The sequence below is a fragment of the Rutilus rutilus genome (genome assembly GCF_951802725.1).
Source record: "Rutilus rutilus genome assembly, chromosome: 6".
Lineage (NCBI taxonomy): Eukaryota > Metazoa > Chordata > Actinopteri > Cypriniformes > Leuciscidae > Rutilus > Rutilus rutilus.
In genome coordinates this window covers 23,033,910-23,311,448 of record NC_140214.1, presented here as the reverse complement: position 1 = coordinate 23,311,448, position 277,539 = coordinate 23,033,910, and the positions used below count along the sequence as shown (strand labels likewise).

Below are 277,539 nucleotides of genomic sequence, written 5' to 3'. Positions count from 1 at the left end.
CAAACACTGTTTCATATGTTACACTTGTTAGAAAAACAACTCTGTAAGGTGTGTTTCATTAGTACACAGTATGTATTTACACAGCTTGTAAAGGCAATGAATGGAACCAATGGATTTTAATGAGTGTATTCAATGAAATATAAGGAGGTCAATAAAAACACTTAATTTAATCCAGCAGATATTGAGGAATGAAGGTATAAGTCAATATTTTATGACTTGTAGCAAAATCATTATATTACAATTATTTTGTATATATAATATATATTTATAAATATTAGGGGTGTAACAGTACACAGAAGTCAAGATTCGGTAAGTACCTCGGTTTTGGGGTCATGGTTTGATATGAGTTGATATGAAAATGCAGCACATACCCAATACCCAATTTGTTTATTTTGAACAAACAGTAGTGCAAATCACCTAGCAGCATTTAGTCCCCCCTGAGGTAGTTGTACTTTGTACGTATGACTGAATTGTTCGCTTGTCTTTATTTCGTAGCTTCTTATACTTATACTCTTATAATGGATACTGACCATTAAAATCGACATTTAACAAAAAGACACAGGGTTGTGTCATTTAATTGTATTATGCATGTACATACAGTGAAGATAATCAGAGTAGGCTACATATGCACATATTGCCTGAACCCCCAATCATAGGGGGAGTGTCCATTATGATGGAAGGGGAGAGTGAGCTGAGCAAGAGGGAGATTTGAAGAAAAGAGAGATGGCCGAGAGAGACATTACAAAAGAGAAAAGCTCAGAGGAATATCACTGGAAAAGAAGGAAAATATTAGAAAAGGTGGAGAGACCTAAGAGGGAAGGCCTGAAAACAGATGCAGAGGTTGCGTTGTTTCTGCTTCATGTGAGAAACATGATTTTGAGTGTGTGCTGCTGGTGACTAAACCAACTCTGTATATACTTTTGTGTACTTATGTGCTTCCTTGTCGTTCGTTAGTCATCTTTGTGTCACCATTTTGTTCAGTTTTCACTGACTTTTATTTTTCACAGACTTTTAGTTTGTATTTCATCAGTTCCTGTGTTTCTTTGTTTGTATTCCCGCCACTCTTTAGTTCCTATGGTCACCTTCATTATGAGTTAAGGGCTGAAAACGCCTGAAAACGCAAACTTTTGAAAACGGGTTTCAAAGTACAAGTTTTTGAAACCGGTCTCCGTGTAAACAACAAAAACATGAATCTCTGAAGATGATGACGTCATGCAGATGCTTATTATGTGTTCAGTCTATAGTGTTTCATCGCCATCTAATGGCCTGGCAGTAGAATACAGCATTTTTTGTCATTTTCGCGGATCCGTGTGAATGGGGATCGTTTTGACAATGGTGTCGTCTGTACGCGGAAAACTCAAAGAAAAAACTTCTCCGTTTTAAGCATATCGTTGTCATGTAAACGTACCCTTATTTTGTTTCAACTGGGTTAGATAAATTACCTTGTTTGAGTCACTATTTAAGCTGCACCCTTGCCTGCACTCCTTGTCCAGTCTCCATTACGTTTAGTATGTTTTGCTTCTGCCTGTTCGCCTACCTAGTGGAATATTATTGTTAAACTTAATTCTTCGTCTTTGTCTGCCTTCCTGCAAACACTCATACAGAAGACCGGACACAACAATGACAATAAAAACAGCACTATGAGCCTTTCCCTCACCCCTAGCAATCCAGCGAATCTCATTTCAATATGGTCGTCCAATTGAGGATTATGTAAAAGAATTTCTTGAGCTTTCAGGCTTGGTTCCTTGGAATGATGGTACCATGAAGATCATGTTTTGGAGTGGATTTGGCAACCATCTTTATCACCAGATACCGGCGTCAGCTACCACTTGTTCCCTTGAGAGCTATATTGATTATGTGCTGTGGCTAAGTGGTTCTTCCCTCACTGTTGATGAGGTTGAAGAAGATGCCAGTTACACTTAGTCGCTTTCTCTCCAGTCCACTCCAGCCATCCTGGCATCAGAGGTTTTGTCCATCGAGCCACCAGACACCACAGAACTCCTCCCAAGTCCTTCGCTATCTTCATTCCTCATGCGAGCACAAGAATCAAGAGTCCCTTCCTGCAAAGAATTCCGCATCAAGGTTACCTTTCCCAAGTCTAGTTTCTAACAGCGCCAACCTGGAAGCGAAAGTGGTGGATCCTGTGGTTATTTCCGCCTGGAAGGCCCTGAAGAAATCTTCCCCTCTCAGGTCCCTACATCCAGAATCCGCTCCCAAGTCCGTTACAGTAATTGAAATCCCCAAGTCCGTTCCAAATTCATGAGTCTGTTCCAGTGAGAGAAATTCCCTAGTCCATTCCAGTGTGTGAAATTCCAGAGTCTACCATGCCTGTTTGCCCCGATGGGTTCAAAGATGTGGTCCTGTCCAGTTTTGTATCTGCTGTTATGCGTGTTGGGGCCACACACACCCTGGCTCCAGCCCCTGACCAGAGTCCAGCGATGGCTCCAGCCCCTGACCAGGGTCTTGTAATGGATCCAGCCCCTGACCAGAGTCCAGGGATGACTCCATAGCGATTATGTTTGGCGTGAGGTCAAACTTGCAAATAAACTTACCTATGTTTTTCACTTATACCTGTTGTTTTCTTCTGTTGATAACACTTTGCTTTGTTTTTCGTGAAGCGTTATTTTGCTTCCCTTCTGCTATGATAGAAGCATATCCCTTCTGAATGAAAGGAGAGCTGTGTTTGTTATATAACAGTGTTCAACAACAATTTTGAAAAATCGCATCATTAAAATGAAAATGAAAAGAGGCAGGGTTGTGTTTTATACTTAGTTTTGTTGTAAATATACATGCAGTGAAGATAATCAATGTACACGTTGCCTGAACCACAGTTGTGAGTCTATTAATAATTTTTTTTTAGTTAAAATGAAAAGTGGCAGGGTGGTGTACATATTTCGTTTTACTGTAAATATACATACAGATAACTGTAGTAGCCAAGGCGAGGTGAGTTATCAAGATGCTGCTGTTTCATTAGCAGAATCACTGAACTTCCATCCTCCCGTCCAGGTGTTTGTACTCCTGAGTCGAACTTGGCAAGTCAGAACTACCAAGGACGCAAATCCGAACTTTGCATACTTGGTATTGAGAAATGCCCTTGTTTTGGGTTGGAGCATATCATCTCTTCTTCTTTTGCTCTTTTTCCTGTTGTGGCAACTGGTAAACAGCTTTGCATTACTGCGATTGCCCCCTTCTGGATTGGAGTGTGGATCGGCAATGACTGACTGTATTCGTCATCTGACTGCATGCACCTATCCGTGACAGATATATATATATATATATTTAAAAAAATTATATTATATAAAATTCAACCTGAATTGTGTATATATATATATACACAATTCAGGTTTAATTTGATATAATATACATTTTTTAATTGTAGTCTTTTAAAAAGGCTTCTGAAATAAGAAACTAAGTGCAATCTAGTGTTGTCAAAAATATAGATTTTTCTACACATATCGATACTGAAATATTTGAAACTCTTCCGCAGGAGACACAATATCATGCGCCTTCTCACTCTCTAATCTCTCCGACAGCGAGTTGACACACAAACCCGTGTCCCTTTACTCACTCATTTAATTTGCTCCGGATGATTATGGCTTTAATTTTGGTGTTGGATTGTGCGTATTGAGCTGAGTAGCTAGTAACTTTGGAAAACCACTAGCCACAGTGGCTGGTAAGCAAAAAAGTTCATGTCAAGCCCTGTATAATGTATAAATCTATGATTTTTTTCTATATACATAATTATGGAAAAGGCATGATTTATTAACTGAATTTAGTTTATTTTACTAAATTGAGAATTGCTACAAATGTAGGTCCTTGTGAGAGTTTAGTGGATAATGAGAGTTAGTGTGGTTTGTGAAGACCTGCCCTTCAGGTTTGAGCACAGCTGGGTGGATGAAACCGTAGAGACACAACTGTTGATTAATATATCATGTGCTTCATCAATCACACAGAACAGGACTTCCCAAATGTCTAAATCTTTTTTGTGCCACAGATGTAGATTTGGAATTTAATGAGGTTCTTCAGACAGTAGACACTCCCTTCCATTAACTTGTTATGAGTTCATGACCACAAATTTCAATGAGTTATACTCCAAAGATTAATGAGTCTACGTTATCATGATTATGATCGTGTGGCAAAAAATAGGCTCAGAATATGCTGTAAATACAGTGACCTGCTAGTATGGCTGCTGAAATTATATGCTAAATTACCATATTGTAAATAGGGTCATATATTTATTATCTACATATATGGGATATTTATGTCTGTACTTAACTACTATATCGTAAATACTGTTATAATTCTATCCTTAAATTTATCTTATTTATTATATTAAGTGCCTTTTTATTTATTTTTCTATATTTATACTTATACTTTATATTTTATATTTTTATTACATTTATTATATTATGTGTGCTGTTTTCTTGTTTTAGCTGCTGACCTCTGTGAGCTACCAAACAAATTTCGTTGTATAACTACAATGACAATAAAGTTTCTCTCTGAAATAAATATGTGCTGCTTAGATGTGCAATGAAAATCAGGCCTCATACCTCTATGGCTGTTTACTGAGCTCATCAAGCTTCATTCATTTTGTGAATTGTCATATAATTTCACAGACATCGTAGAACAACATTTATTTGGAAATGTATTCAAAGACGCTAGCAAAGTAATGCTGACCATGGCTGCATGGTATACAGTTTTGTTTTTATGATCAGCAAAATGAATACTTTCTTGCATATGTGCAACATACATGAAGTGTGATTGAAGAATATTAATTTATCAGACACTTTCATCTGAAGTGACTTAAATCTGGTGTGACGTATATCATAAATATCTGAATTTCTCTAAACTGTTGGTCTTTTACACTCTTAAAAATAAAGGATATTATTTTGACATTGATGGTTACATAAGAACCTTTAACATCCATGGAACTATTCTATCGCATGAAAGGTTCTTTATGGTGGAAAAGGGTTTTGTAGATTAGTAAAATGTTCTTCACACTAATAAAAAATAATGTTGTTTTAAGAACTGGTCACTTAAAGGTTCTTTGGGGAACCAAAAATTGTTCTTCCATGGCATTGCTGTGAAAACCCCCTTTTGGAACATTTATTTTTAAGACTGTAAGCACAGAAATATAAAAATATTACACAGACAAAACGTATAGACTCATACATGCACACAGAAAGCAATTAAAGCATTGAGTTCAGTCTGAGCCCCTCTGGGGAATGTCCAGGGGCACTAATTAACCAAACTAAAATGTCCCAATTCTGCTATGGCTGAACTGTGTGACCACAGACCTGTCAACCTTTGCACTTGGGTCAGCACGTGTGGACCCACATTTTCTCCACCAGTAGGTCTTTTGTCTATGCAATCAATGGGTTTTTTTTTGTAACACACAAAATCTTATTAAAAAAAGAGACAGTTCACAATACTTTGCATCTGATGCACATAATGTCCTGTTGTGGATGAAAGGTTTTTCTTTAAAAAATGCACAACCCTGTCACCTATTCACCGCTACCTGAACTTCTTTTCAGCATACATTTGCTTCACATGGGCAACAAGCCAGAGGCATTAATGGGCCGGAGCTAAGCATGTCTCCACTTACTAATTCTCATCCTTTACACTGAGTTTGACTGGATAAATGAAGGAATGGACCATCAACTGCTCAATCAAGTGTGTACTGAAACAGATAGGTATAATTGATCAGAAGGTTGCAATGTGATAAATAGCCCTTATACTGGAAAAATATTGTCTTTTTGACCTCCTTTCCTTTGGGCATGATAGTTGCAAACCCACCCTATCTATTTGAAAAGTAACATTCACCCTTTTTGTCCTGAGCTATTATTTGCACTTACCTGTCATTTCTGTCAAACCGGCCTGTAGGAGCAGTCCTTAGAACATACTCTTCTCTAGGATCACTCAAGTCCTCAGTTAACCTCTAGCCTGCCCAAGGTTTTTGCTCTCCTTCAGAGTTATCTATTGAACAAGGAATGAGGCAACAAAACCAATCTACATGTTATTGTCTACAATATACAGTTGGGTAGATTGGAGCTGGCTGGCTACAGGTGTTGATCAAGGGTTCATTTCTAATCATCACTGGATGCTGTTGTAACATCTGAATGTGTGGTGATATATATACAGTAAATATACAGTATATATGTATGATATCTGACAAATGTGTGTTTGTTCAAATATAAATTTTTTTATCTTATCTGTTTATTGGTTCCCTACACAAATTGAATTATGAATTAATGAAATTTAGTAGAATCCAAATGTTTGGTGAGGACATATATAAATTATATATATACTTTAAAATAATATATCAATTAGAATATATCTATACACAGTATATCAGATGAATCTTATAATAAATAATTGTAAAAAAAATTCTGACAAATGTGTATTGAATTTTGTAGAATGTTACATGTTTTTTATCTTATTTGTTTATTAATTTAGTAAACTTTTAATAAAATGTTTAGTGACATTAAATGCTGTTTTAAGCCTTTATTTGCACCTAGTTGGGTTATAGTAATTCATCTAATTTTTATTTTATTTGTTTTCATCAAATTTTTGTTGTTGCAAGCCCCATTCACAGAGATTCAGGATTCGAGTGGAAAGATTCATGGCCATGAGGGTTCAGTGAGGGGAGTCTTCCACAGTGTCAGGGAATAAGGCATGCTTGTGTTATAGTCGCCCCAAATCATGTCAAAATATTTGATGTTGTTGATGATATACATATTTTGGAGGACATACAACCTACATTAAAACTTGAAACCAACATTAAAACCTGCAGTCATCTATTCAACTGGAAAACTGAATGAGAGCCAGAGGGAAAACATTTATGAGTTTTGGCCCTGAGTATGTGGAAGCCGCTTTGTAGTTAGTATGTTTTTTCCCCAGGAGGTGCTGTATCTGTGTAAAGCCGACCTCACTTCTTCCATGAAAGCCACACAATTCATTCTGGCATTGTAAAAGCCTTAATTTGCATGCGCTCATTATTTACCTTTCATGATTGCCTAATCAAAACAAAGAGCCTGAGTGAAAGAGAATATCCTGGGATGAATAATGGCCAGCTGTTCACTGTGTTTCAAAGATATTTTCACACCTCACATCCTCTAACATTTCACCTTTTGTCTTGAAATTGAAAAGACCTGATACCGTGAAGTGTTTCTGCAGAGATCAGTGGCACGGGAAAAGAGCTTAACCATTTCTGTCAGCTGTTGAAACTTTTTTTCACTTAGCTCTCCCTGTGGATTTGAGTGGTTTTCCAAGGATCTGAGATTGGCTGCTGTAAAGCTGGAGAAATCCCCTCTCACGTACACTCATATCCTTTCGTTATTTGACTTTTCTTCTTTTAACTTTACAGGGACCAATGTGGGCATTCAAGACTGCCTTTCACATTAGCGCTACAAAATATGAGGAGACTTTTGTTAGGAATTAATCTTTTGGAAATCTGAACATTCTGCAATTCTGTTGACTGTTGTGAGCCTGCAACCCCTTTTGAACATTTACGTCTTCCAGTTAAAACTGAAAACAAATTCAGTTCAACATGAAAAACACAATGCGTCTAGTCAGAGAAAGAAGGCACATGGCTTTGGCGAGGCACAGAATGTTGAGGAAATGACAGAAATTAAAGTAATTATGAGTTGATTAGTTTAAGAAGATCAAACAGGCCCCAGTTCATGATATCAGTTTACATTGCTCACAGCAATAAACTGAATTATATCCATCCGTCACATACAATGCAGATCTAAAATCTTTGAATCTATTCAAATCTCAGTCTGTGAATAATTAAGATTCAGATGTGTGCGGCAGTGTGAACAGTTGCTATTTCTGTTACAGATACTGTGTCATGTGAGTTCTGTCTTCAGCAGATGTCTGATCACATTAAGAGCTTCTCACCCCTGTAGCAAAAGCAGTGATGCTGCACGTTTTACCCCACTGAGCAGCTCCTATCATATCCCAGAGGATCAGAAGCCAGTAGTTATATTCCCACTCTCCTCCCCAAACAAGGTTTACAGAACTTAAATTAGTAGACATTTCAATGTAGTTGTTAGAGAGACGACTTGTGTCATACTACTTGGGCCATGGTCATGTGTCTTTGGCAGGATAACAACTTTTACAAATATTTTTTACTCACAATTTCCATCTGGTACAAATTTTTAGAGCTTGGCATATCTAGAAAAATATATATTCATAAAATGTATAAAATGCCCACATAGTTATAAGATTTGATTAACTTACATGACTTTTCTAGGTCTGGAAATCAATCAATTTTAAAATTAGGAAACATTGTTTATCCAGGTTTTCCAAGACTGTGGGAACCCCCAGTTCTTAAAAAAAAAAAAAAAAACTTGTCAAAGGGGAAATTAAAATATCTTGATTTTAGTTGTTTGAATTATTTTAAATCATTTTTAAGTTTTCCCCCCTAGAAAACCACTAGTTGAGATCCACTGGTCTAAATGCAAATGGTATGAAAATACATTTTTGCATTGATATAGATTAAACTGTAAGGAGTTTGACTTTTTCATTAGAAATGTAATTGAGTATTCAGTTTCAGCTGAATAGTATAGCAGTAGAAGTACAGCAGTATAGCAGTAGAAGTACTTTACGTCTTTTTAACCACAAGATGGCATTTGCAATTTCCCTGTTTATTCCCCAGCATAAAGGATATGTAACTTTCTCCTTTCTATCCACAATCGTTTTCAGAGGTCTACTAGATTCCTAAGAGAAATTAATTGTTGACTATATGAGGAACAATGAGAAGATTTTTGCAGGGAATGAATTTTCTCACCGCAGAGCAGTGAAGAGGACTTTGCAAGAGTGGACAACGTGCATACTTCAGACTTGACTGAAACCACATGTCTAAAGCTTCATCAAACGGAAATGTTTTCACATCTGCTGTTTGGAAAAAGCCTGTGAAAATGAATTAGAATCTAGTGGATTTTCAGTTCATTTAATAGATGTACAAGCAATGAGAACGTCAATCACTGTATGCTTTAAAAGTGTTTATTATGAATGATTTGTCCATGCAAATAAATATTTTTTTAATTCATGTGTGCTCTTAAAGGGTTAGCTCACCCTCATGTCGTTCCAAACCCGTAAGACCTTCGTTCATCTTTGGAACACAAATTAAGATATTTTTGATGAAATCCGAGAGTTTTCTGAACTCATTGCAACTTTCAAGGCCCAGAAAGGTAGTAAAGACATCGTTACGTCAGAACGGCGGCTCAGTATTGCCAACACTGTTCACGTGAGCAGTACGACACATGCATGTGATTCTGACACAGGATGGACGAAGGTCTTACGGGTTTGGAACGACATGAGGGTGAGTAATTAATGACAGAATTAAACATTTTGGGTGAACTAACCCTTTAATATTTAATCAAAAACACCAGCACGAGGGCGGGACAATAACCCCTCCCATCCAGCAACCTGTCACTCACATGAGATTGCAGCAATTAGCAAACAACAATGATGCACTCAATTCCTAATGGACAAAAGCAAGTTTCTTCAAACATATTTGTTTAAAATGTAAAACGTTGTAAAATGTTGTACAGTTTAGAATGAAAAATATTATAGGGACAGAACCTGATTTCACCAAGTACAACATCCCAGTAAACAATTACCGTCTTTCAACGTTGAAATATGGTTGAAAATAAGTCGGTCCGCCTTGGACTGGTTTACGACGTGATTTCAACTAAGTAGTTTAAGCCGGACTGTTTGACTACGTGTTTTCAACTGATCATCTAAGACAGGATAAGTCTGTTATACATGCTAAAATAACGGAGAAAATCAAACTACCAAACCATGTTCATTATTATCTCAAATAAATGTAAAGAGTTTTACATTTTCCATCAAATATTAGATTTACATCTATTCAACGTCTAATAGACGACTTTTTGCTAGCTGGGATGTTACTGGATCAACATCTTTGTTACAACATTACATTGAACCAATCAGATTTGAGGGACAAGTTTGTAGTTTATGTCAAGTTTAGGCTTACAACCAGGGTTAGGCTTCTACATCAGTGTTATTCACCTATCATTTCCCTCTGATTTTAGGGATAACTTGATTATGTCTATAGGGATATGGTTAGGATACATTTTTTTAAAAGGAATGTTTTTCTAGGATCAACCAAATGAGTTGACCCAGGAATGTGTCAAACTCTGCAAAATCAGGACATGCTGTATCAGTATCAATTTAGTTTGCATTAGCCTCTTGCATTCCCAGAGGTGCACTGCTTTGTCACCGTCATGACGAACTAAACACCAGGGAGCAGCTGTTTGTGCCCCAGTGGTCACCTTGATCTAGAGGTCGGTAGGAGGCTGGTGGACGTCAGTATCCCACCACATGAAAAAGCCAATTGATTGAAGAAGCTACCTCTGATGCCTCTATGACTCATATATAGGAAAGGAGCGATAGGAGCCATGGAAGATAAAGGGGAATACAAACACCACATTAAGTTCCCTGTTAATTCTGCTCCGTTTTGTGTTTCTCTCCCATTGTGGCACTTCAGCCAAGAGCATTACTGTGATTCTCATGTGAAAGTTTGTTTAGGAATCACATCAAAGCATCTGAAACGATTGTCACATGGGATGCACATTAACCTATCATCTTGCTGACACAGCCTACTGCTCTGGAACCACTGAGGAAATGAGCTTGTTTATGACTTACATTTACATTGTTTAGTGCATGTGGCCTGCACATTTTCTCCAAACAGCTGAGTTCGCCCTTCCGGACGGAGTTTATGCTCTTTTTCCGAGGTCAGACAGTTGTGTTCTTGGATGCACCACGAGCGTTGCGAACGTGTAACCTCACACTTCTCTGTAACAGGTTCTCAGACTCCAGAGGGAGCAGCAAGGATTATTATGCGCTCTCAGGGTGAAGAGTCCTCGCTTCTCTCCTTGTCAGCTCTGGCCATCGCTGCTTTGGTTAGAAACACATTTTATACAGAGGTAATGAAAAGTTTATAGAAAACAGGTGGACATTAAATGAGTTCCACAGTGTCAGTCTCAGCTGCGTCCCATTGTGTGAGCTTAGAAATCTGAACACACAAGCTTCTTTACTGATTTACGTCAGTCATGATGCTTTACTGCAAATATACAGAGTTTTGGTTGTTTATTCACTAAATAGTGGGCTGATTAGTTTTTTAAAGAGTTTGTATGGATATGTTGTGCTCAAAAATCTGATTAGCATAAAAAAATCTAATAAAAAAAATCAAGCTTAGCGTTAGTTTTGGCAGGTCATGTCAGTCAAGCTCACATCAGCCGACTCTCAGCTGGTCCATGTCTACCTATAGAAGCACGACGCCTATCACAACATCACTACAAGGTCCATTCATATTATCAGCAGCTTTATCTTGTTGCTCAGGTGCTAATTTCCCTCCTCCATCCCTGGCTCCTCCTCTCATTCACAGTCAGGACTTGGTCTTCTGAAATTCCTCTTGGAATTAGACTAATTTATCTTGAATTATGTTGTTACATTATTGTCATTAAGAACATTAATGATATACATTTACATTGGTTATGTTCTGTTTATTACTGCACTTTCAGCTCTCATTGCTGCATGGATGGGTGGGAAGATCAGAACATTCCGCCAATCCAAAATGATACTTGTCAATCATCTTTGACGATAGTGGTTCTGACAGAAATGAGAGTTGAACTTGACAAATTTTGATCTTGATCACCCTGAAAACTGATGTCACTTCCTCTTCATTATGTCTTTTAACATAATGGCAGTTTTACCATTATAGGTAAACAGGGATGTGCCAGGGACAACTCATGGAAACAGATAAATTATCCCTTTTATTTAAAATCCATATACACACATATATATATATATATATATATATATATATATATATATACACTCACCTAAAGGATTATTAGGAACACCTGTTCAATTTCTCATTAATGCAATTATCTAATCAACCAATCACATGGCAGTTGCTTCAATGCATTTAGGGGTGTGGTCCTGGTCAAGACAATCTCCTGAACTCCAAACTGAATGTCAGAATGGGAAAGAAAGGTGATTTAAGCAATTTTGAGCATGGCATGGTTGTTGGTGCCAGACGGGCCGGTCTGAGTATTTCACAATCTGCTAAGTTACTGGGATTTTCACGCACAACCATTTCTAGGGTTTACAAAGAATGGTGTGAAAATGGAAAAACATCCAGTATGCGGCAGTCCTGTGGGCGAAAATGCCTTGTTGATGCTAGAGGGCAGAGGAGAATGGGCCGACTGATTCAAGCTGATAGAAGAGCAACTTTGACTGAAAAAAACACTCGTTACAACCGAGGTATGCAGCAAAGCATTTGTGAAGCCACAACACGCACAACCTTGAGGCGGATGGGCTACAACAGCAGAAGACCCCACCGGGTACCACTCATCTCCACTACAAATAGGAAAAAGAGGCTACAATTTGCACGAGCTCACCAAAATTGGACAGTTGAAGACTGGAAAAATGTTTCTGGTCTGATGAGTCTCGATTTCTGTTGAGACATTCAGATGGTAGAGTCAGAATTTGGCATAAACAGAATGAGAACATGGATCCATCATGCCTTGTTACCACTGTGCAGGCTGGTGGTGGTGGTGTAATGGTGTGGGGGATGTTTTCTTGGCACACTTTAGGCCCCTTAGTGCCAACTGGGCATCGTTTAAATGCCACGGCCTACCTGAGCATTGTTTCTGACCATGTCCATCCCTTTATGACCACCATGTACCCATCCTCTGATGGCTACTTCCAGCAGGATAATGCACCATGTCACAAAGCTCGAATCATTTCAAATTGGTTTCTTGAACATGACAATGAGTTCACTGTACTAAAATGGCCCCCACAGTCACCAGATCTCAACCCAATAGAGCATCTTTGGGATGTGGTGGAACGGGAGCTTCGTGCCCTGGATGTGCATCCCACAAATCTCCATCAACTGCAAGATGCTATCCTATCAATATGGGCCAACATTTCTAAAGAATGCTTTCAGCACCTTGTTGAATCAATGCCACGTAGAATTAAGGCAGTTCTGAAGGCGAAAGGGGGTCAAACACAGTATTAGTATGGTGTTCCTAATAATCCTTTAGGTGAGTGTATATATATATATAAAATGGATAAATCATAAATATTCAAAAATCATAAATGGATAAATGTGTGTGTGTGTGTGTGTGTGTGTGTGTGTGTGATTTGTCTAGTGTAAATTTGAAAACTAAAATAAACATTTTACTATGGCAATGTTTGTGTTAATAAATATTGCACTAAATCAGATTTATTTATTTTATTTATATACATGCATAGAAAAATACACAATAATGACATTTAAGAAAAAGTTAATAATTCATACATTTTTAAATAATATATATTCTTAGCTTATAATACACTTTATAGCAGATTGATTTTTTTTTTCAGTGCACTTCTTCAAATGTTGTGGACACAACTGGTGACACATGAATGATTATATGACCATGTTTAATCAGGAATAATGCTTTTATGACTGAATGTCATGACATCTGGTCTTTCTAATCTAGTCTTTGACAGTAACAAATACATACTTGTGTTGTACAAATTGAAATGTGGAACTAAAATTTTAATTAAGTCACTTCATGCTAAAAAAAAATATGACGTAATTTCTAATCTTGATGTCATCCTGAACGTTCACTGTCATGTCACAGCTCAGAGAAGAGTAGGCTAATACCTCCCACCGCATGCTTTTTTTTGCAGCGGTGCATAGAAAAAAGCCGTGAAGGAGACTACGCAGAAGGAATCCCCTCTTACCTCACTTTATCTCTTTCCCACAGATGAATACTTATTGACACAGTGAGATGTGTGGGCAGCTCTGTTAGAGGATGTCTGCATACGTGGGTGCTTGCGTACATGTGTTTATACCATTTTGCGTCCATAACGTTGAGTGTGCACGAACACGTCTGTGCGCATCTCGCTTCTATCTGTGGCTAGATGTAGCGGATGAAACATTTCTTGACCACACTATGTGGGCACCATCATCATCATTATCATCATCCCTGAGACATGGAATGGACGGCAGGGTGTAGGTACACACAGTGTGAGGGCCACTAATATGAGAATGACACCTCTCTGCCCACACATGGCCTGTTCCTCACCAATCAGAGTCACTCACAGAGGCATGCAGGGTGGGCGGCCGTATCACGCAGGCTAAGTAATGAAGGTGTTGATGGAGAACACCACCGTTTTCACACGTCACGCCGGGCAGATTGGTCATATGGTGAAAATAAAATGACCTGTGTCATCAGTACACATATACAGAAATAGATCACATGAAATGGTACCATTTTAATTAATCAACATGCTCCCCGAAGACTGCCTACAGATGTCCACAAGGTCCATTTTTGTGATTAAGCCTGTATTTCTATAATGATTACACCCGCTCCCAAAACACACACGCACACACAGAACCACATGCCCAATTACCCGGTCTCTTATTAGCTTTAGATTAATGATCCCCAGAGGCTTCTCTTGTGTGAAAGAGCGCAGCCCCACCAACCCACACACTGCTCACACACATGGGCATTTTAATTGGCAGCCAAATCCAACCATAGTAATGCTCTTACAAGTCTGAGTCATCCTCACAGCACTGCATGCAAAACACAATACTATTAAGTTTCAAGTGCTTTTGTGTGTTGATAGTTTGATGCTCTCTAATATGAGGCACACTATGGCTCAGGCGAATTCAAATGATTTTAAAGCTGTTTTAATGAGAAGTATCCTAATATGGAACCTATCTGAAAAGTGTAAAGATGTGCTTATTCCATTAACCCTTTAACTGAAGCTTTAATCAGACATCTGGGCTTTCTATCACCTCATGTGATTGTGTGAAATTGCAAGTTACTTGGGCCTTCTTTAGGCCTACTTATAGACATGACGTAGACTACACACAATGACAAATGATGGGAGACTGACTTTTCTTTCTAAATATAACCTGACAGGTCTGAATGTAAGGCAATATTGCAACCTTACCATAGTAAGAAGGCAAGAAAGTGATTCTGAATGTATCTTTTGTGCAATAATGTATTTTAATGAAAAAATAGTTAATCCTCCATAGTTAATCCTTCCCTCGTTTTGTGTTCAAGAAATTGTATTATTTATTTTCTGTTCATATTGTTCTGCTTTTTCACTTCTGTTTGCCTTTCCTCCCATTGCTGACTTGTTTGTTTCCAGAGTTACCCTTCTTAGTCTCCATAGTGATTGATTACTCTCACCTGTTCCTTGTTTGGCCCTTGTTATTCTGTGTATTTATACCCCAGAGTTTCCTGTGTTCATTGTTGGGTCTTGTCCTTCTATGGGAGTAATGTTGGTGGATGGTGTCAACAGTTCAGTCTCCCTTTTGTTTTTCCAGTTTCTGAGTTATCTCTATTAACTGCATTTGGATCCATCTCTCCCTCGTCTCTGAGTTCACCTGTGTAAACAACACTGTGCACATTTGAAACTAAAACAATAGCACTATTCAGATGGGACAAGGTGTCTAAATCAGTGGTTCCCAATTCCAGTCCTCGTGACCCACTGCTCTGCACATTTTGTATGTCTCCCTTATTTAACACACCTGAACCAGATCATCAGCTCATTAGGAGAGACTCCATGAACTGAACTGAGTGTGTCAGATAAGAGAAACCTACAAAATGTGCAAAGCAGTGGGTCACGAGGACTGGAATTGGGAACCACTGGTCTAAATGATGTTACAAATCTTTTCACTCGACATCTGTGATTACATGTACTGATTCTGAGGGGACTAACATCTCTGTATTTATGACAGAGGTGGGAGTGTTTTCTAGATGTGGGCGTTACAGAAGGTCATGTGCTGTGCTTGTATGCATCACGTATGGCGTATATGTCCTTTAATTCATTATTTGTTTATATAATTTAAATCTATTATAAAAAAAAACTATTTAAGTAAACGTCACGAATTTATAGTAGTGGCTGTTTATAACAAACTTGCATAAGTGAGCAGAGAAATCTAGACAAGTATCTTACTTTTATCTGACAGATATTAAAACTGGTCCTGGGCTGGTGTGGTTACACGTGGTCTGCGGTTGTGAGGCCGGTTGGATGTACTGCCAAATTCTCTGAAACGCCTTTGGAGACGGCTTATGGTAGAGAAATGAACATTCAATTCACGGGCAACAGCTCTGGTGGACATTCCTGCAGTCAGCATGCCAATTGCACGCTCCCTCAAAACTTGCAACATCTGTGGCATTGTGCTGTGTGATAAAACTGCACATTTTAGAGTGGCCTTTTATTGTGGCCAGCCTAAGGCACACCTGTGCCATAATCATGCTGTCTAATCAGCATCTTGATATGCCACACCTGTGAGGTGGATGGATTATCTCGGCAAAGGAGAAGTGCTCACTAACACAGATTTAGACAGATTTGTGAACAACATTTGAGAGAAATAAGCCTTTTGTGTACATAGAAAAAGTCTTAGATCTTTGAGTTCACCTCATGAAAAATGGGGGCAAATGAAAAATGGGGGCAAAAACAAAAGTGTTGTGTTTATAATTTTGTTCAGTGTGTATATATATATATATATGCATACTGTTTGTACTTAAGTGTGTTTTTGCTTCTGCTTTACCATTATTGTGATGAAGTTAAAAAGACTCATAACAAGATGGTCTCTTAATGACACTGAACATGAATGAGTCAGAAAATGAGCAAAGCAGAGCCTGGTCTGACTCACAGTATTTTTTTTCACTTTTAATCTACCCAAACTATGATCTATTTTAGTTGAGAGTAAAAGTTAAAAGGTTAATGTTGTTTACTGTTTAATTTGGTGCATCTCACTGTATCATTTCTTGAAGACATTACATTTAGCTCCCTGTTTAATGTTCTGTTGTGATACAGTACATTTGAATGAAACACCAAAAATGGCTTTTGAATGAAACATTCAAAATGAAAGAACACACTGCACATGTTGCCCAAATGAAGTTGTGATCAAGAAACCATGTGGTGCCAGAGACCTCGCTGGAGAACAGGTTTGGAGGATCAAAGGCAGATAAATTTACCCGTTTTCCTTCTTGTGAGACAAGCATATGTGCCTACACTGCCAGTAAGTACAGGATGGAGGATGTCTGAAGGGAATTAGGTGGTTGAGTTTTTGCTGAGGGGGGAACTCGAATAAAACCACACAGCTGAATCAGACACCCTCTATTCAACCACAACACACAAACTGCTGCCATTGAGCATTAGAGTATTACACCTGGGCACACCACCACAGATTTACAGTCGCACCCTACCGGGCTCTGCAGCCATGTCATTGACCACAAACAATCCCACAGGCACCTGGGAAAACCTCATTTTGTCTAACTTACTGTCAGTGTGAGAGTGTCTCCAGCTGTCATCTAGAGAGCTCCAGGCAAACATTCTCCTGGCATGATTGTGATATCACACATCGACAGAGCCCGAGCATCAGGTGCACCTGTTACGATTGTCACACCTGTGACCGTAAGTCTTGTTTTGAGCAACTCACGCCATAGGGGTTCAAATAATGTCCTGGCAATGACCATATCTGAACCCCCATCCCCCTCACCACATCTTGTCCGGCTCACCCCTATAGTCTAGTGTCATGGGAAAGTGCGTTTATCCATTTGCAATGTAGACAGCTTCATTGATTGTTAATTGGAGTTTGAAGTGAGTGCAGAACAGCAGATATGATGATTAGAAAAACGGTGCCTAATTCTAAATGAAAATGCAAGGTAAGCATTTTCCAGTACAAAATTTACCAGGGTAGGCACACACCTTGTTGCTGTTGCAATGCGAATCCAGGTGAGAAGATATTATGGAGAACACACTTGCAGGAACACGAGGAGAAACGCTGGAGAAGGAGACGATGAGAGAATACAAGGAAGATCGCTAGGAGTTTGTAGAGATCACAATGGAGGTAAGTAGAGCAGGTAAGTAGTCCTTTGTCCATGTCAAGATCAGACAATGAGGTGTGTGGTTAAATGTGGTACAGAACTGATTAGCATGCTGATTGGTGCTCAGAACTCCAGGGACTGTTGTGAGGGAGTGGAGCCTGGTGACTCCGTGACACAAAGTCCCTGCACAAATGTTTTTCTCTTGATAATCAATTACACTCGGATGTACAAAAAGGTCTGTAGCTACTTCCGTTTCATTGTGACTTTAAATTCAACCTAAAATCAATATTTGGACTATTTAACCCTCTAAATGCACGTTTCTGGTCTTATTCTGTGTGCAAATTCATTGGTCAGTGTTTGATGCAATCAGTTCCAGGTGAATAAAATAAAGCTTTTAAAGACATTTATTTTCACTTTCAAATAAAATGCATAACGTTTTTGTCTTTTCACTATCCAATGACAATTGTGAATGTAAATGCAGTCCCTTCACCACAGCTAACCAAACTGCACATCAACATGGCACTGAATGTAAAAAAAATGAACAGCACCTGTTTTGGTAAGAATTATGATCAAGCAATCTCCAACAGTGACGTTGCTGAGCTCATTTGTGAGCTCTGGACAATCTCCTGGAGAGCAGTGATGAGTGTTCGAAATTATACAATACAACAAAGCGGTGGAGGGAAATGTGTGGTCCAGTTTTTGACTCACAGAGGAACCTGAAGAGAGTGCCAGAGGACATATGTGACCCTGGATCACAAAACCAGTCACAAGTAGCACGGGTATATTTGTGGCAATAGCCAACAAAACATTGTATGGGTCAAAATTATCGATTTTTCTTTTATGCCAAAAATCATTAGGATATTAAGTAAAGATCACTTTCCATTAAGACATTTTGTAAATTTCCTACCATAAATATATAAAACATTTATTCTTGTGAGTGAATGCAGCAAAATCGCGAACATAAATGGACAACTTTAAAGGCGATTTTCAAGTAGTTGTATCTCGGACAAATATCCTCCTATCCTAACAAACCATACATCAATGGAACGCTTATTTATTCAGCTTTCCTATGATGTATACATCTCAATTTCAGAAAATGTACCCATGTGGCTGGTTTTGTGGTCCAGGGTTCACATATGGCTCACACCCCCTGTAGTCGGGCCATAGCATTCTCTGATGTGGCTGATTACACATCAACATCCAGAACAAAGAGAGCAAAACAGAAAGAGCACCCCATGTGGTCAAGCATGCATAACAGTCCTTAATTATTAAAGGTTGGAGTGAGATGTTGGATTGTTTATCGCTGCATGGTCACTGAAAGTGGGAAAACACCCATATCTGTGAGTGAAGCCTTGTTTAGGCATGGCAAGACACAGCCCTTGCCCAGGGCACATAATGCTATCAATTGTAAAGGAAAAGCTTTTACAGTTCCTGCACTGACATGTAAACAGTGTGCCCCAAAATAGAATTCTTAATGACAGTGTTTTTGTTAAAAAGCAAAAACATGTAAATAAATGTGAAATTGATAACTTCTGAACATACCCCTCTGCATGGCTGTCCACATTGTGCATTCAAATGTCTGTATTGGTTAGTGTCCAGTAACTGGAACTGCAACTGTTGGCAGTGATATCTAAAAGTCTGTATGACCCGAGGGAGTTAAGATTGAGATGAAACCTTCTCAGGAAAACAGTCAAATACATTTAAACATGAAGCAGCCAATTCGTTCTCAAGGTGGCATTAAAGGGCTTTCCTCAATCTCTCTATTACATAAAAAACATATTTGGGGCACTTTGGCATGTCTAAAGAAAGCACATGTCTGGAAGCCATTCAGGGTTACTGGTCTGAAAATTCAGCACAAATAATCTATTTTGCAGCTCATTCATGGATATTTTTCAGGGCAACCCTTACATCGCCATAGAAAGCAATATAAAAACACTAGGTTTTCATGTACATATGTACATTTATTTATTCCTTTTTTTTTTCCAGTGAATAATGACTTACATTTTTATCTGTTCCTCATTTACAAAACATAGATGGCTAAAATACATTAAATCCAGGTTCAATCATGTGTTCAATCATGTGTTGAAGATGTGTTGATAGTATTAATTGAATATAATTGAAAAATGTAACTCTGTCCTCAAGACAACTAATTGTATTTCAGGTTGGGGCAAGGTTTATAATTTTTTTATAAAATCACAACTGCCTTTTTTTCAGTTTCATATTTTACATTTAATTTTTGCCTTTACTTGCTTACTAAATACAGGACACTGAGTTTATCTTTTTCCTGGCCAGTAGTGTAAATATAGCTTTTGTTCAGTCAAGGCTGTACAGATATTCACTTTCAATAAAGTCAGTGCATACAGAACACCTCACCACTGTCATTTGAATACAGCCTTTTCAAAACAACACAAATGTTCTAGGAATCATGTTATAGCTCTGTGCAAACCACACACTTCATTATAGGAGAGGTCAGTAATGGATTCAGATCAGTGAGGCTATTTATGAAGAGGATATACACAAATGTACTGCAACCACATCACAGTATGTAGAACTATAAGTGAGAAGCATCAGCACATAATAAGCTCAGCTGAGAGTGTGGGAGAGGGAATAGGTGTAGGTGAGCTGTAGGGTAACCTTTTGAGGCAGATCTGATTATTTTCCTTCTCTCTATGTATTGAAGTGGGCAGAACTGGCGTGAGAGAGAGAGGCCCGTCTCTAAGTGGGTTGCATTTGAGGGTGGGCAGGTCGCCACCACAGGGACGAGAAGATGCATGGTGCTGCCTCGTGACAGATGTGTCATCATCACTGCACCAGCCACAGCCAATGTCAGCCCTTTATTGTGGATGTTAAAGGAAGCAGTTACAGCTTCTTGATCACTAAATTCTTTTATACAAGAAGAACCCGAAATTTGAAACGGACAGACTTTTCAATCAAACCTTTCCCAGAAGTTTATTCCAGAGCAAGCCAAATGATTGGCTGCGTCATCATTACCGTGCTGGCTGCAGCCAATCACAGGCCTGTCTTTGAATGGTTAAAGGAAGTGGTTAGCCTCTTGATCACTAATAGTATTGAGAAAACTGACAGGCCTTTCAAACAAACCTGGAGCAGAAGTTTATTCCAGAGGAAGTGCTCTCAAATCCTCTGACATTTTGGGGTAATTAGGGCTTGGAACTCACGTATGCTGTTTACTTCAGCCCTTAAAATCCGACGAGCGCTTGACAAGCTCGTAAACTTCGTAACAGAGAGTGAGGTATTAAATGTACCCCTCCAAATTGGCTCACGCTGGCGCGAACACTGAGATCTGCGTATAAAGTTCAACAAAACATGTTTGGCTTTTTAATTACAGCCTCTCCCACAGTACGGCGTCTTTACAAAGCTTGTGATATGTGAGAGACTCCGTTTGGCCCGTCTGACATTTTAGCAAATATGTCGGTACAGTGTGTGTGCAATCTGTGGTAATTAGCGAGGTCAGGACCACCCACCGCACACATTCTTTCTTAATAACTGTGCGACGTGTTCTTAAGAGCAAAAAGCCTGACTTAAGACGTATAAACGGTAATATAGCCTCTCCCTCTTAGTCCCTCTTCCAACAGCCTACATCCTTCAGGAGCCTCCACACAGTGTGTGCCATGTCCTTAAAGACCCACTGAAGTGCCTTGAAACGCGCAGCATTATTCAATGTGTTTCCACTGAAACAGGAAGACAGGGCAGGACACATCGAACAGCTCCTCCCCTTTTTTAAAATAGATTTTAAGCATTTAGTTTATATCACAGCCCGGCCAGAGCCGTTGAGCTCAGTAAAGCTGCAGTTTCCTGACTTTCCTCCTAATCTATAACCGTTTCTCCTCCTAATCTCCTCCATATTGCTTTAAAATATATCGTTCTTCTGTGCAGAATTCAAATGGGTCCAATACATTTTCTGGTCTGCGCCAACTCGCGCATATGATCCGCTCTGTGCTGTCGTGTCTCTGGACTGGAGCAGACTATGTGCACTCTGCGGCAGTTGGTGTGATAACGTTAAAACCAGACTTTATTCTCCCCAATGGAAAGCATATTTACACTGACTGAATCGTTCCCTGTCCCCTACATAGTGCACTATGTGCCATTTACCATGTAGAAAATAGTAAATGTGTGAACGAGTGACTGATTTTAGTCGCAGCTTCATCGTCTATTTATAATGTAGGTGTTATAGATTCTAGAGAGCATTTGATTGGACAAAAAATCTTCTAAATGCACATTTTGTCATTGTTTTGGAGCAGATTAGTTTATAGATAACAGGAAGACTAATGTGTTATTCACATGAAGAAAAGTGTGGCCTTCAGGAAAATTACAGCTACAAACATTGACAAACCAGCATGACTACTTTAATTTCTACATGTGCAGTTGTGAGCGTGAGATCTGTTTCTTTTGCATGACCAGTCAGGCTGTACGTGTGTGTGCATGTGCAGTATGTGGAGGTGGCACACATGGCATTATACTTTAATCACCCACTATAGCTGTAGGAGTGAGTCAGCATCTCCAGTCTCATCAGAGGAAGGATGCATCCTGAGCCCAGCTGACACTCCACCATACACAACTCCATAACCGGCTTGCTGTTTCTCCTTGGTACACGGTATACACTGTGCTGACGCTCAGGACACAAATCCCTGAGCACCAGCGCTGGGAAATTTGAATTGAATTGGCCATGGCCCACAGGATGGTGAATTGGATTTCGATTTGGAATGATATAAAGAAGAATTTACTGAAGAAGAAAAAAACAGTCACAGAACAAAGAATTGTATTTTATTTGCGTGTGTGTATAGTATATATATATATATATATATATATAATATATATGTGACCCTGGACCACAAAACCGGAAGCAGGATAGAAAAATGTACAGGTTTCCAGCCTGAGCTGCAGGGCGAAATCAAATCGCCGGCAGATCGGGCTGGGTTTACCCAGTCTAGGCATTGCCTCCTATCACGTGACTTTCCCCCCATTAATTTTCAACTACCCCCCACCAAACCCACTGCATGCTTAGAGGTTCTGTTAAAGAATCCAAGTTCTGTTGGACAGTGGTACTTTAGAAAAACGAGTGATTAAAATGTCACATTTTGTAATATTTACAGAAGGCACTGCCTCCCTTGCCTCTTCAGAGGAAACACCCCTAACTACAAATAGCCTACATTTAAACACACACACATTGCAATCACATGAAGCCATGTAGCCACATAATCCAAAATACATATTAAATAGATACGTTTTTAGCTGGGCCTTGAGTTCAAAATGACCTTCCACCGTCATTGGACAACCGAAATCAAGGACTAGACAAAAGAATCATTAATTCATCAACCGGTTCGTTCAAACACAATGAATCATTCAGCAAATTAATCAACACTGAATAAATCAATTAATCAACCCAGTGACGATGAGTGTATCATTTAAAAACACTGATCATTCAGGAACGAAACACTGGCCGCTACTGTGGGTTGCACGGGGACGACTCTCAAACTGGCAGAGCAAAAATAGTAAGTTACTGGCAATATTGTGTCAGAAATGCAAGTTATTCAGTATTATTGATGATTTTGTAAAATGTATACAATGTATAAAAATCATATAAAATTAGTTTGTGAGAACACATACCCAGCACAAATTCCCACCATACAGCTGTAGCTGTAGTCAGCTGCAATTGAGAAACCAATTGTAATCAAATTATAACGTACAAGGCTCAAATTCATGTGATAAACATTTTTTTTTCATTTTTTTTTTTTTCATGGTTTTGTAATGGTGATGAATATGGGTACTATTTTGCTGTAATGCCATTTGTTGCAATCCGTGGGCAGCATTCAGCACAATACAAGCAACAATTCATAAACACTCCAAAATTCAGACTTCGTCTTACCCTAAGAACCTACACAAAATGAATACCGACAAACACAAAAGAGAAGCAGCACACAAAGCTGACATACTGCAGGGTAGAGAGGAGGCTCTGTGAAAAAGGCCCTATCAACAGCACTCAACATTTTTGCAAGAAATAATATTTAGACAGTCCCAGAGGTGGCATGAGGTCAACGCATCAGGAGACAATGGCTGCCTATTTTATCCACGTCACTTCCCTATGCCTAGAATAACATGAGGACACCAATGGACCTCAATGAATGAGACTCGCATCAGAGCCTGTCCTCAAACCTGGCCGCTATCCCAACAGGCCAACTCAAGCATGAACATCCTAAGCTTTAAAGGGAGGCATTTTCTTGTTTTTCTCATCTCCTGGAAAACTCCAAACTGTACCCACCCCTTTCTTTTTTCAGCTTCATAGAATGTTTTCTTTAAGCTATGAATATGTATGTTTACACATCTTAATATGTTGTTAATCTTTAGTGTTTTTTAAATATATTACTTGAATATTTAATATAATTGAGAATTTATATTTATATATTTTAAATAATTTAATCCAATACAATATACATTACATTCTTGGGAGGTCACACCACATGACATTTTACAACCTGAACTAACCTTGCTATGTAATAAAAAGGCCAAATTATATTATTGTATTATATAGTAAGAGACAAATTGACCTTGACATGGTTTTTTCTTTTTCTTTTTTTAATGATGATATCATAATTAAATGTGTCATAAACTGCATTTTGTTTTAAATTTTATAATATTCTCTGAGGTCCACTTATAATGTTATCAAGATTTTTACATCAAAAAACTAATTTAAAGGGGTTATAGAATGAGAATTAAAATGTTCCTTGATTCTTTGACAGTTAAGAGTTAATTCGTTATACTATAAAGATACCCAGTAAGTTTACAAACTCAAAACTTTCTTGTTATTCCAAAAACTGCTTTTATTGAAACCAAGGCCAGCAAACGACAGGATCTAAAAAGTGGAGACCTGTGGCGTCACACTGACACTTCAGCTTTGGCCCCGCCCACTGGATCGTTAGTTAACAGTGACATGAGCACGAGAAAAGATCGATACAGGATCAATACCATTACCTTCCAAACGATCCTAATAGTGGGGTTTTTTCCCCCAACAATGTGAATGTCTCAGCAGTGCATTATTTGTTTGTTTTCGGTGTATTTCCGTGTATTATGGTCAATTTCGGCGGAGGCTTTGCAAACATACTTTTATGATATGGATCTGCCAGCAACGCCACGAACATGTAAGTAGTCATGTTTATTCTGTTTATGCATCAGTAAATCAAGCCAGTGACTAAACAATCAACTTCACTTCGTTTCTCTTAGTAGGATGAAAATAATCTTATTTAAACTGTGATTAAATTATATAAAGAAAGCGGTCAAAGAACGCTCCCTTTCCAATTGCCCAAGCTGTCAATCAAACAGCGGAGTTTATCTGGACACTTGCCAAAACTCATTGAAATCAATCATGACGCTGTTACAATGTACAGTACAACGAAGCTCTTACTGTATTTATATCGTGTTTGCATTGTTATTTGGTGAAAGCCAGGGGTGTAATTTCATATGAGATCAACAGACTGTCTGTCATCTGCTCAATGCTCATCACTGCAACCTTTCATGTGATGGGAATAGATCATTATGATCAATACTTTTCACGATTCCTTAATCTCGATAGCTGTAATAGTAAAAATGTAGTAAAAGTTTTAGAGAGAGTTCCACATGTAATACTAGCTATTTCGTATGCAAACATGTCAGCCAATCACAGCAGTGGGTGTTTACACTGAAGTCTCACAGCAGACACGCCCCTTAAAACAGAGCGTTCAAATCAGAGGCTAAAATCAGGCTTGGAAAAATGCCTTTTATTTATAAATATGGGGTGAGTGGGGTGGTTCGGTTCTGATTAATTCGGTTCGGGAGTATAGATAAATGCCCGCCCGCACTGACAATTGATTGGTTGGGTCCTTACATGCGCTTCGTGAGGAACACACGCACACTAGCACACACACGCAAGGTCTCTCGCTCCCTCTCTCTGCCATGCGCGCGCTATGCATGCGCGCTCTTGCTCGCTCGCTCTAGATTCTGGGAGATTTTAACTAATTTGCGGGCATCAGGGAGCCGCGATCAACATGCGGGAGTCTCCCGGAACTTCCGGGAGACTTGGGATCTCTGCATCACCGAGGCACCACCATGCTTAACTGTAGACAGATCAAATGCATATGCTTCATTCTTCTTCCTCCAGACATACCACTTATCCATAGGGCAGAAAAGTTCCAGTTTCACCACTCCACAGAACAGAATCCCCAAACTTCTGTGGCTTATTTATGATTTTGAGCACTTTTCTTGTGCTTTTGGGTCAGTAGTGGTGTATGTCTTGGAGTTCTGGCATCGCATGCGTTTAGTACACACCTTACTGTGCAAGCTGAAACCTCAGTGCCTGTTGCCACTAAGTCTTGCTGCAGGTCTTTTGCAGTCACTCAAGGGTTTTTCTGAACCGGCCTTCTCAGAAATCTGGTTGCAGCCGTTGATAGCTTTCTATTTCTGCTCCATCCAGGTAGTGTAACCACTGTTCCTTTAAATTTTAACTTGCGAACTAGGCTATGCTTCCAACGGTGTCTCTGGGAACATATAGTGCCTTCGCTTAGGGGTGGGCAGTATAACCGAAATTATTTTTCACGGTATGACAAATTTTATTTCACGGTAATGGTATATATCACAATATAGTTATTTATATTTATAAAACGGTTAGTTCCAGTCCTTGATTCTGATTGGTCTATAGCTGTGTATTAATTTATGGTAAAACACGGCTATGACTGCTTCACCCATCGGCTCTATGTATCACTACAGAACACCCCTAGCAACCACTCTTAGCAACGTAAACATATGTTCACATTGATATTGTTCGTTGATGCTTATAGAGTAGAGTAGGGTTGTTCGATTCCAGGTTTTTTGGAGTCGACTCTGATTCCCGACTCCTAATATTGGAGTCAGCGGAGTCAACTACTCCTCGCCACATTTACTTTTAATCAAAATAGGTTCAGGAATAAAAAAAACGTATTTCCCACTCCAGTACTGGATGGGACATTCTAATCGACAAATCTGTTTTATATAACAGTAAACGCTCTTTTCATGTAGTCGCGATGTTATATTGTATCATTTTTATCAAAATAAAACTGATAAAAAAACGTAGACCCCACTTCATTGATAGTAGACTTATGTTGAACTTTATTCTAGTACAAACAGATGCTGTATTAAGCAGTAGCCTACTAAAGTATTAAATATAAAAGTATCTGGAACGTCTGTGTATTTAACAAATTGCATTTATTTCACTTCAGCTGTCAAAGTATGCAAAGACAGTGCGAGCGTCACTACGAGAAGCACAAAGTGTCCGACTTCAAGTGTCCGTTTTCAGCTCCTCCCGCCTGCAAGCACCAGCTCTCGCCAATCGGTTACATCGGTTACATGGTCGAACCATACACTGTAAAAAAATAAAAAGAACACACCTCACGTCTTAAAAAAAATACAGAATCAATAGTGGTTGTCGATTCCTGTCCTGGAGTCGATTCCGGTCCTGGAGTCGATTCCTGTCCTGGAGTTGATTCCGACACTAGGACTATTGAGAGTCGAGGAATCAACTCTTTTGTAGTCGACTCCCCATCACTATAGTAGAGTATCGTGAGAGATTGAGTAAGCGAGTGTACCGACATTTACAGTAGACATAGCATTTTCCTTCAGGTCAGTCCTATATTCGTAATAGAAATCTGTTTGAATGTCTGCTGTGATATCTTGACCATTTAACAGTTAAGAGGTTTTCCCGTGCCCTAGTTTTAGTCCTTTCAATATAAAAGTCTTCTTTACTGACTGACTCACTTATAAAGACAGTCTTTGCCGCCATCTAATAGCGAAATAATGTAACAGTGGAAGGAAGGCTTTTAGTGATTTTACTTCATGAAAGTTGCATTGATACATATTTTTTGGCTTTAATATTTGTATTGTGTGGTAACCGGCAATATATACAGCCATACCACCCAGCCCTGTCTTCGCTTTCTTTTTGTATCCAGTTCCTTGTTTGTGAATGGCAAATATATCTTCTCTTAACTTTTTGGACCATTCTTTTGACATATTTCTAACATGAAGTCAAACGTGACACTCAACAAACCCATGAAGATATTTCATGTGTTCTAGCTCAAGCCCACCTGGTGCAGCTAATGAAGCCCTTGATTAGTTGCATCAGGTGTGCTTGATACAACACTTGTTTTGCAGATTTGTGCTGTTGTGAGGGATTCTATTCAGGGGGTTGAAATATTTTGAGAATGCAGAAGTCATTAAAAGTTGCATTTTCAGTTGAATTTGGGGAAACCACTTGAAACATTTGTTGTATTGAACTATTTCAATTACTTTTGTTTGATCTGTTCATTGCAAACAGCTGAAAGTCTGTAGATTTTGTCCATAAACCTGATTTTGCAATGGGGGTTGAATAATTTCGATTACAACTGTATTATTGACAAAGGATGACTTACAGTGTTTCGTGTAGGATAAACAGAATGAATGCACCATTTTTTGTTACACTGTCATTCTTATAGGCTATTCACAATTCTGTCATGACAACTCTCGGAGTGTATTGGCATGGTAATGGGTATGACAGTGTTGAAATCTTTGGTCTTAGCGGAGTAGATTTGCTACGCTGCTGATGCTGTTGGTTATTGCTGCTGCTGCTGCAGAGCAAGTAAGGGACTTGCTATTGCCAAAACATACACAACACGCTATTGTGAGCAACAGCTGTTATCGAAAGTAAGTGTTAATGAAAAAGATACGTCTTCAACAGTTTCTTGAAAATGGATGTTTTAAATATCATATGTCAAAAGATAAAGGAAAACTTTGTTTCTAAATTTATGACACCTTTAAAAGCTGCACATCATTGAAGAAGAGATGTCAACCATTCTACATAGATATTAATGTTTTTATAGGCTATATAAATGAATCAATCCATCCAGAAAAATAAATGAGTATCATGATCCACATGGTGATTAAGTCTCTTTAAAATGAATGCTCTTTTTTATTTTATTTATTGAGGCAATTCTGGCAATCATCATTTTTTACACATACAGTACTTACAGATCCATAAAAGCTTGTTTTTCCCAATGTCTCAACTTTGTTCAGCAGGTTGTGTTTATTTGAAGTCATAAATAATTACATGGTATAAAAGCTTTGCTGAGTGATATTGGACAGTCCCGTCAGAGCGGGACTTTCATGGCATTTTGATCGGTAAATATTGCACCACCCGCTGAGCTGCCTCAACCTGAGCCATTCCAACCAAGTGTTTCCGAAAGAAGTGCTGACTAACCTGTCAACAGGGTCACTGCACTTTGTCTGTTTGCAGAATCTTTTCCTTATTTATCTTCTTTCACTCAATTCACTGGCTCTGCACTCCCCTTTGCACCAGTACACTCCATGTTGCACACAGAGGACTACTTGAATAAACTTTACCCATTTGTGAAATGGAAAGAGTTTACTATAGTTTACTATGTTATACAAACAAAATGTGTTAGGAATGCAGATTCATCAAACGAACAGCATGCACCGCTTCCATCGCCTGAAGTGACTCTGCTGTGTTGTTTACTTTCGGATACGAGGGAAACAGAATTATAAAGTGTTTCAGAGAGAATAGGGGTTCTTAAATCATCATTAATTATTTGCAGTAGATTGCTGGTGTCTTCTGGGAAGTTTAGAATGTTAAGTCGAAGCAAAATGCATTCAAAACAACTATACAACATAATTACCAAGTGATCTTCACAATGCTGTTGGAAATTTACACTCTTGTGGAATGAGTTCTATTATTGATAATTTTTCTGATGCAGTATAAATGTAAAAAACCCCACTTGAAAATTAAGAATAAAAGAGCCAAATTCAAAAGCAAGGGAAAGACAATCAGCGCAATCACAAGCGCTGATATGTGAGCATATTTATTATGTGATCGAACAAAACCGTTAAACTTAGATGAAGTTAAAGGAGCTTGATCAATGTCATTTAAAATTTGTACATCTAGTTTATTTAGACAGTTTTTTACATTTTACTGAGTGCTGAGGCAGTGTCACGTAGCCTACTGCTCTGAGACACGAAGATTGAGGCTCCAAATGCAGTGTGTAATCCAAAGACGTAATCCAGAAAACAGGCAAGAGGTCATAAACACCAGGCAATCAGTCCAAACAATAACTGGTTCACAGGGGCACAGGCAAAAAGGAAAATCCAAGGACAGGCAGAGATCAAAACTAAGAACATGGGAATAACAGACAGAACGCTCAGAATTGCAGTACAAACACTAAACAAGACTTCGCAGGGAATGAATGTGAAAACCAGGCTATTAGGGAGAGTTAAACATTGAGGTAATGAGACACAGGTGAAGGTGATCATGGATGATAGTCTGAACTAAGGATTATGGACAATGGAGTCTGAGGAAGTGTGGTATTGTTCGTGGTGGAGTGCGCTCTGATGGTAATTCTGGGCACTTTCCCTGGTGATCGTTACAGGCAGTTTGTGTTTGTGCAAATGTTTTTTTCACTATAAAAATAATAAAAGATGATGCTAAACTACTTTTTGAAAGTAATTTTTTTTTTTTAAGTTTTATAATAAGGCTTTTTTATTTGTCGTGATATCAGAAAAGTTGTATCACAACTTATGTAACTGTATGAACAAAAAAAAGTTTTTTGAAAAATTAATTTTAATTAAAAAAAAAGTAAAACAAGCTCATCGTAGATGTATATTCAAAATGTTGAATTGAGATTGAGCCACTGTAGTCACTTGGACTATATTAACGATCTCTTTAATAACTTTTCTGGGCCAGCAAGTTTGGGCCACCTAGCAGCCTATGGAGGAGTGAGACAAGGCTCAGATTTCATCAAAAATATCTTAATTTGTGTTCCGAAGATGAACGAAGGTTTTACGCGATTGGAACAACATGAGGGTGAGTAATTACTGACAGAATTTTCATTTTTGGGTGAACTATCCCTTTAAAGAGATTACGTCACACGCATCACACACATGACAAGCGTCGGCCAATAGTGAGCCTACGTGGTGACGTGCAACACAGACGCGCTGCGCTAAAACACTACGTGAAAAGACTCGAGGCCCAGAGAGAAGGAAATGAATAGTGGAATAAAGTCGTTATTTTTGTTTTGTTTTTGCGCACAAAAAGTATTCTCGTCGCTTGATAAACTTAAGATTGAGCCACTGTAGTCACTGTAGGTGTTTGTTTTGACATATGAGGCTGCATGCTGCAGAACAGGACACTTCAGATACCGATTTAAAACATAGACAACAAAACGGTATGTATACAGTGCATGTTTTCATATAGTTATAAATAAAGTAATTCATTTGTTGACTAGATGCTGTTTTAGTGGAGACCAGCAGTATGTTTGTTGTCAAGGCTGAGAGGACGCTAACACTAGTAGGTCTGCCTCAAGCGGTTAAAACTGTGTGACAAAAACACACACAAGCCCGACCCAAAAGTTGAATGTCACGATTGTTACCATCTAACTTATATGAATTAGTCTATATCCAGCTGGTCACTTTAATGCATTCGTTCTCCAGCGAAGTTGCATATTTAAAGCTAGTGACATGAGAAAGCAAATTGATATGTTCATGCAGCCAACAGAAACAAATCAAATCATCATCCAATTTCAGTTCGTTTTTTTTTAACGTCACTGTAACACATATTATGTTATTTTGAATCATCAAGTGATCTAAAGTAAAAACAAATAAAGTGGGAGAGTATATACATTTCCTAATTTCAATGCTGTGCCTTTGTGTAGATATAAAGATGGCTATCTTTAAGCATGACTGTTTGTAATTATATGAAATGATAACACTTTACAATAAGACACCATCTGTAGCATTAACTAAGGTTAATACAAGTATTGTTCATTTGTTCATTTCAAATCACATTTTTACATTTTAAAGTTGTATCTCTTAACATTAGATAATGCACTATGAACTAACTGATGATCGAGGTATAATTCGTATATTTATATTTAAAAAGTACAGTACATTTTCATGATTCAGTACTGTTTTTACATTTTTTTTATTAAAATTCAGCACTACCCCAGTGAAAAAAAGTTTACTTTATTGTATTTTAAATATATTCCCTTTTTCAATTGTACATTGCAAATATACTAACAAAAATTTTACTATCTTTAAATATATTAAAAGTATATTAACATCATGCTTTTACCTATTTTCACAATACAACTTTTAACACACTCTTAAAATGATTGTACTTTAGTATATTTTCTAAAAATATATTTTAGAAAAATATACTTGAAGTGAAAATTCAGTTGTTGTTTTTTTAAAGTGTATTTATTTGCACTTTATTAAAAATATATTTTAGGTATATTGTAACTGTGTGCTGGAAATGATCATTGTAACAATGCATTGAAAGTATACTTTCAAAAGACATTATAGTATACAATAGTATTTTGTACAAAGTATAGCTAAGTATTATTTGTCTATTAATGTGCATTTGTTATTGAAGACAAAGTGTGCAATTCATTTACATTTATGGTCGGCGCCAGCTCGCGCCTGCCATGTAGGACCGTTGTGCTTCGGGCGATCCGAGTTCGAGTCTTGGCTCATGCACCTTTCCCGATCCCGCCCCCCTCTCTCTCCCACCTCACTTCCTGTCTAGCTACTGTCCTATCCTAATAAAACGGCAAAAATAAATCTTTAAAAAAAAAAGTATGTATGTATATATATATATATATATATATATATATATACACTTTTGGTATATTGCTTGTATGTTTCGAAGACACTCATTATGAATTTGTAATGTACTTGTAACACAAATAAAGTACAATTTAATATCACTAATCAAACATGTAATTAGTCCCTACACAGGCATATACTTAAAGTAAGTATACTTGAAGTTGTTTCAATTTAGTACACAAAAGTACACTAAATACGCTGAAAGTTATGCTTTACTACAATTTTATTATAACTAAAATATACAAAATGAGTTTTTTCAAAATAGCACACTTCAAGTTAACTATTCATTAACGCACTTGAAATGTACTAAATTAGTCTGGCTGCAAGTATACTTAGCATTTTTTATTTTTTTTCACCAGGGTATTTTGTTTGTTATGTTTGTTTTCTTTCAGGACCAATTTTAAAACTTTCGGTTGATTAATTGGTTATCGGCCAGTGGAGTCCAACCTAGTTATCGTTATCAGTAAAATCCACTATTGGTCGACCTCTATAGCACTAAATAGAATGGGCAAGTCACCCTTTGTTTTCCTGCTAATCACATGACAAATCCATTTATGAGACATGCTCTCCATCACCAACCGGGTTCTTATCTGCCCTTTTTCTCTAGTCCTGAATGCACTTTCTGTGCCCTCTGCAGGTATTACTTTACCAGCATCCATGTTCAAGCCCACATATTATGCACTATAAAGGAGTTTATGTCTCAGCGGAGAGAAGAGGAGTCAGGGGTAGAAAAAAAGGGAAGAGGAGGTTTGTAGTGATAACACAGGAGCCGTGCAGTCTGTAGGCTGCCGTTCTAGTTTTTCTCTGCAAACAAAGAGACGAGTGTTAGATTTCCCAGTCACTCTCACTCTTATTGTCAAAGTGAGAAAGCTGACCAGACCAGCAGACATGATACGTTGTTCTCAGCCTTGAAAACAACAGACCACCTTGTGTGGACTTCTACTGTAGGCCAAGGCAGCAAGACCTCGTTTTTTTTCCTGCCCCTTTTCTATCTTTCAGACTTTTTATCGCCCTGAAAAGAGTGTCAAGATTTGTGCAACCCCTTGGAAGCCTGGCATGAGATAAAGCCCTTGACGACCTTGAGATAGCTCTCCCTTCACTGTTGTTCCCAGGAGGGAGCCATTGTCAGAGCCATGGTACCATTGTTGCTTTTGAGTCTTGAATGGGCAGCCCGGACCAAACAGACAACTGCACGTCATGTATTAGAATAACACCCAGACGCTGTCTTTAAAAGGTAATTATGGTCGATAAAGAAATATAGTTCGGGTTCAGTGTGAAGTTCAATTGACAGGATTTTTCATATTGTGTATGACCACAAATTTGAATTTCTACTTGTTCCCCCTTTAACTAAAAAGCTCAAATCCGGGTTAAAGAAGCTATGGTTTCATCTACAAATTTTAGGAAAGTGCATAAAAAATGCTCTCAATTGAGGCAGTTAATTTGTTTATTTAGTAAGAAAACATGCTCATAAACTACGATGGAAACACTTTTACTGAATAAATTCCTGGATGCGCAAAAAAACGAAACAAAACCTATGGCTGTGCCTCAACAGTTCATGTGATTGGATAACTAGACAATCAGTGGACCAATCACATTGCACATCATCTAAAATATTGTTTTAATCATTCTGAAATGCCTGAGCCAAAGTCTGTCATCAAGATGATTTGGTATAATTACCTCCCAGAACTTTTCACAAAAAATCAGGCATCCACCTGAATGCAAGATAACACAGCGTTTGTTATTGCATTTTATCTGTGCTCTGAGGAGCGATTTATTATGTAGGGAAAACGAGTCACAGACATCCCCAGTTGCAGTAGCTATTTATTTTATTGCTGATACTTTGTGCCAGTTTCCCAGGAAGTTATGATTTTGTTTTCTTGAACAAATTTATGTTATGTCATATTCCAATTTTTCGTAAGTTGAATTTGCAACTTTGGATGGAAACATAGCTAGTGAGACACTTGAATGAGATCAATCTTTAAATGTTGAAATTAAAAAAAAGTATAGCCACACATGGGATTTTAGGGAAATTGCTTACTAATCTTTTCTGTAAAGAGCTACATACAACTGTACAACTTTGTTGCCATAAAAACATAATGCTATAACTAAAACAACTGTAAAAAAAAAAAATGATTTAAACCTCTTTACAGCTCAAATAATGCATACGTTTTAAACATGAGCCTGGTGAACTTGTTTGGGCAGGAGCATTGTCTTGTTGAAAAATTACATCTGATCATTCCTCTTCAGATAACAACTTTTCAATTTTGGGAAGCAAGCCATTCTGCAATATTCTGCTGTACTCGGAAGCATTAAGTGACTTTTCACAGTGAAGTAGCTCACCAATACCAGCAGCTAAAAAGGCTCCCCACACAATGACACTCTTCCTCCATGCTTCACTGTGGTAGAGATGCATTTATTATTATATTTCTCAGCAGCTTTTCGAAGACACCGCTCTGGATCATCATTTCTTTGTGATTCAACACTCCACAGTCCACACACAACTTCCCTTATTCTGCCAAAGACTTTATTCTGTTTTGGATGTTTTTCTAAGACAGCAATGATTTTTTAAGTAATGCATTTGATTAAATTTTGCTCATTTCCTGACCAATAATTTGTGGTTAAGAGACATTTAAAAGCTTTGTGTTTAGGAGTGTAGAGGAGTCAACGCTGTAGTTGCCGAAGTCAGAGCCAGTCTGCGGATTTTGGGCAGTCAGAGTTGACCGCTTTCAAAGAAATCCTGTAGTGTATGATGGGCACAGAGTGTTTTTGTTTCAGACTATGAATCCATCCACTTGAAGAATATCAAACATGCTTGATATTTTTGGGCCGATTTTAGAACAAGCATTGTTTTCATTTGTCATGCGTTTCATAGCAAAGAGGTGCTTATTTCTGCTTTAGTTTATTGTGTTCGGAGTGACTTTAAACAAATTCGGCAAGTACATGCTGCCTAGTGTTTTAAAATCTGTTCAGATTTTAAGTCATGTTGTGCATTCCAACCTTTAATGTAAGTGCTTCTATAAATTTGTAAGCTTCACATTTCTGCTTTTAAATATAGGACACATTTACTTATCACTTGTTTAAAAAACATTGCACTTCGAGATTCGAGTTTCAATCTCTCCTTTATCCAAGGTTTTTTTTTTACATATGTGTAAAACATGAGGATTACATATGTGTGTAACAGACTACTAATTTTCACAACTCTTAAACAGGGAAATTGGCCAATATTGAATGTAAGCCGTCGAGACTCTGTAAATATGAATGGGAGGGTTCTGGCCTGGTTCAAGGCCACCATGTCTCATTCATGGGCTAAATTGTGTCATCCTGTCAGAGAGATGGTATATACAGAGTCCAAGTTGTAAAAGGCATGTAAAACACACCCCCTGTCTTCATTTTGACAGATGAGGTGTTAGTTAAACACTTCAGCCCTTACAATCTATACAAACACCCTTCTAAACACATTTCTTCCTGGAGGATTGACAATGCTTTACACCCACACAGATTCTGTAGATCCTGCGCCCTCCTCTCTGCCTTTATTCTCTTGTTGGAGGTATGCTGAGTTCTCCAAGTGCAAGTCCTTGAAGGGCAGGAATGCATGTGATGTTTATACCTCACAAGGTCTACTGATGGTATTCAATGTCAATCTTAGATGGCAGAAACAGTTTGCAAGCAGCTTGTTTCTAACTGGAAAGTGAGTTATTAATTATAGATTATTAAACATTTTATTTAAAAATAATTAAATTCAACATTGCATGTTATATTTGTACGGAAGGCGCTACCACCACAAGGAAATTAACTTGAAATCTGATGTGTTTGTTTTGGTTCATTATCCCGTTTTATGATTCCTGATGAATGTTGCCATAGAATATAGAGTTATCAACACAAGTAGACCAAACAAATGTGCGATTGCCTTTTACGGCCATAGACTGTAAAAAATAGTTTACGGCACTATAAAGGCACGCATGCCTGTGACGCATTGGATAAGTCACCAACAATACAACACATGCACTTTCAAAGCATGTAGGCCTATTGTTTGTGTATATAGGCGGACAATTAAAAATTCATATAAACACCCTGCAAGCCTCAAACGTCAGTATGATCAAGAGAACGTCTCTGTACAAGCCTAATTCGAAAGAGAACTGACCTTGACCTATATTCCTTATTGGATTTTTAAAGGCATAAGTTATATGAAAGTACTTGTCACAGTAAAGGAGGCAAAGAGATATGATTGGTTTGCATATGATCTCTGAACATCTCTCTGAACGTTTCTATGGCGAGAGATTTATTTCAAATTATGATGTGTTGTGTTGCTGTGCTCTAAATGGCATGAAGGGTTTATGGGGAAGAGATTATGTCCTCCTCTGAGAGAGGCTCGTTTTCACAGGACCTGTGGGGGTTTTATTTGCTGAGTGATGATAGCAGTAATTACCTTTCTACCCCTGGGTCACATCTCTTATCCTGACACAGCAAGCCAGTGTGCTGACAAAGTCCCTATGTAAGTGCATATACCTTTTGTGCTTTGACTATGTTAAATGGAAAACCACATACTTATAATACATATTGGTTTGTGACTTACTGTTCAGAAGTTTGGTTTCAGATTTTTTTTTTTAAAGAAGAAATTAATTATTTTATCAGCAAATACATTAAATTGATCAAAAGTGACAGTGAAGACATTGCATGTAATGTTACAAAATATTTCAATTTCAAATAAATGCTGTTCTTTTGAACTTTTGAGTCCTGAAAAACTAATTATCACAGTGTCCACAAAAATAGTAATCAGCAGCACAACTGTTTTCAACATTGATAATGATAAAAAAAAGGTTCTTGAGCACCAAATCAGCATATTGGAATGATGAAGGATCATGAGACACTGAAGACTATGCTGAAGTAAGGATGCTGAAAATTAAGCTTTTTCCAGCACAGAAATAAATGACATTTTAAAATATATTCAAATAGAATACAGTTTTTCTTAAATTGTAACAACGTTTCACAATTTTTACTATTATTTATCAAATAAATGCAGCCTTGGTGAGCATGATGAGACCTTTCAAAAACATTTAAAAAATTGTACCTACCCCAGATTTGAACAGAATAGTATATAGCTTCAAATCTGAGCCATGATGGTGGATTCTAAAATTACACTTAATCACATTATTTAATACAATCTAGCACAAATAAGACTTTAAAATAAAACTATTTCAGTATTTATGTTATAAGTTATATATTATTTGTTTGTTTTTTAAATGGTTTAAGCATATTCTGTGACAATACAATATTTGTTTCTTCTCAAACATTTCATTGCAAAAAAAGAGAAGTACAGTATTTGTCTTTTTCAACTCTGTATACGCTGTTAAAGCACACAGCACTGTTTTGTGAAAGTGGACTTTTTCCCAACATGTGCAGCATATGTGTAACTTTGTTAACTGTAAGTTAAAAATCAGGAAATCTCATATAAAGCAAGCTAGTTTAAGTTGTTTCTCTGATTCCTTACAATGCAACCTCCCATTAGACAGCTTTTGCATGGTTAAAATTGACTGAAAACGGCCCTTGAGGAGTTTACACTAGTTTGCACAGCATATGGTTTGGCTGCAATGCTAATATTTAGGGTTAAGTGACAGATTGTATAAATTGATATATACATATATTATTAGACTACGTTTAGTGAGTGCAAAGGTAGCTTGCATTTAGTGTTGAAATAATGGTTATTATCTGGCCTGGTAAACACACACTGTTGACTTAAACCAAAAAGGTGAAGTTGTACAATTCAGCTTTAATAGTGAAGCAAAGAATACGCTGCAAAATAAATTAGATATAAAACATGACAAGCACATATTTTGATTTGTTCAACATATCACCATATGTTGCATAATTCTACATAAAACAGATCAAGTTCCTTTAGTGTCTTGTACTTTGAACCTGGCAAAGTAGATTGCCATTGCCAGGACATTGTTTCTATCTCTCTCTTTACTGAATATTTCTGTCGAGAACAACGTTCGAAGGCTAGGCTTCAGGTCAGAATCTAAAACCTTTGTTATACATTGGTAGAGACAAACACTGTCGAAACACAGAGTAAAAAGGATTTTAACATTGAGGCTGTTTCAGAAAAAAAAAAAAAAGAACAAACAAAAAAGTTATTTTATGTGCTATATTGAGTTAATGGTTCTCTATGTTGGCCATACACTGTTGTTCCTAATTTAAATTAATTCACAGAGCTGGACATTTAGTTGATTTGCTCTGAGAATGGGATGTGTATGGTCTTTGGTTTATTATGTGTAAGTTACAAATGCATATAGTTCTAGACTAATATGGCAACTGGAATGCGGCCCATTGCTCTGGGGATCACGTTTTACGAATGTTGGCTTAGTGCAAATTAATATTACTTTTCATCAACATTCAGAATGTTTAGGAGGAAAAATAATAATTATAATATAATAATAATAATAATATAATAATAATAATAAGTGATTAGTAATAATAATAATAATAATGATGTAGTTTGGCTCCAGCAGCTGGTCAAACTCATTTTTGTTCAAGTATTTCTCATAAGAAGAATGAAATAAAAACAACTACTTCTTTTAATATGTACTAAAAATAATGTTTTTTGTGTGTGAGAGAGAAAAGGGATGACAATAAAAACAATAAACAAAAGCTAACAAGACAAATAATAATAAAAAAGAAGAACATCCAGTAATAATACTTGACTTGCATAGAGTTGCATGTTTTTTTCTGCTTCTCAGAATATACAATTCCACACTTCAAAATAAGTCTCTTTATTGCAGTGCAGAGAATCAGGGCTGACACTTTTGACCTATGCACCCGTTCCCTCTCAGTCTCTGTCTCTCTTCATTAAAAAAAATATATTATGCTTTATTCTCCTCCGTCATTTTTATGTGAAAGTGCCACGAAGACCGATCCAATAATTAGTCCTATTAGAATGGTCTGCAAACAAATAGGTTGCCCGAGTTGGCAGCTCAGAAGCTTGTGGGTGAACACAGATCGCCAATCCTCTGATATGTGCTTTGTACCAACATTTAAGTGTTTGTTAGGAGTTCATGGCATTTTATGAGCAGCCACACTCCTCCACTATCATGTTCTGGATGTCTTTCTTAATGATCTTCTGCTCCTCGTTGTAGTAGAGCATGGACATGGCCCGTAGGCGCGTAGGCACGCAGCACGACTTGATGTTGGTAAAGGGGCTGTACCCGCGCATCCGATAGTGATTGATGACGGTGGAATGGAAAGAGAGGGCAGAGCCTGTGATGCTGGTCACATGGCTGGGGCAGTCACCCTCGCAGTAGTTAGCGTGATATCCAGACGGAGCGATGATCCAGTCGCTCCACCCGATGTCCTTAAAGTTGACGTAGAACTGCCGTTTACAGCAGATGCGGATTTTGCCGTCGCACTCCAAGCCGCGCTTGCTGCGCCGGTGCTGGTGCTCCTCGGCTGGCTTGAGCACGACCATGAGGAAGGGTCGGTGAGACTGTTCTCTCTCCTTGCCCTTGTTCCCCTCTGCAGGCACCAGGATTGGCACGGCACCAGCTTCGGCACACAATGGACAGGAGACACGGAGACTGAGCAAACTGCTGTCCCCGTCCAGCAGAGTCTGGACCATGCGGGGCACGGGTAGCGTGTGCCAGCCGCTGCGTCGTGTGTCCACAGTCTTCTCGGAAACCACCAGTTCCTGGGGTCCGTTGGTAGAGCCTGGATCAACTTTGCCATGCTGCAGGAGTTGAAGGGACACCTTCGCCTTCCCTCGGCTGCCTTTGGCAACCTTAAGAAACAGCCACACATTGGCCTGCTCCACCACGGACAGAGTGTTGCCCTCCTTAGAAATGTCAAATATCATGATGTCAGGGGCATCTCCTGTGAATGAAAGGCATGAGGCAATTGGTTAGTTTTGTATACATGGTATATTATGCTGTAAAACTTATGCCACCAGATGAGATACTGCTTAACAGAATCAGAGTACATAATGCCTGCAAATTGTTTCTGTCTTTCTGTGAGAAGGGATATGTAATCTCCACCATCTGGAGTCCTTCGTCAACACCTAGATTCAGTCCATTTAAAACATTTCCTGCTCCTAAAATCCTGGCACTCCATTTGTGTACATAAAGCATGTATGTTATGACAAGGGCCTTCCCTATAACGTGCACATGACTGTCTGCTAAATGCCAGCTCAGCACCAGTAACCACTGCTGATTTACAGACTCAAGATTTTGACTATCTTAAATGACTCTCTGCCAACCCCTCCTCAACAGGACAGCTATTAATTCAACTGTTTAGTCAACATGTCCACATTAAATAAATCCTGTTATCTGATATAAACGATAGTCAGCGTAGCTTTGAAAACACCTTTTCTAGAACTCAATCTTTTATAATGCTCATCAATGTGACACTGAGATAACTATCTAGACCAGTACAGTTGCAGGTTTACCATTACTCTGTCATCTCATATGACACTATATATAATAGTGAGCTATTAAACTAAAGAAGGGTCAATTCAGTCATTTCAAATAAGTCTAGACCATTTTGTATTGTTTGTCTATGTACAGTATACATGTGCTAGACTGAAGTCTTTGACCATTGTGATGAGTCAAGTTTTTTGTGAATAAAGTTTTTTATTTTTTTATTTTTTTAGCATCTCGCGCCATGAGCTCTGTGTTTTTAAGACGCCGTTTCAACACCTTTCATCTAGCTGCTTTTGAACACGAGAGCAGTCCCTTATTCATTTGTGCTGTGATTGCCATGCTATTATGAAAATCTGCCTGGATGAATTACTATTTAAAGCTCATAAAAGCTCCCTGAGATCTCTGAGTAATTTTACTGGACTGTCTGTTCTCTTCATTGAATCTCACATTGTCAGAAAACTCCCACGAAACACTGAATGGACTTAACACATAACAGGAAGAACTATTTTTAAAGCTTGAAGTGTGTAGTTTGGATGGTTAAATACTTTGTCCTATTCCAATTTAATATGCAGATACAACCATAGCCGTTGATTCATCCCCTCAAATATAAACACTGAGGCTCTGTGGCGCTTTCAAAAGATCTTTGTCGACTCAACCAATGGCATGAGTTTAGGGCGAGTTGTTGGGAACAAATGGTGTTTCACCTTTAAACTGAAATGAAAGCCAATATTCCCTTACTCTGGATTAAGTTGTCAAACAGATCAGTGAACAATGCAGTGCCACCATACAAATGTGAATCTGTTTGAAGTTTCCGTTATGCTCCCATGTAACCGGTTACTCTATCAGTTGGAACACCTTTTTAATTCTGCTTTGAGAGTTGTTGGAAATTCTGGCAAGTAATGAAAAATCAAGAATACAGCTCATTAATTGCAGGTTAATGGGAATGAACAATGTTTTCCCATAAACATTGTAGAAATACTGCAGATGTTTTCAGGACTCGTTTTTATTTGCAGATGAATGCGTCTCTCTCTCTCTCTCTTTCTCTCTCTGTGTGTCGCTATCCAGCCTGATCTCTTATCAGAACACCTCTTAACTCGAACAAGAGCCGCAGTGTGTGACCAAGTATAAAGAGTTGGCCTCCCTTTCCATATTAAAAGGCAACTGCTCTTTCGCCACTGTCATTTGTTTCCTGAGCCAGTCTTTCACTGTAGTTGTGTTGTCTTTCTTGTAGGTTTAAAAAAACGGCACGTGTCTCTGAGGTGACAGGGTCTGGGTGAGGAGGACACTTCAGAAGCTTGTCAGCGGTACTGCAGATTCGGGACGAAGGTCAACTGTGCCCGCTGTCACGTAACTCACTCCTCTTATTTGGACACTCTTATCATATTGTCTCTATTCTTTATCTGTTTTATATGTTGAAAGTTTGCTATAGTTGTCTGTGCACTGACATATCAAGGACAATATTGTTTTGAAAATGGCAGAGTTGCATTTAAATCTTGGGTATAATCTACTTTATGCACAATTAGCGTAACTAGTTGAGCATGTAGAGTATCAAAGAAAAGATTGTTTACTTAGTTACATTCATGCAGTGGGTCTTTTAATAAATGAAACACTGCCAAAAGACTTGAGATCACTTAGTAAACGCTTTCTGATAATATCTGGACTAAAAAAAGCCTTCTTTTTAATTTTTTTTTGCCTAGGTAGCGCCTTTATCAACACCAAACCAGATACCTACAAACTAAATGATTGACCTTTATTAAACTGACAGCATCAGACACTACAGATGAAAAACAGTCACCTAGTAGCTTTCTGTCAAACTAAAGCAGTTTAAAAATATAGAATTAGATATTGCATTGAGTTTGACATTTGTGTGAAGGATGAAAATATAATAATATAAAATAATAAAGAAATAAGAGACTGTTTGTAGATGAATGCACAAACTTTCACAAATTATTTTCTTTTCTTTTCTATTTAAAACTATTAAAAATTACTTTAAAGTATTTTAAATTGTAAATTATTCTTGGGTTTTCAGCATCATTGATGCACATCGAGTCACATGATCCTTCAGAAATCATTCTAATATGCTGATTTGCTGCTCCAGAAACGTCTATTATTATTATCAATGTCGAAAACAGTTGTGCTGCTTAATATTTTAGTGAAACTGGAAACCATAATATATTTTTCAATATATTTGAAATGGTTTAAAAGGACAGCGTCAGACTATTCAAAATTGATGTCAGTCAGATCATTGAATTACTTTAGAAATAGACTCAAAATCAATTGCTTTTGTGTTAGATAAAAAACAGCATCCACCCAAAACTGTTGTTAACAAGAAGTCTCTCTGTAGTTGGCTATATTGTTGTACCAGGATATCACAGTCCCTGATCACTAGAACAATCACCTGATGACCGCAGCACAAAACATATTCTTCACATAACCAAGTGTTATCTTGCATTTACCTATAATACAGTCTTGCACTGCTTTGTCCTGTACAACACACAAAGATATCACCTATCTGTCCTCTAATAATGAAGCCTCAGGTATAAATCATCAGGGGACAGGGTTGACACAGGGGTCAGAACAGGAAATAAATAGTTAAGAAACATCCCTCAGAGTAAAACCTCAAGAAACTTTAAGACCTGCTGATATGCACTGTCAACTACTAAGCAGTTTCAGGAAGCTGCTCAGAGAGGCAACAAGCCAAGCTAACCACACCAGATCAGCAAAACTTTCCAAGATCCAGATCATCCATATGTGTGAAGAACTATACGATTATTAACGTGAATTGATTCAGTGTGTCAGTCTTGCTCTTAATCCATACCTTCAGACCTTTGTGAGTCCCATTTATCCTTTTCAGAATACCTGGCACTGGAATAAAGTAAAGGGATAGTTCACCCCAAAAAACACCATTTAAGGCCTGTTCGCAACAAGGACGATAACGATAATTATAACTATAAATGTAAATGACAGAATTTTCATTTTTGGCTAAACTTTGTTTTTAATGGGTTTTTTTCTTCTTTTTTTCGCATTTCAAACTTTCGATGAGTCCCTGTTTCTCAGACTCATCCAATCTCTCTGTTTCATGAAGATACTTTCAAAGAAACCCCGACCATTCCACACACCAACAGAGCAGCCCAGAGTAATTACTGGGCCCTATATTTTGATGAATGGAGCAATTATGGCCAGCTAACAGCCCTGTGGGTTTTGTATGGGATCGAACCACCCCATCCCTCTCCCCCACTCCCCGGAGCATCATTAACACCCCTGCAATCTCATAAAGGCTCGAAGGGGCCTTTTTTAATCTTAGGTTCATTCAAAAGGTCTATTTATAGCATCAAGGCATTATGCACGTTTATGTAAGCAAATGGGCACAATAGACAGCGCCGTCAAATGTTTGCTGGCTCCTTGCGCTAAATGATGATAGCTGCAATTAACGAGCTGCGGACATCGTCCCATTAAGCCTGTGCGGGACTGTTGGTGGTCAATCTGTACATAAGAATCAGATGGGACCGCCAACCCACATCATGGCTGGTGCAGGTCTAAAGATAGGTCAGCCTTGTTATCTTTAGAAACACTGCTATATTGTTTTTGCAATAAAACAAAACCCTGATGCCATGAGATTGGGCCGCTTCAACCATCCGCTTCCGTACCCCATTCAGACAAATGTTGTTAGCTTTTTTTTACAGCAGTGTCATGCTGATTTGTGGATCAGTGACATTGTTATAAATAAGTCATGAGGAACCAATTAAAAATGGAATGTACTTGTGGATCTTCCCATCCCAGACTTAGTCTATTGAACCAACTAGGACGTAGTGTTTGTTAAATACGGCTCCAAAAGCGTTTTTAATAAGGAAGAGCATTGTTTGTGCCATTTTTGTTTTTGTTTTTCCCAAACACTCGTAAAAAATAGATGGCCGCCTATTGGCTACTCAATCATTAGACGAACGACACAACATGAATAGCATATCATCAGGTCAGCAGACACATATTTTAGAGACAAAAAGCTCAACATTAGATTTAATATGAGCTGTATGACATTTACAATGAGTGATACTGTGTGAAAAAGACCTCCACATGAGTGTGAAAGGCACAGTTCACCAATAATGAAAATTCTGCTCTCATGTCATTCTAACACAAAAGACTTTTGAAGAACAGTTGGGATCCAAACAACATTGGACCTCGGAAACATTCTTCAAAATATTTTTTTGTGCTGTGCAGACAACAAAGTCATACAGGTTTAGAACAACATTAGGGTGAGTAAATGATGACAGAATTTACATTTTTGGGTAGACTATCCCTTTAAGTAGACTTTAAGTGAATTCTTGACATGGTTTGGATGCATAGCAAGATAAAGTGTTAATTCTGATACTAAATCGCTGTCTCTTCTGTGTCCTTTTGCTTGACAGAACTGAAGATGTTTAAGTGGCTACGTTGAATAGCTTTTAATAGGGGCCTCATTTCCTCATTTCATTTCAGTAGTGCGGCGCCGAGAGCGCACACAGTCAGTGTTAATACTCCACAGCTGCAGCGCATGTGTTCCCCTTAAGATGACTCTCACTCCTGCAGACCTCTGCTAACACCTACCTGAGTGCTTTTTAAAAGCACTCCTTTAAAACAGTAGTCTGAATGGAGCCATTTGTGGTGACATCCACTGTACATCATTTAATACTGTAATCTTAAAAATGGAAACCCGCAAATGGACAGTCTTGAGCATAACTGTGTGAATTATGTGAAACTTGAAGAATTCAAAACTGAAAATGACCAAAAAAATCTGACTTTTTATCCATTTCACCTCATAATGGAGGCGTGGATTTAGATAAAACAGTCCGACTTTATAATAACATTAATTAATGCAATGTTAAACATTATATAATGCTTAACAGTTCAGTTTGAATTCAATTATATTAAATGTTTGGGTTATACCTTACAACAGGTTCAGTTTCGAACTAGTAAATGCGTTAGGTATCACGAAAAATTTCTTATGCTCACCAAGGCTGCATTTATTTGATCAAAAATAAAGTAAAACCAGTAATATTGTGAAATATTATTACAAATTATATATGTTTTTAAAAGTGTAATTCATTCCTGTGATGGCAAAGCTGTATTTTCTTATCAGTCACATGATCCTTCAGAAATCATTCTAATATCCTGATTGGATGCATGAGAAAAAATACTTATTGTTTAAAAAACAGTGTGCTGCTTAATATTTTAGAGGAAACCATGATGTGTTTTTCAGAATAACAAAACAATAGTAGGCTAAATCGTGCACATGATTTACTAATTCGTTCCCTCGATTTATAAATCGTGCGCATGATTTACTATTTTGTTCCCTTGATTTGCTATATCGTGCGCATGATTTATAAATCGAGGGAACAAATTAGTAAATCGTGCACACAATTAAAAAATGTTCGTGCATGTCATGTGTGGGGCTCTGTAGAAAACAGTTGTGCTGCTTAATATTCTTGTGGAAATGGTGATGGTTCAGGATTCTTTGGTGAATAGAAAGATCAATGTATCAATGTTTTACATTTATTACATTTATTAAAGCATTTATTACATTTAAATCTTTTGTAACATTATAAAAGTCTTCACTGTCACGTGGTATGATCAATATGCATCCTTGATGAATAAAAGTAATATTTTTTTTAAATCTTATTACAAATGTTTGAATGGTATCATTGTTTCCACAAAAATGTTGATAGTTGATAAAATTGATAGTTAGAAATGTTTGCTGAGCAGCAAATCAGCATATTAGAATGATTTCTGGATCATGTGACACTGAAGACTGGAGTAATGATGCTGAAAATTCAGCTTGTCATCACAGGAATAAATAACAATGTAACATTTATTAAAATTTGTAATAATACTTTACTGTTTTTACTGTATTTTGATGAAATAAATGCAGCCTTGGTGAGCATAAGAGACTTCCTTCAAAAATGTTTCCAAACTTTTGACAGGTATATATTAATTACATTTATATTGGTGTTGCCAAGGTTTTAAATCATAGCAATTCATTGCATGTCACAGTTTCTCTACTGTCTAGCCCAACAGGTGAGAGTTAATCACTTAGCACCACATTAACACGTCATCACATATCCTCATAAGGCACTAAAGCATCCCTCACCTGGCTCCGCGAAGGTGATGATCTCAAAGGGCTGCTCCTCAGGTTGCTCACGGTCCCCCGGCCCTCCTCCGTCTCCCTCTATCTCCACCGTGCCATCCTCACCCACCCGTCCCACGTGTAGCTTGCGGATGGCGTTGAGCAAGGCGGCGCGGGGCACCGGGTGTGTGACATTGGGCCGGGTGTTCAGATGCAGCATGTTGAGGATGTGCCTCTTGACCGCCTCCACCATGTCGGTCTGCTCCTCGGAGTCCTTCTGCCTCTGGGCTAGTGCGCAGGACGGGCAGGGGGTCACGGGATCATCTGGCTGCCCCGCACCTTGAGAGCCGCTCTCGGCCGGCGTGGGCGAACAGCCCCCTGACAAACAGCCGGAGAGCAGCAGCAGCCCTGTCACGAGCGTGAGAGAGGACATCCTGAGTGACGGCAGACACGCAGCTCGGTCCTGTTCTGCTCCGCTGCCAAGATCAGAGTCACTGGGCTGGCTTGTTTGTCAAATCGATACGGAAAGTGGGAGCCAGTCCAAAATAATCCTTATCTGAACGGAGCGGTCATGGTGATTAAAAGTTGAAGAGGGCTGAAGGAAGCGCTGCTGGTGCTCTCTCTGGGCTCGTCCTGCAGGTTGATGAGCTCCGGGTCGGTGTCCGTGCAGCAGAGCTCTGGAGAAACCTGACGATGCACTGCTGCCCGTGCCGGAGTTGAATGGTTGAGTGGAAAGTGGGCAGGGTTAGACAGTTCTCTGACTCTTTCTTCAGCACTCTCTCCCTCTCTGGCTTCTCAGTGTTTGTCCCCTCTCTCTTTCTCTCTCTGTAATTATACCTTCCTCCTCTTCATCCCTCCCTCTCACTTTATTACAATCTTTCTCACTACTGACTCACTGACTTTTTCATCTCCCTCCCTCCCTCTCGTTCACTCTCTTCAGTGACTCCTCCAGTAACATGTACCATTTTTTTTTTCCTCCGGAGAATCTAAGTTGCTCTCTCTCTCTCTCTCTCTCTCTCTCTCTTTTTTCCCACCAATCATTCATCTCTCCAGCCATCAATCCGTCGGCACCTGTTGTGCAGGCTGGCTAACTGTGTGGAATAATGTCATGAGGAGGGAAAAGTAGAGGATTCAACATGATTATCATGGCTATCTGTGTGCATAACACACGTGTAAACACACCGAACGACTCATTCATGCTCAGTTAGGCGCACGCACAGCATACGGACACGCTTTTCATAGAAAAAGACATGGGAAGGTAATGAGGCTCTTCTTCTACATCAAATGAGCATTGAAAATGCCAAGACTGTTATATTTAATAAATCATTCAGTCAGGACTAACATTTATAAGAATTTAAATTTGCTATAAATACATTGCTGCTAATGTAAATAAACCTAGAATCCTACATTAATCTTTTTTTTTTATTTCATGTCTGTATCTATAACATCATAGTGATGCATGGCAGTGACATCACTCGACTCCCTCTTGTGGTTGTAACACGTGCATTCTCTATCATTTCAAATGATTTTAAGCAGTTATCCCACAATACAGTAAACTAGGCAACACAAAAACCCCAGAACAATTAAGAGAAAAAAAAACCCTAGAAGGCGATTTAGCACAGGAATGTTCATGACTGCAGAACAGACATACCGCAGCGTTTCTCCAGATGTTTGTGGAGTTCAGACCTCGCGCCTCCAGAGACCAATGAGGGCTGTTAGTCAGCCACGATGTGTGTGTGTCAGACAGATGCACGCTTTCTCACCTTTCATTCCTTGGCTCCTGTGAACAAACATTACTCATAGAATAACTCAGTCCCTCCTGTGCTTCACTTTTAAAAACACTCAATCATGATGGCTGTAGGTGAAAGTCAAAGTCAGGTGAGCTATAGCAACCTTATGAACCACACACACACTATCATTCAAAGTTTGCATAGGTAAAAAAAAAAAAAAACATCTAAAATGTTTTTGAAAGAAGTAGCTTATGCTCACCAAGGCATCATTTATTTGATCAAAAATACAATAAAAACAGTGATATTGTGAAATCTGTCTCTCATTACTCCAGTTTTCAGTGTCACATGATCCTCCGGAAATCATTCAAATGTGCTGATTTGCTGCTCAAGAAACATTTCTTATTATTATCCATGTTGAAAACAGTTGTGCTGCCTAACATTTTTTTGTGGAAACTGGGATACATTTGTTGAATAGAAAGTTCATTTTCTTCATAAAAGAACACTTTTTTATTTATTTAATGTTTCTTCTTCTAAAAGAAGAAAAAAACTTACTGACCACAAACTTGTACATTGGTAGTATATAGTCTCTGTTTAGATCCAAAAAAAAAAAAAAAAAAATCATCATTAATCCTCCATGTTGTGCCTAATCAGCCATGATGTCTTGCTTTGATTTAAGAGTGTATTGTGGACGCTGTCAAACATTTTGAAGTAGGGCTAATAAAATAAAATAAAAAAGACTCAATCTAATAGTCATTAACAGCTTAAAGGGATAGTTCACCCAAAAATGAAAATCGTCCCATCATTTACTCACCCTCAAGTTGTTCCAAACCTGTATGAATTTCACAAAGATATTTTCCCATACTATGGAAGTCAGTGGTGCCCCACAACTGTTAGGTTATACTGACATTCTTCAAAATATCTTCCTTTGTGTTCAGCAGAAAAAAAGAAATTCATACCGGTTTGGAACAAACTGAGGGTGAGTAAATGACGACACAATTTTCATTTTTGGGTGAACTGTCCCTTTAAAGAGAGAGTTCAACCAAAAAAACGAAATATCTATTCCTGGTCTTGTTAACACATAGAAAGGAACACAACACTCCAATAGATCCTTCTCAACTCTTAAACACTTATTCTTAGCATTGCCACATGTTCGCCTGGGCAGCGTGTGTGGTGAGTTTGCTATTTCTGAAGGTTCCCATAAGGTGGTGTCATCACACATCCTACTGCCTGCCATGCCTCCTCTCTCTATAGATGACACATAGAGGGACTCTGGGAATGAGTAAGACAGGCTTCATCATCTGTGCATTCTCACGTGTTTCGACTTCTATATCATTTTACAAATGCGTGTATCATTCCTTCGATAACTTTAATCAAACCCACAGGCCTTTTTTGTTCTTTCCTCATCTGGAATTCAGAACACAAATGACAACTAATCTCTGAAAGTTGTTAAAAATGGCTCTTTGCTGTAGTATTCGTGCTCGTGTTATGGTATGGTGTCATAACTGAGTCTGATGATGTAAGAGGATGTAAGTAGTTGGTGTGTGTGTGAGTTTTGGCAGGATAGTCCTCACCCACTACTACACTTCTGTATTAGTCAGGCCTCGCTGAGTGACGCTGTGGTACTGATGGTAGGCGGGATCCCTCGCTCTTTCTCTTCATCACTCTACCTGCTCCACCAGACGCTGATCATCACCAATGAATCACCTGCAGTCATGTTTGCAACTTTCACTGCCAACTGCCTCTGCATCTCCTGAAGCGATCACGTTTTTACATGTGTCCGTGAGAGATTCTCTGTCAGAATGAGTAACAGTTAGTTTTCTTCAAACTTCCTAAAGTCCTTGTAAACTTGCTGCGCAATGCAAACAGCCAGTCATTTTAGAGATAAACATCGTATAACACATGTATACTAAAGGTTTCGATTCAATAAGTTGTTTGTTTTTGAAAGAAATTAATACTTTTACTCAGCAAGGATGCATAAAATTGATCAAAAGTGATAGTAAAGACATTTAGTGTCACTAAAGATTCCTATTTCAAATAAATGCTGTCCTTTTGAACTTTCTATTCATCAAAGGATCCTGAAAAAAAAAGTTGAAAACAGTCCAAAATTGATAATTATAATAAATGCTTCCTGAGCACCATATTAGTATATTAGAATGATTTCTCAAGGATCACGTGACACTGAAGACTGGAGTATGAAAAAAGGCTTCTTTCCAAAAACTTTTAAAAGGTATTGTAGATAAGAACAGAAAAATAACTTTGTCTCAGAACAGTATACTTATCTATATAAACATAATGCCTATAAAAACAATGTGTAGTCATGTACATGGTAAAGGTAATGGTTTAAAGAAAACACACACACTTCGATACATTAGAAGATATTTTGAAGAATGTTTCAACTGTTTTTGTCGATACAATATAAGTCAATGAGGTCCAAACACAACATTGGACCCCATTGACTTTCATTGAATCGACAAAAACATTCCTCTTTATATTGTGTTCCACAGCAGAAGAAACATTTTTTAGAACGACATTAGGGGGAGTAAATGACGGCAGAACTTTTATTTTGTGTAATTTCTGTGGCACATTTCTGAATTGCGAAAATAATGACTTCCAACACTTCTGATTATAGTTTTAAAAACAATACTGGTGCAGAAATGACACATTTCACTTTCAAGGAGGATGATTTGACCTGACCAGAAAATGATACAGGCGAGGTCTGCTAAATTGAACACACAAAATGTCCAATGTCCTGTCCAGGTAAGATCATTGCAAACTGTATAAAATCATCCAGCTCACCCCTCATATATATAGACAAGGACAAATGTCTCAAATGGTGACTTAAAAGCTCCTTTGACTTTGTAAAGCTCTTCCAGTATGATTTTGACTCCAGCAGTTCCCACTTTCCCGAGGCGAGATGCTAATCTATGCAGGTGATGTCACAGTGTGGGGAAGACTTTCATTTAGTGCTGAATCAGAGGAGACAGCGAGGGAAGCCTCTTCATGTTTGCCTGGTCTAAATGTGGACATCCTCCCCGGCAGGCGAGCGGCTGATTCATACTGATGTTTAAACGGAGCGCTCCAGTAAATGTTACGCCATTGGAAGTGGGCTGTGGTGTATTTTTGAACGCTTATCACGAACGCTCGTGTGAATACAAATTTGAAGCCCATGCTTTCTTTGAACACATTACCAGATTCCCATGAGGGTGCTGCAATTGTTGAGAGAAAAACTATGATCCATATTTGCTTCCAGCAACAGTTCAAAACAAAGAGTGGAATTTCTCCTCGTTAAAATCACAGGGCTCCAGACAAACAAAATGACGAGAGTGCCATCGGCCCTTAAAAGGAAATGTGTAGGAGCCAAATTACTCCTTTTTTCAAACTTCAGTTGACAAATGGCAGAATCTTTTGGGGAAAAAATGGTTGTTCAGGTGCACTTTAGCTCATTACGTCACTGGATACACAAGCTAGAATACTTTTTAATGGTTTTTAGTATAAATTTGTTCTAATTTGATTCTGACTGTAACCTATTTGTTATGTAAATCAGTGTTATTTTAGTAGTATAGTGTTTCTTTTTGTAAATAAAAGATTACTGGAGTACATTTTACAAGAAAATACGGTAACACTTTACTTAAAGCCTTCGTGTATAATGCATTATAAAAGGTATTTATAATGTACGTTATAATTGATTATATCTTTTCATAAATAATTTTAAACAAAGTTAAAATGCATTGTAATATTTGCAGATTTCTTGTTACATCTGAAATTGGTTGTTTGTCGTGTTTTAATCCAGTATACTTTCTAAAGGTGTAACAATGAATAGAAATGACAAGTACTGTAATGTATTACAACTGTGGTAACAATTATTCATAATTTCCAATGCATTATAAGGTGCATTAAAAGGCATCATTTATGCATTAAAAATACTTTTATAATGCATTATATAAAGGCTTTAAGTAAAGTGTTACCGAAAATACTATTTCAGTGTTTCTACTTCAAAATTTCATTTATTTTAGTGTAACATGCTTTTTCCTTTGCGAAATGTATGAGCAATATTTGAGTGAAAATTGTTTCAAAGTAAATCCTTAAGCATTTATTTTTCAATGTAATTTTAGCACTTAAACTTATTTCAGTTAGTTGCAGAGGCAAGATTTCTAAGTTTAAGTTGTTCCATCTAAATTTTATATTGGCTTTATTTCTGTTACTAAAAACTTTTAATTGTTTAATAAATATATATATATATATTAAAGGGGGGACATACCACCATTTTACACAATCAAATAACCAGTTGATAAAACATTATATAAAGCTATTTTCAAAGCTTACCTATTCATCAGTGCAAACTTGATTTTTTTATTTTTGTTGCTGTCTGAAGCCGTGGATCTGTGCATCTCTTCGAAATTTGAAGTCCACGTCCCAAACAAAACAAGTCATTTCATGCCACACATGGAGTTATCAAGAACTAAACAAAAACAACTTAAAGTTTATGTAGATTTATTCAGGTTATTGAACATGTTCAAGACCTTTTTCACAGAACAAAATACACATTTAGATGTAGAATCAAGCAATACCTGCTGAAGTCACAAAAGGTTTAAACCCTCAAAGCTTGTTTTGTGATTTGGATTTGTACTGTAGAATAAACACTGAATCTCAAAATCACACAACTTCATAAGCTCATCATCAACATAATGAACTACTCACTGCTCCTGCATTTGTGTATGTTTGCATCCTATTTCATTGCAAATGCGGCTTATAATGCGACTATTTCGAATTGAGCTAGAGTTTAATCAGTCTGTACCACAGAGAGCAGCTGCCCCGGGGCCATAAATGATCCAAATAAACTTCAACAGCAGAAAAGACCTGCTCTGTCATTCAATTACAGGATGTGATCATAAACTGCATAAAATCACATGGAAACCAAAGCCTGACATCCATATCAGTGCAAATCTGTGAGAGAAAAGAGTATGTTAGTTAACACGAGTGACTTTGTGCTATGTTTACAACATTCATAACCGTATATTTCAGTCATTTAGACAGCCAGTAAGCAAACAGCACTGCAAAAAGAACTTTCAGAAAGCTCACGAAATTGAGGAAGATTTGAACTGGATTCTTAATGTATAGAAAGAAAGAAAAACCTGTGCATGTCAGGTGATGCAACATGTTTCCTGTTAAACATCAAAATATATATATATTGTATTTCTTCTTGGTCATTGATGGGTAAGATTTAAATGACTAGAGAATATTTTTTGACAAGCTACAGTTCTTTTGCCTGATTTTTTGGCAAAGCGCTGAGATGTCACATAAAATACATTTCACCTTCAACAGAAGATTTTCTGATCCTTTTCAAAGCTGTTTCAACTTTGCTGAAACACAATTAACTTCTGCACATTCAACTTTGTATTTCATAAACACCCTACTGTACACAATATAAGTCCGATGCTTTCTACCCAGTAAGAGCCCTTAAATAACAGCTCTCCTGAAGAACGGGGTACTTGCCTCAGTGTCCGTCAGACAAGCCTTTCCCATCTCATAAATAAGTGCTCTGACCCTTCAGGGTCACAGTGAACGGATATCCTCAGAAGGGCATGCCACCAGTGATCTGTCGGGCCACCTGCTCCTCCGTACTCTCCTCCTTCTCGCTGCCTCGCTCCTTGTTCCAGTCCTTCAGGCCCTCTGGCAGTGATGTGTCCTCGTCCATGCTCCCCGTTCCCTCCACAAAATCTTCATATGTTGACTTTTCAGCAAACGGCCTTCGGCCCAGAAGCTCCACCATGTCGTTCTTATCCAGCACCTCCATCTCCAGTAGACGCAGTGCCACCTAGTGGTGAAGAGAGAGAATTACTGTTGCTCTCTGTACACAGTTCTTTTGACATGACGATGTGATAAAACGGCTCAATGTAAAATGCATTGATCCTGGTAATGGCCTGCCGTACCTTCTCCACCTCAGCTTTCTTCTCAGAGAGCAGCTGATGTGTGCGCTCATAGGCCATGCCGATGAGGTTTCTGACCTCCGTGTCGATGAGGCGTGCCGTGGCCTCGCTGTAGGGTTTCTCCAGAACCATCTCTCCCTGCCGCGGCAGGTCAAATGACACCTGCCCTACCTTTTCATTCATGCCAAACTGCACAATCTGTAGATGGAAGAGTAACAGTTTTCAGCTGGGGTCTGTGGAATGATTTTTAAACATGCATCAATTTTATTTACATTAGCTGGTTAAATAATATAAATATACATAAAAAACTTTTTTTTTTTTATAAGAAGTGATAAATAAATAAATATTTATATTTTTATATTTTAATGGAAACCCTGATCTTGTTTCTTCTTTTTTAACGATTCTTTGACGAATAGAAAATTCAAAGGAACAAAACTAATTTGAAATAGAAATCTTTTGAAACATTATCAATGTCTTTACTGTCATTTTGGTCAGTTTAATTTATCCTTGTGAATAAAAGTATAATTTTTTTATTTCTTTTTTTATATCCCAAACTTTTAACAGTAGTGTATTTATATACTGATCATGATTACTTGATTTTTTTTTTACAAGCACTAAAATTTGACTATATATATATATATATACATTTGACTATATTTTCCTGTCAAAATGCATTCTTTCATTCTTGAAAATAAATGAATATGAAAATAAAACAATATATAACAAAAAGCTTTTATTGACATTTTTCAAATAAAGCCTTCAATAGTATAGAGTCAGCCCTAAACGCAGTAAAACAGCACAAATTCAAAATTAAGTAAAATTTAGTCAAATCCTACCAAATGCAAATCAAAATGTCAGGAATCATCCACTGCTATGTATGAACCACCAATGATACTTTCCAACGATCAAATCAGATAAATGTGTGACCCACCTGTGCATAGGCACTCTGTGTCACCTTCTTCAGGTCATCCTGTGCTCCTGTGGTAATGCGGCCAAAAAAGATCTCCTCAGACACACGTCCACCCAGCGTCATGCACATCCTGTCCAGCAGCTGCTCCTTGGTGTAAAGGTACTGCTCTTTAGGCAAATACTGGGCATAGCCCAAACCCTTCCCACGCGGGATGATGGACACCTGAAATGACCAACGATATGACTGAGTAGACTGAAAAAGCACAGTTTCAGTGCAGATTAGCATCAAGAGTATTAAAGTACAGGTGAGTAAGTGGGAGTTTTACTTTAAGCAAAGGGTCAGCGTGCTCAAGGAACCAGCCAGCAACAGCATGACCAGCCTCATGGTAAGCCACGGTCTTCTTCTCCTCTGGCTGCAGCACCTGTGTCTTCTTCTCAAGACCTAAACATGCAGAGAGCTTCTAATTATATGAACTTCACACCAAAACTATGCATGCCGTCTAATATTGTAATATCACATTTTGCTATAAATATGGTCAACCAAAAATTAAAGTGCAATTTTCTAAATACTCACCTCCAATTACTCGTTCGATGGCTTGCTCAAAGTGTTTTTGGTTGATGGCGTCAGAAAGGTGGCGGGCTGCAATTAGCGCAGCCTCGTTGCACACATTAGCGATGTCCGCACCTGTCAGTGAGCAGTGAAGCTAAGTTGACAGCTCATAAACAACTTTTGAAACCCAAATAAAAGGTATAAAAAGTCTTTACATGCCTGAAAAACCGGGTGTTAGAGCAGCCATTTTCCTTGCCAGATTTTCTCTGTTCAAGTCTGCAACCAGCTTTAGTGGTCTCAGATGTACTTTGAATATAGAGGCTCTGCCTTTGATATCCGGTGGTCCTGCAATTATTTTGCATTATATAAAATACACATTACCATTTGAAAATTTGATGTCTTTTTTTTTTTAAACATTCATATTTTTATTCAGCAAGGATGCATTAAATTGATAAAGAGTGACAGAAGAGACATTTATAATGTTACAAAAGATTTCTAATGATATGCTGTTCTTTTGAGCTTTCTATTCATCAAAGAATCCTGAACATTTTTGAACTATAATTTACATTAAAAAACATTGTTAATAGTAAATGTTTCTTGACCAAATCAGCATATTTGAAGACTGGAGCGATGACTGCTGAAAATTCAGCTTTGCATCACATGAATAAATTACATTTGAAAATATATTAAAATAGAAAACATTTATTTTAAATGTTAATAATATTTCACGATATTACTGCTTTTACTGTATTTTAAACACATAAATGCAGCCTGGGTGAGCATTAGAGGCTTTTCCAAAATATTTTTAAAAATCTTAACGACCCCAAACATTTGAATGGTAGTACCATATATACTTATTTAGAAATGATAAATTCTCACTTAATGAGTGAATTAACCAAAAAAAAAAAAAAAAGAGAAACTTACCGATGTATATCTGTCTATCAAAACGCCCAGGCCTCATCAGAGCTGGATCTAGAATATCTGGTCTGTTGGTGCCTGCCAGCACTACAACATTGGTAGCAGTGTTAAATCCTATACAGGAGAGAAAGATAAACATTTGCATATAATTACATCAAATCATCGTATTACCGACTTTAAATATTGCTATGATCCTACACATGAAAGATCTAGAGTTTGAGACCAATAAAATGATCATAATTGGATTACAATTTACGACCCAAAGACATTATAATGTATAAGAACATCTAAAATCAAAGCACTACTCAATCATGGAAACTACAAACCATCCATCTCAACTAGTAACTGGTTGAGTGTGTTCTCTTGTTCACTCTGTCCACCGAAGTTGCCTCTGCCTCTCTTTCTTCCAACAGCGTCGATCTCATCTATAAAGAGAATGCATGGGGCATTCTTCCGGGCTAATACAAAGAGATCCCGAACCTACCCAAAAAGAGAGCGTCACACTGTGAAGTTTGCTGAAGACCATAAAGCTCATATTAGGATACAGAAAAAGCACTTACCCTGGCTGGCCCAACCCCTACAAACATCTCTAAGAACTCTGATCCATTCACAGTGATGAAGGGAACGTTGGCCTCTCCTGCAGTCGCTTTAGCTAGTAACGTCTTTCCTGTGCCCGGGGGTCCAGTCAAAATAGCCCCCTAAACAAGTGGATTAAAAAGTCTGTTGAAATCTCAGTTCACTTTTACTAAATTACAAACCAGTTATGCAATGTTATTTAAACCTTTGGAATCTTGGCACCCAAATCCTGGTACTGTTTTGGGTTCTTGAGAAAGTTAACAAATTCCATGATCTCCAGCTTGGCCTCCTCACAGCCCGCCACATCCTTGAACTTGATGTCTATCTCGTCTCGTAGTACTTTGGCAGTAGTCTCACTGACACTGAAGAGCCCACCCATTCCCCTCCCCGGCCGCCCTGCTCCGGCTGGCCCTCTCCTCAGCATGAACAGCAAGAACCCAATGATCAGTACGGTGGGAAACATGCTAAGGAGGAACGACCTGAAAATGACAGAAGAATAAGAAAAACTAAATTGTGCAGCATTTAAGCCGTTGGTTTGACGGAGGATACCACAGTTAGGGCTGCACGATTAATCGCAATTTCCATGTAATCGCACTTAAACCGATTTGGCTTATCGCGATTTTGAAATCGCAAAGACTGCGGTTATTATGCGCAGCTTGTCATTGACGTACGGCTCTGTAAACGCTGCTCCATCTGAAAGCACTGTGAGTTTTGAGTCCCTTATAACGTGCATTTGAAAAGCAACACGCGTCAAACATCTTTCCAAACATGAGAAGCATTTATGAAACTCTTGTCCAACAAAAGACAACATTTAATAACATGCTTTTACTCTAAACTCACTTCATAACGACAGTTGAGCATCCCTCTGTGATATGATGTGGCTTCTTGCATAGAAAAAGGCAGTCGGGACATATTTGGCGTGTGTGTGTGAGAGCGCCCTCTGGCTTTCAGATGGAGCAGCATTTACTACCAATCAGCCGTGCTGCACTGACAATATTAAGATTCACCGATTAATTGTGCATCCCTAATCAAAATCAATTCTGATTTCCTCTCTTTTCCTCTCTTTATCTTTACATTATCTCTAAATTGCTTCCATTAGGTAATGTATAATTGCACATTTAAGTCAATGTCTCACCCATCACTTTCTGTGGAATAGACCACCGGCAGTCTGTTCTCTCCTTCAATACCCATCTCTAGCTGAGCGGTCTCCAGGTTCCGCTCAAATGTGTCCACGCTGCCAATGTTGAACCACACGTATTGCTGTTTGAAGAAAGGATCACAGTTCATTGTGTGTCATTATCATGATAGTCTTTATAGACCTGAGAAATTAATAACGTACATACGCTACCTTTCAAAAGTTTGTGGTTGGTAGGATTTTTTTCATGTTTTTGAAAGAATTCTCTTACCAAGTCTGAATTTATTTGACTGTATTTATCCAAAATAATTAATGTGAAATATTACAATTTAAAATAAGATTTCAATTTATTTTAAAATGTAATTTATTCTTGTGATGTCAAAGCTGAATTTTCAGCAGCCATTACTCCAGTCTTCTAGCCTGGCTAACGTCAGACCTCGTGGTCTGGGAACCACATGTTCATTTTCATGTACGTAGCTCATAGCCAATCGTTTCAATTATACCAGATGACGTATGTATGGGGTGGTGGTGGCGCAATGGATAAGACACATGCCTTTGGTGTGAGAGACCCGGGTTCGAATCCACTGTGAGACACCAATGTGTCCCTGAGCAAGACACTTAACCCCTAGTTGCTCCAGAGGCGTGCGACCACTGACATATATAGCAATTGTAAGTCGCTTTGGATAAAAGCGTCAGCTAAATGAATAAATGTAAAAAATGTAGAGCGACAGAAATTCGACGAGGAAGAAGACGAAATAAACTTGCGTTCTAAACTACTTAGAACACTATCTAAGGCTGCATCGAAAGGTAACTTCGCGTCTGATGCCATGTTGGATCCATAGATATAAACAAACTGCTTCGGTGTGTCGCATAGACGTCGTCATCGCTCCCTGTTCTGTGATTGGTTCCCTTTTTGAGGGGAAAATCTGGTAGCAGCGTGAATAAAATCGCACTGTGCAGAAGGCAGCATGGGGAAACCCAGGCTACCAGTCTTCAGTGTGACACTGTTTTCAACAGTTGTGCTGCTTAATACATTTGAATTCTTTGATGAATAGAAATTTCAAAAGAACAGCATTACTGACCCCAACATTTTGAATGGCAGTGTATGTCAGCCTAATCTGTGCTGGCTGAAATATTTATATGTTTGATTATATAGCCATTGCCTTGGTTACCCATTACTATCTAAAAATTATACACATCCTCCTATCACCTTAAACTCACCCCATCAACTGGAGTTTTACCAGGGGTAAAGATGACTTTTACATATCGCTTGTTTACAACCTCCAATCGGTCAACCTAGAAAAGATACAATACATAACTTCACAGATCAAAGTTTAAGTGCAGCTAGAAAGAAACATCAAACAACATTAATTGAAAACTCAGATCATTAAATTCAAGTAATTACATACCACTTCTTTAGCAAGGTAACCATTTACAAAGTCTTTCCAGGTGACCTCCCTTCCTCCATCTCGGAAGAAGAAATAATATGTGACAGCTGCCCAGAAGGCCGTTCCACACAGGAAATACAAACGAAACTCTTTATCGTCCCACGGCACATCACCCTGCACGAGAGTGACAGAGAAATAAGGGCCTGTGTTTAAAATCTGAATGAAATAGAAATGAACCCTATGAATGTTTTTGATATTATTGTAAACGATTCATCCATGTTTCAAGTTGTCGTTTTTTGTTTGACCTTGTAATTCAAAACGTCATAACTCAATCTTTTGGTGAAACGGAAGACCTCTCTCTCTGGTGACTTCTCTCATTTAGTCTGCTTAAAACCACCCCTTCGTCCAATCAACAACTGAAGGACAGAACCAAATCCCTCTCTTTTTCGAGAATCCTTTTCACTTGGGATGTGCAAATCAATACGAAAGAAAAGATCTGTCGCTACTTCTGTTACACGAGTTTTGAAGTAGTGCTCTGGGAAATTACATGATGTGCATGTCAAGATATTTTTCAAAACCATTTAAGTTTGAATTCATTTTTAAATCAATAAAAAATACATTCAAAATAACATGAATGTTGTAGTAAGATATGATTATCAAATCATAAAAGAAGTACTCGGGGTAAATATCATGATATCTGCCTCAGTAAATAGAGTAGTAAACAAGCTTTTAAAAATTACTAATAATAATAATAATAATTACTAACCTTTTGGAGACGGCTGTACCACGTGGATTCATCTTTCCGCCCCCCTCTTTTTCCTCCTCCACCTCCTCCACTACTTCCACCTCCACCAGCGGTCTTCTGAGCATTGGTTGGTTTGGGCTCTAGGTTAAAACAGATACAGAAAACAGAATGGCATCATATAAAAGCCTATTAACTTGCATTATAAGCTTATCAAAGATATTACCTTTGACTTCTGCGTTGGATGGCTTGGGCTCACCATTTTTTGGACCACCATTTTTATTATTAGGGAAGTATTTTTCAAATCCTTCAAGGCAAGAAGATAAAATGCCATTAGCAGAAAAGTCTAGGTATGACCCAGCTTTAAGCACCTCAATGTCAGAATTCATGTGATTTTCACACCTTTGGGAGGTTTTGAGTATAATCTTCTATAGGTGCCCAAGACCTGAGAGAGCAAGGATCTTCTGTCTAGGATGATTTCTCCAACACCCTGAACCTTCGAAACCAAATACAATGAGATGATCAATATACATAATCACAACTGCTGAACAAAAGACTGCTGAACAAAAGACTGCTGTAAAAATGAAACGATACTCAATGAAAATTTGGGTTCCTCAGATTGCCACACTGAAAATATTATGTTTCAAAGCCTTTCCTTGGTTTACTGAAAGAAGACCGTGGCGTTGACAGTGTTCATTGCTCTTGAAGGAACTTGCAGTTTACTGGTTCTCTTGAGGGTTTTGCCAGTAAAGCTCAAATGCCTGAAGTATCTTTTCAGTGTAAAAGTGCTTTTAAAGATTGTCATTTCAACTATTTTCAACAGATACTATGAAAACAAGCAGTGAAATGCCACTAAGGTTCTGAATTGTTTTTAGATATATAATAACAATGTTTACACGAATTACTGAAACATTAGACAAGCAACGCCGAGCAACAGCATCAACAGCACAGACTGTAGTTTTCGAAGCTGTCTTCGTTAGATTTGACGGTATAACAGATTTAATGTGAAGAACTGTGACATAACGTGTTACCCAACGCAATGTCATACAGGCCGACCTTTGTTTACTATCAACCTCTCCGGTCTATAACACAGCAGTCTGCATCAGACAAGACAACCCGATGACACGAATGATAAAATGCGTATTTGTAATATCAGATCACAGCATATGGGGAAGGGGTGATGCGTCCATGGATGATGAAAGATCCATTGAAATACAGTCAAGCTGCACATTTACCGATTGCACGCGGTTTGTTGATCTGACATTTGGCAGCAGAGCGTGAAGAAGGTTCCTGCAGCCTCTTGACAGATGCAGATATCGGTGTGCCATTATGGCACGGTGCGCTTGTGACTCTGATCAATACAGAAAACAAGACATCGGACGAAAAGTTTTGACAACATGAACTTGAAATTGACTGCGGTCCATAGCGATTTACTTCCGGTGCGCGCTGGTGACGCACTCTGTAAATATCTATGGTTAACCCTATGTGGTCTGTTGTTACTTTCCTGCACGTTCTCTTTATTCTATTACTTAAATGTGTCATTAACATTACATTAAATAAATGAGCAGAATCCAAATATCTTCTGAACACGTTTTCTATTAACACCCGCCAAATGCGGGTAAAAATCAGCTATGGCGGATAACGCTGTCAAATCACTAACGTTAGCCAATTTCGGCATGTTAATGTTTACTCACTTTGCTGGGGAAGTTCGTGTAAGTCAAATCTGCGCAGATTTAGCGCAAATAGCGTTACTTAACTCGTGAGTCATCATGATATATTAAAAATACAGCGTATTGCGCAGAATCTGGCACATAACACACGTTTACACATAACACATTTACGTTGTGGCAACGTCTGTTGCACGTTGCATTTCTACTATGGCAACGTCGCTGTCTACGTGCTCGCAACATTGTTACAACGTAGAATTATAAGACGCGACAGGGCTGTAGCGTTGCTGCGCGAGACGACGTTCTGACTATTATTTTTTTATTTAATTTTTGTTATGTTTTGAGGTTAATTTTTAATTAGTCAGATGTTAGATAATTATACAATTTTTAAATATTGTTTACCCTTATTGTTATTAAATGGGCCTAACAGTAAATTAATTATAATCAACACCTGCAAGTGTAGCCTACTTTGAAGAGTAAAAATGAATCAGCTTAAAAAATTATCAACTTTAATAATGGCATATGGTAATCAAATTGCACTTCCAAAAGTCATACATTTGTGAAAAAAGAGGGGGGGGGGGGGGGGGGGGACTAAATAAACGAATATACTAAATTATTTTAAGTATAATAAATATAAAAATGTTTTGTATAAAAAAAAATTAATAAAAAAACATAAAAATCAAAGGCAGATCAGAACATTTAATGAACAAAACATGTTCCTGTAGCCTACATGGCAGACACCCAGTAATCCAGAGGAGCAAAGAAACGAATGAGACTAATAGCTGACAAATCAAAGTTTAAATAAACAGGTGTGAGCGGTTACAAACATTTTTTTTTTCTGTGCGTTTCCAAAAAAAAAAAAAAAAAATGTACGTGCAGTAGAAGTTCTGAAGGAAAAACTTAGTATCCAAATTGGCCAGTGGATGAAAAAGTTAATTTCAAACCCTTGAGTGTAACAGTAAATAAGGAAAACAATAAAGACCTTAAACCTTGAAATTAATAGCGTTATTTATTATAATAGCTACGCAGTGAAGCTTATTTTAAATATACTCAGGTGTATTCAAGGTGTAAGGAATATATATTTACATTTTAGAGCCATTAAATATATTTACTTTTTTTACTTTTTTTTTTTTTCACTTTGGGCAATGAGCCTTTCTAATTGACAGCCTAACATCAAGGAAAAGCTATGACTTCATTTTAGTTTCATTTCATATTCATTATTCACATAAAACATTCATTTAATTGTCGTACAAATAAACTTGATATGGTGAAAATCTAGCTCACATGATGATGACATCATGACATCAGACTTGTAGCCAATATGGGAAAACATTTTAATCTGAAATGTTAGTCAATGGGAGTTTTGAAATAAATTATTTTTGCTCTCATCATTAAAAGGTATGTTTTCACTGGATTACATACTTTTTATTGTTAATGAAAGATTCAATTGTTCTATCTCATTTCAGTGAATTATTTGGGCAATTGTTTGCAGCATACTCATATTTAGGACAATTCTTTAAGATAATTACTTTTTTTTTTCTCTAATCCATTTATTATCTGCATAGACTGTGGCCAAATTTAAACATGGTCCCAGTGTTTGCTCAGAAGGGTCGTAGCAGGGGCACAGTAAAGGACAGAGCAAAACGCTGGCAGCAATGTGTACCGTAGCATGAAGTAACATGTTTCCCAAAGTCTTTGACTTGGCACTTCATCTTGCCCAGCTGGAATGATTACATTCTTGTTGCAAGGTTGCCCCTTGAGGGGCCAAATCCTCTATTTATAAGTTATAATTAAAGACATGCTTTTTAAAAAAATTATATATATATAGACCGATGAAAATGTCTATAAAAAACAGTCAACATAAGACTTTATTCTAAAAACAACATGTTATTTTTTCTGAATGCAGCACACTGTGTAAGTAAACCAGAACATCCAGAACATTTTGTTGACTTATTAAAACACCAACAATAGTAGTAATCTGTGTAATAGTTGGAGGAATAATAGGAGGATTTGCAGGTGGTTAATGTTACGAAAGAGTCTTCACAGGATAATTTTGTGAACAATCCATGCATGCCCACATCCAACAAGCCCTTAAATGTCTCTGTTACACAGTATCAGTGACATGTATTTTAAGTTTCAGTTCCTCTAAATTCACATATAGAACCTGAAATGAAAGAGTGATCTGAATCAACAATCAACACTTTTACACAACTATTTTTTATTTATTTTTTTATCTGTGTTTTTTTAAATCATTCAAATGTGGTGGTTACTTTAAACATAACTCCATTCTTCAATGTCACATGATCCTTCAGCTTATCACCAGTTGTTATTGGTGCTCAATTATTAATAATGGTTTCTATTATAAATGTTGAAAACATTTTTAACTGATTAATATTTGTGTGGAAATATTGAAAAAAAATATTAAGCAGCAAAAAAACGTTTTAATATTGATAATAATAAGAAATGTTTCTTGAGCAGCAAATCAGCAGAATTATTTCTGAAGGATCATGTGACACTGAAGACTGGAGTAATGATGCATGGATGTATGAGGAGATGCATAATGATGATGTATAAGGAGTATATGCTGAAGCATTTAGCTTTACATCACAGGAGTCATGAAGCCTAAGTGACTTCTTTCAAAAACATTTTAAAAATCTTAAATATGCCAGACGTTTGACTGGGACTGGTAGTGTGTATATACAGTATTTATGTAATGATTGTGATTTTAACAGTTAAAAACCAGTAAAAACCTGTTTATTGTTTAATAGTAAGTTTCCTTACTATGTACTGTGAATACGATAATAGATCTAACCTTACATTTAGTGAAAAAGAACAAGTCATTGCATAATTTACTATGAAAACTGTAAACTGACATTCCCAGAATTCCCTGCGTGACACTTCACATTTGATGCATGTTTGTTGAAATAACTGTTTCTTCTTATTTTGATTTATTTTTTCTAATCAGTACATTAGGGTTTTGTAACAATCCCAGCATTTCCAGTAAAATCAAGAATCTGTGATTTGTTCGTTCTCTTTAACCTTAATTTAACTGACAAAATTATGAAAAGATTTACAATGGTTTCCCTGACCAATTTTTTTTTATTTTGATGGCTCCAAAAAAGTTGGGACAGAGGCATGTGTCACATTACCTTTATTTACACTTTTTAATCATTTTGGAATTAAGGATACCTATTGTTGCAGTTTTGCAAGTTAAATTTTTGCCCAGTCTACAAGTTGCTCAACAGTCCTTATACGTCATTGTCTTATTCTCTTTTTCATGATGGGCCAAACATTTTCGATAGACAATTCTGGACTGCAGGCAAGCCAGTCAAGCAAATACCTTCTGCAACCACTCTGTTTTAGCATGTGCAGAATGAGCCCTGGCATTTTCTTGCTTTCCAGGAAAGATGTCATCTTGATGGCAGTATATGTATCTGTACAATCCCAATATACGCCTTCACATCAATGGTACCTTCACACATGCAAATCACGAAGTTTGCACTGATGCACCCCCATACCATAAAACCTAAAATGTTGCAACCAAATTTTTTTACCGTCAATTTCAGGCAACCACAGCTGCCAGTTTTTTTTACTGTAAATGTCACCTTTTTTTACAGTGTGTGTATGTAGTGTATATACATATATATATATGTGTGTAAAGGATCATATGCTATATTTCTAGCCAGTCATCTTTTCAATTTACATTTGAATGCAGTATGCACAGTAGCCTCTTTTATTAAATATGTCAAACTATTCAGACTATTGTAGCCAAGGCACAAAATGCTGCCTTCTGTCTGCAGTCTTATCCTCGGCCCCCTTCAACACAGAGATGGATTTGGGGAATAAGGCCTCTCTTCCTGAGCCTGCAGATTGGCCTAATGTTAAAATGCACTCATCCCAGAGCTGACGCTGCTTGGAGGGTAATCCAGCCATGAATGGGACTGCTGATTGGCACAACAGCACACAGCCATATACGCACTACTGCATGACTATTGTTGTATCAGGGTCAAGCAAAATCATACTGAGTGTGACAGATGACAAGACACTCACGGTAACATGACTGAAGAGTTAAACATCAATCAACACTGACATTCTTCTGTATTTGTCCAGGCAGGTATCTTTGATATCTAAGATCTCAGCTCTGCCTGTGAAGACACTGACTTCGCGTGACATATATTGCATGACAACAGCAGGATAAAATTACCAATCATCTGTGACATACAGGCAACAGGTTTTTTTTTTTTAGAGCTGCATACTTAAAAAAATGAGTAAACTTACAGCATACTGTACAGTCCATACAGCATTTTTCTAAGAATGTTTTCTCGGGGATCACATGATCAGTGGGAAGTCACTGCTAGGTCACAGCAGTGAAAATTAGCAACACTAAATACTTTTCTACTTTTTCATCCTTTTATTTAAATCCAGTGGGTCCACAGTAATAAATCATTTCCACAAATTGACACAACTCACTCATATCATTTTCTTTCCTAGACCTGGAAGGGATTATAAAATCATGACATTAATCACAATTATTTAGTCTATTCTATTCTATTGACCGTCCTGATATTTTCAAGTCCTAGTTTGTAATTCCCTAAATCACCCTCTGAACCTGCTTAACCCTCTGTGCTACATACTTGTGTTTATGATTCACTTAACTGGAAGGTGACATAAAGTACAATACACTGAGGGCTTGAAGACAGATGACTTTAAGTTCAGTATGAAGGCGAATCTAGGCTACTTGCAACATAGCAGCAAACATGATGATTGTATAGAGGAGATGTGATGTTTTGAATACACTTCATTTGTGTTCCATGCTGTAGCCTACATCGTAAAATACACAGAAATTAGCACAGCGTGAATAAATCATTTATTTAACTATTTCTAAGCTTAAATCAATCACAAAATCGGTATATGACATTGACATTTGTGGAACTGAAGATACATTAAATATATTTGTCTTTTTCCTTGTGACTGGTTGGTCAGCCTGGCTTACCAGGGAGTGATCATTTAATAAGTTCCCTTTTAAAAATCCCAGAAATGACTTTATTTTTTGCTTGTAATTCTGCATTGCCGGTGGGCTCTTGCATCCAAGTCAAGAGTGAGGCTGAAGTGCATGGCGGCTTGTTCAGAAAGCATCTGATATATTTTACACACACAAAAAAACACTTGACATGGAATGTTTTTTATTTTCAGCTATCACATAGCAGATATGAGAGCTGCATTGAGAGCATTTCATTTTGCCAGTAAAATGAGTTCCTTGATCACTATCAGTCAGCAAAGGAATTCTTTGACAAAGGCAAACTTTAAACCTCTCCAGCCAAAGTAGTTATATACATGGAAATACCTCAAACCACAGAGAATGACAAACACCCAATAACACTTGGATATATGTTCCAGGTTTTATAGGTAGGCTATGTTTGAAGTGAAGAGAAAATATCATTTTTAAGGTGCACAAAGCCTTAAAAAGTCTATATTTCAAGCCTATGTATTTTAACTCAGAAATGCAGTCTTTCTCTTTGTATCCCTTCAACAGACTGCCTAAGTATCTGTTAAATGACTCAGAAAAATGTTAAAATAGTTACATGACTAGCTCATTGCTTTCCAGGCTATAAATTATTAGTGCTGTCTGGCAGATTCAATACACACTAATACAGCATATTTTCATCTTAACTGGCATGACTAGCGTCTATACAACTCTAATTACAGGTGCAGTTTAAGAACTGCTTCTCCAGACTTTAACAAACCAAACATTCAATCTCAGTCTGGATTTGCTTTACCGTGAGCATAATTTATCATGACCTCTACAGGCAGCTGGAGGCACAGCATGCATTTATAAGATGCTGAACTGATCAGTGGGAGTGGCCCATCATGAGATACCTTTTACTGAGACGCTATTACCCACAGGCAGGTAATCTGTACCTGTGCCGAGAAGGCTGGAGCAATAGATCCGCGCTCAGTTTCGTCTGTTTTTGGTTTTGTTTTGGGGTTTTTTTGCGCCAGCGAAGTTCTATGTAGTTTCTTTTTGCGTGTGAACTCCTGGATTTGAGAACACTGGACATATTGTGCACGAGGAGGATATACCAGTCTGCTGTATTTACGAGAAATGGATTCCAACGGCATTGCTGATAAACAATGTAAGTGTTGAATGGAAACTAATACGGGACTCTGTTACAACTGAATTAAAATGATTCCGAAATGGCTGTACGTATCACAAAATTCAATCGACAAACATCTTAAAGTTCAGTTTGAGAGCAGTGGATGTTCAGACCTGTTTAGCCTACTATTAAACCTGCACGCGCTCTTGAGTTTCAGCCACGCGCAACTGAATGTTTTTATTACCAAACATAATTTGAACCCTCACGCTAGTTTATGAAATATTTCTTTTAACGGGCGATACAAACAACATAGAGGGGCAAATTGTAATATGAACCGGTTTTTATTCGATTTTTGGAATTGTATTTCATTTGTAGCCTACATTAAGTTTGAAAATACTTTCGCAAACCCCACATTTGTTTTCTGTTGATGCGTATGAACGCATGAATGGGTGGTGTAGTGTAAATTGAGTTAGCGTATAATATGGCTGCCACACCCTTGGCAACTTTGTATTGTATTGTTATTTATTGGGTGTAGCTATTTGCCCATCTCACTACAGTGCTCCAATTTTGCAGCAATAAAATAACCTAGATTTTCTATTGAGGACATTGAGGATGGGGCACAGGAGAGGTGTCAGTAGCCTGGAGCAACATTCCGTCGACTGTCTCACATAACATCCCTTTCATTACTTCAGTTCCTGAAACGTCTATCAAATTATGGGTTTACTCGCTCTTCAAACCAAGGCTCAGCTCATGTAACTGTTTTTTTTCCCCCAGCAGACTTAGCAAACATTCTTAGAAAAACAAATTTGACAAAAATATTCTAAAAAGTTTAACTTGACCCAGGGTAAGATGGTTTTAAAAACACTTGCAGTGGTTCTGTGATTGTTGCTGATGTTTAGAGGCTAATATTAGGACAATTTGTAGTGGGGCTATACCACAAACCCACTGGCTGCTTCCTGCTTTCAGTGAGAGGCAAGACATGTTATTTCCCTCTGGATGACAGAGATAGGAGATTCAGGAGATGTATACACAACAAGCACACAGTTATTCACAGTTATACAGACATTTAGATGCCTTAGGCTTTTTAAGAACCCAAACGTGGGTCATGTTTACTGTAACAGAAAGATGTCATGCTGTACATACAGTACATGTCTATATCTTTAAATAAACAATACAAACCACAATTAGGGCAAAAAGTTGTATACAATTTGACATTTTAGACCCTGCAATTTTAAAAAGGTTTACAGGAAAATTGGTACAGAAATGTGGAATGAAAAAAAAAAAATTGTACAAATAAAAGTAACTTGAATTGGACCTACTTTAGTTTATCTAGTTTTTATTAATGTTTTGAATGAGTTTTTATTTTTTTCAGGTTTCATTGTAATGTTCGTTTGTTTAATAGTAACTTTCTTATGTGCTTTTGTCATTGTATTAGCTCTAGTTTTTATGTTATTTTCTCGTTTTTTTTATTTATTTATTTCTATTTAGCTTAATTTGAGTTTGTGTAATTTTACTACTTCAGTTAAGCTTGTTTTATTTTAGTTGCCAAGGTTTGGTTTGTTCTTCTCATCTAATATTTGTTTTATTTCAGCCTCATTTCAATTAACTAAAAGTATTGTAATAGTTTTAGTTAATGAGAACATTATTGGCCTATACATTTAACAATACCTCAACAATATAAAAAGAATATTTGTTTTGACATTGCATTGCAGTGTAAAAAGAAAGCCCTGTATAATTATGAAACGGTCATACCATCATAATGAAAGAAATGGCATGTTTTATCTGCACGTACAGCTCGTGTAGGGTTAACATAAATCCACCGGATCAAATTAAAGAGTGCGGCTGCTAAACACATTAGTCTGTGTGGACTGGCAAATGCAGTCACTAGATGGCGCCATTGCTTCTGCACAGAAAGACACACAGAAGCCCAACAGGTATTTTACCTGCTGTTACGCATTTGTAGCTTTCGACTGCAGTCTAAAGTATACTTTTAATAAGTAGCCTACTTTATAGTGATCTATTTCTTTAAATGCACATCCTTAACGTGTTGATTTAATTCGCCAACAAATATTGCCACTTGTTGGGATCAGACGGAAGGTATCTACTTACTTATTCTAGGGATGAACTTTGGATTAGTAACGTACACGCCCCGAATCAGCAGACAAGCGAGTGAGCGAAACAACACAGCACACCAAGTCTTTGGGATATGTTTGCGGCTCCTATTATCAGAAGCAGTTTTGGTTTTTTGAGCGGAAAATTCACATTATGCAGTGTGTACGAAGACAACCTGTTCGGACCAAGTCTCAAGAGTCCTTATACCGCGCACAGATCAAGACAGTCGCGCGCAACAACATGAAACTAATAGGTAGGAGGATGAATAGGCTATAACAATAATCTTGTTTTAATGTAATCTGAGAACTTCCTCTTTCATACTTGCGTTTACATTGGTATTCTTGGTTATTGGTTATTTTAAGATTTATAAGGTTCATTGACATGCACGTCTCCAAGGAAATCTCGTAACCAGGAAAGCAATTGTCTGTCTGACTCTCACCTATAAATTGCTTATCTAGATAGCAGTGTAATTAGGTCCCAGCTATTGTCCTAAATAGAGCAAGATCACGTCACACCTATTGATTCATGGTTGTGTGTGTAAATTACTCTCAAATACACACCACGCCTTAGTAAATAATGCATTTTGTGCTTTGGCGGTTTGACCTAATATCTGGTCCTGGCTGGTGTCAAGTGTCCACACCACAGTATTTGTCCAAGTCTTTCAGGAAGAGTCTTTTGTCTTTTACATAGAAGTTAAAACTACGTTTTCTTCCTCAGCAGCTGAAAGGGTGGGTTCCTAACTTCCTTCCTCAATTGGACCACAGAGGGACAATATAATCCTTTTGTTTCCCTTCATAAAAAAAAGGATGTTGTGATGTGGGAAATGACATATGCCACAAATCTGTCTTTCAAATGGAAATAATATGAGCTTTGAAAGAATGACTACATGAGTGGTCTTGTCCTTGTCGTCCCCACAGGTTTGGAGGGTGACAAAGACCTGCAGTTCCTGATAAACGGCGGGGACCTTTTGAAAGTTCGTTCAGGCTCATGGAAAAAGACGCGCTACTTCAAGCTGCAGGAGGACTGCAAGACCATGTGGCATGAATCCAAAAAGACCTTGAAGTCCAAAAACACATGTGAGTCCCAAAAGGGTGTCAGAAACCTTTCAGCCCTTTCTTTGAATGCTCTCGTGTCCTGCACTGACCATTGTCGTGTTGTTTTGGCTGGTATGTGTGTTAATGAATGTCTCTCACAGAAGTTACTATAGAATTTCCTTGCTCAAATCCACATTTTTAAGCACAAACTGGGTACAATTATTGTAAGTATATTATTGCATATGCAGTATTGCGTTCTTTAATATTAAAGTAATTGTATCCATAATTGATACTATTTTTGGACTACAGATTTATGCCAACAATATCAGATGAAGCGAGGCCGATTAACTGGGTGTGGTTGAATCAATAAAATGTATATATTTGCAGTACTTTAAAGACATTGCCTGTCAAATTTCTGTTAATCATAATGATGTAGACTACCATTCAAAAGGCTGGGGTCAGTAAGATATGTTTGAAAGAAATTCCAACTTTTATTCAGCAAGGATGCACTTAATTGATCAAAAGTGACAGTAAGGACATATTGTAACAAAAGATTTCTATTACATTTCTATCTACTTACCAAAGAATCCTGAAAAATGTGCTGCTTAATTTTTGTTTTTAATAATAATAATAATAATAAGAAATGTTTCTTAAACCTCAAATCAGCATATTAAGACCGGAGTAATGGCTGCTAAAAACTCACAGGAATAACACATTTTAAAATGTATTCAAATAGAAAAGTGTTTTTAATATTTTCACAACAATAAAATTATTCACAATATTAACATTTTTGGAATAAATAAGTCAAGCCTTGGTGAACATAAGATACTTCTAACAAAAACATTAAAAAAATCTGACCCCAAACTTTTGAATGGTACTGTAAGTGGTACTTAATATTGAAATATAATAATCAATGTCTTTCATTAATAGTCCAGTCATTTTAAGCCAAAATGGGGGTCAACCTTGAACAAATTGCAACACCCTATTCCCTATTACCTTATTCACGTAAGAAAAAGAATGAATAGGCGAATGAATAGGCTATATTTGGGTCTTTTTCTAAACTTTCCCCTAATGGGATTCTTCGGGGCTTTTTTTTCCTTAGTCAGGACATATTGAGAATACAAAATCAGTTGAGTTTGCTTCTGTTGCAATTTGTTCAACCTTTTTTCATAAAATGACTGGACTATAAGGATGAATTTTATAGTTCTCTTGCTTTTATTCATTTTTCATATCAATATAATTTTTTTTCTTCAGAGCATTGGCCAGGAATATTGGCCATCATTTTTAAATTGTATTAATTAAAAGGGTATTGATTAAATAAAGGTTTCGCTAAATTAGGTGTTTGTGTGCAAGTGGTGGGTTTTACTACAGCATATTCAAGTATATTGTTAGTTTTGTGACCAGTGCTGCAAAACATCAGCCCTGAGGCTATGTTTAAAACGTTTGTGTAATTTTCCTCAAAGTATGCAAACCAGGGGTGGTTCTAGGATTCATCCACAGGGTGCTCAGCCCTCAGTGAGAATGTGTAGCATGAGAACACTGCCTCTTTAAATCGCACAACTGCATTATATAGTAAGTGTATTGTACCGGTACCAGTAGGCTACTTCTCAGTAACAATAGTCAATACAAAAACTTTATAAATTATATAATAAAACCAGTCTTTCTGCCGTACAGTTCAAGTCGGTATACATGTAGGCTACTGATAAACAGACTAACAGACAAATCATATAATTATTAATATTATTAATAAGTTGTTATAATAAGTATTACTGTTAAACAAACATATTGACTGAGGGCTCAAAATTAAGGATTTTTTTTTATTTTTAGATCACATATTTCACACTGTCCCCGTCTAAATAAAGTTATTGCTTTCATTGTTGTAATGTTAGATACCAACATTTTAGTCACAAATCAAATGCACAAAATCGAGCTTGCAACGCTTTTGTATTAAGCATGACCTCTTCTACATATAATTTCCATATGCATATTGCCATCCAGACACGTGATGTACCAGCAGGAAACTAGGAAAAAAACCTGCTTCTAAGAAATGGATCTTGTCCTGCAAATGTGACATCAGTGAACCAAAATATATGAGAATGTTTTTAATAATGTTGGGACAGCTGTGGATGATCAGGGTCTGGGTTCAGTGGGACCCACGTTACATATTACTCCATTTTATGAAGTTTTGTATGTCTTTCTCACTCAGTCTCTCTTGACGACATTGAGGCGGTACGAGAAGGTCGGCAGACGGAGGGTCTGAGGAAACACACAGAGGAGTCAGTGGATGGTCGAGCGTTCTCCATCCTGTTTAAGGGGCGACAGAAAAACCTGGACCTGATCGCCAGCTCTGAGGAAGAAGCCAAGAAGTGGGTCAGTGGTTTGGAGAAAGTCATCTCAAACATGAACAATCTCACTCCGCAGAAGAAAACGGAGCAGTATCCTTTTCAAACGCCTGTGGTGTTGAGGTGCAATTCAAGCATTATTCTTTCAAACCTCTCTTTAATTGTCCTTAAATCAAAGCTTTAGCTGGATCTACAGTTCTATACGTAAAGCAGATAAAAACTTGGACAACAAGATGAGTCCGAAAGAGCTGAAGAGCTTTCTCCAAGACATCAACATTGAGGTGGACGAAGACTACGCTGAAATGCTCTTTGAGGTAATATTCTTGTCATGCAGGAATGTAACCCAGTTTACCTTTCTAATGTTCTCTCACAATTTAAATAGATGAACACAATAGATAACTTGAATAGAAATGCCACTGTTTCCCCTCTTTCAGAAATGTGACCAATCGAAGTGTGGATTCCTAGAGGGCAAGGAGATCGAGCATTTCTATAAAATCTTGACACAAAGAGAGGAGATCGATGTCATCTACAAAGAGTATGCAAAGACAGACGGTCTCATGAGCGCCGCTGACCTGCTGAAATTCCTGTTGAATGAGCAAAGAGAGGATGCGTCTCTGAATGATGCCTTTCAGCTTATTGAGAAATACGAACTTGATGAAAATGGTAATGCCGCCTGCTTGTGTTATTCTTATTTGTAAGTTGCTTTGGATAAAAACATCTGCTATAAACACTATCATTCAAAAGTTTGCTGTCAGGAAGTTTAGCCTCAGTCTCAGGGGAAAAGATATACAAGCACAACGTTTTTTTAATTGCATGTCTGTTTCGTGTTTCTTGTAGCCAAAGCCAAACAGCAAATGACAATGGATGGCCTCCTAATGTACCTGCACCAGCCGGAGGGGTTGATCTTTAACCCGGCCCATAAAAGTGTTTACCAGGACATGAAGCAGCCTCTCAACCATTACTTCATCTCCTCCTCTCACAACACATACCTGCTGGAGGACCAGCTCAAGGGACCCAGCAGTACTGAGGCGTACATAAAGTAATGTTAATCATTCAATATTTGAATACATTTTAATTTCGTAGTTAAAAAATGATAGAATATTTAGATATATATTAGTTTCATAATGAAAGCATTTGAATTAATTTACCTTTCAGAAAGCATGTTTTTATGGCTTAGTTTTGGAGTAGTAAGTTGCATTGTCCCTGTACAGAGCACTTCTAAAGGGGTGCCGCTGTGTGGAGCTCGACTGCTGGGATGGATCAGATGGAGAGCCAGTCATTTATCATGGATACACTCTCACCTCGAAGATCCTCTTCAAAGATGTGATTAAAGCCATTAAAGAATATGCCTTTAAGGTAAAAAGATTCATAACATAAAGGATGCAAATAGCTGTCATTTCACCAAGATACTGTAGTGACTGTTTCTGTTTGTTTTGGGACTTGTTGTCCTTCTGGTGTGCTTCCCATGTGTACCTGACTGACAACAATATGATTGTTCCCTTCACCAGATGTCCGAGTACCCTGTGATCCTGTCTTTGGAGAACCACTGCAGTGTGGAGCAGCAGAAGACCATGGCTCAGCTCTTGATCTCCATCCTGGGTAGTGCTCTGGTCACCAAACCCCTCGGAGATCAGATGCCCACACACTTCCCTTCTCCAGAGGTTAGTGACTGCGGGATGTTAAGACTCAGTAATCCACTAAGTCATGTTATACAGAGGATCATTTGCAGGCATATTCAGTTGCATGACTATGTAAGGGATACCGTAGGTTAAGCCGGTTATTATAAAATACCAAATAAACCTGACAGGGTGCTCAGGAAGCCGAGCCTGAGAGGGTTTATTTTGTCATAATGACCGACTGATTGTACGCTCTCCTGCTTATTACACCCCGAGTGGACATGAAATATCGATTTCAGGTGAAGTTATTTTTATCATGTAAGAATAAAGAGACAATGGAGTTATATGAGAGATATGAAGCTTAGATGGTGTAGCACAATAAAAATGTTTAGTTGCACTTTATTTTACAGTACGTGCACTTACAGTGTACTTGCCTAAGAAAATACTGGTTAATATAAGGTAACTACATGGGTTAAGGTTAGATGTAGAGGTAGGTTCAGGGTTAGTACCTAGTTATTACCCAGTTATTGTAATTAATAAGTACGTAGTATGTACATGGGGAACAGGACTGTAAAATAAAGTGCTACCAAATGTTTAGCAGGGAAGCATATTGGTATTCAAATTCTGGCCGTTACGAAAAGACAAAATAAGTTTGTTATTGCTGATATCCGATACATGGCAGATATTAAAGATACTATGTTGTTATGTCAAAATAAACTAAAACAATTCAAATTAAAGCTGCAAGCAGCATTTATCGGGGTTCAAGCAGTTAAGGCCTTTAAGCACAAAAGCATCAAAAGTTATAAAGTTTTATTTAGCAAGCATGTAACCACTGACATCATGGATGGAAAAGACCATTTACAGCCAATAAAGGCAATGTACCATAGGAAATAAATGGTTTTAAAGCTTTTTAACTGTTATAGTGCCACCTATGGTCCGCTAAAATTTTGCATGCTTGTTCAGAATGTTTTCGTTAAGGATTTATAAGCTTTTGAGTGCATTTTGCCACGCCCATTTTCTAAATGACTCTGTTACAGCCACCCAAATGCAATTTTTTGATAACTATTGATCTAGAGAGTCCAGAGAATTGTCCTAGACTGGTTTGGTTCCGATCGGGCGAAAAACCAGGGACTAGTTCGCAAAAGTAGGTTTTGGACAAACTTCGACATAGCAGACATTTTTTCCTGCCTAAATCAAAATTGGAGATGCACGCTTTGCCCGCCTTGGGCCAGGGACAAACGCTCTAAGAGTTATGAGCGATTTTGTACTTTTGGTTGCTGTAGCGCCACCTATGGGCCAATCGGGGTCATACTCTGATAGGTTCTCCCCAAATTGAGGCCTACCATCTGGCCAGGTTTCAAGTCTCTAGGCCTTACGGTTTGGCCTGCACGATCAGTTTTACAAATCCTTACAATTACAATAGGGTTTCAGCATTTCATGCTTGAACCCCTAATTAATAGTTTTAAATGCTGCAAGTGAATCACAGTGGCATCACGGCATTGTGAAGTACAATATAAAAAATTTATATTAATTTTGAGATTGGCTAAAGGTTACATTTAACTGTTATTAAATACTAAGTTTTTAAATATTACATTTAAAAAAAAAAAGTTTAAAGGTCATCTAAATAGGAAAAAATAAATAAATATATATATATATATATATATATATATATATATATATATATACCGATAAATGTAAAAAAAAAAAAAAAAAACTTGAATATTGGAAAATAACCAATATGGTACAGTTATATATTATGATAAATTATATCATGCATCCCTACTGTTTAGTGGTTGTAAATAAAATAATATTTTACCACAAAATTACTTGATTGATCAATTAAAATCAAGTATTCTAGTAAGAAGCTTAATAAACCAAAATAAATGTGTAAATGTAAATGCGCACATTTTGTTGTTTTACATGCAATTTTATTGTGACAATCAAAATTTAACACTTACTTAAAATTTGTATAAAGCAGTTTAAAAGATCAAAGTGTCAGGTCTAAATCCACAGCTACTGTCAGAGACCCAAGAGAGATTGCAGTCTGTCTGAACAGGAGATGCTTTCACGATGGAATTATGTGTGGAATTCATGCAGCTGCTTTCTATTTGAAATTATCGTTGCATGTCAAACTCTCTTTGTTTCAGCCATTTACAGTAAAACAAATGTCAACTACTCAAGAAGATTGACACCTTTAGCACATCAATTATGCTTGCATATATAAAAATGAGGAAACCCTGCAAAGACAGAGTTATAAGATCACGGTTTTGTGGCTTTTAAAGACTCTGCATTGGATTGCTATGGTGACTGGTGCTTTGCCTGCAGGGGAGCGGGTGATTATCATAGCTTACATAACATTGTTTTTCATTCCCTCTGGTCAAGGTGTGGCCTGTTCTGGTCACTGTCACTGTCAACAATAGAAACACTGCGGTTCACCAGAGTATCATTTACAGCATAAGCTTCCTCAAACTATTGTATTAGAAACAGCTTGTCCTGGCTGCTGCTCTAACTATCAAATTTAAAATGCAGCACATATATGCTGCTTAGCATATAAACAATTTATATGCACTTTTATCATATTCCAGCCTAAAATGCAGAGACAACTGTAAATAAGCTGCTATTAGAACGCAGTTCCTTTTGGTGTAACTAGTGCAGAAAATACACCTGCATTAAAATAATAAAAAATCTGAAGAGCTGCAAAACAAAATGCATGGCTTTCATTGGATTTATTTGAGAATCATTTGAATAAAAGTGCCTGTTGAATGAATGCATGTAAATGTGAGCTGATGGCAGAATCTGCAGGCTCTGATTTAATGACTGTGTATTATTTAGGAACTCAAAGGACGGTTCATAGTGAAAGGGAAGAGACTAAACAAACTTGAGGACACGTTTTCAGACGAGTCCAAAGCAGCCAATGAAGACAGTGTAACTGAGGAAGAAGATGACGAAGGGGATGAAGAAGACCGTGAGAAGAAGTCTAGCGTAAGCCGAGTTCTGTGATCTCTGTCTTGCATACATATGTGACCATGGAAAGTAATCATTTAAATACTTTGTTTCTTTTAATTCTCAACATTTATTTTGTAATTACACACACCTAAAACAGAAGTTGAAGTTTGCGAAGGAGCTGTCTGATATCGTGATCTACTGCAAAAGTGTCCCCTTCCATGGCTTTGAGGATTCCCGGGACAAGCAGTCCTTTTATGAGATGGCCTCATTCAAAGAGGGAAAAGCTGTGAAACTGGCGGAGGAATCAGGTGTGATGTCATGATTTCTGCTGCTCAAACACAACACAAGCTATGAAACACATGAATACATGTCATGAGACGGAGACACGAACTCTGTCCAGTGGCACAGATTTATTTCTCAGCAAAATGCATTACGTCACAACTTTGAATATGTAAAGAAGCAGGTGACCAACAGGGAAAAGAGCCGTTCAGGTTTCTTTTTTTTCTCTCATATATTTATCATTTTGCTGGATAGCAAAAAGAGATACAGAATTTATTCATAAACAAAATTATCTAATGAAATATTTGAAAAAATATATATTTTTAATGATCTATTCATGTCTTAAACATTTTATTTTTAGTAATTCAAGTAAAATGTGGTAAGGGACTGTTCGTTTTTTTATTTAAGGGGCTACCGGAGGAGTTTTTAGATCTATAGTCAAAATAGACTTGACCCTCCCTTCGCCAGCAATACATTTTTCTATGACCCTCCAAAATGATTGTGAAAAAAGGCATGACCCTCCCCGATAATTATTGATTACTTCTGCACTGGTTTGCGCTTGGCAAAGATGTTCAGATAGCGCACACGGAGTATGCAACAATGGCTATAGTGCTTTCACATATGCTGCGTTTGCAGTGCGTAACTGACCCACGGCTGTACCACAAACACATACTCACTATATTTATTTCAAGTCCAGAAGTTATCAGCAACTTTTTTGAAAAAAAAAGTTGTCAGCATTGCGATTCTCTTTGTACACATATACACTCTTTAATAGACGTATTCACGTTTAAACACAATTTAAACAACGTATTATTTAATGTATTAGGCTACTTCTATATAGATTTATATATTAAGTTGCTCAAGCAAGTGGTCAAATATTTAACCATGTACTTATATTAAAATCGCAAACATTTTAAATTAAAACTTAAAATTGACAAAAACAGCCGACTCTCATGCCTTTTCTTTTGCATTTAAATTTTAATACAATAAATCTAGCATGTCACAAAGAACTTGTTTTTCCACCTCCACGAATGAGACGAGTGCTGTTCATTATGTCGCCTCGTTGAGGTCAATTGTTTTCCTTGCTTTACCCCGGTCTTAAAGTAAAAAGATGACTGTGAAAAATAGTAGTATTTAATTAAATACATTAATGGTGAGATTACTAAATTTGATTTAATTAAATGCATTTATGGTGAGATTATTATATTTTCATGTCAATCTGTGTTCATTTTGACCACGAACCGCTGTCACTTTAATTCAAAATAGATAATAATTTAAAATAGACTCTGTGCGGAAACGATCGCTGCACTGCTGTATACGCACCGCACCTGGAACCTGGACCGCATCCGCGTGCAGTGTGAAAGCTCTAACCTGTTAACATGGGTATGGAAAAAAATATGCACCGCATACACACTGCAAACGGAGTATGTGTGAAATGGGCATAACCTCTGCTTTCTCATCTTACACATTTCTACACTGTTACGCCCATTTCACACATACTCCTTTTGCAGTGCGTATGCGATCATTATGGAGCTACATGGAAAAATATGCACAAAACAAGCCACTTTGAAATTTTGCTGTTTTCATGAATTCAAAAGTTGGGTGACCCTCCCCCTAGACTAAGAATAAAGAATAAAAAGGAAAAACCCTCCCCTATTTTCCTCAGGTGGTCCATTCCATAAATACCGAACGGTCCCTAATTCACACAGAAGGCAAAAAGTAGTCTAAAAGTGGGGAAAGACCTGTGAAACATAAAAGGTGGTCACCAGTTACACACGTGTCTACAACACAATATACACTTCTGTGTGCTCTGTGTTTGGATTTTTTTTCTTTAATTAAAATGTTTATTTAGTAAAGACACATTAAAATGATAAAATCCTGAAAAATATCACGGTTTTCACAAAACCATTAAGCATCACAACAGTTTTCTACAATGATGATAATAAGAAATCTTGAGCAGCAAATCAGCATATTAGAATGATTTCTGAAGGATCATGTGACACTGAAGCCTGGAGTAATGTTGCTGAAAATTCAGCTTTGATCACAGGAATAAATTACATTTTACAATATATTCAAATAGAAAAGTTATTTTATTTTTTATTATATTTTATTAATTGTAGTAATGTTTCACAATATTGTTTACTTTTTGATCAAATAAATGCAGCCTTGGTGAGCACTAGAGACTTCTTTCAAAAACATTCAAATAATGTACCAACCCCAAACTTTTGAACGGTAGTGTATATTTTAACCTAAAATCCTACCCAAACACATTCCACAGCTAATAATGCCTCTTAGATGCTAAAAAGAGAAAAAGCAAACAAGCATGTTCCCATAATAACTACTACTTCTTCTTTTTTTTGTCATAGCAAATGATTATATCCGTCACAATACAGACAAACTCAGCAGGATTTACCCAGCAGGACTAAGGACAGACTCCTCGAACTATAACCCTGTGCCTCTGTGGAACGCAGGCTGTCAGATAGGTAAAGAAGTCATGAATCTGATACCCACCATATAACTGACTCTAGTGATAGAAACATGCATATTCAGATTTAATCCGAGTGGAAGTTGATGTTAATGTCACTTCTCCCTTTAGTGGCCCTCAACTTCCAGACGCCCTGCCCAGAGATGAATCTGAATCAAGGGCTCTTTCTTCAAAATGGACAGACTGGTTACATCCTGAAGCCGTCTTACCTACGAGACCAAGACACTGAGTTTGACCCCATCACTCTCACCAAGGGACCATGGTTAAAGAGAAAGACTCTTTATCTGATGGCAAGTGGCTCTCCAACACCGTTTTTATTTTGTAATATATGGACTCTATCTTTGTGTTGTTCATGTCAGCTGCATAGCTTTTTTTTTAAAACCACTGTTACGGTTTGCTTAATAGGTGATCTCAGCCCAACAGTTACCCAAAGTGAGCCAAAAGAAATCCTCCATTGTTGATCCGATTGTGAAAGTGCAGATCTACGGTGTGCCAGCCGATACGACCAGGGTGGAAACGCAGTACATTGAGAATAATGGTATAGTAACCCTGTTAATGTTCTCAGTCAGGACTCACCTGGGTGTTGCCTAATCGCTCTCTTTTCTCTCAAGGCTTCAACCCCATGTGGAATGAAAACTTCCAGTTTGATGTGTGTGTGCCAGATCTAGCCCTTGTGCGCTTTTTGATTGAGGACTACGATACCGCGACGGAGAATGAATTTATTGGCCAATACACGCTTCCCTTCAACAGCCTAAGGAACGGTTAGTGCGCTTCAGCCCTGTACGAGAGCAACGACAATCTGCAAAGTGATTTGCAATTTAGGATTTTAAGTTTTTAATTAAAAAAGGGCCAAACAAAGAGATGAGTATGCATGCTAAATACGATACCAGTAACAATACTATTGATTTGTTGCTTATGTCATTGGCATTTAAAGGGTGTATTTCTGTTCATGTTATGCCACAGGATACCGCCATGTGCCATTGCTCACCATGAATGGAGACCTCCTTTCCTCAGCTGGGCTGTTCGTTCACATCATGGTTATGGATGCTGAATAATACACACGACGGTGCAGGTTTATACTGTATCTGAGATGATATTGTCACTATATTCAACAGCCCAGACGTCCTGAAGGGTAAATGTCTCGCTTTAATTGGTCGGCAAAAAAATCAGGCAGCTTGAGCGATTCTGGTAGGCAGGGAAATTGTGGGAAAACAGCAACCTTTCCGAAGTTGTAATAAGTTGGTCATAATTTCTTGTCTTTTTTTTATTATTTGTAAAATGTTATACAATTTAGTTTGCCAAATGGATCACCTACTACAACTGTGCATTCTGAACATTAATATTCACGAGTGTCAACCTTTAGTTTTAGTTAAACAGAACAATGTTTTTAGATCTAACGATTTTAGCAGAGGAACAATTTGATGGTGGAATTACAAATAAACAGGACCACTCCACCCTTTGTAGTATCTCTAGTTGATTTGTTTTTAAGCTTGCATTCATTTTTATTCTTTTGTCTTTTATGTAGTTACATATGATTTGTCATATTAAATAAGGTACTTAAATTGTCATGTTTCTAGCTAGAACTCAAAGCCAGCGATTCTGATGAAACACATTGCCAACTGTATAAATCAATGTAAAGGAGAAATACATGTAAGTTATTAAACTGTTGTTTGAGTTCTTAGTTCTTGTAATGGCTTCAATCAGACAAAAGAGGTATGAAGAAATTAATTTTCCAGAGTATTCATATGGGCTTGAGGGAGAACTGGCACTCAAACAACATCAGGATAAGTCTGCAGTTGACACTTCTTGGATTCTGAAAGTGATTGTTATATTTATATTGTGATTTAAAAAATAAATAAATGTCTTTGTGTTCCTAAAAAAGATGTTATGATATGAAGTCATTAATCATAGTAAATTTGTGATATTGATCATGTGACTTTGCACAGAGGGTCTGATGCTCTTTGTATCATTTCAAATCATGGAGAACATCATGAGGCTAAACAAACGTGTGGCATGCATGCAGCTCAAGTGCTACTGCCATTAAAGCGAGAAAAGAAATCACAGATATTTTGAAGTTCATGTTAATTTTTAAATTCAACTTTCCCTCAACTCGTCATAGTAATATTATTGCAATTGTTGAAATTAATTCAATTTTTCAAATTAAGATTTTTTTTAACCTACTAATGGAAGACATTAGGACAAAGTTTTGTTGAAGATGAAAAACTATTTTTTTTATAATATATTTTTTGTTTATAATCATTACCCCAAGTAAGCACAAGCGATTTCTTGCATGCTGATTCTTTAAAAATTAAAACTACACAAAAATATTTCAATCTCTTAAGATATGCTAAGAGACACCATTCAAGAGGTGACATTTATTTAGAAGAAATGGAAAGATCTGAGGATACTGGACCTTTAGTTCACAGCAATATAAAGAAGGCATTGTGGGTTGTTTTTTTTAAAAAGGTGCTTTAATATAACATGTCAGAGTCCGGAAGAAAACTTGCAACAATCATGAATTCAACTTGAAATATACTCCAAACACCAGCACTGTACAGCCTCTCCAAACTGATTTCAAGCCTAGAGTAAATCGTGTCTGTATGGCTTACTGAAAAACATCAAAGAAAATAAGGCATAATTTAATTAGATGTGCCGACTTAAAACATTGACGTGATATCATGAAAACAAAGTGTATTAAAAACAGCACCTGACAGTTTAGAAGTGAAAAACACATTGAGAACAAAAGTAAATAAAAACCGTGAGCAAAACCAATAGTGTTTCAACGCTGTCAGATCACCTGGAGATCATATTTAAAAAAGGTGACGTTCACAAATGTGAAAAGTATTGTGTTTAACGATTAGATATAAAGCTAGAACAAAATTAACAAGCCAAATTATCCAGGCAGCTAGAAGATCTTCAGCAACCATGATTGAAGGAGAGGCTGTAGAGCACGTCAACAAGCAGAAAACAGCATACATCTCAAATACTGACAGAAGACCATAAAAGTGAGAATGGATTGCTTTCAGTCGCCTGCCGCGGAACAGGATGAAGAGAGATGCAGAGAGGTAGACGAAGAAAGACGGAGGAAAAAAACAACAAACAGGACTGAACTGTGACGTGGCGGACTCTGGGCAGAGAGAGAAAGAGAGAGAGGTTATTGCCTGTTCAGCTGCTCCTCTCATCTTAGGCACTGCGGTGATGCAGAGTCTGCACAGCTTGCGCCGAACACTTCTGAAACTTCTCAAAGCCACGATCTCATCAGGAGAAAAGGCCTCCGTTTAGCTCTACAGGAGGGCTGCGCTGCAACAGGACGAGAGCAAACCCTTTAAGGACCGACTGCGACTAAAAACGCGTCCGTTCCGCCCATGGATGATGCTCTGGCACAAGCTGCACAGCGCTCTAGTCCCTGGGCTGGTACTGGTCGTACCTACAGGGAGGTCTTTTGTAGTGTAGTGTACAGTGGTAGCAGCAGCAGGGTATGGTTTAAAACAAGTTGAAACTAATTAAAAAAATATATAAAGATGATGGACCTGTACCAATTCACAATGACCGGATGAACAAAAATAATTAAAAATGATAAAAGGGATACATTTGCAATTGTGCATCCTGGCTTCCATAAAGGACACATCTCCTTACTAATACAACCAGGGGGGAACAACTGCAGTGTCTATGCTACTTCACCAAAAGGCATTTAGCGACTATAATTCCATGTCGACTGGGCAAACAATTTTTGAAATATCCAAACATTTGTCTCCAGCACCAATATTAGCATCTGGCTTGTTTGCTGAAAACAGAACGTGCTTCAGCATCGGATTGCGAGACAAACTTTTAGTGATTGGCACGATACAATCTTGGGTTTAAGATTGTTGCTCCTTAGAGTTGGCAAAAGAGGCCGCGGTATACGAGACTAGGAACCTAACAAGTGCAAATGCATTCCTTTGCTCTTAGAAAACAAACTAAACATATACAAGTCTAGATAATAGTATCAGTCTATATAAATGGCACAAGCTAAAGCAAAATTGAAAATAAAAGGAGCACAAGAAGAACGAAGATGGTGACGTGTACCCAGCTTTACATAATTAAAAATCTCTGGCCTCTTTAACAGTGCTTTTATAAAAAGAGACTGACCTGCCTCCGTTTTAAAGCATATAATTCTTGTAAAGATTAGGTTTCTCTGGAAATGTCATGTACAAAATGTTAATTTCCCCCATAAAAATGACATTCAAAAAAGGCACTTTGTTGGGTCGGAGAGAAAACCCCACAGTCCTTTAACCCTACGGATTTCTACCTGCATAGCAACACCTCAGAGAATGGTTATGACTTGAAAATTTCCATTTCAAAAAAGGAAAGAAAAAGTTGATTTTTTTTGGTTTATCATAAGCACTTTTCAAAAGAGAAATATTTGAGTGTCCACTAAATGTAAAAAGTCTGTTCATGTCACTGTGTGCGTGTCCTGGTTGGGGGGCGTGGGTGTTCTCGGTGAGGTGAGGACTGCAGGCTGGAGCAGAGAGGAGAGAGGAGAGAGGAGCTGGGATGGGCTCTCCACTGGCCCCTCGTCAGGCTGCTACCTGCCCCTCAGGTTCTGTAGCACCCCGTACACGTCCTCCTCTTTGCTCAGTCCCTCAAAGAAAGGCAGCAGGTCCAGGAGCTCCGTGTCAGTCATGTCATCAAACCACGACTGCACGGGAACCTTCACAAGATACACACACAAACACAATTAGAACCTGACATTAGAGCTTTTCACATTTGAAACGGTTAACCCTGGATCGTTCTAAACCCTGGGTTAACGGAATCCTGGGTTATCTTTATTCAAGTTTAAAACTGCTCATATTATACCCGGGGTTAACAGTTAAGATATTAACTTTTATTTATATTAACAGTTAAGATATTGAATGTGGATTCAAAAGCTGCTGTTTCACGCTGCACATTCATAAACCCCGGGTTGAAGTACTTTTTGCATATTTGCGGTGTCAATGTTACCTGACCTGCCCTACATCGCCGTTTGCCATTTTTCCTATCATACGCAAAAATTACTGTTTATATAAGGGATGGGCTTATCGATATGAAGTATCAATATCGATACTGACGTCGAGTATCGAAAGTATCAATACACAAATAAAAATAGATACGTTATTATGTTTATTTGACAAGAAATGTAATGCATACAATATGCATTCAATTGGATGAATAACATGTTAGTGAATAATTGTATAGTTTAACTATTTTCCTGCTCATCTGAACACACGCAAATGCTGCAAGTCAGAACCAATCAATCACAGAGAACGTTCACACACTACCGGCATTCAAACAGGGCTGCGTTTCCCAAAAGTATCACAAGAAACCATTGATGCTTTTGGGAAACACAGCCCAGAACAATGCTTAACAGAAGACAGAAAAACATGTTTGAGTTATTTCACAAACAAATTGAAATTGTAGCCTACATAGTCTGTGCAACTAAATTGTTTTAAATTCAATGTTAAAAGGTCATACTGATGTTCTATTCTGTAACTAATTTTAATATAAAACATACACTGTCAGAATAAAAATAAAAAGCATTTTATGGGTGCAACAGCCTGTCAGTGATCATACAGTTCATTACAGTGATCATAGTTCAACTAGGCCTATAATATTTTGTATATTTCCATGGTTACCACTACAAGTAAACATTTTAACCATGTGTAAAGAAAATATATATTCTAATAAGTTCCAATTAAGGCGTATTGAATGTTAAAATGCCTTTCAAATATAATGTTAAGTGGGTATCATTACCCATTTTACTCTTAGTCATTCAATAATTTAAGAAATTTAAAAATGTAAACGTTCAGTTTAGAGGTATCGTATCGAAACAAAATAAATGGTATCGCCCATCCCTAGTTTATATACATTGCGTAGTGTTTCCATGACTACCCAAAGCACATATGAGGCACGTGATTGGTCGTCAGTTGCTAAGCATCTAGTTGTAACATTCTAAGACCGCACTGCGGTGCCAAACTTGTATAGTTCGAAACGATGTGGAGTTAACAGTAACACCCAGAGCAGGGTTTCATAACCCCGGGTAAAAATCGGTGCTAACCCCCCTTTTAAATTACAAGTGTAAAACGATCCTTTACCCGGGGTTAAAAGCTGTATTCAGTACGACGATAACCAGAGGTTAAGCACGGTGTGAAAAGCTCAATTGTGTTATAACCAGATGATACAAGTGATAATCCTGTCATCCGTGTTATGAAATGTCACTGGTCCAAAATCTTGGATAATATACACAACTGTGTATTCATTCTCAGTCCAAAATAATAATAAATAAATAAAACAAATAATATTAATGTTGCCAGAATCTTGTTGCACCAGTTTAGGACAGAGTGTAAATTGTTGCTAAAACTGAGGAAGGTACTAAGAGAATTACAAAAGAACAGGGATTGGAATCATAAGGAATTTACCAATTCTTTCTTTTAACAACTGGTGATTTCCCCAAAGGTTTGCTATTTTGATACATGGACAATTTTTCGGTGACTTTCAGCTTCACAGTAGCCACAGCTGGAGCTAAGTTTGTCTGTGTAATTGATATGACGTGAGATTCACAGGCGAATGACATATGCATGCAATGTAAGAAATCCGTCCGGATATCTCTTACTAATCCTTTAATAATTACTTAGATTTTGTAAAAGACATGGTTTGGAAGATTAATTTTTTTTATCCCACAAAAATGTACAGTGTAGCTTTAACTACACATGGTCATATAGACAACCAGTTCAACCTTATGAACCAAGTCTCACAAGCCTAAAGAACAACATAACAGTAAGTTGTAAGCTGAATGACTTTGATTCACTAAAAATAATCATTTGGGAGTCAGACTACTTTGGCTGTGCTGTATAATTGTGATTTGCTAAAAAAAAAAACGATTCAGAGACAATCGTTCAGGAATCAAACTGAATGCCATTGTTTTTTTTTTAACGCAACTCTGTCCTCAACCCTAATAAAGAAGTCCATAAAGCCTGTTTTATACTTCTGCGTCGAACTGCCGCCGTAGCTACGTCGTAGGCTGTGTTTAGCGCGCGTACCCTTCGGCGTACCCTGACGTGCACCTCTCCAAAAATGTAACAACGCGTCAATTCTACGCGGACACAAGCGCTGTGATTGGTCTGCCAGAACCCCTCCCTCGGGGTTTCATGCTCCCCAGGTGCGCGTCAACGCGGACAACGACACAGAAGTATAAATTAAAACCAACACGTTGCCTACGGCGTATAGGCTCCGGCGTATGTCCGACGCAGAAGTATAATGAGGCCTTAAGTAACCAAACTACTTAGGAGTTTCATCAGCAATCAAAACTCACAGCATTTTCAGGATGGAAAATGTAGGAAGCAGGAGAGTTGTCCACAATGATGACGTTCCTGAGCTCTCTCCCGAGCCGACTAAGGTCTTTGACATAGTTCCCTCTGTGGAAAACGCAGGATTCCCGGAAGAGTCGCGCCCGAAACACCCCCCACTGGTCCAGCAGGTCAGCCACCGGGTCGGCATACTGAAGCACACACAGACACAACAGACACTTAGACAAGTTAAAGGGGTGTTTTTTTCCAGAAGCTCATGCACTGATTAAACGGCAGAGTCACTGTGGAATTGTCCAGTTGCTCCCTGCAAACAAATATAAATATAAAACAGAGAAAACACAAGCTGCTAGGGCAACTTAACACTATTTCCATGTCTATGCAAATGAAAACGTCTACAAAGAGGACTGTAAGGAAACCTACAAAACCATAGTCAGATACATGCTACTAAAGCGAATGAGCCGTTGCGTCCTCGATATAACAGACATGGAAGCAACCAAGACACGTGATCTAAACTACAGTGGGCCGCATACAGCTAATGTGTCACTTACAGGAATGAGAAGAACAAAACACAGAGACATTAGCTACAGATACGGTGACAAATGAAACTTCACAGCATATCGTAAAAGCGGCCAACCTCAAACAATGTGAGCTTTTTAAAGGTGAAGGCAGCAGCGACTGCAACTACTGGTACATGGCACGCATTTTGGAAGAGTCACAGTTGCCATAGAGACACTTACCCATGCATTAGCGGCTAAAACAAACGCAGGCCACACAGAGACAGAGAGGGGGGGTCAGATATTAGCAGAGCAGGTATGAATCAACACCCACCCAACAGACCTTATACCTGCCAGAGCCCTGCTTGGTGATTTATCACAGTACTTTCTCCCTTAACTAACATTCAGACTGTTTCAGCCAGTGAGGTTTTGTGCACTATGACAGTAATGAGATGCTGACTGACTGCTGAGTCTTTTGACATGTTTGTTGTTGGTGTCACAGTGTGGTGGACAAACCTTGGCTAGACTGGCTGTGAAAAGCACACATTCAAACAGCTCGCCCATTTTCTGCAGGAACTCGTCAACGTGAGGCCTTTTGAGCACATACACCTACGGAGAGGAGATATTGTGAGCCATTTAAGTCCATTTGAATGATAATAAGTGCTCATAATAGAGTTCAACAGTCGAGTTCCGGAAGTAAAAACTCCATTCATTTTCTTCATAGGGAAATAGATTTTTAATGATAACTTGGAAACCTTTTTAGACAGCCCTACTTTGAGCTTTGAGGTTATTAATCAACGGTACACACCTCTGTTGAAGCCCGCATTATTTCAACTTATTTTTTAAAATGACAGTGTTTAACAGCGGAATTCCTGGTGAAGAACTACATTAGCCATGATGCTGAAATAACCAAACCCCCTCCAAAAGAGCTTTTTAGCTCCGCCTACTCCCATGAGGCACTGCGAATGAAGTAATCGAGTCAGTCTCCCTATGCTCTCAAAATTATTGTATGTAAATATATATTTAGCAATAAGCTTAAAATATATTGTTTCTATAGATATAATCAACATTTATATTTCTTGATCATTTTTTATTTGATTATGCTGTTCGCAATGCTTCATGGGATTGTAGTTCTTTCCCTCAGTAAAGCCTGTAAGTACACAGTCTTGTACCATATTTTTATCTGATTTTCAAATATTTTTGAAGTATTTTTAAAGTATACCAACGTAAAGTTGGTAACGCTATGATTCACCTCATAGCTGGTTGGCTTGGATCATGGCTTATAATGCTTTAAAAAATAAAAAAATGTAATCCCTATGGGAAAAATGAATGGAAAAAATACTTCCGTAACCAACACAGCTGCAAAAGTGGACGGCCACTGTTGCACTCTATACATGTATTGTAATGTATAATAATAATAATAATAATAATAAAATCTTTATAAAACAATATAATACAATATATTACGTATATAGACCAATATTGTCATTAACAGAGCCATTTAAGTCAATTTAAATGATAATAAATGTTCATAATCCATATAATAATGAAGTCTTTAACATGTAATATAATATAAAAAATAATACAATTTGATGCAATTGTGATAGAGCAATTTAAGTAAATTAAAATAATACATTTTCATAATACATATAATAATCTTTATGAAACAATATAATATTATATAATATAATATCTAATATAATGATACATAGAGCTATGTAAATTATTATTTTTAAATAATAAATGATCTTTATAATATATAAAACCTATTATAATAATAGTAAAATATTTAGAAAATAAAAAATTATCTAAATATAATAACATAATATATCCAAAAGTCATGTTCTCGTTCTTCAAAACACTGAGGAACACAAATCAAGCACAAATGATTTGCATCAGCTCCAGGATGACAAACGGCTGCCACCTAGTGCAAGTAATCATGAATAGGCCTCCCAGGACAGACAGCCTATCCTGGATTACTTGAACAAGGGAACAGCCACTCAGCCATGTTCACCACTCCATCCAATGAAGTTGACACGGACATAAAACCCGTAAATGTCTTCATAATTGCTATAGAACACACTAGAGTGTAATCTGAAACCTGTGCATGTCCATCAATTCTGTACCTGATGCACCGTGCCATCTATCTCCACTGGGACGATGAAATCAGCATTGCTAATAGGCTATGAGAGAGAAACAAATGCAAAACAGTGTTATGACCCAGCTTCAGATGGAAACAAATGTAAAAGAAGTAATCCAACTAAGCCCACCCAAAATTTTATTTCACACGTTTTCTGAAATACCTGAAAAGCCTTTCAGGCAGTAGGCATGAATCTTATTAAATACTCATGTTTTGTATTATGTCATGCACTGGCTCAAGAAGCTTCAAATATGTTTTTATTTAATGTGGCTATTGCCAGAGTTATTCGTTTTCTCCTTCTCTACCTTAAAAAATCCATCTTTCAAATATTGCTTTTAAAAACCTAAATCTTTTTGCTTTTAAATCGCATCGATTTACATCCTACGGCATACATTGTCAAGTGTTACTCTTTTGGCGTTAAGTCGACTTGTGCAGGCCGTCTGCCGGAAGCTAGTTATTTTAGTTGATTAAGTTTTAAATATGGATCATTTTCTTACATGAACACATCGCTTCACTTCAGAAGGCCTTTATTAAACCCCCTGAGCCTCGTGGAGGACTTTTATCATGGATGGATGCGCTTTGATGGACTTTAAAACATAAACGGCCATTCGCTGCCATTATAAAGCTTGGCAGAGCCAGGACATTTTTGAATATAACTCTGATTGTATTCGTCTGAAAGAAGAATGTCATAAACACCTAGGATGGCTTGAGGGTGAGTAAATCATGGGGTAATTTTCATTTTTGGGTGAACTATCCCTTTAAATAACTCCAAATATCAGCTTAAAAAATAGTTAAATGAACAAATGTGAATTTGTTCTCTTTCATGCGTTGTCTTTTTTTAAATAATAAATCAAGTGAGCTTATTTGTCACTTCAACTATCTCAAAACATTAAACAGCAATAAACTAACAACTGATAAACAAGATGACAGCAATCAGAGGTTACTGATGTGTGATAAGCTCCATTTACTTATAATTTGCATGAGCGCACTGAAAGTGCAGTGACAACAAACTGTGCTCTTTCAATACAAACCTTTCAAGTTAAAAACAATACTAATCAGGTGTGAAGAAGACCTCACACATTTGTCCTTACAAGCATGACTGAAATCACAGACAACTTAACCCTGTACAGTCTGACATATGAAATAACAAAAGGTTTTGAAAAAAGCTTGTATGCGTTTTTGTTGAGTATCATATTTGATACATCAGGCTTTCATTTTTAGAGGAAAATATGAAGCTTACACTTCAAGGTTTTTTCTTTTTTTAGAAGCCCAAACTGAGCAAAAATCTGCAATTTTTTGCAGAATTCATTCCCAAAAGAGTGAAATGATGATAGCTTGTAATGTACTGTAAATTAATGAGATCTTTAAGGCAGTTTAACATACTACAAACATGAAATAATCTCTTATTAAAATTATAATTAAATGCTTAGTTTTATGATCAAAGCTCTGTAGCTTTAATTTTGGCAATACAATGACTGACGTAGATACATTTTCTTCAAACGTCTAATACGTTTGAGTATATTATATACTCAGATTTTAGCATGATTTTTCTAAATACATTTTTTTTGCTTCATATCTTGAAATATGACAGACAATATAAACATTCTTACGTTTTGTTTATAAAAGTCATTATAGATTTCACACCAAAGAGACAAGTGTACCAAAAGGGGGATTTAAAATTAAACTAAAAGGCATTTTACTTGCTAAAAATGTATGAGCTCATCAATCAGAGGAGAGAAGACCTGTAGTAGATTATGCACAACAGGTTTTTCAGCAAAGAATTTAGAATTTAGCGTATCAAATATGATACAGTATGCTTTATAGGGTTAAACAAACAGATCAAGATGATAAAAAGCTCAAGTTTCTCTTCTACTCTCCTTCTAGCAGCAGAGACAAATGAGCCCTGACTGGTCCGTCACCAAGCATCACAGGAAGCTCAGCCCGCATGCATATATATCTCTGACGCAAATAGGTCACCGTGGGTCACCGTCACTGAGCAAAATACTGAGAGAAGTCACAGTTTCATTGCATTTGTGACCCATTCCTGGTTGCCTTTCTCTGGAAAAATACCTGACACTGTTGAATGAGAACTGAACTAAGACGATGACATAATTTTTTGCAGCTTTATAGATGAAATAAACTAATTTAATAATTGATGATCTTTACAACGGAACTGAATCAACACGGAACTGACTTCAGCTGAACAACAGCCGAAACGCATCAATTTCCTGTTATCGCTGTACAGCTGCTTTGAAACAATCTGTAGCCTATTGTATACTGAACTGTATACCTGAAAAGGTTCTGGGCTAGTTTCTACAGGCAATAATTAATGAATTACCTTAAACGAGCTGTGCACCAGAGTCTCATCCAAGTCTATTACCACACACTTCTTCCCATAGTCATTTATGTTAACCTCAGGCAGGAGGTACTTCTCTGGAGGCTGTGGAAATGCAAAACAGAGTGAGTTAGCATGATCAACATGGAGCAGATTTTTAGCCGAGAGTTTTAGCCGCGACGTGTTAGACTGTTATTAAGCAAAATGAGCAGAAAGAAGCACGATCCCGAACCATCTACACATTTCCTCTGGGAATTGTAAGGGAAAGCTTCAGGCATTTTAGGAAGTGTGTTTCCTGAGCTGCACAGATGACGCGCATGCTGTAACAACCCAGCGCTTTCCAAACGGAAGTGGAAAGGATTATGGCTGTGTGTGGAGATTAAAAGGTTTTTCACACATTAATCAGAGATGCAGGATGGGTAAGGTTAGAGTGCGAGAGTGACTACAACACTGGCTGTCTGTATGAAATCCCATCACTTTATTTATATGCTGCGGGTGAATGGGTCCCTCTCTTGATCCAGTTCTCTAATCCAAGCTGCACCGTCTTAATTCAAGCAGAGGCAATTTTGTTATAGCGTGAGCCAGTATGCTGTCGAGTCTATCTAATCTAAATCCCTGTCTGTTTAATGGGATGAATCAAGCTTAGGAGGAACCGCTGGAGTGCAGTCATGATCTTGGTCCGAACTGCTGAATGAACACAAAGACACCAGAACACTTACAGTTCGACTGGTCGCGAGTTCCTGTTCAGTACACAAACAACAGTACAGCAAATCATCAGCAGAAGCTTCACTGGGGGATTGTGTGATCATTACTTCTAAAAACCTTATGGCAAAATCATTAAGGGATTGATCATGAGATCTGATCTTCCCATCAGGACAGCCTACCATTGAGATTAATAATCATAATAACCCCAAACTTCTGAATGGTAGTGTACATTTAAAGTACATTTAAATTTGTATGCCTTGCAAACTTAAATGCTTGGGTTTTTTGTGATGTACTCTACACTGTTCTTGTACATTCCGCTGATCTTTCTCCAAGATAGATTATCTAGCTGGATAACATAAAAGTATTTTTTGAGAAATCAACAAAATCTCTTCTAAGTCCTCAAGGCATCACATTGGCTTCGCATGCCATAGTCAACAAAAATATTATATGAATGTATGGCGATAGATTATAGCTGTAAAATTTCCAGCTCGTGAAAAAACTGTGAAAACGAAACTAAACATTAACGAAAAATCGAATTATTTCTAGCAAATATAAAAAATGCATTGCTAAAAATAGGCCAGTGAAAATATTGGCATGGCAGCTTGACTGACCAGCAGAAGAAAAACATTCAATTGGTGATTTTGGTCAATTTAACAGACTAGAACAAGTGAAATAAACACTTGCATTATCAAATCAGAAGTAGTCATACTCCCAATAGTTAAACAGCTGGAGGGGAGAGGGGGCAGTGTCAACACATGTTGCTAAATGCCTTAGCCAATAATTGTGTGGAAAAACATTAAGCTTTCCAGTCGCCACAGTAGTAGTAATATACGGTGTATGAAAGCATCAATCAGGCAAAGTGCATCACTGTCCACAGAACCGCTTGAAAAAGACGATTTGAGAGTACAGTGGTGAGACGCTCATGCGGCATGCAGAGCACACAGACAGACGACACAGAGTGGAGTGGAGTCATACATACACTGGGGATAGGGATGACCTCAACCTGGTCACACTGGGACATGAGATGAAGACAGAGGAAACAAACAGGAGAGGAAATGAGGTGCTGAACCACAAGACAAATGGACTATAATTAAGACACATGTGATACAGTCTGCACAGATAAAAAAAGAGAGAGAGTTGTGATTACTTCTATTTAACATGAGGAAAACACACATGACGGCGAGAGTCTCTGGATCGATACGCATCTGATCTTCTGTAATCGCTCCCGTTATAAAGAGGATGTGTGGGCAGTCTCACCTTTGGTGGAGCTCCGTTCTCCTCCACAGGTGGCGGCAGAGGACTGCTGTTGTTGTTGGGGGTGGTGGGCGGCTCGGCATCGTAACTCCTCAGGCAGCAGAACAACGAGCTGAAGATGCTGCGAGTCCTCTTCTTCTTCAGGCTGCTGTTAGACAGCGAAACTACAAAAAGAACAGACAGAGAACATTTACCGAAATTTACCAAGGATGCATGATATTTTTAGTGACACACATATATATACACACATACATACATACATATATATATATACACAACAGCTAGCGTTCAGAAGTTTGGGGTTAGAAAGAATTTTTTTTTTTTTTTTTTTTTTCTCACCAAGCTCTGCAAAGCTGGATTATTAGATTAAAAATACAGTAAAAAGTAATTAATAGTTATAACTCTAAAACTTACTTCTACATAATAATACATACTTGTGGCTATATACATTTAATAAAGATTATACAGAACGGCAAGGGTCAGAAGTTATAAATTAATGTTTTAATGTTTATGAGTTTATACATGTTTATATATATTTATATGTTTAATGTTCATTTCAATCAGTGAAACGCATCCACTTTTCCTACGCCCCATAATCCTTTGCCTGTATTATGGGAGTAACTTCCGTTAAACTGTAACCGATCAGCGAAAGGTTCGCTCTATGAACGAAATAAGCATTTTCAAAACTGGGTGCAATGAGATGACATTATTCTACTCAACCTGCAACCATCGAACATTAAAAGAACATTTAAAAGTGTAAAAGCATTAACAAATTACTACCACAGACCATGAATAACCCCTAATTCTTTTCACAGGAATATAACGGACGTGTTAAATATCACTGTAGTAATATGTGTTACATGTCTGTATAATGCAACACATTGCCTTAATCAAAATAGTTAATTAACTACAAGTTGGAACATTAAGTGATTATACAGTGATTTCCATCATTGTGACAGACAATAATTATTATATCTACCTGCTTTAGAAACATTCGAGTAAACACTGGTTATAGGGATTAAAAGTGAAAAGGGAAGACAATTTAAAGCGTCTGTGTGAAAACAAACCTGGAAAAAGAGAAAAACAAGAGATTCTCAGTGCATTCCAGTGAATTATTCTAGGGATATAACGTTAATTAAATTGGGAGAGCAGCAGACCACAAAAGCGCAGTATATGTTGTCCTTTTTAATACTGTTAAGTGGAATACAAAGGTAAAAAAAAAAAAAATAATAAAAAAAAAAAATATATATATATATATATATATATATATTATTATTATTATTATTATATATATATTATTAGCGCTTTTTTTACGCTGAACTTCCCCAAACCGGAAGTGCCACCAATAAACTAAAACGAAATAGGCTCGTTAGGAAAAAGGTGGATGATACATGGCATATAAAGTTCAATAACACTCATTTGGGACACTTGGTGGTGGGAATGCCTGACACCCTTTAGGGAAATGGCTTTCTCCCAGTCAGGATGTCACATGATGGCATCTTTAATTAAAAGTCCAGACTATTACAAATGATTAAGGACAGGCTTTACACCAATACACTGCACATAATGAGGCGACGTCAAAGCGCCTAGCAGTTCTCCTCTCCTCATTCACACACACACACACTAATAATAATCTTCCTTCATTCCAGCGCCACAGCGGAGGCTCTGAATGTTAACACTGAGGTCACCAGCAAGTAAAGGGCCCTTTAAAAATAGTGACAAGCAGAAAAAAAAAAAGAAACTAGACCCCACTCGCTTACAAACCCCACCCCGTCCCCTTTAGGCTCCTAAACCCTAGTCCCTCCACTCATTGGCTGCCGCCTCCAGCACCATTTTAAGGGACAGAGGCTATTTTCCCTCGTTCCTGAAGCTTCACTGATGACTTCAGAGGCACAGACGAGGGGGAATATTTGAGGGAGAGAGGGAAGAAGAGAGGAGGGCAGCAGCAGCGGAGGAGGGGCTAAGAAAACAACCAGCCAATGAGAACCGTGCATTCCTCTCCCGCCCCTTTAGCCACCATCTCAAAGGTTCAGCTGCTGAACATCTCAAGCTTTTTCACCGCAAAATACAAGAACCTATGCAATACATTACACTAACATTTTTGAATTGCATTAAATTGCATCACAAAGTACAAACTGGAAAGATCCGGCTGATTTTTACAGCAACAGCACTTTAAGTAGACTTTCAATAGTTTTGATTAAGAAAGCAGCTTCTAATCATGCATTGCATCATTTTTCATAAGTGGGAGGACAATAGCTTGTCTTCACTCGCTAAGCATCATGGTAAGAAGAGGTGTAAAAAACACATGATATTTAGATCAACTGAGTAGCCTGTCACAATGAGAGTGTCTTTGCAATGCCACAACAAAAAAAAAAATCATAAATGTGCATCTGTCTGTAAGCTTAGATTTATTTAAATGCCTTTACCACATCTAAAGAGCAAAAATTTGACTGCAAAGCATCCAATGAACAAAGTTATATAAACTATTGCCATATGCACTCCAAACAAGTAAAAGAATAAAATGCAGTAAAGTACAGGATGTTTTACATAATTGTGGGCAGAATGCAAAAAAGATCCCTGTCAGGCAACGGGCCAAAGACATTGATCACTGCGGCAGACTATCAGATGCCATCAGAGCTCAAGCAGCTGCCTTAAAAAAAACCTGTAATTACTACTGACTTTAATTACTTCTGGTTTAATACTAATCTACATGTTGGAAAGAATCATTAATGGCTTTGAAGAGGGAACTCTGGTCTGGATGAGATCAAGGCAGTATATGCGAGTCACAAAAGGCATTTAAGTGTTGCCTAACATGTCATCAAAAGCGCAAGGACCATTTTAGATTGTTTAACTTTATTCTGTGCTGTTTTGAGAGGGCAGCTGTTGAAGAGCTTCTCCACTCAGCCACCCAGAGGTCAAAGGTAAAGCTCTGGAAGTGCTCCATCCAAATGCCTGCTGTCACAGAGCCGGACATCCTCAGATGAGCAGCCCTGCAAACACTGTAACATGTATTTTATCTAAAGGGATATTTCCCCCCCCCCCAAAAAAATATTTCTGTCAATCACTCACCCTCATATCGTTCCAAACCAGTAAGACTTTCATTTATCTTGAGAACAAAAACATTTTTAATGAAATCTGAGAGCTTACTCTCCATTGACAGCTAAGCAACTACCACTTTGATGCTTCAAAAAGTTCATAAAGAGATTGTAAAACTAATCCATATGAATTGAGCGGTTTAGTCCAAATTTCCCGAAGAGACATGATTGTTTTATATGATGAACTGATTGAATTTAGGCTTTTATTCACATATAAACATTCGTAAACATACATCAGTTGTGGTAAACGGAAGCTCAAGCATGTTCGCTTGACGTGTAAGAAACAATGAGGTTCATTCTGATGTTAGGCAGCCAGTTTGAGCTGCAAGAACCAATGATGTAAATTTATTGTGTGTTATGCAGCATGTTTGAGCTTCCTCAAGGAACCAATGAGGTTTGTTCTCGTGCGTCAAGCAAGTTTGGTTGAGCTTTTGTTTATGTTTGCCGATCAATGTGAATAAAAGTTTAAATTCAATCTGTTCATCATATGAACCGATTAAGTCTCTTCAGAAAATTTGGAATAAATCGCTCAATTCATATGGATTAGTTTTACGATCTCTTTATGAACTTTTTGAAGCGTCAAAGTGGTAGTTGCTTAGCTGTCAATGGAGGGACAGAAAGCTCTCAGATTTCAAAGAGATCTTCATTTATGTTCTTAAGATGAACAAAGTCTTACGGGTTTGGAATGACAGAATTTTCTTTTTTTGGGGAAATATCCCTGGTAAGGCAAGACACCATCTGCATTTTTCATGCACTGTTTAATTTTTAGATTTTGGGCTATTTTGTTTTCATAACATGTAACATGTTCATAAAACATCAAGACTGGTGAAAAGAAAACATTCAAAAAAGTAATAAAGTGTTTATTACACATTATCTATTTGCGCCTGTAGATTTCAATTACAATACATATCTTTAAAGACTGTCTTCTCAAAATGAGCTTTTCTCCTGCACTGAGCCAGAAACCTCCACGCACATACACCAAACTTTAAAGTTTTATTCTTATATTCTAAAGGTTTTCACAGTTGAGTTTGTTCTTGATCACTTGATTTACTTTTTCAGCTATTTTTCCTGATTTTTGGAGTAATAAAAAGAGAAATCCAAAATCCCCTCAGTAAAAATGTTTAACTTAAATGTGTCGACAAAAAAACAAACAAAAAACTTTTATCCAAGGTTCCGATATCTTTTCTGGAATTTCTTATTTAATAATGCCTAATTTGCATATTTAAACAACATTTCAGAAAACTTGTGCAAAACAGTCTTAATGTACCGTACTTAATCTACTATGGTTGTATGATGCTGGGTTTAATCAACAAGTTATTATGTACCCAATTCATCAGTGGTGTCTTGCCTTAAAAACTAAAAATGTGCTTTTTGGCACGTAAAATGTTTGTTCGCATCCTGACCTAAACAGCGCCATCACAAAACTGACTTGCCTGTTTTGTAAAACAAAATTGTACTAGGCAACTAAATAACATATCTAGCCTACTTAATTCCTGCTGACTTGACTGAAAGAACAACAAGTCAAAAGTCCGCCGCTTCTTAAATAAAACATGTGCCCTTTAAAGCACTCAACTTATGCAAGTCTTGCCCCGTGACAGAAAGAAACATGTTTACGTTGGTCTCCATCCACATTACGGGCAACCAACGCTTACAGTGCCAAAACTTTCGCTCTTTAGCAGCTTACATTGCGCCTTTACGGCGACTCAATTATATAAACACATTCGGTGATTATTTTGCATTAAATGTAACACGTTGTCATATGAAAGCATATAAAAAAATACCGCAAAAAACACTATATCCTCGTCTATGTTGGTCTAAACAAGAATGAAATTATTATTGTCCGCGGACGCAGGCTCGCAGCCCGCTCGTTTAAAATGGTGGGTAAAGCTAACAAAACGCGCAACAGCGACCAACTTCAACGCACAAAAACACCTCTCACCTTTCTCAGCATTTGACGAGAGTATCTCCTCCTCCTTAGGGTTCGTAACCTGCGTTATTATGGACGTGTTGTCCATGGAAACGAGATGTTAGCTCCTTTTCCAGCGAGTTCTGGCCGTGTCCGTGTTTCAGGTTGTGCTAACAGCTAGTCGAGTTAATGGCAGATCTCCAGCCAGCCAGCAGACTGCTGTCGCTCAGGCTAGCGTGGGCGAACGGACTGCACCCGACCACTAATCTTTGCGTTTTGTTGCATTAAAATACGCGTCGCGGACACACATTTGATCAATCAGCCCGTGCGGATACGCATTACAAAAACCAACTGCGCCAGCGCCAAATGGCTAATAAGTAAATGGAGGCTGAATTGCTAAAATAAGATAGCGTTAGCGAGCTGACCATGAATCTCCGATTCTGGGCTGAATAACTGACCCGCGCGATGTCTGAACGCTCGCGTTTAAACTCCCGGAGCTATAGCGGAGAACGGCGCGACATCTGTGCGCTTAAGCGAGCGTCAAAAACTGCCTCTTCATGTTTTCCCGTGTTTTCTGATCTCTGCTTCCAATATGGAGACGGTGTGTGTTTGATGTTCACGAGTTAGAGCTGAGGAACGGCAGGAGGAGGTATTTTCTGGGAACCCCCTCCCTCATATTAAAAATAAAAGCACGGCCGGGGAGCGCGCAATCCGCCCAATGACAGGACTGGAGTCCTCACAAAGTCGACTGATCAACACTGACTCAACTATGGAACTAACACTAAAAAGTCCAAATAAAACACACGAACACTTGGTCTGGTTTGCTTCGTGATCCTTAGAATGAAGAATAATAGTGAGAGTTAAGTTTAGAGAAGTAGGCTATAGCTCACAATAATGATTGTTTTGATTTCTTCCTATTGTTGTTTCTTATGTATTGAGCAGCTTCAATATGCGAAGAAATGAACATCTGTCATTTACAGTAAAGAAATGGATATAGAATGTAAATGGGAATCACACCTGTACAACAGAGTAAAACAAAATTGTGCTTGTGCCTGTATTATGAAGTGGGAAATATTTCTGAGGTTTAAATAGTAAAGGGCTTGCCTTTCCCTGTGCGCACTCTGCTGCTCAAAATTATTGTTGCACGTTGTAATATATCGCTAACATCTTTTTCTGCCCCTTTCAAAGTTTTTATTTTATTCGTCTCTTCAGTCTCCATTATGTCAAAAAAAAAAAAAAAAAAAAACACACACAAAAAAAACCACATAGGCAACAACAAACAATCTGGTCTTTATTTAATTTTGACACCCATATTAACACAAATAAATGAAACTGTCAAGCATTTCCATGTTAACCAATGCATTTTGTTTTGAATTATAGCTATATTACTTTTTATAATATGTAACCCTAAACTGATTAACCTGTACGTAATATAGGCCTATGTATGTGTATATATATATATATATATATAGGCTATATGTATATATATATATATATATATATATATATATATATATATATATATTTTTTTTTTTTTTTTTTTTTTTTTTACTATCTTAGTGTCTTGTATAGCAGCTGCATATATGAACAAAATAACCTGTCTTTATTGCAAAGTTTTCCACTTTGGGGTTGTAATCAGAGCAGCCTGATTAAAAATTAGCAAACTGAATAGAAACACAAGAATTCCGGTGAATGCGTGATTGACTTTCTAATAGCCTATTGTAATTCAGGTTTCCCGTATACCTTTACTTATAAGGCAAGTTGCAACGTTTTTATTGAATCAATAGCCTGGCCATATACAGTGGCGTAGCGCAAATCCGCGGGACTCCCTCGTTTGGGGTCACTAAAATCACTCATATTACCCTCACCCTCATTGATTTGAGCCCCGTCACTGAGGAAAATGTATAGCCTAATCGTTTAAAGGCTTTACAGATAACAAAGGGTGCATTGCAGATTCAACCTACAGTTTATTTATTTATTTTTATGCATTGTAGCCCAGTTGGAAAAATAGACTAATACCAAAGTTATGTCATGAAGTGAGTGATGGTTCACTGGATGAGCTCTCGGGACTGCTTTGTGACAGTAGTAGCCTATATCATCCCACGGACCAGAACATATCAAAGGAATTTCTCCAACCGGCCACCCATCACCTGTATCATTTAGCGCTTCTTCAATTTTTGCGCCTTTTTGATGGACAGTTGGTGCCACCCCTTGGCGGTTCCAATCCGGATTATAAATACACTCTCTACACCCCCTCCCGCAGCATCCACACCAGCTACTGCTGCCTCTCACAGTGCACCATCGGCACTGGGAAACCGGGACGGATGTATTAGGAGAAGCCCCTACTCACCCCCCTTTTCTTTTCTTTTTTACCCCCAATTTTGTGGGGGTTGACATCTGTCTTCAAACATCTTAACGGCGGTGAAAGGCAGACACGAGGTTAGTACTGAGCAAGTGCACTCCGTTTTAAATTACTGTACTTACTGTACACACAGTGTTGCAAACAGACAGAGTCCCACGGACCATAAGTGAGGCGGCGTGTGGGCGTTTGGAGGTTGGTGCAGCATCATTTACATCTAAAAGGACTTTGGATTTGTGTGTAGGTATATTAATTAGTCGACATAAATACTCTGATTTTAATTGAACAGGTACACGCATGCCTTCGTAATTAATTAAATGTCAAGATCAAGGAAAGTGAGTGGCCAGAGCGAGAGCGCTCGTCCTTGGTTTCTCGTGCTCCTGAAGGATCTCCTGATGTGTGGGAGATCGCATTGCGCTGCAGCTGCCGCACTGTACTACCATGAGCAACTGCACAGGCTAAAATAGGAAGAGGTTGTACGGCGCAGCGCAGCTGACTGTGCTGTTTCTGAAGAGCCGTGAAAACAGGCACTCCCATTTAAGTCACTGTCTACTGTCTTCTGAGAATTGGACTGGGTGTCAACTAAGTGGCAATGTTTTTGTTGTTTAATTTGGTTTAGTTTTGTTATTGATTGCCTAGGCTGAGGCATAGCCTATAGCCTGTATAGGTTTGGTGTTAACATAGCGTAATGCGTAAATTAATAAGCTATATTAATTCTTGATGAGCATTGGTGTGTGGGTAGGCTACTTTTACTAATAATTATGCGGTGTAATACTGGTCTTTTTTTCCTGCAAAATATCAGCTTTTACATGTAGCCTACTTTTACTGTTGGCACTTGGCAGAGGAATGCTGCCTTAAATTTTTAAGTTCAATCAACTTGGATGTTTAAGTCATTTCAACGTAAATTACATTATACTGACTTAATAAAATAGTTGAAAATTGCTTAACTTATTTTGATGAGTTAAAACAATGTAAGAACATGTTATCATAATTTTTTTTTTTTTTTACAGTGTACAGAGTTTACAGTGTAGGCTAGTTTACAGCAGACACAGTAACAAACATTATTATGTTGTTATTTCACAGTAACTATGAACTACGAAAGTACTGGAACGAGTGCAAATAAATTGCTAGGCTAAATTAACATTTAAAAGGCTCACATGAGATCGGCCTACAAGTTAATATGCTTTTGTTGTACCATTTAAACTAATGTTTTAAGCATTACAGATCACCACTCCTTTATAAATTGGATTTTGAAAACTAGTTCTGCAAGTAAAACTTGATTATGGGTGTCAAACCCCGAATGTCATGTTTCTTGACAACATCAATAGCAGTTGAACGGAATATAATCAGTAAAACATTTTTTAAAGTAAATTTAAAAAAAATATGTATGCTATTTTCATTTCTAGCACTTTATTATATTTATCTTATGAATTGTAAATCTTTTTTTACTCCAACTGCAATTTTGTAACCTCATTAATATTAATAGACACGTCACAAAAATCTCCTGTGATTGGACAAATAATTGCGCGCTGATATCATTAGGTGACAATTTCCCCGCCTTCCATTGCTTCACACACGGTATAACCAAAATGTTTCTATTTTCTTACAGTTGTATAGCTTAACTTTCGCACTAAACTCAAATATACTTTTCTATATACGAAATAGTGTCCCTTTGACCTGGTTGTAAAATACCTGAAAGAAGAGAAGGATCGGTGTATATCTGAGGAGTGAGTGTGAGTGACGTTTGACCCGCAACGGCCGTTAGTGAGTATGACAGCGGATTTAATAAAAAATATTGTATAATACGAACAAATAATAAAATACGAAATAAATACGATTCGACATCATAATTAATCATTGGTTTATGAACATTTAACATGACAAACAATAAAAATAACCTTAAACTTGTGGGGGTAACGTTAGTGTGTAACTGTAAGATTTGCCTTTACCTTGTAAGATAATTTTCATGTGAGTGTAACGTAATTGGATGCTAATGTTAAGACTTCTCTTCAGGTTAACCATGGGGATCAAGGCAGCCCTTCCCAAGATTGAGCTGTACTTGTACACTGCTGTCCTCTCTCTTGCACTCTTATGGGCAGGCAGCTGGATCATTGAGGCCTCCAGTGGTACACTTTATTTTTATCTCTTGCTTTTTCTTTCTACATTAAGGACACATAATTATATTCATGTCTATCATGGATGCCCTAGCCTAGAACACCACGAGTAAAGGTGCATTTTCTCTTGTTCATTGTAAATTAGAGCACTATAGATGTATTATTGTTTGTGTGTGGGCAGATTGTTTTGCTTATTGGCATCCATACTGGTCCTGGAGCAAACCAGCCATGTCCTGTCCATATTACATAACGTTACATATTGATTATGTCTACTTATTGGCACATAAACATAATTTTAGACTTAATCATTTAGTTATTTCTAAATCCAGTCCTACATTGAAACCCTCAACAACCCCTGACTTTTAAATAAGATCTGTTATGCAATTTGTATTATCTTTGTAATTCATGTTACAAAGATTTTTCAGATTTCACAGGACCATCTCATAATCTCAAAATATATATGAGTCTGGATTATCACAGAGAGCCTCTGAATATGCAGGCTGGCAAAATTTACCTTATGTAGCCTAATGCTATTAGGTTTTGCTCTGGAGGCTGGAGCTCACCCTATTTGCTGTTGAATCATGTGAATCTAATGTTCATTTTATTCATTTCTATAGCACATGGAATTCATGGTTAGCTGTCTGCAAAGACTGCATGCATACACAATAAATATTGTAATTTTATAGCAGTAAAACTAATTTCAACATCCTTCTTGATTTAAAATGTAAAAGAAACATGACGTGGTCAGGTGGTAAGTTTTATTATTTAGCCTGAAATGCACCTTGCTGCTTTTGTGAATCTTTTCTCTTTTATTTCCAGAGCATGTAAACAGGAGGGCTTTTAGGGAGAATGTGAAACCAGGATGGCACTACTTTGGCCGAAAAATGGCAAGGATCATATCACTATGTTATTACATAAATGACTCATATTTAATCATATTTAAGCTTCCTGTGACTGATATCCTCTATCTCTTCAGGATGCGTCAGATTTTGAATGGGTTATGTGGTTTACCACTTTCCGCAACCATATCCTGTTTGCCCTCTCTGGTCATGTGATCTTTGCTAAAATCTGCTCGATGTTGTCTCCAAAGGTACTGTATGTAGTTATGCATCCTGTGCACAATGAGCAGGTCATTTACAATGACTTGAGAGTAATACTATTTGTTGATTTGTGAATGTTGCATGATTTTATATGCCAACAACTGTTAACCAATGATATAGTGAAAAAAAGCATTTTGATATTGACAATGCATGTGTGAAACGATCTAATCTGAATGTTGTGTGAAATGTTACATGTATTTCGTCTGCTGTCAAAGAAGACTGGTATAGATGCATTCAAGGTAACTCTGAAAGTAGGACTACTTATTTTCTTTGATCATACTAATTGACCAACTAATATTAGTGCTGCTACAACTCAAGCGAATGCTGGACTATATTGTAATTTCTAACACTTAGAAACAGTAGAGACTTAAAAGTCCTTTAAAACCCCATTCAATATTGTTGCATGTGACAGCATGAATGTGTTTTTTCACAAGAAATTTTCTTCGTAACCCACAGAACAGATCTTTGATCTATATGGTGTATGGATCTCTAGCTGTCCTGATTACTATGGGATGGACATACCTCTCTCTCGTCCTGTCTCACTGCATCATCCTCTACAGTGTTTCCCTCGTCAAGAGGAAGTGGCTCTGCTTTGTGGCTGGACTTACCAGCCTGGCAACATTTAAGATGGAGCCCTTTAACAGCTGGCAGGTGAGAAAGTCCATAGTTATTGTATCATCGTTTATAATGCCTCTCACGGTGCATTCATATGGGGCGTCGGCATTAACGCTTCTCATTTACTTTGAATGGGTGACGTCAGGCGTTGCCGAACTGAAATGTGGGTTTCGTTGTGCCACGTCACTGGCGTTGCTCACGGCAACTTTTCAAGCGCCAACGCAGGCATCAGCCAATCAGATCGCCTATGCAGATACCCTAGTGCAGACGGTAGCCAATTGCGTTCATGCAACACCAGAAAAGTAATGTGATTGGCTGTTGGCACTATGACGGTCGTGTCAGCACCAAGCTCCAGACACGCCCTTCGTCAAGCGTTGACGTCGATGCCCTGTGTGAATGCAGTGTTATAAAATGTTTTTCCCCACAGTCTAACCAAAAAAATAAAGTTAAACCTGACACACTGGCCAAATGGAGCATAGATGTAATTGGATGCAATTCAAGCGTCTACATCAGCATGTGAAAAACCATTTAGTTGATGTTCTGATAATGTTTTAATGCAGGAAGGCTTTGCGACTGGCTCCTTTGATCTGCAAGACGTCTTGTTCTACGGGGGCTGCGGCTTCTCCATTATGCGCTGTATGAGCTTTGCTCTAGAGAACTGTGAGAAGAAAGATGGTAACTACAGTTTCATGGATCTGATCAAGTACAACTTCTACCTCCCCTTCTTCTTCTTTGGACCTGTCATGACCTTTGATCGTTTCCATGAGCAGGTGAGTCCTGTACGACAAGAATCCGATACCTTCTAAACATTGTTCTCAAGAAAAACACAATTTTAAAGGTCCAGTCTATAAAATCGTGTTTATAAAACACAATCTATATAATAGAATACAATACAGTAAATGTAATTGTGTTGATAATGTCAGTCTGGTTAAGTATGCATTATAATGATCCCTCTGATATTCTCAGGCTAACAACCCTAACCTGACTCGTAAAGAAAGAGAGATGTGGAACATCACCATTCATGCTTTGGTGCACCTTGGGGCTATTTTGGTGGTGGATGTCTTCTTCCATTTCCTTTACATTTTGACCATCCCTAATGATTTGAAGCTTTTGAAGCAACTGTCTGACTGGTCTCTGGGTCAGTCTGATACAATTATTTCATTTTAGTAAATAGTTAGAAAGCACAGTGGATGTTTAGAATTGATGTCACAAGTAGTTTCTAATTATTTGTAAGTAGAAATTCATTTGTTCACTCACTACAATATTGATTGTATTGCTTTTCAGCTGGTTTGGCATACTCTAATCTGGTGTATGACTGGGTGAAAGCAGCCGTCATGTTTGGTGTCATCAACACGGTATCCAGACTGGACCATCTTGACCCCCCTCAGCCTCCTAAATGCATCACAATGCTCTATGTCTTCGCTGAAACGTAAGTATTGTCATTAACAGAAGAGAAATGGAGCATGTTTTTGGGTCTGTGTAACCAGATCACATGTTAACAGTTTCTCCTGACATTGACTTTTCAGACACTTTGACAGAGGAATCAATGACTGGCTATGCAAGTGAGCAAATAATCAATCCCATGTGTATCATCCCATGTATCATTTTAATATATATTGCTATATCAATCATATACTCAGGAAAAACTGGTGAAATTCTTCACAACATATATCTCCTGGTCTTTGTTAAAGATATGTCTATGACTATATCGGAGAAAACCATGATGCTATCTTCAAGGAGCTCCTTGCAACCATCTGCACCTTTGCTGTCACAACTCTGTGGCTCGGACCCTGTGAGCTGGTTTACATCTGGTCTTTCTTTAACTGCTTTGGCCTAAACTTTGAACTGTGGGTGGCTAAGCTCTTTTCTCTGCCACCGTTTTCCACCATTGAGGTAAAGATCCCAAAGACATCCACTGAACAAATACAGTGTAATTCAGCCTGATGGATTTGAGCATTTGGGTTTTCAATCATTACACTACCAAATGATTCTCTTTGAATATCATGACTGAATAGCCTTGCATTTCACTGATATGAAAATAACAGCATTTGCTTACTCTGAGTTCAGCCAGAATGTAATATTAAATATTTTCCAGCGGAATCTTATGTCTGAGGCGATGTCACGTCGAATCAGGGGCTTGTTCAACGCTGTTAACTTCTGGCAGATTATCCTATACAACGTCCTGGCGCTAAACAGTCTGGATTTTGCTCAGCTGGTTGCTAAAAGACTGCTTCTTAAAGGTAATTTTTTTGGTTTTAGGTCATTATATAATGAAAAATAAAACAAAAGTAGCTAGAATGAGTGTAGAATGTGTTAAACATTTCTTACATATCGTCACCTTCCTAAAATAATTGCCTAAGTCATTTTTTGACAAAAATGATTTTTTTGCATAAGTCATCTCCTCATGATGCTGGCCACCACTGGTAAAATCCCCACGTCCTCAGTTGAACAGATCATGCAGTTCTACCCCTGCAGTGTAATGGCCTATGTCAAGAGTGTGACTTAGGCCGTTTTATTTGGCCTAAGTCAAAAGATTTTACAAGCAATTTAAAAATTTTAAAAGGCAATTTTACAAGCTTTTCAAGATGGGAGCTGCATCAAGAAGACCGAACCTCTGAAGTTATTTTTCATTTTTTTGTGTGTTTTCTGAGAAACCTGAAAAAATGACTTAGGCAATTATTTTAGGAAGGTGACGATATGTAAATCACTTATATGTGATTTATGTATATATACATATATATATATATGTAAAAATGTTAAAACAAAGTTGTATCAGCACAAAGATTCTTGAGGAATGGAAAAAACAGCATGTACATGGAGAATAATAGGACTCTTGTGATTTCCTCAGGCTTCCCCCTTTCCACTCTCTCGGTGCTGTTAGTGACTTACTGTGGCGTGCAGCTGATCAAGGAGAGAGAGCGAAAGCAGGCGCTACTGGATGATCAGGAACCAGTGCCGCCCCCAGAGACGGGCAAACAGAAGGCAGAGTAAAGGACAGAGAGGTCATTGAATCCGATCCAGCTCTTGAGGTCCTTCTTGTTAATTCTACCCCTGAGCTTTCATGCCAGACCGATGCAGTCCCATCACTATGGTCACTGCTTTGCACAAGTCTGTTTTAAAAACACAAGATGTTCTTAACTGTGAATAGTTCTGAAGTGCACTTGCTGTAGCCAGATGCAACTTGTCTTCCGACATAATCTTGCACAGACAAACCAAGAAGTGCATTTTTTATTTATATTTTCAGTGGCTATAGCATTTTAAAGGATGGGTTTGCCAAATATTTTATGAATAAATAATATATTGAACAATAAAAAGAAGATTTACAATGTTTTCAGTGCTGTCTTTTGTTTCAGTCTTTCTTAATATGTTTACAGCCATGTTATTTTAGTATTATTGAGATATTATTATAGTTTTTATTCATATTTTAAAATTAGTTTTTATTATATCTTCTGTTTTAATTTTAAAGTTACGTGTTAACTAAAGATAAGTTAGTTATGTGCGTTTAGTCAGTTTTTTAATGTCAATATATTTTTTATTTATTTTTATTTTATTTTTAGTTATTTCAGTACATTAAGAAACCAATTTAAATGAGAAATGTCGATGCATGTCTTGGTAACTTGCTGAAATAAAATATGATTTTTTTAATATTAATATTATTTTATTTAAGTTAACATTTATTTTAAGTATCATTTTTTATGGTTTTAATTTTAGTTTAAGATTACTATAATAACCCTGGTTTATAGCCATTATTATGACACAAAACATACACGTTAACATATAAATAGTCACCATTGGGCATTTCAACCACACAGAGCTTAGTCACTTTTCAAAGTTAAACTTTGTGCTATCACATTTTTATGTTACTCATGTCACACTCCAGCAGATGATACGGTGTGAACACATTCCCCTATTAGGCTTTGTCCTACATGGAGCTTTGAGTGGCACACAGGAGATTTGAGTTGATTAATGGGTCTAAATATACACTGATGAATACTGTAGGTCTGCTATGCTGTTATCAGCACACAATTACATATCCTAGTTTTCAGTCTCCCTTTAGACCTCCCTTTGGTCACCTTATATGGGTTATTAGCACAGAATGAACCATTCGCTTGTCTTCATATACACTATTGAAAATAAACGTTCTTTATTGGCAAGGTTCTCTAGATTATTTAAAATGTTTCTCACACTAGGAAAAAAAGTGGTTATTTTAAGAACTGTTTTATGGGAATCCAAAAATGGTTCATCACTGTGAAAACAACCCTTTTGACACCTATTTTTAAGAGTTTACCTTCAGAAAGTGTTATAACTTCAAATTAAATATGTATAAAAATGACCAGAAAATGGTTAAACCAAATACAGGTTCAAGGTGAACCGGTAAACAAGCTGAGGCCTAGTGCTCAAATATTAATCATATTAAGCCATGGCACTCCTGTAAGTGAAGTTTGAACCTAGCTCTTGTCACTTGCCATTCCTGTTCTCCCCGCGATTTCCACTTCTTTCCATATGAAAAAAAGGCAAAACACATCAATAACTTAATAAATTCTGTTGGAACTATGACAGATAAAGAAAGTGCTATTGTGCTCATAAGGACCCAGGTTCAAGTATAGCCTGAGACATGTCCTGTTCCCCTCTCTCTCTCTGTCTCTCTCTCTCTCTCTCTCTCTCTCTCCATGTTATTTTCTGTCACTTCTCTACTGTTCTGTAAAAATAATAAAACCAATTATAAATGTTGCAAATTAAAAAAGTTGGCATTGCTAGTTTCTCTGAATTGATGCTATAAGATGCAGGAGCCCAAGATGGTGAGGAGCTCCACTAGAGGGCTCCACCAGGTGGACATTATCTCTCAAAGCAACAGGCAGGCAAACTTCGATTTGTCTCCTTTCAAATCTGGTCTGATTTCCATCTTTTGTTTCTCTCTGTAACTCTTCTTTTCAAATTGGCCACATTTCTCAATAACATAACATTTTCACATCTTCCTGTCCTTTTGCATAAGATCTACAACTCAGTAGTCCCAGTGAGCAGCATGCCAGCTGTTGGCATGATCTGTTTGGCGGGGGGAAGGGAGGGACAGGTTGAATTTCAGGCCCTAAGTGTGGTTCATTTGCACATTTCTATATATAGATGGACAGACAGTAGCTGATAACTTGTGACAGCTGAGAAAGGAGGCCACACCAAAGAGGCACATCCTCCGCCATTTCTCTTTTAGAGTAACGGTGTTAATACAGTCAGTTCAGTTCTGCAGTGGGAGAGGACTAGGACACCCCTCCCTCCTACTGGAATCACATCAAACCATAACAAGATGGCCTCCATGTCAGTGGACCCAGTGACAGAGCCGCGGATGTACCAGCAAACTCTCCTACAAGATGGGCTCTGTGATCTCCTAGATGCTAACAAGTTTGTTGACTGTGTTCTGAAGATCAGAGACAAAGAGTTTCCTTGCCATCGGCTAGTGCTAGCCGCTAGCAGCCCTTACTTCAAAGCCATGTTCCTGTCAGACCTAGAAGAGAGCAAAAAGCGGGAGATTGTTCTAAAAGACATCGAACCTGGGATCATGGGAATGATCCTGAGGTACATGTACACCTCGGATATCAACCTGACTGAGCAGAATGTCCAAGACATTTTTATGGCGGCCAACATGTACCAGATTCCGTCAATCTTCAGCGTGTGTGTGTCGTTTCTGCAGCAGAAGCTTGTTCTCAGTAACTGTCTGGCCATCTTTAGACTGGGACTGTTGCTGGACTGTCCACGTTTGGCCATGGAGGCACGGGACTTCATCTGCGACCGGTATCCCCTCATCATTCGGGACCAAGACTTCCATCAGCTGGGTCCCAGTGAGTTGGCGGCTATCATCACATGTGACTCCCTGAATGTTGAACGAGAAGAGGCCGTGTTTGAATCTCTCATGGACTGGGTGGAGTATGACACGAGTGAGAGACTGAAAGACCTGCCAGAACTTCTACACTGCGTACGTTTCCGTCTTATGCCGACGAGTTACTTTAAAGAGAAAGTCGAGGGGCACAAATTGATCAGGATGGATCAGGAGCTCAAGAAGGAGCTCCAGCTTATCAAGGATGCACAGAAAGGACTGCTACATAGGGTCAAAAGGTCATCGCGCAGGAAGGAAGGCGCGGCGGCGGATTCTGAAGATGAGGATGAGGAGGGTTTGCTGCCGGGGATCCTAAATGACAACCCACGTTTTGGAATGTTTCAAACAGACCTTATATTGATGATTAGCGATGCAGGAACAGTGGCGTATGACATTGGTGCAAACGAGTGCTATATGGCGTCTTCATCCACCGAGATCCCTAAGAACCACTGCAGTCTTGTCACAAAGGAAAATCAGATCTTCGTCGCTGGAGGTCTGATGTACAATGAGGAGAACAAAGAACAGCCGTTCAGTTCGTACTTTCTTCAGGTAACACACAGGCATGTTTTGGGAATGTTGCTTTATGTGTTTGCCTTACAAATCAATGACTCAAAGCATCACCTTCCAAAAATACATTTGTGAGAATGACCCTCAGGGTCTATTTTGCTTCAGAACAGCTGTTAAAGCTTTGAACCTCATGTGTCATGTTTTTAATAATGCCCGCATGACACATTTTCCTCATGTTTTTCCCAATGAAACCTCTGAAGGGATTGTGTTGAAGGAATCAAACAATTATATTAGTACGAGAAAGGAACAGTGCTTTTGGATTATTATCTTTCAATCTGAGCTCTTGTTTACCCCACAGTTTGATCCCATGAGCTCTGAATGGCTGGGGATGCCCTCACTACCAAACCCTCGCTGTCTGTTCGGTCTGGCCGAGGCTGAGAACTCCATCTATCTGGTGGGAGGAAAAGAGCTGAAGGAGGGAGCACGTGCACTAGATTCTGTAATGATCTACGACAGACAGTGAGTAGCATCAGGAGATATCGCAACATGCAGCTGACTTGTTGCCTCGCTGACTGATCAGGTATTGCAGTCAGTGTTTGCGCAAAAAGGTATATCCCGAAACTGATTTCAGACAGTTTCAGGACAGTCTGAGGCAACAACAGTCTAATGGTCTAATGACAAAATAGAGATATCTTTGGTAATAGCTAAAATATTAATGTCTCACTAGAAATTAAATCAAAAGTGGAAAAAGTTGGTCAAAATCACACAAACTGACCACCAACCACAACTTTCAGACGCCATTTTTATTTTTAGCTAAATTGTCACGGAATTGAACAAACAGGCTTGTGGGATACCATAGGCAGCAAAGTATGCTATGCTATAACTATGCAGCCTTCAAAAATGGAAGACATCTCAGTAGAGTGAATGTGACATGATCATATGATTAAGATGTAGTTGCCTTCCTACCTCTGATGCTGCCCATGGATGCTGCATTTTTCAGATTATAGAAATTACTTCAATACAGCCATTAGGCTGCTTTCAAGAAACAAAAATATATTCTGTTTATGTGTAGGCTATACCGCACAACCATGTCTTTCTTCATGTTTATCCTCATTTTATAGCTCACCATCAGCCTAATGGTATGAAATTGATAAGTAAAGAGAGCACAGGTTTTTCCCCTCACATATCACTCTGGTAGATCAGGTTGAGTCCAGGTCAATATATTGTTGTTTGATATGGTTGAATTCTGATTTGTTTTCATTAATAATTTCATTATCACACAGGTCATTCAAATGGGGAGAGTCGGACCCTCTTCCATATGCAGTTTATGGACATGGAATCGTTTCACACAAAGGGCTGGTCTATGTGATAGGTGGAAAAACCGAGAGCAAGTGAGTAAAGAACCTGATTTTATTCTAATTTACAAACACATAGCCTATGCCAGGTTGTCCTCGGTTTTCATAACCGCATGACTTGAAATGTGATCATTCAGGAAATGCTTGAAGAGAGTCTGTGTCTATGACCCCACTAAGTTTGAATGGAAGGATCTGGCACCCATGAAAACTGCCCGCTCGCTGTTCGGCACCGCTGTACTCAAAAACAAAATCTATGTGGTGACTGGAGTTACTGATAGCGGCCTGACTAGCAGTGTGGAAGTCTACGACATCGCCAGCAACTCGTACGTGCCGCTCCTTTATCATATTATGTGTAAATTGCAAGCTCATGAGACATTATAACTCAGGTAAGTTGCTCACTTGTGTGTCTCCCGCTTAGCTGGTCGGAGTTTGTGGAGTTCCCTCAGGAGAGGAGCTCTCTTAACCTGATCGAACTGGGCGGCTGCTTATATGCTGTGGGGGGTTTTGCTATGATGCCCAAAGAGACCACCGAAAAAATGGAGCCCACTGAAATGAACGACATATGGAAGTGAGTATTTAGGTTAAAGAAACTGGTTTAATAAGATTTATTGAGCTGAGGAAGCTTGATCATATTTGAAACTAAAGTTGAGACATGAGGTTTGAACTTGTGATTTTCCTGACAGGTTTGACGAGGAGGAGAACTGCTGGAATGGGATCCTGAGGGAGATCCGTTACGCTGCAGGAGCCACAGTGCTTGGGGTGCGTTTGAACACCTTGAGACTCACAAAGTTGTGATCTACAGTTGTCATCTATAGACAAAATAATGCCGCCCACATTTTCATAAATGAGCAATACATACAGTACATACCACTGAATCATAATGAACAGCACAGACCTAGCTTGCTTTATGTTAATATAGTTTGTTTGTGGTAGATCTTAAGGTAGCCTATATACTGTGTCTGTAATAGATCAATGTTTTATACCCAAGTTGAAGTTATGAATTTCACTGGGTCAGTGTACAGAAGATCTTATATGATGCAAATAGTCTAAAAAGAGATTCTACTGTTTTAAGAAAAGGACGGAGACAAACACAAGACCATCTATTTTTTTCAAAATAATTCTTTGTTAGTCATATTGGGTAATTAAATGTTGAATAATTTGACCTTATTTAAATGTCCATGTACATTGATTTCTATCATTCTATTATATGTTATTTTAGACAACAACTTAACATTTTGCAATTATGACCAAGTGCAATGTTCTTATATTTAAAAGAGAGAGAAATAAATGGTAATGACTGAACAATAACCTAATATCCTGTAGACAATGACCAAACTAATAAATTAAAACACTAACAACAAAACACAGTTGTGTCTGTAGTAAATGTCCAAAGCCAAATGAAAGAGAAAAAAAGTTAAGGTGAAGGATTACAAGTGTTATTATTTTATATTATGTATGGCATCCTTTTTTCTTCTTTTTTTTTATTTTATACTGCTATTGACGTTCATGGTGGATCCCCAAGTTTTTTCCTCATGACTAATAGACAGCTGATGCAAACACAAACACTCTGGAATGAAGAGATCTGAACACCTCTCTGGTTTTGGAACATAGACCAAAATATTCATAGTTACATCAGCAGAAATTAAAACACTGCAGACATAAGATTGTAATAGCCAAACAACTCATGAAAAATATTAAAATGACTGCTGTGTAAAAACATTTAAAGATCTGAGACTATAAGATTCCTGCCTAAAAGTGCAAAATGACCAGTTAAAAACAATAAAAAATATATTTTTTTAATTCAGAAGACATTAGAGTCTGCATGAGACTGTGAGAAGTGGATGTATATTAAATAGAGGAGAATAACTGATTTTTTCCCCCCATTAATAATATAATACAATCTCTAATAATTCACCGGTTAAAGGAGCGCTGTGGTTTTTATGACCTACAATAACAGCTCAAGTTCAACCCAAAAAATTCAACCAAAAACCTCAAGGTTTTGTAACAAAAAAAAAGAGCCATAAATTCACTGACTCATAAATGTATCAGCTTTACAAGCTAACAACATACAAATTATAGTTATTATTATTAATGCTTCTGAAAACAATGAACATAAATGATAAAACTGTCACAAAATGTAAAGACTAAACAAATCCTTATGAAACCCTTCACACCAACAAGCTAGTAAAATAAAGTGCCAGAATCTACTGAATGCACATTTCCACCACCGACATGACCTGCGTTATTTACTCATGAATTCTCCATATACCTCTATCTAAATATAGCAGATCATCACCCCAAATACAAATAGTACTTATGGACAAACTCTGACGTAAAATAAAGCATCTAAAACTAATAAAATGTAAACTGAAAGCTATATAAATCGAATATGCTTTTGTCTATGTATTATTCTGTAAATATACTATACATAAAAGCCTATATGTATTACATTTAGTATGATACATCTGGGTAATAGTTTTAGGGCTCGACATTAAGCCTTTTCATGTGCTTGTCCATGTAAAAAAGTTGCTTGTCCGGATTCGGTTTTTGTGTTGTAGTAAATATAATTTATTCTGAAGCAATATTATCATCAGTGTTCAATCGGCTTTGATATATTTAAATCTGCATATTGTAATATCTGCACCTTTAAAGGAACCAGTTTCAAAAAATCCACTTGTCCCGGACAAGCGTTAATGTCGAGCCCTGCAGTTTTAGTATTTTACTTAATACTTTTTGCCTAACTAGGGTTTTTCATAGCACAGATAACTCTTGTCAACATTTAAGATGGGAATGGAAGGGATATTAAAATGAGAAAATGACATATGCAAACAAACAAAGGCTAACATGAAATCCCAGGCTCTTTGTTACATACAAAGTACCTCTGCATCACAAAGAAACAATATGCTAATACAGAGCAGTAGTTACAGATTCCTGGAGTCTGTCCTTCCAACTGCGTAGAGTGGCGTAAGGGAACGCAGCTGAGAATGTGACGGACCCCCGTCCACTGAGTGGAGAACAGATGATGGAAACGAGACTACGCCATGCAGATGTGGGCTGATATCTCTCAGTGTTTCCATCCCGACCGGCAGTTCTTGGTTTGCGGCAGCTTCCGTTTGACTGGTTACAGCGGAGGAGTCCAGCAGTGGAGGGTTCCTGACCTGGGAACACTTGTCTCGGTGAGCTTTCAGCATGTTGGAGAAGCGGAAACGCTGGCCACACGCATCACAGGGGTAAGGCTTCTCTCCCGTGTGTGTACGCCGGTGCCGCTTCATATTGGGTCGACTCGTGAAGCTCTTCCCACAGATCTCACATATATACGGTTTCTCTCCTAAAAAGAAACAGCAGGCCTCTTAGACTGACTGTATAAAAGATTTCAAAGTGCTGTACACGTGTAAGAGCGTCTCACCTGTGTGCGTCTTCATGTGTTCATCAAAGTACTGTTTCATACTGAAGTCCTTCCCGCACCACTGACACATGAACTGCTTGTGTCCGATGTGGATGCTCATGTGAGAGCGCAGCTGGTACTTATACTGAAAACGCTCACTGCAGACCTAAAGGAAAAAGGAGTGGACTAATTTAAAACATGGCCACAAATGAATAATTGATATTATAAAACAGACCGTTCTGGTCCTGGATGCTGATTGGTCAATTCAGATGTGCTAAAATACGCAATGTTATGATGCAAAAACACGTTCACCTGGTTATAGTTTATTATCACCGTGCAGAAACCATAGAATAACTTTCTTTTATTGTTTACTAGGTATCGTTATAGATTAGCTGATTCAAAACATTTGATATTTTATTGTAATTTCATTCTGTTAATGCTGTAAATAATACAGAACAGTGTTTCAGACTGATTCAAATCAGTAACTCTTCTTTTCTAGACCTATTTATTAAAAGAACTGACTCATTACTTTTTTTGCCAATTATTGCTGCTAACATACTGTATATAACCCCTGTAAAACATGATTTATGCCGCTGAAGGCACTTCACCGCTGCTGAAAACCGGTGCAGGAAACAATAATACAGGGTAGATTCTAATTATACAAATTATGAACATACTGATTACAAATATGAACTTTGTCTGATACATTTTTAAATAATAGAGTAAAAATGAATCTTGTGATTTTAAGATTTTATGTTGGAAATGTTGAAATAAAGATTTCGATTAATGTGAAAAACTATATTTTTTACCATGTCCTATTGTTTACATACATCGGGCACTCTATCCAAAGACTTTAGAAGTACTTTTGATTTAGCAAAAAGCCTGGGGTTTCATGGTTTTTTTTTTTTCATACGTCATATTAACTTGTGTTCTAATATTCATTGTAATATCCCTTTCATTTCCATATCAAATATTGACTGTGCTGATAGGCAAATTTATTAAGTAAAACACTAAAACTAGAAAAACACTAGAAATCTTGTGACGCTAAATCTTATAGTGAAAGAATGTCATAGCTTGTCCTACTTTATTGCTTATTGTTTTCATACCTCACACTGGAAAGGCTTCTCCCCTGAATGTTGGAGAGAGTGGACCTTCAGAGACATGCTTCTTTTAAAGGACTTGCCACATGTCTCACAGGTAAATGGCATCTCTTTTGTGTGGGCTAAAGACATGTAAAACAAGTAAGAAATTAGTCAGACAGTCAAAGCTTACTGTTTAGAGTATGAGAGAGACTGCGAGTAAAGATTTGAAAGTGAAAATGGCACTAACACCACTCACCGACCATGTGTTTGCGTACATGAGCCATTGTGTAGAATTTCTTCTCACAGATCTCACAAGTGTACTTCTTCTCAGCATAGCCATGGACAATCTTATTGTGCTCATGAAGTGACCAGAGCTTCCTGAAAGCTTTTCCACATGTTAGACACTACAAAAATGAAACAAACAACGGTAAAAACCAATAAAATCATGTCACCATGAAATCATAATTGACAATTCTTGTTTTTATAGAATATAGCGTTTAGTGTTTATAATAAATGATTTACCAGTGCACGTTTTTAATTTTTAATTTTTGTAAACGAGGGCGGGACATCCTGTCACTCAAATGTTTTGACATTAATAAATATGTAAACATATTAACAAATAAAATAACACATAAATATGTACTCTCTGTATTCATGTTGGTTTCATACAAAGAATTATACCTTTTTCAGGATTTATTTTCAAAAATGTTTAAATATATATATTAGTAAGTTTTAGGAGAGTCCCATCACATAAGTTTTGTTTGGGATGCACCACATGACTGATTTGGCTGACAAAAGTTTTTCAAATTGTAATAAGCAGTTAAACTTTTCTTTTTAAAAAAAAAAGAAATTATAATAAAAAGCCAAACTACTTTTTCATTATTTCATTATTTTAATTAGGCGTGATATCAGGACAGTTTTAACACCCTGACTTTTTTTTTTACTTTATACCCCCCATCAAATTTGTTTTTTTTTAATATATATATTTTTTTACTAATAATACAGAATATAAAAAATGTATTAATACAGAAATTGCATGCATTCCAGTATGTTCATCTTAGAATAGGTATATTTAAGTCACTGTATTTTTAAATGTATTTTGAATAAATGAATAGATCAAAAGAGCCCACCTGTATGCTCTTCTCACAGTCGGTCTGCTGATGCAGCAGTAGCTCACTTTCCAGAAAGAAGCGTTTTCCACACTTGTCACAGATATGCATGCGGTTATGCGTCACGTTCATGTGTTTCTCCAGGTACCAGCGGTTGTTGAACGTCTTGGGGCACCTCACACAGGTGAAGCTCTGAAACTTCAAGCTATCCTGGTCCAGACGCTCCTCCCCGCTCCCAACCTGAGCCGTCCCTTGCCTCCCGCGGCTTCTCTTGGAGACCATCGCTAAAGCATCAGCAGAGTCCCGGGTTTGTCGTAGTGATCTTTCAGATATGAATACAGGTAATGCATGGTCACCTTCCTCCTCACTGGTGCCTTCAAGTCTCACATCATCATCATCATCATCTTCACTTTGTTCACCTTCCTCCTCCTCCAAGGCCACACTGTCTCTTGATTCCTCAACAGTGTCATCGCTCCTCCTTCCTTTTCCAGGAAGCTGTTGTGCTGAGGGTGACTGAGACTGAGCGTTGCCCTCTAAACCTTTGGACACGTTAAGGGTCTGGTTGTTCAAATTCAACTCTACAATTATTTGCTCTCCGTTAAATGAACCAAGTTCTTCCGAGTCCTTCAGGTTTCTTGTTTCCTTCCCTTCTACTTTACAAGCGCCTACTTGCACTTGGCGCCCTTCGCCAACTTGAACAGTATATGAGTTCTCTTCACTTTTCCCTCCATAGATTCTGGCACAGGAGGGGTCCTTCTCTTGCTTGATCTCCATGTGAAAGTTGGAGTTTACTGAGGTGCTGTTGCTCCAGCTCTGAGCCCTTACTTCCTGTTTGGCTTGGTCCACACCGGGACTGATTTCCAGCGAGCCTCTAGTAATGAGTTCACTGCAAGAAGTGGCGATGTTGCTCATCTGGAGCACCGTGGCAGCTTTGAGCACGTCCTGGGCATTGCAGCTGGAGACCAGCAGCTTGGAGGTGTAGATGAAGTTGAGGATTTGCTGCAGGCCTTGAGGCTGGAGGGCCTCCAGAGAGAGCTCCACATGCCGCAGCTCCTTGCTCGACGCAAAGAGTGAGTGGAAGAAGGGGCTGTAGGCTGCTAGGACACCCTTGTGGGCCTGGAACTGGAAAGAAGTCTGGTGGTGCAGGAGGACGATGTCCACGTCACATAGATCTGGTTGGAACAGACGTTGCTTGTTCAGCCTGTCCATCAAGAAGGTGCAGTGAAGGGCCTCATCCTCAACGAGGGAGAACTCTGCAGATGGGTGCTCAGCAGTTTTCTCCACTATAAGCTGCAACAGAGCATCAGATTTCATTGAGACGCACATCAATTTGACATTTTAAATAGTAGATATTGATTTACATTGCAATCAAACAACAGGCAGGTGTAATTGTCATTTTAAAGGCAGCTGTTAAGCATATGATATTATCTTTTTTTTATTATTATTATTATTCTAATAATGTAAAACTATTTCTATTAAACACTTTATATATATATGTGTGTGTGTGTGTAGAGTGTCTTAATATAGGCTAATCAATAATCATCCAATTATCCAGATAAGCAGTGAAGATATCCAACATATTATTATATTATGATGATTTTTAAATATTATATTAAAATATTATATATGTTATGTTTATAGTATCTAAATGATATACAGGCTTTCCAACTGTCATATTATAATCATCCAATTATCCATGTAAGCAGTGCAGATATCCAAAATATTATTATATTATATTAAGATGATTTTTAAAGATATGAAAGAACATGTAAAGCTGCTTTTATATTTAATAAAGATGGTCCCTCACAAGCAAATATTATATACATGTTATGTTTAGAGTATCTAAATTATATATAGGCTTTCCAGCTGCCATAATATAATCCAATTATCCACACAGTAAGTAGTGGAATATGAAATATTACACAAAGATTTTTATTTTTTTATTTTATGATGTCAAGTTTGATATTTTTCCTTATAATGTATAGCTGATTTTATATTATATATATTTTTTTATTTTAAGATCTGACGTTCTACCAGTAGCTTACTACTTGATATATCAACATTATTGCAAACAGTCAACATTGCTAATTTAAGTTGCAGTATTGTTCAAAGTCATGAGCTGGACCGGCTAACGTTACTTTATTGTGCATTAAAATTAGATCAGATGTTTGAAACTATTTTTTTACATCAGCATCTTATCAAAAAGTCGCAATAAGTTGTCGAGGATCTCCCCAGATGTGCGAACTGCATGACATCAGCACATCTGTATGACAAGCACTTCGTCATTCAGATGTGACTGATGCATGTCAGATTGCACAGGCCTACGAAACCTCAGAGGTATGCAGGTAATAAACAGAAAAAGGGTCTTACAACCATGGTGATTCAGTGCTTTCTGCCTCGAAGGAGTACCGTCTCCCCTCCTTAGCATTTCAGTGCATCGTTTTCATGAAAACAGCTGTCATTCATATCCCCGCTGTGCTTTTCTGTTTAGAAATCTGTCCTTTTTCGCCATGTCCGCACGCAGAGGGCTCGCACTCTCAACCAGGGAGTGATGGTGATTGGAGGTCGAAAATCATATGGGTCGTTTTGTCTGAATCTTTAAAGCGACAGGGACGTGATTAAAGGAGGGAAATATACAGTCAGCATCTTTCGACGCAAATTGTAATTACAAATGGAAAGAACGCATTTTTGAACGTCTTCAAACGGTTCCCTTGAGCACCTGGCGCCAGCTGCGCAGTCACAGCAGCACAGCCCATGGCAGCGGGGTCAGCGAGTCCACAGCGGAGTTAACCGGTTCACCGCAGACAGACAGACAGGCAGCGTGGAAGAGCTGCAGAGCGCCACTCTGGCCACGAGGTGTCGCTAGAACACCGTTTCTGTTAGACGCCTTTATCGAAATCATCGTTGCACTCACAGCTGTGGTTTCATTAAAAGAATGTTACTTTTCATGTTTTGATTGTTATTATGTTGGCTTGACAAATCACAAACTGATCTACTTTTTAGAATTCTCTTTCTTCTTCGGTAAAGCTGTTAAACAGTGCCACAGCCACCAAACTCGCCTCAGACCTGTACTGAACTCGAGTTGCTATATCGGGTTGCTATATCTTTTCTAACTGATCCGACGGTTTTCCCATAGACTTACATTGACTGAATGTTCAAATGAAATGAGCCAAGACTGTTCAAACTCCAACTGACAAAATTTTAATTTTAAACTGCCAGAAGCCCATTGGACTCAGAGCCTGTAGGGACTGTGATGACGAATTTTAGCGGTATCGGCATCTTAAATCCTACATTAAGTTTTTTATATTATTTTTTTATGTTAATTTATAACACTATACGTAGTATAATATTACCTTTGCATCAAATTACCAAATAAATAAATAAATAATAATTTTTAGCTATCGCTGCTGTGAGGTTGTTTCTATACATAACAGATACATAACAGGCTATATGTTATGGTTTCTAATTCAGGTAGTAGCCTACAGTTGAAATCTATTTATCTCTTCTGACTGCCGTTATCAACCTCTCTCTATTTTTTAAATATAAATGTAATGCATTCTCCCATGCACCCAACTATATGGAGGCATTATTGGGTCAGATTTAAAACAAATGCCCAATCCTAAATACCAAATTCATTTTCGACTTAGACTTTTAGTTTTCGACTTAGACTTTTAGTTTCAAATTTAGACTTTTAGTTTTCGTTTAAGACTTTTAGTTTTAGACTTTTAGTTTTAAATCTGGCCCAATAATCCCTCCATACAACTGCTGCTGTAACCCATTAAGCATTAAATTATCAACAAAGATTAGAATCATTAGACACCAAAAATGTCCTCAACAACATGGTGTAAGAGGAAGGTTGTAAATCTTAGTGATTTTCACACTTTATGAGTAAGCTTAGGTTAATTCACAAATATCCATAAATCATAGGGACTATAACCTGATGTCAGTATAGGGCATCTAATAATAAGCCTCTCAAACAAAGATGTTTATAGTTGTAATAATGAATTATGAGAATTTAATTATAATATGCCATAGTCTTTAAACAGTCCATTTGTGAAGTAGTTGAGGCTTTTGTTATAAGAGGGGGTTTCATGCTTTCATTAATATTTATATCTAATTAACATGATGTGATTCTAGGCTTGGTTTCCAGCCCTCCCCCCATGGGAGTGCATTCATTTCATTGAAATCCTCAGGAGTCACTGCCTCCTGTTGGCTCATTTGCTCACAATAAAATAAAACATTTTGTTTATGTATTGGAGATCTCTCTGTAATTTTAAACCAGGCTTGGCCATTCTGAGTTCGGTAATCTGTCTGGTGGGACATCAACGAGCTGCCTGGTATTCACACATTGAAAATGTTATATGTAGAGTTAGGGCTAAACAAAGGGATAAGGAGAGAGAGAGAGTTACGAGAATAATTTAAGAAGGGATTTGGTAGATAAATAAATGAGAGATGTGTTTCAGACGGGAGGTAAACAAAGATGAGATCTCTCTCACCTTTCACTGGGTCTGGTTTCTCTCACTCCATCATTCTTGCTCAAGATTTGATTGTCATCTTAGCAGTAATGTCTCTAGCAGGCGTTTTCATGATTTTTTATTTTTTTTTAACTTCAGGAGAAATCTGAAATCCACAATAAATGAAAACAAAGCAGTTGCTATTGTGGTTGATTTAATGCCAGAATTAATACAATGTGTGTTTTGGGACCCTTGTGTATATGAATACCTACCACAGAAAAAAAAAAAAAAAAAAAAAAACATTTGTCATAATTTTTATATGATTAATCAATCTATATATATATATATACACACACACACACACACACACACACACACACACACACACACACACACACACACACACACACACACACACACACTCATGGGCAAAAATAAATACATAAAATAGGCCAAACCAAAAAAAAATATGAAGTGGTTGTTTAATGGTCTAGACTCTAAACCATTTTAATCACAAATTACTGGTTAGGAAATGATCAAGAATTGCACAAATGCAGTAAATTAGCACGGAATAGCCTTCCCCAACTTGCAGACAGCTTTTTCCTGAAGAAGAGTCAGTGTTGTTCCACTCAATGTTGATGGCTTTAAAAAGTTAAATGTTCGTTTGAGTTTAATGAGAGACCAAATATTCAAATTTGGACTCTGAGGCCAAAACATGAGTCTGACGGACTTGTTCTCAAGCCACTTCTTGGTTGTCTTTGCATTTTGGGCAGGAGCGTTGTCTTGTTGAAAAATAACATCTGATCATTCCTCTTCAGATAACAACTTTTTCCTTGAGGAAAGCAAGCCATCCTGCAATATTCTCCAGTTACTCCAAAGCATTAAATAACTTTTTACAATACCAGATTTTGCACCAATACCAGCAGCTAAAAAGGCTCCCCACACAATGACACTCTTCCTCCATGCTTCACTGTGGTAGAGATGCATTTATTATTATATTTCTCGAAGACACCGCTCTGGATCATCATTTCTGTTTTTGATGTTTTTCTGAGACAGCAATGGCTTTTTAAGTAATGCATTTGATACAATTGTGCAAATTTCCTGACCAATAATAAATAAGAGACAATTAAAAGATTAAAAGAGTGTGTGTGTATATACTTTGAAGGCAATTACCTACTAAAATTAAGTTTTATTTAAAATAAATTAAATAAAACTCGTTTAAATCGCTTATTGGTGATGTTGATGATCGTTAAATAGAAAATAGAAAAATAACTGAAAATAAATAATTTAATAGAAAAGACATAGGACCTAATGTAATCAAACTGATCTGTATACTTTCTATGACAACATCCACAATACACTTTCAAAAAAACAGCAACAACACTCTTATAGGGACATTTTCTCTTAAATGTACATCTTATTCACACTACAAGAACTGTGCATGCAAACATGCAGGAGCATTTTCACGCCAGCAACTATGACTAACAATACGCATGTACTTCTGACAGCTAAAAAGATCTTGGACTAAATATCCTCTTTAGAAAGACCAATCTCATAAAATAATGCATCTACAATTGTCTTTATGCAACAGTGCAGTTACACAACCCATGTAAATGTTAACATAGACCTATACAATTACACTATAAATCACTATCATAAAACACACAGAATGACGCACTATACTTCAGCTGCACAAGTAAGCTTGCTTTTATGACTCTCAATGAGAGACGTTTGTGTTTGTCCACATGTCCACAGACATGCAAGCACATGACAAAAATGGGTAGGACGCAAAAACAGGATTGTAGCAGAATGTCAGTCTGTCTGAATCACATGACTTTTTTCCTGGAATAAGGAAGGAGATAAAAATAAAACCTGGTCACAAGAGACCTAAAAGGTCACCTTTCAGCTTTACAGATTATTAAGAGTCTGACAAATATTGAGCAGCATAATGAGGGCAGGGGAAACAGAAAAACACAACAGACAGATACCAACAAGAAGAAGATTAATGCCTGTGGTGGTGTCGTGCACCAAAATGGGGCGATGGATGGGGACCACGAATCAAACGCTTCTTCTTCAGCAAAATCACTCTGATCGCATCCTTGTACTAAAGACAGCGTCCTTTGCTGTTCGGAGTCAGTAGTTTAATGAAACACAATCAAACCTCAAAGAGTCCATTTTACCCGCATGTTTCCCTCCTGATCGATGAGTTTGAAATGATGGCTATGACCACCATCACATGCCAAAACATCCCCATAAGCCTTGAGCTGCACGGTTTCCCGCATGTTCCTGCTGAGCAGTGAGATGCGCAGTTCCTACAGGAATGACGAAGGAGCTGCACCCTGCAGATGGTGGAGGTGGTGCGGTGTACTGCACAGATTCATTGCTTTCTGTGTCCCGTTATAAACGGAGCATCGCTCGGCATTCAGACGGTGGAGAAGTCATCTTGGCAGGCGGAAGCGCGACGTGTGGTCGGGCTGCACTTCGTCATCATAGTGATTTGGGAGCTGAAGTTGAGGCCGTTGCTTGCCATTGAGGGCTGCTGGTACTTGGTATCAGCTCCCAGAAATCTCTGCATGTGCCACCGCCTCCACTTTCGTTTAATCTCAGACTGAACCTGGACAGAAAATTACAGTTATTTGTGTTCAAAGATTTTTATAATCACAAGAAACAAATTCACTCATGTGTTTTGTGAAATAAAATTCTGGTCATATTACCTCTCCATTTAGAAAACAGTACAGGACAGCGACACAAAATCCCTTAAGAAAAAAAAAGTCAGTCATAGCAACAAACAAATAAAAAAAAACTAGAATATATATATATAGAATATACATTCATGATTTAATCAGAATCAGTTTTAATTATAAATCAAATGAAAGAAATTACCATCTTAGACCACAAAATCAATGTTATATGTGACCCTGGATCACAAAACCAGTCACAAGTCGCACGGGTATATTTGTGGCAATAGCCAACATAAGTTGCATGGGTCAAAATTATCGATTTTTTTTTTTTATACCAAAAATCATTAGGATATTAAGTAAAGATCATGTTCCATTAAGATATGTTGTAAATTTCCTACCGTAAATATATAAAACATTTATTTTGTGAGTGAATGCAGCAAAATTTAAAGGCGATTTTCTCAATGTTTCGATTTTTTTGCACCCTCAGATTCCAGATTTTCAAGTAGTTGTACTTCGGCCAAATATTGTCCTGTTGTCCTAAAAATTGACCCATGTGACTGATTTTGTCGTCCAGGGTCACATATTTAAATTTCAACTCATCTGACTTCAGAAAAAGATGGATTTAAGGCCATTTTTGTATATCCTCATTCAACCTTTTCATCTAGCTGCATAACAAACATCGAGGGAATAATATCACCGCTGGCAGATCCCACGGTGAGTCTATTGCTGTGGCCAATCTTAGTATTCTTATTGGCATTTAAGAAATCCAAACTAGATAAGTAATTGCTTATAGAAGAGTGCAGCTGTGGGTAAAAACATGTTTCAGTCCCCTGCTGCCTACCTGGAAAGACCCCAGGATCAAGTCAAACACCAAACGCACGTAAGACGAGATGCGATGATGCATAAAGGCAAAGATTATGTAGTTTATTCCAAACAAGGGAATCAAAAGTAGAGTTGATTTTGCAAGTCTCCTGTAAATCGAAAGAAATGGCATATGTTGGAATACTTTTGTGTTTATATTGTGCATGCAAGACCGCGGTGTCTATGATCTAACGCAAAAACTCACGAGTACTGGTGTGATTCATTTCTCCCAATATCCCGGGAGCTGATTTTCTGACGAAGTATCCGTATGATACAAATGAAGAGAATAAAGTTCATCTAGGGAAAAACAGAATAAACAGATTATGACCTATTTGAATATTGCATTCACCACTTGCCAAATTAGTTTATTTTATATTGCCATATTAGAATTTAATGCTGGTGTACGGCCACTCACCAGTATCGTTATCAACGTAGGGGTTTTTATAATCCACCACAGATCATCGTCAATAAGATCCCAGCATCTGTTAAAAGGAAATAATAGCTGTAGAATGAATCTACGGTGATGGAGCAAAACATTTGGGTTCTGAAAGTAAAATTCTCATTCATTTTCTGCATAGAGAAATTAATTTTCGGCAATACTGTACAAACCTTGAGCTACAAGGTTGTTCATGCCGTTATCAATCTATCTCTATATTTTTTCCTCTTTTTGAAAGATGTGAAAACATTTGTGGAGTTTTTCTTATGCTATTTGAGCACATGGGAACACCAAAAATATATTTAATGTATTCTCTCATTCACCGCTATAAAGGTTTACCCAACTATGACGACTTCCGCTTCTGAGAAACCCGGAAATGTGAAAAGAGTCAATCCTGAAGAGTTAAACGTCACTTTTACCATTGAAACAAAGCTGATTGATATAGAAATTTCTTAAACTCTTTGTTAAATAATTGTTTAAAATTCAAAATGAATGTGGAAAAACATTTCCAGACCCAAGGCTGCTAAAAAAAGTGGACGATCACTGTTTGAACGTATGTTGCATTCCACAGTCTACATGTAGATTTAATGCAAAAACAAATTATGAAATTCTTTTAAATGGTGCAATGAAGAAGAAAATATCCACATAATTATTTTCAAATGTCCACTCCTATGAGCTCTGTTCTAAATATAGACTACTGACCTCCATACCGGCATGTAATTTATCATCAAGGAACAGCCTTGAGTGAAATTTACAGTGTCAGCTATACTGTAGCTATCGGCAAAAGGTGTGCAGAAGACAGAAATTCAACTGAGCTCATAAACTCATACAAATAGTTACATCCTTACTCCATTTGTTACTCTTAGGTAACGGTGGCTACAACAAGTATTTTTTATATGGCTTTATAGTAGCAAAGTGCAGTTCTCTGAACAAGCTCCATTTACTTACCCAATATCATGTAAATAAGCTTTTGTGATGCTCCAGATTGTTATGAAGACACCCGGAACTCCTGTAACACACATATCGACTATAAATATTATCAATATTTGAATACACACAATTTTGACAAATGAAGGCATGAATGAAGGCATATTTCCAGGGATTCCTTATTTAATTGGCCGACACAACCATTAGGAATTCAATAAAACAAGTGGGATTTCCAGTTAGCCTCAAACCTTAATTGATCCTGAGATACAGATCGGCGCCTGCTTATCACAATATACAATCCTTAATTTAAAGAAATGTGAAACTTTTTCCAACACAATACAGTGACGTCAATGTAAAGGTTAATTGTTAAATCTCGAGTGTATACATGGACAAGGTCCTATTGACTTTAGTGATCAATTTTTCATTCATATTTGACAGGCGTTTCTCTCCTGTCGTGAAGAGTTACGAGACTGAGGGGCCATATATCTTAATTTCACTGGCACTGAGATACATGCACATACACACCCCATCCAATGAGAATGTACCACCAGAAGTACTTCCTCTCAGAGAAGAAGGACACAGCCAGGAGAGTGTGCAGATACAGACCCTCCACCAGTAACCAGAAGAAACTGGCTATGACGCCGTACTGGAAGAAAACCATCGCAGCCTTGCAGCCCACCTGTAAAATGCAGAGAGGATTTTGTTTAGAACTATTATGCACTTGTGTATATTATAACAGGAACTGCGGTCTTGCATGTTTACCATGTACTTAAACAAAGGGAATGCCTTTGCGCTGGTGTGTTGCATGCGCTTAGCACTAGAAGACATTGTGCAATACTTCTAAAGAGGGGCATTAAAAAGAGTGTAAACACATATAAAGAACTCCGCATGCTGGTCTGTTAATGTTTGAAACTTGTAGTGCACTGACTGTTCAGATATACTACATGTAATTATCACCCAGAATTGTTAATAATTATTGCAATAATCACACAGACATAAACAATCTATATAGCGAATCCATTTTAATTAACAACAATATCCAACTAAGCCTGATTCCTCTACGGGCCGCTTAAATGTCAAACATGTTGTGACCTTGCAAGGGTGTTTACGGAGGGGATACCGTGCCATCATGAGTGTTTGAGCACCCTGTTGTGACAGATGTGACATATTCTGTTGGCCAACAGCTGCGTCCAGACTACTCAAAACACTCAGAGTGTTTATACAGGAAAACACACAGAGAACACACTATTAAACCTTTACACACACAGGCCGTCGAAAATGTAAGCTTTTCTAATAACCCTTTATTATCTAATAACTCTTTATTAACGAAATGTTATTACTTCGTGATTTTTTTTTTTTAAATCCGAGCACAACACATATGCTATTAATGAATATGAAAATGGCACTAAACAAGCCAAACATTACCATGATGCTGGGTAAATACAGCGTCGACCATATCCGGATGAGGGAGGTCATTTACAAACTCTTCAAAGATCTTAAAGGACTGCTCAAACATGGCTACGCCTCGCCACAAAATGAGATTAATGAGCACTTTACCAACCAACATTTAAAGAGCAAACCTTATGACAAAACATTAGAGCAATTTACTCCTGACAGTGTATCAATTGTGGGAGTCTGTGCTGTTTGTTTCTTACGTTAAGAGGGGGTAAAAATCAATTGCTTTCACCAGGTGCAGTTACATTCAGCTAAGAAAGCAGAAATAAAATAGAACGCAACCAAATACACCTATGACCTAATGAATGTGCTTTATGTGGTAATATTCAAGTGAAAAATATGATTTAAAATCATTAATCAAACTGGCTTACATTGGGTTACAAAAACATTAGTCATTTTTGTTAGTTCGGTTAAAAAAGACCTCCTTAAGGTAACAGTTGCCTGTTAATACGTTTTACAGTTCACCAGGAAATATAATTGTAAAATTTCTCTGCAGTTATCTCTGCAGTACTTCATTCTGATTAGTCAATGGCAGAATTCAGAGGTTCGATTTTCATCAGTCAGGCCTTGGGCCGGAAGTAAAATTCCCATTCATTTTCTACATAGGGGTCGCTTATTCAAAACAAAAACAAACGCGTAGCTTGATGAAGCCGTGAATGAGCGTGGAATCATGGGAGTTGTCGTCTTTACCTCCACAGCAGATGAAAAGCCGTCCGACGGGTTAATGTATTAAGAGCTCAGTTAATGTTTTAAAGTTTTATTAGCGTTACAGTGGTATGAAGCAGGACGGGCCGAGCGACTGGGACATTTTACATTTCTGTTTTATTATGTTTATATGACGCTCCTTTCATTTTGTTGTTTATGCATATTTTACAATCAAAGTTATGTTAAATGCCTGCCACCTTCTGCCCTAAACTTGAACTTTGTTACAGTAATATTTGATCGCTTAAAGGGTTACTTCAGGATTTAGCATTAAGCTTTGTATTAGTAGAAAACCTATAGTATTTTCGAATTACCATGCTTTCCACCCTCATATCCCCCTGAGACAAGAGATTTATGTATTTTTTGTCTGGAAAAAATCCTCCGATGACGCAAAAATCGTCATTTTGTTTTTGTTGTTTTCAACAACTGCGCACTCTTACCGGTAGGCGTGGCCTCCTAAGGCAGCGAAGCAAGTGCATTCTGGGAGTTGTTGTCTTTCATCCACATAAGCCAACAATACATTTTCTGGCTTTTCTCAGTCTAGAAAGCTCCAAATTCAAAAATTTCTTCACATTTCTTCTACTTAAATTACCTATTTTAAATACACATTCATCTTCCCAGAGGTGAAGTATCCCTTTAAATTCACATAATTGACATAATAGTGTTGTCTGATTGACTTTTTGGGTACAAACTTGTTACTCACGGTAAATCAAGAAAACAAGAGATTCAAACAAAAAGACTAACCGTGTTGAGTTGAACCGTAACAATTAGTTGTCTGTCGATAAAGGTATCCAAACAGCTGCTCACCTGTCTAATAAAACTCATAATACATTAAAGCATCTGGTTTCAACAGAAAACCAGAAATCAAGGGTACCGCGGAAATGGCGTCATCATGACACGGGACATTACACTTGTTAAAAAGCGTATTTCTCTGGATGTAAACATTGTTTATATGCTACCTTGCTTAAAAACCACTTACAGATCTATAGTGGCAGTCATCAGGTTCCCCCACCTCATACAGGACAACATCCTTCATTATTACAGCCACAGCCTTCAGTATAAAGGACATGAACAGGTGAATATGGATGTAGTTCCTTGTGCAGTGCAGTTTTCTGGAAAGCAAAGACAGAAAGAGACTCAGTGGTTTGTTTTTTAACATAATAAATGATATGCAAAAACAAAATTAACCAAGTGCTGAAGTTTACATAATAGGCTCTGCATAAACACTGTGTTCCAAATTATTATGCAAGTGACAAATCAGTAGGATTTCGCTACAATAAACATTCATATTTGAGTTTTTCAAAGAAAGTGTTTGTTTGTTTTATTTCTTGTATCTTTTTAGGTAACTGGTATCAATCTCAGACGGGTTTGTTGAGTATTTTGCCAGGTCTTCTTAGGTAAATGGAAAACCTTAAGTAAAATTCTCACACTCTTAAGGTTTTAGGTGCTTAAATAATATAAAATACACGCAGTCATGTTATTAACAAACTTTGTATGTGGATGGTACCACAAAAGAAATAAATAAAACAAGCAAGCAAACAAATAAATCTAATGAGGGAGCATGCCCTGGGACCCCGCTAAACGGTTAACACTTCAAACAATCTCACTTCCCAATATTCCATCCCAAATCATCACCCGCTAGACGTCACAGTCTTGTTGGAGCGGGGTAGCCATTCACCAACCATCCAGAAATCCATCCATCTGGACCAATGCAGCACAGCATTCGTCAGTAAACGCAACTATTTAAAAATGTATTTCTAAACCCATTGTAAAGGTTTCTCTTTGTGAGCTTTGGTTAGGGGTGGCTGAAATGCAGCTTTATGCACAACTGGCAGCCATGGAGAGGTTCTTGAGGCTCCAGAGACACCAGCAGCTTCAAATAATTGTTTGCTGCTCAACAGCAGAACTTTACTTAAAATGTTTTAATATTGACAATGTTAATTTCCAGTCTTCTGCCAGGTTTTTCCTAATATCTGTCATTATTAGCAGAACACATATTACACATGGGGGAAACCAATTGTTTAGTCAATAATTCAGGAAGGTCCAGACATTAAGGGCCCTATCTTGCACCCAGCGCAATTGACTTTGTACACCGACGCATGTATCATTCCTATTTTGCACCCGCGCAAAGCGGACTTTTCCCTCCACAGACGCACGTCGGTTAACTAAGAAATACACTTGCGCTCCCCGGGGCGGTTCAGCGCAAAGAGGAGGCGTGTTCCGGCGCAAACGTTCCCTCATGCTATTTTACAGGTTTAGAAAACAATTGCGCCACTGACCGAAAAAAAACAGTTTAAAGTCAGTGGCGCGTCACGCATGTTATTCATATGCTATTTTAAGGGCGCATGCTTGGCCTTAATCAATGTAGCGTGTGCACAACGCGCATACACTTTGATTCTCTCATCTACACACAGACGCAGCAGTTATTTTTGCAAATCATACATTATTACGATAGATAGATAGATAGATAGACATTTTATTATAAAAGCATACATCTAGCTTACACATTTACCCAAATTATCATACGCCTGTTTAACCGAAGTTAATTTGGGTGTGTTTCTCCATCCCCAACGTCCCTGACGAGAACGTCGGTCTCCTCGGCCTTGAACCGCTCCTGTCGTGCGCCTGGCAAATCCGCCGTTATAATAGGAATCCGCTTTAGAACAAGCGCGCCTGCTCTTAAAGGGAATGTGAGATGTCGCTCTGATTGGTTTATTTCACGTTACGCCCAAACCACACCTATGAATAATGAAGCTACTTCAGACCAACCCCTTTTTGATTTGCGCCAGGCGCAAGAGTCATTTATCCTGCCGGGAAAATAGCAACAGCGCCAAGACCCGCCCACAAAGTTACTTGCGCTTTGACACTTGCGTTTCAGATCGTTAAAATAGGGCCCTAAAGCTCTTGATTCTAACTTGTACTCAGCCTTATAAAAGTTCTTGTAATTGTTTAACTATAGTATTTGTTACAATAGGGATAATCACAGGTAAGACCATTGATGGCTCCTCATTACCATACTTTGAGCAATGTTAACTTTTCTTTCTTTTTTATCTATAGCATTTGTCATGAAAAATAGCATAGAAACTATAGGTTGGTACAACTTGTAATGAAAAATCTGTTCCCTTGACAAATAATCTATTATTAGTTAGTTATAACAAGTAAGTCAACAATTACCACAATAAATACAATAGAAGTGATACATTCTAGTAAAGGTGGTCATGAGTAGTTTAAAACGCTTTCTGGTTTATGTTGGTGCAAGATGATGTTTTCTCCTCTTTTCATCAGTCATTTCAGTTTATGTGGCTGTTTTAGATCAAGTTTGACTTTCTCCATAGCGTTTTAAAGTGGCAAATTCTCAATAGAATTCAAATGGGTCGCACATTTTATCATCAGCGTCGCGATAGGAACGGCTCGCGCAAATCTTACCACACGTTTGGAACGCAGAGTATACAGTGATTCGCGTGCCACACATGCACAATTAAACAAACCAGACTTCAGTCATGTTGCGCAGATAATTGGTCCAATCGGTTCGTACGGGAACTTAGTGCACTTAGTGTACTTGCTTGTTTTGGTTATTGGGGACGTTACCTCCCCCATCCCAATGTCTGCGAGACAGAATTTTATACATTAAGACAAAAGGGCTACATACAATAGGAAACTGTTCCGCCCTCGCCTCCCACAGGAGATCGATCTACCCTGCAAGAGTTGATTGCATCTGAGGCACAGTCACAATGTAAATGCATCTGTCTAAAGATGACTGAAAATAGGCTACACATAATCTTTCAACTGATTGCTGCTCAGTATTGGCTTTTTTATAGCTGTACTTTTGATACAATTCATTTGTTTGACACTTCCCTTAATAAGCCTTTATCTGATCAGGTTCTTCTGTGCTTTAAATCACTCACAAATCTTTCGACAGTTTGATAATCTCTATTCAGTGTCTGCAAAATATTAGTTGTTTTTATGCCTTTTGAAAGACATTGCACCATTTCATGCTTTTTATCTTCATAGAAAGATCTTTAAGCAACTGTGACTTGCTTAATAATGTGGATTAATGTGGTCAAATGTAATTTACCTAAGAAGACTTGGCAAACTTTTTAACAAACCTGTCTGAGGATGATATTGATACCAGTTATCTAAAAAGATTCAAGAAATAAAACAAACAAACACTTTCTTTGAAAAACTAAAATATGAATGTTTAAATGTTTATTGTACTAAAACTAAAATAATTGTATAAAATCAAATTCTCAATTCATGAAATTTCCGTGCATATTACTATCTGCACTCAAATGAATGTTCTTCATTCATATATGTTGTTCATGTTGAGGAGAGCAGCTCATTCTGTTCAAACACACTGCTTGTGTTCAAAGCTGAGAAGGAAACTTGTATACTATGAGAGCTTAAACATATCAAGACTCTCAAGAACTGTGTTCCTGTTTAATTAAGTGATGTAAGCCAAAAGAGGAAGCTGTTCAATACACTTGAGATATGGCTTCACCTCTGAGGTCACTGAACGGGACATTCACTGTGTTTTACACTCACTAATTTACTACTGAGAAGCTTGTGCACTGCAAAGCTGCATCTCAGAGGTTACAAGCCATTTTGTTTGACAGGTTGTGCAATAATGGAAACTGTGTATAACCCAATCAAATGCCTGACTTGGTGTACTTTCGCAATGTATTGTTAAATGTGATATAAAACGGGGCATTTTGAACAAGGTCTTCTGGCTTTTCACCAGTGTGATTTAGCAGAACACTGATTTGCTGCTAGATCACAGCAGAATCAATCACATAAAACGTGGGTATCCACTGAGGACAACAAAACTATCAAATTTGAGTTATTTGGGAGTTTCTTCCTTGTGAGAGAGGCAAAAGCCATAAAGAGCCAAGGTCTTGTGACTCCTGTCCTATAAAACACATCAATGGTATATTTTGAGTTGTATTTGAGGACTTACCTGAAAAAGCACAGGATGATGATGGCGATAATGAGGGATATAAGAGACACAGTGTGACCAATGGTGTATCCAATTCTCACAGAGCCCAGGAATTCACCCTATGAGGGAAAAAATTTGAATGATGGCCAACTAAACTCGATGAAAATGATTAATATGTAGAACTGGAATAAGAACTATAACAACAGTCTTGATTGTTTTGGATAGCTGGTTTAATTAGCTGCCATTAAGCAGAAGATTTTCCATTAAAACTGAATTACTCCGCTAATTAGTGTTTGCGTGTTCAAGACAGACAGTCTGTAAATCAGTGGTTTGTATTTCTCACCAACTCTTTCTGCAGGTTATATCAGTATTCCAGTCGGTGGTGAAAAGAGACTGTGTTTATTGATTCATTCAGCCGATTCGTTCAAAACACGGATTCATTCAGAAACAAAACAAGTGACTGGCTGCATCTAAATAATATGCCTACTTCCCTACAATATAGTAGGCAAAAATACCAATGGACACTTTACTATCCCATGAGGCCACAGAGAGGAGTTATGAAAGGCAGTAAAGCGATGCAACTGATGCTGATAGGTCAACATGATAATGACAACTTGACGAATGTCGTACGTCCAGATACTACACACATTCAAACTATATAGAACATATTTTTTAAACTACGTAATTAATTATTTAAAAGAACTACCAATTTAGAAAGTAGATTTGAGCGTTTCCACCGCAGGAACCTTCCCCAGGAACTAGGGACTTTGGGGAGGTACTCGATGTGTTGGAACCCAGGTACCAGGGTCTAAATTAAGTTCTGGGTAAAAATGTCCCCCTCAGAAAGTCCCTGCTCGTAAGGTAGTACTTTTTCAAAGTTCAAGAACTTTCGGAGGTGGGACTTGGGCGCTGAACATGCTGATTGGTTGAGTTCACGCAGCATTTTGATTGGCTGACTCCACACAGCATTTTATTTCAACCACCATTTTTAAAAGTCAGTTGCGGTGCGTGCAGTAAGAGTTGTTTGCTATTCAGATCAACGATGGACTTTAAAAAAATACAACCGATGGACCGAAGACGAAGTTCAGGCTTTATAAAGATTATATACGGAGGATGAAATCCAACACAAACTGGAAAGTCGACCGCACTCCTATGTCACTGGACTAATTTGCCTAATCTACACAGTACACGGTAGACCACGATGGAAACGCAGACAGCAACAGGTCTGGGGGGAAAAAAAGTTCCTGGGACAAATTGTTCTGGGTAATTTTGGTGGAAACGCGGCTATTCATTGAGTGAGTCATTGAATCATTTACCCAACCGATTCAAACACAAATTAAATCAGCAATGAAGCCCCACTACTGTCAGTCTCAGCCTCAGACGGACCGCTGGCTGAACGTCAGATGCATATGGCACACTTAACTGAAAACACTTCAGGATTTTCGAAGTCGTCATCTGATTGGTTGAATTCTACAATATGTCCGGGAGACATGTGTGTCGCGTTATTTAGCGGTCCGCCTGTAAACAAAGATGCCGTGAGGTCGAACCCTCTAATTTAATAAGAACGCCGTTGTGTTTACAACTGTGATAATAAACGCTTATCAGGATCAACTAAACGCTGGGTGTGAAGTATGTAAAGTTCGCGGCATATACTCTTTAAAATACGTCCAGGAGTTTTATTATTATTACCGGTCTATTATTGTAGGGATGTCGACATTACATTTTCACACCCCTAAACATGACGCAAAACAAAACAAACTGTGATTCGTTGCTTTACATGTCAGTCAGACGACATCTGGGTAGTCCTTGGTCATTAAAAAATGTGCTATGGAGTCCAGACCTGAGAAGTTACTCAATTTTATTTTTTGGTCTGAATATCAGCAAGGCTTTTACAGCAAGGATATAAGGGAATAACAGCACGCTCTATGTGTTAATACTTTCAGGTACTGCAAGCTGAGGTTAAAGAGTCTTAACCTTTGGGCACCTACCATACATTGTATTAATTGATTTATTGCAGCCAGCAGCCATATCACCCTGTAGCCCAAGACTGGTTGCCCACTGAAGCTAAGCAGGGTTGAGCCTGGTAAGTACCTGGATGGGAAACCTCCTGGGAAAACTAGGTTGCTGCTGGAAGAGGTGTTAGTGAGGCCAGCAGGGGGTGCTCACCCTGTGGTCTGTGTGGGTCCTAATGCCCCAATAAAGTGATGGGGAAACTACACTGTCAAAGAGCACCATCCTTCGGATGAGACGTTAAACCGAGGTCCTGACTCTCTGTGGTCATTAAAAATCCCAGGATGTCCTTCAGAAAAAGAGTAGGGGTGTAACCCCGGCATCCTGGCCAAATTTGCCCATTGGCCTCTGTGGTGGGCGTTCTGGCGCAATATGGCTGCCGTCGCATCATCCAGGTGGATGTTGCAAATTGGTGGTGGTTGAGGAGATTCCTCCTTCCATATAGAAAAGCGCTATATAAATGTAACGAATTATTATTATTATTATTTTAGATTTAATAGTGAACTCGATTGACGTTGAAGCCATAGTCTTGTGGGCAGCGTTCTGACATATAGCGCAACAGCACTTCAGGCGACCAAACTCGTGGTCCTTTCCCGATGCTGTGCCCCTCTCACCTCCTGTCTCTTTTTGACTGTCCTATCCAACAAAGGCAAAAATGCCTAACAATATAACTTAAAAAAAGAAAACTTGATTGATTGCGTATTTGGTACCTGTGAAAATGTATGTAGTTACTGATTAAAACTGGATGCCAATCAAACCAATAAAGAAAAAAAGCAATCATACGCACCATGTTTCCATCCTCTGTGATGTTTGGGTCGTAGCCACAGTTGAACGCAACGACAACTGGGTTTATTTCTGTCCAGCCATTGGCAGTACAGCTCTTCGAAATGTTTCCTGAAAATGGCAAAAGGGCGGTGAATACGTTAAACTAGAAGATTCAATCACAGCTTAATTCCTCCATGTAATCACTGCTACTCAGTCACACTTAAAACGCATAGCCAAAAATGAGCTGACCGATTACTGCAAAACAAGCAAAGGAAATGAGCACTTCATGGATCTCAAGCGGCCAGTGAATTAATCAACAGGAAATTACTTACATCTACATGCACTGGAAAACTTGGAACATACCTTTTTTTTTTATGTTGCAACACAAATTTTATGATCTTTGAATTTTATGAGCAAACTTTAATGGAATTATCGGACATTTTTTGGAACAGTTTTCCTTGCAATTTGGAGAAGCAAGTTTCAGCAACTGATCACTGTGCTAAATGTTAACTAGCTTGAGAATCCCCTCAGGCCTAGAGGACTTCAAACTGAATGGAGCTGATTTGTGAAGTAAAGAGTACACAAGCTCATCATCAGGTAATCACGCTCTGCAAAGTGGAGGAGTGTAGTCCTGTCAGCCTTATCGCTGCCTGAAATACCAGCTGGAAAATCCTTTTACTTACTGGACACATTACATCACGCTTATCAAATTCATGACCTTTCTGCCATAGACTTGAGGCCAGGTTTTTTGAGGGTTGATGTCACAACAGAAGATGAATGGAAAGGAATGGAATTTTGAAAAACAGCACCTCCTAAAATATTACCAGTATTACGAGGAAAGGATTGTAAATTTGCCTCTGACTTAACCGAGTATTAAAATGTCATACAGATATCTCACTCTGCATTTGGAAATATTTAGTTTTCTATCAAATAAATAAATTAAAAACAATAAAATAAAATAAAAGTTGAATGTACTGTTTGTCACTGGTTGTGTTTTTATCTAACAAATTTCCCAGGGGAAAATTTGGCTCACAATTAGAGAGATTAATCATGAATAAAACATCAACTTCTTCACCCCTGAAAATGTTACTCTCATTTGTAGGAACCTTGTCATCCTTGGGGAAAATTAGTGCATCAAAGAAGGTAGGCATAAACCTTTGGAGAACACATCAGGCTCCACTTGTGAACAGAGAAACATAACTGTATACAGGGTTTCATGTAAATCCACTGCGCATTAATTATAACAGAATCTTTGTAACGAAATGTCATAAAATCAGCTAGCTAAAAAAAGCCTTTAATGAGTAGCATTTTCTCCATGCAAAGCTTCCACAATTAATTGACAGATTTCGACCACCCCATTCTGCCTGTTCACCAAGCCTTTAAACATGGTAACATGAACAAAGAAGCTGTTGTCTATTTCTGAAGTTAAACAGCAGCCCCACATCCAATTAAAATGGCTCTGTGGGATCCAAGAGGGGGGAAAAAAAACTCACTGCAAAACACTGATTTTTTTTTGGAGTGTTTGATATGCATTTGGCAAGTTGTAGCGGTGATCATCTCCCTCAGATGGGACAGCTTGGAAACCTCATTATCAGTCTGCCAGCAGTATGTGTAGCTGATGATGTTATACCTCTGAGAGCAAAAATCTACATTTAGACAAAGTGAGGATTGGGGACATTCACAGTCCCTGCAACAGAATTACATAAAATATGAGCTATTTTATAGTGATAACTAATAAACAGATTATAGTCAAAAACTGCTCCTGCTCAACTCATATCAGCATCCAGAGCTTGCAAAATCCTTCGATGGCTCAATTTTTTATTCATGTCCATGACAAAAGCACTGTCAATTCAGTATGTTTTTCCTAAATGACAATCTCCTCATCAAAATACATGTGCATTAAAAACGCATAAGACATTGTCTGTGTAATCTTAAGCAATGGGGCTAGACCGAGGCAGATAAGCTACTGCTGCTAGAGTCTGGGTTTGTTTTCAATGAGGGATTGTCAGAAGAATGCTTTCATCATCCCGAAAGACAAGACAATGAGGATTGTCAGTGCCATGTATGAAGATGTGGACCGAACATGGGAGCTAATCAACCTGCTGTTATGTTGTTTCAGAGCGTGCCTTTGAAGAGATTGTCTGCCTCGAAGCATGCTGCAGAAACACACGCTGGGCCTCAGATTTAAGCTCGCTCCTGTCAGAATTTACACAAGATTCATTGCCAGCCTGAGGGGAGAGGATGGGGGTTCTGGTAAAGTTTTGGTCCTTGTGCAAGTGTTGACAGTAGCATGACTTGTATAAACATGAATCCGACTGGGCTTTTGATAAAGCTTTTTGAGCAAAGTGTTATTACAGCAGCTTTCTGCATTGAAAGTGGGTGTTTAGGTGTGTCCTTCTCTTTCAAATGCAAGCTACTTGATGTATTATTATGACAGCGGCTCCAAAAGTGGAACTATTGTGAGAAGTCGTAAGAATGTGGGTAATTAAAGAATATTCAGTGTTCAATACAAGCTAAGCTCAATCCAACAGCATTTGTGGCATGCCTCCAAAAATAATGGTCACATTGAGGTACTTACAACTTTCCAGAAAAGTTTGCTCCAGCTGGTAAACACCTTCGAGATTGGCCCGTGGTGATGATATAATAGGTAGGCTCCGCCTTCTTTGACGTGGTAATCTTCTCCAGTTCATTGCATTCCAGTTCAAAACATGAACACACCGGAGAGCCGCTTTATAGTAGAAAATTAAGTTGCATTTCTAATTGAAAGGGACGCTGATACTGTTTTTTTATTTAATTTTATTTTTTAAGTTCAATACTGTAAAACTGCTTGCTTTAAAGCAATACATTGTATAAAGTAGTTTATAAACATGACGTGACTTGACTGGAGTACCGAATTTCAGAGCTTGTGCAAACATGCCCTCATCATCGCTATGATCAGACGCTTTCTTAGTAGCTGTTTTCTCACTGCTGTCATTTTTGTTGTGTGTTGAATGGAAAGTGTGCATCACATACTTACATATTCATCTAAACGGGACGTTCGCTAACAGTATACCTTCTGGGCACGCATTTCAGATTTTTTTTTTTACTCCTAAGCAAAGAACGAAAAGGAACTTTGCGAGTATATTAGGGCCTTTATAGTCTTGTGTTATCAAGATGACAAAGTTGTAAAATTGGATTTAAGTAAATTTCAACACAAATAGTTAACACAAATAGTGTTAATGTGTAAATAAATGGAAGCTTTAGCGTAAGTTCTGCCGGGAAGACTCAATTGTTGCGTCACTTATTACCTTCTCATCTATCCAATCATGTTCTAATACTAGAAGTATAAAGGACCTGTACTTACACTTGTCTGAGTTCGCAGATGCACTCACCACCATCCACCCCACCACCACCAAGATGGTTTTTCCCTCCATCTTCTCTATCACCGCAGGATGGTCCCTTCCCCTCCAACCTCCTCACCACCACCAGGATGGTCCCTTCCAATACCTCACGGGGGGGTCGGCTGCGCCCCTGCCTTCATCTTCAGGCAGGAAATGCTGAATCCGTACCCTCGGATCGCGAGTTACGGACGGGGCCTACGCCAAATACTTTATTGCATATATTGCTTGCTGGATCACTAATAAATGCATGCTTGTTACAATATCTATTTTCCCGAGTCTTTCTGGTAGAACTTTTATTTATATTTATGTATTTAAATTTTTACGACTTTTAATATTATTGTTAACTAAAATTATTAGGAATAATTTTTGGCAATTGAAATAAAGCAGAAATATAAGATGCAATATTAGATGAAAAACTACAACTTAAAATTTTGAAAGTTTAAATTTAAAGTTTAAATTGAAGTACTACAATTTCTCAAACTGAACTAAAAATTATTTAAAGATATACAGAAATATAAAAAAACTAAAACATAAACCTATAAAATGACATATAATTTAAAAAAATAAACTAAAGAGACAAATGGAAATTAATTTTTGTAGAAATCAACATTAGGCCACACATTTTTTTCTTGATTGAGCTTAACTACTGAACCATGAACTTTGTGTTTACCTTTGCTTGCAAGCATGTAAAGCAGAACAGCTCTGGTTTGGTAAACTTTACTTCCTGAACATTTATATGAGGTGTGATCATGAGGTCATTGCCCTATTGACAGTGTGTTTGACTGAAGCATGAAAGTGAATGCTGAGTTATGAGCAAAAAAAAAACCACTCTGAAAAGTTGAGAAGATTAATGACTGTATGTTTGCTGTAAAGCTCCTGGGTAAAAAGTTCACATGTGTTAGGACACTAGAAGCTCCACCCTCCATAAATATATGACATGTCCCTGGATCTGTGTGCTGCCAAGTTTCGTAACGCTTGTTTTCCTTTCCATGCTCCTATAAAAATGAACTGCCTTTTGATTTGACCATAACACAAGACCTGGTAGATTCTTTTGAATCTGTAATCTGATACTACAACTGGACAGATTGAGCTTCAAGAAAGGAATTTTACTTCTGCTGGATAATATAGGAACAGCTGGCATTTACTCTTCAGGCTTGATTACACAAAGCATCAGTGCTATTAGGAAAGAGCCATAAACAAAAATTTCTACACACACACACAACAGTCCCAAATGGCTACATTTATGCAATTATACACTTAAAAATTTATAACATTTTTATAAACATTTTTAAACAAAAAAATGTTTTTTTCCTGAATTGAACTGCTTAAGATTCTCCATAAATTCACACTTATTTAGCTTGATAGGTGTTAGTGCTATATTTCTCTATAAAATAAATGCCACTTGGGTCAATATTTTGTTATATAATAGAAATAGATAAAAAAATAAAAAAATAAATATCAAACCCACAGTCAGTTCTACACAATACAGAAAGCTTTGATAGATAAAAATGTGTATGATTCATTCTGAGGCCATTAAATGAAGTGAATAGATTGAACTGGCTTTCCAAAAGCAATCCAATCCAACTTATGGTTGCATAAATTTCGCATAGTTCCACTGAAATGAGCATAATCGCAGCAAGTAGTGCAGAGTAAACTCTAGTGTGTACTGTAAGCACCCTAATAAAACAATTATATCTAATATTATCAATATTTACAGCTGAATATCTTTTAAACACTCTTTCTGGGCAATAAACACTGAGCATTTCTGGGAAATCGGTGCTAAGGAAAACAAACGTTTCCTTTGATTGGTCCAAAAAGCCTCAATCTGTTTGCTATAAATTAATGAGGATTTTTGCGTCCACTGGGTCCGTGCATGTCCTTTGTTCTTCCCTCTGGTTCATAAATTGTTCCATCAACATGTTATATATGTCTCGGTCTCCCCTAAAATCCAGCTCAACATTCCCAGTCAGTTAGTTATCACTCCCCATCACATGATCATCAATTCGGCCAGCCCCCAAACTAATATCCAGGTCTTTTCCCATTCACATCTGGCCTGTATCACAGCTCACCAAAGGCTATCTCCTGCATGAACTCTACAAGATAAATCCACTGCATTTCACCCTGTACCATCTAAATCCCTCAATCCATGTTTGGGATTTCTTCCAAAAAGCACTCTCTCAGAGCACTCAGAGTTTCACAGAAAAGGCATGCCCCTTTCAGCAAGACGGAGATATGACCTGGAAGCTATTAGACATGTGTAAACAGTACATAGGATGAAAACAGGGTCGTAAATCAAAGCTGAAATTGTGACAGAAAGCGCAAATGAGTAGAAGAACATTCACATAAATAAACTTAAATTCTATATCATCTACACGGGGGTCCAAAAAGAGAAAAACACATACACACTTTCTATAGAAAAGAAAGGCGTCACAGATACATCTTCAACATACGACAAGCCTTTGTAAGAGCTCGGCCAAAAGTGCTGTATTTTTAAAGATGTGTCATTACAGAAATGGCCCCTACATTAGAACTGCATGGATGTCACAGCTGCTTTTAAAGTCAGATCACTTCGAAAAACATATTGATCCACATAGTAATTTTCCTTTACAATTTCATGATTACTGAGCAACCCACTCTCAAGAAATATTGGCAAACTTAACTGCTGTTAACCTCTGGACATTGCATTTCAACTTCATTTTAACATGACTCCTTTTACTCCTCTGTGTGCTTGAGAGGGAAAAGGAACATTTAAGAGCCAGGGTCAAATCAAACTAAAGATTATTGCTGAAAATATGAAACAAAGGCTGTTCCATTAACTTTATGACAAAAGGCGGGTTTTTTTAATTCCCCAGACCGTTACAAACACTAAAATAAATTAAGGTAAGGTTTTGTTTGAATGACGTCTGGCATGGTATGAGTGCTCATGTTTAAACCTGTCCATCAAAGGACAGTATGATTGACAGGTCTATTGGACAGTCCAGTAGAAAAGACAAGTCAGCAGCGATCTATGAATGCAAGCTATTAAAATTATGCTGAAAGCAGTTTAGTTATTAGCCAGTCAGCAACGAGTAGTACAAGTCAAGGACTCTAAAGGACATTGACTCATACAGCAACATATCTCTTAAAAATAAAGATTCCAAAAGGGGGTTTTCATGGCAATACCATAGAAGAACCATTTTGGTTCCCCAAAGAACCTTTCACTGTTCTTAAAAGAACCATTTTTCTTAGAGTGGAGATTCATTTTAATGAATCTTTAAAGAATCTTTTCTACTATAAAGAACCTTTTGTACAATGGAAAGGTTTCATGGATGTTAAAGGTTTTTTATGGAAACATTAATGCCAAGGAAGAACCTTATTTTTAAGAGTGGAATGAAACATCCACATAAATCGGAGGTTCAGAATGTATCATGTTGCCTTTCTAAACAATCCCATACTTTTTGTTTTCACCCCACAAGTCAAGTATAAATCATCAGGTCAAATATACACTACAGTTAAAAAATTGGGGTCGACAAGGCTTCAAACGTATAGTAAAAAAAGTAATATTGTGAAATAATAATACAATTTCATACATAATAAATACATAATAATAATAAATACATAATAAATAAATACATAAATACAATAATCATTAATAATAATAATAATAATATGAATTTTCTATTTTAATATATTTTAAAATGTAATTTATTTCTGTGATGGCAAAGATGAATTTTCAGCAGCCATTGCATCCTTCAGAAATCATTCTAATATGCTGATTTGCTGCTCAAGAAACATTTCCAATTATCAATGTTGAAAAGCTGCTTAATATTTTTTTGTGGAAACCGTGACATTTTTTATTTCTTTTGATGAATAGAAAGTTCAAAAGAACAGTGTTTATTTAAAATAGAAATATTTTGTAGCATTATAAATGATTTTACTGTCACTTTTGATCAATTTAATGCATCTGTGAATAAAAGTATTCATTTATGTTAAAAAAAATACTGACCCCAAACTTTTAAACAGTAGTGTGTGTGTGTGTGTGTGTGTGTGTGTGTGTGTGTGTATTACATTAAAACACCCTTTTATAAAAGACAATGACATTGTGATTTCATGTTCTGTTGCTAAATACACAGCTAATCCTGATTATCCTAACGCAACCACAAAAGGCTTACTAAATGGTATTAAAAGTTAGCTATGGCTTTCCTTGTTTGAATAAATTACAGTAGTCATGAATTCTCAGCAAACAATTGCCCACCAGGCTCTCCCCAGAGAAAGTCACATGATTACAGTTTGTGTAAATATTGCTGCTAAACTACAGCAGCAGGTCCCAATAACAGAGACAATCTTTCTCTTGTCTCCAGAGCTATCGAAGACTAATCAGAAGAACTCAGAAAAAGGCTTTGGCATAGTCTTTAAATAATGTGATATTGGTTATGATGCTAATTCAGTCATAATGAGGACATTTGCTTTCTCTGAAACTAAGTCTCTAAAGAGGTTGCAGCACTACGAGTGACTTTAAAGCAACACCAAAGCACTTTTCCTCTTCGGTCCCCCTAGAGGTTGGAAGCGGTACTGTCCATTACCGCTGTCGTAAATCATTTAGCCTACCGCAGCCTACCATCGCACGCATGCTATTTGTTTATCCAGCTTTGGAAATAACGATGTCCACAGACAAGGTAGAGTATGTTGCATGATTTTATGTAGCCTCCTTCAGCTCTCGCCAACGAGTGTAAGCTGGTCCAATGTTCACTCTAGTTCAAGCTCTTTCTCTACCATGCTCCCGTTTTCTTTTCTTCGCCTCCTCCGACATCATACCCTTCCTTTTATTTGCAGACTCCGTCATGATGACAATTCAAAAGCTACCTGGCTGCTAGGTATCTTCCATTTATATGTATACCTGCCGAGTACGCTCCACCCAGAGCCTTGCTCCACCTATCGGCTATTGCAACGCTTGCCGTAAAGCAAGTCAAATTTGTAGTTTCACCCTGTTACGAGTTGATGAACCACTGAAACGATTTTGGAAACATTATTTTAAGGTACAAAATAATCTTTGGTGTTGCTTTAAAAGACGTTATCAAGAATGATAAGAAATAGAATAATGTTGAAAACACAGGGAGAAAGACAGGAGGTTTATTGAAAAACATTTTGCATCTCTATATTTATTGGAAAAGATATTGACATACCTCTCTGATCACTGACGTGGCTGAAGTAATTTGGACAGGGGATGGTGACCAGCTCTCCAATCCTGGCTGATGGCCAACACGCTAGATCCCATTCACCTGTGCAACCTGACCACAGAAATGAAGAAAAACTAATTAGGGGATGGAAACTGACAAAATACTGCCACCTAATCAAGTTTTAATTGGTGATAGGATTTAGATTGTCTCTTTAATTGGTCAATAGAATCCTGTACAATTATTGCGGTTCTTGACAATTTAAAGTCACGATGTAACGTAAGTAGCAACAGATCTTTTCTTTCATGTACTTAAAAAATGAAGTGTGGGGAATTGGTTGGCTCAATATATCCATCGGTTGTTGATTGAATGGAGAAAAATCTGAAAGCAAGTTTTAAGTTGATTGTAAGAAAGGGACTAAATGATTAAAGAAGTCCGGCATATGTCACCAGTCTGTAATTTCACCGGAAGATCGAATTATGACATTTTGTTTAAGAATTATGAGTCAAAACAGATTTTAATATAAAAACATATGCATGGATGAATCATTCACGATAAGATCAATAATATGCATTTAGATAATAGATAGGGTGAGTTTAAATTGTGTTATACCATTTGATTTGCTGAAATGGATTAATTCCATATTTAATTATTCGCTCTGAGAATCAAATCATTTTAAAATCCAACTGATATCAGATTTTTATAACAGACTGGGCTAAATGATAAAGAGAAACCAATCAAACACAATGCCATGGGAGTGAGCTTTATCAAAGTACATCTCACAGTCTGAGAAAACAATTTGCATATTGGTCTAAGATATATTACTCAAGGGAGATTTGTGATTGAGATTTACATCACAGGACACACAAATGACAACACACAACTTTGACACACTAGCCACAATCAGACCTCGGTTTCATACAACTAGCTTTTGTAATTGCTTCGTCCATTAAGAACAAAATCAATATGAGATTAGGCAGGAATAGGCAGCGTTTCTGTTTGATGAGGTACATGCCCAATAGTCAAGCACTGAAGCTCTTGGTGAAGTCCACAAACTAAGACACCTGCGAGTTTAATTTACTAGCTTTTTCACACACACAAATGTGTTGAATCACACCACTGCCCTGAAACAACCACTGATTAAATCATGCAGATAATGACAGTGAAACCACCTAATGTTGTGAAGATCGCACTGCACAGAATGACATTTCTGCCTAATTAGCCAGCATACCTTTGTTACCTCTTCTAAAACCTGTTAAGTTATGACCCAGACAAGCAAATACAAAACTGTAAATGATTCTAGTAATTAAGGTGCTCTAATATGTGATGTGTTATTAGAATTTGCAATTAAATGTGTTAGCATGGGTTCATTTGTGGCTATTGTCCTCCTTGCCAGAAATGAACAGTCAGGATCATAGGTTTAGTACTTATGATCACGCGCGTGAACTCGACAATCGACTACTGTGGACTTCGACCGAAAACAGGATGTAAATACAGGTATGTGCGCTGGCTGAATAAACATCATTTTTATTAATATCTTTCACATCTACTGCAGTCAGATTCACCCGCGTTCACTCAGAAGGAATCACTCACATGACCCGTGCACTTGTAATGACACATCAAGGATGTTAAGAGCCTAAAAGCAGGTTTAAAACTTGCCCCATTGAAGTCAACAGGGTGCAAATTTTAAAAAGAGGATAACTCGGTGTAGGCAACACCGATTTTTGTCGTTGTTCTCTGTACTGACAGCACTCCAAATGTACAAAAAAATGAGCTCAATGTTAAAATTGACCGGAGTTCTCCTTTAAGGGACTTAAAGGGTTAGTTCACACAAAAATGAAAATTCTGTCATTCATCACTCACCCTCATGTCGCTCCAAACCCGTAAGACCTTCATTCATCTTCGGAATACAAATGAATATATTTTTGAATAAATCCGAGAGCTTTCTGACCCCCTTATAGACTACAATGTAATCACTACTTTCAATTCCAAGAAAGGTAGTAAATACATTGTTGAAATAGTCAATGTGACTATAGTGGTTCTACCTTAATGTTATGAAGCAATGAGAATACATTTTGTGCGCAAAAAAACCAAAACCAAAAATATCGACTTTTTTCAGCAATCTCTTCTCTGCCGTGTCAGTCTTTTCACAAAGTAAACACAGTGCAGCGTGTCCTGGTTCTATGTCAGTACGGCGGCTCAGTATTGGCCGGCTCCTGTGTCAGAATCACACACATGCGTCGCGATGCCCACGTGAACAGAGTTAGAGAATGACACAAAAGAAAATAAATCGTCGCTTCATAAAATTAAGGTTGAACCACTGTAGTCACATGGACTATTTTAACAATGTCTTTACTACCTTTCTGGGCCTTGAAAGTGGTAACGTTACCGTCTTGGAGGGTCAGAAAGCTCTCGGATTTCATAAAAAATATCTTAATTTGTGTTCCGAAGATGAACGAAGGTCTTACGGGTTTAGAACGTCATGAGGGTGAGTAATTAATACCAGAATTAAAAAAAATTTGTGAACTAACCCTTTAATAACATGGAATGTGACAGCGTGTGAATCTGGACTGAACTGAATTCTGTGGGTACCAGATGGATTTGCTCTCTGAACAAAGTCTAAGCTCTAATCAGTGATGGAAAAATAATGCATAAAAAACTGATTTTGTTAACCGCAAGCAAAACCAACCTGCTGAGGTTTACAAAAGCCCTATTCAGACGGGACTAGTTTAACATGGAGAGGTGGGGTAAAGTAATTATTACCAGAGCTTCTCTGTGATTTTAGTCCCATCTGAATGTGCCATCTCAGTAATCATTACAGACTATGTCAGTAAAGATTACGGCGACTTTTACCTGCAGTACGGTCCGGAAAAATTACCTCAGGTAATGCTAATCCCGTGCGAATAGACCTGCTGTATATATGTACGTAAATAGTTTGTCATTTCCTGTTTAAAAGTAGTTTTCCGCGGTTTTTCAAGTATGGAGACTCTTGAAAAAGCATTCAGTTGCGTTCTAGACGCTGGGACGAGTCTGTGGCAAAACTCAAGTTTTTTCCACATTCCATTCAAATCAGAAAGAAGATCAAAAGCACTTGTTAGAGCCACGAAACATCTTTTAGCGTTGGGTAAGTGCCTTTTACCAACACAATCCAATCTGAAGTTAATTAATACATCGTTCGACCGGACATAACTGTTTTATATATATATAAACATAGGTTGATAGGTTGCGCACGTGATATCAGGAAGCAGCGTAATACACACATGACAACAGGAGGGTGACGACGATGCGCAAATCGAGTTACCCCTCCCACTTCTGCTAGTTTTACTGAGATATCTTATCCCGTACGAATTGGCCATTAATATTACAGGCGTCCTGTGGTAAAATTACATTACTCCATCTACCCTTGTAAAGTTAATCCCGTCCGAACAGGGCTTAAGCCACTGCTCTGAAACAACCTCTGATTAAATCATGCAGATAATGACAGTGAAACCACCTAATGTTGTGAAGATCGCACTGCACAGAATGACATTTCTGCCTAATTAGCCAGCATACCTTTGTAACCTCTTCTAAAACCTGAAAAGTTAACTCAGACAAGCAAATACAAAACAACAATTATCTAGCCAATGTCTAGAGTAGAAGTTTGAGCTGACTGCAGTTTGTGGGAAGATGTGAGGGAAAAAAATATTGACACTTTTGCAGAAATGCAGATAAGCAGCAGAGCTATTTTTTTTATTTTTTTTGCACACTAGCCATTTAATCAGATCTTAACACACTTAAAATGTTGCTCTAGCAGTATTAGCAGTTTTTTTCCGCTGTTTTATGTTTGCAGGAGTTATGCTGCCATTTCTAGTTGATGAACATTGATGAACAAGTGATCACATTAAAAAGCAGAGACCTTTAGCATTACAATCACAGAACTTACTGGTACACTGTAAAAAATATTTGTAGTTTTTATAGAAAATGACGGTAAAAATGCTACAGTAAAACCCTTAATTTGTTAACTGGGTTACATTGCATTATTTGTCATTTTGCAAGTAAAAACTATGAATTACCATATCAATTATGGTGAGAAAAAGTAAAATGACTTTCCCAGAAGTCCCTGTGTGACACATCACATATTATTATGTTTCATTCAGTAATGTACATTAGGGCATTTTATGTTATAGCATTATTTGAGTGTTGCCCTGATGGTGTTTTGACTTTTTGTGTATGACCTTGTGTAGAAATCACACTGTCTTTACATGCATACATTGTCATACAGTGAAGGATATGCAATGTACATACCTGACGTGATGTTTTCCAGCTTGGACAAACACTCCCTTTTCTCCGCTTCCAGCTCCCACATGACCTCACACATCTGGACAGACAGCATCTGTACAAGATTCTGACATGAGGTATGTTTTCTTGCAATAAAATATATATACATTTTTTGAAGTTACAAAAAATACTACATCACATTTCCGAATAGCAACAGACCTTTGATCACATTACAAGCTGAACATAATTACTGTTTGAAGAGAATAAAGTGAACTGGTTGCACATGTGACACGGCCTCTCTCTTTTCCTGAGTGTCATGCAGATTTGATGAAGGGTATGACAATTCATGTTGTTCCTTCCATTTTACATAGCAATTTAACAAGTAAGTACCTGAGCTATGCTGAGCTCTTAATGTCTCCTTTCACCTCTGTCGTTCCCTAAAGAACTAACCTCTTGACATCTATATGGTGGAAAAATGTACAACATAAATTATTTGTCTTAAAACTGTGTCTTGCAGCTGTATCCAATTTTCCTTAAAAATGTAGGCTGTATTATAAGAATATGCTCTCATGGATTCCTCCATAAAGCACCGGAGGACAGTGAGATTTATGGCAGGTACTCTGGCAGATGAGGCCATTGAGAGGTGGCATCAATAAAAACTTCAGTGTAGAGCTATGGTTACTCCCAAACCAGTAAGCTTATAGAAAGTATGACCATCTGGGACAAATGTAACTCCAGTGTACCTAACCAGTCAATATGTATGATCAACAGCAGTGTTTTGCCCATCAAAAAGATTAAAAGGGCCTTCATCAACACCGGACCAGAATCGTGTCCCTTTTAACTCATATTTTGCTGAATATCATTTAGTATAATGATTAATTATTAGGCCTACATCATTTCTGAACAAAAAAAGATCTATATAGGCTAGGTGAAACGTACTCATCAACGTACTCAGCACATAAAATGTTATGCACACAAACTTTTAGCTAGCATATATTAAGCCCTTGTTTCTCTCTGTTTTATAGGTTTAACAAAGCAGAATCTAAATCTTTTCACATACTGACAGATCAATCTTTATCTTTTTCAATGAAACCAAGTGAAAACGAGCGTTCACAATATTTAACTGTGCAGAGCAAACAATAGCATATACTGTACTGCGTGGGGTGACATGAAGTGAATTCAGTGGCACGGTGAGCTGTACAGACCCTGAGTCACTACTGTCTGCAGTGAGGAAGGAGCTTATCAAGGACAGTGGACACACAGATGAACAGAGAAGAAAATGAGAGTTGTTACCATGGCGTCACAACATAAGAAAACCATTCGATTTCACAATTTCAAATAGCATGATCAACAATATGACAACCACTTTAGATGGTGAACATGCTGTATAGAGGAATCTTCCCATAGTAACTCTGCTACTGCAAATGCAAGCTGTTTTCACTATACCAGTATCAGTCGGAAACACTAAACCTGAAGGATTTAAAAAAGAAACACTGATAGGCAACTGATTTCCCTGGTTAACCTGCATAAATGATAAGATTTATAATATTAGCAGCACACACACAAAAAAAGTGACATGTGATGTGTCATAAATGATGTAAAGCATTAACATTTCAGCACCTTTTATAAAATGTTACTTAAAATGTAAAACCTAAGGAAATGCTTTAAGTAATTCAATAAACAATAAACTAGATTTATTTTGATGGAAATCTGACATCCACACTTGCAACTGCCAACAAAAGATGCTGTCTTTTTAAACGATTGGGCTGTAAATGACACTGCAAACTCCACACTTGAACAAGATCTGATTAGCATTCACCTAAATCAGCTTTAATGATCATATCTTTGAATGGCCAATGCTTTATCAATATATCAGAGAAAGTTTCAGTTTAAGTGAAGTTCTCTTATCCAGACAAGTATGTCCTGTCAGCCTAGTTTTTATCTTAAATTGGATACATTTCTGACGGATAATGCAGTCAAATTCTAATTGATTGCGTTTCATCGCAGCTAGCAGAAAAGTCAATGTAATACAATGAGTCTCATGAAATGTAGGCAAGTTTAATTCAATTCCGTTTCAAAATTCTGCTGTATATGAGAGGAAACGCACAGCAGCTGCTTTGAGAAAGAAGAGCAACAGTTTGAGGCTTATTTATTTAAATATTTGACAGGAAGATTTATTCAAATCAACATGCCCTTCAAATTTGAAACGCAAACATTCTTCAATGAAAAAAGAAGAATGAAAAAGCATCCAACTATAAATCCTTAGACCTGACACATTTGTTTGAGGTGTTATTAAAAGTAGGCTACTTCATTGCTTTTCTTTCGTCGATGACTAATTACGTGGGAAACCGAATGAAATGAAGTGTTGATACTCACAGGTCCGAATGAGTAGGCTAGGAATAAAATCAGCATTCGTTTAGATATATCCATTTCAGCCGTTTAAGCAGTTGACTGAGAGCGGTTGACAAAGGTATTGGTGGACAGAGACAAGTTGACGGCAGAAAAGTAACTGACAAAGAATCCGAAGCGTCAGCCAACTACGCGCTGCGCGCGCTGGCGCTCCGGTGCGCGTGGGTTCACCAGTCGTACTACGCCGCGAGACGTGTCCATTTCTCCTTAATCAAAAAAACAACACTTCATTCATAACCGGATCTGGAATGATGCGAAGCCATTCAAAACTGGCGTTTGCATAAACCACGTAGACACCTGACACGCGTGAGGTGGATTGTAAAAATCCAAGGTAGTCGATCCACGTCCTAAACCCTCACTTCCAAAGTAGGTGTAGGTGTGTGTGTGTGTGTGTGTAGTCGTAGCACACCCCTGAATAAAAGCGCTGAATGACTAATTATCTGTCTTAACCATACGCACAGCAGCTTCTGCGCTCTTTAATTTAGTGCGCAGATTTTGTTCTCCTGTAAACTGTCACCCAATGCGCATCTTTTGCTATTTTTTCTCTTTAATTAAAACTAAAACAGAGCTCTGAACAATTAAACTTCCATACATCACAGCTTCTGATTTCTACTGCTTCCCATTGAACAGCAACTGTTCTATTAAATTATTTTCTGTAGTTAAACGGTAGCCTATATGTTGTAATACTCGTGTCATATGCAAGACAATAATGTAAACTGACACGCCAATGTAAATATGTGAGCCCTTGCCATCCTAAGTTGCCAATAATCACCAATAACTCACTGGTGGAAGTGCCTCGGGAATCTAAATGTAAATGCCTTCATGGAAATTTCTTTCATTGGTGGAGAAATGTAAAGTTAAACAAAAGCAGATATGTATGCATATGTGCTTGAAGCATGAAATCATTCATTTTGAAAGCATAATGGAGAGTCTAATAGCCTATAGATTAGCCAACCCACAGCATGAGCTCTTATTGTTGTTTTTGAAAGAACCTGCCAGAAGAACAAGAGAAGTGAATGTAGCCTACTCAGTGCAGCTTTCAAGGAAATGTATGTGAAATGGTGGACATGCCCTAAAAAACTGATATTCCTTTTAATTTGTCAGGGTTCACATACTCTCAGCTCACTGATCTTTCAACAAAACTATAGGCTACATACTATACATTCCTTCAGATTTACTGCTCATTTAGATGCATTGACTTTATGACATGCTGCGCCAGCACACAGTATTGCACCCTTCATCATTACTAACAATATAGCAAAGAATTTATACAACTGGCATCTGTACAAGATTTATACAAAATACAGTCAACCATGCAGCATGCAAAAATGACTTTCCGTACACTCCAGCATAATATTGGCCAAAAGATCTGTGAATACAAATACGCACATGAAACAATTAAGCAAAAACATCATGCATTTAATTTTTGTGTAACTGTATCCTGTTTTTTTGTTGTTGAACGTGCTTTTAACTCTTGTGAAATTGAATCCTGGTATTTTGTTGTGTTTTGTTTGGATGAGTCACAGAGAACGCATATCTGAGGAATGCCATAAAATCCTACTAACCATGGAATAAAACAGCTGAAATGTAAAAGACAGTGCCATATATGACCTCAAAAGTGTTAGTAAAATCTAAAGCCTAACGTTCTTCTTCCTCAACAATTACCAATATTTTGACAGACAGTTTAACTGATTTCCTAAACTACTGTGTGTGTTCAACTTCCCTAATCAACAATGTGTCATAAACTTACTTGGCAATGCCTGACCTTCACAAATACATCAGAATCTTAACACATAAGTTTATCTTATATTAGCAGTAGTCTTTTTGTGCTGCCAGTCTAAAGAAAGAAATATGCCTTCACATGTGGAATGGATGAGCTGAAACCATCTTTGCTTTTTGGCTGTGGCTCTGTGATGGAGAAGGAATATAACACTCCTTATCTCAAACCTAATCTATCATTACCTTCTGGACTCTATCCTTCCTTAAGCCCACATCCTGTTCAAATCTAGAGGTGTGTCTCAATTTGCGTACTTGTGCACTATTCTACCCCATTTTGTAGTATAAATAGTGTGAGTAGTTGGTTCACACTGAAAATTCCAAAAAGAAAGAGTGCACTCTAAATACCTGGATGATGCACTAAAAAACAGTGTGTAATGTTGGACACTTCATGGACTCAACGGTCACAGCTTTCCTTATATACATAGCAGAGGGGGGAGGCTATCAGACTCTGATGCTGGATGGCAAAATAACATTATACTATACACTATGTAGTGTAGTGTATGAATTTGATGAATTAAGTGCTTGTTTATGAGACACAACTTTGAAAGAGGGGGCGGTGCTGTGTAAATGTGCAAGGCCTGTCTGAATTAGAACAAACCCTTACTATCAACAAGCAGTCTCATAAATTACACACAGAGGCAACAATGAGTTTAAACTTTGAGAATTATACTTGTCATGTCCTGTCAGTTTAGATAATGTGAATAAAGTGGCGGAAATATTGATTTAATTTTAAATTATTTTGCTTCTACAACAAAAAGTTTAAATAAATAGTACACAACAAATGTAAAAAAGTATCAACCTAGCCACAAGATGAACATTGCAATAATATTGTAGTAAAATTAATATTCAAGTCCCCCGATGTCACAATCAATAGCTAAATTGCGCCAGCTGCATTTGATTGAACAATATAGTGCAATTCTGCGATGTGATAAAAGAGGCATGGTTTCAGTCAGGAATAGGGTCTTGGCATGGACGACAGCTAATATTAGGAAATATCGCACCTGGGTGGCTCAATTGACCAATGAGAATCGAGTATTCCAGAGAGCAGAGTAAAAAATAAATAAATTATGCCGTTTGATTGTCGCGTCACACTTCATTCAGAGTGGAGCGATAGTTTATTAAACATTATTTATAAATTCCTAGTTAGTTTCTATCCTCATTGTCATTGGTCGAAACGGAAATAACTAGGCCTATGTTTTGTATATTCAATCACACCCAAAAATCAACATAGGAACAATGACTGTCTTATACCTAAGTGGTTTATTAGCTGAGACTTTAAAGTCGACATGAAATGTAAGTTGCAACAGTCTTTTCTTCCCTAGTCACGTACTGTATAAGTGAAACGGCTGCTCAAACAAGAAAAAAAATGTCTTGTCTTAGTTTTGTCCATCAGGAATGTATTGGACGGTTTGCTACAGCTGATGTGAGTGACACCTTCCTGCCAGTAAACACTGGGAAGATATTTTGATTAAAGATTTAATTAAATGAAAGATGTGCACGAATAAATTATTTTGAATAAATACTGCAATATTCCTTTAAAAATTGAAATGTCAATTTGGATTTCATGGTGACTTTAAAATAGGGCACATGAAAACTCTAGATTACAATACGATTATATTTTTCTTTAGTGTAAGTTTGCTACAAATTCTTATAGGCACAGTACTGGATTAAACATTGTTCAAGCCTCATCACATTCAAATCAGCATACACTGTAAACCCAAATAAGCTGGCAAAACTCAAAAAAATTAAGGCAATCAGTAGCCTCAAATTTTTTAAGTTAAGAAATTCAAAGTTTAAGTAAGCAGAACTGGCAGATTTTTATTTTGTACTTGAAATGTTTGAGTACACTAATTCATACATTTAACTTAAAACTATTATGTAATCTCAATGTGAATACTTTTATTAGTATAAACTTAGCAAGCTTGAACAAACTATTTTGCTAATATAATACTTTGTTAACATGTTAACAATAATATGTTATACAGTAGCACTTGCTGTATGAATGCAGCAATAGAAAGGTTTTATTTGCTCTCAAATCAATCTGCATGCACCACTTGTCAACATGATGGTAACTAAAACCAACATTAACAGAATTGTTTCTAAATTAGCATAACAAAACATCAATCACTCCTAAGTCTCCCACTTAACATTTATCTTGCACAAAAAAACAAAAACATTATATTACACTTAATTTTAGCATTTACTCTCCCTTTCTAGTGCCATCAGCAAAGCATGCTGGGAAATAGACATCCCAGCCATGCATTTCAGTTAAACTTAAGTTCGTCTAAATTAAAAGAAATGATTTCATAAAACTCAAAACAATGAAACAGTTCAGTATACTTAAAATATATCAGTTCTGTGAACTTGAAAGAAAAAGAAAGTGCTAAATACTCATAAAAGTTAATGTGACTGACCTAATTAGTTTAATTTAAGTTTGTCCTACTCAAACCAATCAATTATTTTGAGCATTAGGGTTTACGGCTACAACAATAATATTTATGACGTATATTCCAAAGCCAATATTCTAAACTAAGTAAGATAATATTATTTTAAAGAATAATCTGCCACCAAAAATGTTTACTTCTTCAAAGAGGAGAGGCACTCAGGCACTCACATAATAGTTTGCCATAGATTGTATTAATCTTAAAGCTGTGCCTCCAATAAAAAAATACCCACTAGGCAAGGTAAAACGACAGAAGTGCAGAAGTATAAGCAAATTAAATCAAAGAGGTTTGATGCTTTGGGCAGAAAAGGGAGTAGGCTATAGTAATTCATCAGCGTTTGGTCAAATCAATTCTCCAAATGTAATAGGGTCAATGACAGACACAGAGGTGAACCTGTTGACTCAGTTTTCCCTCTGGCAATTCAGCATGAAACCTGGTTAGAGATTAGTTTGCGCATTAATCCCCCTTACCTGGAAGGAACGAGAAGCAATGGTGGTTTTGGAAATAGTTTATGGCTTTTTTTTCCTTGAGAGAGAAAAACTGTACTGCTGAAGATTTATTAGCAATACAGGTAATTCTTAATTTGTTTGCTTCTGTTTTTAGAACTGTGTGAATGTTTATAGTGGACTACATACTGAACATTTTTATTGTAATGCAGAGATTTGTGTGTTTGGCTTCAGTGTTAATTGAACAAACAAATACCAAACCTTAAACCTGCTGTTTGAATACCAGAGACTCTGAACAAGTTGTGGCCTGCGCAAGGAATCGTGTGCCAGTGTACTTTGGGAAAATTCACAACCTGTCTCAAAAAAAGAGCATCCAACTGATTAAAATGATTTAATGATTCACAAGAGAAAAAAAAAGATTGGTATTTTCACTGCAGTGAGCCAGACACTTCATCTGCAGCGGTTCCTTATTTGAGTGTATTGCCAAGTGAAATGCCTGAATGTTAAATACATTGGACAAATTGATTCTATTGATTGAAACCTGAATCCTCTGTGATACTACGCATGTGGAGGCTTTTAAATGAATGGGAATTACAATGATGTGACATGGTGAACATGTAAACAAATCAGTTGTTAGTATGGATTGAAAACAGCTTCTCTAATGGTTGACATTAGTCAGGTTAGACGCCATATTGAATTTAACAGGGATCATGAAAACAAGGCTGTGAGAAACTGTGCTTTAAAATGGCATGCTTTTAAAAGTTGAGTTGTGAAAATTATGTGATCTAAGACCAGGGGCGGATCTAGAAAAATATTTATGGGGTGGCGAGAGGGGGGCAGGAATTTTTGAGGGGTGGCAACATATGGCAGACGTATATATACTGAATTTAATCACAGTTAAATTGGCCATAACTTTTAATTCGTTGCTGCCAATAGGGATGGGTATCGTTCGGTATTACTACTCTTACCAATACTCCTTATCGATCCGGTACTTTAACGGTATTCTTATCGGTTCTTTTTGTTATATAAAAAAAAAAGGGAAAAAAATCATTTAGAACACAATTAATATTGCTTTATATTTTGAAATGTAAAATAAATATCTATAGCAAAAGAAAAAGCAATGCTTTAACAAAACAAATAAAACATGTATGTTATGCAGAAGGGTGCAGGCTTTTGTGTTTTATATTCAGAAGACAAAGGACACCAAAAACAAAGTACAAACACATGGTCAAACAAAAAAAGTATACAATTAAACAAATATACAAATTATATACCCAGTGCTTTAATTTCAGTAATGTCTACTGACATTACTGTTCAGGAGTAATATGGGCTAAAAAGACATCTAATAAAGTCAGATTTAAAATAACACTGCATAGTTCATCATAGATAGATTAAAGCTTATATCATTCAAGAGCTGCGACTGATTTTCTCTTTGCCTTTTGTTGTTTGATTCACATTAATGGAGCAATCGTCAGCAGGATTATTAGACTGCTGCCTCTTTAAGACCAAATGCAGATCTAATCATTATTACGCATCATAATGTCTCCCAACTATTAACGCCCATACTTAATCCTATTGTATTTGTTATTTCCCCAGTTGTAACCTGGTTTCATTGCTGTGATATCTGAGAGTAATAGGATTTAATAGGACTCTGCTTAGCTAATCAAATGATCGATCTCCTAACTGGCACTGTATTGTGTGTTGTAACGTAACGTAACGTACGTCGGCGTAACGGCGACCATCAGTAAACGTTACGGATACAAACAATATTTTTTATTTTTTATTAAGCTGTTCTTGTCTTTACTAAAATCAAAATTAGGCTAATCAAAGGGAAGAGTGCTCTTACAAATCATGAGGGAGCGATTTGACCTCTGATTTTGGCTAACGTAATAGATTCGCTGTTTTTGCTGATGCTGAATCGTCTTTCTTTAGCATACAATACATTCATTACACATGTAACTTTAGTTAAACGTGTGTTTAAACTACACCTGGGGAAACTCACTTCACCTTCAGAGGCTCTGGGGCAGCTCAGTCTCTCCAGTCGGGTTGCAGGGCCACCGCACCGCAGCAGACTCGCTGTGTGTGAGCCAGACTGAGCGCAGCGAACGCCGCTCTGCACGTTTGAATCAGGGACTAGGGGCAGGGGGGAGGGGCTAATAATACATTTAACCCTTTCATGCATGAATTATGATAACCTCAGTCAGGATTTTTTTCCTATGTGTTTTTATTGCTCTTAGGGCATGAAAAACAAGAATTGATTTTTATTTTATTTTTTTACAAATTTTTCAAAGAGATCTTTAGATGTCCACTTGAGTGGACAGCATGCGGTTATGGTTTAAACTGAAGATATACTGTATTAAATAAGACAATAATCAAACAGATAAAGTATGTGAAATTAACAAACTAATCAATACAATTATATCAAATCATGTGAAAACTATAAAATATATACAAAAAATATAAATGCAAAATATTGCAAAGGCTTCATACAACTTGATACAAGTTGCACTTTGCGTATCTTTGATATCAGAACATGAGGACGTGATTCCATCAGCATTTTCTACAGCCTGTTAAGGTACAACTGTGGAAACCACTCAGATGCTCCCTCCAGTGTACCAGAGTATGGATATTTACCCTTATTAGCTGATAATTCTGATTATGTTCAAGATGGACATGCCCATTTCTATCATAGCCCTCCTCTGAGAAAACCTAGCGATACGTTTTTTCAATCTCATCTGAAATGATCAGTGTTGGGGGTAATGCATTACAAGTAACATGCATAATGCATTCAGATTACTTTTTGATGTTACAAGTAAAGTAATGTGTTACAAGTAACATGCATTACCTAATCAGATTACTTTTTGATCTAACAAGTAATTAACTACAAGTAATGTGCATTACCTAATCAGATTACTTTTTGATGTAACGAGTAAAGAAATGCATTACAATAACGCACATTACATAATCAGATTACTTTTTGATGTTATGAGTAAAGAAACACATTACAAGTAACATGCATTACATAATCAGATTACTTTTTGATGTTATGAGTAAGGAAATGCATTACAAGTAACATGCATTATGAAATCAGATTACTTTTTGATCTAACAAGTAAAGTAATGCATTACAAGTGTCATACATTATGTAATCACATGATTTTTTTCTATGTCAATGAAAATTACATTCTAATAATACAAATACATTTATTTACAGTAAAAAAAGTCACTGTAGATTAAGTTTTTAAGTTTTAAGTTTCAAAAACAATATTCACATTATAATTATGAATTGTAGCTGAAATATAGTAGTTGATGCATGACGTCCACTACAGTGGACATGTGATTAATCAGAGTTTTCTCTCAATCTAAAATCAAAACTTGGAAAATGTTACTGTGATATGACTCATCAGATATTGCTTGATGCTGCAATATTTTTTTTACCTACAAGAGTCTCCTAGGATAGAAGGAATGGGTGGATATTCCAGAGCAACTTGGCATGTCTGACTGACCCTTGGCCATCTTGGTTTGGAGGGGGAAAAAATCGAAACACAAAGGCTTGCCACTTGGTTGCAATTTATAGGATGATGCACCAGGGTCCAGTGAAGAGACTGATGTGCAACTTTGCCATAAAAACCCGTGCAAAATCAAGAAAATGCTTTTTTAATAGCTGTCCACTGTAGTGACCACTATGCGTGAAAGGGTTAAAATTAAAAATTAAATTGTTCACTTTTGGTAAATGTATTGTTTAGTTCACTGTTTTGAGAAGCTTGTGGACATAGTGGCGGGTTGTTTTTACAAGTACAGTTTTTGGATCATCAAAGTTAGGGGGGCAGCTGGGGGGATCCGCCCAAAGGTCCTATCACGTCATTTTCACAACTTTGTCATCTTTTTTGTCATCTGAAAGTTTTTTTTCTGAAAGACGTTTCGTCAGCTGAACAACTGGTGTGTTGTTGTTAAAGAACAGTAGGCTACAATCCATAAAGGATCGCTGCCTCGTTCTCAATCCTGCCAAAAATTTAGCGCCTTAATTAAATGACATTTTTTATAATATTTTGATGTGATGCTCTGTAGTTGGTCGACACAGTTTTTCCTCATTATTTGAATTATCAAAAAAAAAAAAAAAAAAAAGGTACATGATCAAACTGAAATGTGTCTGTGGTGACATATTGCTTCCAGGCCGAGACAGAGGTCTTGACCAACATGATCTCTCTGTAGAGTCTAATCTCAGAGACTCAGAGGGCCTTAAAGGGGCCATGGACTGGCTTTTAAAAAATATATATATATTCTGTTGTCTGAGGTCAACTTATGACGTTCGCTTGGTTTTTACATTCAAAAACATCAAAATGAATAAGTAATAGGCTATTTTCTTCCCTGGTTTTGAGCCTAGCTCCTGAAACATTCGGTTTTTATGGGCGTGCCGCATTTAAGACTTGGAAAGTAAACGCCCACTGCTATGATTGGATAACAGTTTTGCATATTATAATGAGTTTCATGTAATGCGTGAATCGGTGGGCGGGGCTAAACAGGCAGTGTTGAAGTAGGCGTTGATCATCTTCTGCGGAGTTGGTGTTTGATACGCTTTGACGTCATAGTTCCCCACTTTGAAAAACCTGTCGTTTGCTGTGTCTGGTGTCAATAAAAGCTTTTATTGGTCTAACAAGGAAGTTTTCAGTTCTTAAACTTACAGGATATTCTTATTGTATGATGACCTCTTATATGTCAAAAGCTCAAGGAAAATTTGATTTCTCAGTTCATCACCCCTTTAATGACTGACAATCATCTTATCCTTATCCAATAGTAGTGTGAAAGCAGTCAGAGAGCTTTGTATAATGATCTTTAACCAAATTTATTTAAGAGTTATGTTATCAAACACATACACTCATTGAAGACATCCATTTCCAAGCGTGTTAATTGCAGCTGTTACATTGATGTAATAAATGAAATTCCATTCGGTTTGAAATACTGCGATAGTGAGATAGTGAAACACAAACACAATAAAGGACAAAAAACAAAACTCTCTTTTTGTTCTCCCTTTTCTGCATGTTTCCTTCTGCGGTAGGCTACTGAACCACGGAAGTAATATGTGTTACTTACATCCGCTTCACATGTGGTTACTCTCAAATATGATTGTTTGTCCCCTCTGTTGCTTTACAAACCAAGCCCTAATCCTAACCCTATAATAAGTACACGTAGTTGCTTCTTAAATGTACAATTACAGAGTAACAAAGAACTTAAAATAACCAAATATTATTTTATGCTGTAACTGCAGGGATAATACACAACCCATATGACTTGCATATGTGACTATTATGTAGATCTATTATTTGAATCAAATTCATGTTTTAATAGTATAGGGGTACTCGTCGCAGGTTTCATCAGTCCAGTCTGTTTATTGCAACCATAAATGTCTGTTTTTTGCTTTAAGGTAGGCCAACGTTTACACAAGTACGATGTAGGCTACTAAATACAGAAAAGTTGTTCCTCATTTTTTTTAAAAAGCTTCACGTACACAACAACGTTGTCAAAATGACCCCCGTTCACACGGATCCATGAAAACGACAAAAAAAAGCTGTATTATGCATGCCTGTGAAGAGACGACTCGACGCCTGTGAAGAGACGACTCGACGCTGGCGATATGTTTATGCCCTAAATCAATACATGATTAACTAACTGTATTTCTCTATGTACATTTCTGAAATGCACTTTCTGTAAAGCTGCTTTGAAACAATATGTATTGTGAAAAGCGCTGTACAAATACATTTAATTGAACTGAATTGAATGCCAGGCCATGTTGGCGACGTCACTTTGTAAAGAAACACTACGCACCTGTAGACTGAACGCGTAATATGCACCCACATGACGTCACCGTTTTCACAAATTCACATTTTTGTAGTTTACACTGAGACGATAACTGTATCATTTTCAAAAATGTGTACTTAGAAACCCGTTTTCAAAAGTTTGTGTTTTCATCCCCCTAAAATGCTGTTGTTGTGTAAATGAACGGCCAAAACACAAAAGAGTGAGTGAAACACAAAAAGTTTTCTGTTTTTTGTTGAAAATGGTGTCATGAAAACGGCTCCTTAAAGGGCTTTTTCGATGACGGCATTCTGTAAAAAGAAAGACCATCTTTTCTTCATTCCAATTCTGACATCCAAAGGCACAAGAAGACATGTTCTGTCTTACTCCGTGGATCTCGCCCATTTTCCTCCGTTTGTTACCACTGTTTTTCTGCCACCATAATGTGTGCGCAACTGCTCCCAAATGTCATGTCAAATTACCAAATGTCACGCCCCCATGTCTGCTCCCAAATGGTCTATATTCATATCTGACGGACATCTGTATTCATGGTATTTCCCATTTTCTATGTCATATTATAAAAACAGATGTTAATTGCTCAACTTATTATAAATAATTTACAATCATTCAGTACATTTCTGCTTAAAAAAGACTTGACTCGCATCTTTTTAGTCAAAATTAGCATTTGACTCAACATTTCAGCCTCAAAAGAGGAAGTGTATTTTAACACCATTTTAAACTGCGTAGCAGCAAATACAGTGGCATGAAACCAAACATCATTGTCGCTGCTGACTGACGCTGGTTAGTAGCCTACTCGAGTCTACTTACGGCAATAATTTTTTAAAAATTTGTTACACATTTAAGTGACTTTGTAAGTAGGCTACATGTAACTTTATCCATTATACATTTTCAGGTATATTTTGAGAAGACATGACAGCAAACGGGATATCTGGTAAGAAATGCATTAATTTACTGTTTTATATATTGCGTTTTACTGCTACACACACACACACACATATACATATAAACACACACACAAGGATTCTATGAAGGCACTGAACCCATTAACAACAAAAAATGTATCATTCACTGTTTTTTTGTGATCTTCAAGACCATTTTGGCGAATGGACTCGTTACTTCTTGTTCTGCATCTGGGTCATGGATATCGCCCTGATATTTACTGTACATCACTTGGAAACATGTTTGAGAGAAAAGGTTGCAAATTACATTAAGGAAAGACAAGAGGAATATGTCAACATCGGTGCAAGCGGCTTAACATGTGAACAAGCCAGTTGAAGCAATAATTGGACAATTAATGTTAATTGCTCTCACACAAAAATGCTAGTTCAAAGAAACAATTGATGTCTTGTAATGTAGTGTCTTAAATCCTACATTATTAAATTAATTTTGTTCACTCCAATTAAATGTTTATTTTTGTGCAGCAATCAGTAGTAAATTGTGAATAATAGGTACAGCTTGATAATATGATGTTCATATTCACGTTTCTGATAAACAATGTCTAAAATAAATCTGAAAAGATAATGTGCCTATGTAGTATCTAACCTTTTTTTTCTTAAAAAAAGTTTCTTAAAAAATCAAGTTACAAACCTTAACTTAAATGTTGTAAACAACAATAAAAAGTGTTAATTTAGAAATAAGCACAAGAAGACTCTGTTTGCTGTTTTGCAACATTTATTTCATTAGAATAAAATGACATAGTACTTTCATTTGCAAAGGGTAAGCGAGTCTGAAATGGAGGGGATGTTAATCTCCTGGGAGGAAAAAATGTCCTTTATTTGTCTTTTACTTTCTCATAAGTAATTCATCCTGTAGTGAACAAGCCAAAGTACACAGGGTCAATCCTGCTGCAGCTGCTGCCAGGAGACACACACATTCCAAAGGGCAACAACATGCATGACAAGATGCTTCAGTTCACATCCACACCAAAGTAAATGTACACGAAGAGCCGTGATCAAAGCGTGTGTACTCACACAAAATGTGTGGCAACCCTGTCTTTGTAATCACTGCTGAAAGCTCAATGGTTTCAGAAGCTTGCAATCAACACTAAGGTGGTTTCCAGAGCACTTGTACTAAACATATATCAGAGCTGTTTGTCACGAATCATTCATCTTAGTGTGTATCATGCAACGTCTCTGTTAAACTTTTAGTAATCATCAACAGTGAGATTTTCACAGTGAGATCAGATGCATTTCAACTATTGAACATTCATAAATGAGCTTTTCATAAGTATTATGTCTTAACACTTAACAACATAAAGGTGCAGTAAGCAATTTCTGAGAAACGCTGTTGATATTTGATATTTGCCTCTACCCAAAAGGCTCATACCCCATCTTGATTAACAAACAGGCTATGCAACACAGGCACCTAGTAGACACGCCCCTTACTGCTGATTGGCTACAAGTGTGTTTAAGTGATTGGTCCGATCCACCTTCAACCTAAACCCGCGGGACCCAAGAGTGCGGCGCGGGACTAGATTTGATGGCCGAGTGCGGGCACGGGCGGTAATGCACTCGTGTGTGTGCGGGTTGCGGGAGAATAAAACGATCTGTGGGACTCCCGCAAAATAGAAATATCTATAGATAAGACATCTAAAAATGAATAAATTGTTATTCATCTGTTGCACAAAAGCAACAAGAACAACTAAAACAAAATAGAAACGATTTACAAAGTTTCTATTTATAACATGTTTGCATATTTTTGTTGAACAAAATCCTGAATGCAATGGCCAATCAGATGCATTTAAGATAGAATCCCCTCACCTCTCAAAACAGACTTTTTGTTCAGTGCTGAATTCTGCATGCCGGCATATCCTGATTATAACAAACAAAGTGTAGATATTATGATACTTCTGCTTGAGAGCGCCCTCTGGCGTTCAAATGGGGCAGTATTTACTACCAATCAGCCGCACTACACCGACAAGCACATAAAATAATCGCAGCCTTTGCCAAATCGCGTGCGGTTTTATTGCGATTAATCGTGCAGCCCTAGAAAAAAATCTATTTATACTTTTATGCGGGCGGGAGAGGGACAAAACATGAATGTTGCGGGCGGGAGCGGGAGAAGGTAACATATATTTTTGCAGGAGCGGGACAGAATCCTACGGGAGCGGGACTGAATAATCCGTCCCACGCAGGGCTCTACTTTCAACAGCGTTTCTCAGAAATCGCTTACTGCACCTTTAAAACAAACAAAAGGGACATTTTTTGTTTTTTTACTCCTCCTATGACTTCTGTACTACTTACTCTTGAAACGTGGTTTTGTTATTATTATTGGTTCTTGTATGACATATTGCTTATGATGTTTCTTATTTGTATTTTGCTTTGGATTACAGAGTGTAATGTAATGTACACAATCTTATAGTAACTAGCAAATCAAAATACTGTCAGGTATAAAACTGCTATTTTTGGTCACGAGTAACTATACATATACACACAGTATTACATTTAAAAAATATATTAAAATAGAAAAGTTATTTTAAATTGTAACAATATTTCACAATATTAATGTTTTTACTGTATTTTGATAAAAAAAAAGCAGCCTTGGTGAGCATAAGACAGTTCTTTCAAATACATTGAAAACTTTTGAATGGTAGCGTATAATACAGAACAGAACAGAATGCCTCATAATGTAAGGCACAATTAATATATATGGCCTGGCACAAGCTCATATTAAATAGAAAATTGCTACATATCCATGCAAATATAAGCATCTGCCCCAGCTGAAACACATTTATGTAGGTACTGCAAACCTGGAGGGGTTATCATTCAGGATATGACATCTTCGATATTTAATGCTGAAACACATGTGTTTATGATATTTGGTTACTTCTCAGCACCGCTGTTTGGTGACATCAGGAGTTCAGGGTTCACTTCATTGAAGAGAGGCCGAGTCCTGCGTCTCCAAACCACCAGACCCACCCGCACCACTAACACAATACAGACCATCACAAGGAGCACCACTGTGGAAAATAAGAGCATGACACTGTAAGCACTGTGAGCACAATGCTGCATTAATATGTAACATATTGCGAGGTCTTTCACTTTGTGCCTTAATGATGCTATATTTAAGGTCAACCACAAAGACATGGTCATGGTCGTGTTTATCATTGACTTACCTGAAAATACTGCGTTCCGGCCAGGTTCTGCTGCGTCATAATGCTTGCTTAGGATTCCAATTAGAGCATAGATAATCACAGGGTAGACGGTGAGGATGTAACGAACGTGCTTCTCTATTAGAAAGTTTTCAACCGTAAACCTGTAGAAGAAGCGGCAAAGAAACAAAGAACACTTTAGAAATAGTGTGCTGATCTAATGCCTTTAATCATACGTTAAATATGGGTCAATGACATAAAAGTGCCCACGATAAAGAAAAAGATTCTTCTAGTTTCAAGAAAGGTTTCAGTTTAATGACTGGTGTGGTGTTTATAAATTAAAAACATATTTTCCTTGAATATCTGTGTATTAAACATCTTTTTAAAAAGGTTTTAAAGTATAATTTTCAAGGTAAAGAGGGTTTTAAAAAAATTTAAGACCATTTTTAAGACCACATGACAACTACCGTAACCTTGTCTTGTCATAAAAAGGTCAAATTTTTCGACCTTTTAGGAGACTTACTCATTATATAATTTCATGTTTTTAATTTCATGGTCTTTTCATGTTTTATTTTCTGAGAAATAATAATAAAAGCCGAAATTCCAAAGTTTTTCTTGTCAAAAAAATAATAATTTTTGCCTTCATTATGATATCAGTTGTATCACCTAACATTTTTTAATTTTGCTTCCCAAAAATAGCTTTTCAATATTTCAGAAGTTAATTTTCATTCAGACCTTTAAAGCACGCTCATAACAAAAGATGTGCATTTAAATCATTGCATGTATAAATTTCATTTTTTTGGAAAAGCAAACACGAATACGAACAAAAAATGTGCATTATGTCATTGACCCAATATGACAGAATTTGTAGCAAAAATAAATGATTATGATTACCATATAATTACTTCCAACAGAAGTATGCATAAAGAAGCTGTAGCCGCATTTGTTGGGGAAACTGATGCCAAATCCAGCACAATAGTGAAGTTGAGCAGTGTGGCAATGGCTATCCATGTTGCATAGGTGGCAATACCATTTTGAACCTGAGGTACACGTATGGTATAGCCATTTTAAACAAGTGAATCTGCACCTAATTTACCTGCTATATTTTAAGTCGATACTGTGCAGTTAAATACGCTACATTTTAGGTGATATGCCCATTTAAAGAAAAATATAAAATTATGAGTGCCTCTTGTCAAGTGGAATCCAATATGTTCAATGCATACCAACACTATGATGCAGAGAAGGTCTTTTGGGTGGTGCTGTTTCAGCCAAGATCCATGAGTCCGTATCCCAACACAAGAGAAGAAGATCAGCAGGTAGTTGGTGAAAGCAATCAGGGCAAGCATCACAAGTGCAGGGATCATCAATCTAAATCAATAAGAAACAAACATGTGACAGACTTTACAAGAAAAAAAACAAAACAGCAAAACACCACACAAAACTCTTATGATTACGCCGAAAACTATGTTGCCTATAACTTACTCTCTTTCCCACAATACAAGCCAGGTGCTGTTCAGAATCATGTTGATGATCCATGAGAGAAAGAATTCAGAGGGCAGGATTGCTGGACTTAAGTACAACCTGAGAACAAATAATTCAGACTAGACTATCAAACTAGAATAATGTCTTTCAAACAGTGTGAATAAGCAAAGTGTTGATGTGAGTGGAGTGTGTGTGGTTTGAAGTACCCTCTACAGAACCAGGTCAGGATATATACGTTCATCAGGACGAGCCAGGAATATATGACACCCCATATAGAGAAGGTCCATCCTGCAGGAGTGATCTCTGTCTGATATCTTGCGGAAATATTTCCAGTGCTGCGCTGAAATGGACCTTGAAAGCCAAAAAATAAAGTAGATGTATAACTAACTTAGTTATATAACCGTAAATAAATGAACATGCGTACGTTACCTTTTCCTTGTCCCGCGAGCGCGTTGATAATCAAAGCAGCAATGTAAGCGAATTGAGAAAGGACAATGAGCAAAATACGCAAGATCTTGTGATTCCTCAAAAGCGACATTTTATCTAAAAATCACTAACGTTAACAATTCAATCCTTCCGTTTTTGTGAAGCTATGACAATTTTGATGTTGAAATTGCGCTTGTCTTGCCACGCTGTGAAGTTAGCAAAGTTAGCTAGAGTCGCTGTTACACTAACTTAGGTGCTAATATAAACTATAGATTTACTTGATATTTCTGCGAAGAGAGTAATGTCGCACTTCTTTTTGACTGAATTATACCTAGGACTTTTTTAATATATTTTTTGCCACTATGACGTCTTCTAACTTGTTTACGTTACAAAATAATGCTCTGTTGAAAAGTATAAGAGAGCCATCTGCTGGACAATAACAACACGGCCAGCGTCCACAAGATGTTTCTCTAGAGACTAGACTAAAATTAATGTAACTTTGGCTTGGTTTTTACAGACAGGGCTTAAACTATGCCAGGACCTGGCCTTCGTTAAATTAGGACATTAAAGTAGCTTTTATAAACGCGCGTCCCTTAAAAAAAATGACCAGTGTGCATCTGGGACAAAACAATGGCAGTGACATGAAATGTCAGTGCAAGTTTTTTTCAGTTAACAGCTCAAACATGCGTTTTAGTCTGGGACTAGGCTTAAGCCTTAACTTATAATTATCTTATCTTAATTTATAGCCCCCCATTTTCATCATAAAATAATAGCGTTCATAAAGTGGAGTGATGAAAGGTTTAAAATGTGTGTTTTTCTGAATTAAACAATCAGAATCATTTAATAGCTACTTGAACCATTTTTTAAGTGCGTTATGGGATTTTTCGCTGGTAAATTTAACATATTTTTTATTCAGAGGCCCAAACTGAGCAATTATATGCATTTTGGTGAGGTCGCTTTTAAAATTGTGAGACAAAAATTCTGATTGCTTGTAATGTAAGATCTTATAAAAGTATAGCAAACTACTTAAATGTAATAAAATGTATATACACATCAGTTGTCACTCTATTTCTCCCCACAAACATGCAATACATGACGACTGAGAGATATACAAATGAACGTTCCTCAAAAGACTGATGTATCATATTTGATAGGCTACATAGGGGAGAACCGGGGCGAAAGTAACGCGGGACGAAAGTAACAAAGCGATTTTCTCAGAGCCCTGACTATATTAGCATTTCAAGCTATGACAGCACGTTCAGTACGCAACCCTTGACGGAGCTGCCAGATATCACGTGATTTCGTCATCGTTTCCCGCAGTTAGGTCCAGTAAGCAGTTTTCGAGTTCGATAAGTAAATTACTGAAGCGGTACTTTTTTTCTAATTACAAGATGTGTTTTTCGTTTCATGTCAAACAGTAATGATCAATCTACATGTTATTAAGTGCTGTAACACATCCTGAAGTTTGCCTTGTTAGAGTTTTTCAGTATAAAAGTAAATCGGGTTTAAACGTCAGGAGTTCCTGTCGGGACGAAAGTAACACTTGTTACTTTTGTCCCGCTATAGTGAAAACAAGTGTTTCTTTTGTCGCGATGCTAATGTGGTGACTTTCTCTGTGTTGCAGCATTTATTAAAACATGTTTATGTCATATTATACCAACAGAACATGGCAAGAGTGAGGGTCAGTAAGACAGATAGAGGTCTGATTCAGCCAGATGTTTAAGAGAGGGAGTTCACATTTAAATCAGCTGATTTCTGTGTCACCATTCCATTTACCTTAGTCACATTTAGGTTTTAGCCATACCTTATAGCTTTTCCACCTCCACCTATGTATTTGCAGGGTTTCCATCCTGATGTTTTAATGCAGATTTTAAATTTATGCATAAAAACTTGATGGAAACATGACTATTGTTACATTATGTTGAGAATTTATACTATGGTAATTTAATTTAATTTTCAAATTGTTCATGTTGAAAACACATTTTATAAAATAGATTGACATTGCCAATAAAAAAAATATTCTAAACAATTCAAGTTTGTACTGTTGGGTTATTTGAAACATTGATGAAACTGAAATTTAAAATGAAAATGTAAATTAAATTTTTTTTGCAAATATAAAGGCCAAAATATGTTTGCAGTTACATGTTAACAAGGTCATATACTCAGGTATATTTAGGCTAATAAAAAAAAATAAAAAAACAAGAGTAACACAAACAATCTAGCTTGTATATTGTTGTGTTACTTTTGACCCACCTGTGTGTTACTTTCGTCCCAACTGACGGGGTCGAAAGTAACATGAGCAGTCTTAAGTTCAAAGTGAAATTATACTGAAGTCCTTCTACATTTTTACAAAATACCACCTGGTATTGATAGACCACACTTGTGAGTGACTGACCACAGCAAAAATATATCTCTGTCTAAAACATCATCTTTTCAAATTATGTTTTTCTGAAAAATGGTACTTTCGCCCCTGCTCTCCCCTACATTTAAACATGAAGGGGGACATTTGTTGAATTATACTAGGCTATAAGAATTATACCTTTTACTTGCTAAAAAATGAAAGCAGTGTGAGCTATCATTCAAAGAGCAGAGTGCATGTGTACAACTGGGATTGACTGAAAGCCATTTGGTTGGGACTGAACAGAGTTCCCTGACAGGTCACCTAACCAGCAGTTCATGCGCAAACCTAAAACAATTTCTCTGATTAACAAGTCTGATGACAAGTATTGCTGTGATGTGATATTTTGAAGATAACAGTCATCTCCTGTCAGGTTGGTAAAACAATTGTGCAGTGCAGTGGAGAAAGAGTAAGTCTTTAAAACCTTTTGGAACCAATAAATTTTTGTCTTGCCAATGAAGAATAAATAGCCTAAGTGCCAGGTTCTTAAAAATGTACTCTTTTTATAAATATTGGTTTAATATTTTTAAATAAACTGTAAAAAGTGGCAATTGTTACCTTAAAGAGCTATTTTGATTTAACCCATTAGTTTTATTGGTATAAAGTGATGCATGTAGATTTGTTCAGTGATGTTAAAACATATATTTGACTTGAATAAAACCAGTTCATTTAGATGTTACCATTTTTTTCCTCCCTATGTAGGCTATATACCATATATAAATTCATGAAACCTGCATGGCTGGAATGAAGTAGTTGCGTTTCCTCTCACAGCCACGCGAGGGCAGCAGACATCTTTTGATACAATTCCGGAATATCAATAAAACAAACTGTCCTGAGTAGACTGTATAGCATCTCGTTTGCTTTTTAATTTCAAACACTTTTGCCATTTCGTAATATCTCGCTTAACTTCTGTGTTGTTCTGCTATTAGTAATTAAACAGTGTATTGTAATTTCACAAATAGGCTACATCTCGAATGTGACTGGAGCTGTAGAAATGGTTCCACTTTGCACGTCAAAAAAGTATAGATTCCTCCCCAGATAGCACAAGTAAAGCCTAATAGGTAACAATAGGCACAAGTAAGGCCATGTTTGAGCTGTTGTAACTGAAACCAACTTACACTGACCTTTCTTAAAATATATCAATGCCATTGTTGTGTCTCGAGATGCACACCAATAATGTTTTTTATTTTTTTTCTAAGGCACGTTAATAAAAGCTACTTAAATGTCCTAATTAACCTAAGGCCTAATCCTGGCTTAATCCAAGCCCTGTCTGTGAAACCAGGCCATAAAATCTGAAATCAAATAACACAGATTAAGAAATTGATCAAATTGATTCCCAAAAACTGGTGTCTATTGGACCCCAGACAATAACATTTAATTTTGTAACAGAACGATATATTTTTTTTTTAACAAATATAATTTTAGTCTGTTTATTAATGTTTTTACTCAACATTTATGCAGTTTTTGGAGTATTTATGATATTTTTTTAATTTCTATAAATAAATAAATAAATAAATATTTATTTATTTAAATAGGCTTTTTACAAAAAACAAACAAACAAAAAAACAGCATTTTATGTTAAATACACTTTATAAAAGACCCAGATTTCTAACTTTCATTCCTGGGGATACCATGGATCATTTTACAAGGTTTAAAGTAAGATTTTTGCCCATTTTTTTGGAAAATACTGTTTAAAAATTGTAATAAATCACCTTAACCACTAGATGGCTATAGAGCTCCACTAGGCCTATATGCTATTTGAATTACTGAAAAATATAGTTTCAAAAGTTGGATTCAGTTGGATGCATATCTAAATATTATAAACGTATAACAATTATAACAAAAATAAAATACTTTTTGTCAAAGTTTTTTAGTTTTGTACTGAAAAAAGTTTTTCAATAATTTCTATTTTATTTGACAAATTATAAGACTTTTGTATAGCCTTACAAATGTGTTTGTGTGTGTGTGTGCATTTTTAATGTGTCAGTGTTACCAATTTATTTTTGTGGTGGTTCTGCATTTTAGATTATTTTATTTTACAAATGATAAGAGAACAGTTTTTATAGTCTGTATGTATTCCTGTGTATATATTCTTCTATATGTGTGTTTGTTTGTGTGTGTGCACGCATGTGTGAGCATGATCATTTTGGATTGTGGATGTTTTTTGCATTGTTGGAAGTGTGCCACTTTATTTCTGTGTTGTTTCTGATTTTGATGATGAATTTTGTCTATTTTGAGTCCAATTAAAAATAAATATTTATTTATAGATATTTAAAAGATATCATAAATCCTCCAAAAACTGCACAAATGTTGAGTAAAAACATGAATAAACAGAGTAAAATTATATTTGTAAAAACAAAACAACTATTGTTCTGTTACAAAATTAAATGTTATTGTCTGGGGTCCAATAGACCCCAAAGACCACGAGTGTCACGATTTATGTCACGCCTACATAAAAACAGATAACATTACATTTTAATATTTTTTTTTTGTAGATCTAGAAATTGTTGAGAGCTGTAGGAAGTTTCATACCATTTGGAAAAAGAGAATTTTTTTTAATTCAACCAAAAGTCATTTGGGGTCCAGTGGACCCCGAAGACCATCAGAGGGTTAAACTGGTTTTAGAGAAATTTGTAGCCCTGGGCAAATGACTTTCACTAACTGCTGTTACCTATTCTGTTTTTAGAATGTGTCTTTTTCCACTCAAAAGAGGATGTGAAGAATTTGAAACATTTAAGAAATTTCTATAATCAGAAAAGTTGCATTGTGTAACATAAAAATTGCATTTTGCAAACGGCAAATCATCTTAAGCTTTCCAAACGTGTATTTCATTAAAAAAAATTATGTAAAAAGAATAAGCCCAACATTATCGCTGACATAGGCCATTACATGAAATAGGCCAACATCTCAAAGCTGTACATACTGTATTTTTATTAGGGTTGATTTAAAATCCGCTGAAGGATTAAAGGGATGTACAAAAAAGTATCCCATAACATTATACCCTCTTTTCCTTTTATAAAGTTATTCTTCCATTCTGTGGCCTCAATTTCCCGAATCAAGTTAATGACCTTAGACCCTGAACCAATGCATTAAGGAAATAGCCCTTAGAAATATTAAGGCATAGGAACATTTAAAATACTGTTGCACATAAGTTAGATGACAATATTTTCAACAGTTTGGACTTTGCCTACATAAGAGGCAAAATAATTCCACTAGTTGTTTGAGAAAGTCACATTCAAAACTGTCAAATGTCATTTGGTTTATGTTGACGATGAAGGTAATACTTTCAATAACAAATCTTACCGCAAGCGCAACGTTGTTTAAATGTCTTGAACTGAGAAATAATTTTGATTTAATCTAAATCTACATCATGGCAATATATGAGGACAACTCTTTCATACTCTTCAAGATAGTCAATATGTGCTGAAGCATAATAATGACTACATGAGAGACTGACACCTTAATTATTGCAAATACTTTATGTTGTAACAAATGACCAAAACAGATTACAGCACAACACATGCTTCTGAAAAAAAATTGTGAAAAAAAAAAAAAGGAATTAAAATGTTTCTCTTCTGCTCCTCAAATGGTTGCATAGAGAAACAAACAAAAAAAACGAGTCAACAATCTGAAATTAACTCTAAAATAAATAAAAGCTTCTTTAAATGGGCAGTTTGGATATTTCCAATAATTAATGCTGACGTTTCAGGCTCTGCTGAAAATGACACATAGTCTTACAATAGGATGTAGGGTTGCATTAAGGCACATAAAAAGCAGGTGAGAGGTACGGTGAAACACTGGAGACCAGGAGTCAGCTTTTAGCCTGCTTCCGTTTCAGAATCAGCTCCGCCAGGAGTTTATAACGGGACATGCACTCCTCCTGAATAGGAAAAAGAGAATCAATTCATCAACTAAATATTAAAGTCCAGCTTTAATGTGCAGATAAATATTGGATTAAAAAGGACCTATTATGCTTTTTTACAAAGTCTTGATTTTGAAAAATTGGTAATGTTAAAGCTGTCATGCGGACCTGGGTAAGACCAAAGCTGCGGGAGGCACCGGGAACAATCGTGTGTAAAAAAAAAATAGGGTAAAACGCCCTTAGTCTCATTGGTTACTGATTCCGTTAAGCTGTCTATCATTAAGTTTCCCTGTGTATTTATACTCCCGGTTTCCTTCAGTTCATTGTTTGATGTGGTTAGCGACATTATTCTCTGTGTAATCTCCGGTGTATGTTCTCCTAATAAATAATCGGTGTTACATGTCATTTTGCTTTATTAATGTTCGATTCATTGCGGATTCCCTCATATATCATACTCCGAAGTTCCCTTGCCCTTCCCTTTTAAGCACATGAGCACTCGCTGATTGTTGACACGCTAAAATATCTATATTAAAATGTACCCTCGTTTAATTCTGGTCTCTACGAAGCACCTCCTTCCAAAAAGCACAATGTGCTCTGATTGGTCTGCTGAATCAGTGTGCTGTGATTGCACTCTTACTGTAACTGTGTTAGATCCGGGGTTGGAAAAACAGAGTTTCTTGGACATGGCGACAACACAGAACTAAAGCAACTCAATCAGGTCTCGCCCCCTTTATTTTGCGCATGCCAGGAATTATTTAAATAATGGATAGTGACTTGTTTTTTCCAGAAGTCAAGACTACAATCGACACATTTCAGGGAGTTCAGAAACAGTGCATACTGATATAGAGAATGAGTGGACTTTGTGTTTTGTAACTTTTTCACGCTCAAACAGCAACATTACTCATAAAGAGTTGAAAATGTAAAAATGCATAATAGGTCCTCTTTATATAAATTTTCCAATGACTCTGAGTGAGAATGTTGATGCTCACCTTGGTCTTTCCAGGCACCACCTTAGCGATCTTATCCCAGCGTTCAGTGGTGCCTCGTGGGTATTGCTGTAAGGCCAACTCCAAGAGCTTCTGCTGGTTCTGTGTCCAGACGTCATCAGCAGCACTGGGTTTTTCTTTGGAGGATGATGGTTTCTTCTCATCTTCACTGTCTTCATCCGCAGCTGTTGGGTCGAAGTCTCTTTGTCTGCGCCCTTTCACCCTCTCCTCCACTGCTCCAGTTCCAGTGTTCCCGGCTGCAGACTTTTTTGTCCTCCTCCTGAGTGCTTTGCTCTCCGAGTCCTCTGCCCCAACAGGCTCTCCCGAATCCTCCGGCTGCTGCTGCTGCTCTAAGGGCTCCTCTCTCTGGGTCATCAGACTGTCAGGCACCGTGACCGCTCTGGAGCTCTTCACCATCACTGCACCACCCTTCAGCTCAGAAAGCTTCACCAACCCTGGAAACGGAGACAAAATGGAGAGAGAGAGACATGAGTAAATGTTCTGACAGATATGCTTGATAATATATCAGTTGATAAAAAATTAAACCTAGCAAGTGGAATTTTATTCAAAATCTTTCAATGAACAGGCAGCTTACCTGATGTATTGGTGACAGAGTCTTTGACTTGCTTCACTTTCGCTGTCACCTGTATAGAAAAAAAAAAGTTCTCATTTTTTAACAAGACTTTTCTGTTTTGTTTTACAAAACCAAACCATTTTTGGTTTCAGTGGCTCTTTACACACACATTTACCTACTACTCAAAATATGAGCACTGAAAAACCCAGCTAATGTGCACATACTGTGCGCACTAATTTTGTTTTTCTTTTATTAATCCGTCTATTTATCAAAGAATCCTGAAAAAATGGATCATGGTTTCCACAGAAATATTAAATGAACACGCTGACTTTTTGGGACTTTAGCTTATTCACCTTATCCCCCAGAGTTAGATAAGTCATACCCTTTTGTCTGACGCACCCACCGCTAGCCTAGCTTAGCACAAAGACTGGAGGTAAACGGCTCCAGCTAGCATACTGCTCCCAGTAAGTGACAAAATAACACCAACATTTTCCTATTTACATGTTGTGATTTGTATAGTCACAGCATGTACAAATAACAAGGTCACAGCATGTACAAATAACAAGGTCACATGAGACACAGCCATCTTCAGTGCTTCACAGCCAGTCTTTGTGCTAAGCTAGGCTAGCGGTGGGTGCCAGACAGAGTTACGGCACGCACGGAGATGAAAAGGGTATGTATGGACTTATCTAACTCTGGGGGATAAGGTGAATAAGCTAAAGTCCCAACAATTCGCCGTGTTCCTTTAATATTTCTGTGGAAACCATGATCCATTTTTTCAGGATTCTTTGATAAGTAGACAACTCAAAAGCATTTATTTGAAATAGAAATCGCCAGTAACATTGTAAATGTATTTTGATCAATTTAAAGCATTCTTGCTTAATTAAAATATTAATTTGAAGTATTCATTCATTGAATGGTAGTGTATTTAATCGTGTGTGAACAAAACTAAACAGTCAGGTGACGCTGCTATCTACCATTTAAAATGCACAAAAATATGTTTTTATATATTTTTATTTAACAAATCTATTTTTTTCACAGATTAAGTTATGGCTTTTATATAACACTGATTAAATCTTACATATTTATATCAGCATTATTACTGCTATCGGCCTACCACTAGTCATAACTATACTAATTATAGACTCACCTCATTTACTGATCTGCCTAACTCGTGTGCAATCTTCTCCCATCGGCCTGGCGTTCCACCAGGAAACTTGGCCATGCAGCGAGAGAGCTGGCTAAGACCCTCCTCCGTCCACTCGTGAACCTTCAATCATCAACAGCCATTGGTTATTGCACTACTTACATTTTAAATCAATGTTCTTTCAACAGACACAAAAACTTGCCTTCTTCTTCTGCTGTTTTTTGTCTTCTAACCAATCATCCATTTGTTCTTCAATATCTTCAATGGACGTTCCCTGATCATATGTTGGCACAAAAGCTGCATTTGTACTGGGTTCATAGACTGGAAACTCCACTTTAGGTTTCTTCACCTTGGGTCGTTTTTCTTCTGCAGAGCAAGATCGGCCAGCATCACATATTATTATTATTTTTAAGGGTCACAGTCACAACTGAATCCCACTAATTATGTGCAGAGGTCAATGTGCAACGTATGACTGTGTTATGATCTTACTCTGCTGCATTTCCTGTTCTGCCAGAGCCTCTGCCTCCTTCTCTTTTACTTTCATTTCCTTATAATCTTTATAATACTGCTTCACATCCTAAAATACAACATACCACACGGTCATGATTACAGTTGTACATATGCTTGAATTTTCTGAGTGTCTCTTTTGAAAACACTGTTCAAAAGCCTCAAATCTGGTGGAACAGTACCTGTATGATATGAGGGAGAGACTTCACTGAATAGTACAACCAGATGCTTAATTTAAGAGGCAGAATGTCATGCCAGTGTGGCCTGTCAGATCTACAAAAAGGAAGCAAATATATATAAGTCTGACTAGCAGTGTCAACATCTCCTCTTCTTTAAGAAAGCATCTGGTGTTTTTAGGTTACCTCTCATTTTTGTCCTGTCCCAAGGACTTAATCTCCTCTGTTGTCTTACTGCTTTGCTTCTTCTTCTTCTCTCTCTTCTTCCTGCTCAGAAGTTCATCCTGAGAAGAATTGTGACACAGCAGCTCTCACTGGGCAAGCTAAAGTAAATGTAGTATTTCAGCTAACATTACATGATGACGACTCTGCTAAACAACGATTCATCACTTACCAACTGCTTCTCAAGGTAGATGGACCATATAACTGCATAGTGACCCACAGTCAGAATGAGGAAGAGGAGGAAGCCCAACTCTCCATTACTCATCTTCCTAACACGTCGATAGTAGAAGACAGGCTGTCTCCAATCTGGCAGCCCATTAACCAGGATGTCGTCATACCTGTGAAGGCAGTAAGAAACTACTATGTAAAATCTATTTTTAAAAGAATTTAGCAAATGTAATACACAGTTCATAGACCCTAGTCACAGTCACAATGATGCAAACAGTGGTTTGGTATCTTACTCATGGGCACAATGTCAAATTATTGAGGTTCCGATTTCATCTCAATTTATGAACCTTTAAGAACTTATGTGTAACCAATCTATATCCTGACTCATTAAGCAACCACCACCCCTATGCAACAGGTGAAGACCACCCCAAGTCATGAGACCATCTAGTAGAATAGTGGTTCTCGACCAGGGGGCCAGGAGTCCCGGGACCTACAGGGGGACCTCAGCAAACTTCCAAGGAGGCCACAGGCTTCAAATTATTTAATTACACACACACACACACACACACACACACACACACACTATATATATTTTATATATACACACACTATTTTTAATTCTTTTTACTGTTTTGTTTGCTTGTAAGGTGACCTAATGAAAGGTGCCATTAAATAAAACGCATTATTATTATTATTATTATTATTATTATAATAATAATAATATTACAGCAGAACACCCGTGGAAATATCCTTTGAATATTGCAGTTTATCTGCAGGGTTTTAAATCAAATTTAAGGCTTTTTAAGACCTGCACAAATAAAACTAACACTGTTTGAGAATCACTGGTGTAGGATGAATAAAAAACAAATCATGAGAATCTCACCTTTGTCTTCTTTCCTCATCCTTGAGAACTTCATAAATGGCAACCAACTAGTAAGAAATGACAAAGAAGATATTTCAAACGTAATGAACTGAATTCCAAAATGTATGTAGAAGCAAGCAATCAACATGATCCAAAGAGTACTTTCATCCAGGCTTAACAAAACACCTACCTGTCGAAACTGGTTTTCTGCATCTTCATCTTTGTTTTTATCTGGATGTAATGTAAGCGAGAGCTTTCTATATGCTTTCCTGATCTCAGAGGAGGACGCATCCTGTTAGAAACAGAATCAGAAACATTACAATCATAAACACTTAATTGCCAATATGTACAAGAGTCAGAAACACATGTACTCTGAGACTACACTGCAGTACATGTTATATACAAATATGTAATAAAAATCATCACATATGATCATTTTGGTAGCATAGACTGTGACTGGATTGCCTTTGGTGTTTCAGGCAGAAATAGATAACAGTTACTAGCAATAAAATCAGCAATTTTTTTTGTCATAATCTCCTTTCCTACATGAAGAATAAAATTACTACCACTAAACATACAGTAATGTTAGCAGTATCAACTGGAATATGCAGCTGTATGGTACACGGTTTTGAACTAGCAACAGCTACCAGCTGATCATACCAGTGTGGATTAGATGTTTTTTGGAGCATGGTAGCTGCTTTACCAGCATGGACTAGCTAATAATAACCATCTTAGACCAGCTGGAAACTAGCTAACGTTACCAACTCCTAAACAGAGTTACAATGTTTCTTTTTAGCGGAGAATTAGCATTATTAATTTTCTTCTAAATGCATTGACAGCTAATTCCTGCAAGGTACAGGTATAGCAGCGGAATTTGTTTCATGTATCCCCAATTCCACATATATATCTGATTCACGGTTGACGCGTTAGGAAAGAAAGCGAAACCAAATGTTTTTTTTTTACGCGTAGCGGTTATGATTATAAAAGCTCGGGCTCTTCGATGCATGAAATACCACTTAGCAACTGAATAGCGAAATTAAAGCAGGGCGATAAAACGATCGTTTAAGTGCTGAGCAATGACACGTCATGTTGTGTCGTATAGGCCCACAGCCTGGAGGTTTCTTTGTCAATGGACACCGCCGTCCAGGTTCTGCAGGAGGCAGAGTCCGCCTACAGCTACCCTAAGTCGGGAGGCATATTTGTGAGGCTGAAGAGAGCTATTCAGCTAATGGGTTTGGTTACTTTGATAAGAATGCAATCACTGTAAACTCTGGAGGCCACACTGCGATAAATCAACGTCGGTGCGCTGCAATATGTTCAAGTTAAGTGAGTTAAAGGCGTGACAAATTTGAATTACGAGTTACATCAAGTTGTTCTTACCTGATTAACCGAGAGAAACTCGTAGAAGGTTTGGGGGATTTCCTCCACTAGATCGAAAAGCTCCAGGTCTGCGTCCCATGCTAATGTTGGCAATGGCTGAATAACGAACAGCCCGGAGAACAACACCAACGTAAAGATCTCGGGCGAAGCCATTGCTGAAAGTTTGATATGTTTTCGAAGGTTTACCACACACTATCCATTCGGAAACCTTGGTTTTGAGACGCCGTTAGCATAACTTCCCGTCGTTTGGCTCAGACGGGCCCATAGCTCGAGCTCAGCCTGCTGTACGTACACACGTTTCACATGCAGCCGCCACAGCACGAGCCAATAAGCATGAAAGCTTCAGAGTAGTGACATGGTGCGTCGTGTCATGTCCATTCTTACCATGAGAGTATGCAACTTTCAGGACCCCTAGCATTTCAATTTTTGAAGTATAGATTATTTCATAATAGTATCAAGTGAGCATTATGTAGAAGCGTAGCAGTGTTTTTTTTTTTTCTCCCAAAAACAAACAATTATGATCTCGGTCTCGTTCGTTCCAGGCTTTCCCACGTCTAAAATATAAGGGTATCTCTTAATTTGGTATTTTCCTTGATTGTAAAAGAAGTTATATGGCACCAGCAGAAACGTGTACTAGGCCTATTCTTTTCACTATTTGTTTTATGATGGGAGAGATATGAAAAAATGAATGTTGTTCTCTCAACCTAATAATCTTCTCATTTCAATCGTTGGTCTCGATTTTAAAAAAATGTATCCATTCATCCCGATCCCGTTTCCTTTCGACAGAAACAGGCCCATGAAGTTCAGATGAAAGTCGATTTAAACTGTTCTACTGGCAGCAATAAGCTCAAGTGAACAGTGCATTGGTTTAACATTAAGCATGACTAATATCTCATTAGCGCCTATGGTAGGCTAGTAGTTTTTATCGGAGATTTTATGAATAAGAAAATAATGTGTGATAGCCTATTGACAGATCACAGAGTCAAAACATTTGAAATGCTAGTTAAGATAGGCTATAAAGCTTAGTTAGACTTTATATCGTTAAAATATAGGGAGTAAACTAAATCTATTGTTAAATATAGGCCTATAGCCTACGAACTGACGAAAATTTAATATAGAAGTAGCCTATATGCTATACTTTATAAGCCATTTGAGGAGATGATCAGTGACAGCCATCTGGTCTGCAAGTCTTTTAAAAGAATCAGCCTTTTTATATGTTTATAATTATTTTATTGTAATTTATAGGCTTTTTTTTCAATTAACACAATGCCATTGATTTCTAGCTTTGATTTGGCCATTAGTGAAGTTGCATTTTAGACATGCGCAAACATGTTCAATTCTGTGACTTTCTTAAGGGAATACCTTTTTTAAAAAAAGGAGGAAAAAAAAGAAAGATTCTAATTGATCCTAAACTTCTATAGCCTAATTTAGAAACTCATGAGGGCGTCGTTGCGCTAGTTACGGATAGTAGCCTAGCTATGTCAGTGGTTGCCTTTTTTAGTAACGGAAATCTGAAACAAAACATAGCTACATCTCCATTTTCTTTTAGTTAAGAGGAAAATCTTTAATTTAGCCATGTTCGTTGTTTGTTAACCTCTTGTCCTTGAGGCGGCACTGACCAGTTGTCAACTATATAGGGAAGCACGCACGCTATAATAACGTGTGACGGGGGAAGTGTATGCTATCATTTTGTTATCAGTGAGCAATTAAAACATCCAGTTAGAGCAACAGCTTGAGGTTTAACCACGTGACATTGGTAGGGAATAATTCTGCAAAATAGGCTACTAAAGAAAGCATTGCAATATTGCAATCGCCTATAGTCTAAAACATCAGGTAAATGCGTAAATCTATTAAAGCGCGCAAGCCAAAAGCACGATTTACCAAAATGCTATAGGCTACTATAATTACCGGCTATAAATAAATAGGAAATAAAAATTAAATTTTCACTGGTCCATAGGCCATTTTGGTGATCGATTTTTGCTTCCCATTTTTATTCATCTTTATAAATAAAATATAGAGCATGTTTATGTGTTTGTGTGAGTTAGGCTAATTTTATTAAATACGTCAGAATTAAAACCTTCTCCACTTCACTTGAATATATCCATATTTGTACTTGGAAAATTTCCACTGTGTCAATCCCATGTAATCTAATCAATTATATTTGATTTTTCTTTTTTCTTTTCTTACAGGTTCTTTCCAAGCTGTAGCCTATGGCAGTATCGAAAAGGAAAGGACAACTTTATTTGGCTATTATTAATGAGCAGAGTACTTAAATTCATTGAGCCAATAAGAAGCGGCACAAATCATTCAGATCAAATCTGAACAGATTAACACCTTTACACTGAAAAATCGACTAGGCCTAGGCTCTATGAACGATACGCGGAGGTATTGTTTAGCCTATATAGCTTACACAAGGGGGGAAAAAATGCAAACCAGCTCTGACTTATTTGACATGGCTACCAAGGCTAATAGGCCTTCATGTAACATACATTTGTATGAAATATTAAACCAGTGATATTATCACAATCAATGAACAATGTCTGACCTTTTTTGTCCAAACATTATGCTTTATTCGTATGCTTATAGTTTAATATAATGATGGAACAATATTCATGTTTATTCATGAAATCGTCGTCATTCGATTTAGACCATCAAAGACATAAATTCAAAATAAAAACTCAAAGCGGCTTTATCTGTCTTGACCTCCAGCTCCCATTCCACACATCAATTTTGTTGGATCAGTAAACAATCAATAATCAATACAGTCATTAAACTTTAAGTCAATAGCCTATAAGACAGACTTTTTGAGAGATCTGCTCATTTTGTCTGTCAGTTATACTTTTTAACAAGTCGCTTTTAATTGTCTTCATGGGCGAAGAAGAAAGACCCGATCAGATGAAAGCGCTCGTGCTTTAAAATGGTAATGTATTTATTTATGTGTAAATAAGATTCGGGTCCACATTTCTTGGCAGTAGGCAACCTTAATCGCGCAAAGCATGGGTAGCCTAAGACGAAAGCGCGCAACACATTTGTATTCACTTCACTTATTTATTTTCATTTATTTGAACAGTTTCCTATGCTGTCTGTGTGCACTAGACGTTGTCAAAAACTTCAGTCTGCCCCAACATAGGCTATCCCTCCAGAGTTGTTGAAGATTTCGTGCTGCTTTAACACCCGCCTGGCGATTGAGATTTACGGCCATTTTGATGAGTTACAACTGCAGTCGGAATAAAAAAATTATTGGCATCCTTGAGAGAAAAGTGCACTATAGTCGCTGAAATCACAATTGGCTTATCCTGACCAATTCGATTGATGCAGTTAATGGTTTGTTTGTTTTTTTTATAGGCAAAATACTATTAATATTATAGCCACGTGAAACTGGTACGACGTGGTAACACAAGAAGCTTTACGTTTTGCAGAAGCCGGAACGGTTAAGGCGAAAGTGCCTCGGGTTTCTGCCAGCAAGCTGAGCGTCTTTGTTTTCGCTGAAATGCCTGTATTAGAGCAGCTGACGTCATGGCAGGCACCACTGCGCGTGTGGTTTGCAGCTGAACGCATGCAGTGTCCTAAACCACAGTCCAGCGCTACAGAGATAAACAAAAAAAACACCAAACCGATCACAATTCCACTGATTATCTGAAAATTATGTGTGATCTGAACTGTTACACTACGGGAACGCTTAGGTAACTGCGCAAACATTATGATCTATAGAATTTGTAAACGCAAAATTGAAGAACAATCTTTTTGTTGAAATTGATAAGTCTTTCCAACAATAAAGTCAGTAGGCTACTGGTATAAAGTAGCCTATGAATGGTAATTTAATAAAACATGCAGTTGCTTAGAAACGTCTTTCTTTCAATGTGAGTTAGTGTAATAGTGTAGCCGCACGTTCGATATGGCAAATATTGCAGCAATAGCTGTAAAGCTGTAAGAAAGCTACATGTCCCGACCCATTCTATAAACAAATTCTTAAGATATTCACATCAAGAGGTTAATTTAATCACCACCCTACTTTTATTTTATGAGAGACATAACTTCACTGTAACATGTGTGAAAAATGATTGTGAATAAAAACATTACGAGTCATTATCCTGATGTATGAGGCGCGTAATAACTTCTAAACGGAAAGCCCACAATTTTCTATTTGGAGCACACGTTAAGTCAACTAAAAATGTAGGTTAACCAAAAATTAGGAATGTAAATAGCCAATAAGACTCATTTCGACAAGGATATTGCTTATGGTTTAAAAAATGTAGCCTATCTAAAGTAAAATATTTTATATGCGTATAGGTCTACATCGAGCAGCAGTTACACATGCACCGGGTAGCAAACAAGTTGGTCATTAAACGTTAATTTTTCTACATAAAAAAAAAAAAAAAAATCAGCGTGAGTTAATAAATGGAGAATTTTTTTGAGCGATTATTGATTCCTCTTGCATTAGCCTACTTTTATGATTCCACTTTGACGTATTCAAAATAACCCTTGCACTTATTTTGCATGATCCGGGCATTATGATTTGCGTGAAAATAAAAATAGGCTACATCTTCTCTAAAAGTTAGTTCATTGCTTAGCCTACATACGAACCACTCCTGCCAAACTACATGGCTTGGCAAGAGGTTTTCCTCTTCAGAAGTGGTGATGTGGGTGGTGAGGTTTGACAAAGACATCCGTCAGAGGGGTACCCTATTGATGATATACCCCACTACTAATTCCCAGGCTACCCGTAAGGAATGAGATCACGTGATGGAGTGGGGCGGTCGAACTAAGCCATTTTGGGGACTGTGTCAGTTCGCACACACTCAACCATCAGACACTGTGTTTTTCCAGATCGCTGTGCGGGAGCAGTACGCCTCTGGAATTTAACATCTATGACCGGAATCTGTGGATTTATCTGTGAATCAAATCGGAAAGTGTCTGCGAAGGCTAAGCTACGGTAACATATGTGCAATTGCGCAAGAAGGCCACAATGAGCACGGTGGTAGTGCGCTAGTTCGAGCCATTGACAGCGTCTGCAGCTCATTCCAAGATGGCCGCTTCAGTAGCATTCATTTTTTGCTGATCGACTCTCAAGTTTCATTGTCTACCACAAACAAAGCTAGGAAACCATCGGGAATATACTGGGTATGTACGCTTGGATGTACAAAAGAGTGGAGCAACGAGCTCTTCTGATTTTGTTTTCTTTTTCCTTCTTCGGAGGCAAGAGAGTAATGTTGCCTCTTGTATCTGTGATCGTTTCTCATACGAATTTCATTTCAGTTTTCTCACATTTTTTAATTAAACGCAACCAATGGCACATGCTAACACAATGTGCACGTCAGTGAGTATGGCATCTTTGTAAAACTAAAGTATATTGTTCTCTTCGAGTGTTGTTTATAACCTAAAAAGTCGGCGCGCGCTGAAGAACAGGCGAGTTGGGTCAGGTGTTAACGGGTGTCCACATTCATCCATTTCTTCTCGCGCTAAAATCAATCATTTGCTCTCTTATTTTATAGAATTGAGCAGTCTAGAGAGTGTATATTTAGGAAAAAAATACTTCACAGTGTTTTAATGGTGTCGGTTAATTTTATTAACTTAAATTCATATGCGTATTGGGTACCTCCTCCTATGGCTGTAACAGCATGAAATACCATTATTTTGAGGTGGTTAACTTCCGAGTAAATATGTTTTCAAGCGTGTTTGCTATTGTTTATTTGTCACTAAAGGTAACACGTTTTGGGTGTTTAAAAAAAATATTCTAAAATATTCAATGCAACCTTGATCTGACACGTCAGACTAAACTGAACATTCTTTTTTTTTCTTTTTTTACAGATAAGGATACGAAAACTAATTCTAAGATTTGACACTTAAATTTCATTTTCGTCAGTCTGATAAAATATTGATCATAATTTTGAGTAAGTCAGTGGTTAACCAAAATGTGACTCACCCCCCGATGTGTCACACGTTCATAAAAAGGTTTTTGATAACTCCATTCAAGGAATAAATAAATATGTTCTAACATTGGTTGTTAACTCGAACTTAATTGATAGTTCTCTACCAAAGTTCTATAGTTCTCTGCCAAATACATTTTTTTCCCTGGCCATATTTAAATGATTAAGCCGTCACTGGCAGATATACTGCTGTTTTTCCAATGTCTGGCCCGCATATGCTGTGTAAGCTATATATCTATAGCCTATTTATTAATCTTAAAGGCCTATATTTTTTCCCACAAATTTTGCCACACCGCAAATATCTGTATTTAATAGCCAAATCATAAAATGCTTGCTAGCTTCTTTCTGACAGTAAAAGAAAGCGGAAACATCATTGTTATTCTGAATATGAAGATATGACTCGGTTATCTATGCGATAAACTGTCAGATTTACTGGAACTGCAGTTTTTTTTCTTAATCCAGACTCTGATATTCTTTCTTCATAGGAAGAAAAAAAAAATGTGTTCCGTTTTCCAGTGCATAGTGTTAAATCATAGTAGGCTACCATACAATTCGAATATTATTACTAAACCACATATTAGTCTTGTTAGTTTTCCTTATTGGTCAAGCCTGAGGAAGGGCCAACCAAAGCACACCTGTTTTTTCCCCTTCGCTGGAACCCAATAGCCGCCTGTTTCGTTCATTCTCCGATCTACAAATTGAATTAAGTAAAAGAATACAGTCCAACTTCATTAAAGACAGTTGTTACTTAGCGTAATGAAGAACTAAAAGTAGCCTACAAAAACACTTTATTTTAGGCTCTATAGCTATTTTGAGTGTTTTTTTGTCGTTGACTAAATTCGACTCATTTCGTTATTAGAACGCTATTGAGCTGTTGTTGTTGTTTTTGTAGCACTTTATAAGATTGTAGTAGCCTATGATGTCCTTAGCGAGATGTGCCAAATGTAGATCGTCAATTTATTTGACTGTATTTAATGCGTTGGATTCAGTAGCCTAACGTTACGCTCTGCATTGGGAGGGTTTATAATTGAACATTCGCAGTTACGGGATATTGGTATCTGCATGAAAATTGATCATGTTTGAACTAACCCCAGGCTATAATATCGCAGGCGAGAGATAGCGGGACACATACGCGAGCTCTCGAGCTTCCGTTGACTCTGTGTTCCTCATCGCAGACAACGGCAAGGCAGGAAGATCTGTATTCTCTATCACATTTGGAAGCGATGCTTGTTGTAATGGTGGTTGTACGACGTGTTTAGGTGATAGTGATCATCACTGCTTCTTCAACAATAGTGTGTGGTGCACAGGTCGCAGCCTCACGAGGGCGAACCCGCCTGGACGCGGGGCTGTCTAGCAAAATGGCAGCCACGTTCAAGTAGCGGCATGTTTCTTAGCGAGAAACACTGGTCGAGAGGAAATGATCGCGCTTTACCGCCAATAGGTTGAATTTATGGTCATTATGATCCGGACCATCTGTGAATCATGCGAGGTATGCGGCTCCGTTTTGACTGGCACAATGCCAACTACAACCCCGTCGTCATAGCAACTGTAAGTGTGGGCATTTTAGCTTTATCTCTCACCTGTACGCATCCCTGCAAATAAATGTAACGTAAACCATTTCAAATTGTGCGCGGACACTTCCCTGTAATGCGAATGAGTTAAGCCAAAGGCGATACGAATTTAGATTAACACTAGCCTAGTTTATTTGAGTTGTCAATTGTCGGGTTACATGTTAAAGGTGTACCGTTAGCCTATCCTATTTTGACTGTTTGTGTCGCAGTTTTGTTCGCTTTAAGTGCAAGTTGACCATCTAAACTGAGTAACCAGACTATTTTTATGGGCTATTAATTATGACTAAATATTAATGAGTGTCTTGTTTGGTTATCAGGCCAGCGAACTCTCATGACAATGCACCGAACAACAAGAATCAAGATAACGGAGCTCAATCCTCATTTGATGTGCGTTTTATGTGGAGGATACTTCATTGACGCCTCCACCATTGTCGAATGTTTGCATTCATGTAAGTCCGAAATCTGTCATAATCTAGTATGTTGTTAAATTAATACTTCTCTTTAATGCTTTGCTTTGTTGGGCAATTTAATTGATCGGGTGGGCTGCAATTTATTTGTCGTTTGTTGTTTTCACAGTCTGCAAAATGTGCATTGTGAGGTATCTGGAGACCAGCAAATATTGTCCTATTTGCGATGTCCAAGTTCATAAAACAAAACCTCTCCTCAATATCAGGTAATGATTATGTGTATTTACTTTATTTCTGATTACCATGATATTATTTCAGTAGCCTAAATGCTGCTACTTCCGGAAAATCCAATATTTGAAATCTGAATTTCTGTAGGCTAAATGAACGACTGAATGAAGGCAATGTTTCTTTATATAGATACCAAGTAACCCCTCAAATAATGCTTGTATATTTCAGGTCGGATAAGACCCTTCAGGACATTGTTTACAAGCTGGTGCCTGGTCTGTTCAAAAGTAAGTGTAAAAAGTTTGTTCATTTTAATTATATGTATTAATTTAATTTCTGAAGGGGCTGGGCATTGCATAACTTCTGACAAAATGTCATGATGTGACCAAGGACTTAATATTTTAATGTTTTTTTTTTTTTAACACATTACTAAACAATTCTTAAGAAATAATGTTGTATTCATTGTGCTTTTGTAACTCAGATGAAATGAAACGAAGGAGGGATTTTTATGCGGAGCATCCATCGGTTGATGGTAAAGTGTTAAGATGGTCATTGTGATGTTTTAAAATTCATAAGCGGTCTTGTTTTTTTGTTGTTTTTTATCTACATGTTGTAATTATTGATCTGTCCTTCAGCTACTAATGGTTCTAATGAAGACCGAGGAGAAGTGGCAGATGAAGACAAGAGAATCATTGCTGATGATGAGATCATCAGTCTGTCCATTGAGTTTTTTGATCAGAACAAGTAGGTTCAGTTCAGTATAAACTCCTTATACATTTAATTATCATTAGAGATCACTTTCATGTTGCTTATGAAATTGACAATGAAATGGTAATTAATAAAAAAAAAAAAGTAAAAGTCATGTAGAAGTAGTTTGCTACACCAGACATGAAGTTTATAGTATTAGATGGACATAAATTCATTTTTTTCTTTTTTTTTTAATGATCAGGTTTGATAGTAAAGATGGAGAAGAAAAGGATACCACAAAAGAGGTAATTAATTTCCTAATTAATACAATATCTGAGAACAAGTCTCATTGAGTCAGTTTTGAGGGTTATAGTTGACTATACTGATTTTTTGTAATGGTCTGATTTTCGTAGGTGAATGTAAAGCGGTACTTGCAATGCCCTGCAGCGATGACAATAATGCATCTCAGAAAATTTCTCAGAAGCAAAATGGATATTCCGTGTACCTTTCAGGTAATCTTGTTTGCATTCACTTTCTGTCTGCTTTCAACACCTTTTATATATTGACAAATGGAGCTTGTTTAGATAAGATTCTTTCTTTCTTTTTTCAGATTGAAGTTATGTATGAAGATGAGCCATTGAAAGATTATTATACTCTTATGGATATTGCTTATATCTACACATGGAGAAGGGTAGGAGTATTGAATCTGAGATATTTTAAACTGTGTTATTATACATTTTAGTCCGATATCTTTTAAAGCGGAGATGATAACGTGTTGATGTTTTACAGAACGGGCCCTTGCCATTAAAGTACAGAGTTCGCCCCGGTTGCAAAAAAATGAAGTTGAGCAGCCCAAGGGATGATATGACCGGCGGCAGAAGGCCTGATACAGAAAGTGATTCCAGCAGTGACAAACCAAACAGCCCGACTGCTGCTGCCGCCCCCTCGACATCCTCTTCTCTGCCCAGCCCAAGCACCCCTGTCCAGTCTCCACGTCCCAACTTCCCCCATATCTCCACTCTTAATGGAGTCTCTGCCAAAGTGGGCCACAATGGCCAAACTCCTTTCAGCAGCAAAGTCTGCAAAACTTCTCATAATGGCTCCAACTCTCTTGGGTGACTTTATGGATGCCAAAGCCATCAACCCCATGCAAACAGAGCTGTGATGTAGATGCTTTCTTTATGAACCACCTCTTAAATTTTTTATATCATTTTTAAATATCTTTGTTTTGTCACCACGCGTGAAAACTTTGTAACACAAGCATTGTTTGTGTTATATTTTGTATTAATTACTATTGCATAACTAATATTGTGAAGAGTACTGGAGGGAGACTCGGCAAGAAGGAGAATGTATCTCGGTGTTTTATAAACTGTCTTGATCGTTTAGATTAGAACATCATATGTATATAAATCATTTCCTTGTCCATGAAGTCTCCAATAAAACACATGGCGGCACGTGGAATGTTTATCCAGATTGTATGGATTTTACTCTGAAATGTGTAACGTTAACCACTAAATTTGCAGATTAAAGGGCATAAAGGCAGCGTCAGTATTGTTTTGGACAAAACCAGAAACTGTAATTAAAAAAAATCTGCTACGTATGTGCTCGTTGTATAACTTAAGTAGAGAAATGTAGAGTCACACGATGATAGAAACGGAGCCTTCATCGCGTCATACTACATTTCTCAACTTCTTTCTTGCTCTACAATTCTGTTCAAGCGGTTGTTTGTTATTTACTTTGTCTAAATAAACATTTTACTTTTTTTATTACCAAATACAGTGTGTGGACTTTATAAAACGAAACTCCCGTGACTTTTTTTTTTTTTTTTGCCAGGCAGGCCTAGATTCTGCGTCAAAAACCTACTTCGGCCTTGAATAAAGTCGGTTCTCAGGTCAAAGGAAGCTGTTTATATTTTACCTGTACAAATATAAATGGTTTAAAACAACATAAAGGTTAAACTGCGATATTTGTGGTCGAATAGTTTCTTACCGTACGACGCCTTCATGAAGTAAAGTGTAGGTAGGCCGAATTTTCTCAGTTCGGAGCAGGAAGTCTGTGCTTCGACCCTGATCAATAGAAAATTTTCCACAAACAGATAATGACACGGTGGGTGCAAACTAGAAAAATACGCGTTTATAAGACTATAATCCCGTTAGAGACAAAAATAAATAAGAACAAACAAAATAGTCGGCCAATAATGACAATGAGAAATAGCTACGGTTTTGACTATAAAGTATAGGCCTAACGTAACGTTACGTTAAATATTTTAGAAGGGTCTCTAGCTAATAGCTATGTCCAGCCGCAAATAAATCTCTCAATAAACCTTTAAGTTAGCCGTGAGTTAGCCTAACTTACTTGTAGAGGTAGCCTACTAGCTAAGCAGATCGCTCTCACTGACCTTCTTTAGGCTTCACTCAGCTGACCGTCAGACCCTCACTGGACTTCACAGGTCCACACTGAAGATTTACATACATATTTACTTACAGTGCACAGTAGGCTACTAAAGCCTATTTCGTTCTCGTAATTAATATAGTTCCTAGGCCTAATTATCTTAACTCAGTAATTTGAACAAAACCGGTAGGCCTAACCTAACGATCTCCAAATAAACACCGTGTTTATTAGAAAGGCATGATCTAGGCCTTTTAATGATCTTATGTCGCCCGCGCTTGATTAATCTCGTTGGTGTTCTGTCAGAATTAGCGGCTTATGATAAGCAGGCTGTTTAGTCGATGATGAACAGGTTATTATCGATATTTATAAAAAATAAATAAAAAAGAAGTTTAAAATCAGTTTTAAATGTTAAAAGTTGTATTTGTATAAAAAAATAAAGAAAGGAAACCTTCAGTAAAATAGGCTACATTTAGCTATGTTAAAATCTTTTGAAAGTCGTACATTTAAACAGCCGTCGAAGCGCATTTTTGGATATGTCTCTGAAACGCAAAACCCCAGTCTCAGTTTAAATTTATTTTTAATTTATTCTGGTGTTGCGCTGAGATTAACCTCAGTGTGCCTAGATAATTTAAAAATAGGCCTACTGATAATAAAATAAAATAAATAACACTAAATCAATAAATAAAAATGTCACACGAAGGATAATTTTCTGTTGTTTCAGCTGTTTTAAACTACTCGATTGATAGTGTTCGGCACTGTTTTACAAACATAAATGACACTACATAAAGCCTACCCTCAAAGTTAATACACACTGATTATGCTGTGCAGCGGTCCATATTAAAATAAAAAAGATAATTAAAAATTGCCGCGTCTAAAAAAGGCAAAGCGTTTCTGGAAGGCCTTCATTGATTGTCATGCCACAGTACGGGAGCGCTATGCGCCCTCGTGTGGTTGTAAGCAGTCAATGCATCCACTAGCCATCACAGTGCTATGAAATATACTGTATGAAATATATACATATATAACAAGATGAGACCTTTCTTCTTTTTAATTACATGAAATTGTATAATTTATGATAGTGATTTGTAATATATATTTCTAAACTAATTTGAAATATGGAAAATTTTAAACAAAATCACTCCTATAAAATTTACAAAATGTTGCCGTTGTGAGCCTTTATTATATTTTGAAAGTCAAGTAAAAGCTGTTCCATTTGCATTTAACAAAAGACATATTATTAAAAACGGAACATGAACCATAACAATTATTTTGTCTATCCATGGGTTTAACGAAGAACACAACCAAATATAAACCTTTTAGGGGAAGCATTTAGTATTTTTTAATGGTTTGTCTTGTGAATGTAAGATTTTGCCATAATACATGAATATTATATAAACATTAATCAAGCTGAGCAATGCGTCGTTTTATTGAGCAATGCTTATGGGACAGGATGCTTTTAAATATTTTAGGCCTACAGCACAAACACACAAGAGCTGCACACTTTCATGATGTAGACAACAGTTATGACAAGTAGACTGACAACCAATAACATCTTCCTTTGATAGCGTAATTAAAAGGGCTCACATTTCCTTCACTTTTTTTCTTCTTCCTCAAACGTCGAAGTATCAAACTCACACTGTACCATCAACATGAAAGCATGTTTTTACAAATTACATCACATGAGATCAAAACTCTATACAATTTGAGACAAAGTGAAGTCTTTTTCCCCTCAAAAGCTCATTGAAATGACTTCTTTGAGATTCAAATGTGTTGTGCATACATCAAATTCATCAGACTCAGAGAGAATAAATCTGGAGTGTGTTAATGAAGCTTGTTGTTGTGCTGAATTACACACACTGAAAATTGTCCTAAAAACAAGAACTGACATCGTTTGATAGGTCAGAAATGAAAATACAGCAACACATCAAGCCTCAAAAGAGTTTGAACAAAAAAAAACAACCTCAATTATAACAACAATGTATTGGTGAACTAAGCTAACAGGAAAACCGTAAAGTTTTTGTACCATTAGGACTGCAACATTCAGTCATAATATTGCAAACATGTAACACACCTGCATATTTACACATCTACACATGAACAGCAAAACCACCTTAGGATTCGTCCTATTCACCTTTCCCTTTTTAGAAAATAACATTTTTCAAACGTCTCTTTTTAAAAAAATGATTCAAATACAAAATTAAATAATTCAGAGTAAAAAAGGCACACCCTTGCACAGTGTATACATGTCAACACATACAGAAGAATATTTAGGATTACTTTGCAAACAATATTCCAGAAGAAGACATATCACAATATCTATATATTTTTAATAATACTAAAGGTCTCTGGGATCACACAAAGTTCGGACAATGATGACAGAGAGAGAGAGCGAGAGAGAGATAGATCAACAGTAAGACAGAGTCAGGCAGCGTCCTCCCCTCTTTACAGTGCGACTGAAACACTTTCCGCAGATTCAAGCATCAATACAGCGGCAGCACAACTGCATTCTCAAGAGAACGGCCCACTGTAAACTTGCTAATTGTTACTGTAAAAAAAAAAGAAGAGGAGGTACAAAATATGCTTCCTTTTCATAACATGTTCTGCAATCAACAAAAAACAGGCTATGTCTTGTTCTTTCACTAGGGATACAAAAGTGGCGATGCACATGTAACCCATTAGGTGCTTTTAACACGTTCTACGAATCACTACTATTGCATGACCCTCCGCGAGTCAGTGGTAAAACTGGAATCTTTTTGCATAAATGTTTTGGTGCATTAGATCATGTGCAAAATCTGTTGCTTTATACTAAACATTACTATCGGAGTCAACTGCAAATATTGAGCTCCTGTGCAAGACTTTACAATGCACAACAGGCAGATCATCTAAATCCAATTCGCTTAACTATGAATTTAGCAGTTTAACCTGAAGTCGCATCACTTTTACCGTTACATGTAAACGGATAGAAAACACCCCCCCCCCCGGATTTTATTTAAAGGTACTGCCTGCAGCTAAAGAGCGATAGTGCAATAAACACTTTCAAACAATTATGCTCTATTTTATTTTTATTTTTATTCTGACTCTGGTCATTTTTTGTTCAGGGCTAAATTTATTTTATGAATTAAAATATATTATTACTAATTTTTATTAAGAACAGTGAATTTTTCTCTAGAGAAAACAAAGGACAATAAATATATAAGCAGCTTTGAGAATTCCAGTATGATAATCATACCACGGTAGCTGGGCACAAACAACATCACTCGGTTTCTCAATCAACAATATCTAACACAAAGATACAGAACGCTATATATGCATGACTATATCACAACACATGGAGCCATAAACCTACTGAGAAATCGAACAGAGGAGGAAAAAGGAACTGTAAACAAAACCAAAAAGATCTTGATAGATCTCAGAAGTGATCCTTTGACGAGCGGCAGAGAGACAATGTATCCGTTAGCACAGCCAAACCTCTCTTAGGATATGAGCTCATATGTGACCACCGCGGTTAGGACAGAATGGTGGCGATGAAGTCATAAAAGCGCTTTGAATATTGCTCGGGGTTGACCGTTGAGATCTCTGCCCCTGCCTGGAAAAAGGAGGAGCAAAAACGTGTCGCTTAGTACTAGCACTGTTTATGACACATTGGAACTATAATAATAGTTCATCACATTTATATAGCGCTTTTCTCGGCACTCAAAGCGCTTTACACAGAAAGAGGAACTGTGTTTGTAACTCTTACCCCATGTTTGACTGTCTTAGCTGCATGGGCTGCTTTCTTCTTGGCATCATATGGAGTGAGAATGTCAATCACCGCCATGAAGTAGATTTCTTTTTTAGGAGCATCTGTAAGGAAGAATGAGCTAGTGTTTTTAAGCAAGAACTGGAACAAAGTGAGACAGAACTATCACTTGCCTTTTGGCCCAGTGCTGTGCTGCCGATGCATATTTAACATTCACTGAGCTTGTTCATCCATTTCTGTCATGACAGCTCCTGACAACTGTTTGGCATGGTAATGGATGTGATAATGTTAATGTCTGGTCTTGGCGGAATACATCTGTTATGTTGCTGCTGCTGCTGCATACCACGACACGCTGCTGTACGATATAGCGTACATGAATTACCCATTAGTGATGGGTCGTTCGCGAATGAGCCGGATCTAAGAGCCGGCTCTTTTAGGTGAACGACGGGAGCCGGCTCGCATATCTGAAGAGCCGACTCTATTTTTTAAAATATAGCCTATAGAAATTAAATCATTATGTAGGCTAATGATGAAATAATGAATGATTTAATTCAAAAACCAACAAAAACATAATTATATAGGCCTAAAGGCGCACACACATTTGTTTCGACTGTCTGATCAGCCTCACATTCTGTTCCTGTCAATCATACACGCGATGTTGTCAACCAATTAAACTGCATGAGGGAGGGCCGAGCCAACTCACACACACACATACACTAGAGATGCGGATAAACTGCGGATCGGGCGGATGACGTGACAAAAAAATGATATTTTAATTAAATTCGGGCGGGTGGCGGTTGAACCAGTCAAATGAAAAAAGTTTGCCACTAAGCAAACCTGCAAACTATGAGCCCAGCTGGAGGCCTAAACCTCTCTTAGATGAGACTGCCTGGGTTATTTTGTTATTTTGTTTCGATATTAGTTATATTTTAAAACAGCCAGTCGTAGCCTATCACTTGTGGAATAGGCATTTAAAAGAGAGACAGATTATGGTCTGATATGACTCAGAAATGACATCGGGCAATGGCAGCGCAAGAGCTAAACTTCTACAAGCTCAATAACATCCACATAAAAAATAAAAAAAGAAGGTAAGAAAAATAGTCAGTCATAACTTTGCCCATTAATTAGATGTGCAAGGCAAGCAGACACGTTTTTGGGTTGTTATGGACAATTAAAAATGTGCATATTCACGTTGCACGGTTGTGCGGTGGACTTTCAGCGAGTTAAAACATATATTTTTTAAAGAGCCGTTTGTGAGTCAAAAAGAGCCGGCTCTTTTCAGTGAGCTGAGTCAACGAAAAAGAGCCGGAATGCCCATCAGTATTACCCATAGCAGATCTATACAGGTGGAGCAAAAGCTGACCAAGTATTTGAAAGCTGAGCAGTGAGCTCATTGGCTGCTGATACAGCAGGAACCAATCAGCTGTGCCCTATAGAGAACGATGTGATTGCAAGCAGACTGAGTTAAGGACCTATCAGCATCTGCGCCATCTAGAGTTTCATGACAGAAATTTGTATTTATATGCCTTGCAAACTTAAATGCTTGGCTTTATGTGATGCACTCAAGCAGAATCTGCTGATTTGTCAACCAAGATAACGTGTCTAGCTGGATAACAGATACAGTTTGAAAGAGTAAAAATAAATACTACAACAAATGGTCAGTAATATCCATCATGTTCCATAATTTTCCAGCAAAAGTGAGTTTATGAAGTTGCATTACAGCTGCATAATTTCTAGCTTGTTGCATATTTTCTTTTAGTAAAGAGAAAAAAAAATAATGAACAAAAAAATGGAAAATGTAACATTTAATGAATAAATATTTCTAGTAAATATAAAAAGCATTGCTAAAAAATATAAATAGTAAGATCTGAACTATTGACCTGACTGTGCATCAAAAAACCCCAACAGATTTTCAATCCATGAATGTGCAATATTACACATTATAATTTAAATATGGCTGAATTGACAGTATTTACAGAGGAATAGTGTAACACAATACAGATTTTTTTTACCCCCAATGTATAATGGTTTTTCAAAACTCCAAATATTAAAATTGTGTGCATTACTTGTCAAGTATTATTCATGCTACAGGCATAAAGGACACCTTAAAGGGATACTCCACTTTTTTTGGAAATAGGCTCATTTTACAACTCCCCCAGAGTTAAAGGAGAACTCCGGTCAATTTTAACATTGAGCTCATTTTTTTGTACATTTGGAGTGCTGTCAATACAGAGAACAACGACAAAAATCGGTGTTGCCTACACCGAGTTATTCTATTTTTAAAATTTGCACCCTATTGACTTCAATGGGGCAAGTAGTAAGCCTGCTTTTTAGCCTCTTAACATCCTTTAAGTGTCATTACAAGTGCACAGAAAATGTGAGTGATTCCTTCCGAGTGAACACGAGTGGATCTGACTGCAGTAGATGTAAGAGATATTAATAAAAATGAAGTTAATTCAGCCAGCGCTCATACCTTTGTTTACATCCTGTTTTCGGTGGAAGGCCATAGTAATCGATTGTCGAGTTCACGCGCATAGGTTTAGTACCTATGATCACGCGCGTGAACTCGACAATTTTTATTAATATCTCTAACATCTACTGCAGTCAGATCCACTCGTGTTCACTCGGAAGGAATCACTCACATTTTCTGTGCACTTGTAATGACACTTAAAGGATGTTAAGAGGCTAAAAAGCAGGCTTACTACTTGCCCCATTGAAGTCAATAGGGTGCAAATTTTAAAAATAGAATAACTCGGTGTAGGCAACACCGATTTTTGTCGTTGTTCTCTGTATTGACAGCACTCCAAATGTACAAAAAAATGAGCTCAATGTTAAAATTGACCGGAGTTCTCCTTTAAACAGTTGAGTTTTACCATTTTCAAATCCATTCAGCCGAACTCCGGGTCTGGCGGTGCCACTTCTAGCATAGCTTAGCATAGATCATTGAATCGGACAAGACCATTAGCATCTTTCTCAAAAAAATGACCAAAGAGTTTTGATATTTTTCCTATTTAAAACTTGACTCTTCTGTAGTTACATCGTGTACTAAGACCGACAGAATATGTAAAGTTGCGATTTTCTAGGCTGATATGGCTAGGAACTATACTCTCATTCCTGCGTAATAATCAAGAAACTTTGCTGCCGTACCATGAGTCCAGCAGGGGTAATGATATGACGCAGCGCCTGAAAATAGTCCCCAGCTCGGTAACTTCCAACGTTTGTCTAACCTATTAGACCTATTTTCAGGCGCTGCGTCATAGTACGGCAGCAAAGTTTCTTGAAAACGGTAAAACTCAACTGTCTCCAAAAGTGGAGTATCCCTTTAAATGATTCAGCTTATTTATGAAAGGAGTAGTATTACTTTTTTTTTTAAGTGATTGTTCTCACAATTTTCATCCAGATCAAATGGGCAAAAGATACATTAAAATGGCTCTCAAGCTATATCTAGAGACTAGAAAATCAAAACCACCTAGAACATCCTAAAAACCATCAAGCAACCCTACTTTTAATTTAGTTTGAGCTAGAAAAATGACTCACTTTCATGGCTCTTGATGGCATATACGTCAATGACGGGGTCAAACTCTCCCGGGCCCAGAGGTCTATTGCTGTCTAGTGTGTTACTGGGGCTGTCTGGTGGGGAGCCGGTGGCCCCTCCGTCGCTCTCTGTTCCCTCCTCCTCGCCAGCGTCATTGTCTTCACTCTCCTCCTCGGGCTGTTCCTGCTCCCCTCGCTCCACATCATGGATCCCCACCAGCAGACTGTAGTCCATCAGCTTCAGCTGGGCCAGGAACTGGAAACACATTTTTCAAAGGATTAAGCACGAAACAATCATTGTCTTTTTAATTAGACACAGTTTAAAGACAGAGAGGGGTGATTAGGGCGAATGAGCGTTTAGATAAGAGTTTAATGATCCAATTACATTAAACAAAGCAAATGAATAGCAAGGCAGTGGCAAAGCACATGATGGATGAGCACACAAACTTAATGCACACAGACCTCTACGTCATTCTTCAGTTTCTCCAGGAACATTTTCTTGTTTTCCTCATCTACGTAGATTTTCTGGCCGTCATTGATGAAGTCATTGTCTTTGTAAGTTGGAAGCTCCTTGGTCTGTTATTCACATTGGGGGAAAGAAAAAGAGTTAAAGCAGCAAAATCTGTATATTTAAACTTGACGTTTAGTTGACTAAGCAATGAAAAAAAAGATGGTGTCACTGCCATACATTCCGATTTTCTTCTGCACATATTTTGATTTGTTAATACATTTAAAAATGAAAACTCTATGACAAAAATAATAATTCTTGTAGCAATATTTTTACATATGGAAGTGTGTATTTTCTGTACTATTAGCAGTACCAAATGAAAATGCAATCTGTCTGTTTGAGCGGCCCGACTGGGACAGAGAAAACAACATTATCTCGACCAATGGGGTGGAACTGTGTGTTTGCCCAAACACACGCAGTATTTTTGCAATTCTTTTTAGTGCTGCTAGTCTTGTGGAATTAACACTCTTCACATTTACTACATAATTCTTACAATTAATGACGAATTTCTTGTGTCCATCATCTTATCACTCTATTATTAAACTAAATAATAATATGAAATATTACACTAAAAAAATCACCATCTTAAAAATAAATAAAGTCTTATGGGGGTGAATTAAGAAGTTCAGCGCTTGGCCTGGTGCAATTCTGATCTGCCCACACACAACAAATGTGAATTCACTCAGTGAGCTTAAAAACAGCACATCACGGATGCAGTCGGGTGAAATGTAAAGCAGATTTCTGCCTCCTGTGGACACTCAGAGCAACAGGGTATGATTTAGATCTCACTATTAGAGCCAACAGACAATTACAGCATTTAAATAATTACAATGATTAAACCAAGGGTTATTTCCTAAATGCCTACTTTCACAAACATCAGCGATTCCAATCTGAACTCTACAGCTAGTATCAAGATTCTAAGGGATAGTTCACCCAAAAAAAATGAAGATTCTGTCATCATTTACCTCATGTTGTTCCAAACCTGAATGACTTACTTTCTTCTGTGGAACACAAAAGATGATCAAAAAACCCAAAAAACTCAAATAATGGGTGTTCTACAGTCATTTAGGCTTGGAACAACATGAGGCAAATAATGACGTTATTTCCATTTTTAGCTGAACTATCCCTTTAATTCATTGATCTGATTTTCATATGTCAGATTAAATTTGTGATACATTTCTTAAACATCAAATAAAAAAACATTATTTAGTTAAATAGCCTACTTTTGTTCTAGTTGAATAAATTATCTTTGTGTCAGAACTGAAGAAAAATCTAGATCTAGTATCTATCTAGAAATCTAGAATACATGTTTTCACCCTTTATGACCATTTGATTCCTGAGACTCCAAACTAATTGAACATGCAGATGACCATATGAAGGTATATATAAAACCGCATATGGCTCAGCAGAACTCTCAAATGCTGACGCACTAGTATTCCAGTTCTTTTCGCAATTCCAGCAGAGATTGTCGAAGATGGAGTCACCGTTCTGGAACAGGAGGATAAGTTAAACCTAAAGCACCGGCCATGGGCTTGTGTTTACAGTCCCTTGTGGGATCCAGAGGGAACGGTGCTTTCCTGAGGCAAAATGCGGGGTGATGCATGTTGAAGAAGAACACTGAGCAATATGGGAAAGTTCTTTGCTGTCGTGTCCTTACGTGTCTTATGGCGCAGTAAAAGCGTGTGGCAATCCGGATGGTTTGTAGCTTTTGGCTCATGCGTGATTTGGATGGAGCCTCCTCAGGTGGGCGTGGCTGCAGGGAGAAGGGAGGTCAGATGCAAAACGCAAGCACCCAAAAATCACTGTGTGGAGGTGACAGACCTGAACTTTCTACGTAACTTTAGGGAACTGGCGTTCTTAGGCCTTTTTTACTTTTAACATTTCATAAAAAAACATGTAAAGCCTTTAGAAGACAATGGAAGAATCAAAAAGATGGACATATCCCACATACATGCATCAAAAAGAAACACACCAAAAGTACATGTGTACTTGATAACATGACTGTTGTACAGTAACCAAGTGAAGACAAAATATCATGGGAGAATGTTAAGGAAATCACAATTGAGAAGCAAGGGAAACATTTCATCAAATACTGTGAATGACAATAAATCTGTATATGACACATAATTACAAATATACATCAGTTCATATTTGCCCGAGAGTATCATATACAGCGATAGAATGTAAATATAAAATCTCAATAAAGGAGAAATAAATCAAAGAAATAATTCATCATGCCAGCCAGATTAACATGCATATAGAAAAAAAAAATTATATATGCATGCAAATCGTTCATGCCCTCAATATTTACACATATATGAGAAAAACACAAGATTAGGTTTGCCTTATGTGAGTAAATACTGTACACAAGAGTAGACTGCAAGAGTATTAGCCTTTTATTAACACACACAATGTATTTATATATACACTACTGTTCAAAAGTTTGGGGTCGGCAAGATTTTTGCTCATCAAGCGATCAAAAATACATTGAAACTGTAATATTACGAAATATTATTACAATAAAAAATTTCTATTTTAATATAAAATGTAAAAAAAACTTTCAGCATCATTACTCCAGTCTTCAGTGTCACATGATCCTTCAGAAATCATTCTAATATATGCTGATTTGCTGCTCAAGAAACATTTCTTCTTATTATTATGTTACTTATAAATATTACTTTTATATTATTCTTTTGAAAACAGCAAACAGGTGCTTAATATTTAGGTGGAAATTGTAATAAAAAAGCATTCTTTGATTAATAGAAAGTGCAAAAGAGCAGCATTTATTTGAAATAGAAATCTTTTGGAACATTATAAATGTCTTTACTGTCACTTCTGATCAATTTATTCCACTCTTGCTGAAAATAATCTTGACCTCAAACTTTTGAACGGTAGTGCAGTTTCCACAGGAAGTTTAATTCAGTGTGATAGTGCGTAATCCAACAGTCAAATGTTCCCTGAAAACAAGTAGCCAATGTCTGATCTATTATTTACAATAGTTCTACTTACCATCTCACTCTTTACCTTCAGAGATCAGTGCACTTAAATTACAGGGTAAAACAATAGGGTATCACAATATAAGAGACACCACGGTTCTTAGGTTTAAATTAATCCATTATAATTATTTTCATTTTTCTCAGGACCATTACCTAAATAAATTGAAACCACTGGACTACAAAAGTGCAGTTTACCATACTCTGAAGCAAATAAATCAAGCAAACACTGAATTAAAAAGGAGTTTTTTTTCCCAAGGAATGGAGAATGTAGAAAATGGGAATCTTTTCACACAGGATCATTTTATTTAATACACAAGACAAATAGGAAGGAATATGATGTTATAATATGTTCAGATTTTTTTTTTTAAACAATTTCCAAACTCAGACATGCAATACATTCAACATGCAAATATGAGCTCATTTTCTGAACATGTAATCATACACTGGAAATGAAAATATTTTTAGCCTGGAAGTTCATCCCCTATTCAAAAGTTATATGCTTTCTACACATGATAAAAAAAGAGAGAGAGAGAGAGTTTACCTTTTCTTTGTCGCTAGCCTCTCTTGCCACTGTGGATCCCTAAAAATGAACATAAAGTCATTATTAAAAGACCAGTTACACTTAATTAAAAAATGTCATTTCCTCAATAGATAAAAGCTATATAACTTATTTCCCACTCTGGAACAAGTTAGTTTTCTGCTGTACTTATTTTTCTGCTATTATACAGTTCACCCAATTCATTAAAAAGATCTGATTCAAAAGAATCATTTGTTCATGAATCAGACAACACTACTTCTCTCGTGAACGCACCAGGAAGAACGAGGGTGGATGTCTGAATTTTCTGTGAATAATGAGTTAAAGTTATCGCATGGACTCAAAGACTCAAAATATAGCATAAGTTTAATAAGTCTTACATTATAAATGTAATAAAATGTTCATAATGTAATAATTTTCTTAAATTGTAATAAAATCTTGAGCTCTTAATGTAGTAACGATGTAATAAAAAAATTTCACATAATGTAATAGGTTATTGTATGAGAAAATTATTATATTATGAACATTTTATTTGTAGCAACTTCTAATGTAGTTACGGTTCATAAGGTAATACCAGCACATAATGTGCAAGAGAAACAATATTTACAATATAATAATAATTATCTTTCAATATAATACATTTGAGCACAAAACATAATTAGGCTACATTGTGAAATAAACATTTTCATAAAAGTTGTATTCATTTTGTGATTATGCGTGCTCCATCATTTTGAGTCACCTTGACCCAGAAACACATTTGAACACACAGAAACATACATTAAAACCCAAAATAAAATAAACATTTTTGGGATGCAGTCATTTAAATGGTTGTCATTAAATCTTGCTTATATTCTAAAAAATGTATAATGTATTTAGAATTTTAGTGATATGATTCTCTATAGAGAAGCTTTATGAACTAATGAACTAAAGACATTATTAGCCAAATCTTCCAGAGGTAAACGTAGCATTATTAGGTGACAAGTTCTTCACAATTTCCCCCCTATATTGATACTGTGATTTTTTTTAAATATACCTGAGCACTATATTGAGAAACAGTTTTGGTATTGTACACTGTTCGTCATTTAACAGTTTATATAACTTTTTGTTGTCAAATTGAAAAACATTTAATATTCTCTTTATCTAAAGCCTATAAGTGTATTTGGCTTATGTATATAAAAGAAGTAATGCAATTAAGTAATATCAACATCAATAATAATAGTAGTATTAATAATAATAATACATCTGGTGCATTTTAGATTAAAAAAATGTACTGTAAATTAATTGCAGTGTTTTTTATGTGAACACTGTATACTGTAATAATACTGTAAGGGATTATTAATGTTTTTATGTTTAAAAAAGCTAATACAATTATGACAATAAGACAAAGATTTTGATGAATTTATAATTTAATACATTTCTCATAATGTAAAAATATATTTATTTTATTACGTTTTCAGAAACTTACTACAGTATGTGCAGTTACTAGATTACACTTTGCTATTACATTATGAGTTGATCCATTCACTTTTGCGATATTGAAGATTAGACAGGCTCTCTCACCTTCAGGTCATACTTTTTGTAAACAGGCAGCCGGTGGCTGAAAACATTGCGAGTGACGATCATGTAGGTCTCATCTCCATCCACTGTGAGGCGATACATGCCCAGAAACTGAGGGAGCAGCGTGTTTCCATGGCACTCGACTATATACTACAGTGGGCAAATACAAAAAAAAAAGAGAAAAAAAAGATTCACTTTACACTTCACAGCTTGTGAGACTCACAATAGAATATTTGTCTTTGTTCAAAGAAACAGATTTTCCCTCTACCTGGTGGTACTTCTTCAGAATGTTGTGCATCTCGGCCACGTCCTCGCTGGTGATGATCTTGATGACGTATCTCTTGTTGTATGAAGTGTGGAAACGAGCTCCACTGCGGCCCTGAGCGTCACTGGGAATCGGGGCCCTGCGTGTCAGAGAGTTCTGCCACGGGAGAAAAGAACAGTGAAGGATTTCACACTAAACAGCTCCCATAAAACGGTGAAAAGCTACTGGCACTTCTCCTAGACTGCAGTCAGACTGGAATGCCAGACTGTACAGACTTTTATTGAACCTCATAACAAACTGACACATTTTGGCAGATTTGGTCATTTGGATTGCAAAACATCCTTGCTCTCTTACAAAAACAGAAAACAAGATAAAGAACATTTTGCAGTTAGTGCCCCTTGCAGAAAGATAGGAGTCAATAGGTTTACATTAAAATTCAACCAGCAAAAGCACAGCTGACTTACAGCCTGCGCTTTGAGATGCCATCTTCATTATAGCTGCCAAAAATGCAAGGTCTCTGCGGTTTACTGCAACAGTGTGTTGTCACTGTACTGAATGGGATTTGTTTTCATGATGGTCAAAGCTGTTCCAAATGTCTTAGTGAAACTGATGTAGTAGATCAGCAGATCCCAACTGGTTTTGCTTTAGGACCCAGATTTGGATATCAAGAATCAATATTTTTTATTTTTTAAAATGATCATCAACAACTCGAGCAGTAAAATCCTCTTTAAAAACAAAAGCTGAAATATTTATATTAATTTATTAATTAGCATTACAATACAACAGCATAGGCCAATTGCTGTAAAGACATATACTGAGTAGGAAAGCTGAATTTTGTAAATCTAAAACCATCAGCAGAAATGCTATTTACCTGTGAACCTTTATTTAAAGTAGTCTGGCCTTTTCCCCCCCCGTTGCATAATTTTGTTCATGGTTTTGGAGGTTGAGGCCATGTCACAACCTGTTCAAGATGGCATCAACCAAATTTGGCTGCTTCAACAATGTGACGATGAATTTGCACCAAAAATACTGTTAAGATTCTCAGCCTTATTTGACATTAACAACAATGGCAATCATTTTCTCATGACTTTTAAAAAGATTTTATTTTGATATCCAACCTAAGCACGATTTCAAGATTAGCAGCATTTAGCAATGTTGTAATCATATAAAATTCATTTTGGATATTGATAGAGAAGATGTTTTACTGAAGTCACCTGGAGACACACCAATAAAAAAAAGAAGAAAAAAAAAGAAGTGCTTCCACTTCAATGAAAATGAAATGCTGATTCCAACAATCACAGTGATGGGTCAACAGTAGTGTAAGTGTAGTGTTGAGATATTCTGGGAGATGGGCCAAATTCAATACACTATTTTCAGTTTATGGCATTTAACTTGATCTGAGCCTGAAAGATCTGATGATTGCTATAGAAACTAAAACCTGATATTATAGCAGTTTACTTATAAAGCTGCTACATATGAACTGAGAAACAAAAATGCTTTGTTTTAAAAGGGTCATATCATGAGGAATCAACCATTTTTTCTTTTTGTGTCAAACTATGAAATCCAACATTTGTTCACGGGTGAATCAACATCATGTTGTAAAGTGTATGTTCAGGTTTGGTTTGGTTTTAACTGGTTTTCCCGTTCTGGTTTGCCAGTGTTCTTTGTGCCCTATGTAGTTACTCATTTAATTCACCTGTTCGTACTTACTTTGATTACTCCCCTGTGTATTTAAGACCTTAGATTCCTAGGTTCTTCGTTCGGTATTGTTTATGTTACTGTTAAAAGCAAAAACAATCTCTAAGCGTTTCTCCTTTGTTCAATAAATAAGTCTTTTGTTTCATCCTTTGTTCGTGACATGTTGAATCATGGTTGAATTTTGTTTCAATTTTGCTAATCGAATCAACATTGATATTGCAATGTTGTTTTAACGTCTTAAACAGTAATTAAGAGTTTATTGAGCCAAAGGTCGGAGTTAATAGTGAGAATTGGACCCTAAACTAAAGTCTGACCGTATTTTGGTAACCTTTTTCACAACCATTTAGCATTAAATGTAGTTTCAATGATTTTCAACATTGAAACAACAACAACTGATATTTCAACCAAAACTTGCAAAAAGGATGGGCCAATAACAAAATTATATTATATCGGACATGACAACAAACTTGCAGCCGGTGTGTGAATAAAGTCAAAAAAAGTTCTCAGCCCATTGTTCATTTCTCATGTGAAGAATAAAGAAAATAGCCATTAAAGCTTAAATAGGGTCTATTATGTTTTCATACATTTTCAACTTTCTTTAGTGTGTAATGTTGCTGTTTGAGCGTGAAAAATGTCTGCAAAGCACAAATCCAGTCAAAAGGGAGATATCTTTCTTTAATATCACTAAGCACTTTTTCAGAACTCCCATAAAACGCCTTCATTGTAGTCTTGAGTTTTCTTCCAGGAATGTACGTCACAATATTCCTCATTTAAATAATTCCCGCCCAAGGAATACGCAATAAATGGGAGTTGCCTGAGTAGTGTGTTGAAACTTGCAGTTATGGTAAGAAACATCACATTTCCAAAACACACTCGAAGTGGTTGACCAATCACAAAACACTGATCCAGCCGACTAATCAGAGCACTTTGCACTTTTCGGAAGGAGGGGACTAGGAAAGTAAGGTGATTTAGGTGAGTAAGGTGAAAGTAAATAAAATATGTGAAAAAAGGGCATAATAAATCGTCTTTAAATGTAACCATTTTTGGCACAATAAATTAGTAACATAACAGGAAAAAAAATAAAACAATAATTATATATATATATATATATATATATATATATACAGTGCAATGCATAAGTGAATACACCCATGCTAAAGTTTACTAAAAAGAGGAATAAAAAAATCATATTTTGGAAATTGAACTTAATGCCTTAATTTAAAAAATTAGGTAAAATTCAACCTTTAAGGACACCAATTTTCTTTGTGAATGAATAATGGATCGTAAATAAAGAAATGTTCTTCCTTAAAATACATGGTGCATAAGTGAGTACACCCCTATGTTAAATTCCCATAGAGGCAGGCAGATTTTTATTTTTAAGTATTTTTAAAAATGAATTTTTAGGATACTATGCATCCTGATAAAGTTCCCTTGGCCTTTGGAATTAAAATAGCCCCACATCATCACATTGTCTTCACCATACCTAGAGATTGGCATGGGGTACTTTCCATAAGATCATCTCTCAATGCAAATCAAACTAGCTTTTAGGCTAACTGACATAAAACCATGCCAATCTCTAGGTATGGTGAAGGCTATGTGATGATGTGGGGCTATTTTAATTCCAAAGGCCAAGGGAACTTTATCAGGATGCATAGTATCCTAAAAATTCATTTTTAAAAATACTTAAAAATAAAAATCTGCCTGCCTCTATGGGAATTTAACATAGGGGTGTACTCACTTATGCACCATGTATTTTAAGAAAGAACATTTATTCATTTACGATACATTATTCATTCACAAAGAAAATTGGTGTCCTTAAAGGTTGGATTTTTCCAATTTTTTTTACTTAAGGCATTAAGTTCAATTTCCAAAATATGATTTTTTATTCCTCTTTTTAGTCAACTTTAGCATGGGTGTATTCACTTATGCATTGCACTGTATATATATATATATATATATATATATATATATATATATATATATATATATATATGCTACGACCTCCTTAAGCACTTAGGTACCTGATATTCCTGATCATCAATGGAGAACCGCTCCCTTAGATTGCGGAAGACTAGGGGACAGTACTCCTTAAACTTGAAATGGCTTGGCATGTTCTCTCTTTGGAAGCAGAAAAAGGTGCAAAAGCAAATAACTAACAAAATCAAACAAATAAATAATAAAATAATCCCATTAAGTTCAGCAATATAGTCTCGAGTCAGTCTTTCTTACTTGTTGAAGAGGTGGTTGTCCACCTTGATCTTCGAGTTGGCTTTGAAGTCATCGGGCATCAGCATAACAGGAATTTGGATGTGACTGAGTTCATTTATCTTAAAAAAAACAAAACATAAAAAAAAAATCATCATTCTAAATGACAAAATAATATTTGAACAGTGATGCATATCAAAAATAGCTTGATGTCTGTTGTATAGGAGACTTCTGGACCTGCTCCAAATGAATACATCAGACCGTTTTCTTATTTACTGAGAACTATCTGCAGTACAGGGGCCATTCCTCAAATGTGGTGCACTGATGGAACGCTGCCAAGAAACAACTTCCTTTCACTAACAGCAGCGGCGAAAAACAGAGCTGTCTGCGCCAACAGGCTAAGCATTACTTATTTGGCCGGACTGTCCCCTTCTTTTTTTTACTGCCCTAAATAATTCAATACACGTCAAGTGGCCTTTCAAGGGCAATAGCACATGCATGACTACACATAAACTCAAGTCAGTTCAAGTTGATTGATAGTGGCATGAACTCAGAAAGATGCCCATTTATCTAAGGACAACCCTATTTCTGTCCAAAAATGGGTGCACATGTGCATTTGTCCTACAAGGTGGAATCCAACCAGATTTTTGGACACTCCCTTTACACTATGACGTGTTGTGTGTATGCAGAGAGTTATTTTTGCGCATCTTCCTGTGCCTCCATCTGTTCCTGCTGCATCAGGGGGCATCCTCCTGTCTATTATGAAGCATTTAAATAAAAAAAGGCTAAGCTTTGTGATTTAAAACAATGACAAACAGGACGTCGAAAATAAGTATTAGGCTGAACAACAAAATACGTCCGTTTCTGATTTAAGGTATTGGCGACAGGCGAAATTGGAAGCCTCAGAATACAAACCACCATCTTTCACTGTCTAATGCTGTACAATGGATTTGCAAAGCTGAACAGTAGTCTACAAAGAGATAAAAAAAGGACTAGAGAAATCAACTGCAAGACTGGGGGAGAGGGCAGCAGGTTCACTGAAACAGCAGCAGCTGAAAACAGGGAAGGACAAGCCACGGTCAATCAGCCTTATCCGTGACACAAACACACACTCCCCATCCGCTCATTTACGCAGTATGAGCCGTGTGATTCAGCCCATAGTATATGCATGATTATTATGATCTTAATGATAATCGCAAAATGAAATTTGATAATATTAACTGCAGTGTGATTTAGATAAAAGGTACAATGACAATCATGTAAAGACAGACGTGTTTAATCTCTGCTATATAGAGTTTGTTGATGTAATTACATCCACATATAGATTGTGTGTGTCATAGTGGCTCTTCACCCCCGCCCCTTTACACTCGGTTACATAATCAGCATACAATTTCATTTGGATAAAGCCATTGAGATTAATCAAGCAACCAAGAAACCAGAGGCGTTCCTGGCGGAGTAGGTTGTGTGTTTTCTGAAAGCCACTCTGGAACATGTGCGGCGAGAACATTACAAGCAATTACGTCTTTACAAGCATTACTTCTTTTTATTGCATTTCACTTCAAATAATTTCATTACTGAAGCCTGTTTTCTAAGCGGACTAATATCTGTCAGCATATTCGGCTCATCACCCGCTTTACATAACACATCGCTACTACAAATTCACATCAATGGCAACAGACAGTGTCGCTCCTTATGTGCTGAGAAAAGAGGCTGGGGGAGGGGGAGGGGGGTGTCAGGCAATTTCTCATTCTGGCCATTAGGGAAGTTCCAGCCACAATGGAAGAAGCCTTTTTCTCCTTCACCTCAGACTTAAGTTATACCTCTGAGACTCTTACGTAATCAACTTGAAAAAGCTCATCTGAGACAGTGCTGATTGAGAGGATGAAACATCTAAAAGGAGAGAAGAGGGGAGGAGGAGCGGGGATTAGATAAGAGAGAAGAGATGAATCTTAAAGAACTATGAAAGACATAGAAGAGCATCAAGCATACGCAAGACGGTGTGGCATATATGTGTTGAAGGGAGGGGCTCTATTGGCCTAAATGATAAAAATAGGCTAAACCCACAGGCGATATTCACTACATTTTTGAGGTCAAAAGATCTCATTTGTCATTTAGCCCCAGTTAAACGAAACATAAAGGATGAACAAAAAGAATGTGCTAATGATGTTTGGGAGCATCAACCTGCAGGCAACACTGATTCATTTTGGGGTTTAGTGATGCTTTTCTACACAAACACCCAATGACTGAGAGAAAACTCCAAAATGGATGTCCCCAAAAGTGTTTTAGACATTCCATATTATTTACAATAATAAAAAAACCTGAAAAGATGTGCTTTGTGGTAGCATCTCTATAACTAGTTTCACTCAAGTCCAAAAATAATATTTAAAGTGTCCCTATTATGCTATTTTAAAGGTTATAGATATATTTACATTTACATTTCTCAAAGAATCTGAAAACAGTTTGTTCACAGATCATCTCTCTAAGCTGAGGTTTCTGCGAGCTTACTATGGTTTGATTGGTCAGACGACCCAGTTTGTTGTGATTGGTCTACCGCTTACAGCGTGTCGGAGACAAAACATGACATTAAAATGGCTGCCTCCGAAATCGCTTTCGCTCTTGAGTAGGTACTTATTTTGAATAAGTAATTACTTCACGACTGCTAAAAAAATATGTTATTTATAGTATGAGTGTGTTTAGTATGAATGTAATCTGGATATACTACATTCGCCATGCTGTCATTATCATGTGACCTACCAGCGCGTCAGTTAAGTCGCTTCACGTTGGCCTCATGGGATGGTAAAGTGTCCATCGTACGCACACTTCAGAATCTTGCTGGAAGTAGTAGGTCATCCGGGTACTTTTTGCCTACTTTATTACGAGTACTGTGAATTCGGACATACTTCTTTTGTCACATACTGTTTTTCGCCTACGTTAAAGTAGCGAAGTATGTGATTTCGAATGCAGCCTCTATCTGAATTTCAGCTCCAGAGGATTTCTTTGTGTTTGTATACACAGTATGCCTACATCCATATTAGCTGAAATGTTTGTGAGTCGAGCAGAATGTCTGAATTCATAGAAATCATAAAACAGTAGGCGAAAAGTACCCAGATGACTTACTACTTCCTGTGAGGATCTGAAGAGTGCACAATATGCATACAAAAACGACTGGGTTCTCCCAAGGTTTTTTTCTCCATTCTGCCACCTGATGGAGTTTTGGTTCCTTGCCACTGTCGCCTTTTTCCACCTTTGTTGCCATTGGCTTGGCTTGCTTAGTTGGGGACATTAAATTTAACATTTAATTTAATATTCAACAATAATATTGATCTGCCTGTATCGACACTATTATACAAGAACTGAACTGAGCGGGACGATGACATCACGGTTTACTCCAGAGCAGCTATATATACAGTATATATATATATATATATATATATATATATATATATATATATATATATATATATATAAATAAATGAACTCAATTAATAACTTTTTTTTAAACAAAAATGAAACATCACTGAACTTACTTAAGCTGGACTGTGACGCTATTTTCTTCTGGAAGCATTATTTTCCTGTTATCTCTGTAAAGCTGCTTTGAAACAATCTGTATTGTAAAAAGCACTATATAAATAAATGTGACTTGACTTAACACTTTACTATCCCATGAGGCCACAGGAGAGGCTTTGTGAATGGAGATGAAACAACGCAACTGACGAGGTAGGTCACATGACAATGGCGGATGTAGTACGTCTGAATTCAATTATTATACTATACATTTGTCATACTATATGAACATACTATTTTAACAGTCACTAAATAAGTTTCAAACCAAATGTACTGGCTTGGCTACTATACAGTATATGTGAGGCATGCACACACTCTGATGTAAACAGACGAATGAGAAGTACATGACAGCAAAAATGCAGCGGTAACCCTCTAAACAAAACAGCTGTGCTTCTTTCTGTTTCTGAACAGTTTTTTTATCAAGTTTTTTTAGTCATTCAGATTTTTGTATTTGCAATGGTGTTCATCAGCACTAAACACTTAAATACTTAGACTTAACAGGCTGTTTAATTTCATAATTGAACATTTTTACATTTTAATCTGGACTACAACATGCCCTATAGATTTTGATTGAAAATGTTCTGATTTTTTATTATTGTCAGTAACACTTTACAATAAGGCTCCATTAGTTAATTTATTAGTTTTTTTTTTTAGTTATAAAAATACTTCTAATGCATTTATTAATATTAGTTAATATTAGTTTCAACATGTAATAATATATTATTAAAATCAAAACCTGAGCTACCATGAACTAACAATGATCAGTTGTATTTTTTAACCAACGTTATTCAAAGAATAATAAGTGCTGTAACAAATGCAGCTATTGCTCATTGTTAATGTTAGTTTATGCATTAACTAACATTAACTAATGAGACCTTACTGTAAAGTGTGACCTATTGTTCTTTATAATTCTCTTGCACTTTAATCTGTTTGAAACATTTATTTACTTTATAATTTGTGTCTTTTTTTTATTGTATTTAAATGTTCAGTTCTTTTTGTTATAAGAAAAAAGATATTCGATTTCTTTGAGAGATTTTTTTGACACTTTTTTGCAACTTATTTCAATATCGTGATAATACCGTATACCATGATAAAAGCTTGAGCAATTATCGCAAAATGATACCGTCATATGCCTAAATTAAACTGCACATATTCATTTTTTACAGCCTCTCTAGGGCTGATGAGAAAATACATCAAAAGGCCATTCAAACAACCTCTCTATTCCAAAACTGGGATGCTGAAGGGGGAAACTGGCTTGTGAATTACTACATCCACTTAGGATAATCTGAGGGGTGACATTTGTAACACTTTCACCATAAGTGGTGCGCTTGTATGGTAGCTGACTATAATAATACTAAATAAGTGTTACGCAGGCATAAACTTGGATACTCAAAAAATACAGCCTTCAACTGTTTGACCTTAAACACTGGATGTTGCAAGTTAGTTTAAAGATAAGAATAATTCATCAAGCCCAATAGCCTAAAAGATCTAAATGTCAACATGATTCATACATAAGGGTCTTGATTAGTGATGAGTTACATGGCCTACAAAGTATAACAGGCAATTCATGTAGATAAGAGTAATTATAAACAGCATTTTCAACAGCCATATACAGCCATTCTTTGGTATTGAAATATGCTATAGCCTACATTAAATCTTCCTCACCTCAACTCGCAAGACGTACAGGAAATTTAGATGCTTTTCAATTGTATTTGAGAGGCTTAATAAAACCAATGAGCATTTAATGTCTTGACTTCAATCTATGTTTAAATGAATAATTATACTTCATGCATCTCATGTGCATCATGACAGAGCATAAGGCTCCCAGACACCGGTGTCCAGATTCCTAGGAGACCAATTAAAGCTTCGTCAGATACCTGCAAATCTTCCATTCCCACAGGAAAAGTATTCTTTAAATATATCATGTTTTTTAAACACACATATTTAGGCCCACAGTTGGTGTTAATCAAGATTCAAACAGCAAAATAGTTTTTTTTAAAACATTTTTCAAATATTGAGAAATAAGAGAATTTTGAATTTAGAAATCCATGTTCTGAGATCTCTCAGTCACTGAGAACAAACATAGTTTTGATTTTCGTGCAGACAGGCGCTGACAAGGGATCAGGGATCTAATGCTGTGTGCAGCCTGTGTAGTTAGTCATTCAGCGTCCTCAACCACGACTCTGTGCCAAAGCCTCTCATCTGAGCAAACACTTGCTTTGCTCGCTGACACAATCATTTCATTGATTCTTGAGTACTGGGACGAAACAGACCACAAAACTGATTTTTCAACTAAATATTTTTGGATTAATCTCCTCAGTGAATCACCTAGCCTGTGTTTGGTTGTAATATCCTGCTTTTTGCATATTGTTTTTTGTCCATTAATTAATTTGGATCAACACCATCAGATACAAAAATAATGTGTCAAATGTAATACAAATATTTACAGATCTAGCATTCATGTCATAGAATTAATGACTTGACACCACAGGATGCTTTCAAACTGATTTCAGCACCATCTGTTGAATTTTCACTACCATCATGCAAAGGTGTTAATGAAATAATCACATTCTGCATATCACACATATTTCAGCCATTGTGTTTAGATGGTTTTACCACCGGGACCTACTTAAAATGAGAGAAATTATGTAAAAGATTACATATAACTAATATAAATAGGCCTATATATAAAATCACCAGAGTTGATCTCATATGCAGATAAAATAGGCAGAGGACCTTCAGTATCAAAATTAATGTTGAATTTGACAGATTTTTAAAGAGATAGCCTAGCCTTTTAGAATTTTATTGGAATTGGGAATGGGAATATAAGAAGTTAATTCTAATTTTGAGAATAATATATGTGCTTTATATATATATGCACCATATTTCTGTTTTTCTTTGTTCTTAGATTCATGTAAATTATCTGGTTATGTCTGATGACAGGTGGTTTATGGTTTTAGTGAGTGATAATCTCATCATTCTTGAACAAATCAAATTAGACTAAATGGTATACATTTGTGTCTAGAACATTAATCATCTGATTCATTTCAATGCGGAACTGTATGTTTAATCTACAGTTGAGTGGCATGTCTCAAGTTAGAACGCATTGATTGACGCAGCTCGCAACAAACAGCTCTGATGTTTAGATTCGTAGACTGACGTCAATGCTACAGTTATCTAGGGACCAAGAAGCCGCAAGAAAACTGCCACACGTGTCTTCAATCCGCTCAGACGCAACATCGCAGCTGTTATAAACCTGTAAGAAAACGTAATCCTTACCGAGTGGTTCACTCCCCACATCAAGACGCTGAGCAGCGGGTCGCTGGCCCGAAACAGCTTCACCTTCTGAGACACGAAATGTTTCTTCTTGGTTTTGCTGGCGATGGTTGCAGCAAGGTTGCAGGCTGCAGAGGCCATGTTTAACGAGTAGGATCGGGTGAATGAAATCCCTCTCTGTGCGTGGCACTGTGGCGATGTCTTGACACAAGCTGTTCAGAATCAGCAGCGCTCCACCGGATCTCGACATGCAATTCGTCCCTTTCGTTATTTAAAGCATCGCGTTCATGCATCCCTCTGCAAACGCGCAGATGACGAACGATGAAAACTCTCAGAAATCCCGCTATCCACCAACTCCCACCAGCTAAATGCTAGCTGTCATTGACGTTAGCTTGAAGGTTACAGTTGGCAGGATGTGTGCGCTACCCGCTCATTCACACACACAGCTTTGCAAACTAAATCTTAACCTCGCCCGGTAAAGCACCACCCCAGAAGCTCAAATGAATGACATCCGTGTCCATCATGAGGCTTAACGTGAAATGTAGTAAAAAGTAAACGGATGCAGATTCAGGACGCAGATACCTCTTTAAAAAGGTGTGTCGCCTCAATTTAAATCATGGCGAAAACCCGTTAACAATGGTTATTATGGTACGATCCCAAACAGATCTCTCAATGCGAACGTAGCTAATAAAAAGCCGGAAAAATACTAATAAACAACCACTGTCCTGTTGAAGTTCCGACCGAGACCGGGAGCCACATCCACTGCGCCTGTATATATGCAGCAGTTGGACCAGTCTGACAGTTCTGCTTTAGCTCAGCTCAGCACGTTGACACATAAATCTTGTGTTTCACGGAACGCTGTTGGCCTGGCGGCACACTACGGTCACAGCATGATCCAAATAGTCCTATTGCTAAATCTCGATTTTGGTCTTGGTCAGCTTTTCACGCTTGGTCTTCAAAATTAAATTAAATAATAATAATAATTAGGCTGTCTAAACTAGACATTAAGCAAGGTTATATTGTGCAAAACCGAGTCTACATATAAGAGATGTCGCCGAGGACGTAAAACCAACTAAATCCATATAAGCTATCACCTGCGGCGCAAACAGCGTAGGTGGATCATCACATTGTATGATTACAATAAACGTATCTAAAAACTATAATACGCACGAAATAGCTGGAATAGTTTGTATTTTATGCAAATACAGCTATACAGGCCTTTCACAAAAATGTTAGGAAGACTACATTTAATCAAAACGGATTACAGTATATATTTGCGCTTATTTTTTCTTATAGACCTATATAAATAGCACTTTTAAGACATATGTTGTAGCCTACTCTCCCATGAGATGAAGACTCCATAGCAGTAGCATATACGTTTTATTTTTCATAGAGCGGTTCGCCTCATGGGGGCAGACATGTTAAGATCACATTATTTAATATAATAACTTTATCTCGCTAATGTTGTTATTGAGAACTAACCTGATTGCGGATATATTTCTTTTAGTAAATAAAAACTTTGTGATGGTACTTTCTCATTGCTAGTTGTAATAAATTAAAAACCATGCAACATAAAAAACTGAGCACAAGTTGGAAATTCACTTTTTTTTTTCTTTTTACTAACGATTGTAATAACCCAAGCAATATATCCATGACATAACTTTTAATATCTACTTGAAAGTCAAGTATTACACTGACAATGCACCTGTCTTAATCACTTAATCCTACTCCTAACATTCTCCCAAAGGCGCATCATGTATTCTGTCGGTGTTCTACTGCCCTCTTTAGGCATTATAATGCCATTACTTTCAACGGCTTCTGACCGCTACTCAACAGCCTATAAATACAGAATTACCAAGATGTGATGTTATTCATGTCTCTTTAGGACAGATTTGATGAGTGAAGAGAGAAACTAAATAAGACACAATTAATTTAGATCTTGTAAAACATTTAGTCAGATCTTTAACAAAATACCATTAAGACGAAATAAATATTGTCACGTTAACAAGCCTAACTCTTTATTTAGACACGTTGTGCACTTTTTTTGGCTCATTGTGCACCTACAGAACAGTCCATTCCCCACGGTCAGTGTTTGAGAGCTCCTCCAACAGTCAGTCTCAGTGGGTGATGTTTGGTGAAATCTCACGCTTTGCTCCTGTTCCCTCACTGCGAGACCAGCGACACGCGGATAAACACCCGCGAGCCATGCGAATATAAAACTCTGCGACACAAACTCACCGCGTGCTGCAGCAAATCTGACACATCTGATATATTTTACAATAAATTAGTGGATTATCGAAGTTATGCTGTTTTCCCGGATCATCACAACAGCTTGAAAATGAACCCTCATTGCGCGCGCTGTGGGAAAATTGTCTACGCAACTGAGAAAGTGAACTGCCTGGACAAGGTATATTATATAGGCTATACTCTCTTATTTCCGATGCTTTTAAGGGAAAATGTATACATTCTTGTCTGTAACGTTCTTTCATAATTATCTACCAAATCTTTATGTTTCCGTCTTCCCACATTTGACAGTATTGGCACAAAGGATGCTTCCATTGTGAAGTGTGTAAAATGACTCTCAACATGAACAACTACAAGGGATACGAGAAGAAGCCCTACTGCAACGCGTATGTTATTGTCAAAAATACTATACATGTTCATACATTCTTTGGTAATTTGAAGTCTTTTAAAAAGTGTTCATACGTGTTTTTGATACGAGTAAGATATTTGAACATGAATATGATAGAGTCCAAAAGCCCAAAATGACTCGCCTCCTTTCTCCAAAAAGGCACTACCCAAAACAGACCTTTACAATTGTGACAGACACCCCTGAGAACCTGCGGCTGAGACAGCAAAGCGAGCTCCAAAGTCAGGTAAGAGCACTTGTTCACTATGTGAGGTGTTGCACATTGTACTCACAATATATTACACATGATACAAATTAAATGTGAGAATACTGCTCAAAATCTAAAGGGGGGAATGTCTAGGGTAGGATAATGTTATTTGTTGCTATTGGTAGAGACATTTCAAAGGGATAACATGAGACAAAATTGTTTACGCCTGTGTGAGTGTTTTGGCTGCCAGTGAGGGACTGGGTGTGATACTTTGAGGTCAGCATGGAGAAAAGCAAGGCAGCTGTCTACTCGGTGGTGCACGGGCCGATCCCCTCAGCTTGTCCACCTGGCAGCACAAAAGATGCTGCCAAGTCCATACTGTGGCCGACCTAATCCTGGCATTATCACAGGATTCATTTTTCTGAAGTATTGGTCAACAAGCTGTGAAAATACATTTTGTGTATTTCATCTATTGCTCATACTTTGTGTTAGCGATCTGAAAAAAAGAAGCAACCAGCCAGATCTCCCTTGCAACATGTTAGATTTAGCTGTATTTGGCCAAGCAGTCATTAGTGTGGCTCGCCAATGTATTCGATTTCTCTAATACATAAAATAAATAAGCTTGACCAGGGTTCTTGTGGGGAGAAGAATTTATTGAAGGTAGTGGTGTAGCACAGTTCTTCAGCAGCGACGTTAGCATGTCGGCATTCAAAGAATCTTAACCCAAAGTTCTGTCTGTGTGACAGAACTTTATACATGAAGACAAAAGGGCTACATACAATAGAAAACTGTTAGGACCTCCCACAGGAGATTGATCTACACTGCAATCTACCCTGAGCAATGTTGTTTCTTTGGCATTCACACCCATCAGTTTCTCTAGGCCATACGTCTGTATGGGCCATTTGGTTCGCACCTTTATAGACAGTTTCAGTTGATTGCATCTTGAGGCACAGTAACAATGTAAATGCATCTGACTAAAGTTAACTGAAAATACACATGATCTTTCAAACTGCATACTGCACTTAAAATCACCCAGAAAACCTTTCCAATTCCCTGGTAAAATGTTTTTCTTGTTCTTCAGGTCAAGTACAGGAAGGATTTTGAACAGAGCAAGGGTCAGGGCTTCAAATTCGCCTTGGATACCCCAGAGCTGCAGAGACTGAGGAAGGCCCAGGATCAGATCAGTAATGTATGCTGGAAAATGTAGCTGAATGAAAAACACAAATATGTACACTTGATCAATTAGTGTACTAGATATGCAAGCATTAATGATTTGGGGTCGGTAAGATTTTGTGATGCTTTGGAAAGAAGTTATGCTCAACAAAGCTGCATTTAGTAATATTGTGAAATATTATTACCATTAAAACAATTATTTTCTATTGTAATATGTTTCAGTCTTCAGTGTCACATGCTCCTTCAGAAATCATTCTAATATGCTGCTCAAGAAATATTTCTTATTATCAATGTTGAAAACATTCAATATACATGCTGCTTAATATTTTTGTGGAAATTATAATTTTTTTTAATAAACTGAACTGTATTATAAACATCACGCTTGTATGTGCATGAAACAGGTGATATCTCCATTTTTACAGGCAAAGTATCACAAGGATTTTGAGGCGTCAGGTTTGCATGGGGTCACTCAGGGAATGCGTGGAACGTACCTGGTACGCCCTCAGATGGCGCCTAACCATGAGACGGTGGGAAACAGCACACACAAGGGTGTCCATCAGTGCATCATGGAGATGGATCGAAGACCTGGTGTCATTGTGGGTAAGTTCACTAATGTGAGATGTTAGTACAACCTAAAAAAGGGGGAAAAGAACAACAAAACCAGTATACTAGCTCTAAATATAAATATTACCATTGAAGATCAAGATCATCCTGGTGATTGTGTTTTAGCACCTGTTCTTCCTGGTGCCTACTATTCCAGTGGCCACAGCTACATGCATCAGACCAGCATGCATTCACTGAGGTCAATGCAGCTGAGGTCACAACACAGGAGTATGGTGAGTCCTCATTTTTCTGGCATATTATATAGTCATATTATCCGACTACATGCTTTTGATTTTGATTAAGTGTAAAAAATGTATGCACTCAAACTTGGGTCACCAGACTGTGTACAGGGCCCTGTATGACTATGCGGCGCAGGATTACGATGAGGTGTCATTCCGGGATGGTGACATCATTCAGAACGTGCAGCCGATCGACGAAGGCTGGATGTATGGAACGGTACAGCGGACGGGGAGATCAGGTATGCTGCCTGCCAACTACGTAGAGGGCATTCGCTAGGTGTCCTACGCCTCAAATGAAACGGCGTATCTGAATTGTTCATAGGCATCAAATGTTTGTAAACAGTCAAAGGTACAGCTCGTTTTTAACCGTGCTGATTGTCCCACTTTTTAAGTGTTTATAATGTTATATCATTTCTCATTTTATTACTGTTCAAAAGTTTGAGGTCAATAAGATTTTTTTATAAAGAAATGTATATTTCTATTAAACAAGACATTTATAATGTTACAAAAGGTTTCCATTTTCAAATAAATGCTGTTCTTTTTAACTTTCTATTTAGTCCTGATAAAAATAAAAGTTTTTATATTAAAAAAAATATTAAGCAGCACAACTTTTCACAATTGATAATTAGAAATGTTTCTTGAGCAGAAAATCAGCATCTTAGAATGATTTCTGAAGGATCATGTGACACTGAAGACTGGAGTAATGATGCTAAAAAAAAATCAGCTTTGCCATCACAGGAATAATTACACTTTTTAATTTATATACAATAGAAAAGTTATCTTAAATTGTTATTTCATAATTGTTGACATTTGAAATAAAGAAAAAAAGTAACAAAAAAAGGCTACCCTAACGGTAACCCCATAGTAAGTAGTATATGTAGTTAATAATTATTACCAAGTACTTATTTGTGTACTTACACAGTAACAATGTCACTGAAATAAAGTGATACCAAAAAATCTTACCAGCCCGAACTTTTGAATGGTAGTGTACTTAATGCAATGTTAAATGTACAAGATGTAAAGAGAATGTGTATGTAAAATGTAAAGAGGTTTTTGCCACTTAAAAAAGCATAATTTTTAACAGCATGTTGCCTTGTAAAACATGAATATTTGTGTAAACTGTTCTGCACAATGTATATTAAATGTTCCATTACAGCAAAAATGTAATCCATTTGTCAGTCTAAAATAAAACATGACATTTAACCTACTAGTCAAGCAGTATGATCAGAGAAAAATACAAGTTGATTAAAAAGAATACTTTTAATAAACGTTTCAAAAACATTTACATACAGATGTTTATAGAGTTGTCAGTAGAGTTCCCAGCTTCAATACTGGTACCATTAGCCATGTAGCATTTCTACTGTAACCTCAGTTCACCTTCATCCGAACCGCTTTCATTTCTTCTTTTTGACAGCCTTCTCCTTGCGCTTTTTCAAATGCTTTGGAACTTTAGTTTTTCTTTTCTCCCTCTGAGCTTCTTTAACCAATTTCTTTCTTTCCTGAAAGACAGAAATACCAGCTTATTCTTAACCACTGAACACAATTCATCTGTGTGACATTTTCTGTTCCCAGTAGGTACCTTTCTGTCCAGTTGTGCTTCCTCACTGAGGTTGCCAACCTCCTGTGTCTCTTCCCCTTCTGATTTCTCCTCTTCATCTTCATCCTCCTCCTCCTCCTCTTCCTCAGAGCTTGAGCCATCATCTTTTGTGGAGTCTTCCAATATCGACGGTACCTGCCAAAAAAAAAAAAAAAATTAAATCAGCAACAGCATTTTTAATCTGATTTCTCATTGTCATGACGTTTCGAGTTTGGCGACGGCTGTTGTTTATCTACTCGGCCTTAATCCTCCCACATGCCATGTAGGCAAAGAAAACTCCAAAGAGAATTATGCAAAGACTTAGTGGATGCATTAATAGCAAAAACAAATCTTGGCCACATAAGGTGTCTTAAACCTAACGCTTAATCTTTAATATACCAAATGGTCTTTTTAAAAACAAACTCACCTTTTGCACACCAGAAAGGTCCTTCCTGAGGCCTGTCACTGTCTGGTATAGGATCTGTAATGGAAAAGCATCATTTCAACAACTTTTATTAATTTATCACGCCATTAATCAATTGTTCATTAAGGATGACGAGACGTACATTTTCAGAGTGTGTATCTTCAGAAGAATGCTCCTCCTTGTTCCTCAACATTGTGTCCACATCCCTCTCATAATGGGTGACTTCATTAAGTGTGCGTGGAATATAGGCTCTCTTAAACACCTGTTTTGAATTGAGACATCCACATGCAAGTTGTTAGACAGGGTTCCCAAAACCAATTATTTTCATGACTTTTCCAGTTTCATGATTAAAAAATGTATTTTACAGTGATAGCCAGGAGTTTCCATTTATATGTAACCTTGGAATTCAAACATGATATTTATTTAACAATGTCAAACACCTCCAGTACTACCATCAAGACTGGTATTTATATACATTCATTTATATATATCAGGGCTCAACATTAACGCTTATCCAGGGCAAGTGGATTTTTTGAAGTAAAAGAGATTTTTACTTGCCCGAACGGTATGACAATATGCAGATTTAAATATAACAAAGCTGATTGAACACTGATGAGAATATTGCTTCAGAATAAATTATATTTACAAGTTACAACAATTGTTTTTTCCGGACAAACAACTTTTTTACTCGGACAAGTGAATGACAGATTTACACATGAAAAGGCTTAATATCGAGCCCTGTGTGCGTGTGTGTGTGTGTGTTTGTGTGTATGTGTATAAAGAATATACAGTTAGATTACAAAATTAGCAAGCTTTCACCAGTGTTATTTTAGTATTATTTATATACTATTATCATATTTTTAATATATTGAATTAGCTTTATTTTTATATTTTCATTTGAATTTAGAGTAATTTCATTTATAGGTAATTTTAATTTTAACTTAAACCTAAACTTACTTCAGTTATTTGCCAAAGAAACATTTCAAATTTTTGTTTGTGAAGTTTAAGTGTACATTTTTCAAGCTACGTTTTTCTTTGAATATTTACATTTTACTTATATTTGAATTAATTACAACTATTTTTAATCATATAAGTTAAATAACAATATTGGTTTTCTCTACACACACTCACAAAGAGCAATATCCAGCCAATTAAATATTTTGGTATTTAAAACCAGAAAAAAAAAATCATTTACTATTTTACATATTTTAAAAGTAAATTATATTTACTACAGAAAGACTTTTCTATGACATTTTCACCCATTTCTATTACTTTTCCAGGCCTGCAAATTGCAATTTAAAAATGCAACATATTTTTCCATGACTTAGGAAACTCTGGAAGTTAGGACGGGGAAACAAAATGTTAAGAACTGTTAAAAGTAAGTGCACCTCCTCATGAACTTTGTCCTGATTGGATCTTTCCTCTGCAGTTCTTTCAGACGCTATCTCCATGGCCTGCAGATAAACCACAAACATTAGTCAAAATACAATTTTAGATCAACACTACAACACATATGCACACAAATAAATCAAGTTTGATAAGATTGTACAATAATCAGGAGAAAGAGAAACGCTGTAAAAGACTAATGATAACAATAACTGACCTTGTCCAAGTACTGATTAATGTTGTCATTTGTGATGGAGGGGTCCGTGACAAACTCAAACAGCTCACGTACAGTCATAACTGCTACATTATGTTTTTGGAAAAAGTCTGAGGGAGTAAAAAAGTGAATTAGAATAAAAAAAAAATGTTTGTTCATATTAATATTAATAATTTATTTGCTAACCATGAGGTTGCACATGCTTACCGTTGACGTTGCTGCAATCTTTGCGAAGAAACTCCAGAGCATGAGGGTGATCGTGCTCAACAGACTGAGAGACGTCGATAATATAAGCATCTCCGTTATGATACCTAACACAACCATGTACAACTGAACATCAACAAATATTACCAGATACTTGGAAATCATGTGCGCATAATATAAAGTCAGCTTACAGAATATTGAACTCGCTAAGGTCAGCGTGGACCAGATGCGCTTCATTGTACATTATTCTCATGTCCTGGATGATCTGCAGGTAGAGCTCCCGGGCTTTGGATTCAGAAAGGACAGCATTCTTCAGTAGAGGGGCAGGCCTGAGAAACACAAACAAGATCACTTGAAAACTGGATCAGAATAACCTGTATTTGGAAATCCCATGTTTTGCTATCCAGGTAATCCATCTAACTTTTGTGCCAGGTTTTCAAAGCAAAATTGGATTGCATCACCCTGATCCAGATACACACTTTTCTCAGATTACCAAATCCAGATTACTATTGCTCTCAATGGGATCACATATCACAATGTAGGCTACTAGCAATGTAAAAAAACAACAGGTAGAATAGTCAATGTGGGGTCACTTTAGGTGTTTTTATTTTAAGGGAAAGAACAACACAGCAAAACAATACCAACATCCCCTTCCATTTTAAATTTCCTTTAAACAGTCGGACCCTTTACGGAGCCCTTAAAGCAGAGGTTCTCAATCCTAGTCCTCGAGGGCCACTTTCCTGCAGAGTTTAGCTCCAACCCTAATCAAACACACCTGAACCAGCTAATTAAGCTCTTCAGGATTACGAGAGAGCTACAGGCAGGTGTGTTTGATCAAGGTTGGAGCTAAACTCTGCAGGAAAGTGGCCCTCGAGGACTAGGATTGAGAACCCCTTGCCTTAAAGGGACATGCTGATTGAAAAAATACTAGATAAAACTACATTTAAAAATATTAAAATGTTTGCAATGCATTCACCCAAGAAACTGAGTTCACTTGCAAAGACCTGAGAAGTTTTACGATCACATGCAAAATATTTGCGAAAAGCAGTAAAATATCATTTTTCCTCCCATCATCATTTCCCTTAAAGCCCGGGACACACCAAGCCGACGGTCGGCCGTCGGGCAGTTTTTGTGCGTCGGCCAACTACGTTTTCTCAGTGTGTTTCGCACCGTCGGCTGAAATCGGTCCTCATCGGCTTTTTTTCGCCTGATTCGACATGTTGGCCGTCGGTGAGAGAGAGAACTCTGATTGGCTGGTCAGCTTAGTGAACAAGTCAGTGCACGAGAATAATAGCAAAACAGCGAGCAAAGAAGTCAAAACGGTACAGATAGAAGGCTGTTCTAATGTTACTAGTGTTCCTTGGTGAATATTTCAATATCAACATGAGCGGAATGGAACAAAGAAACTGTTAGCAGGATTGATATTTAAACGGTAAGCACGCACTGCTTTGTTTATGGTTGTGTATCTGTAGCGTCGGTTTCCCTCTTTTAATGATGAATATAGATGAATATATCTGCAGAAATAGACAGTTGTCTCATTTACACGCAGGCGCAGAAAGCGCATTCTAGCTGACAGTCGGCTGTAGTTCTCTCGATGTGTTCAAGTGCAGCTTTTCCCCCCGACGCAGGCGACGCGAGGCGACAACACAGTCGGCTTTCATCAGCGCTAGTTCTTTGGCGTCGGTTTGGTGTGTTTCGGGTTAAGGGGCTCCATAGCCTCTCATCTGACCCACAACAAATTAATAAAAACAAATATACATGCCCATTGTTAGAAACAATTTTTGACTGGTTCGTCTCTGAAGATTGTGTCAACATAGTTTATAAACAGTGATAAAAAAAAACTATTTAAATTAAATAAATTATTTTAGTTAGATATAGACAGCTGTTTGGGGATTTATTTATGGCACCAAAATCTCTTTTCTACTTTACTGTAGGCTACTGAAAGGCTTAATAGGTAGCCTAATGTCTACTTCTAACTTATTACTTCAACAGGTAAACTAATCAAGAGCAAAATAAATAAATGTGTATGTGTATATATTACATGATACAAATGTTGTATCAGTTTTGATACAGTTTTAAAGTTATTACATTTGTGTTCCTGAAATCTACCCTTCTGCTGGGATCAGCAAAATTCTTTGGATCAAAGGTATCCCGATCTTACTAAAATGCTTTTGTAAGATCCAGATCAAAACTAAGATTGGATTTTGTGATCCAATCCTTTTTTTCTTCTGAACAACCCACTCATGATTTGACCCAATCCAATCAGATAACTTTTGAACAACTGGGCCCTGGAGTATCATCTAGGAAAAGTTGAAAACCTTGAAACAATAGAAGTATTGGTGTATCTGTAAATGCCTACATACATGTCATCTCGACCGATGAAGCTCATGACGAGGACGTGGCTCCGCAACATGATGGGCTCTGGACTGAGAATCTGTGCAGTCTGTAATCTTGATGTAAATGCATTCACATCAGTGATAAATGCCAACATCATAAAATAGGTTCATAAAAGAAAAGGCATAATAATGCTCACCTGATCAAGTTTCTCATTTCCTTCTCGGCCCAAGTGCGCACCATTTTTCTAGGATTGCCCTTGCAATAGCCATGGCGGAACCTAAAACATATTTCAACACAGAAATTTACTTTTCAATGGCACACATCAAGGCAGCTAAATAGGACTAAAGGCCTAAAAAAGATATATGTCTCACCTGAACTCCCCGCTGACATATTTATCTCTGTCTTTGAATAGAAGAATTGATGTTTTGTATATTTTAATGGCTCTGCTTTCTCCTTTAACAGTAGTTGCATGATAGACATTTGCCTGCATTTCAAAACGCAGAAGAGAAATAAAAAAAATAGAATGGCACAAGAAAACAACATTAACATTAGTTCTTAGTAAAATGACTGACACAGACTCAGTAACACAAGTGTATCAAATAATGCAATACATAATTTTATTCCATTCAGACAAACTTGCCTCTTTGCCTGTGCTGATACAGCCATTGATCTCTGAAATGACGCCTCTGCTGAGCATTTTGAACAGGATCATACGTGTACGGGGGTCCAAAACCTGTGGGGTCACATACAAATATCACACTGAAAAGTGTATCAATTACAACACTGGAGTTCAAGTGAAATCAGCACATATGACGCTTGAGCAAACATACCTGTTCAACCGTAGCTCTGTCTGATTTGTCCTTTACTCGAAACCTGCAGAAATGTATGCGATTCTTAAGATTTAAAAACTTAAACCTGAATGGAAATCATATCCGAGATAGTCTTATTATTGTTAACAAAAAAGTCAAACTAAAACTATTAAAAATAGTTTTTGTTCATTTAAATCAAGCTGAGATAATATAAACATTAGATGAAAAACTGAAATACTAAAACTACAATAAAAAAAAATACATTTAAGCAAAATAGAAATATGAAGGAAAAAACCCTGAAAATATAAAAATAAAGGCCAATTTAAAAGATTAATAAATACTATAATAGTACATCTGAGGTTAGGATTACATACGTGTCTGCTTCTCTCTGCTTTTGCATCAAAGTGACTTTATTGATCACAGAATCAGCGTAGCTCAGTTTATCTGTACAACAGAGAATAATGAATGTATTTTACTGTAGAAGATACATCTGTAGTACACACATATAGCTTTTCTCTAATTTTCATCATTTCATTTGTAGGTAAAATGAATAAAAAGCTTACCTAGGTTTATTTTGTTTTCATATTTCCTCAAGACCTTGTCTGATGGAGTGGACATTTTAATGGACTTATTATTAGAGCTTTGACGGTTAGACTGGTGGGGAAGAAAACAGGGAACATTCAAATAATGCAACATACAGTAATTTAATCGGAACAAATGACTAGAAACACCATGTTTGTCCTTCAAAAATGAATAACTTACCTGTGGATTATTCCCAGTTCTCATTGCAGTGTAGCGCTTTGTAAAGTCTCTTCCTCCTGAATCATTCCAATCCCATTCATCGTCCTCTTCTTCTTCATCATCATCATCATAGTCGTAGTCCTCCTCATTTTCACCTTGCGTGTCATTTTCATAGGATTGTAAAGTAACTTCATGGAGTCGGTTCTCCAGCGAGGGCTTGTCAGGGACGCGACTGAGTTCAGCCTCACTGTGAAATACCACACATTGCCTTCACGTTACCAAAGCAGTCACATTAACTCCAGTTTGAACCTCTGAAAGATGATACCCGTTCAAAGCTTCACAAAACATGACGCAATAAACATACGACAAGATTATATACTATTTTGTTAATATATGATCAATTATTGTATGATTCACTGCTGTCGTCTAAATAATTATCACAATACATGTAGCTGCTACACATATTGTTTTTCCGCGATCGTGATACCCTGTTATATGACTGACAATCTGTCTCTATCAATTGAAGTGAATCAAGTTTCAAACCTTCCCGTTTCGTTAGCGTCATCAAACTGCCCTGGTACAACCTGATACATCGCGATGGAAAAAGAGGGGAAATTCGTCTAAATCCTTGAAATATATCTCAACTAAAAAGGGAATGTAAGGGCGTTTACCAACTACTATCAATACACGCTTATCGCTTACATACATACAGTACACACGCACGCCAGCACACTCACTTCCGGCAACGTGGGTAAGGGTGCTGAGAAGGCTCAAAGAGAGAAACAGTGACGCCAAAATTACTCTGGATTTCAATAAAAGTCTTTGTTGATTAATTATTGTACTTGTATACTTATAGTATTATTGTAGATATGGGATGTTGCCAGGGTGTTTTGGTTGATTTCTAGAGCATTGTCAAGCAGTCAGAAATGTACCATTTTAAACAAAAACGTATTAACATGTAGCAACACTGCGGTACTATGTCTTTGTTTAAAATGATAAATTAACAAAATAAATCTTAATTCTCCCCAGTCACATTACTGAAATAAAACTAAATGTGGAAACTTTTTGACTGTTTTAAGTTTTAATTGAGAAAAAAAAAAAATGTTGACAACTTAATTTCTAACTCTTTCTTAGTGTACATTTAGCCTATTGATTGGTTGATTTATTCGCTTTACATGGTTGAAAAAGCAAAATTAACAAGTTGCCTACATCTGAATTGATCTGACAGATACTTGCAATCCATCTGACAAACATGATCACTGATAATGATGACATTACAATTTCTTGCAGACAATGAAGCCTATATCCATACTGTGAGCACTCTTAACTGTGTAGTTAACAGATCTTTTGTTTTATATATCAGATAGATTACATAGATAAATGCGGATTTCAAAAAGCCCCTGAGAAAGAGAATAACTGAGAAATTCAAATTAGATTAACATGCAAAATCAATATTTTTATAATTATAAAGTCAAACCCATCAAATTATACACTATGGTTCAATGATCTCCAATAAACGTATAGTTGAATTGGTTGAAGGTTTCATTAGTGGACAAACAAAAAGACACACAAAAGATGTAATTATCCAAAGCATCCTAATGTACAAAGTATCCAAAAATGTAGAGAACCTCACAATCTCAAAGAAGTTCAACAACATTCATCTTTTTGATTCTCCTCGCTGCACAAATTGGATTCTACATGGCTTTTCAAAATTACAACCACATGTTTTAGACTGATCAATAAATACCTGCATAAAATGTTCAGTGTTTTCTGTCCATATAGCTGTGCACACCCTCATGCACTTGTACAAATTTACAAGTACAAAAATCATTACGCACACACAAAGAAATAAAAAAAGAAAATGTGTTTCAACAAATACAAAGACCAGTTAATTTACAATGTTTCTTAAGTTGGCTTTAAATCCAAAGGCTTGCAGCTGTCAAAATGAATAAAAACATACTTGTAAATATTTTGCCACTGCGAGGACTTTAGTCAAATCCACTGAATCTCACATGACGTCTTGTGTGGGCATCAGGCCTTATCAAAGTCACTCTATTGCAACAACTAGTGTAAAACTATGTGAATTGTTTTTTTGCTTTTTTTAACATTCTTTAACAAATATTGAATAAAGAAGTTTGATTTTTAGTGTGAACACCAGTGTTGAAGTCAAAGTGAATCATATGGAGTTCCAGTACAAACACAAAATCCAAAAAGGCAAACACAAATCACACTTTAAAGATACATAAAATGTACTCATTCGATACATACTGTGTGATTCTCAGAAGCACTCTTCTCTCGGATGCACAAGCCTTACAATATAATACTTCACACTCTTAGACACCAGAAGGCGCTGTTTCAAGACTTCCAGCCATTTATACACGTTGTCTGCATCATTTGTCAATGAGGCTCAAAGATGGAGGATAATATACATAGAATAGGCAAATATTGCCAAAAAAACTGATTGGCTGATGATCACCCAAAATAAAAATTACAGAGCTAAACAGCAATTTCATCCAAAATGTATTCAGCCAATCTTGACAATGAAAATAAGTCAGGCACTTCAGCTCTTCAATTCCACAAGAAAAAAAGAAAAAGAAATCAAACAAATTCCATACAGATACTAAAAACATACAGAAATTCACTTAAGAATAATACATTTTAATGCTGATACATAAATCTTCTGTTCATCATATAAATGCTTCTAATTGATTGATATAAAGGTTTTATATGATTCATTAAAAATCATATAAATAGGATTAAAACTGCTACTGTCCATTTGTGTTTATCCAGATTTTTAGAAAGACAAAAAAGCATTAAGGCATCAAGAGAAGAATCACTGTGCTTTAGAAACTGTTCCTCCAGTCTTCATCTTTCATGCATACTGTATTATAAGACACATATCAGCGAAGGCCAGGCTTTGTAACTCCTAGTGTTTGTGGAAGCTTCATAAACTATGGCACAAAATCAACACAGTGAATTTTCTCTTCACTGAACAGGCGTCTCTGTCATTTCCTGAGCCGCTGTACAGCTGTGGACACTGATTTTTGCAGGTTCTGGGTCAGGTCCTGATTGGGCCTCTACTGAAACAACTAACGGTTCCTCAGTTTGATGCTCCTCCGGTTCAGCCCCGTCAGGCTGAGGTTCTTTGGGAGGTTCTTCAGAAGAATCCATCTCCATAGATGTATCTTCAGGAAGCTGCTTCTCTTTAAGGTCCTCCATGTGTCCATCACTCTCTTCTTTTTGGGACACTCCTGCTTTCTCACATTCATTCTCACTCTGGATTGGAGCTGTTGCTTCACTTTCACTTTCAGATGAACACCTGATCTCTTTTCCCTCCAGCACTCCGCCGTCATCTCTTGCTCCATCCATTTCTTCGTTCATTTCTGCCTCGTCGGTCCCTTTTTCATCCGTGGGTTTCTGGTGGACACGCTGGTGCCTCACCAGACTGTGCTTCAGGGTGAAGGTACGATGGCAGGTTTGGCACTTATAAGGTCGCTCACCTACAACAAAAAGGTCATTTTATGTGTATCAGCTTTATATTGGTCTCTTTTTATTGAAAGGTATAATTGGCAAGTATGGCTATGTTCACGCTGCTTAGTGCTCTATTCTGATTTATTGCTCAGATCAGATTTTTTGGTTTGGCTGTTAATTTTCTTTTTTTAATGCAGCCAATATCAGATTGGAGTGTGAACAAAAGAACAAAGTTGGCCCTCAGGATTTAATAGAGCTTTCAACGTAACACTTTCGAGTTTTAATACCTCACTTTCCCCAACTGACCACCTTCGCAGATGTCTTCCATAAAAACTGAGTGACCAAAGAACTACTGATATGTACAAATTTTGGACTGACTCGCATCAGTGCAGAATTGAGCGAATGTTGATCTAGAGCAGGGGTGTCCAATCCTGCTCCTGGAGGGACACTGTCCTGCAAAGTTTAGCTCCAACCCCAATTAAACACACCTGAACCAGCTAATCAAGGTATTACTAGGCATACTAGAAACTTCCAGGTAGTTGTGTTGAGGCAAGTTGTAACTAAACTCTGCAGAACAGTGGCCCTCAAGGACATAGTTTGGACACCCTTGATCTAGAATGATATAAAAGTCGCACAAATTCCGATTGGACTGTTCAGACTGACTTCGCATTGCAAAACATCAGACCTGTGTCTGATTTCGGACTACATATGGAAGTGTCTTAAATCAAAATTGAAAAGATCAGATGCCATGTGGTTTGTGCTGTTTACACTGACAAAAGTTTTGGGCACGGTTGCCTGCAGTCTAAACATAGCCTAAGAAGCTCCAGATCTTACCAGTATGTGAACGCATGTGTCTGGTCAAGTCTTGTAGGCTCCAGAAGCGTTTGCTGCACACAGCACAGATCTTCTTTCTCTTATCGGTTTTGCCTCCGGCTGACTCGCCCTCCTCATCCAAAGCCCTGAGCTCTGAGGAAGTAGCCTCTTCTTCATCATCACTCATATCTTCTCTCTCTTTCTCCTCCTCATCAACACCACTTTCTACACAGCTGCTGTTCTCATCCTTTTCATCATCTTCTAAATCTGCGTCCTGCACCATCTCTTTTCTGGGCGCTGTGATTGGGCTTTGTGAAGCACTTTGCCGTCTTCCCTTCTTGCCTCCATCCTCGGGCTGGACCTCCTGATTGTGAGTTTTCTGGTGCCGGCTGAGAGTGGCCGCATGGCGGAAGGTCTTTTTGCAAGTCGCACAGGTGTGGGGGAACTCGTCGGGAGGAGAAACCGCTTGAGCAGTTATTTTAGGCTGGTTCTGCTCTGCTCCAGAAAGCTTGAAGTCTACAAGCTTGCTAGCAAGGTTTAGATCAAGACTCTTGTTGCTCTGAGAGTCGTCATCATCATAATCAACTTCTACTCTCTCAGGGTTTCCCTCAGCTGGCTGTGTTTGGTTTGGATCTGTGCTGCTGTCTGTTTGTTCAGTGGCTGATTGTCCTGTTTGTTCTGGTGCTTGTTCTGGGGATGAAGCTTTCTCCTCTTGTTTGACAGAGCTCATGTCCGCAATATCTACGGCTGCAGGAGAATCAGTGTCAGATACACTCTCTACAAATACAAGAAAAGCTTGTTAAGCACTATACACATTTCATTGCTTTCGTTCACACCCTCACAGTGATGTAACAATATTCAATATACAGATTTTGCAAAAAGTCTTGTAGATAAACAAAACAAGGCAACTAAATTATAGTGCAATAGCCGCTTTCCGACCAAGTAGTTACAGGAACTTAGTTCTAGGAACTGTCCACTTCTAAACAGTTCTAAGAACTACTCTCCCCCAAACTCAATTTTGCTGTTTGCGTTCGCACTGGCCAAGTGGCCATAGGAACTGGTAGGAGGGGTAAGGGCGTGACGCAAGCACGGCGACTTTTATTTTGACGGCGCGACGGACCTTTATTTTGGCGGCGCTGAGAACGCCAGAGCAAACAATGCTCGCATTCTCTGTGTTTATTAGTTAGCGATCTGTCTAACAGTACTGTTTAATATGTTATTAGATAGAACTGTAATAGAAAGTAGACAGTATATTAAAAAAAGGTTATTAGCCTATGCCGTGTGGTTGATGTCCAGTGTTGCTAGCTGGGCAGATAAACATAATCATGTTTGGCTTGGTCCCCGCAAAGTTGCGTTGGATTTTCTCTTCAGCATAAAGGTTTAGAGGCCCATCTATCACTGTTTTCCATGTTTGGATAGTTAGTTTCTGGAGTAAATATATAGGCTATAATCTGTGTGTTTACATTCTAGCTGTTTTAAAAATGGCGGGTGCTGGTGCTCCGCGTGCGTTCGGTCAATCAGCGTACACTAACGTCTTGGGTAGTTCCTATAGTGCTGGTTTAGACCCTACTCTGAAGTAGGACCTAAATTAGTTCCTCCAAATGGAGTTCCTAGAACTAAAATCGTTCCTAGTTCCTGCGGTGCGAACACGCCGACATCCGGGTACTTTAGCCAATAATTCTAGGAACTGTGAAAAGGTTCCTCCGGTCGGAAAGCGGCTATTATGAACGGGACATTAACCCTTCATCTCAAAAGTTAAATCAGCACATTTTTAGAAACAAATGTTATACACATGAGACCATTTGCGCTACATAATAATATATAACAATGGTACTGACCAGAAGTGCCTGTGCTTCCTCGAGATCCTTCATCAGCCTTAGGTTTGGGTCGAGATCCACTGTTTTGAAGTGCCCGATTGGATACTCCATGTTTGCGGAGCAGGTGGCGCTCACAGTTTGACTTGGTGGAGAAGAATGACTCACACTGAGGACAAGGGTACGGCTTCTGACCTGTGAAATCAAAGCACAAAACTGTAACAATCTCAAGTGAGAAACGAAACATTATTGACTCAGATCCATTGAATCAAAATACAACATAACATACTATAATATAATACTGAACACCTCCAATTGTAGCATGTTTGATCACTCTTTCTGCATTACTGTGAGGATAATCAGAGATCTATTAGTCTGTAATGGTTGAAGAACACTTCCAGCTAAATGGCTCACAAATGAAATAGAGACTACAGAGTACACTATTTTCCTAAGAATGTTATTTAGCTCACTGTATTGTAGAATAGTGTAAATAAAAAAAGTAAATAAAGTGCTTTATGGCATCATTGGCATGTGGTCATTATTTATGAATTGTAAACAGTGTCTCACCTGTGTGTGTTAGCATATGCCTTTGCAATGAGCTGGCCCAGGGGAACAAACGTGGGCAGAACGGGCAGGTCATTTTCTGTACTGAATTGGAGTAGGCGTTCTTCTTTCCTTTGTTCTGTGGAGGTTTCTTTGGCTTGTCCTCTCGTCCTTCCTTTGCCTCCTTATTGACAGGCTGCTTTTCTTTCTCCTCTTTCATTGGCTCCATCTGACTGGGTTGTAAGTAAGGGCTGAATTTATTTGCATCTGTAGTAGCTAGCATTTTCTCTACACTGGGAAACTCGCCACTTGACTCCAGGTCAATGCCACTGCCTGTTGCCAATCTTGGATCACAGAACTCCTCCTGAAATGGTCTCTTCTTGCCTCTCTTCTTTGAGTTATCAGATCCATTTTGAGTGGAATCCAGTTTGGTGGTGCCTAAGTGACCCTTCTTCTCACTTATTGTATTAAAATCCATAGCACTAACACTGTTCTTGGCATCTATTCCTGTTTCGATCAGCACTGGGGTAGCTGACACAGACGAGATGATCTGAGCAATGGAGGCCAGCGGTGCCATTTCAGGAGTACAGGAAATAGAAGATGGTTTTGGTAACAGTGGCTTCAAGCGAGTAAAGGGCTTGGTGAGGTCACTGGATAGAGTTGGGGCCAGGTTAGAAAGGGAAACTGGGAGAGCTGCAAGAAGTCCAGGGGTTGTTTCAGCAGTCTTTTCTTTCTTGACATTATGATGATTCAGGGACATGCACTGAGGAAGTTCTTTCATCATTATCTTTTTCTCTGGATACTTGGGGATTGAGAGATCAATGGGCTCCATAGAGCAGTCATTAAACAGAGGAGATGTTGTTCCTTCAAGCTTAACATTTGAAGCAATTATTTTTTGAGATTTGCTAGAGAAATCCAAAGGCTGGTCCTGGTCCTCAACAGGTCCAGAGAAGGGACCTACATTCTGAGGAACGGTGCTGTTAACCAGCCCATTTGAGGTTGGAGGGTTGGCTTGAACAGTGGCGTCTCCTCCTACTGGTACAAGACTTTTGATGTGTTCTTCAATTTCCCTTTCTGGAACATTTGGGTGGTGCTTCAGCAAGTGGTGAATGCAGTTCCTTTTAGCGAGAAATGCCACCCCACATTGCCTACACTCAAATGGCTTCCGTTGACATCCATTGTGTGTTCGTAGATGAATCTGAAGGGCTCGGTAGGTCTTAAGGTCCTCCCCACAATATCGACAAGATGTGCTACCAGCCGCATCGAGGAGGTCTAATGTGGTGCCTCCAATGACACCGCTTACACTAGAGGTGGTTACATATTCTATGTTTTTCTCTATGTCTTTGCGTGTGTTCTTCATGTGTTTCTTGCGCAGATGACGCTCACAGTTGGCCTTCACAGTGAAAGGGTAGTGACAGAGGCGACATACGTATGGCCGCTCACCGCTGTGTGTTCTGAGATGTCGAATCAGCGTCGCTTTGTCAGGAGCGGCATAGCTACAAAAGGTGCACTGATACGGTGAAGCTCCCAGATGGTGACGCATATGAGCCTGAAGGCCACCTAAGAAGGAAAAGACTTCTTTGCAGAACCGACAAGGGTACTCGGCCTTGGCTGTTTTCTTTCCCACGACTCTTGATTCCTTCTCTTTGCTGTCAAACTCTTCTTGCTTTCCAGTTTCATATGAGATAATCGTGGTTCCTATGATATCTGGCCCAAGTTGAGTAGTCTCCCAATTTGTGGGAGAGGACGAGGTTGAGGACGAAGAGGAGGCTGATGATTGTCTGGTAGTTCTCACTTGTTGGCCTGTTTGAGGTGGAAGGCTAGGACTGATGTTACCCGATGAGGCCTGTTGGGCATTCATGACGGGTGGAGGGGGTGTGGAGGCACTCATGCTGGATCGAGGAGTGATTAAGGGCTTAGGTTTCAGGGAAGTAATCTGTTTGGGGTCCACCTGTAGAGGACTTCCCAGACCTTTGGGAAGCAGAGACAAAGACATCTGAGGTGGCACTGAGGCTGCGATCTTAAGGATTTGTTCAATGTCCGCCAGCTCCACTGCAGCTTGACCACTTATTGGGACAAACATGCCACTACTGACGACCCCATGGAGAGGCTGTAGCGACAGCAGACTGAGGGCGGCATTCTTGTTCATGGCTTGAAGAGAAACGGGCTCTAAAATAGAGATGCCGAGACTGCTACTGCTTTCTTGAGGTAGATTTGAGGTAGGCTCAACACGAATGAAGCGAATGCTGTCTAAAACATCCTGCTGAATTTGCTCTTCTGATTTCTCTGGCTTAGCAAAAGAGGAGTGTTGGAGACCTAGGCACTCCATGAAACCGTGCTTCCCATCTGAACTGGTACTATCAGCATGTGGTATTAGTTCATTGACCTCCGTGGAATCCATGAAATGGGAGTTGACTTTGGGTGCATCCATGATAGCATATGCGTTTTGTTCCTGAGGTTCAGTGCTGGTGTCTGCGCTACATTTATGTGAGGATTTGTGGAGATCCAAAGACTGTTGAAGAGGGAAGGCCTTGTTGCAGACCTCACAAACAAATTTATGGAACTTGCTAGAGCATCTGCGCAAATTACTCTCACACCAGATCTGAATAAATAAAACAAATCAAAATGATGATCAGTCTTCATCCAAAAAAGAATAAAGTAATTCTTTCTCATCTGATGAAGTCCTTACCTGTGCAATTTGGGGAAACTTTTGACAGCTGAAGTCAATGAAAGCCAAGTCTCCAAACCCCAGAGGGATGGAGGGGTTATTCTGGATAAAGGGTCGTCCAGAGGGGTCAGTGGGAAGCTGCTTATGAATGACGGCGTTATGACGCAGGAGACCACGGTGTGTGCGAAAGGTAATGCAACAAATGTTACACCTAGGATTAGAAGAAACAGTCAGAAATAGTTTTGATTTAACGAAATATAAAGAAATCAGTATTGCACTATATAATGTGTTGAGACAACATACAGAAGCAGACAACATCCTGAGCCTACCTGAGTGTAGTGTCAGGATGTGTCTCCATGTGTGATTCCAGATCATATTTACAGATGAATGTCTTAAAGCAGATGGGGCAGTGAAGGAGCTCTTCTTCACTCTTGACAGAATCGTCCTCTCCATGCTTTTGCATCAACATCACCTAAACATAAGACAACATTTGTTTGCATATAACTTGAAAAGTATGGGCACAGTACATTCCAAAAGTTGTTAAAACGTTTTGACTGCATTTATTACTGAAAAATACATTGACAAAAAAAGAGGTGAAAACGTACCTTTTTAACTGGTGGTTCCTCAGCCTGCTCCGCTTCATCCTCTTCACTGGGCTTCCTCTTAGCAGAGAGTCGTCGGCGCTTGTTTAGTGGGGAAGAACTGGGGGTAAGAATACTGTTTGCATCCTTTTCATGAATTTTCATGTGCCTGCAGAAATACATAACATAACGCTCCTGTTGTAAACTGTATTTTGGCATTTGAGATGGTCAGGTAAAATTTAACCCCCAATAAATAAATAATAAATAAAAAAATATATATATATTGCATAAATAAAATAAAATGCACTATTTAGTGTAAAATAATTACTCTTACTCTTGTGACATAATTTTAGAACAATTTTCATTTTTATAATGTGAAACGCTATCATTCATTATTGTAACCTTAATTATATTAATACATAAAAATTAAGATTAAAATTAATTGTTTTAATTTTAAAACATAAAAAAAAAAAAAAAAAGAATATTACACTAAAGAAAATCATCATTGAACATACTCTTTATTTAAAACCAGTTTTTATCCTCATCCAAGTAAAATGTTCTCTGTTTCACATCTTGATGTGATAAGATGGCACTGGGGCCACTGGAATACTTCCATAATTAAGGCTTGCAATATACAAAGACGTAACCGGTTGGGGGGAAATGCAATGATATGGCCAGCAGAGGTCAGAGGTAATGTGTGGAGGAAAAGTGCTGGGAGTCGCATTACGGCATGCTGGAACGTGCGCACCCCTCACCCTCCTACACTTACACAGAAACAAACCCACCTTTCAGGTTCGACCAGATACAAGGCCCCTGATGCTTATGTGCAGCTGCGTTTCATTTATAATGGTTGTCCGAATATGTCTATAGAGCATACAGTATATACATTGTGCACATTTTGAAATGAAATGTGCTTTTATTGCATTTTGGTGTGCAGAGTTTATGGTCATGCACTCTGAGTGTATGTAACTGGAAAGGGAGGATAAATGTCAGCAGACCCATTGGTAAGAATCTTGTTTTACATTCTACAGCCAAAGATATTAATAGAAGAGAGGCAGAGTGATGGTCACCCACATGTGGACCCAACCCTGACAGCCTGAATCCTGTTCCATCTCATGTCTCTGGCCTCACTTACTTCCAGCAGAAAACCATGTTGATATACCACACAGATTAAAACAGTATCGGCATAATAACGTTAATCATGCAACTATAATTCCAGCTATTGCAATTTCTTGTCACATGCCACTTAATCACAGTGTGATTTTATGTTTGAAGTTACTAGTTGATGCAGGACCACTGAGTATTATTCTCTTCTGAAGTGCCTCATCAATATTGCCAGAGGGCAGTGTGGGAATTTCTTTTTAACATTCTGCCAGGCAATGTTGTTTTTGTTGAGTTATGCAATATATGAAACGATGAGGTTAAAAATGACTCGCAAATCCATAATGTGCCATCCAAAAAATATGTTCAGTACCCATTTACCAGCCCCCTGCCTTTTCCCCCTGTCTTACTCACACAAACTTCTTCCACCCCCATCTGGAATGCCTGCATGTCTCAACTGCACAAGGAAGCCCTCTATTCACATCACATTAACACAAACAAAAAGAGTCACAAATCAATCTCTCGACCACAAAGACACTTACAAAGGAAGTATGGACACAGAAAAATCTTTCCAAATATAAGTGACATAAAAGAAAGAAGCTAGTGCAGCCATGAGAATCAGGCCTCTCACATCACATGCAGACATTCCTTCATCCCTCCCGACCCTCCCTCTGAGCCCTCCTCCTCTACCACAAACCTACAACTACTTATATTAATGCAGCCTGCAACCTGTGCATACAGCAACATTTAGTTACAATTATTTATTTAGGTCACCAAACAAACAATTTAAAACAAAAGAAACCTAAAAGTGGTACTAATATAATGCTTGGGAGGATCTAGATTTTTTACCAATAGCAGGTTTTTGTCGGCCGAACCCCTTTGACCTAAAATATTTACTTGATGTATCCTCTTGAGACTTTAAATTAATGTTTCAATAATTTAACAATGTGTTAAAGGTTCTCTGATGTCGTTTAATTTCCATATGACATGCAGGTAAACAAAATATTTTATATATATTTTTATAGTAAGTGTTATATTTTGATTTATTTTAATGTAGCATTTTTATGATTTAAAGGCACAACATGTAAGATTTTTGGATTAAAATATCCAAAAACCACTAGAATAATGTTATATATTTTGTTGACTTGTGTTCTTACAGTATCCCAAATGTTTCCAACAATCTTTAAATCCAGAGAAACCAGCTATTTTAACCAGTGAAACGGCCCTTGTCATTTTGTCGCCTGTCAATGATGTCATATTCACGGTACTCTCGATTTTCGGTTTTACTTCCGTATAAACCATGGAAACACCAAAGGCGCTTTAATGAATTATGTGTTTTATTAGACAGGTGAGCAACTGATCGGATACCTTTATCGACAGACAACTAATTGTTATATAGCTCAACACGGTTAGTCTTATTGTTTGAATCTCTTGTTTTCTTGATTTACCGCGAGTAACAAGTTTGTCTCCAAAAAGTAAATCAGACAACACTATTATGTCAAGTAGCTAACAGCAAAATCAGAAAGAGCTTTATTTGTAGTAACAGAAATACAGCATTTTCTCCACCATACAAATAAATTGCAAGCCATTTAGCAGCACAGTCATCCAGCTTTTATTAATATGATAATCTAATATCGATCTAGATTACTGCAGTGTGCAACAAGTGTCTCACAACAGCCACCAAGTGAACGCACAGAGTAACATTATAACACAACTTACAACACACTCAAATGTTTTTGTAGTATGATTGTTTTGACCAAGTAAAACAGCGCTGCATTTTAAATTCGCCACAATTTTAATTAGTCAAATAAAGTGACCCGTATGAGTAGTAATTCAGCATTTACGGCCGTTTTATTAGAATGAAATAAAATAATGTGAATTTAAGCCATCAAATATTACTGTAACAAAGTTCAAGTTCAGGGCAGAAGAAGGACTGCGGCATATAAGCATAATAAAACAGAAACGTAAAATGTCCCAGTCGCTCGACCCGTCCTGCTTCACACCACAGTAACGTTAATAAAACTTTAATACATTAGCTCGTCCATGAACAGGATTTCTGCCTGAGTCCCGTCAGATGTTTTTTCATCGGCTGTGGAGGTAAAGATGACAACTCCCATGATTCCACGCTCACTGAGCACTTCTATTTGTCGGCGTGTTCCTTTAACTTATTAAAATAATAATTATAACAATAATTTAACACGGTTTATTTATTTAATAATTGATTAATACCGTAAAGCGTGATATTTACTGTCAAAATCTCATACCGTAACAACCAAGCGACAACCTTCCTGTCTTCCAACACGGAAGTGACTTAAACTGCAATTCATCGACTGGCCGCTAGAGACAGAAAGAGAGTCAATCCCAAATTCCCACCATGTTAAAATGCCCAACTTTACAGCAGAAAAATGTGTTTATAGCCTGGTGCAAAAAGTGATTTTGGTCTATATAGCTAATTTTGCCCTTCATGACAACTGTGAGGGGGGTGAACTGTTTTATAACTCATCCGTTTAAATTATAATGAGCCTTAAAGCTCTGCATAATTAAGGGCGTGGCCATTTGCCGCTACTGTCACTACTAGCTGTTTGTCTGCTATCTGTTAGCCGCCACGTCACCTCAGCTAATCCTGCCTCTTTGCCATTTTCATTTATCCTGGAGTGACGCGCGGTGACTCCGCCCACTTTGGGCTTCAAAATACTCCTACGAGAAACCTACGGGTGACGTCACGGACACTACGTCCATTTTTTTTTTACAGTCTATGGTTACAACCCTACACGGGAGAGCTCCCCACCCCACCCCCCGCTGTTAGAAAAGTTTAAATGAGCTACTTTTTACTTTTACTTGAGTAGAACATTTTATTACTCTTTCCACCTCTGCAACTCACAAACCCCTTTCAGTTCTATCACAAACCCCACTTAGGAAAACCATGTTATATAGTCTCATCTCTTTTAAGTAATGTAATTGATTCAATACTAATGAAGATTACCATAGTTTTGACTTGTCCCCCTGTCTTTTCAAAAGAGCAAAAAATGCATTTAGAGCATTTAGAGTAATGCCACTTACAATGAAATGAATGCCAGGCCATATTTACATACACTAAAATACATTAAGATACATAAAACATACTGTACAGACTGTTTTGACGTATAGCCACAAGACCTAAACATTATCATTAACACTCAATAAACACTCAATAAACATTGAGACTAGTGGAATGAAGTTGCTGTTAAGTTGTACTGACCTTGTAAAGTTTGTGTTTGTGTAAAATGATATCTAATCTTTTAACTTTCTTGTCATTATGACATAACTCCAGTAACTTTCACATTGTATGCACAATGATCAAAATACCAGAAAAGCACTATTTATATAGAGTATAAACAAGTGTTTCACTTCAAAAATGATGATTTAGACAACGTTAGGCTCAAATTATAAACAAGATTTTACAGAATAATAAATTTATGTTCATTCATACAAGCTTCACATTTTGGCTTTTAAACCCTGGGAAATGCCTGGCTTATTTCCTTTGTAGGCATATTACTGTAACTTATTACAGCATATTACTTTAATCTTTTGTGTATCATCATGAGTTAGAAAAAATGCTAGTCTATACTTATGAAAAAGTTAAACATTTACATGTTTAAAAACCTCCAAAATCACTGTCTGACCATTTACCTGTGCATGTTTCCATTGGTGGTGAATGTCTGGTAACATATCGAACACTTGTATGGCCTCTCTCCACTGTGAACCAGCATGTGGCGGTCCAGAGAACTGGCCGAGCTCAAAGCCTTCCCACAGATACTGCAGGAGTGGTCAGTTCCCCCACTATCTGTGTTATGCTGGAGGATAAACGAGGCACAGATGTCATTACACTGAGATATAGTCTACGTATATATAATATATAAAGAAATTAGTATAAAATATCTTCCGTTTCAGTGAAATTCTGATCTAATGATTTTAAAACAAACTAACATGTTAAATCAGATTGCTGTGGTTCAGAAAACAGGTGTACATGTAGGGACGTGTTTGTGTAAGAGTACGCACCTGTCTGATATGCATGGTGAGCTGGTGCTGTGTCATGCAGTTTTTGTTACACAGGGGGCAAATGAAGCTTGAGCGTTCTTCTTTGACTTCCTATAGTAGACACACAGACAAGACAAGCTTTAGATACAACATACCCATTTTTTTAATTTTTTTATCATAAGTTAGGTTTCCATGATACAAACGTAAAGAAAATATTTTCAAAGTTTGCAAAAAAACAAACAAATGTGAATTAGTTGCGTTCCCATCAAGTTGTTCGGAGCGGATGACGGTGGTATTGGTAAACTAGGAACCAACAGTAAATAAAACACCATCAGCGGAAACAGCCGATAAGTCATGTGGCTTTAATGTTCACTAAGCAAATGCGTTTCTGTCTCCCATTATTCGCATAAACTATTCACCTCAACTTTTTTGCAAATTAAAGGATTTTTTTTTCCGAAATAGCATATTATCAAACATAGCTCTTGATATACTATTATAGTTTTTGTTAATTTTTTTTATTGGATTTAATTTTTTTGTATTTTCTGTTTTAATTTTAGTTATAGTTTTTGTAATTATTGTCATTTTTATTAGTTTAACAGTTTTATTCATTTTAGTACTTCACTAAACGAAAATGAGAAATGTCAACTTGGCAACTAGCTGAAATAAAATAAGTTGAAGTTTTTTAAATTTTAATTTATTCAGTTAAGGTTAATTTTATTTTAAGTAACATTAACAATAATAATAACCCTGCTACGAAAGTCATTTTTTATTCTATTTTCTATTCCATTTCCGTATATACACATGACTTAAACATTTTCCAAGTATTTCTCTGTTTGAGTATTTCCATTAAATGTATGTATATGTACATATAAAACAGTAAAGAAAATGACTTGACTTTAGTCACAATATGATTTCTTAACATATTAGAAAAAAATATATTTATTTGTACTACATTTATACTTATTTTTTATTGGGAACACTTTACAATCAGGTTTTATTTGTAAACATTAGTTAACTACATTAGTTAACTAACTAACTAACAGTGAACAATACTTCTACAGGATTTATTCATCTTTATTAACGTTAATCTCAACATTTACTTGTACATTTTAAGGTCAAAAGTTGTATATGTCATGAACTAACATGAACATGAATATTTGTATTAATTAACATTAACAAAGGTTAATAAATACTGCGAAAATATATATTGCTCATTTATTAATTTATATATGTGTTATAATATATAAAATATATAATTTATATATAACATTTAATATACATTTTATATAAAAATATGACTAGCTTTCAACAGCACGGCAATGTTTAACTGTGCAGTCGTACCAAAGGTGTTTGATTTGATTATATATTCAACTATTCATTTCTAACTATTATACCTCATGAGAGTCATAGAAACTGAAAACACATTACTAAGTAAGTAGTGATGTATTAATCAAGCAAAAATCCAAAATCAAATGAAAAATACCTCAACACATGTCACTACCCATGACTCCAAAACCTAGTGAGATGTTTATTTGTCCCCCAGTGAGAGATAAACACAATAGGTAAAACAGATGCAGGATATAGCCTGCCTGATGAAGATAGTATGTGTCAGAGCAGCAGGAGCGGTTGTGCGCTCGCGTCACATGGAGTAACAAGTGGTCTCTCCATCTGTTTCTCCAGACAACAGCAGCACTGGCTGAGGAAGAGCATCACTAATTCAGTGGGCAGTAGAGCAGCGGTGCAGAGTCACTCAGCGTATGGAAATGCAGTTAGGGTTGTAGGAAGGGATACCAGAGGGGGCTGGGAGACTGAAACACCTGTTTTCTCCACAGAGAAGTGTTTCAGTCGAATCCCACACTTTAATTGAAGGCATAAGACAAGCATCGGCTCTCACAAAGGGGGGATTGAGAAAGCGCAAGGACCATTTGTTGCCGCTCATTTAACTGAGTTCATGTAACAGCCACTCTGACTGACTACCAGAGACGGTATGAGGGGGATGAGACAGTCCACTCGTAAACAATCCGGAAAAATCATAACACTAAATATGGCATCTACAAAAATGAATGTCACTATGCGATTAAAAGAGCCAGTCATGTGTTTTTTCTACTCACTCTAGAACGCGCATGTACATTAGCTGAACCAGCTTGAAAAATATAAACTCACTAAAGAATCAGCTAAAGAAGCTACATTTGAATTTTATTGCTGATTTGAAATTTGTTATTGAAACTCAATCTTGACAAACAGTCTTGGAGATTTGGTTGCATCCGAAATCACATATTTCCCTATTATATAGCAGGTGAAAAGCAGGATATAAACAAAGTAGTTTGTCCAAATTCACAGTAATCATAAAACAGTAACTGGACAACCTACTACTTCTGGAGAGTTTCTGATGTGCACATCTGGTGTAAACTTTAATATCCCATGAGGCCACGGGGGAGGATTTGTGTGTGGCAGTGAAGCGACGCAACTGATGCTGTAGGTCACATAATAGTGACAACGCGACGAATGTAGTACATCCGGAATACAGTCACATTCATACAAAATACACATTACAAAGTAATGACTAATTCAATAAAAGTACCTACTCAGAAAGTATGTGATTTCGGACACAGCCTTGGTCTTGGTCCCTATTCAAGTAGATGAGATACCAATATGGCTGCCAAGAGGACTGACTAGCTTTCAAAGGACTTTGTTGACTCCACCTCTGCAACCTACTACAGGTGTAGTTATTTAGTGCAGTTGACATTCCCTGAATGAGGTGTACAGTACAATTACAGCAATAATAACATCCGCTTCTGATCACATATAGCGAATGCTATACCTGATTTCTTCTCCCAGTACGATTGACAGAGGGTGATTTGGTGGTACTTCTGGGAGATGTTTTGGTGGGCTCAGAGTCGACTCCATTGATCTGGCCCACATTCATCACAGTGCTCATCATGGAGTTGATGGAGGACAGCTCCTCCTCTGTTCTGACTCCAGCTTCATCTTCATGCTCTGGTCTGTCCATTCCATCACAGTCTGCTTCTATAAATGACATGATTACTAAATGACCGTGGCATTTTAACCATTACAATGTGTCTCTTTAGGGACATGACAATTCCGTCATCATTTATTCACACTCAAGTTGTTCCAAAATGTAACATTTTTCAATCATTTTTCCTGATTCTATGAAATTAGTCTAAAAATGTCTAATTTTTTATACTTTTGTATCACAGAAAAAAAATCATTTGGGGTTTGGAAAAGCCTGAAAGTTAGTCAATAATGACAGAATCTTTATTTATTATCTCTTTAAACATGAGTGTGGCATCTCACCTTCAACATATTCTGGTGTATGTGTGGATGGCTGATTGTTAGCAGCCTCTTCTGACAAATGAGATTGTTCATTCACATCAGCAACACCAACACCATTGCTGACAGTCTTTTCAGGGGAGGCACTTTCCATTTCTAAGAATGGAGAATTTGTGTTACTCAGGACTCAATATAACCCAAATTATAACAGATACGCCCATTAATGAATTACTTTTCCCACCTGCAAAAGAAGCCACATGGAAATCATTAAGAGATTATATCTTCTGCAGAAGCTGTGAAGTGTTTTATAAGAGCAACTTTATTTAGCACATGCTCTTATTAATTGTTTTCATAGATTCAAATGGGAAAACTAAAGGTTTCTAATTATAACCAAGTTGAAAACAGTTGTGCTGCTTAATATTTAAGGTGAAACGGTGATAAATTTTTTTTCATGATTCTTTTATGAATAGAAAGTTCAGAAGAACAACATTTATATGAAGTAGAACTGTCACTTTTGATCAATTTAATGCGCCCTTGCTGAATAAATGCCTTAATCTTACTGACCCCAAACTTTTGAACAGAAGTTGAAATATTGGATTTAAAAAGCCTTGCCACAAACATCTCATTTTGAACTGAGCGCTACGCATCGAATTGTCTAAAAGTGAAGATAGGAAAAGCACTGGCTGAGGAGTGTTTGAGGCAGCTGTGGGAGTGTGATACTACAGCGAGAGAGGCCCATCCCAGTGAGGGGGTGGTGCAGGGTGAGGAGACGAGGGAGAGGAAGATGAACGACACATACGTGAGAGCACGGGAGGGGAGAGAAGGAGGGGAAGCAGAGATGGAGGAAAACACTGAGAGAAATGTGAAATGTGAGAAAAGTGTAGAGAGAGGACTGGAAAAGCGAGTCGAGGGACTGGGTGCATGTTCAAACGGAAGAAACTTGGAAGTCTTTCTGCTGTAAAGAGAGGAACAGTAGGGGGGGGTTGGGTTTAGAGTCAAAGCAGGAAGTGGCTGTGTGAGCAGTGGAGGGTAGACGGTTGTCTGCTGTACTCTCTCTTGCTCTAACCATGCGGCCCTGCTGCAGTTAATGTGTGCCGTTGCAGGGTGTGATCTCCTCTGCTGGAGGGGGGAGGGTAGGAAATCCCCCTCCCAGCTCCCACCATCCCAAACTCTGCTCATGTACTTCCACTGGTTGGAAAAGTGTGGACAGAGGAGTTCTGACTATTTGTCCTGACTTTTTCTATATTGGAATTTACTTTGAGGAAAAGAGATGCACATATGGAAGGGTTTAATGCGTGTTCACACTGACTAGAGGGCACTAGGTCACTAATAAAGGTACGGTCACATTTACCGTTGCTCTGCGAATTGGAGTCATTTTAATTGGAATCCGTGCGAATGGTACGACCTGGATTTTTGAGTGATTTCGCTCATGCTCAAGTTGGTCAAGCGATTTTGCCACGCTCACCAAAAAAAAAAAACCTTTTCTTGGTTTGAAAGTGACTTCTGTGTGAGCAGTGCTTCATACTTAACTACTTAACTTCTCTAATATGACTGCACCTTTTAAGCATTCCTATAGCTGGATGCCCTAACGTTACTGGTGGGACACATAACTGACCGTAGCTTTTAAAAAATATGTTCTCAAATGAGATCTATTCTGCTAGAAATTAAAAATTCACATGGATCAGGGTATCTGCACAATTTTTAAAGTCAAATTTAAGGCTTTTTAAGACCTTTTTAAGACCTGAAGAAATCAAAATTAATACCGTACATTAGGGGTGCGCAATATTGACAAAAATATGTCTAGATATTTTCAAAGTTTTGTTGATAATAATTAGATGATATTTTACTGATTGTGTTTTTGTACTGGTACCCTGGCTGGTTTAGGCCTGTTGTTGACAGAAGACTACTCACACACACCGACACACAGCTTTTCCAAAGTTGGATTTGGCCAGGCTCTAACTATAAACAGGAGAAATATCCTCTCAAAACATCGTATAATTTTAACGTTTTAATTAAATGATCCTTTAAATATGAAACTGAAACCACCAGTAGGTGGCGGCACGTCACTGTCTTAATAAGCGAGTTGTTGGAGTCATTTATTCAACCGATTTGATATTGCACACTCCTAAGCACATAAAGAATGAACTTACAAATTACCTGACATTTACTCGTTTTCTTCTCTCCTCTCGCGTGCAGGAGACAGATGTAGGCTACTGCCGCAAGTGACGCGAATTGTCACGTGAACAAGCAAATCCAAAAAATAATACGTAGGCCTACGCTAATTAGATAGTTTTAATTTCGAAAGCATTTAGATAAGTCTAATTCAAAGTGTCATCTAAAATTTAAGACCTTTCATAAGTAAAAATAAGATTTTTTTTTAAATATATATTTTTAAGACTTTTTATGGCCTTAAATTAAAAAAATCTAATTTAAGACCTTTTAAGACTTTTTAAGGATCCGCGGGGACCCTGATGGATGTATAAGAATATCAGTAGTGAATAATGTATCATATAATTAAAATGAACAACTATCAGAGTTTGAATCAAACTCGCTTAGAATGACATGAAATTCTAACCCATTTTTCCCATTGTTTTGTTGTATGTGGGCACAGACAAATCAAATAATCTGTAAAATCTCTATTGTGTTGTCTCTCATTTGCATAAAGCTAAGTATGCCCAAATTGCATCACCAATGGTTGCTGTTGTTTATGTTGACGGAAATCGTCCACTCTCAGATACCGAAGGTTTCGCTATAAAAGCCTTTAGTCATTCAAAAATATACTGCGTCCTTGCTGAATAAATGCATTAATATCTTTCAAAAAATCCGCAATCTATTGAGAATTTTTATAAGTGAATAAGAGGGATAAATGGATCATTTAGAGTGTGTGGACTAGGCTCAATCAGCCTCACAGATGCAGCGTATAAGTGCTGAAAGCTGAGATAGCAATACAGCATAGATCCAGAGATTATCTGAGATTAATGAGCTGTTATTAGCCAAGCATATATGGACTAACTGAGAGGGTTAGGATTAAAGACAGTAATTAATTAGCCACTGGAGCTAATGACGACAGATGGGCGTCAGTTAAACACATCATCATATGGTTCATACATAGGACTAATATGATAGCAAAATATTTGGTATGTGAGACAGAAAATCAAATGAACTGGCAGGAGGTAAACAAAAAGTTAAAAAAGATTAATTCAAGAAACGATACACACTAACGTTCGAAAGTTAAAGGATGGTCACCCAAACATTTTTATTAGACCTTATGCACCAGAGAAAAAAGCATCCATCTTTAATATTTTGTCTTTAAACTTCCGTTTTTGCGGTAGCTCTGTATAATTCTATGGCATCGCTGTTGAAGAGTAATTAGCTGGAAAAGTTTTTTAGTACTGTAGAGTTAGCAAAAGTTACCATGAGCACTGTAATGTTTGAAGCACATGTCAGAACAAATGTCAGTAGACCGAGAAGATTCTAAAACGAGCGGTTCATTCATAAATACGTAAGATATTACCTTCATGCTGTGGAAATACAAGCCGGAAGACAGAGCACAACGAGTGCAGCGCTGAAAAGGGGCGGAGCTACATAAGGTCTATTTATGTAAAGGAAAATCTAGATTTCCACCCATTTGATTTGTTGTTGTGAGCGGTTGCCAGGGTGTTGCCATGAGACTGCTAAAGCATTCTGAGTGACATTAGCAAGTTGCATTGTGGTTGCCAGGGTGTTCTGGGCAGTTGTGTCCAAGTCAAACAAACCCATCCCAGGTTTCTATGATATTCTCATCCCTAGATAATACTTCGTAGTGGTTTGTTTTGATGTAAAAGCTATATAAAATAGAGCATAAAGAAAAGTATGGAAAATAATATAACAGTGATGCTAGCTTAATAAGCACCAGTAATAATTCAAGAAACATTATACATGTAAAAGAACAAAAAGGACAAATAGAAAAAAAGGAGTGCTGATGCTCTGATACACACTGTCCAGGCAAGCACATGACCTCTTACATCTACAGGCTATAAAAGTGTCTTAGTTAATGGGAGTGTGGGGATTATACAGACCTTCCCTCCTACTGGGAACAGATAACACTGGATAATGATGAGTCCATCTGCCCCTGACCATCACTCTCTTTTACACACTCACACTACAAGGTAAATCAGTAGGAAGACAGAAACCAGAAGAAGAGGTATATATGCCCAACCTCTGAAGAAAACATGGGCTTAGCTATGGTCTAAAACCTAGTGAGCAGCCTATATAGACAGCTACCTTTTAAGGCAGCATCTTAACTATCATGAAACCACATATGTGACAGATCTGAAAAGCTCTACATTAGTGCTCTGCACTGGAAACTCAACTCTTAATTGATTCCAACAGAATTAGGCATTAGCATGTTGCTAAGCTAACAAACTCGACCAAACATTAAGAAAACATTTCACACACAAATAACTATGTGTATTACCAACATTTCTCTCACCTCCACCATCTTGGATTTATTCTTTTCACTGAGTTTGTTGCAATGCATTCTGGGTTTGCTCAACTAGGTTTTGGAGCACAGAAATAAACTTTCTCAAATCCCAAGGAATGACCCAACAGCATGAATGCTCGCAGTAGATTTATGTTTTCATTCAGAATGCTCTTGACCATTTTGTTCCTCTTTTCTTTCATAAGTACACAGAGGAGTGGAAATTCTGAACACCTCCCCCCCCCCCCCCCCCCCATGTTCCACCAGAGAGAAAGCGGGGAACTTGTGCATTTCCTGTTTGGTGTGGTGGCTGGGAAGTTCTGGGGAATGCTGAGCCATTATTCTCCTTTGCTTCCTCTACACTGCAGAGATCCCCCTGTTCTTCCCTGTTATCATCCTCCATCTTACAGGCCATCCTCCATCTCACTTATATTCCTCCTCCCAACTACCTACCCTCCATCTCTTCTCACTTTGAAAAATTTGCATCTCAACATACGAAATACTATTTGATATCAAAATAAAGATGTTCCATACCAACACACACAACCTATGTAAAATTTTAAATTCAGTCTTCTAATCCTATATGACTTCCTTTCTTCCATGTTTTTGTCCGTACAATGAAAGTCAATAGGTTTCAGTGTTGTTAGGTTCCCAATGTTTAAAATAATTCGTTTATGTTCCACAGACGAAATTAAGTCTTTCAGATTGTTAACAACATGAAGGTGAATTAATCTTTTAATAAAGGTTCAGCAACACCTCCTGACTATCCACATGGATGTACTGTTGTCAGGCAACTCTATATGGGCATACAAATGCAATAATAATTTTATTTAAAATATTTTATGCCTACAGTGTAAAAAAACAAAAGAAAAAGAATCCTGCAAAATTTATGAATATTAAAAAACGGCAGCAGAACCATATTAAGTAATATGGGGTTAATATACCAATCTACTTGACCAAAAAAAAAAACCCATAAAATGTACTGATAACCACCATGATAATACAGGTGGTACAACAGAAAACCACATGATGAATCAGAGTTCATAAAACTCAAATATAGACGGTGCACAGTGTCATAACACTATCAGGGTAACACACTAAAATAAATATTCACTAAATAAAATCAAATGCAACCCAAAACACCCTAATGTACATTATTACTGATAACAAAAAAAAGAAAAAGAAAAACTATTTATATAAATATAATCACATGTAATTTGTGATGCAGGGATTTCTGAGAATGTCCTTTTACTGTTTTTCACTGTAAATTATACAGCACTTACCATAAACCATACATTTGTCCGTATTTTACATATAATGCAATGTTAAACCATTTTCAGTTTTTCATCCTATGTGGTAATGTAACTTACTGTTATCCAATTAACACGATTTTACAGTAGAATTTATTTTTATGTAAAAATTAAAATTTTTTTACAATGTATGGATAAAGGGATTTGAATCTAAACCCAACACCTATACACACACACACACACACACACACACAGAATGGTCAGTAGTGTCAGGTGCCTTTTGAATATTTACCCATTTTAAGATTTGGGCTAAACACGTCACAGGGTCATGGAGTCACAGGGTTACGGGCACAGGATGAGGGACAGCGACCTCTGCTCATACTAAAAGAAAGCAAAACACACACCCACACACAATTACTACACACACAATGCAAGTGTTACACTGCAAGAAAGCCGTATACACCAAGCGAGTGTTATGTTTAAAAAAAGCACACATAACACAAGAGTTAAAGGGAGCCGAGCCGCTGAGTAAGCGTGAAAATGAATGCGAGGTGTTTCCCTTCGGGATTAAAATGAGAAATCCTTCAGGCTATGAGGGGCTTGTGGATTCAGAGCACGTTTTCCCATGAGGCGAGGTCCGAGAAGAGACAGCGGCCTGAAAAGGCCACATGAGAAAGAGTGACATCATTTCAGATGTGCTCTCTGTAGTGTAAAGGTAACAGGAGAGATCCAGCCTCAGGCCTCTTGTTCAGCTGGTAAACTGAAACGGGCTGCCATCACATAACACAAAGTCACATGCACTGCCAAGTTTCCTCTCTGGTGAGTGCAGGAGCCAGTGCTGTAGGCATCTGTATGGAACATTACTACTGCTTTTACAATAGCATATCACAAGAGCTGGTATTAAAAGACCCAAGAACAAAGGGAGGCAGAAGAGTGTGAGGATGAGGGGATAGAGAGACGGATGACGTTACGGGGATGGATGGAAGGCAGATGGATGAAGCTTAAGGTTGTCAGGATGTGCAAAACAGGCTTATTTCAAATTATCCAGTCAGGAAAAACATATTTTTGCCTGACAGACATTCATGTGATACCATGGACACAAATAAAGTGGGTTAAAGTGCAAAGCGTGGACATTTTTTACAGCAAATAAGCTAATGTGATACGGCATGATGGAGCTTATGCGGGCAATACAAATTTGAGTTCCCCAGTTCGATTCACACTTTTGTTTTTTGTCTCCTCTTAATAAAGTTTTGTTTCGTGCTCCTCTAAGGTTTTGATTTTGTCCAAATTAATCAGAGAAAAAATATGTGTAATGACAATAATTAAACTATTTTAATTAAAGCATATTCTTAATGAAAATATGATGACAAAAAATAAGCTGCTGAATAAAAACACTAACAATGATCCTGTCCAAAACTGTTACAGATTGTCTTTTTTCGTCATTCATACATCTTTTTTCTACGTCTTTTTTCAACTAAAATGTTATTTACACTAAATTAAAAAAATTATTTTCCACTGTGAAACATAATCGCTCAAAGGTTTATCTTCTGTAAGAATTTTTTTTTTTTTTTGTAAAAATACTACAAAAATGTATTAAACTTTCTACAAAAAAAATTTTCACCATTAATAATAATGAGAAATGCTTATTGAGCATCAAATCAGCATATTCAAATGATTTCTGAAGGATCATGTGACACTGAAGACTGGAGTAATGATGCTGAAAATTCATCTTTGCCATCACAGGAATAAAGTGCATTTAAAATATATTCAAGTAGAAAACAAATATTTGAAACTATAATAATATTTCACAATATTATACTGTTTTTACTGTATTTTTGAAAAATAAATAAATGCAGCCTTGAGCATAAAAGACTTCTTTCAAAAACATCAATAAATGATACAGACAAAAAACTTTTGAACGGTAGCATATATGCAATTTTAGTCCAAAAGCAACAATGACAAAAGCTAATACATTTTACATAATATAACTGACTAAATATAAAGAACATTTTTATCCAAAATAAATAAATAAATAAATAAATAAATAATGACGCCAAAAATGTTTTAACAACTCAAGGTAATGTGTTCGGTTCCCAGGGAAATACTGATAAAAAATATAAACAAATGAATAAATGTAAAAGTAAGCAGGTCAGGACATAAGCACGTCGCTGGTACAAAAGCTCTTAAGAAGGCCAAAACAACAGGGGGGAAAAAAACTGAAAAAAGAAAGAGTGTGTGTCTGAGGCAAGAGTGTGTCAAAGCTCTTGCATCCCTGTGTGACAGGCACAGGCAAGTGTTGGATTGTGGGCAGGTGTTGGCTCATGGGGCTATCGCGTTCTGCTGCCTCTACACTCCACACTGTTCCTGTATCAGTTTCAGCATGTGTGTATGTGTGTTTGTGTTGAGTGGGGGAGGTGTCAGAATAGAAGGGTCTCGGTGGGGATGGGGGCTACAGTGCGCCGAGAACCAGGAGGAGGATTCCTGACGAGAGGAGAGGTTTCTGGTTTAACTGGTTCTGCTGCTCAGCTCTCTCTCACTCTCTCTTTCTCTGGGTGGTTCTCCTCCTCCTACATCCTAACAAACTCTATCTTATTTCATCACAAACTTCTGCTGCATTTCCTGCACAATTTCCTTTTCTGCAATCTTATCCAGGCAACAAACAAAAAAAAGAACCGAACATGATGAGTTCAAAATGATAAAAAACGTAATTCTTCTTCATATAAAAATAAAATAAAATAGAAAATCTGTGTTTTACAACATAATAGCTAGTTTCTAGCAACTCTAAATATGGTTTAGGTGTTTGGCCAACTGGAGAACCAGCTGTTGGGCACCTGGCTGAGCTGGCAGACCAGCTTGGACCAGATAGACACCAACTATCATGTTCCAAAACACAGCTATCGCTTTAGGCTGGTTTCAGCTGGATTTTCCAGCAGGTGAGGGAGTAGTTAAAGACCGAGACAAATCAAGAAATGTGCTTGAAACTCTGATTGGAATGAACACAAGGGGTTAACAGGGAAGAAGAGGAGGAGGCCCTTGGCAAAGCAGCACTCAGCTGTCACTCCAAACAGGTGGCCCTGACGTGACCTTTGGCTTTTATTGCATACAGCAACCATTTTGTTTCAGGCAACCAGGCCAGGAGCTCCAGCAAAAACCATGACATCACACATGGAGGATGAACTTCAGTGAGAAGTCATTAAGATCCAAAAATATGGTTTGGATGAAGGGATGCTCACGGTGTTTGATGCATGTGCTACTGGCTATTACGCAATCATAAAAAGGGCCTACAATTTTGAGCGATGGTGAAAACTGTTGTCATGTTATGGCCAATTTTAAAATGGTAAATGGACTGCATTTATATAGCGCTTTCAACAGACCCATGGCCACCAAAGCGCTTTACATATTGCGTCACATTCATTCACTCATTCATACACCGACGGCGGTGTCAGCCATGCAAGGCGCCGTCCAGCTCGTCGGGAGCAGCTGGGGTTAGTTGTCTTGCTCATGGACACCTCGACACGTGGAACCGGGGATGGAACCACCAACCTTCCAGTTTGTAGACAACCTACATGAACCAATGAGCCACTGCCGCCCGACAAAAAATCAAACACTAAAAACTAAAATCAGTCATTTTAAATGCTACAAGCAGTGTTATTTTAGTATCACTGATATACCATTATAGTTTTTGTTAATATTTTCAATTAGATTTTTTTTATATATATTTTGTGATCATGTTTAATTTTAAAGTTAATTTAATGAAAATTAATGAAAACTATCATTGTTTTAGTTTATTAAGCCCACTTCAACTAAAACGAAAATTAGAAATGTTGCCCTGCCAACTACCTGAAAGTTTTTATATTTTATTTTATTTTAGTTAATGATTTTTTATGGTTTTATTCTGATATTCATTTCAGATTTGCAAAATATTGTTTAACAGTGTTATTAAATTATGACTGTTTTATAAACATTAATAATTTTAAACAAAAGTGAGGCGAAGGTAATCAAAAAGGTAAAAACAGGGGAGCATGAACAATTAAATATCAAATTGTGAACAAAAATGATATATACACAAAAAAAAACTGGTACTTATATTGTGTATCAAGTGATATATTGTGTAGTCATATACTAATGTACTTCGAACATTTCTCTCTTACATGAGAGAAAACGACACTGAACAGCACACTGATTTCAATTACTCATATTTAACTACCCAAATTATTTTTCGTTATGGGTTTGGCTAATTGAAAACTTTAATTTCGGTTCATTTTCAGTGATCCGCTAAAATGTTAATTATGGTGCATCACTAATGTCGAAGATTATTTTAGAGAAGAAAAATTCACCCACATGCAAACACTCTTTTGGTCTGTGCAACCAGAGCGTAACCATCCATTCACTGTGAGGAGACCCTAACTTCCTCTGTCACATACAGCTGCTGTCCTGTGATGTGACACACGCTGCAGTATAGCAGACTGAGCTCTCTGAACTACCACCCATTTCCAGCACTGTGCATTCCAGGCTATTTAAAACTCAATCCCAGTGCAGATTTACCCAAGCGTACACTTCTGGTCATTATTTCACAAACCTCCCCCCAACCCCAACCCCACCACCACCCTGATCTCTCTCCATCTCACCGTCTTTCTCTAAACCCATCTGCAGAAGAGGGCCATCCTCTGCAGCGGAATGAATCGTTCGGTGAAGGATTTGAGGTTTGAGGCCTCACAGACAGCCACTGTCTCGGGCCAGACAATACAGTGTATTGCCCAGTGAGCTGAAGTAGGTCAGAAAGTGTATTTGGCAGTGTAACGCATGTTTACGCTCGCTGTCTCCACTGCAGAACTCGCAGCCTCCCGCCTGCACGCAGGCATGCCAGCTCCCTCTGCTTCTGTGTCTGTTATATCCACCCCGACCGGCCCTCTGTCCTTCTCCACCCACCTTCAACTGAGTCCTTATCATCAGACACAGACTTTGTCTATTCAGCACACCCACTCTTGCGCCTCTGAATGAGCATGCATGCATGCATGAGCTCGCATGCACGCAGACTACTTCTGCATAAAATGAGTCACCAATGGGGCTTAATTATAAACTACACATGGGCTTTTCATCTCAAGAATGTTCTTCTGCTCAAATGTGACCGTTGTGTCCATCTCCTCAGGGCAACCCTGATCAAAGTACAGGGCCACATCACTGAACGCTGGTCACCATAGAAACCACCATTCACTGACTCCTCCACAGAGTCCCACCCCCGAAGCCCCACCCCTCCTCGAGGGCCCTGCCGTTTAATACGACCAATCCAGTCAGAGCAGTCAGGTGACACTGCAAGGCTTATTTGAGCAAGTAACTGCTGGAAACAGCCGGAGGTTGTCTGTCAACCACATGGCGCTTGTCAAAAGCTAGAACGGAGAAAAGCAAACTGCCTTTGCGAAAATAATCCACTGTGCTCGCGCATACACAACAGCCATTGCTGAAATAAGTAAGACTTTGTGTAAGAGCGGCTCTGGTGCCAGTGGAAAGACCGCTATTCTGAGGGTGTAACATACAGGAGACGTTTGGAAGGGGGAAGTGCAAAGATGGTCTCCATTCAGCGTAAGCCATTAGGATTAAAGGGTTAGTTCACCCAAAAATGAAAATTCTGTCATTAATTACTCACCCTCATGTCGTTACAAACCTGTAAAAGTTGCGTTCATCTTCAGAACACAAATGAATAGGGGTGTAACATTCATCAACTACATCGATGTATCGATTTATATTCCTACGATCCAACTACATCGATCTGTGCTCGGCAAGTTGGTCTTCCGGACGACATATATCGATCTAACATCGTTTTAAAAGGTAATGAATCGATTGTATCGATACTAGGAAATAACGCATTGGATTTAAGCACGTCAGACTTTATATGGATGTTTTTTCTTAGCACTTTTAATGATAAAGGTGTTAAACGTTACTCGATTCAGTCTGCCTATCTGTGACGTCGTCGCCATGCGTGACGCGCCAGCAGCAGCGCAAAGTCTCTCACCTCAGAAAAACGGACTTTCCTGTCCTCTCAGCCGTTATACTGCAGTAGCGCGCACTCTTCAATTGCACGCGCAATTGCGCCGGAGCGCGCTGTATCACTTCACTAAAGTGCAAAAGACATACGAGAATGCAACGTCGTAAATTAGTAAGTTAAGAAATAAAAGTAAAATACCAATAAATTACGTTATTGGTACGTCATGTGTGTTGCTATTTATCAGGAGCAGTTTCCATGTTTCTTTACCAGTTCTTCTAAGTATTGTGTATCACCATGGTAGCCTAATTGTTGTTTGTTTCCATAACAAAATGCCACTTACTGGTTATTTTGTATATTTTTATATGACTGTGGTGGCTCATACCAAGATTGTATTAACAAAAACTAGTTTGTGACTGCTATTTAATAGCTTAACCTCGAAGTGCCTACTGTTTATCAGTAGCCTATTTGTCATATTCTTTAAAAAAAAATTGTATGTTAAGTAAAGGGGGACATAACTTGTGTGTCAACAATTTTTGTGTAAACAAATGTATTATAATAGGCCTATATAATTCCTAAAAAGGTGGGTGGGCTTGATGACCATGGGGAAATGTGGGTCCCATGGCCGAACTATTCAAAACATCATTCAATGTTGTGATAATCGTAATTAATAATCGCAATTACAATTTCAAGGGAATAATCAACAATTATCATTTTTGTCATATCCATAATTAATTGATACCTGATTCCCTTACAAGAATTTTTGGCTAAAAAGTCACTGAATCGATTTCAGGTCACTGAATCGTTTCGGATCGTATCGTTCTAAATGAACCAATATCGTCCTTGAATCGTATCGACAACCACGAATCGCGATACGAATCGAATCGTTGTTAAAACAAATCGTTACACCCCTACAAATTAAGTTTTTTTTTTTTCAACTGAGCTATTTCCATACTACACAACAACCACTTTGATGCTTTAAAAAGTTCATAAAGAGATTGTAAAACTAATCCATATGAATTGAGCGGTTTAGTAAAAAAATTCTGAAGAGACTCGATTACTTAATATGATGAACAGATTGAATTTAGGCTTTTATTCACATATAAACATTCATCAACTCACACATCAGTTGTGCTAAACGGAGGCTCAAGCATGTTCGCTTGATGTTGCGAAAACCAATGAACTTAATTCTGGTGTTACGCAGTACGTTTGAGCTTCAGCAAGAACCAATTGAAAGCAAAATGGATAAACAGCTAGTACTGTGTGTTGTAATTTCCGGAGCTATACAATACAAGTTTGCGGTAGTTTAGGGACATCGGGAGAAAAGCTGTGTCATTCCGCGTCCAGTCTGAAAGGGCCTTTACGCAGCAAGTTTGAGCTTCTGCAAGAACCAATGAGGTTCATTTTTGTGTTACGCAACAGGTTTGAGCTTCCGCAAGAACCAATGAGGTTTGTTCTTGCACGTCAAGCAGGTTCGGTTGAGCTGCTGTTTATGTTCGCTGATCAATGTTTATATGTGAATAAAAGCCTAAATTCAATCTGTTCATCATATAAAGCGATTGTGTTTCTTTAAAATATGGACAAAACTGCTCAATTCATATGGATTAGTTTTACGACAGAAGTTTTTTGGGGGTGAACTAACCCTTTAACTAATATTATTGACATAAAAATGCTAACTTTTACAGCGTTATCATGTTGAACAAATGGAAACTGCATGTAGAGAACCAGATAAGAAGTGTTTGGAAGCCTCAAAATGTTAGTAAAACCTTCACAAAGTCATTTTCTGCGGGCAGAGTCCATTTGCGTGTGTATACTAATCCCTCTCTTACCGTGGTCCCCCTCATAATCTTCTGTACTTTGCCTTGGTGAGCACCCTGATCTGGGGCAGTGCAGTTCAAACTCAAGGCTGACAGAAACAATTAGATCATGATAAAAACTAAATTGATGAAAACAAAAAAATGAACCTAGTTCATGGTTCTTCAGATATTTTAACATTCTATATATATATTCACATATGTACATATGTAGATTTTTTTAATGGAAAACAAGACAAAAACACTGAGGAATCTACTTTTTGCAGTGTAGTACACAACTGTTTATGATATATTTATTAAATTCATCTTTGAGAGTAAACTACAAAATAATGTGTGCTTTAGGACACTTTTTCAGTGTTTGTTTCTAAACTCCTAATTGTAAGTTACATGCTGGCTGTGTAAATGCAGATAACACAGACCTCTGCACAGCTGGAAATGGTTGGCCAAAGGTAAAGCGTCTATTTACTTTATTTGGTTTTTAGTCTGTCCTATCTAATGATTATCTCAAACATAGCTGTTTGACTGCGTTGTTGTATACTCACAATGTTAGTAGCCCAAACGAAAGAGAATGATGCTTAAACTAAGTGTAACGGCATGCATTTTTGTGAGCTGCATTTACACAGCAAACATGTAAACACAGTAAATAGTAAAGACGCAATGCTGTGATTGGTTGGGATGGGGGAGGGTACAGAGAACATCTCTCTGATTGGCTAGAATGAGCTTTTTTTGTTTACTTGGTAAACAGTTATGCATATTATAAACTAAAAGAGGACATGGCAGTAAACCCCAACAACCAACACAAATAATTAAACAATCAGAGAACACCTTCCTGAAAGTACTGAGCATAGAGAGATGGAGGGCACTGTTGAGCAAGCTGTCCAGTTTAGAGAAAAAGGATATTACTATGTTCTAATTTTATCATGCGTGTTAAAATTATGATTATATTGCTCACTTTAACACTGACAATATGTTTTAGATGCATCCCAGCAATACAAACAGGATTTGCTGTTTGCTAGTCAGTTGCAGGTGATAAAGAGGGGAGGGGCATTCTCATTCTAGAGAGCATCTGATTGGATAAACATCTGTGTAGTGCAGAATGAGTCATCAATAGTTTTTGGTCAATTTTCCCAGATCGAGAAAGACTGTACGTTTTGCAAACGTGCTAAAGGTTAATTTTAGAAGTTAAATTACTTAAACTGACTTAAAAACTAACAGACAAACACATGTCTCATGTTATCATGAAGTCTTTAAGACTCACAATCTGATAATCGGATTAAAATACCTACTCATTGGTGTTCATTTTGCCTCTTCAAGTTTTTTTTGCCTGATTCTAGTATGCTAAAAGAACATCCCATACTCTGTGATAAGCAGGTTAATATTTACTGCAACCCTGAGATGAACCAAGCTACAAAAGAACCAGGAGCGACCTTTGCCTCATTTCCATGTTTTGTTTTCCCTGTCCTGTTCTGTCAGGATTCCTCTCCTCATCGAGGTTCATTTAAATGAGAATAAACTCTCAAAATACAACTTAAAATACAATTCACTTCTTTAAAAGTTTTTGCAAAACTACAATAAAACAAGCCTCTAATTCATTTTTGAAATGGATCAATTGTATGAAATCAATGTCCTACTATGTTTAACAGTTTTAGTAAAGTAAAACTATTTTCTTGCTGGAGAACACCTATATATAGACAGTTTAATATACTATTTGCAAGCTGCTAAATGTGAGTGCGGAGTAAGGGTCAGGATGGTGGACAGGCAGGCACGTTCTCCTCAAACACACTGTGTGTCTTATTTTCTAAGAGCTGGAAGAGACGGGAGCGGCCGAGTTTCTCCTCCTGAAAAGACACCATTTTGCTTCATTGTCTACACTGCCTCAGGGCATTTTGGGAGAGGCTGCTAGAGAACTGCATGAATCACCTTAATCCTGTCGACTGACAACAGTCAACTTCTAGCATCTTTCAGCTAGCATGACTTCATAACCTGTTTTCAAAGAACCCCATTGTAAAACAACTTTTAAAGGTACTAACACATTATGAAAGCTCCACTGCAGTATAATTTGAACCATCAGATGATACGGCAAGATCTTGTGATAATGTGCCATGGAGCACTCACTAATGAGATTGATGTGCTGGTGAATGAGTGCGCTTTGTAATCACTGTCATGTTGCTCCAAACCATGATATTTGTAAAATTTGAAAGATCCTACCCTCTGTTTTAAATATAATGAGCTCCAAAATAACATATAGCACCAAATTGGTTCATATGTCTTATGCGCTGTATGCAATGTCTTCTGAAGCTATATTGTTTTGTGTGAGAAACAAACTAAACTTGATAATCTTCCAATTCAATAAACTGTTAATCTCTGCAACTGGATTACTGAATCAATGAATTGGATCATTCTGATTTGTGAATGAATCATTTAGTTCTTGTGAACTGGCTCAACGGATTCATTAAAAAATGACTCAAATTCCATTGTGCTTTTGTTTATTTTTTAGCCATTTTTCCAAGAATCAGGCATGACTACTTTTCGCTTACTACTAGGGTGGGTCACAATTTACAGATTCATTTTGAACTATTCCTAAATCAGTTGCTATCGTATGGACTGAACAAGAGCCATAAAGTCAATTGGATTATTTTTGATAACTTAAAAGTGCTCTTGTATCATTTTGAAGCTTCACTACATGGCAAAGAGTGTGCAGGATATTCTTTCAAATTTCACCTTTTGTGCTTTAGAGAGAAAAACACATTGTGGCTTAAAACAGTATGATTTTTGGTTGAAGTAAGTTAACCCTGTGATTCCTTTGTTCGCCAAAAATTGGGAAAATTCAAGACAAATCGATGCAAACAGAGCTGCAAACCTAGACTTGGAATTTACAATGACAAATCTATGAAGCTGACAAAATATGTCTCGTGAAGTCGTTCTGTATACGGAGAAGCTAATTGAGGCTCTTTGAAGAAAGGCACTGAACTAACAGTGCTAACCACATCTGTTTCCCATTGCACATCGCTCTCAGAGACACAGAAGAGAATCTGTCCTCAGCCGGGACATTTCTCTGTGAAGCTCTCCTTGCGCTTAGCGAGATGAGACTGTATGATTCAAAGTCCATGCAGGTTAACGCAACGATGACATAGGTTTTTCAACCTGCAGTGCACACCTAGATTTTCCAGTTAAATAACTCCTGCACTCACAGTCACACAGAAGGAGTCCCTCCCTCGTCTCATGAATCACTACAATCAACTGGAACAGAAATTAAAGTCACAGCTTTGTCATGAGATTTCATAAAACGATGCATGACGTGACACCACTCACTCACTGCGTCATTAGATTAGTAGAGTTTCGTAAAAAAACAAAACAAAAAAACTTTACGCTCATGTCAGGTCACAAGTCAACTTTTTCTGTCAAGTTTCCAAAGCAGAAATGTGACTTTTAGCAACTCCTAAATGCAATACAAATGGATTAGCCACAGGCATATTTTCATATCTTTCAAATGTTTGCTCATTGCTTGAACACGAAACTGGGAAGTCTGAGGTACAAAGAATGCTAGTACAAGACAAACTGGTTCCACAATGTGACTCGACCTGCCATCTTCTCGTTTCTGTCTCCCTCCTTCACTCCTTAATGTGCAACAAGAGCGTTTCTTCAGCATCTCCGCCTCCCTTCGCGGTGCTCCCTCTCTAGAAGCTATCAAAAATTCACAGACTGTGGGCAACTGCCAGCTGAAAAAACTGTTTAGTCAGCAACAGAGGCAGGGTGGGAGAAGAGGGGCGGGGGAAGTAGCAGAGGGAGGCAAAGGAGGAGGCCTGCGAAGCCGTGTGTGATTCGTCTTCTTTTTCTCTCACAGACAAACGTAAAAAAAAGTGAAAGCAAAGCTCACAATCCCTCAAAAAGGAGTGTTAGCAAGTTAAACTATTTATGATTGTGGTAAAACATCACAGTTTGACTATTATGAGCTGTTTGATTGACTATCAAATAACTTCATTCTCAAACTAACAGGGTAAGGATGCAGTACCTATTGTTTTTCTATCTTTTTCTAACTTCCTCTATCCACACAGGCTGCTCTATTTCCTGTCATCCACGTCCCACTTGCACCAAAGCATTTTCATGAGGACTGTTTCACTTTTAGTTTTTCTTTACTACACTTTTAGAATTTAAAAAGTAAATAATTTAGTCCAGAGGTTCCCAAACTTTTTACTACGAAGGACCAAAAATCAAACTTAATTGAGAGCCGTGGACAGAAAGTAAATTATATCCAACTATATTAAAGTGTACATTTAAAACAAATCTAATTCATTTATATTCTCTAAATTTCAATGCAAAAATAAAACAAAAATATTAAATAAATAAATAAATTAGAAATCAATATGTGCTTTAATTGCATGTTTTTTTCCTTTTTTAATCCTCTTTTGTGATAAACCAAGACGAGCCAAATCAAAGGTCATCAGGGGCCAACTTTGGCCCGCAGGCCCTGGTTTTGGCACCTCTAATTTAGTCTCTTCTGTCCCAATGACCCACTGTGCATTGTTCAATACAGATTTTTTGAAACTATACAGAGTCTATTGTAAATAAGTAGCTCTTTTTCCTAAAAGCAGAGTTGTACAACACTGAAGACCAAAACATCAAGTAATATGAACAGTCCATTTGTTATACCTTAACTAAACAAGGAGACCAATGACCAAATAAACAGTAGCATTAAAGGGACAGTTCACCCAAAATGTTTTATTTGCTCACCCTCATGTCACTCTAAACCTGTAAGACTATTTCTTATGCAGAACACAAAAGAAGGTATATTGAAAAATGTCTTGTAACAATATTTTTCACTTTTAGATTAAAGAAATTCATACAGGTTTGGAATGACATGTTTATTAAACTTCAAAAGAGTCAACCTTCAACATCCATTTCTGAGTTTGGCCATAAATCAAGAATAATTTAAAGTCTGTCTCTTAAATTTGAATGAAACATGCACATAGTAGCATCCATCTGCAAACTAACTTTCTTAAGCCCCACAGGTACAGTGTCTCACCCCAGACCCCAGGACCAAACCATGCTTCCCATACCCTATGAGGGAGAGGGAACATAATCTTATCTAAAATAGACAAGTTAAAAATAGCTCCAGAGCGAAACAGGACGCCCATCTCTACCCATGGATGAGTGAACAGAACACCCATCACTAGGGGCAAAAGGCTTGGTGAGGTGACCAACTAGTTTCTCCATCCAGTCTGGGACTTCAACAGGCTAGTCCCTCTTTTACATTGGGCAAACATTTCACAGTTAAGCATGTTTGTCAAAGGAAGTTTACTAGAGAACCCCCGAGAATTTGAATGAATTTATATTAATCAAGATTAATCAAGATTACCAACCTTAATTTCCGAGGCTTTATCTCGATATTCCAATAGACCAAAACAAATCCATCCACTCAACAGGTCTGTTTGTTGGGCTTTGAGACTCTTTATATACTTTAGAGTGTTTGAATACAAAGTGGAGTAAAAGCTGATGGCCCCTTTCTATCACTATCAGCACGGCAGCTCTGATGATCACAATGGGTTTCCTCTATTCAACTCTGGCGACTCCCTGCTGAGGACAGAGGAGATTACAGCCCAGACCACTGGTTGACTGTTCACTAGAACATGCCTTTGAATTTTCAATGGTCTTCTTGCTTTACGCGTCTGAACAAACACATCTCCACCCTACATCAGCCTGCATTGTGAGAACAGCAGCTATTAGGAAAATGAGAAAAGGAGGATTTGGGTTTTAACCTCGCCTCTCTGCATTAAGAAAATGGCAGACGTCGATGATTAAAAAAAAATTCGTAACATTTATACAAAGTAATAGAGAAACGAAGTAGTAAAATATTTGCTTAGGTGATGAAGCAACACGTTCTCATCCTGGTTCAGTGCACATTTACAATGGCTTAATCTTTTAAGATCACATTGCAATTGCACAAATGATTGTGACTTATCTTTGATTAGCAAAGTTTCTCACAATTAAAATGTGATGATTATGGGCTAAATTAATTTGCGTGTGATACGTTCAATTCAAACATAAAACCACTTACAGACTCAGTATAAAACTATATATTGCTTATCAGATCATTTGCTTTAAGTATAATTTAATTCTATATTTTGTATAGCCTATGGTCTCTCCGGATCCCCTGGAGTACCTGCGGGTCCCCCTGATTGTAAATGAATACCATAGCTTATATGCGGTAGGTCATCATAAAAAACATCTTTGGGATTTATTTCCCTCTGAGTTCACAGTAGTACCTTAAGAGTACAAATACTACTCTAATGTAGTAATATGCAACATTAATGGTTAGATAAGATACAAAGTGACAAGCTGTTGTAGCCAACCGCAAAGGTAAAAAACAAAAATCATGTTTTCTGACAGTGCAGGGGATGAAAGTTACTGTACAAAACAACCATGCTAGTTAAAAGTCAGCAGATTGAGAGGACTGAGCGAGTGAATGATGCTGCCACTGCAGGCCTTCTGGAGCCCAGTGTTGAATTTGGTAATGGAATGTGAACTGCTCATCTGGATCTCTGCACATTCTGCTTCTCCAAAGAGACGCGAGAATCATCAGAGGATGATGGGAGGAGGAAGGCACAAGCACAGCCTCTATCGAAACACCCGCACGAAAACGATGCTTCCTCCTAGTAATTATAGTCATCCAATCATCAAATTGAGATGGCTTAAATGGTATCATCGTTGTGGCTGCTTAGTTCAAACATAAAACCCGACTTTTCTTGTGGAACTTTTCGGCGTTAATCTCATGCAATAAACCCAACCCAAAGATAGTCACTCACGACGACAGCGAACTTCCTCCTTTAAAACGTTTGACATTCCCAAGCGTTAAGTTTGCAAAGTGTGACTAACGAAACGACGAGGGTTTTGTGAACAATAATGACTCGTCGAAAGTCGAAAGCGCAAATAAAACGTAAATACAACATGTCCAGACAAGGTCAAAATATAAAGGGAAGCGTGTCCAACCCCCACCCCCCCCACGAGTTAGCCTCGTTCAAAGTTCTGATGTGGATGCTACGGTTCACTATAAAATACTTACTTTTGATGACAATATAGGTGCGAAACATTTTGTCAAATGGGAGATAAAGCCATATTAGCGACAGTGAGTTTAGTAAACTAAGGTAACTTATGCTGGTTGAATACATGTGCGCTGGTTAGACGCGAGTGAATTCCTGTAGTCAGGCGTTCAACCTTTGGATGCGAGAATGAAACGAGGAAGCACAAACCCTGTGCGAGGAAAAAAAAAAAAAGTTCGGACATCATCTCAACATCTTCGGCCTTCCAAGTTAAAAAACTTCCGACAAAGTCTCCATCCACCAAAGTTTGCAATCGGCAGGATGGAGAACGTAAACAATAACAACATTTAGAAAAGTGCTCGATACTTACGCTTGACTTTGTCGGGGTTGGGCTGATTGCGCTGAGACATGGTGATGGTGAAAAGAGATGATGGACTTCGAAAAAAAAAACTGCAAACTTGTTCCGGAGAGCGATCAAAATGGCGTATTTGAGGATGTGCAAAGTTCGCCAACTGGATACTTCTCTTCGCCCACTCTGTTAGCTCCCTAAAGGAATGATAGCCATCGACAATGCCGACGAGTGAGGGTCAGAAAAGTCACTTTTTCCTCAAAGTGTGTTCCTGAGCGCTGCTCAGTGAACGTGATAAGTAGACGCATCACGTGTTGCTCTAGTCTCCAAGGGGACGTGTGTTACTGAGGCTGCCACTGGAGTTCAGCTGTGAGCATCTCTACGGGAGGGGTGGAAAACTTTACCCCTTCAGCCTCATCCAACTGATTATAGATAGATAGATAGATAGATAGATAGATAGATAGATAGATAGATAGATAGATAGATAGATAGATAGATAGATAGATAGATAGATAGATAGATAGATAGCAACAAGTGTGTAACTACAACGGCTTGTAAAGCATTTTGTTGGCATACATACACACATTTTGTGATAGCCTACATAAAATGAACTATTTATAGCCTAAATAACGCATATTTATATCGTGTAAATAATATAGCCTAGTAGTGGCTATTTTATGTTCCGTAAACGATATAAAATTACTGAAAAGGCAAACGTGATAGCGACGGGACCCCAGTATCACTATGTGAAAGGCAGCTGATGATGCAACGCACCTCGCGCTTTGGCGCCTTCTTTCTATCACAAGACAAACACCTGTTGGTCGTCATATACTATGATGGAGCATCCGTCATCTAAAAAATACTGTGGAAGGGCATTTCATTGTTTCAGAGACAAATTATGAGATAAATGTCAAAGAAAGACGAAATAATTTGAGGCAACACCCCAATCTATAGGATTTTCTGTGAAAATCGACAACAGCCCTGTGTAAATCCTGCCTCTGAATATAACTCAGTATGCAAATATATTAAGAATAAAGTCCCTTTAAAGTTTTGTCTAAGATATAGTTTATATTTTTATATTTCTAATATTTTGTAAAAAAAAAATTATCTCCATGAAGATGTATTTGGTTACAAATTTATAGTTTTTGGCATTAAATAGCCTAATTAAATCGTAGAAGAGTTGAGATTAGTCTAATTAATAATAATAATTATTATTATTACTATATTCCAACCACCATGCTGCATATTTTGCTCAATTTGAGTGAAAATTACTTTAAAATGGAGTAAAGAAAAAATAAATATATAAACAAATAAATAATTTATGACAGATGATGCTTCCATTTCACAGAGGTTATGGTGGGGACTTTTTTAACTTTTCAAAACATTTATCTTCAATCATCATTATCATTGCTTGAAATTTGCATAGGCTAGTTAAAGGGATAGTTAATCTGTATTAGTTTCCTTTGGGGGGTGGGGAGACTATGGAAGTCAATGGCTACCTTCAACTGTCTGGTTACCAACATTCTTTAAAATATCTTCTGTATTTAACAGAAGAAAGAAACTCACACAGTTTTGGAACAACTTGATGGTGAGTAAATAATGACCACATTTTTGAGTGAACTATCCCTTTAACTCATACAAGCTGCATTTGACTGCATGTGTCTCAAAAACTATATGCGTTTCCTTTAGTGGTTTAAATAACTCTTACTGGGATAACTTATAGGCTACCTGAGAGGTGTCACTCACAGAAGCAGCATTGGCTCTGTGAGTGTGTGTTTGTGCTGCCACTAGAGAGCAGTCTCTGCTTCACCTTATGTAATCACATGAGAGTGACCTTGTGTTGGTACTAACTAAGCAAAGTCTCTGACCCACAGTGACCTGGTTAATTGCTTCTGGCCTACGTGTTCTCCATCCTGCAGAAGACACCAAGTTCCTTTGTATTAACATGATTATAGCCCCCCCTTTTTAGCTTTATTTTCTTTATTGTTTCATTTAGACACTTTTTTTTATTAGCTAATATTCATAGAATTTGAAAAAAGAAAAAATTGTTCGCATAGAATGATATTTACAAACTCTAAAGTGAAACCTGAAAAAGTGACGAGGTTGAACACAATGAATGTGTCATTCAAAATAATGTTGACAGTTCAAGGCAATACAGCTATCCGGTAGACTACGACTCATATCTTTGTTGTAATGAGTGTGAGAGTGGTACTGATGCACGTATTTATGATCTAATATTTGAAATACCTGTGTATGGGCATGTGTTGTGCGTCCAGTAACCTTACACACAATAAGCCTTATTTTTTTGACAACAGTGCCATCTGATGGCAAAGGATATATGTGCTGCTTAGAAAACTCATTCCTACTATTTTATTCAGACAGTTTATTGTATTTAAGGGGGGCTTTTTCTTTTATCTTATTGTATAGTGGTAGTTTTTGGTAGTCTACTGTATTATGGTTTATTGTATAGTGTATAGTATTATGGACTGGAGGCAGGAAAGTAAGGGTGAGAGAAGGAGAAGGGACATGGGATCAGGATTTGAACCAGGTCAGACTCGAATTGGACCCCCTTGAGCCTTTTACTATGTGTCATGAGTAGGCTACATTTTAAATATTTGTACTGGTCCATCTTTTTTAATATTTCAGAATTTTGTTGTAAAACACTATAGGACAACATATGATATGATCATATACTGTATGATATGATCTCTAGGCTATAGGCTATATGATTAACATATACGAAATGCTCCCAGATTGCATTAATCTACAAGATTTTTGCTAATGGAATGTAAATGCACGTAGAACAATCTGCAGTAAATTCCTGAAGGCTACATTTTGTTAATGTTGTTAATAATTATGTTGTTTCAAATATTGATCGCTTGGGAGCGCGTTCTTTCCCATAATAAATCAAATCGCGCACTCCTGACTCTGGTACCCATTCAGGCTATATGACTATGCTGTAGGAAAAGAGCACTGAATAAACCATGGATATGTTTAGAACATATATGCATGATTCATCGCGTAAGTTCCTCTTAGAAATTCAAATTCTGATTTCACTTAATTTGGGTTACAAAGGATTAAGAACTTAGGCTACTAGGCTACTTTTTTAATTAGAAAATAATTCAAACGTTTACTGTCAATATAAATTATAGGATGCTTTTACTGGAATAGCCTATCTTTTACAGTGATTCAAATAAATATGCAGTATGAAATAAAATAATTTGATATTTAAACGTGAGGTTTTGTCTGTCAGGTGCACGCTTACGTCATCATAGCGCAAGAAAGTAAAGGGGGAGTGTCATCTCTATTTCAGTCCACTTTATCTCTATCAACCGGTTTGGAGTTCGAGACAGAAGTAGCCTATAGTTTAATTCCCCTCGAAATGCAGCAGTTTCCTGATGAGAGGAAGTAGGCGCTTTCAGACCTCCTCCACTATTAGGCTAATCTTGTTAATCGTAGGATGGGAGTGACTTCGACCGATAAATACAATTTGGTACTTTTCACACTGGAATTAGGTGAGTCAATTGCAAGTTATTGAAAAAGGTCAAATTAAATTGTATAACTTTGCACACCCTTCAGGTCAGTCGAAAATATATTTTCATTTAATGTAGGTTAATCTTTGTCTAGCTACTTAATGTTTCTGTGATGGTCCGAGTTTAGTTAATTTTGGGTGTTTAAATTGAGGATTATATAAATTCCCTTTAAAGGAAAACAAGTTGTGTGTATTATTCCGGCTGATTCTGTTGTATTTCAGTTTCATTGGTACAGGCAGCATGTGCTGGAGAAACATGTGAAAACGTATTTAAAGGTTTCTCAGACTGCCTGCTCAGTCTTGGAGAAAACATGGTGAACTATCCCCAAGAGCTGGATGACAACGAAAACCTACAGACCATCTGCTCGTAAGTACACACTGTCTGCAATCATTTCTGGAAGAAGCTAAGCATTTCATATCTGGTGGTCCTTCTCATCATGTTTTAGATTTGACAAATCTATGAGTTGAACTCATGCCATCCATGACTCAGACTCACAATACTGAAATATATTTCATTTGCAAGGAATAAAACAGATTGTGCACCTTGTGTTTATCCTCATGCAGATATTGGAATGACTTCCACTCGTGTGCCTCCACCGCAATTGCAGATTGTCAGGAAGGAGCGGGACTTTGGGAAAAACTGAAACTGCAGTCCCGGAGCTTGAACTATCAGGGAAGCTTGTTTGAATTATGCTCCGGGGATAATGGAGTATCCAGAGTTTTATTACCAATGGAGCTGAAGATACTGCTGATGTGTTTCACCACTTTAGTGGCTTGGCTTGTTTTTTGAGTAAGAAACCTGAAGGAGACCTGACCTCAAACAAGTTCCTAAATGGATTATATCCCTGTTTCTCTTCAGTTGAATCAATTCATGTTTTGATGCTCATAGACTTCTTGGCAAAAAAAAAAAGAAAAGAAAAAAAAAGAAGGAATTCAGAAATAACTTTCTTAAATGGCCTTTTTCCCCCCAAAATCTGAAGACGATTTACTGTACAAATCTTATGAAAAAATATATTTTAAAATACAATTGTTTTGACCATTGGTGTGTAAAAACAGCAAACATTCTGGACCAATAACAGAATTTTGTTTTATTATTTAAAGCACGCCTAAATGATCTGATAAGCACATATTTAACAACACATAGTAATAATAAATAGATTATTTTAATACAAGATAATGACATACTTGTAGACTAATACTTATAAATTAAAATGGAATTTGCAATACATCTCAGTCAACTCATTAGAAAGATCCTGAGATAACAGTCCTGCTCTTTCACCCCCTCCCCAGTACAGCAAGTTACTTTAAATAAAATAAACAATGAAATGCAAGCAATTCCACAGCACTGTATATTTTTCTATGAGGAGTTGAATTGGCTCATTTTAAAGGTACAGAGCCTCTAGCGTTTTTTCTTCTTTAATGACTGCAGAAAACCTGAACATCTGTTTAAAGCAAGACACACACACTACTACATATTAAAATGGAGGGAACATGTTCGTTGGAATAATAATGGCAGGAGAAGCGCAGATGCTCTCTTTCCTGTAAATCCCAGCCCTTGAAATAGGACCACGGCCTGGTTATTAACACGTGCTGCACTGACGGTCCTAATCGTTCCCTGCAGGGATTGTGCGTTCATCGACTCATGCACATCTGTCTTTTTGTACAAAATAAAGGCAGATCTGATACAGTCACTTTGAGAGTAGAATATTATGTAAGTGGGATACGATGTCTGTGAGTGGAAAATGAAAAATAGAGTTCACACTCAGAAAAAAAAGGTACAAAAGCTGTCACTGTGGCGGTACCTTTTCAAAAGGTACTGTACCTAAAGAGTGCATTTTAGTCCCTCAAAGGTACAAACACTGTAAAAAAATTGCTGTAGTTATGCAGCTGTTTGCCAGTAACTTACTGTAGATTTAAATTTATGCTATTTACTGGCAACAGTTTGTTCAAAGTTAAATGAACATTAAACATTAACAAGTCTTTGTCTTTACAGAATAAAACTATAAAATAACAATCTAATGCAAAGCATTCTGGGAACCAGAAATCTTCATCAACCTTTTTCTGTTTTTCCTTCAGATTTTGGTTCCCAGAATGCTTTGCATGAGGCTGTTATTTTAGTTTTATTCTGTAAAGATAAAGACTTGTTAATGTTTAATGTTCATTTAATTTTGAACAAATTGTTGCCAGTAAATAACATCAATTTAAATCTACAGTAAGTTACTGGCAAGTAGCTGCCAGTAATACTGTAATTTCTACAGATTTTTCTAACAGTGTATTGATACCAAAAGTGTACATATTAGTACCTAAATGGTACATATTAGAACCCTTTTGAAAGGTACTGTCCCAGTGACAGCTTTTGTACCTTTTTTTCTGAGAGTGTTGCTTAAATTATTCAATCAATATCGTTTGCATCTCATGCATGCAAACGACTTGTCTCCGCAATGTACATGCAAGATCCAGAGCAGAACATATAAGTAACTCATAAGTGTTTAATAATTTAGGGACTCTTCCAGACTCAGGACTGCATCATAACACAATAAACCACTCAGACTGACACGATCGCTTAGCATGTTTTTGGCAGTGAAACTATTTTCACTTGGAGATTTTTATTGCAGGAAAACATTATAAGTTTGTCCCCTCTCTGAAAACATTTGATAAGACCACGTGGTTAATTGTACATGTCATAAAAAGTTTAGTATAAGGGAACGCCTCTGATGATAATCATTATGTGAAATATTTAAGGCGTTGTCAGAGCAGATGATAGCGGTTGATATCTGAGGAGTCAGAATGTGCTCTTTACAAACACCTGCTGTCTAGAAAAGACATTCATTCTCAGTGTAGATGTATTTAAAGACTGTCAAACAAGTCTGCATCATGCAACTGACTTTATGCTTCTGTATTATTGAGCAATTCTTCTGTGCATCACACATTTCTTTATATGCAAAATACTGAACTACAGCTACTGTTGTGTAGAAGGCCATTGTTCTGTCATGTCTGAATCTCTCTCCTCTTCAGTTCTATGGCTACGAAAGCAATGAGTCAAGGCTCTTTCTGGTTGTTAATAATGCAGGAGGTTGTGTGAGTAAATGGGGCAGGCGGTAGCTCTAATGTGGACCCTGTGGAGAAGCAAGCTGCAGGGCAGAGGATGAATAATACACACAGGTGACATGTTTGAATGCAGAAAGTCAAATAGAGACACTGAGGCTTTCAAAGCTCATTCTGTGTGTGAATTTAATTCGGTGTGGATGTACTTAAGAAACAGAGGTTACTCTTGTTCTCCAGCTGGCTTTTCATCTGAATGATAGAGCATAAATGTGCTACGGTAACTAAATGAAACTAAAAATCAACCAAGAAACAAACAAACAAAAAAATTTTTAATGCTGATGAGATGGTAGACACTTTCATTCTTTGATTGTGCACCACTAAAAACACACACACACACACACACACACACACACACACACACACACACACACACACACACACACACACACACACACACACACACACACACACACACACGTCTGGTTCACTATCTTTGTGGGGACTCAATGGTTTTTATACAGTACAAACTGTATATTCTGTCCCCTTACACTAACCCTACCCCTAAACCTACCCATCACAGAAAACTTTCAGCATTTTTACATTTTCAAAAAAATATAATTTAGTATGTTTATTTACCCATTCCCCTCATGGGGACCGCTGGCTGGTCCCCACAATGGAGGTGATCTCAGGTTTTACTATCCTTGTGGGGACATTTGGTT

The 277,539-nt window shown here is 37.5% G+C and overlaps 16 protein-coding genes and 1 long non-coding RNA gene across 33 annotated transcripts; 7 read left to right on the top strand and 10 right to left on the bottom strand.

The window, feature by feature from the left end:
* Positions 1 to 37,939: 37,939 nt before the first annotated feature.
* Positions 37,940 to 47,804, bottom strand: inhbab (inhibin subunit beta Ab). The gene is made up of 2 exons (XM_084410423.1): positions 47,073 to 47,804; positions 37,940 to 40,406 (listed from the first exon to the last, which is right to left on the bottom strand). The coding sequence occupies exons 1-2, from the start codon at positions 47,479 to 47,481 to the stop codon at positions 39,604 to 39,606; spliced, it is 1,212 nt and encodes a 403-aa protein (XP_084266549.1). The 5' UTR covers positions 47,482 to 47,804; the 3' UTR covers positions 37,940 to 39,603.
* A 5,448-nt stretch (positions 47,805 to 53,252) lies between these two features.
* afg3l2 (AFG3-like AAA ATPase 2) lies at positions 53,253 to 62,802 on the bottom strand. 3 transcript variants are annotated; one of them, XR_014627605.1, is made up of 18 exons: positions 62,159 to 62,366; positions 61,326 to 61,419; positions 61,150 to 61,230; positions 60,948 to 61,066; positions 60,203 to 60,355; positions 60,015 to 60,089; positions 58,794 to 58,918; positions 57,864 to 58,137; positions 57,643 to 57,780; positions 57,409 to 57,562; positions 57,089 to 57,196; positions 56,384 to 56,509; positions 56,189 to 56,299; positions 55,941 to 56,056; positions 55,637 to 55,837; positions 54,709 to 54,903; positions 54,272 to 54,593; positions 53,253 to 53,722 (listed from the first exon to the last, which is right to left on the bottom strand). XR_014627605.1 is itself a non-coding variant. In XM_084410978.1 (18 exons), the coding sequence occupies exons 2-18, from the start codon at positions 62,249 to 62,251 to the stop codon at positions 54,351 to 54,353; spliced, it is 2,406 nt and encodes an 801-aa protein (XP_084267104.1). In that variant the 5' UTR covers positions 62,252 to 62,274; positions 62,618 to 62,802; the 3' UTR covers positions 53,253 to 54,350. The 3 variants fall into 3 exon arrangements, 2 of the variants coding, with proteins under 2 accessions (XP_084267104.1, XP_084267103.1); XM_084410978.1 differs by adding an exon at positions 62,618 to 62,802 and having other exon boundaries at positions 53,253 to 54,593; positions 62,159 to 62,274; XM_084410977.1 differs by having other exon boundaries at positions 53,253 to 54,593.
* A 5,646-nt stretch (positions 62,803 to 68,448) lies between these two features.
* Positions 68,449 to 83,434, top strand: plcd1b (phospholipase C, delta 1b). Of its 2 annotated transcripts, none has more exons than XM_084411525.1 (15): positions 68,449 to 68,724; positions 71,715 to 71,873; positions 74,038 to 74,266; positions 74,358 to 74,487; positions 74,608 to 74,836; positions 75,011 to 75,212; positions 75,385 to 75,529; positions 75,682 to 75,834; positions 78,622 to 78,771; positions 78,893 to 79,043; positions 81,381 to 81,497; positions 81,611 to 81,789; positions 81,905 to 82,037; positions 82,111 to 82,260; positions 82,463 to 83,434. In XM_084411525.1, exons 1-15 carry the CDS (start codon positions 68,694 to 68,696, stop codon positions 82,552 to 82,554), a joined length of 2,250 nt encoding a protein of 749 aa, XP_084267651.1. In that variant the 5' UTR covers positions 68,449 to 68,693; the 3' UTR covers positions 82,555 to 83,434. The 2 variants fall into 2 exon arrangements, with proteins under 2 accessions (XP_084267651.1, XP_084267650.1); XM_084411524.1 differs by lacking the exon at positions 68,449 to 68,724 and adding an exon at positions 70,836 to 71,050.
* A 514-nt stretch (positions 83,435 to 83,948) lies between these two features.
* Positions 83,949 to 101,507, bottom strand: ctdsplb (CTD (carboxy-terminal domain, RNA polymerase II, polypeptide A) small phosphatase-like b). 2 transcript variants are annotated; one of them, XM_084411297.1, is made up of 8 exons: positions 100,784 to 101,381; positions 95,753 to 95,913; positions 95,475 to 95,507; positions 93,794 to 93,895; positions 91,442 to 91,498; positions 89,832 to 89,924; positions 88,827 to 89,012; positions 83,949 to 86,189 (listed from the first exon to the last, which is right to left on the bottom strand). In XM_084411297.1, exons 1-8 carry the CDS (start codon positions 100,857 to 100,859, stop codon positions 86,064 to 86,066), a joined length of 834 nt encoding a protein of 277 aa, XP_084267423.1. In that variant the 5' UTR covers positions 100,860 to 101,381; the 3' UTR covers positions 83,949 to 86,063. The 2 variants fall into 2 exon arrangements, with proteins under 2 accessions (XP_084267423.1, XP_084267424.1); XM_084411298.1 differs by lacking the exon at positions 95,475 to 95,507 and having other exon boundaries at positions 100,784 to 101,507.
* A 1,495-nt stretch (positions 101,508 to 103,002) lies between these two features.
* On the top strand, positions 103,003 to 110,079 carry hhatla (hedgehog acyltransferase like, a). 7 transcript variants are annotated; one of them, XM_084412403.1, is made up of 14 exons: positions 103,003 to 103,189; positions 104,775 to 104,873; positions 105,123 to 105,235; positions 106,043 to 106,110; positions 106,200 to 106,313; positions 106,539 to 106,562; positions 106,780 to 106,974; positions 107,499 to 107,708; positions 107,905 to 108,076; positions 108,223 to 108,367; positions 108,465 to 108,500; positions 108,630 to 108,831; positions 109,034 to 109,178; positions 109,787 to 110,079. In XM_084412403.1, the coding sequence occupies exons 3-14, from the start codon at positions 105,130 to 105,132 to the stop codon at positions 109,927 to 109,929; spliced, it is 1,560 nt and encodes a 519-aa protein (XP_084268529.1). In that variant the 5' UTR covers positions 103,003 to 103,189; positions 104,775 to 104,873; positions 105,123 to 105,129; the 3' UTR covers positions 109,930 to 110,079. The 7 variants fall into 7 exon arrangements, with proteins under 7 accessions (XP_084268529.1, XP_084268533.1, XP_084268528.1 ...); XM_084412404.1 differs by lacking the exon at positions 103,003 to 103,189 and adding an exon at positions 103,771 to 103,847; XM_084412407.1 differs by lacking the exon at positions 104,775 to 104,873 and having other exon boundaries at positions 106,542 to 106,562.
* Positions 110,080 to 112,148: 2,069 nt separating this feature from the next.
* klhl40a (kelch-like family member 40a) lies at positions 112,149 to 117,079 on the top strand. The gene is made up of 6 exons (XM_084411442.1): positions 112,149 to 113,353; positions 113,670 to 113,830; positions 114,595 to 114,702; positions 114,804 to 114,989; positions 115,085 to 115,234; positions 115,350 to 117,079. The coding sequence occupies exons 1-6, from the start codon at positions 112,238 to 112,240 to the stop codon at positions 115,459 to 115,461; spliced, it is 1,833 nt and encodes a 610-aa protein (XP_084267568.1). The 5' UTR covers positions 112,149 to 112,237; the 3' UTR covers positions 115,462 to 117,079.
* Positions 117,080 to 117,210: 131 nt separating this feature from the next.
* On the bottom strand, positions 117,211 to 122,979 carry zbtb47a (zinc finger and BTB domain containing 47a). 2 transcript variants are annotated; one of them, XM_084411440.1, is made up of 6 exons: positions 122,613 to 122,979; positions 120,264 to 121,532; positions 119,390 to 119,537; positions 119,158 to 119,273; positions 118,073 to 118,217; positions 117,211 to 117,994 (listed from the first exon to the last, which is right to left on the bottom strand). In XM_084411440.1, exons 1-6 carry the CDS (start codon positions 122,616 to 122,618, stop codon positions 117,588 to 117,590), a joined length of 2,091 nt encoding a protein of 696 aa, XP_084267566.1. In that variant the 5' UTR covers positions 122,619 to 122,979; the 3' UTR covers positions 117,211 to 117,587. The 2 variants fall into 2 exon arrangements, with proteins under 2 accessions (XP_084267566.1, XP_084267567.1); XM_084411441.1 differs by having other exon boundaries at positions 122,616 to 122,979.
* Positions 122,980 to 125,664: 2,685 nt separating this feature from the next.
* vipr1a (vasoactive intestinal peptide receptor 1a) lies at positions 125,665 to 161,462 on the bottom strand. Of its 3 annotated transcripts, none has more exons than XM_084410415.1 (13): positions 161,342 to 161,462; positions 152,284 to 152,371; positions 148,009 to 148,113; positions 139,489 to 139,595; positions 136,713 to 136,810; positions 132,738 to 132,870; positions 130,127 to 130,280; positions 129,623 to 129,683; positions 128,654 to 128,720; positions 128,444 to 128,535; positions 128,219 to 128,348; positions 127,411 to 127,452; positions 125,665 to 127,310 (listed from the first exon to the last, which is right to left on the bottom strand). In XM_084410415.1, exons 2-13 carry the CDS (start codon positions 152,369 to 152,371, stop codon positions 127,119 to 127,121), a joined length of 1,269 nt encoding a protein of 422 aa, XP_084266541.1. In that variant the 5' UTR covers positions 161,342 to 161,462; the 3' UTR covers positions 125,665 to 127,118. The 3 variants fall into 3 exon arrangements, with proteins under 3 accessions (XP_084266541.1, XP_084266542.1, XP_084266540.1); XM_084410416.1 differs by having other exon boundaries at positions 125,967 to 127,310; positions 161,337 to 161,399; XM_084410414.1 differs by lacking the exon at positions 161,342 to 161,462 and adding an exon at positions 154,633 to 154,837 and having other exon boundaries at positions 125,967 to 127,310.
* Positions 161,463 to 165,710: 4,248 nt separating this feature from the next.
* On the top strand, positions 165,711 to 166,783 carry LOC311292490. The gene is made up of 3 exons (XR_014627724.1): positions 165,711 to 165,927; positions 166,040 to 166,078; positions 166,238 to 166,783. It is a non-coding gene; the product is annotated as an uncharacterized lncRNA (long non-coding RNA).
* Positions 166,784 to 166,800: 17 nt separating this feature from the next.
* Positions 166,801 to 171,579, bottom strand: LOC311292489 (uncharacterized protein). Its single transcript, XM_084412199.1, has 7 exons — positions 171,149 to 171,579; positions 170,926 to 171,070; positions 170,720 to 170,818; positions 170,461 to 170,605; positions 170,132 to 170,277; positions 169,262 to 169,401; positions 166,801 to 169,105 (listed from the first exon to the last, which is right to left on the bottom strand). Exons 1-7 carry the CDS (start codon positions 171,255 to 171,257, stop codon positions 168,969 to 168,971), a joined length of 921 nt encoding a protein of 306 aa, XP_084268325.1. The 5' UTR covers positions 171,258 to 171,579; the 3' UTR covers positions 166,801 to 168,968.
* Positions 171,580 to 176,034: 4,455 nt separating this feature from the next.
* On the bottom strand, positions 176,035 to 184,612 carry dnajc1 (DnaJ (Hsp40) homolog, subfamily C, member 1). The gene is made up of 12 exons (XM_084412712.1): positions 183,428 to 184,612; positions 182,238 to 182,339; positions 182,069 to 182,115; positions 181,190 to 181,355; positions 180,982 to 181,079; positions 180,802 to 180,892; positions 180,602 to 180,689; positions 180,315 to 180,478; positions 180,116 to 180,235; positions 178,987 to 179,035; positions 178,395 to 178,846; positions 176,035 to 177,423 (listed from the first exon to the last, which is right to left on the bottom strand). Exons 1-12 carry the CDS (start codon positions 183,578 to 183,580, stop codon positions 177,355 to 177,357), a joined length of 1,599 nt encoding a protein of 532 aa, XP_084268838.1. The 5' UTR covers positions 183,581 to 184,612; the 3' UTR covers positions 176,035 to 177,354.
* A 3,402-nt stretch (positions 184,613 to 188,014) lies between these two features.
* Positions 188,015 to 194,015, top strand: bmi1b (bmi1 polycomb ring finger oncogene 1b). 2 transcript variants are annotated; one of them, XM_084412711.1, is made up of 10 exons: positions 188,015 to 188,548; positions 191,243 to 191,374; positions 191,502 to 191,598; positions 191,789 to 191,844; positions 192,039 to 192,089; positions 192,193 to 192,301; positions 192,507 to 192,549; positions 192,658 to 192,756; positions 192,855 to 192,935; positions 193,034 to 194,015. In XM_084412711.1, exons 2-10 carry the CDS (start codon positions 191,257 to 191,259, stop codon positions 193,361 to 193,363), a joined length of 984 nt encoding a protein of 327 aa, XP_084268837.1. In that variant the 5' UTR covers positions 188,015 to 188,548; positions 191,243 to 191,256; the 3' UTR covers positions 193,364 to 194,015. The 2 variants fall into 2 exon arrangements, with proteins under 2 accessions (XP_084268837.1, XP_084268836.1); XM_084412710.1 differs by lacking the exon at positions 188,015 to 188,548 and adding an exon at positions 190,767 to 190,902.
* A 1,938-nt stretch (positions 194,016 to 195,953) lies between these two features.
* pip4k2ab (phosphatidylinositol-5-phosphate 4-kinase, type II, alpha b) lies at positions 195,954 to 219,323 on the bottom strand. 2 transcript variants are annotated; one of them, XM_084410374.1, is made up of 11 exons: positions 218,516 to 219,309; positions 211,697 to 211,794; positions 211,489 to 211,585; positions 207,773 to 207,925; positions 207,508 to 207,654; positions 205,954 to 205,992; positions 204,074 to 204,169; positions 202,371 to 202,484; positions 201,912 to 202,164; positions 198,375 to 198,478; positions 195,954 to 198,221 (listed from the first exon to the last, which is right to left on the bottom strand). In XM_084410374.1, exons 1-11 carry the CDS (start codon positions 218,651 to 218,653, stop codon positions 198,141 to 198,143), a joined length of 1,320 nt encoding a protein of 439 aa, XP_084266500.1. In that variant the 5' UTR covers positions 218,654 to 219,309; the 3' UTR covers positions 195,954 to 198,140. The 2 variants fall into 2 exon arrangements, with proteins under 2 accessions (XP_084266500.1, XP_084266501.1); XM_084410375.1 differs by lacking the exon at positions 204,074 to 204,169 and having other exon boundaries at positions 197,709 to 198,221; positions 218,516 to 219,323.
* A 1,303-nt stretch (positions 219,324 to 220,626) lies between these two features.
* Positions 220,627 to 224,204, top strand: nebl (nebulette). Its single transcript, XM_084410972.1, has 7 exons — positions 220,627 to 220,919; positions 221,048 to 221,142; positions 221,304 to 221,388; positions 222,431 to 222,538; positions 222,945 to 223,122; positions 223,252 to 223,358; positions 223,465 to 224,204. The coding sequence occupies exons 1-7, from the start codon at positions 220,851 to 220,853 to the stop codon at positions 223,639 to 223,641; spliced, it is 819 nt and encodes a 272-aa protein (XP_084267098.1). The 5' UTR covers positions 220,627 to 220,850; the 3' UTR covers positions 223,642 to 224,204.
* A 401-nt stretch (positions 224,205 to 224,605) lies between these two features.
* riok1 (RIO kinase 1 (yeast)) lies at positions 224,606 to 231,842 on the bottom strand. The gene is made up of 17 exons (XM_084410971.1): positions 231,599 to 231,842; positions 231,077 to 231,302; positions 230,878 to 230,968; positions 230,689 to 230,758; positions 230,336 to 230,378; positions 230,146 to 230,238; positions 229,877 to 229,989; positions 229,702 to 229,782; positions 229,532 to 229,618; positions 227,360 to 227,497; positions 227,172 to 227,275; positions 226,968 to 227,074; positions 226,753 to 226,818; positions 225,507 to 225,626; positions 225,368 to 225,421; positions 224,944 to 225,096; positions 224,606 to 224,863 (listed from the first exon to the last, which is right to left on the bottom strand). The coding sequence occupies exons 1-17, from the start codon at positions 231,646 to 231,648 to the stop codon at positions 224,759 to 224,761; spliced, it is 1,701 nt and encodes a 566-aa protein (XP_084267097.1). The 5' UTR covers positions 231,649 to 231,842; the 3' UTR covers positions 224,606 to 224,758.
* A 1,563-nt stretch (positions 231,843 to 233,405) lies between these two features.
* rreb1b (ras responsive element binding protein 1b) lies at positions 233,406 to 270,611 on the bottom strand. 2 transcript variants are annotated; one of them, XM_084411161.1, is made up of 13 exons: positions 270,265 to 270,611; positions 255,356 to 255,444; positions 249,379 to 249,510; positions 248,885 to 249,090; positions 246,085 to 246,174; positions 245,716 to 245,879; positions 240,970 to 241,114; positions 240,694 to 240,836; positions 240,386 to 240,575; positions 237,721 to 240,298; positions 237,178 to 237,348; positions 235,361 to 236,116; positions 233,406 to 234,555 (listed from the first exon to the last, which is right to left on the bottom strand). In XM_084411161.1, the coding sequence occupies exons 2-13, from the start codon at positions 255,357 to 255,359 to the stop codon at positions 234,041 to 234,043; spliced, it is 5,094 nt and encodes a 1,697-aa protein (XP_084267287.1). In that variant the 5' UTR covers positions 255,360 to 255,444; positions 270,265 to 270,611; the 3' UTR covers positions 233,406 to 234,040. The 2 variants fall into 2 exon arrangements, with proteins under 2 accessions (XP_084267287.1, XP_084267288.1); XM_084411162.1 differs by having other exon boundaries at positions 235,361 to 236,086.
* A 2,113-nt stretch (positions 270,612 to 272,724) lies between these two features.
* On the top strand, positions 272,725 to 274,565 carry nrn1b (neuritin 1b; the record flags this gene model as incomplete). The annotated part of the gene is made up of 3 exons (XM_084412047.1): positions 272,725 to 272,791; positions 273,998 to 274,142; positions 274,340 to 274,565. The coding sequence occupies 3 exons, from the start codon at positions 272,725 to 272,727 to the stop codon at positions 274,563 to 274,565; spliced, it is 438 nt and encodes a 145-aa protein (XP_084268173.1).
* Between the last annotated feature and the right edge of the window lie 2,974 nt (positions 274,566 to 277,539).

Bases quoted from the DNA above. Each gene is read 5' to 3' on its own strand.
- inhbab (XM_084410423.1), bottom strand. From the start codon at position 47,481: ATGTCCTCTCTCACGCTCGTGACAGGGCTGCTGCTGCTCTCCGGCTGT. The intron at 40,407-47,072 runs GTGAGGGATGCT...TTTCATTCACAG, and splicing joins CATCACCTTCGCGGAGCCAG to GAGATGCCCCTGACATCATG.
- afg3l2 (XM_084410978.1), bottom strand. From the start codon at position 62,251: ATGGCACACCGATATCTGCATCTGTCAAGAGGCTGCAGGAACCTTCTT. The intron at 61,231-61,325 runs GTGTGAAAATCA...CTTGCCTTGAAG, and splicing joins ATACTCAAAACCTCCCAAAG to GATTTGAAAAATACTTCCCT. The intron at 54,594-54,708 runs GTACGGCAGGCC...CTTCACCACTAG, and splicing joins AGAAAGCTGAGGTGGAGAAG to GTGGCACTGCGTCTACTGGA.
- plcd1b (XM_084411524.1), top strand. From the start codon at position 70,951: ATGCAGTGTGTACGAAGACAACCTGTTCGGACCAAGTCTCAAGAGTCC. The intron at 75,530-75,681 runs GTAAAAAGATTC...TCCCTTCACCAG, and splicing joins TTAAAGAATATGCCTTTAAG to ATGTCCGAGTACCCTGTGAT. The intron at 82,261-82,462 runs GTTAGTGCGCTT...GTTATGCCACAG, and splicing joins CTTCAACAGCCTAAGGAACG to GATACCGCCATGTGCCATTG.
- ctdsplb (XM_084411297.1), bottom strand. From the start codon at position 100,859: ATGGACAACACGTCCATAATAACGCAGGTTACGAACCCTAAGGAGGAG. The intron at 95,508-95,752 runs GTGAGACTGCCC...CTCATGTCCCAG, and splicing joins AGAACGGAGCTCCACCAAAG to TGTGACCAGGTTGAGGTCAT. The intron at 89,925-91,441 runs GTACAGAATTGA...TCCTCTCCGTAG, and splicing joins TAGATGGCACGGTGCATCAG to GTGTATGTGCTCAAAAGGCC.
- hhatla (XM_084412402.1), top strand. From the start codon at position 105,130: ATGGGGATCAAGGCAGCCCTTCCCAAGATTGAGCTGTACTTGTACACT. The intron at 105,236-106,042 runs GTACACTTTATT...TTTTATTTCCAG, and splicing joins GATCATTGAGGCCTCCAGTG to AGCATGTAAACAGGAGGGCT. The intron at 108,077-108,222 runs GTCAGTCTGATA...ATTGCTTTTCAG, and splicing joins ACTGTCTGACTGGTCTCTGG to CTGGTTTGGCATACTCTAAT.
- klhl40a (XM_084411442.1), top strand. From the start codon at position 112,238: ATGGCCTCCATGTCAGTGGACCCAGTGACAGAGCCGCGGATGTACCAG. The intron at 113,354-113,669 runs GTAACACACAGG...TTTACCCCACAG, and splicing joins TCAGTTCGTACTTTCTTCAG to TTTGATCCCATGAGCTCTGA. The intron at 114,703-114,803 runs GTGAGTAAAGAA...GTGATCATTCAG, and splicing joins GGTGGAAAAACCGAGAGCAA to GAAATGCTTGAAGAGAGTCT.
- zbtb47a (XM_084411440.1), bottom strand. The intron at 119,538-120,263 runs GTGGGCTCTTTT...TCATTTTTGTAG, and splicing joins ACTGTGAGAAGAGCATACAG to TGTCTAACATGTGGAAAAGC. The intron at 119,274-119,389 runs GTGAGTGGTGTT...ACATGTCTTTAG, and splicing joins TGTACGCAAACACATGGTCG to CCCACACAAAAGAGATGCCA.
- vipr1a (XM_084410414.1), bottom strand. From the start codon at position 154,686: ATGGATATATCTAAACGAATGCTGATTTTATTCCTAGCCTACTCATTC. The intron at 128,721-129,622 runs GTAAGTAAATGG...TCCTTTTAACAG, and splicing joins GCTTATTTACATGATATTGG to ATGCTGGGATCTTATTGACG. The intron at 127,311-127,410 runs GTAATATGACCA...TTTTCTGTCCAG, and splicing joins ACTGTTTTCTAAATGGAGAG to GTTCAGTCTGAGATTAAACG.
- LOC311292489 (XM_084412199.1), bottom strand. From the start codon at position 171,257: ATGTCGCTTTTGAGGAATCACAAGATCTTGCGTATTTTGCTCATTGTC. The intron at 171,071-171,148 runs GTAACGTACGCA...TTGGCTTTCAAG, and splicing joins GCTCGCGGGACAAGGAAAAG to GTCCATTTCAGCGCAGCACT. The intron at 170,819-170,925 runs GTACTTCAAACC...ATTTGTTCTCAG, and splicing joins CTGACCTGGTTCTGTAGAGG to GTTGTACTTAAGTCCAGCAA.
- dnajc1 (XM_084412712.1), bottom strand. From the start codon at position 183,580: ATGGCTTCGCCCGAGATCTTTACGTTGGTGTTGTTCTCCGGGCTGTTC. The intron at 182,340-183,427 runs GTAAGAACAACT...TGTTTCTAACAG, and splicing joins AGTTTCTCTCGGTTAATCAG to GATGCGTCCTCCTCTGAGAT. The intron at 178,847-178,986 runs GTAAGCTGCCTG...CTCCGTTTCCAG, and splicing joins CTCTGTCACCAATACATCAG to GGTTGGTGAAGCTTTCTGAG.
- bmi1b (XM_084412711.1), top strand. From the start codon at position 191,257: ATGACAATGCACCGAACAACAAGAATCAAGATAACGGAGCTCAATCCT. The intron at 192,090-192,192 runs GTAAAGTGTTAA...TCTGTCCTTCAG, and splicing joins GGAGCATCCATCGGTTGATG to CTACTAATGGTTCTAATGAA. The intron at 192,936-193,033 runs GTAGGAGTATTG...GATGTTTTACAG, and splicing joins ATATCTACACATGGAGAAGG to AACGGGCCCTTGCCATTAAA.
- pip4k2ab (XM_084410374.1), bottom strand. From the start codon at position 218,653: ATGGCCTCTGCAGCCTGCAACCTTGCTGCAACCATCGCCAGCAAAACC. The intron at 211,795-218,515 runs GTAAGGATTACG...GTTTTTTTTAAG, and splicing joins TGTGGGGAGTGAACCACTCG to ATAAATGAACTCAGTCACAT. The intron at 211,586-211,696 runs GTAAGAAAGACT...CTGCTTCCAAAG, and splicing joins GACAACCACCTCTTCAACAA to AGAGAACATGCCAAGCCATT.
- nebl (XM_084410972.1), top strand. From the start codon at position 220,851: ATGAACCCTCATTGCGCGCGCTGTGGGAAAATTGTCTACGCAACTGAG. The intron at 221,143-221,303 runs GTATGTTATTGT...TTCTCCAAAAAG, and splicing joins AAGAAGCCCTACTGCAACGC to GCACTACCCAAAACAGACCT. The intron at 222,539-222,944 runs GTATGCTGGAAA...CCATTTTTACAG, and splicing joins CCCAGGATCAGATCAGTAAT to GCAAAGTATCACAAGGATTT.
- riok1 (XM_084410971.1), bottom strand. From the start codon at position 231,648: ATGTATCAGGTTGTACCAGGGCAGTTTGATGACGCTAACGAAACGGGA. The intron at 225,627-226,752 runs GTGCACTTACTT...AATTCAAAACAG, and splicing joins AGGACAAAGTTCATGAGGAG to GTGTTTAAGAGAGCCTATAT. The intron at 225,097-225,367 runs GTGAGTTTGTTT...TTTTTTTGGCAG, and splicing joins ACCTTTCTGGTGTGCAAAAG to GTACCGTCGATATTGGAAGA.
- rreb1b (XM_084411161.1), bottom strand. The intron at 246,175-248,884 runs GTATAGCATTCG...TGTCTACTATAG, and splicing joins GTACTGGGAGAAGAAATCAG to GAAGTCAAAGAAGAACGCTC. The intron at 245,880-246,084 runs GTGCGTACTCTT...TTTATCCTCCAG, and splicing joins TCACCATGCATATCAGACAG to CATAACACAGATAGTGGGGG.